The following is a 288,358-nucleotide window of genomic DNA, read 5'->3' as shown; positions in this document are numbered from 1 at the left end:
GCAAATTAGTCTGTCCCTGGCCCAGTGCATCATGGGAACAGGGCAGACCAAACTACCAAGCCAATTCTTTACTGGAAAGGAAACAAGCTTCCGGGGACCGGTTTCTGGCATTGCAGCCGTCTTCGGCCCGGCTTGCTTGAATCCTGATGGTGCAGTGAGCAAGGGACTCATGTCTGAGCATACCCTTCCACTCCTATAGTGGCGAAAACGATTCATAAAAGGGGGTGGTGATGGACAGAGCACTCCTACACAGTCAAAAGATCAGGGCTTTATCCAACACCGTTTTTTAGCTCACTGCACCATCCCAGTTCAGAACCTGGCTACATGCAAATTAGTCTGTCCCTGGCCCAGTGCATCATGGGAACAGGGCAGACCAAACTACCAAGCCAATTCTTTACTGGAAAGGAAACAAGCTTCCGGGGACCGGTTTCTGGCATTGCAGCCGTCTTCGGCCCGGCTTGCTTGAATCCTGATGGTGCAGTGAGCAAGGGACTCATGTCTGAGCATACCCTTCCACTCCTATAGTGGCCAAAACGATTCATAAAAGGGGGTGGTGATGGACAGAGCATCTGAATTAAGCAGAACACTCCTACCCAGTCAAAAGATCAGGGCTTTATCCAACACCGTTTTTTAGCTCACTGCACCATCCCAGTTCAGAACCTGGCTACATGCAAATTAGTCTGTCCCTGGCCCAGTGCATCATGGGAACAGGGCAGACCAAACTACCAAGCCAATTCTTTACTGGAAAGGAAACAAGCTTCCGGGGACCGGTTTCTGGCATTGCAGCCGTCTTCGGCCCGGCTTGCTTGAATCCTGATGGTGCAGTGAGCAAGGGACTCATGTCTGAGCATACCCTTCCACTCCTATAGTGGCCAAAACGATTCATAAAAGGGGGTGGTGATGGACAGAGCATCTGAATTAAGCAGAACACTCCTACCCAGTCAAAAGATCAGGGCTTTATCCAACACCGTTTTTTAGCTCACTGCACCATCCCAGTTCAGAACCTGGCTACATGCAAATTAGTCTGTCCCTGGCCCAGTGCATCATGGGAACAGGGCAGACCAAACTACCAAGCCAATTCTTTACTGGAAAGGAAACAAGCTTCCGGGGACCGGTTTCTGGCATTGCAGCCGTCTTCGGCCCGGCTTGCTTGAATCCTGATGGTGCAGTGAGCAAGGGACTCATGTCTGAGCATACCCTTCCACTCCTATAGTGGCCAAAACGATTCATAAAAGGGGGTGGTGATGGACAGAGCATCTGAATTAAGCAGAACACTCCTACCCAGTCAAAAGATCAGGGCTTTATCTAACACCGTTTTTTAGCTCACTGCCCCATCCCAGTTCAGAACCTGGCTACATGCAAATTAGTCTGTCCCTGGCCCAGTGCATCATGGGAACAGGGCAGACCAAACTACCAAGCCAATTCTTTACTGGAAAGGAAACAAGCTTCCGGGGACCGGTTTCTGGCATTGCAGCCGTCTTCGGCCCGGCTTGCTTGAATCCTGATGGTGCAGTGAGCAAGGGACTCATGTCTGAGCATACCCTTCCACTCCTATAGTGGCCAAAACGATTCATAAAAGGGGGTGGTGATGGACAGAGCATCTGAATTAAGCAGAACACTCCAACCCAGTCAAAAGATCAGGGCTTTATCCAACACCGTTTTTTAGCTCACTGCACCATCCCAGTTCAGAACCTGGCTACATGCAAATTAGTCTGTCCCTGGCCCAGTGCATCATGGGAACAGGGCAGACCAAACTACCAAGCCAATTCTTTACTGGAAAGGAAAGAAGCTTCCGGGGACCGGTTTCTGGCATTGCAGCCGTCTTCGGCCCGGCTTGCTTGAATCCTGATGGTGCAGTGAGCAAGGGACTCATGTCTGAGCATACCCTTCCACTCCTATAGTGGCCAAAACGATTCATAAAAGGGGGTGGTGATGGACAGAGCATCTGAATTAAGCAGAACACTCCTACCCAGTCAAAAGATCAGGGCTTTATCCAACACCGTTTTTTAGCTCACTGCACCATCCCAGTTCAGAACCTGGCTACATGCAAATTAGTCTGTCCCTGGCCCAGTGCATCATGGGAACAGGGCAGACCAAACTACCAAGCCAATTCTTTACTGGAAAGGAAACAAGCTTCCGGGGACCGGTTTCTGGCATTGCAGCCATCTTCGGCCCGGCTTGCTTGAATCCTGATGGTGCAGTGAGCAAGGGACTCATGTCTGAGCATACCCTTCCACTCCTATAGTGGCCAAAACGATTCATAAAAGGGGGTGGTGATGGACAGAGCATCTGAATTAAGCAGAACACTCCTACCCAGTCAAAAGATCAGGGCTTTATCCAACACCGTTTTTTAGCTCACTGCACCATCCCAGTTCAGAACCTGGCTACATGCAAATTAGTCTGTCCCTGGCCCAGTGCATCATGGGAACAGGGCAGACCAAACTACCAAGCCAATTCTTTACTGGAAAGGAAACAAGCTTCCGGGGACCGGTTTCTGGAAATTCAGCCGTCTTCGGCCCGGCTTGCTTGAATCCTGATGGTGCAGTGAGCAAGGGACTCATGTCTGAGCATACCCTTCCACTCCTATAGTGGCGAAAACGATTCATAAAAGGGGGTGGTGATGGACAGAGCACTCCTACACAGTTAAAAGATCAGGGCTTTATCCAACACCGTTTTTTAGCTCACTGCACCATCCCAGTTCAGAACCTGGCTACATGCAAATTAGTCTGTCCCTGGCCCAGTGCATCATGGGAACAGGGCAGACCAAACTACCAAGCCAATTCTTTACTGGAAAGGAAACAAGCTTCCGGGGACCGGTTTCTGGCATTGCAGCCGTCTTCGGCCCGGCTTGCTTGAATCCTGATGGTGCAGTGAGCAAGGGACTCATGTCTGAGCATACCCTTCCACTCCTATAGTGGCCAAAACGATTCATAAAAGGGGGTGGTGATGGACAGAGCATCTGAATTAAGCAGAACACTCCAACCCAGTCAAAAGATCAGGGCTTTATCCAACACCGTTTTTTAGCTCACTGCACCATCCCAGTTCAGAACCTGGCTACATGCAAATCAGTCTGTCCCTGGCCCAGTGCATCATGGGAACAGGGCAGACCAAACTACCAAGCCAATTCTTTACTGGAAAGGAAACAAGCTTCCGGGGACCGGTTTCTGGCATTGCAGCCGTCTTCGGCCCGGCTTGCTTGAATCCTGATGGTGCAGTGAGCAAGGGACTCATGTCTGAGCATACCCTTCCACTCCTATAGTGGCCAAAACGATTCATAAAAGGGGGTGGTGATGGACAGAGCATCTGAATTAAGCAGAACACTCCTACCCAGTCAAAAGATCAGGGCTTTATCCAACACCGTTTTTTAGCTCACTGCACCATCCCAGTTCAGAACCTGGCTACATGCAAATTAGTCTGTCCCTGGCCCAGTGCATCATGGGAACAGGGCAGACCAAACTACCAAGCCAATTCTTTACTGGAAAGGAAACAAGCTTCCGGGGACCGGTTTCTGGCATTGCAGCCGTCTTCGGCCCGGCTTGCTTGAATCCTGATGGTGCAGTGAGCAAGGGACTCATGTCTGAGCATACCCTTCCACTCCTATAGTGGCCAAAACGATTCATAAAAGGGGGTGGTGATGGACAGAGCATCTGAATTAAGCAGAACACTCCTACCCAGTCAAAAGATCAGGGCTTTATCCAACACCGTTTTTAGCTCACTGCACCATCCCAGTTCAGAACCTGGCTACATGCAAATTAGTCTGTCCCTGGCCCAGTGCATCATGGGAAGAGGGCAGACCAAACTACCAAGCCAATTCTTTACTGGAAAGGAAACAAGCTTCCGGGGACCGGTTTCTGGCATTGCAGCCATCTTCCGCCCGGCTTGCTTGAATCCTGATGGTGCAGTGAGCAAGGGACTCATGTCTGAGCATACCCTTCCACTCCTATAGTGGCCAAAACGATTCATAAAAGGGGGTGGTGATGGACAGAGCATCTGAATTAAGCAGAACACTCCTACCCAGTCAAAAGATCAGGGCTTTATCCAACACCGTTTTTTAGCTCACTGCACCATCCCAGTTCAGAACCTGGCTACATGCAAATTAGTCTGTCCCTGGCCCAGTGCATCATGGGAACAGGGCAGACCAAACTACCAAGCCAATTCTTTACTGGAAAGGAAACAAGCTTCCGGGGACCGGTTTCTGGCATTGCAGCCGTCTTCGGCCCGGCTTGCTTGAATCCTGATGGTGCAGTGAGCAAGGGACTCATGTCTGAGCATACCCTTCCACTCCTATAGTGGCCAAAACGATTCATAAAAGGGGGTGGTGATGGACAGAGCATCTGAATTAAGCAGAACACTCCTACCCAGTCAAAAGATCAGGGCTTTATCCAACACCGTTTTTTAGCTCACTGCACCATCCCAGTTCAGAACCTGGCTACATGCAAATTAGTCTGTCCCTGGCCCAGTGCATCATGGGAACAGGGCAGACCAAACTACCAAGCCAATTCTTTACTGGAAAGGAAACAAGCTTCCGGGGACCGGTTTCTGGCATTGCAGCCGTCTTCGGCCCGGCTTGCTTGAATCCTGATGGTGCAGTGAGCAAGGGACTCATGTCTGAGCATACCCTTCCACTCCTATAGTGGCGAAAACGATTCATAAAAGGGGGTGGTGATGGACAGAGCACTCCTACACAGTCAAAAGATCAGGGCTTTATCCAACACCGTTTTTTAGCTCACTGCACCATCCCAGTTCAGAACCTGGCTACATGCAAATTAGTCTGTCCCTGGCCCAGTGCATCATGGGAACAGGGCAGACCAAACTACCAAGCCAATTCTTTACTGGAAAGGAAACAAGCTTCCGGGGACCGGTTTCTGGCATTGCAGCCGTCTTCGGCCCGGCTTGCTTGAATCCTGATGGTGCAGTGAGCAAGGGACTCATGTCTGAGCATACCCTTCCACTCCTATAGTGGCCAAAACGATTCATAAAAGGGGGTGGTGATGGACAGAGCATCTGAATTAAGCAGAACACTCCTACCCAGTCAAAAGATCAGGGCTTTATCTAACACCGTTTTTTAGCTCACTGCCCCATCCCAGTTCAGAACCTGGCTACATGCAAATTAGTCTGTCCCTGGCCCAGTGCATCATGGGAACAGGGCAGACCAAACTACCAAGCCAATTCTTTACTGGAAAGGAAACAAGCTTCCGGGGACCGGTTTCTGGCATTGCAGCCGTCTTCGGCCCGGCTTGCTTGAATCCTGATGGTGCAGTGAGCAAGGGACTCATGTCTGAGCATACCCTTCCACTCCTATAGTGGCCAAAACGATTCATAAAAGGGGGTGGTGATGGACAGAGCATCTGAATTAAGCAGAACACTCCAACCCAGTCAAAAGATCAGGGCTTTATCCAACACCGTTTTTTAGCTCACTGCACCATCCCAGTTCAGAACCTGGCTACATGCAAATTAGTCTGTCCCTGGCCCAGTGCATCATGGGAACAGGGCAGACCAAACTACCAAGCCAATTCTTTACTGGAAAGGAAAGAAGCTTCCGGGGACCGGTTTCTGGCATTGCAGCCGTCTTCGGCCCGGCTTGCTTGAATCCTGATGGTGCAGTGAGCAAGGGACTCATGTCTGAGCATACCCTTCCACTCCTATAGTGGCCAAAACGATTCATAAAAGGGGGTGGTGATGGACAGAGCATCTGAATTAAGCAGAACACTCCTACCCAGTCAAAAGATCAGGGCTTTATCCAACACCGTTTTTTAGCTCACTGCACCATCCCAGTTCAGAACCTGGCTACATGCAAATTAGTCTGTCCCTGGCCCAGTGCATCATGGGAACAGGGCAGACCAAACTACCAAGCCAATTCTTTACTGGAAAGGAAACAAGCTTCCGGGGACCGGTTTCTGGCATTGCAGCCGTCTTCGGCCCGGCTTGCTTGAATCCTGATGGTGCAGTGAGCAAGGGACTCATGTCTGAGCATACCCTTCCACTCCTATAGTGGCCAAAACGATTCATAAAAGGGGGTGGTGATGGACAGAGCATCTGAATTAAGCAGAACACTCCTACCCAGTCAAAAGATCAGGGCTTTATCCAACACCGTTTTTTAGCTCACTGCACCATCCCAGTTCAGAACCTGGCTACATGCAAATTAGTCTGTCCCTGGCCCAGTGCATCATGGGAATAGGGCAGACCAAACTACCAAGCCAATTCTTTACTGGAAAGGAAACAAGCTTCCGGGGACCGGTTTCTGGCATTGCAGCCGTCTTCGGCCCGGCTTGCTTGAATCCTGATGGTGCAGTGAGCAAGGGACTCATGTCTGAGCATACCCTTCCACTCCTATAGTGGCCAAAACGATTCATAAAAGGGGGTGGTGATGGACAGAGCATCTGAATTAAGCAGAACACTCCTACCCAGTCAAAAGATCAGGGCTTTATCCAACACCGTTTTTTAGCTCACTGCACCATCCCAGTTCAGAACCTGGCTACATGCAAATTAGTCTGTCCCTGGCCCAGTGCATCATGGGAACAGGGCAGACCACACTACCAAGCCAATTCTTTACTGGAAAGGAAACAAGCTTCTGGGGACCGGTTTCTGGCATTGCAGCCGTCTTCGGCCCGGCTTGCTTGAATCCTGATGGTGCAGTGAGCAAGGGACTCATGTCTGAGCATACCCTTCCACTCCTATAGTGGCCAAAACGATTCATAAAAGGGGGTGGTGATGGACAGAGCATCTGAATTAAGCAGAACACTCCTACCCAGTCAAAAGATCAGGGCTTTATCCAACACCGTGTTTTAGCTCACTGCACCATCCCAGTTCAGAACCTGGCTACATGCAAATTAGTCTGTCCCTGGCCCAGTGCATCATGGGAACAGGGCAGACCAAACTACCAAGCCAATTCTTTACTGGAAAGGAAACAAGCTTCCGGGGATCGGTTTCTGGCATTGCAGCCGTCTTCGGCCCGGCTTGCTTGAATCCTGATGGTGCAGTGAGCAAGGGACTCATGTCTGAGCATACCCTTCCACTCCTATAGTGGCCAAAACGATTCATAAAAGGGGGTGGTGATGGACAGAGCATCTGAATTAAGCAGAACACTCCTACCCAGTCAAAAGATCAGGGCTTTATCCAACACCGTTTTTTAGCTCACTGCACCATCCCAGTTCAGAACCTGGCTACATGCAAATTAGTCTGTCCCTGGCCCAGTGCATCATGGGAACAGGGCAGACCAAACTACCAAGCCAATTCTTTACTGGAAAGGAAACAAGCTTCCGGGGACCGGTTTCTGGCATTGCAGCCGTCTTCGGCCCGGCTTGCTTGAATCCTGATGGTGCAGTGAGCAAGGGACTCATGTCTGAGCATACCCTACCACTCCTATAGTGGCCAAAACGATTCATAAAAGGGGGTGGTGATGGACAGAGCATCTGAATTAAGCAGAACACTCCTACCCAGTCAAAAGATCAGGGCTTTATCTAACACCGTTTTTTAGCTCACTGCACCATCCCAGTTCAGAACCTGGCTACATGCAAATTAGTCTGTCCCTGGCCCAGTGCATCATGGGAACAGGGCAGACCAAATTACCAAGCCAATTCTTTACTGGAAAGGAAACAAGCTTCCGGGGACCGGTTTCTGGCATTGCAGCCGTCTTCGGCCCGGCTTGCTTGAATCCTGATGGTGCAGTGAGCAAGGGACTCATGTCTGAGCATACCCTTCCACTCCTATAGTGGCCAAAACGATTCATAAAAGGGGGTGGTGATGGACAGAGCATCTGAATTAAGCAGAACACTCCTACCCAGTCAAATGATCAGGGCTTTATCCAACACCGTTTTTTAGCTCACTGCACCATCCCAGTTCAGAACCTGGTTACATGCAAATTAGTCTGTCCCTGGCCCAGTGCATCATGGGAACAGGGCAGACCAAACTACCAAGCCAATTCTTTACTGGAAAGGAAACAAGCTTCCGGGGACCGGTTTCTGGCATTGCAGCCGTCTTCGGCCCGGCTTGCTTGAATCCTGATGGTGCAGTGAGCAAGGGACTCATGTCTGAGCATACCCTTCCACTCCTATAGTGGCCAAAACGATTCATAAAAGGGGGTGGTGATGGACAGAGCATCTGAATTAAGCAGAACACTCCTACCCAGTCAAAAGATCAGGGCTTTATCCAACACCGTTTTTTAGCTCACTGCACCATCCCAGTTCAGAACCTGGCTACATGCAAATTAGTCTGTCCCTGGCCCAGTGCATCATGGGAACAGGGCAGACCAAACTACCAAGCCAATTCTTTACTGGAAAGGAAACAAGCTTCCGGGGACCGGTTTCTGGCATTGCAGCCGTCTTCGGCCCGGCTTGCTTGAATCCTGATGGTGCAGTGAGCAAGGGACTCATGTCTGAGCATACCCTTCCACTCCTATAGTGGCCAAAACGATTCATAAAAGGGGGTGGTGATGGACAGAGCATCTGAATTAAGCAGAACACTCCTACCCAGTCAAAAGATCAGGGCTTTATCCAACACCGTTTTTTAGCTCACTGCACCATCCCAGTTCAGAACCTGGCTACATGCAAATTAGTCTGTCCCTGGCCCAGTGCATCATGGGAACAGGGCAGACCAAACTACCAAGCCAATTCTTTACTGGAAAGGAAACAAGCTTCCGGGGACCGGTTTCTGGCATTGCAGCCGTCTTCGGCCCGGCTTGCTTGAATCCTGATGGTGCAGTGAGCAAGGGACTCATGTCTGAGCATACCCTTCCACTCCTATAGTGGCCAAAACGATTCATAAAAGGGGGTGGTAATGGACAGAGCATCTGAATTAAGCAGAACACTCCTACCCAGTCAAAAGATCAGGGCTTTATCCAACACCGTTTTTTAGCTCACTGCACCATCCCAGTTTAGAACCTGGCTACATGCAAATTAGTCTGTCCCTGGCCCAGTGCATCATGGGAACAGGGCAGACCAAACAACCAAGCCAATTCTTTACTGGAAAGGAAACAAGCTTCCGGGGACCGGTTTCTGGCATTGCAGCCGTCTTCGGCCCGGCTTGCTTGAATCCTGATGGTGCAGTGAGCAAGGGACTCATGTCTGAGCATACCCTACCACTCCTATAGTGGCCAAAACGATTCATAAAATGGGGTGGTGATGGACAGAGCATCTGAATTAAGCAGAACACTCCTACCCAGTCAAAAGATCAGGGCTTTATCTAACACCGTTTTTTAGCTCACTAAACCATCCCAGTTCAGAACCTGGCTACATGCAAATTAGTCTGTCCCTGGCCCAGTGCATCATGGGAACAGGGCAGACCAAACTACCAAGCCAATTCTTTACTGGAAAGGAAACAAGCTTCCGGGGACCGGTTTCTGGCATTGCAGCCGTCTTCGGCCCGGCTTGCTTGAATCCTGATGGTGCAGTGAGCAAGGGACTCATGTCTGAGCATACCCTTCCACTCCTATAGTGGCCAAAACGATTCATAAAAGGGGGTGGTGATGGACAGAGCATCTGAATTAAGCAGAACACTCCTACCCAGTCAAAAGATCAGGGCTTTATCCAACACCGTTTTTTAGCTCACTGCACCATCCCAGTTCAGAACCTGGCTACATGCAAATTAGTCTGTCCCTGGCCCAGTGCATCATGGGAACAGGGCAGACCAAACTACCAAGCCAATTCTTTACTGGAAAGGAAACAAGCTTCCGGGGACCGGTTTCTGGCATTGCAGCCGTCTTCGGCCCGGCTTGCTTGAATCCTGATGGTGCAGTGAGCAAGGGACTCATGTCTGAGCATACCCTTCCACTCCTATAGTGGCCAAAACGATTCATAAAAGGGGGTGGTGATGGACAGAGCATCTGAATTAAGCAGAACACTCCTACAAAGTCAAAAGATCAGGGCGTTATCCTACACCGTTTTTAGCTCACTGCACCATCCCAGTTCAGAACCTGGCTACATGCAAATTAGTCTGTCCCTGGCCCAGTGCATCATGGGAAGAGGGCAGACCAAACTACCAAGCCAATTCTTTACTGGAAAGGAAACAAGCTTCCGGGGACCGGTTTCTGGCATTGCAGCCATCTTCCGCCCGGCTTGCTTGAATCCTGATGGTGCAGTGAGCAAGGGACTCATGTCTGAGCATACCCTTCCACTCCTATAGTGGCCAAAACGATTCATAAAAGGGGGTGGTGATGGACAGAGCATCTGAATTAAGCAGAACACTCCTACCCAGTCAAAAGATCAGGGCTTTATCCAACACCGTTTTTTAGCTCACTGCACCATCCCAGTTCAGAACCTGGCTACATGCAAATTAGTCTGTCCCTGGCCCAGTGCATCATGGGAACAGGGCAGACCAAACTACCAAGCCAATTCTTTACTGGAAAGGAAACAAGCTTCCGGGGACCGGTTTCTGGCATTGCAGCCGTCTTCGGCCCGGCTTGCTTGAATCCTGATGGTGCAGTGAGCAAGGGACTCATGTCTGAGCATACCCTTCCACTCCTATAGTGGCCAAAACGATTCATAAAAGGGGGTGGTGATGGACAGAGCATCTGAATTAAGCAGAACACTCCTACCCAGTCAAAAGATCAGGGCTTTATCCAACACCGTTTTTTAGCTCACTGCACCATCCCAGTTCAGAACCTGGCTACATGCAAATTAGTCTGTCCCTGGCCCAGTGCATCATGGGAACAGGGCAGACCAAACTACCAAGCCAATTCTTTACTGGAAAGGAAACAAGCTTCCGGGGACCGGTTTCTGGCATTGCAGCCGTCTTCGGCCCGGCTTGCTTGAATCCTGATGGTGCAGTGAGCAAGGGACTCATGTCTGAGCATACCCTTCCACTCCTATAGTGGCGAAAACGATTCATAAAAGGGGGTGGTGATGGACAGAGCACTCCTACACAGTCAAAAGATCAGGGCTTTATCCAACACCGTTTTTTAGCTCACTGCACCATCCCAGTTCAGAACCTGGCTACATGCAAATTAGTCTGTCCCTGGCCCAGTGCATCATGGGAACAGGGCAGACCAAACTACCAAGCCAATTCTTTACTGGAAAGGAAACAAGCTTCCGGGGACCGGTTTCTGGCATTGCAGCCGTCTTCGGCCCGGCTTGCTTGAATCCTGATGGTGCAGTGAGCAAGGGACTCATGTCTGAGCATACCCTTCCACTCCTATAGTGGCCAAAACGATTCATAAAAGGGGGTGGTGATGGACAGAGCATCTGAATTAAGCAGAACACTCCTACCCAGTCAAAAGATCAGGGCTTTATCCAACACCGTTTTTTAGCTCACTGCACCATCCCAGTTCAGAACCTGGCTACATGCAAATTAGTCTGTCCCTGGCCCAGTGCATCATGGGAACAGGGCAGACCAAACTACCAAGCCAATTCTTTACTGGAAAGGAAACAAGCTTCCGGGGACCGGTTTCTGGCATTGCAGCCGTCTTCGGCCCGGCTTGCTTGAATCCTGATGGTGCAGTGAGCAAGGGACTCATGTCTGAGCATACCCTTCCACTCCTATAGTGGCCAAAACGATTCATAAAAGGGGGTGGTGATGGACAGAGCATCTGAATTAAGCAGAACACTCCTACCCAGTCAAAAGATCAGGGCTTTATCTAACACCGTTTTTTAGCTCACTGCCCCATCCCAGTTCAGAACCTGGCTACATGCAAATTAGTCTGTCCCTGGCCCAGTGCATCATGGGAACAGGGCAGACCAAACTACCAAGCCAATTCTTTACTGGAAAGGAAACAAGCTTCCGGGGACCGGTTTCTGGCATTGCAGCCGTCTTCGGCCCGGCTTGCTTGAATCCTGATGGTGCAGTGAGCAAGGGACTCATGTCTGAGCATACCCTTCCACTCCTATAGTGGTCAAAACGATTCATAAAAGGGGGTGGTGATGGACAGAGCATCTGAATTAAGCAGAACACTCCAACCCAGTCAAAAGATCAGGGCTTTATCCAACACCGTTTTTTAGCTCACTGCACCATCCCAGTTCAGAACCTGGCTACATGCAAATTAGTCTGTCCCTGGCCCAGTGCATCATGGGAACAGGGCAGACCAAACTACCAAGCCAATTCTTTACTGGAAAGGAAAGAAGCTTCCGGGGACCGGTTTCTGGCATTGCAGCCGTCTTCGGCCCGGCTTGCTTGAATCCTGATGGTGCAGTGAGCAAGGGACTCATGTCTGAGCATACCCTTCCACTCCTATAGTGGCCAAAACGATTCATAAAAGGGGGTGGTGATGGACAGAGCATCTGAATTAAGCAGAACACTCCTACCCAGTCAAAAGATCAGGGCTTTATCCAACACCGTTTTTTAGCTCACTGCACCATCCCAGTTCAGAACCTGGCTACATGCAAATTAGTCTGTCCCTGGCCCAGTGCATCATGGGAACAGGGCAGACCAAACTACCAAGCCAATTCTTTACTGGAAAGGAAACAAGCTTCCGGGGACCGGTTTCTGGCATTGCAGCCGTCTTCGGCCCGGCTTGCTTGAATCCTGATGGTGCAGTGAGCAAGGGACTCATGTCTGAGCATACCCTTCCACTCCTATAGTGGCCAAAACGATTCATAAAAGGGGGTGGTGATGGACAGAGCATCTGAATTAAGCAGAACACTCCTACCCAGTCAAAAGATCAGGGCTTTATCCAACACCGTTTTTTAGCTCACTGCACCATCCCAGTTCAGAACCTGGCTACATGCAAATTAGTCTGTCCCTGGCCCAGTGCATCATGGGAATAGGGCAGACCAAACTACCAAGCCAATTCTTTACTGGAAAGGAAACAAGCTTCCGGGGACCGGTTTCTGGCATTGCAGCCGTCTTCGGCCCGGCTTGCTTGAATCCTGATGGTGCAGTGAGCAAGGGACTCATGTCTGAGCATACCCTTCCACTCCTATAGTGGCCAAAACGATTCATAAAAGGGGGTGGTGATGGACAGAGCATCTGAATTAAGCAGAACACTCCTACCCAGTCAAAAGATCAGGGCTTTATCCAACACCGTTTTTTAGCTCACTGCACCATCCCAGTTCAGAACCTGGCTACATGCAAATTAGTCTGTCCCTGGCCCAGTGCATCATGGGAACAGGGCAGACCAAACTACCAAGCCAATTCTTTACTGGAAAGGAAACAAGCTTCTGGGGACCGGTTTCTGGCATTGCAGCCGTCTTCGGCCCGGCTTGCTTGAATCCTGATGGTGCAGTGAGCAAGGGACTCATGTCTGAGCATACCCTTCCACTCCTATAGTGGCCAAAACGATTCATAAAAGGGGGTGGTGATGGACAGAGCATCTGAATTAAGCAGAACGCTCCTACCCAGTCAAAAGATCAGGGCTTTATCCAACACCGTGTTTTAGCTCACTGCACCATCCCAGTTCAGAACCTGGCTACATGCAAATTAGTCTGTCCCTGGCCCAGTGCATCATGGGAACAGGGCAGACCAAACTACCAAGCCAATTCTTTACTGGAAAGGAAACAAGCTTCCGGGGACCGGTTTCTGGCATTGCAGCCGTCTTCGGCCCGGCTTGCTTGAATCCTGATGGTGCAGTGAGCAAGGGACTCATGTCTTAGCATACCCTTCCACTCCTATAGTGGCCAAAACGATTCATAAAAGGGGGTGGTGATGGACAGAGCATCTGAATTAAGCAGAACACTCCTACCCAGTCAAAAGATCAGGGCTTTATCCAACACCGTTTTTTAGCTCACTGCACCATCCCAGTTCAGAACCTGGCTACATGCAAATTAGTCTGTCCCTGGCCCAGTGCATCATGGGAACAGGGCAGACCAAACTACCAAGCCAATTCTTTACTGGAAAGGAAACAAGCTTCCGGGGACCGGTTTCTGGCATTGCAGCCGTCTTCGGCCCGGCTTGCTTGAATCCTGATGGTGCAGTGAGCAAGGGACTCATGTCTGAGCATACCCTACCACTCCTATAGTGGCCAAAACGATTCATAAAAGGGGGTGGTGATGGACAGAGCATCTGAATTAAGCAAAACACTCCTACCCAGTCAAAAGATCAGGGCTTTATCTAACACCGTTTTTTAGCTCACTGCACCATCCCAGTTCAGAACCTGGCTACATGCAAATTAGTCTGTCCCTGGCCCAGTGCATCATGGGAACAGGGCAGACCAAACTACCAAGCCAATTCTTTACTGGAAAGGAAACAAGCTTCCGGGGACCGGTTTCTGGCATTGCAGCCGTCTTCGGCCCGGCTTGCTTGAATCCTGATGGTGCAGTGAGCAAGGGACTCATGTCTGAGCATACCCTTCCACTCCTATAGTGGCCAAAACGATTCATAAAAGGGGGTGGTGATGGACAGAGCATCTGAATTAAGCAGAACACTCCTACCCAGTCAAAAGATCAGGGCTTTATCCAACACCGTTTTTTAGCTCACTGCACCATCCCAGTTCAGAACCTGGCTACATGCAAATTAGTCTGTCCCTGGCCCAGTGCATCATGGGAACAGGGCAGACCAAACTACCAAGCCAATTCTTTACTGGAAAGGAAACAAGCTTCCGGGGACCGGTTTCTGGCATTGCAGCCGTCTTCGGCCCGGCTTGCTTGAATCCTGATGGTGCAGTGAGCAAGGGACTCATGTCTGAGCATACCCTTCCACTCCTATAGTGGCCAAAACGATTCATAAAAGGGGGTGGTGATGGACAGAGCATCTGAATTAAGCAGAACACTCCTACCCAGTCAAAAGATCAGGGCTTTATCCAACACCGTTTTTTAGCTCACTGCACCATCCCAGTTCAGAACCTGGCTACATGCAAATTAGTCTGTCCCTGGCCCAGTGCATCATGGGAACAGGGCAGACCAAACTACCAAGCCAATTCTTTACTGGAAAGGAAACAAGCTTCCGGGGACCGGTTTCTGGCATTGCAGCCGTCTTCGGCCCGGCTTGCTTGAATCCTGATGGTGCAGTGAGCAAGGGACTCATGTCTGAGCATACCCTTCCACTCCTATAGTGGCCAAAACGATTCATAAAAGGGGGTGGTGATGGACAGAGCATCTGAATTAAGCAGAACACTCCTACCCAGTCAAAAGATCAGGGCTTTATCCAACACCGTTTTTTAGCTCACTGCACCATCCCAGTTCAGAACCTGGCTACATGCAAATTAGTCTGTCCCTGGCCCAGTGCATCATGGGAATAGGGCAGACCAAACTACCAAGCCAATTCTTTACTGGAAAGGAAACAAGCTTCCGGGGACCGGTTTCTGGCATTGCAGCCGTCTTCGGCCCGACTTGCTTGAATCCTGATGGTGCAGTGAGCAAGGGACTCATGTCTGAGCATACCCTTCCACTCCTATAGTGGCCAAAACGATTCATAAAAGGGGGTGGTGATGGACAGAGCATCTGAATTAAGCAGAACACTCCTACCCAGTCAAAAGATCAGGGCTTTATCCAACACCGTGTTTTAGCTCACTGCACCATCCCAGTTCAGAACCTGGCTACATGCAAATTAGTCTGTCCCTGGCCCAGTGCATCATGGGAACAGGGCAGACCAAACTACCAAGCCAATTCTTTACTGGAAAGGAAACAAGCTTCCGGGGATCGGTTTCTGGCATTGCAGCCGTCTTCGGCCCGGCTTGCTTGAATCCTGATGGTGCAGTGAGCAAGGGACTCATGTCTGAGCATACCCTTCCACTCCTATAGTGGCCAAAACGATTCATAAAAGGGGGTGGTGATGGACAGAGCATCTGAATTAAGCAGAACACTCCTACCCAGTCAAAAGATCAGGGCTTTATCCAACACCGTTTTTTAGCTCACTGCACCATCCCAGTTCAGAACTTGGCTACATGCAAATTAGTCTGTCCCTGGCCCAGTGCATCATGGGAACAGGGCAGACCAAACTACCAAGCCAATTCTTTACTGGAAAGCAAACAAGCTTCCGGGGACCGGTTTCTGGCATTGCAGCCGTCTTCGGCCCGGCTTGCTTGAATCCTGATGGTGCAGTGAGCAAGGGACTCATGTCTGAGCATACCCTACCACTCCTATAGTGGCCAAAACGATTCATAAAAGGGGGTGGTGATGGACAGAGCATCTGAATTAAGCAGAACACTCCTACCCAGTCAAAAGATCAGGGCTTTATCCAACACCGTTTTTTAGCTCACTGCACCATCCCAGTTCAGAACCTGGCTACATGCAAATTAGTCTGTCCCTGGCCCAGTGCATCATGGGAATAGGGCTGACCAAACTACCAAGCCAATTCTTTACTGGAAAGGAAACAAGCTTCCGGGGACCGGTTTCTGGCATTGCAGCCGTCTTCGGCCCGACTTGCTTGAATCCTGATGGTGCAGTGAGCAAGGGACTCATGTCTGAGCATACCCTTCCACTCCTATAGTGGCCAAAACGATTCATAAAAGGGGGTGGTGATGGACAGAGCATCTGAATTAAGCAGAACACTCCTACCCAGTCAAAAGATCAGGGCTTTATCCAACACCGTGTTTTAGCTCACTGCACCATCCCAGTTCAGAACCTGGCTACATGCAAATTAGTCTGTCCCTGGCCCAGTGCATCATGGGAACAGGGCAGACCAAACTACCAAGCCAATTCTTTACTGGAAAGGAAACAAGCTTCCGGGGATCGGTTTCTGGCATTGCAGCCGTCTTCGGCCCGGCTTGCTTGAATCCTGATGGTGCAGTGAGCAAGGGACTCATGTCTGAGCATACCCTTCCACTCCTATAGTGGCCAAAACGATTCATAAAAGGGGGTGGTGATGGACAGAGCATCTGAATTAAGCAGAACACTCCTACCCAGTCAAAAGATCAGGGCTTTATCCAACACCGTTTTTTAGCTCACTGCACCATCCCAGTTCAGAACTTGGCTACATGCAAATTAGTCTGTCCCTGGCCCAGTGCATCATGGGAACAGGGCAGACCAAACTACCAAGCCAATTCTTTACTGGAAAGCAAACAAGCTTCCGGGGACCGGTTTCTGGCATTGCAGCCGTCTTCGGCCCGGCTTGCTTGAATCCTGATGGTGCAGTGAGCAAGGGACTCATGTCTGAGCATACCCTACCACTCCTATAGTGGCCAAAACGATTCATAAAAGGGGGTGGTGATGGACAGAGCATCTGAATTAAGCAGAACACTCCTACCCAGTCAAAAGATCAGGGCTTTATCTAACACCGTTTTTTAGCTCACTGCACCATCCCAGTTCAGAACCTGGCTACATGCAAATTAGTCTGTCCCTGGCCCAGTGCATCATGGGAACAGGGCAGACCAAACTACCAAGCCAATTCTTTACTGGAAAGGAAACAAGCTTCCGGGGACCGGTTTCTGGCATTGCAGCCGTCTTCGGCCCGGCTTGCTTGAATCCTGATGGTGCAGTGAGCAAGGGACTCATGTCTGAGCATACCCTTCCACTCCTATAGTGGCCAAAACGATTCATAAAAGGGGGTGGTGATGGACAGAGCATCTGAATTAAGCAGAACACTCCTACCCAGTCAAAAGATCAGGGCTTTATCCAACACCGTTTTTTAGCTCACTGCACCATCCCAGTTCAGAACCTGGTTACATGCAAATTAGTCTGTCCCTGGCCCAGTGCATCATGGGAACAGGGCAGACCAAACTACCAAGCCAATTCTTTACTGGAAAGGAAACAAGCTTCCGGGGACCGGTTTCTGGCATTGCAGCCGTCTTCGGCCCGGCTTGCTTGAATCCTGATGGTGCAGTGAGCAAGGGACTCATGTCTGAGCATACCCTTCCACTCCTATAGTGGCCAAAACGATTCATAAAAGGGGGTGGTGATGGACAGAGCATCTGAATTAAGCAGAACACTCCTACCCAGTCAAAAGATCAGGGCTTTATCCAACACCGTTTTTTAGCTCACTGCACCATCCCAGTTCAGAACCTGGCTACATGCAAATTAGTCTGTCCCTGGCCCAGTGCATCATGGGAACAGGGCAGACCAAACTACCAAGCCAATTCTTTACTGGAAAGGAAACAAGCTTCCGGGGACCGGTTTCTGGCATTGCAGCCGTCTTCGGCCCGGCTTGCTTGAATCCTGATGGTGCAGTGAGCAAGGGACTCATGTCTGAGCATACCCTTCCACTCCTATAGTGGCCAAAACGATTCATAAAAGGGGGTGGTGATGGACAGAGCATCTGAATTAAGCAGAACACTCCTAACCAGTCAAAAGATCAGGGCTTTATCCAACACCGTTTTTTAGCTCACTGCACCATCCCAGTTCAGAACCTGGCTACATGCAAATTAGTCTGTCCCTGGCCCAGTGCATCATGGGAACAGGGCAGACCAAACTACCAAGCCAATTCTTTACTGGAAAGGAAACAAGCTTCCGGGGACCGGTTTCTGGCATTGCAGCCGTCTTCGGCCCGGCTTGCTTGAATCCTGATGGTGCAGTGAGCAAGGGACTCATGTCTGAGCATACCCTTCCACTCCTATAGTGGCCAAAACGATTCATAAAAGGGGGTGGTAATGGACAGAGCATCTGAATTAAGCAGAACACTCCTACCCAGTCAAAAGATCAGGGCTTTATCCAACACCGTTTTTTAGCTCACTGCACCATCCCAGTTTAGAACCTGGCTACATGCAAATTAGTCTGTCCCTGGCCCAGTGCATCATGGGAACAGGGCAGACCAAACAACCAAGCCAATTCTTTACTGGAAAGGAAACAAGCTTCCGGGGACCGGTTTCTGGCATTGCAGCCGTCTTCGGCCCGGCTTGCTTGAATCCTGATGGTGCAGTGAGCAAGGGACTCATGTCTGAGCATACCCTACCACTCCTATAGTGGCCAAAACGATTCATAAAAGGGGGTGGTGATGGACAGAGCATCTGAATTAAGCAGAACACTCCTACCCAGTCAAAAGATCAGGGCTTTATCTAACACCGTTTTTTAGCTCACTGCACCATCCCAGTTCAGAACCTGGCTACATGCAAATTAGTCTGTCCCTGGCCCAGTGCATCATGGGAACAGGGCAGACCAAACTACCAAGCCAATTCTTTACTGGAAAGGAAACAAGCTTCCGGGGACCGGTTTCTGGCATTGCAGCCGTCTTCGGCCCGGCTTGCTTGAATCCTGATGGTGCAGTGAGCAAGGGACTCATGTCTGAGCATACCCTTCCACTCCTATAGTGGCCAAAACGATTCATAAAAGGGGGTGGTGATGGACAGAGCATCTGAATTAAGCAGAACACTCCTACAAAGTCAAAAGATCAGGGCGTTATCCTACACCGTTTTTAGCTCACTGCACCATCCCAGTTCAGAACCTGGCTACATGCAAATTAGTCTGTCCCTGGCCCAGTGCATCATGGGAAGAGGGCAGACCAAACTACCAAGCCAATTCTTTACTGGAAAGGAAACAAGCTTCCGGGGACCGGTTTCTGGCATTGCAGCCATCTTCCGCCCGGCTTGCTTGAATCCTGATGGTGCAGTGAGCAAGGGACTCATGTCTGAGCATACCCTTCCACTCCTATAGTGGCCAAAACGATTCATAAAAGGGGGTGGTGATGGACAGAGCATCTGAATTAAGCAGAACACTCCTACCCAGTCAAAAGATCAGGGCTTTATCCAACACCGTTTTTTAGCTCACTGCACCATCCCAGTTCAGAACCTGGCTACATGCAAATTAGTCTGTCCCTGGCCCAGTGCATCATGGGAACAGGGCAGACCAAACTACCAAGCCAATTCTTTACTGGAAAGGAAACAAGCTTCCGGGGACCGGTTTCTGGCATTGCAGCCGTCTTCGGCCCGGCTTGCTTGAATCCTGATGGTGCAGTGAGCAAGGGACTCATGTCTGAGCATACCCTTCCACTCCTATAGTGGCCAAAACGATTCATAAAAGGGGGTGGTGATGGACAGAGCATCTGAATTAAGCAGAACACTCCTACCCAGTCAAAAGATCAGGGCTTTATCCAACACCGTTTTTTAGCTCACTGCACCATCCCAGTTCAGAACCTGGCTACATGCAAATTAGTCTGTCCCTGGCCCAGTGCATCATGGGAACAGGGCAGACCAAACTACCAAGCCAATTCTTTACTGGAAAGGAAACAAGCTTCCGGGGACCGGTTTCTGGCATTGCAGCCGTCTTCGGCCCGGCTTGCTTGAATCCTGATGGTGCAGTGAGCAAGGGACTCATGTCTGAGCATACCCTTCCACTCCTATAGTGGCAAAAACGATTCATAAAAGGGGGTGGTGATGGACAGAGCACTCCTACACAGTCAAAAGATCAGGGCTTTATCCAACACCGTTTTTTAGCTCACTGCACCATCCCAGTTCAGAACCTGGCTACATGCAAATTAGTCTGTCCCTGGCCCAGTGCATCATGGGAACAGGGCAGACCAAACTACCAAGCCAATTCTTTACTGGAAAGGAAACAAGCTTCCGGGGACCGGTTTCTGGCATTGCAGCCGTCTTCGGCCCGGCTTGCTTGAATCCTGATGGTGCAGTGAGCAAGGGACTCATGTCTGAGCATACCCTTCCACTCCTATAGTGGCCAAAACGATTCATAAAAGGGGGTGGTGATGGACAGAGCATCTGAATTAAGCAGAACACTCCTACCCAGTCAAAAGATCAGGGCTTTATCCAACACCGTTTTTTAGCTCACTGCACCATCCCAGTTCAGAACCTGGCTACATGCAAATTAGTCTGTCCCTGGCCCAGTGCATCATGGGAACAGGGCAGACCAAACTACCAAGCCAATTCTTTACTGGAAAGGAAACAAGCTTCCGGGGACCGGTTTCTGGCATTGCAGCCGTCTTCGGCCCGGCTTGCTTGAATCCTGATGGTGCAGTGAGCAAGGGACTCATGTCTGAGCATACCCTTCCACTCCTATAGTGGCCAAAACGATTCATAAAAGGGGGTGGTGATGGACAGAGCATCTGAATTAAGCAGAACACTCCTACCCAGTCAAAAGATCAGGGCTTTATCTAACACCGTTTTTTAGCTCACTGCCCCATCCCAGTTCAGAACCTGGCTACATGCAAATTAGTCTGTCCCTGGCCCAGTGCATCATGGGAACAGGGCAGACCAAACTACCAAGCCAATTCTTTACTGGAAAGGAAACAAGCTTCCGGGGACCGGTTTCTGGCATTGCAGCCGTCTTCGGCCCGGCTTGCTTGAATCCTGATGGTGCAGTGAGCAAGGGACTCATGTCTGAGCATACCCTTCCACTCCTATAGTGGCCAAAACGATTCATAAAAGGGGGTGGTGATGGACAGAGCATCTAAATTAAGCAGAACACTCCAACCCAGTCAAAAGATCAGGGCTTTATCCAACACCGTTTTTTAGCTCACTGCACCATCCCAGTTCAGAACCTGGCTACATGCAAATTAGTCTGTCCCTGGCCCAGTGCATCATGGGAACAGGGCAGACCAAACTACCAAGCCAATTCTTTACTGGAAAGGAAAGAAGCTTCCGGGGACCGGTTTCTGGCATTGCAGCCGTCTTCGGCCCGGCTTGCTTGAATCCTGATGGTGCAGTGAGCAAGGGACTCATGTCTGAGCATACCCTTCCACTCCTATAGTGGCCAAAACGATTCATAAAAGGGGGTGGTGATGGACAGAGCATCTGAATTAAGCAGAACACTCCTACCCAGTCAAAAGATCAGGGCTTTATCCAACACCGTTTTTTAGCTCACTGCACCATCCCAGTTCAGAACCTGGCTACATGCAAATTAGTCTGTCCCTGGCCCAGTGCATCATGGGAACAGGGCAGACCAAACTACCAAGCCAATTCTTTACTGGAAAGGAAACAAGCTTCCGGGGACCGGTTTCTGGCATTGCAGCCGTCTTCGGCCCGGCTTGCTTGAATCCTGATGGTGCAGTGAGCAAGGGACTCATGTCTGAGCATACCCTTCCACTCCTATAGTGGCCAAAACGATTCATAAAAGGGGGTGGTGATGGACAGAGCATCTGAATTAAGCAGAACACTCCTACCCAGTCAAAAGATCAGGGCTTTATCCAACACCGTTTTTTAGCTCACTGCACCATCCCAGTTCAGAACCTGGCTACATGCAAATTAGTCTGTCCCTGGCCCAGTGCATCATGGGAATAGGGCAGACCAAACTACCAAGCCAATTCTTTACTGGAAAGGAAACAAGCTTCCGGGGACCGGTTTCTGGCATTGCAGCCGTCTTCGGCCCGGCTTGCTTGAATCCTGATGGTGCAGTGAGCAAGGGACTCATGTCTGAGCATACCCTTCCACTCCTATAGTGGCCAAAACGATTCATAAAAGGGGGTGGTGATGGACAGAGCATCTGAATTAAGCAGAACACTCCTACCAAGTCAAAAGATCAGGGCTTTATCCAACACCGTTTTTTAGCTCACTGCACCATCCCAGTTCAGAACCTGGCTACATGCAAATTAGTCTGTCCCTGGCCCAGTGCATCATGGGAACAGGGCAGACCAAACTACCAAGCCAATTCTTTACTGGAAAGGAAACAAGCTTCTGGGGACCGGTTTCTGGCATTGCAGCCGTCTTCGGCCCGGCTTGCTTGAATCCTGATGGTGCAGTGAGCAAGGGACTCATGTCTGAGCATACCCTTCCACTCCTATAGTGGCCAAAACGATTCATAAAAGGGGGTGGTGATGGACAGAGCATCTGAATTAAGCAGAACACTCCTACCCAGTCAAAAGATCAGGGCTTTATCCAACACCGTGTTTTAGCTCACTGCACCATCCCAGTTCAGAACCTGGCTACATGCAAATTAGTCTGTCCCTGGCCCAGTGCATCATGGGAACAGGGCAGACCAAACTACCAAGCCAATTCTTTACTGGAAAGGAAACAAGCTTCCGGGGACCGGTTTCTGGCATTGCAGCCGTCTTCGGCCCGGCTTGCTTGAATCCTGATGGTGCAGTGAGCAAGGGACTCATGTCTGAGCATACCCTTCCACTCCTATAGTGGCCAAAACGATTCATAAAAGGGGGTGGTGATGGACAGAGCATCTGAATTAAGCAGAACACTCCTACAAAGTCAAAAGATCAGGGCGTTATCCTACACCGTTTTTAGCTCACTGCACCATCCCAGTTCAGAACCTGGCTACATGCAAATTAGTCTGTCCCTGGCCCAGTGCATCATGGGAAGAGGGCAGACCAAACTACCAAGCCAATTCTTTACTGGAAAGGAAACAAGCTTCCGGGGACCGGTTTCTGGCATTGCAGCCATCTTCCGCCCGGCTTGCTTGAATCCTGATGGTGCAGTGAGCAAGGGACTCATGTCTGAGCATACCCTTCCACTCCTATAGTGGCCAAAACGATTCATAAAAGGGGGTGGTGATGGACAGAGCATCTGAATTAAGCAGAACACTCCTACCCAGTCAAAAGATCAGGGCTTTATCCAACACCGTTTTTTAGCTCACTGCACCATCCCAGTTCAGAACCTGGCTACATGCAAATTAGTCTGTCCCTGGCCCAGTGCATCATGGGAACAGGGCAGACCAAACTACCAAGCCAATTCTTTACTGGAAAGGAAACAAGCTTCCGGGGACCGGTTTCTGGCATTGCAGCCGTCTTCGGCCCGGCTTGCTTGAATCCTGATGGTGCAGTGAGCAAGGGACTCATGTCTGAGCATACCCTTCCACTCCTATAGTGGCCAAAACGATTCATAAAAGGGGGTGGTGATGGACAGAGCATCTGAATTAAGCAGAACACTCCTACCCAGTCAAAAGATCAGGGCTTTATCCAACACCGTTTTTTAGCTCACTGCACCATCCCAGTTCAGAACCTGGCTACATGCAAATTAGTCTGTCCCTGGCCCAGTGCATCATGGGAACAGGGCAGACCAAACTACCAAGCCAATTCTTTACTGGAAAGGAAACAAGCTTCCGGGGACCGGTTTCTGGCATTGCAGCCGTCTTCGGCCCGGCTTGCTTGAATCCTGATGGTGCAGTGAGCAAGGGACTCATGTCTGAGCATACCCTTCCACTCCTATAGTGGCGAAAACGATTCATAAAAGGGGGTGGTGATGGACAGAGCACTCCTACACAGTCAAAAGATCAGGGCTTTATCCAACACCGTTTTTTAGCTCACTGCACCATCCCAGTTCAGAACCTGGCTACATGCAAATTAGTCTGTCCCTGGCCCAGTGCATCATGGGAACAGGGCAGACCAAACTACCAAGCCAATTCTTTACTGGAAAGGAAACAAGCTTCCGGGGACCGGTTTCTGGCATTGCAGCCGTCTTCGGCCCGGCTTGCTTGAATCCTGATGGTGCAGTGAGCATGGGACTCATGTCTGAGCATACCCTTCCACTCCTATAGTGGCCAAAACGATTCATAAAAGGGGGTGGTGATGGACAGAGCATCTGAATTAAGCAGAACACTCCTACCCAGTCAAAAGATCAGGGCTTTATCCAACACCGTTTTTTAGCTCACTGCACCATCCCAGTTCAGAACCTGGCTACATGCAAATTAGTCTGTCCCTGGCCCAGTGCATCATGGGAACAGGGCAGACCAAACTACCAAGCCAATTCTTTACTGGAAAGGAAACAAGCTTCCGGGGACCGGTTTCTGGCATTGCAGCCGTCTTCGGCCCGGCTTGCTTGAATCCTGATGGTGCAGTGAGCAAGGGACTCATGTCTGAGCATACCCTTCCACTCCTATAGTGGCCAAAACGATTCATAAAAGGGGGTGGTGATGGACAGAGCATCTGAATTAAGCAGAACACTCCTACCCAGTCAAAAGATCAGGGCTTTATCTAACACCGTTTTTTAGCTCACTGCCCCATCCCAGTTCAGAACCTGGCTACATGCAAATTAGTCTGTCCCTGGCCCAGTGCATCATGGGAACAGGGCAGACCAAACTACCAAGCCAATTCTTTACTGGAAAGGAAACAAGCTTCCGGGGACCGGTTTCTGGCATTGCAGCCGTCTTCGGCCCGGCTTGCTTGAATCCTGATGGTGCAGTGAGCAAGGGACTCATGTCTGAGCATACCCTTCCACTCCTATAGTGGCCAAAACGATTCATAAAAGGGGGTGGTGATGGACAGAGCATCTGAATTAAGCAGAACACTCCAACCCAGTCAAAAGATCAGGGCTTTATCCAACACCGTTTTTTAGCTCACTGCACCATCCCAGTTCAGAACCTGGCTACATGCAAATTAGTCTGTCCCTGGCCCAGTGCATCATGGGAACAGGGCAGACCAAACTACCAAGCCAATTCTTTACTGGAAAGGAAAGAAGCTTCCGGGGACCGGTTTCTGGCATTGCAGCCGTCTTCGGCCCGGCTTGCTTGAATCCTGATGGTGCAGTGAGCAAGGGACTCATGTCTGAGCATACCCTTCCACTCCTATAGTGGCCAAAACGATTCATAAAAGGGGGTGGTGATGGACAGAGCATCTGAATTAAGCAGAACACTCCTACCCAGTCAAAAGATCAGGGCTTTATCCAACACCGTTTTTTAGCTCACTGCACCATCCCAGTTCAGAACCTGGCTACATGCAAATTAGTCTGTCCCTGGCCCAGTGCATCATGGGAACAGGGCAGACCAAACTACCAAGCCAATTCTTTACTGGAAAGGAAACAAGCTTCCGGGGACCGGTTTCTGGCATTGCAGCCGTCTTTGGCCCGGCTTGCTTGAATCCTGATGGTGCAGTGAGCAAGGGACTCATGTCTGAGCATACCCTTCCACTCCTATAGTGGCCAAAACGATTCATAAAAGGGGGTGGTGATGGACAGAGCATCTGAATTAAGCAGAACACTCCTACCCAGTCAAAAGATCAGGGCTTTATCCAACACCGTTTTTTAGCTCACTGCACCATCCCAGTTCAGAACCTGGCTACATGCAAATTAGTCTGTCCCTGGCCCAGTGCATCATGGGAATAGGGCAGACCAAACTACCAAGCCAATTCTTTACTGGAAAGGAAACAAGCTTCCGGGGACCGGTTTCTGGCATTGCAGCCGTCTTCGGCCCGGCTTGCTTGAATCCTGATGGTGCAGTGAGCAAGGGACTCATGTCTGAGCATACCCTTCCACTCCTATAGTGGCCAAAACGATTCATAAAAGGGGGTGGTGATGGACAGAGCATCTGAATTAAGCAGAACACTCCTACCCAGTCAAAAGATCAGGGCTTTATCCAACACCGTTTTTTAGCTCACTGCACCATCCCAGTTCAGAACCTGGCTACATGCAAATTAGTCTGTCCCTGGCCCAGTGCATCATGGGAACAGGGCAGACCAAACTACCAAGCCAATTCTTTACTGGAAAGGAAACAAGCTTCCGGGGACCGGTTTCTGGCATTGCAGCCGTCTTTGGCCCGGCTTGCTTGAATCCTGATGGTGCAGTGAGCAAGGGACTCATGTCTGAGCATACCCTTCCACTCCTATAGTGGCCAAAACGATTCATAAAAGGGGGTGGTGATGGACAGAGCATCTGAATTAAGCAGAACACTCCTACCCAGTCAAAAGATCAGGGCTTTATCCAACACCGTTTTTTAGCTCACTGCACCATCCCAGTTCAGAACCTGGCTACATGCAAATTAGTCTGTCCCTGGCCCAGTGCATCATGGGAATAGGGCAGACCAAACTACCAAGCCAATTCTTTACTGGAAAGGAAACAAGCTTCCGGGGACCGGTTTCTGGCATTGCAGCCGTCTTCGGCCCGGCTTGCTTGAATCCTGATGGTGCAGTGAGCAAGGGACTCATGTCTGAGCATACCCTTCCACTCCTATAGTGGCCAAAACGATTCATAAAAGGGGGTGGTGATGGACAGAGCATCTGAATTAAGCAGAACACTCCTACCCAGTCAAAAGATCAGGGCTTTATCCAACACCGTTTTTTAGCTCACTGCACCATCCCAGTTCAGAACCTGGCTACATGCAAATTAGTCTGTCCCTGGCCCAGTGCATCATGGGAACAGGGCAGACCAAACTACCAAGCCAATTCTTTACTGGAAAGGAAACAAGCTTCTGGGGACCGGTTTCTGGCATTGCAGCCGTCTTCGGCCCGGCTTGCTTGAATCCTGATGGTGCAGTGAGCAAGGGACTCATGTCTGAGCATACCCTTCCACTCCTATAGTGGCCAAAACGATTCATAAAAGGGGGTGGTGATGGACAGAGCATCTGAATTAAGCAGAACACTCCTACCCAGTCAAAAGATCAGGGCTTTATCCAACACCGTGTTTTAGCTCACTGCACCATCCCAGTTCAGAACCTGGCTACATGCAAATTAGTCTGTCCCTGGCCCAGTGCATCATGGGAACAGGGCAGACCAAACTACCAAGCCAATTCTTTACTGGAAAGGAAACAAGCTTCCGGGGACCGGTTTCTGGCATTGCAGCCGTCTTCGGCCCGGCTTGCTTGAATCCTGATGGTGCAGTGAGCAAGGGACTCATGTCTGAGCATACCCTTCCACTCCTATAGTGGCCAAAACGATTCATAAAAGGGGGTGGTGATGGACAGAGCATCTGAATTAAGCAGAACACTCCTACCCAGTCAAAAGATCAGGGCTTTATCCAACACCGTTTTTTAGCTCACTGCACCATCCCAGTTCAGAACCTGGCTACATGCAAATTAGTCTGTCCCTGGCCCAGTGCATCATGGGAACAGGGCAGACCAAACTACCAAGCCAATTCTTTACTGGAAAGGAAACAAGCTTCCGGGGACCGGTTTCTGGCATTGCAGCCGTCTTCGGCCCGGCTTGCTTGAATCCTGATGGTGCAGTGAGCAAGGGACTCATGTCTGAGCATACCCTACCACTCCTATAGTGGCCAAAACGATTCATAAAAGGGGGTGGTGATGGACAGAGCATCTGAATTAAGCAGAACACTCCTACCCAGTCAAAAGATCAGGGCTTTATCTAACACCGTTTTTTAGCTCACTGCACCATCCCAGTTCAGAACCTGGCTACATGCAAATTAGTCTGTCCCTGGCCCAGTGCATCATGGGAACAGGGCAGACCAAACTACCAAGCCAATTCTTTACTGGAAAGGAAACAAGCTTCCGGGGACCGGTTTCTGGCATTGCAGCCGTCTTCGGCCCGGCTTGCTTGAATCCTGATGGTGCAGTGAGCAAGGGACTCATGTCTGAGCATACCCTTCCACTCCTATAGTGGCCAAAACGATTCATAAAAGGGGGTGGTGATGGACAGAGCATCTGAATTAAGCAGAACACTCCTACCCAGTCAAAAGATCAGGGCTTTATCCAACACCGTTTTTTAGCTCACTGCACCATCCCAGTTCAGAACCTGGCTACATGCAAATTAGTCTGTCCCTGGCCCAGTGCATCATGGGAACAGGGCAGACCAAACTACCAAGCCAATTCTTTACTGGAAAGGAAACAAGCTTCCGGGGACCGGTTTCTGGCATTGCAGCCGTCTTCGGCCCGGCTTGCTTGAATCCTGATGGTGCAGTGAGCAAGGGACTCATGTCTGAGCATACCCTTCCACTCCTATAGTGGCCAAAACGATTCATAAAAGGGGGTGGTGATGGACAGAGCATCTGAATTAAGCAGAACACTCCTACCCAGTCAAAAGATCAGGGCTTTATCCAACACCGTTTTTTAGCTCACTGCACCATCCCAGTTCAGAACCTGGCTACATGCAAATTAGTCTGTCCCTGGCCCAGTGCATCATGGGAACAGGGCAGACCAAACTACCAAGCCAATTCTTTACTGGAAAGGAAACAAGCTTCCGGGGACCGGTTTCTGGCATTGCAGCCGTCTTCGGCCCGGCTTGCTTGAATCCTGATGGTGCAGTGAGCAAGGGACTCATGTCTGAGCATACCCTTCCACTCCTATAGTGGCCAAAACGATTCATAAAAGGGGGTGGTGATGGACAGAGCATCTGAATTAAGCAGAACACTCCTACCCAGTCAAAAGATCAGGGCTTTATCCAACACCGTTTTTTAGCTCACTGCACCATCCCAGTTCAGAACCTGGCTACATGCAAATTAGTCTGTCCCTGGCCCAGTGCATCATGGGAACAGGGCAGACCAAACTACCAAGCCAATTCTTTACTGGAAAGGAAACAAGCTTCCGGGGACCGGTTTCTGGCATTGCAGCCGTCTTCGGCCCGGCTTGCTTGAATCCTGATGGTGCAGTGAGCAAGGGACTCATGTCTGAGCATACCCTTCCACTCCTATAGTGGCCAAAACGATTCATAAAAGGGGGTGGTGATGGACAGAGCATCTGAATTAAGCAGAACACTCCTACCCAGTCAAAAGATCAGGGCTTTATCCAACACCGTTTTTTAGCTCACTGCACCATCCCAGTTCAGAACCTGGCTACATGCAAATTAGTCTGTCCCTGGCCCAGTGCATCATGGGAACAGGGCAGACCAAACTACCAAGCCAATTCTTTACTGGAAAGGAAACAAGCTTCTGGGGACCGGTTTCTGGCATTGCAGCCGTCTTCGGCCCGGCTTGCTTGAATCCTGATGGTGCAGTGAGCAAGGGACTCATGTCTGAGCATACCCTTCCACTCCTATAGTGGCCAAAACGATTCATAAAAGGGGGTGGTGATGGACAGAGCATCTGAATTAAGCAGAACACTCCTACCCAGTCAAAAGATCAGGGCTTTATCCAACACCGTGTTTTAGCTCACTGCACCATCCCAGTTCAGAACCTGACTACATGCAAATTAGTCTGTCCCTGGCCCAGTGCATCATGGGAACAGGGCAGACCAAACTACCAAGCCAATTCTTTACTGGAAAGGAAAGAAGCTTCCGGGGACCGGTTTCTGGCATTGCAGCCGTCTTCGCCCGACTTGCTTGAATCCTGATGGTGCAGTGAGCAAGGGACTCATGTCTGAGCATACCCTTCCACTCCGATAGTGGCCAAAACGATTCATAAAAGGGGGTGGTGATGGACAGAGCATCTGAATTAAGCAGAACACTCCTACCCAGTCAAAAGATCAGGGCTTTATCCAACACCGTTTTTTAGCTCACTGCACCATCCCAGTTCAGAACCTGGCTACATGCAAATTAGTCTGTCCCTGGCCCAGTGCATAATGGGAACAGGGCAGACCAAACTACCAAGCCAATTCTTTACTGGAAAGGAAACAAGCTTCTGGGGACCGGTTTCTGGCATTGCAGCCGTCTTCGGCCCGGCTTGCTTGAATCCTGATGGTGCAGTGAGCAAGGGACTCATGTCTGAGCATACCCTTCCACTCCTATAGTGGCCAAAACGATTCATAAAAGGGGGTGGTGATAGACAGAGCATCTGAATTAAGCAGAACACTCCTACCCAGTCAAAAGATCAGGGCTTTATCCAACACCGTTTTTTAGCTCACTGCACCATCCCAGTTCAGAACCTGGCTACATGCAAATTAGTCTGTCCCTGGCCCAGTGCATCATGGGAACAGGGCAGACCAAACTACCAAGCCAATTCTTTACTGGAAAGGAAACAAGCTTCCGGGGACCGGATTCTGGCATTGCAGCCGTCTTCGGCCCGGCTTGCTTGAATCCTGATGGTGCAGTGAGCAAGGGACTCATGTCTGAGCATACCCTTCCACTCCTATAGTGGCCAAAACGATTCATAAAAGGGGGTGGTGATGGACAGAGCATCTAAATTAAGCAGAACACTCCTACCCAGTCAAAAGATCAGGGCTTTATCTAACACCGTTTTTTAGCTCACTGCACCATCCCAGTTCAGAACCTGGCTACATGCAAATTAGTCTGTCCCTGGCCCAGTGCATCATGGGAACAGGGCAGACCAAACTACCAAGCCAATTCTTTACTGGAAAGGAAACAAGCTTCCGGGGACCGGTTTCTGGCATTGCAGCCGTCTTTGGCCCGGCTTGCTTGAATCCTGATGGTGCAGTGAGCAAGGGACTCATGTCTGAGCATACCCTTCCACTCCTATAGTGGCCAAAACGATTCATAAAAGGGGGTGGTGATGGACAGAGCATCTGAATTAAGCAGAACACTCCTACCCAGTCAAAAGATCAGGGCTTTATCCAACACCGTTTTTTAGCTCACTGCACCATCCCAGTTCAGAACCTGGCTACATGCAAATTAGCCTGTCCCTGGCCCAGTGCATCATGGGAACAGGGCAGACCAAACTACCAAGCCAATTCTTTACTGGAAAGGAAACAAGCTTCCGGGGACCGGTTTCTGGCATTGCAGCCGTCTTCGGCCCGGCTTGCTTGAATCCTGATGGTGCAGTGAGCAAGGGACTCATGTCTGAGCATACCCTTCCACTCCTATAGTGGCCAAAACGATTCATAAAAGGGGGTGGTGATGGACAGAGCATCTGAATTAAGCAGAACACTCCTACCCAGTCAAAAGATCAGGGCTTTATCCAACACCGTTTTTTAGCTCACTGCACCATCCCAGTTCAGAACCTGGCTACATGCAAATTAGTCTGTCCCTGGCCCAGTGCATCATGGGAACAGGGCAGACCAAACTACCAAGCCAATTCTTTACTGGAAAGGAAACAAGCTTCCGGGGACCGGTTTCTGGCATTGCAGCCGTCTTCGGCCCGGCTTGCTTGAATCCTGATGGTGCAGTGAGCAAGGGACTCATGTCTGAGCATACCCTTCCACTCCTATAGTGGCGAAAACGATTCATAAAAGGGGGTGGTGATGGACAGAGCACTCCTACACAGTCAAAAGATCAGGGCTTTATCCAACACCGTTTTTTAGCTCACTGCACCATCCCAGTTCAGAACCTGGCTACATGCAAATTAGTCTGTCCCTGGCCCAGTGCATCATGGGAACAGGGCAGACCAAACTACCAAGCCAATTCTTTACTGGAAAGGAAACAAGCTTCCGGGGACCGGTTTCTGGCATTGCAGCCGTCTTCGGCCCGGCTTGCTTGAATCCTGATGGTGCAGTGAGCAAGGGACTCATGTCTGAGCATACCCTTCCACTCCTATAGTGGCCAAAACGATTCATAAAAGGGGGTGGTGATGGACAGAGCATCTGAATTAAGCAGAACACTCCTACCCAGTCAAAAGATCAGGGCTTTATCCAACACCGTTTTTTAGCTCACTGCACCATCCCAGTTCAGAACCTGGCTACATGCAAATTAGTCTGTCCCTGGCCCAGTGCATCATGGGAACAGGGCAGACCAAACTACCAAGCCAATTCTTTACTGGAAAGGAAACAAGCTTCCGGGGACCGGTTTCTGGCATTGCAGCCGTCGTCGGCCCGGCTTGCTTGAATCCTGATGGTGCAGTGAGCAAGGGACTCATGTCTGAGCATACCCTTCCACTCCTATAGTGGCCAAAACGATTCATAAAAGGGGGTGGTGATAGACAGAGCATCTGAATTAAGCAGAACACTCCTACCCAGTCAAAAGATCAGGAATTTATCCAACACCGTTTTTTAGCTCACTGCACCATCCCAGTTCAGAACCTGGCTACATGCAAATTAGTCTGTCCCTGGCCCAGTGCATCATGGGAACAGGGCAGACCAAACTACCAAGCCAATTCTTTACTGGAAAGGAAACAAGCTTCCGGGGACCGGATTCTGGCATTGCAGCCGTCTTCAGCCCGGCTTGCTTGAATCCTGATGGTGCAGTGAGCAAGGGACTCATGTCTGAGCATACCCTTCCACTCCTATAGTGGCCAAAACGATTCATAAAAGGGGGGGGTGATGGACAGAGCATCTAAATTAAGCAGAACACTCCTACCCAGTCAAAAGATCAGGGCTTTATCTAACACCGTTTTTTAGCTCACTGCACCATCCCAGTTCAGAACCTGGCTACATGCAAATTAGTCTGTCCCTGGCCCAGTGCATCATGGGAAGAGGGCAGACCAAACTACCAAGCCAATTCTTTACTGGAAAGGAAACAAGCTTCCGGGGACCGGTTTCTGGCATTGCAGCCATCTTCCGCCCGGCTTGCTTGAATCCTGATGGTGCAGTGAGCAAGGGACTCATGTCTGAGCATACCCTTCCACTCCTATAGTGGCCAAAACGATTCATAAAAGGGGGTGGTGATGGACAGAGCATCTGAATTAAGCAGAACACTCCTACCCAGTCAAAAGATCAGGGCTTTATCCAACACCGTTTTTTAGCTCACTGCACCATCCCAGTTCAGAACCTGGCTACATGCAAATTAGTCTGTCCCTGGCCCAGTGCATCATGGGAACAGGGCAGACCAAACTACCAAGCCAATTCTTTACTGGAAAGGAAACAAGCTTCCGGGGACCGGTTTCTGGCATTGCAGCCGTCTTCGGCCCGGCTTGCTTGAATCCTGATGGTGCAGTGAGCAAGGGACTCATGTCTGAGCATACCCTTCCACTCCTATAGTGGCCAAAACGATTCATAAAAGGGGGTGGTGATGGACAGAGCATCTGAATTAAGCAGAACACTCCTACCCAGTCAAAAGATCAGGGCTTTATCCAACACCGTTTTTAGCTCACTGCACCATCCCAGTTCAGAACCTGGCTACATGCAAATTAGTCTGTCCCTGGCCCAGTGCATCATGGGAAGAGGGCAGACCAAACTACCAAGCCAATTCTTTACTGGAAAGGAAACAAGCTTCCGGGGACCGGTTTCTGGCATTGCAGCCATCTTCCGCCCGGCTTGCTTGAATCCTGATGGTGCAGTGAGCAAGGGACTCATGTCTGAGCATACCCTTCCACTCCTATAGTGGCCAAAACGATTCATAAAAGGGGGTGGTGATGGACAGAGCATCTGAATTAAGCAGAACACTCCTACCCAGTCAAAAGATCAGGGCTTTATCCAACACCGTTTTTTAGCTCACTGCACCATCCCAGTTCAGAACCTGGCTACATGCAAATTAGTCTGTCCCTGGCCCAGTGCATCATGGGAACAGGGCAGACCAAACTACCAAGCCAATTCTTTACTGGAAAGGAAACAAGCTTCCGGGGACCGGTTTCTGGCATTGCAGCCGTCTTCGGCCCGGCTTGCTTGAATCCTGATGGTGCAGTGAGCAAGGGACTCATGTCTGAGCATACCCTTCCACTCCTATAGTGGCCAAAACGATTCATAAAAGGGGGTGGTGATGGACAGAGCATCTGAATTAAGCAGAACACTCCTACCCAGTCAAAAGATCAGGGCTTTATCCAACACCGTTTTTTAGCTCACTGCACCATCCCAGTTCAGAACCTGGCTACATGCAAATTAGTCTGTCCCTGGCCCAGTGCATCATGGGAACAGGGCAGACCAAACTACCAAGCCAATTCTTTACTGGAAAGGAAACAAGCTTCCGGCGACCGGTTTCTGGCATTGCAGCCGTCTTCGGCCCGGCTTGCTTGAATCCTGATGGTGCAGTGAGCAAGGGACTCATGTCTGAGCATGCCCTTCCACTCCTATAGTGGCGAAAACAATTCATAAAAGGGGGTGGTGATGGACAGAGCACTCCTACACAGTCAAAAGATCAGGGCTTTATCCAACACCGTTTTTTAGCTCACTGCACCATCCCAGTTCAGAACCTGGCTACATGCAAATTAGTCTGTCCCTGGCCCAGTGCATCATGGGAACAGGGCAGACCAAACTACCAAGCCAATTCTTTACTGGAAAGGAAACAAGCTTCCGGGGACCGGTTTCTGGCATTGCAGCCGTCTTCGGCCCGGCTTGCTTGAATCCTGATGGTGCAGTGAGCAAGGGACTCATGTCTGAGCATACCCTTCCACTCCTATAGTGGCCAAAACGATTCATAAAAGGGGGTGGTGATGGACAGAGCATCTGAATTAAGCAGAACACTCCTACCCAGTCAAAAGATCAGGGCTTTATCTAACACCGTTTTTTAGCTCACTGCCCCATCCCAGTTCAGAACCTGGCTACATGCAAATTAGTCTGTCCCTGGCCCAGTGCATCATGGGAACAGGGCAGACCAAACTACCAAGCCAATTCTTTACTGGAAAGGAAACAAGCTTCCGGGGACCGGTTTCTGGCATTGCAGCCGTCTTCGGCCCGGCTTGCTTGAATCCTGATGGTGCAGTGAGCAAGGGACTCATGTCTGAGCATACCCTTCCACTCCTATAGTGGCCAAAACGATTCATAAAAGGGGGTGGTGATGGACAGAGCATCTGAATTAAGCAGAACACTCCAACCCAGTCAAAAGATCAGGGCTTTATCCAACACCGTTTTTTAGCTCACTGCACCATCCCAGTTCAGAACCTGGCTACATGCAAATTAGTCTGTCCCTGGCCCAGTGCATCATGGGAACAGGGCAGACCAAACTACCAAGCCAATTCTTTACTGGAAAGGAAAGAAGCTTCCGGGGACCGGTTTCTGGCATTGCAGCCGTCTTCGGCCCGGCTTGCTTGAATCCTGATGGTGCAGTGAGCAAGGGACTCATGTCTGAGCATACCCTTCCACTCCTATAGTGGCCAAAACGATTCATAAAAGGGGGTGGTGATGGACAGAGCATCTGAATTAAGCAGAACACTCCTACCCAGTCAAAAGATCAGGGCTTTATCCAACACCGTTTTTTAGCTCACTGCACCATCCCAGTTCAGAACCTGGCTACATGCAAATTAGTCTGTCCCTGGCCCAGTGCATCATGGGAACAGGGCAGACCACACTACCAAGCCAATTCTTTACTGGAAAGGAAACAAGCTTCTGGGGACCGGTTTCTGGCATTGCAGCCGTCTTCGGCCCGGCTTGCTTGAATCCTGATGGTGCAGTGAGCAAGGGACTCATGTCTGAGCATACCCTTCCACTCCTATAGTGGCCAAAACGATTCATAAAAGGGGGTGGTGATGGACAGAGCATCTGAATTAAGCAGAACACTCCTACCCAGTCAAAAGATCAGGGCTTTATCCAACACCGTGTTTTAGCTCACTGCACCATCCCAGTTCAGAACCTGGCTACATGCAAATTAGTCTGTCCCTGGCCCAGTGCATCATGGGAACAGGGCAGACCAAACTACCAAGCCAATTCTTTACTGGAAAGGAAACAAGCTTCCGGGGATCGGTTTCTGGCATTGCAGCCGTCTTCGGCCCGGCTTGCTTGAATCCTGATGGTGCAGTGAGCAAGGGACTCATGTCTGAGCATACCCTTCCACTCCTATAGTGGCCAAAACGATTCATAAAAGGGGGTGGTGATGGACAGAGCATCTGAATTAAGCAGAACACTCCTACCCAGTCAAAAGATCAGGGCTTTATCCAACACCGTTTTTTAGCTCACTGCACCATCCCAGTTCAGAACCTGGCTACATGCAAATTAGTCTGTCCCTGGCCCAGTGCATCATGGGAACAGGGCAGACCAAACTACCAAGCCAATTCTTTACTGGAAAGGAAACAAGCTTCCGGGGACCGGTTTCTGGCATTGCAGCCGTCTTCGGCCCGGCTTGCTTGAATCCTGATGGTGCAGTGAGCAAGGGACTCATGTCTGAGCATACCCTACCACTCCTATAGTGGCCAAAACGATTCATAAAAGGGGGTGGTGATGGACAGAGCATCTGAATTAAGCAGAACACTCCTACCCAGTCAAAAGATCAGGGCTTTATCTAACACCGTTTTTTAGCTCACTGCACCATCCCAGTTCAGAACCTGGCTACATGCAAATTAGTCTGTCCCTGGCCCAGTGCATCATGGGAACAGGGCAGACCAAACTACCAAGCCAATTCTTTACTGGAAAGGAAACAAGCTTCCGGGGACCGGTTTCTGGCATTGCAGCCGTCTTCGGCCCGGCTTGCTTGAATCCTGATGGTGCAGTGAGCAAGGGACTCATGTCTGAGCATACCCTTCCACTCCTATAGTGGCCAAAACGATTCATAAAAGGGGGTGGTGATGGACAGAGCATCTGAATTAAGCAGAACACTCCTACCCAGTCAAAAGATCAGGGCTTTATCCAACACCGTTTTTAGCTCACTGCACCATCCCAGTTCAGAACCTGGCTACATGCAAATTAGTCTGTCCCTGGCCCAGTGCATCATGGGAAGAGGGCAGACCAAACTACCAAGCCAATTCTTTACTGGAAAGGAAACAAGCTTCCGGGGACCGGTTTCTGGCATTGCAGCCATCTTCCGCCCGGCTTGCTTGAATCCTGATGGTGCAGTGAGCAAGGGACTCATGTCTGAGCATACCCTTCCACTCCTATAGTGGCCAAAACGATTCATAAAAGGGGGTGGTGATGGACAGAGCATCTGAATTAAGCAGAACACTCCTACCCAGTCAAAAGATCAGGGCTTTATCCAACACCGTTTTTTAGCTCACTGCACCATCCCAGTTCAGAACCTGGCTACATGCAAATTAGTCTGTCCCTGGCCCAGTGCATCATGGGAACAGGGCAGACCAAACTACCAAGCCAATTCTTTACTGGAAAGGAAACAAGCTTCCGGGGACCGGTTTCTGGCATTGCAGCCGTCTTCGGCCCGGCTTGCTTGAATCCTGATGGTGCAGTGAGCAAGGGACTCATGTCTGAGCATACCCTTCCACTCCTATAGTGGCCAAAACGATTCATAAAAGGGGGTGGTGATGGACAGAGCATCTGAATTAAGCAGAACACTCCTACCCAGTCAAAAGATCAGGGCTTTATCCAACACCGTTTTTAGCTCACTGCACCATCCCAGTTCAGAACCTGGCTACATGCAAATTAGTCTGTCCCTGGCCCAGTGCATCATGGGAAGAGGGCAGACCAAACTACCAAGCCAATTCTTTACTGGAAAGGAAACAAGCTTCCGGGGACCGGTTTCTGGCATTGCAGCCATCTTCCGCCCGGCTTGCTTGAATCCTGATGGTGCAGTGAGCAAGGGACTCATGTCTGAGCATACCCTTCCACTCCTATAGTGGCCAAAACGATTCATAAAAGGGGGTGGTGATGGACAGAGCATCTGAATTAAGCAGAACACTCCTACCCAGTCAAAAGATCAGGGCTTTATCCAACACCGTTTTTTAGCTCACTGCACCATCCCAGTTCAGAACCTGGCTACATGCAAATTAGTCTGTCCCTGGCCCAGTGCATCATGGGAACAGGGCAGACCAAACTACCAAGCCAATTCTTTACTGGAAAGGAAACAAGCTTCCGGGGACCGGTTTCTGGCATTGCAGCCGTCTTCGGCCCGGCTTGCTTGAATCCTGATGGTGCAGTGAGCAAGGGACTCATGTCTGAGCATACCCTTCCACTCCTATAGTGGCCAAAACGATTCATAAAAGGGGGTGGTGATGGACAGAGCATCTGAATTAAGCAGAACACTCCTACCCAGTCAAAAGATCAGGGCTTTATCCAACACCGTTTTTTAGCTCACTGCACCATCCCAGTTCAGAACCTGGCTACATGCAAATTAGTCTGTCCCTGGCCCAGTGCATCATGGGAACAGGGCAGACCAAACTACCAAGCCAATTCTTTACTGGAAAGGAAACAAGCTTCCGGCGACCGGTTTCTGGCATTGCAGCCGTCTTCGGCCCGGCTTGCTTGAATCCTGATGGTGCAGTGAGCAAGGGACTCATGTCTGAGCATACCCTTCCACTCCTATAGTGGCGAAAACGATTCATAAAAGGGGGTGGTGATGGACAGAGCACTCCTACACAGTCAAAAGATCAGGGCTTTATCCAACACCGTTTTTTAGCTCACTGCACCATCCCAGTTCAGAACCTGGCTACATGCAAATTAGTCTGTCCCTGGCCCAGTGCATCATGGGAACAGGGCAGACCAAACTACCAAGCCAATTCTTTACTGGAAAGGAAACAAGCTTCCGGGGACCGGTTTCTGGCATTGCAGCCGTCTTCGGCCCGGCTTGCTTGAATCCTGATGGTGCAGTGAGCAAGGGACTCATGTCTGAGCATACCCTTCCACTCCTATAGTGGCCAAAACGATTCATAAAAGGGGGTGGTGATGGACAGAGCATCTGAATTAAGCAGAACACTCCTACCCAGTCAAAAGATCAGGGCTTTATCTAACACCGTTTTTTAGCTCACTGCCCCATCCCAGTTCAGAACCTGGCTACATGCAAATTAGTCTGTCCCTGGCCCAGTGCATCATGGGAACAGGGCAGACCAAACTACCAAGCCAATTCTTTACTGGAAAGGAAACAAGCTTCCGGGGACCGGTTTCTGGCATTGCAGCCGTCTTCGGCCCGGCTTGCTTGAATCCTGATGGTGCAGTGAGCAAGGGACTCATGTCTGAGCATACCCTTCCACTCCTATAGTGGCCAAAACGATTCATAAAAGGGGGTGGTGATGGACAGAGCATCTGAATTAAGCAGAACACTCCAACCCAGTCAAAAGATCAGGGCTTTATCCAACACCGTTTTTTAGCTCACTGCACCATCCCAGTTCAGAACCTGGCTACATGCAAATTAGTCTGTCCCTGGCCCAGTGCATCATGGGAACAGGGCAGACCAAACTACCAAGCCAATTCTTTACTGGAAAGGAAAGAAGCTTCCGGGGACCGGTTTCTGGCATTGCAGCCGTCTTCGGCCCGGCTTGCTTGAATCCTGATGGTGCAGTGAGCAAGGGACTCATGTCTGAGCATACCCTTCCACTCCTATAGTGGCCAAAACGATTCATAAAAGGGGGTGGTGATGGACAGAGCATCTGAATTAAGCAGAACACTCCTACCCAGTCAAAAGATCAGGGCTTTATCCAACACCGTTTTTTAGCTCACTGCACCATCCCAGTTCAGAACCTGGCTACATGCAAATTAGTCTGTCCCTGGCCCAGTGCATCATGGGAACAGGGCAGACCAAACTACCAAGCCAATTCTTTACTGGAAAGGAAACAAGCTTCCGGGGACCGGTTTCTGGCATTGCAGCCGTCTTCGGCCCGGCTTGCTTGAATCCTGATGGTGCAGTGAGCAAGGGACTCATGTCTGAGCATACCCTTCCACTCCTATAGTGGCCAAAACGATTCATAAAAGGGGGTGGTGATGGACAGAGCATCTGAATTAAGCAGAACACTCCTACCCAGTCAAAAGATCAGGGCTTTATCCAACACCGTTTTTTAGCTCACTGCACCATCCCAGTTCAGAACCTGGCTACATGCAAATTAGTCTGTCCCTGGCCCAGTGCATCATGGGAATAGGGCAGACCAAACTACCAAGCCAATTCTTTACTGGAAAGGAAACAAGCTTCCGGGGACCGGTTTCTGGCATTGCAGCCGTCTTCGGCCCGGCTTGCTTGAATCCTGATGGTGCAGTGAGCAAGGGACTCATGTCTGAGCATACCCTTCCACTCCTATAGTGGCCAAAACGATTCATAAAAGGGGGTGGTGATGGACAGAGCATCTGAATTAAGCAGAACACTCCTACCCAGTCAAAAGATCAGGGCTTTATCCAACACCGTTTTTTAGCTCACTGCACCATCCCAGTTCAGAACCTGGCTACATGCAAATTAGTCTGTCCCTGGCCCAGTGCATCATGGGAACAGGGCAGACCACACTACCAAGCCAATTCTTTACTGGAAAGGAAACAAGCTTCTGGGGACCGGTTTCTGGCATTGCAGCCGTCTTCGGCCCGGCTTGCTTGAATCCTGATGGTGCAGTGAGCAAGGGACTCATGTCTGAGCATACCCTTCCACTCCTATAGTGGCCAAAACGATTCATAAAAGGGGGTGGTGATGGACAGAGCATCTGAATTAAGCAGAACACTCCTACCCAGTCAAAAGATCAGGGCTTTATCCAACACCGTGTTTTAGCTCACTGCACCATCCCAGTTCAGAACCTGGCTACATGCAAATTAGTCTGTCCCTGGCCCAGTGCATCATGGGAACAGGGCAGACCAAACTACCAAGCCAATTCTTTACTGGAAAGGAAACAAGCTTCCGGGGATCGGTTTCTGGCATTGCAGCCGTCTTCGGCCCGGCTTGCTTGAATCCTGATGGTGCAGTGAGCAAGGGACTCATGTCTGAGCATACCCTTCCACTCCTATAGTGGCCAAAACGATTCATAAAAGGGGGTGGTGATGGACAGAGCATCTGAATTAAGCAGAACACTCCTACCCAGTCAAAAGATCAGGGCTTTATCCAACACCGTTTTTTAGCTCACTGCACCATCCCAGTTCAGAACCTGGCTACATGCAAATTAGTCTGTCCCTGGCCCAGTGCATCATGGGAACAGGGCAGACCAAACTACCAAGCCAATTCTTTACTGGAAAGGAAACAAGCTTCCGGGGACCGGTTTCTGGCATTGCAGCCGTCTTCGGCCCGGCTTGCTTGAATCCTGATGGTGCAGTGAGCAAGGGACTCATGTCTGAGCATACCCTACCACTCCTATAGTGGCCAAAACGATTCATAAAAGGGGGTGGTGATGGACAGAGCATCTGAATTAAGCAGAACACTCCTACCCAGTCAAAAGATCAGGGCTTTATCTAACACCGTTTTTTAGCTCACTGCACCATCCCAGTTCAGAACCTGGCTACATGCAAATTAGTCTGTCCCTGGCCCAGTGCATCATGGGAACAGGGCAGACCAAACTACCAAGCCAATTCTTTACTGGAAAGGAAAAAAGCTTCCGGGGACCGGTTTCTGGCATTGCAGCCGTCTTCGGCCCGGCTTGCTTGAATCCTGATGGTGCAGTGAGCAAGGGACTCATGTCTGAGCATACCCTTCCACTCCTATAGTGGCCAAAACGATTCATAAAAGGGGGTGGTGATGGACAGAGCATCTGAATTAAGCAGAACACTCCTACCCAGTCAAAAGATCAGGGCTTTATCCAACACCGTTTTTTAGCTCACTGCACCATCCCAGTTCAGAACCTGGTTACATGCAAATTAGTCTGTCCCTGGCCCAGTGCATCATGGGAACAGGGCAGACCAAACTACCAAGCCAATTCTTTACTGGAAAGGAAACAAGCTTCCGGGGACCGGTTTCTGGCATTGCAGCCGTCTTCGGCCCGGCTTGCTTGAATCCTGATGGTGCAGTGAGCAAGGGACTCATGTCTGAGCATACCCTTCCACTCCTATAGTGGCCAAAACGATTCATAAAAGGGGGTGGTGATGGACAGAGCATCTGAATTAAGCAGAACACTCCTACCCAGTCAAAAGATCAGGGCTTTATCCAACACCGTTTTTTAGCTCACTGCACCATCCCAGTTCAGAACCTGGCTACATGCAAATTAGTCTGTCCCTGGCCCAGTGCATCATGGGAACAGGGCAGACCAAACTACCAAGCCAATTCTTTACTGGAAAGGAAACAAGCTTCCGGGGACCGGTTTCTGGCATTGCAGCCGTCTTCGGCCCGGCTTGCTTGAATCCTGATGGTGCAGTGAGCAAGGGACTCATGTCTGAGCATACCCTTCCACTCCTATAGTGGCCAAAACGATTCATAAAAGGGGGTGGTGATGGACAGAGCATCTGAATTAAGCAGAACACTCCTACCCAGTCAAAAGATCAGGGCTTTATCCAACACCGTTTTTTAGCTCACTGCACCATCCCAGTTCAGAACCTGGCTACATGCAAATTAGTCTGTCCCTGGCCCAGTGCATCATGGGAACAGGGCAGACCAAACTACCAAGCCAATTCTTTACTGGAAAGGAAACAAGCTTCCGGGGACCGGTTTCTGGCATTGCAGCCGTCTTCGGCCCGGCTTGCTTGAATCCTGATGGTGCAGTGAGCAAGGGACTCATGTCTGAGCATACCCTTCCACTCCTATAGTGGCCAAAACGATTCATAAAAGGGGGTGGTAATGGACAGAGCATCTGAATTAAGCAGAACACTCCTACCCAGTCAAAAGATCAGGGCTTTATCCAACACCGTTTTTTAGCTCACTGCACCATCCCAGTTTAGAACCTGGCTACATGCAAATTAGTCTGTCCCTGGCCCAGTGCATCATGGGAACAGGGCAGACCAAACAACCAAGCCAATTCTTTACTGGAAAGGAAACAAGCTTCCGGGGACCGGTTTCTGGCATTGCAGCCGTCTTCGGCCCGGCTTGCTTGAATCCTGATGGTGCAGTGAGCAAGGGACTCATGTCTGAGCATACCCTACCACTCCTATAGTGGCCAAAACGATTCATAAAATGGGGTGGTGATGGACAGAGCATCTGAATTAAGCAGAACACTCCTACCCAGTCAAAAGATCAGGGCTTTATCTAACACCGTTTTTTAGCTCACTGCACCATCCCAGTTCAGAACCTGGCTACATGCAAATTAGTCTGTCCCTGGCCCAGTGCATCATGGGAACAGGGCAGACCAAACTACCAAGCCAATTCTTTACTGGAAAGGAAACAAGCTTCCGGGGACCGGTTTCTGGCATTGCAGCCGTCTTCGGCCCGGCTTGCTTGAATCCTGATGGTGCAGTGAGCAAGGGACTCATGTCTGAGCATACCCTTCCACTCCTATAGTGGCCAAAATGATTCATAAAAGGGGGTGGTGATGGACAGAGCATCTGAATTAAGCAGAACACTCCTACAAAGTCAAAAGATCAGGGCGTTATCCTACACCGTTTTTAGCTCACTGCACCATCCCAGTTCAGAACCTGGCTACATGCAAATTAGTCTGTCCCTGGCCCAGTGCATCATGGGAAGAGGGCAGACCAAACTACCAAGCCAATTCTTTACTGGAAAGGAAACAAGCTTCCGGGGACCGGTTTCTGGCATTGCAGCCATCTTCCGCCCGGCTTGCTTGAATCCTGATGGTGCAGTGAGCAAGGGACTCATGTCTGAGCATACCCTTCCACTCCTATAGTGGCCAAAACGATTCATAAAAGGGGGTGGTGATGGACAGAGCATCTGAATTAAGCAGAACACTCCTACCCAGTCAAAAGATCAGGGCTTTATCCAACACCGTTTTTTAGCTCACTGCACCATCCCAGTTCAGAACCTGGCTACATGCAAATTAGTCTGTCCCTGGCCCAGTGCATCATGGGAACAGGGCAGACCAAACTACCAAGCCAATTCTTTACTGGAAAGGAAACAAGCTTCCGGGGACCGGTTTCTGGCATTGCAGCCGTCTTCGGCCCGGCTTGCTTGAATCCTGATGGTGCAGTGAGCAAGGGACTCATGTCTGAGCATACCCTTCCACTCCTATAGTGGCCAAAACGATTCATAAAAGGGGGTGGTGATGGACAGAGCATCTGAATTAAGCAGAACACTCCTACCCAGTCAAAAGATCAGGGCTTTATCCAACACCGTTTTTTAGCTCACTGCACCATCCCAGTTCAGAACCTGGCTACATGCAAATTAGTCTGTCCCTGGCCCAGTGCATCATGGGAACAGGGCAGACCAAACTACCAAGCCAATTCTTTACTGGAAAGGAAACAAGCTTCCGGGGACCGGTTTCTGGCATTGCAGCCGTCTTCGGCCCGGCTTGCTTGAATCCTGATGGTGCAGTGAGCAAGGGACTCATGTCTGAGCATACCCTTCCACTCCTATAGTGGCGAAAACGATTCATAAAAGGGGGTGGTGATGGACAGAGCACTCCTACACAGTCAAAAGATCAGGGCTTTATCCAACACCGTTTTTTAGCTCACTGCACCATCCCAGTTCAGAACCTGGCTACATGCAAATTAGTCTGTCCCTGGCCCAGTGCATCATGGGAACAGGGCAGACCAAACTACCAAGCCAATTCTTTACTGGAAAGGAAACAAGCTTCCGGGGACCGGTTTCTGGCATTGCAGCCGTCTTCGGCCCGGCTTGCTTGAATCCTGATGGTGCAGTGAGCAAGGGACTCATGTCTGAGCATACCCTTCCACTCCTATAGTGGCCAAAACGATTCATAAAAGGGGGTGGTGATGGACAGAGCATCTGAATTAAGCAGAACACTCCTACCCAGTCAAAAGATCAGGGCTTTATCCAACACCGTTTTTTAGCTCACTGCACCATCCCAGTTCAGAACCTGGCTACATGCAAATTAGTCTGTCCCTGGCCCAGTGCATCATGGGAACAGGGCAGACCAAACTACCAAGCCAATTCTTTACTGGAAAGGAAACAAGCTTCCGGGGACCGGTTTCTGGCATTGCAGCCGTCTTCGGCCCGGCTTGCTTGAATCCTGATGGTGCAGTGAGCAAGGGACTCATGTCTGAGCATACCCTTCCACTCCTATAGTGGCCAAAACGATTCATAAAAGGGGGTGGTGATGGACAGAGCATCTGAATTAAGCAGAACACTCCTACCCAGTCAAAAGATCAGGGCTTTATCTAACACCGTTTTTTAGCTCACTGCCCCATCCCAGTTCAGAACCTGGCTACATGCAAATTAGTCTGTCCCTGGCCCAGTGCATCATGGGAACAGGGCAGACCAAACTACCAAGCCAATTCTTTACTGGAAAGGAAATAAGCTTCCGGGGACCGGTTTCTGGCATTGCAGCCGTCTTCGCCCGACTTGCTTGAATCCTGATGGTGCAGTGAGCAAGGGACTCATGTCTGAGCATACCCTTCCACTCCTATAGTGGCCAAAACGATTCATAAAAGGGGGTGGTGATGGACAGAGCATCTGAATTAAGCAGAACACTCCTACCCAGTCAAAAGATCAGGGCTTTATCCAACACCGTTTTTTAGCTCACTGCACCATCCCAGTTCAGAACCTGGCTACATGCAAATTAGTCTGTCCCTGGCCCAGTGCATAATGGGAACAGGGCAGACCAAACTACCAAGCCAATTCTTTACTGGAAAGGAAACAAGCTTCTGGGGACCGGTTTCTGGCATTGCAGCCGTCTTCGGCCCGGCTTGCTTGAATCCTGATGGTGCAGTGAGCAAGGGACTCATGTCTGAGCATACCCTTCCACTCCTATAGTGGCCAAAACGATTCATAAAAGGGGGTGGTGATAGACAGAGCATCTGAATTAAGCAGAACACTCCTACCCAGTCAAAAGATCAGGGCTTTATCCAACACCGTTTTTTAGCTCACTGCACCATCCCAGTTCAGAACCTGGCTACATGCAAATTAGTCTGTCCCTGGCCCAGTGCATCATGGGAACAGGGCAGACCAAACTACCAAGCCAATTCTTTACTGGAAAGGAAACAAGCTTCCGGGGACCGGATTCTGGCATTGCAGCCGTCTTCGGCCCGGCTTGCTTGAATCCTGATGGTGCAGTGAGCAAGGGACTCATGTCTGAGCATACCCTTCCACTCCTATAGTGGCCAAAACGATTCATAAAAGGGGGTGGTGATGGACAGAGCATCTGAATTAAGCAGAACACTCCTACCCAGTCAAAAGATCAGGGCTTTATCCAACACCGTTTTTTAGCTCACTGCACCATCCCAGTTCAGAACCTGGCTACATGCAAATTAGTCTGTCCCTGGCCCAGTGCATCATGGGAACAGGGCAGACCAAACTACCAAGCCAATTCTTTACTGGAAAGGAAACAAGCTTCCGGGGACCGGTTTCTGGCATTGCAGCCGTCTTCGGCCCGGCTTGCTTGAATCCTGATGGTGCAGTGAGCAAGGGACTCATGTCTGAGCATACCCTTCCACTCCTATAGTGGCCAAAACGATTCATAAAAGGGGGTGGTGATGGACAGAGCATCTGAATTAAGCAGAACACTCCTACCCAGTCAAAAGATCAGGGCTTTATCCAACACCGTTTTTTAGCTCACTGCACCATCCCAGTTCAGAACCTGGCTACATGCAAATTAGTCTGTCCCTGGCCCAGTGCATCATGGGAACAGGGCAGACCAAACTACCAAGCCAATTCTTTACTGGAAAGGAAACAAGCTTCCGGCGACCTGTTTCTGGCATTGCAGCCGTCTTCGGCCCGGCTTGCTTGAATCCTGATGGTGCAGTGAGCAAGGGACTCATGTCTGAGCATACCCTTCCACTCCTATAGTGGCGAAAACGATTCATAAAAGGGGGTGGTGATGGACAGAGCACTCCTACACAGTCAAAAGATCAGGGCTTTATCCAACACCGTTTTTTAGCTCACTGCACCATCCCAGTTCAGAACCTGGCTACATGCAAATTAGTCTGTCCCTGGCCCAGTGCATCATGGGAACAGGGCAGACCAAACTACCAAGCCAATTCTTTACTGGAAAGGAAACAAGCTTCCGGGGACCGGTTTCTGGCATTGCAGCCGTCTTCGGCCCGGCTTGCTTGAATCCTGATGGTGCAGTGAGCAAGGGACTCATGTCTGAGCATACCCTTCCACTCCTATAGTGGCCAAAACGATTCATAAAAGGGGGTGGTGATGGACAGAGCATCTGAATTAAGCAGAACACTCCTACCCAGTCAAAAGATCAGGGCTTTATCTAACACCGTTTTTTAGCTCACTGCCCCATCCCAGTTCAGAACCTGGCTACATGCAAATTAGTCTGTCCCTGGCCCAGTGCATCATGGGAACAGGGCAGACCAAACTACCAAGCCAATTCTTTACTGGAAAGGAAACAAGCTTCCGGGGACCGGTTTCTGGCATTGCAGCCGTCTTCGGCCCGGCTTGCTTGAATCCTGATGGTGCAGTGAGCAAGGGACTCATGTCTGAGCATACCCTTCCACTCCTATAGTGGCCAAAACGATTCATAAAAGGGGGTGGTGATGGACAGAGCATCTGAATTAAGCAGAACACTCCAACCCAGTCAAAAGATCAGGGCTTTATCCAACACCGTTTTTTAGCTCACTGCACCATCCCAGTTCAGAACCTGGCTACATGCAAATTAGTCTGTCCCTGGCCCAGTGCATCATGGGAACAGGGCAGACCAAACTACCAAGCCAATTCTTTACTGGAAAGGAAAGAAGCTTCCGGGGACCGGTTTCTGGCATTGCAGCCGTCTTCGGCCCGGCTTGCTTGAATCCTGATGGTGCAGTGAGCAAGGGACTCATGTCTGAGCATACCCTTCCACTCCTATAGTGGCCAAAACGATTCATAAAAGGGGGTGGTGATGGACAGAGCATCTGAATTAAGCAGAACACTCCTACCCAGTCAAAAGATCAGGGCTTTATCCAACACCGTTTTTTAGCTCACTGCACCATCCCAGTTCAGAACCTGGCTACATGCAAATTAGTCTGTCCCTGGCCCAGTGCATCATGGGAACAGGGCAGACCAAACTACCAAGCCAATTCTTTACTGGAAAGGAAACAAGCTTCCGGGGACCGGTTTCTGGCATTGCAGCCGTCTTCGGCCCGGCTTGCTTGAATCCTGATGGTGCAGTGAGCAAGGGACTCATGTCTGAGCATACCCTTCCACTCCTATAGTGGCCAAAACGATTCATAAAAGGGGGTGGTGATGGACAGAGCATCTGAATTAAGCAGAACACTCCTACCCAGTCAAAAGTTCAGGGCTTTATCCAACACCGTTTTTTAGCTCACTGCACCATCCCAGTTCAGAACCTGGCTACATGCTAATTAGTCTGTCCCTGGCCCAGTGCATCATGGGAATAGGGCAGACCAAACTACCAAGCCAATTCTTTACTGGAAAGGAAACAAGCTTCCGGGGACCGGTTTCTGGCATTGCAGCCGTCTTCGGCCCGGCTTGCTTGAATCCTGATGGTGCAGTGAGCAAGGGACTCATGTCTGAGCATACCCTTCCACTCCTATAGTGGCCAAAACGATTCATAAAAGGGGGTGGTGATGGACAGAGCATCTGAATTAAGCAGAACACTCCTACCCAGTCAAAAGATCAGGGCTTTATCCAACACCGTTTTTTAGCTCACTGCACCATCCCAGTTCAGAACCTGGCTACATGCAAATTAGTCTGTCCCTGGCCCAGTGCATCATGGGAACAGGGCAGACCACACTACCAAGCCAATTCTTTACTGGAAAGGAAACAAGCTTCTGGGGACCGGTTTCTGGCATTGCAGCCGTCTTCGGCCCGGCTTGCTTGAATCCTGATGGTGCAGTGAGCAAGGGACTCATGTCTGAGCATACCCTTCCACTCCTATAGTGGCCAAAACGATTCATAAAAGGGGGTGGTGATGGACAGAGCATCTGAATTAAGCAGAACACTCCTACCCAGTCAAAAGATCAGGGCTTTATCCAACACCGTGTTTTAGCTCACTGCACCATCCCAGTTCAGAACCTGGCTACATGCAAATTAGTCTGTCCCTGGCCCAGTGCATCATGGGAACAGGGCAGACCAAACTACCAAGCCAATTCTTTACTGGAAAGGAAACAAGCTTCCGGGGATCGGTTTCTGGCATTGCAGCCGTCTTCGGCCCGGCTTGCTTGAATCCTGATGGTGCAGTGAGCAAGGGACTCATGTCTGAGCATACCCTTCCACTCCTATAGTGGCCAAAACGATTCATAAAAGGGGGTGGTGATGGACAGAGCATCTGAATTAAGCAGAACACTCCTACCCAGTCAAAAGATCAGGGCTTTATCCAACACCGTTTTTTAGCTCACTGCACCATCCCAGTTCAGAACCTGGCTACATGCAAATTAGTCTGTCCCTGGCCCAGTGCATCATGGGAACAGGGCAGACCAAACTACCAAGCCAATTCTTTACTGGAAAGGAAACAAGCTTCCGGGGACCGGTTTCTGGCATTGCAGCCGTCTTCGGCCCGGCTTGCTTGAATCCTGATGGTGCAGTGAGCAAGGGACTCATGTCTGAGCATACCCTACCACTCCTATAGTGGCCAAAACGATTCATAAAAGGGGGTGGTGATGGACAGAGCATCTGAATTAAGCAGAACACTCCTACCCAGTCAAAAGATCAGGGCTTTATCTAACACCGTTTTTTAGCTCACTGCACCATCCCAGTTCAGAACCTGGCTACATGCAAATTAGTCTGTCCCTGGCCCAGTGCATCATGGGAACAGGGCAGACCAAACTACCAAGCCAATTCTTTACTGGAAAGGAAACAAGCTTCCGGGGACCGGTTTCTGGCATTGCAGCCGTCTTCGGCCCGGCTTGCTTGAATCCTGATGGTGCAGTGAGCAAGGGACTCATGTCTGAGCATACCCTTCCACTCCTATAGTGGCCAAAACGATTCATAAAAGGGGGTGGTGATGGACAGAGCATCTGAATTAAGCAGAACACTCCTACCCAGTCAAAAGATCAGGGCTTTATCCAACACCGTTTTTTAGCTCACTGCACCATCCCAGTTCAGAACCTGGTTACATGCAAATTAGTCTGTCCCTGGCCCAGTGCATCATGGGAACAGGGCAGACCAAACTACCAAGCCAATTCTTTACTGGAAAGGAAACAAGCTTCCGGGGACCGGTTTCTGGCATTGCAGCCGTCTTCGGCCCGGCTTGCTTGAATCCTGATGGTGCAGTGAGCAAGGGACTCATGTCTGAGCATACCCTTCCACTCCTATAGTGGCCAAAACGATTCATAAAAGGGGGTGGTGATGGACAGAGCATCTGAATTAAGCAGAACACTCCTACCCAGTCAAAAGATCAGGGCTTTATCCAACACCGTTTTTTAGCTCACTGCACCATCCCAGTTCAGAACCTGGCTACATGCAAATTAGTCTGTCCCTGGCCCAGTGCATCATGGGAACAGGGCAGACCAAACTACCAAGCCAATTCTTTACTGGAAAGGAAACAAGCTTCCGGGGACCGGTTTCTGGCATTGCAGCCGTCTTCGGCCCGGCTTGCTTGAATCCTGATGGTGCAGTGAGCAAGGGACTCATGTCTGAGCATACCCTTCCACTCCTATAGTGGCCAAAACGATTCATAAAAGGGGGTGGTGATGGACAGAGCATCTGAATTTAGCAGAACACTCCTACCCAGTCAAAAGATCAGGGCTTTATCCAACACCGTTTTTTAGCTCACTGCACCATCCCAGTTCAGAACCTGGCTACATGCAAATTAGTCTGTCCCTGGCCCAGTGCATCATGGGAACAGGGCAGACCAAACTACCAAGCCAATTCTTTACTGGAAAGGAAACAAGCTTCCGGGGACCGGTTTCTGGCATTGCAGCCGTCTTCGGCCCGGCTTGCTTGAATCCTGATGGTGCAGTGAGCAAGGGACTCATGTCTGAGCATACCCTTCCACTCCTATAGTGGCCAAAACGATTCATAAAAGGGGGTGGTAATGGACAGAGCATCTGAATTAAGCAGAACACTCCTACCCAGTCAAAAGATCAGGGCTTTATCCAACACCGTTTTTTAGCTCACTGCACCATCCCAGTTTAGAACCTGGCTACATGCAAATTAGTCTGTCCCTGGCCCAGTGCATCATGGGAACAGGGCAGACCAAACAACCAAGCCAATTCTTTACTGGAAAGGAAACAAGCTTCCGGGGACCGGTTTCTGGCATTGCAGCCGTCTTCGGCCCGGCTTGCTTGAATCCTGATGGTGCAGTGAGCAAGGGACTCATGTCTGAGCATACCCTACCACTCCTATAGTGGCCAAAACGATTCATAAAATGGGGTGGTGATGGACAGAGCATCTGAATTAAGCAGAACACTCCTACCCAGTCAAAAGATCAGGGCTTTATCTAACACCGTTTTTTAGCTCACTGCACCATCCCAGTTCAGAACCTGGCTACATGCAAATTAGTCTGTCCCTGGCCCAGTGCATCATGGGAACAGGGCAGACCAAACTACCAAGCCAATTCTTTACTGGAAAGGAAACAAGCTTCCGGGGACCGGTTTCTGGCATTGCAGCCGTCTTCGGCCCGGCTTGCTTGAATCCTGATGGTGCAGTGAGCAAGGGACTCATGTCTGAGCATACCCTTCCACTCCTATAGTGGCCAAAACGATTCATAAAAGGGGGTGGTGATGGACAGAGCATCTGAATTAAGCAGAACACTCCTACCCAGTCAAAAGATCAGGGCTTTATCCAACACCGTTTTTTAGCTCACTGCACCATCCCAGTTCAGAACCTGGCTACATGCAAATTAGTCTGTCCCTGGCCCAGTGCATCATGGGAACAGGGCAGACCAAACTACCAAGCCAATTCTTTACTGGAAAGGAAACAAGCTTCCGGGGACCGGTTTCTGGCATTGCAGCCGTCTTCGGCCCGGCTTGCTTGAATCCTGATGGTGCAGTGAGCAAGGGACTCATGTCTGAGCATACCCTTCCACTCCTATAGTGGCCAAAACGATTCATAAAAGGGGGTGGTGATGGACAGAGCATCTGAATTAAGCAGAACACTCCTACAAAGTCAAAAGATCAGGGCGTTACCCTACACCGTTTTTAGCTCACTGCACCATCCCAGTTCAGAACCTGGCTACATGCAAATTAGTCTGTCCCTGGCCCAGTGCATCATGGGAAGAGGGCAGACCAAACTACCAAGCCAATTCTTTACTGGAAAGGAAACAAGCTTCCGGGGACCGGTTTCTGGCATTGCAGCCATCTTCCGCCCGGCTTGCTTGAATCCTGATGGTGCAGTGAGCAAGGGACTCATGTCTGAGCATACCCTTCCACTCCTATAGTGGCCAAAACGATTCATAAAAGGGGGTGGTGATGGACAGAGCATCTGAATTAAGCAGAACACTCCTACCCAGTCAAAAGATCAGGGCTTTATCCAACACCGTTTTTTAGCTCACTGCACCATCCCAGTTCAGAACCTGGCTACATGCAAATTAGTCTGTCCCTGGCCCAGTGCATCATGGGAACAGGGCAGACCAAACTACCAAGCCAATTCTTTACTGGAAAGGAAACAAGCTTCCGGGGACCGGTTTCTGGCATTGCAGCCGTCTTCGGCCCGGCTTGCTTGAATCCTGATGGTGCAGTGAGCAAGGGACTCATGTCTGAGCATACCCTTCCACTCCTATAGTGGCCAAAACGATTCATAAAAGGGGGTGGTGATGGACAGAGCATCTGAATTAAGCAGAACACTCCTACCCAGTCAAAAGATCAGGGCTTTATCCAACACCGTTTTTTAGCTCACTGCACCATCCCAGTTCAGAAGCTGGCTACATGCAAATTAGTCTGTCCCTGGCCCAGTGCATCATGGGAACAGGGCAGACCAAACTACCAAGCCAATTCTTTACTGGAAAGGAAACAAGCTTCCGGGGACCGGTTTCTGGCATTGCAGCCGTCTTCGGCCCGGCTTGCTTGAATCCTGATGGTGCAGTGAGCAAGGGACTCATGTCTGAGCATACCCTTCCACTCCTATAGTGGCGAAAACGATTCATAAAAGGGGGTGGTGATGGACAGAGCACTCCTACACAGTCAAAAGATCAGGGCTTTATCCAACACCGTTTTTTAGCTCACTGCACCATCCCAGTTCAGAACCTGGCTACATGCAAATTAGTCTGTCCCTGGCCCAGTGCATCATGGGAACAGGGCAGACCAAACTACCAAGCCAATTCTTTACTGGAAAGGAAACAAGCTTCCGGGGACCGGTTTCTGGCATTGCAGCCGTCTTCGGCCCGGCTTGCTTGAATCCTGATGGTGCAGTGAGCAAGGGACTCATGTCTGAGCATACCCTTCCACTCCTATAGTGGCCAAAACGATTCATAAAAGGGGGTGGTGATGGACAGAGCATCTGAATTAAGCAGAACACTCCTACCCAGTCAAAAGATCAGGGCTTTATCCAACACCGTTTTTTAGCTCACTGCACCATCCCAGTTCAGAACCTGGCTACATGCAAATTAGTCTGTCCCTGGCCCAGTGCATCATGGGAACAGGGCAGAACAAACTACCAAGCCAATTCTTTACTGGAAAGGAAACAAGCTTCCGGGGACCGGTTTCTGGCATTGCAGCCGTCTTCGGCCCGGCTTGCTTGAATCCTGATGGTGCAGTGAGCAAGGGACTCATGTCTGAGCATACCCTTCCACTCCTATAGTGGCCAAAACGATTCATAAAAGGGGGTGGTGATGGACAGAGCATCTGAATTAAGCAGAACACTCCTACCCAGTCAAAAGATCAGGGCTTTATCTAACACCGTTTTTTAGCTCACTGCCCCATCCCAGTTCAGAACCTGGCTACATGCAAATTAGTCTGTCCCTGGCCCAGTGCATCATGGGAACAGGGCAGACCAAACTACCAAGCCAATTCTTTACTGGAAAGGAAACAAGCTTCCGGGGACCGGTTTCTGGCATTGCAGCCGTCTTCGGCCCGGCTTGCTTGAATCCTGATGGTGCAGTGAGCAAGGGACTCATGTCTGAGCATACCCTTCCACTCCTATAGTGGCCAAAACGATTCATAAAAGGGGGTGGTGATGGACAGAGCATCTGAATTAAGCAGAACACTCCAACCCAGTCAAAAGATCAGGGCTTTATCCAACACCATTTTTTAGCTCACTGCACCATCCCAGTTCAGAACCTGGCTACATGCAAATTAGTCTGTCCCTGGCCCAGTGCATCATGGGAACAGGGCAGACCAAACTACCAAGCCAATTCTTTACTGGAAAGGAAAGAAGCTTCCGGGGACCGGTTTCTGGCATTGCAGCCGTCTTCGGCCCGGCTTGCTTGAATCCTGATGGTGCAGTGAGCAAGGGACTCATGTCTGAGCATACCCTTCCACTCCTATAGTGGCCAAAACGATTCATAAAAGGGGGTGGTGATGGACAGAGCATCTGAATTAAGCAGAACACTCCTACCCAGTCAAAAGATCAGGGCTTTATCCAACACCGTTTTTTAGCTCACTGCACCATCCCAGTTCAGAACCTGGCTACATGCAAATTAGTCTGTCCCTGGCCCAGTGCATCATGGGAACAGGGCAGACCAAACTACCAAGCCAATTCTTTACTGGAAAGGAAACAAGCTTCCGGGGACCGGTTTCTGGCATTGCAGCCGTCTTCGGCCCGGCTTGCTTGAATCCTGATGGTGCAGTGAGCAAGGGACTCATGTCTGAGCATACCCTTCCACTCCTATAGTGGCCAAAACGATTCATAAAAGGGGGTGGTGATGGACAGAGCATCTGAATTAAGCAGAACACTCCTACCCAGTCAAAAGATCAGGGCTTTATCCAACACCGTTTTTTAGCTCACTGCACCATCCCAGTTCAGAACCTGGCTACATGCAAATTAGTCTGTCCCTGGCCCAGTGCATCATGGGAATAGGGCAGACCAAACTACCAAGCCAATTCTTTACTGGAAAGGAAACAAGCTTCCGGGGACCGGTTTCTGGCATTGCAGCCGTCTTCGGCCCGGCTTGCTTGAATCCTGATGGTGCAGTGAGCAAGGGACTCATGTCTGAGCATACCCTTCCACTCCTATAGTGGCCAAAACGATTCATAAAAGGGGGTGGTGATGGACAGAGCATCTGAATTAAGCAGAACACTCCAACCCAGTCAAAAGATCAGGGCTTTATCCAACACCGTTTTTTAGCTCACTGCACCATCCCAGTTCAGAACCTGGCTACATGCAAATCAGTCTGTCCCTGGCCCAGTGCATCATGGGAACAGGGCAGACCAAACTACCAAGCCAATTCTTTACTGGAAAGGAAACAAGCTTCCGGGGACCGGTTTCTGGCATTGCAGCCGTCTTCGGCCCGGCTTGCTTGAATCCTGATGGTGCAGTGAGCAAGGGACTCATGTCTGAGCATACCCTTCCACTCCTATAGTGGCCAAAACGATTCATAAAAGGGGGTGGTGATGGACAGAGCATCTGAATTAAGCAGAACACTCCTACCCAGTCAAAAGATCAGGGCTTTATCCAACACCGTTTTTTAGCTCACTGCACCATCCCAGTTCAGAACCTGGCTACATGCAAATTAGTCTGTCCCTGGCCCAGTGCATCATGGGAACAGGGCAGACCAAACTACCAAGCCAATTCTTTACTGGAAAGGAAACAAGCTTCCGGGGACCGGTTTCTGGCATTGCAGCCGTCTTCGGCCCGGCTTGCTTGAATCCTGATGGTGCAGTGAGCAAGGGACTCATGTCTGAGCATACCCTTCCACTCCTATAGTGGCCAAAACGATTCATAAAAGGGGGTGGTGATGGACAGAGCATCTGAATTAAGCAGAACACTCCTACCCAGTCAAAAGATCAGGGCTTTATCCAACACCGTTTTTAGCTCACTGCACCATCCCAGTTCAGAACCTGGCTACATGCAAATTAGTCTGTCCCTGGCCCAGTGCATCATGGGAAGAGGGCAGACCAAACTACCAAGCCAATTCTTTACTGGAAAGGAAACAAGCTTCCGGGGACCGGTTTCTGGCATTGCAGCCATCTTCCGCCCGGCTTGCTTGAATCCTGATGGTGCAGTGAGCAAGGGACTCATGTCTGAGCATACCCTTCCACTCCTATAGTGGCCAAAACGATTCATAAAAGGGGGTGGTGATGGACAGAGCATCTGAATTAAGCAGAACACTCCTACCCAGTCAAAAGATCAGGGCTTTATCCAACACCGTTTTTTAGCTCACTGCACCATCCCAGTTCAGAACCTGGCTACATGCAAATTAGTCTGTCCCTGGCCCAGTGCATCATGGGAACAGGGCAGACCAAACTACCAAGCCAATTCTTTACTGGAAAGGAAACAAGCTTCCGGGGACCGGTTTCTGGCATTGCAGCCGTCTTCGGCCCGGCTTGCTTGAATCCTGATGGTGCAGTGAGCAAGGGACTCATGTCTGAGCATACCCTTCCACTCCTATAGTGGCCAAAACGATTCATAAAAGGGGGTGGTGATGGACAGAGCATCTGAATTAAGCAGAACACTCCTACCCAGTCAAAAGATCAGGGCTTTATCCAACACCGTTTTTTAGCTCACTGCACCATCCCAGTTCAGAACCTGGCTACATGCAAATTAGTCTGTCCCTGGCCCAGTGCATCATGGGAACAGGGCAGACCAAACTACCAAGCCAATTCTTTACTGGAAAGGAAACAAGCTTCCGGGGACCGGTTTCTGGCATTGCAGCCGTCTTCGGCCCGGCTTGCTTGAATCCTGATGGTGCAGTGAGCAAGGGACTCATGTCTGAGCATACCCTTCCACTCCTATAGTGGCGAAAACGATTCATAAAAGGGGGTGGTGATGGACAGAGCACTCCTACACAGTCAAAAGATCAGGGCTTTATCCAACACCGTTTTTTAGCTCACTGCACCATCCCAGTTCAGAACCTGGCTACATGCAAATTAGTCTGTCCCTGGCCCAGTGCATCATGGGAACAGGGCAGACCAAACTACCAAGCCAATTCTTTACTGGAAAGGAAACAAGCTTCCGGGGACCGGTTTCTGGCATTGCAGCCGTCTTCGGCCCGGCTTGCTTGAATCCTGATGGTGCAGTGAGCAAGGGACTCATGTCTGAGCATACCCTTCCACTCCTATAGTGGCCAAAACGATTCATAAAAGGGGGTGGTGATGGACAGAGCATCTGAATTAAGCAGAACACTCCTACCCAGTCAAAAGATCAGGGCTTTATCCAACACCGTTTTTTAGCTCACTGCACCATCCCAGTTCAGAACCTGGCTACATGCAAATTAGTCTGTCCCTGGCCCAGTGCATCATGGGAACAGGGCAGACCAAACTACCAAGCCAATTCTTTACTGGAAAGGAAACAAGCTTCCGGGGACCGGTTTCTGGCATTGCAGCCGTCTTCGGCCCGGCTTGCTTGAATCCTGATGGTGCAGTGAGCAAGGGACTCATGTCTGAGCATACCCTTCCACTCCTATAGTGGCGAAAACGATTCATAAAAGGGGGTGGTGATGGACAGAGCACTCCTACACAGTCAAAAGATCAGGGCTTTATCCAACACCGTTTTTTAGCTCACTGCACCATCCCAGTTCAGAACCTGGCTACATGCAAATTAGTCTGTCCCTGGCCCAGTGCATAATGGGAACAGGGCAGACCAAACTACCAAGCCAATTCTTTACTGGAAAGGAAACAAGCTTCTGGGGACCGGTTTCTGGCATTGCAGCCGTCTTCGGCCCGGCTTGCTTGAATCCTGATGGTGCAGTGAGCAAGGGACTCATGTCTGAGCATACCCTTCCACTCCTATAGTGGCCAAAACGATTCATAAAAGGGGGTGGTGATAGACAGAGCATCTGAATTAAGCAGAACACTCCTACCCAGTCAAAAGATCAGGGCTTTATCCAACACCGTTTTTTAGCTCACTGCACCATCCCAGTTCAGAACCTGGCTACATGCAAATTAGTCTGTCCCTGGCCCAGTGCATCATGGGAACAGGGCAGACCAAACTACCAAGCCAATTCTTTACTGGAAAGGAAACAAGCTTCCGGGGACCGGTTTCTGGCATTGCAGCCGTCTTCGGCCCGGCTTGCTTGAATCCTGATGGTGCAGTGAGCAAGGGACTCATGTCTGAGCATACCCTTCCACTCCTATAGTGGCCAAAACGATTCATAAAAGGGGGTGGTGATGGACAGAGCATCTGAATTAAGCAGAACACTCCTACCCATTCAAAAGATCAGGGCTTTATCCAACACTGTTTTTTAGCTCACTGCACCATCCCAGTTCAGAACCTGGCTACATGCAAATTAGTCTGTCCCTGGCCCAGTGCATCATGGGAACAGGGCAGACCAAACTACCAAGCCAATTCTTTACTGGAAAGGAAACAAGCTTCCGGGGACCGGTTTCTGGCATTGCAGCCGTCTTCGGCCCGGCTTGCTTGAATCCTGATGGTGCAGTGAGCAAGGGACTCAGGTCTGAGCATACCCTTCCACTCCTATATTGGCCAAAACGATTCATAAAAGGGGGTGTTGATGGACAGAGCATCTGAATTAAGCAGAACACTCCTACCCAGTCAAAAGATCAGGGCTTTATCCAACACCGTTTTTTAGCTCACTGCACCATCCCAGTTCAGAACCTGGCTACATGCAAATTAGTCTGTCCCTGGCCCAGTGCATCATGGGTACAGGGCAGACCAAACTACCAAGCCAATTCTTTACTGGAAAGGAAACAAGCTTCCGGGGACCGGTTTCTGGCATTGCAGCCGTCTTCGGCCCGGCTTGCTTGAATCCTGATGGTGCAGTGAGCAAGGGACTCATCTCTGAGCATACCCTTCCACTCCTATAGTGGCCAAAACGATTCATAAAAGGGGGTGGTGATGGACAGAGCATCTGAATTAAGCAGAACACTCCTACCCAGTCAAAAGATCAGGGCTTTATCCAACACCGTTTTTTAGCTCACTGCACCATCCCAGTTCAGAACCTGGCTACATGCAAATTAGTCTGTCCCTGGCCCAGTGCATCATGGGAACAGGGCAGACCAAACTACCAAGCCAATTCTTTACTGGAAAGGAAACAAGCTTCCGGGGACCGGTTTCTGGCATTGCAGCCATCTTCGGCCCGGCTTGCTTGAATCCTGATGGTGCAGTGAGCAAGGGACTCATGTCTGAGCATACCCTTCCACTCCTATAGTGGCCAAAACGATTCATAAAAGGGGGTGGTGATGGACAGAGCATCTGAATTAAGCAGAACACTCCTACCCAGTCAAAAGATCAGGGCTTTATCCAACACCGTTTTTTAGCTCACTGCACCATCCCAGTTCAGAACCTGGCTACATGCAAATTAGTCTGTCCCTGGCCCAGTGCATCATGGGAACAGGGCAGACCAAACTACCAAGCCAATTCTTTACTGGAAAGGAAACAAGCTTCCGGGGACCGGTTTCTGGCATTGCAGCCGTCTTCGGCCCGGCTTGCTTGAATCCTGATGGTGCAGTGAGCAAGGGACTCAGGTCTGAGCATACCCTTCCACTCCTATAGTGGCCAAAACGATTCATAAAAGGGGGTGGTGATGGACAGAGCATCTGAATTAAGCAGAACACTCCTACCCAGTCAAAAGATCAGGGCTTTATCCAACACCGTTTTTTAGCTCACTGCACCATCCCAGTTCAGAACCTGGCTACATGCAAATTAGTCTGTCCCTGGCCCAGTGCATCATGGGTACAGGGCAGACCAAACTACCAAGCCAATTCTTTACTGGAAAGGAAACAAGCTTCCGGGGACCGGTTTCTGGCATTGCAGCCGTCTTCGGCCCGGCTTGCTTGAATCCTGATGGTGCAGTGAGCAAGGGACTCATCTCTGAGCATACCCTTCCACTCCTATAGTGGCCAAAACGATTCATAAAAGGGGGTGGTGATGGACAGAGCATCTGAATTAAGCAGAACACTCCTACCCAGTCAAAAGATCAGGGCTTTATCCAACACCGTTTTTTAGCTCACTGCACCATCCCAGTTCAGAACCTGGCTACATGCAAATTAGTCTGTCCCTGGCCCAGTGCATCATGGGAACAGGGCAGACCAAACTACCAAGCCAATTCTTTACTGGAAAGGAAACAAGCTTCCGGGGACCGGTTTCTGGCAACTCTGGGTAGTTGTGACTTCAAGCAGCAAGGCTTGAGAAAGGAACTTAGTGTAAGGCATTACGAAAAAGAAAGTCACAGCAACTTATAAACATGAATTTTTTGAGTCCTGGATCCTCAAAATCCAGATTCCGGAAATACAGATGTATAAAGCATTAAATAACTTTTAATTCAATCGCAAACAAGCATGGGTCAATAAAAAGTATGTAAACTTTTGAAACGTTTGAAAGAGTGTGTTTGGCAACTCTGGCCCAGGTTAGGTGACCTGATCCGACAGGGCAGAGGTCCAGATGGCCAGTAAGGTTACTTTGGACAGGTACCAGGCCACCAGAGCCTTTAGGAAATGACTGCCATAGACGACAATGGAGTGGACCTGATGCTGGGGATGCAGGAAAAAAGATGCTCCTGGTGCTGTGCGGTCGACAGGGGTGAGTTGCTGTTGTGTCCTTAATCTACACATGAGGTGAGATTACTTTTATCATAGAACTTGGAGGTCACACAACAACTTCTTTGTAACAATAAAAGGCCAACTGCAGCTGGATTGCTGATCCTGCAACACTGCAGTCACAGCGAATATATTTGGTGGGGGCTTGTGTCCCTCTTAGGTAATGATTTCAGACTCTGAAGGGCACACCCGGGTCCACTTGATTCAGGTACAATTTTGGCCGTCGAGGATTGGTCACTTTGGAAACCCAGTGGCAGGTAGCTGCAAAACGTCTGCTGTGCTAGCAACTTGTTTGTTTGGGCTTCTTCAGCTCTTGTAGGCCTGTAGCTGGTTCAAGGAAATCAGTCAACGGATCCTTGGAGTCACTTCTTTGATCTGGGAATCAACTTTTCTCCAAGCGAGGAGCCACAGGCACAGTCCAAACTTTACTAACCCAAAGTGCAGCAGGTGCAGTCCCTTTGTTGGTGCAGCCTCTCTTTGTGCAGTGTCAAGGGAAGCAAGGCAAATGTTTGTTTGTCCTTTCTGCAAATCCAACATGATCTGAGGTTCAGGGTGCCAGGGGTGCCCATTGTATCCCGGGTAAGTGCACAAAGGGACCACACAGATACTAGCCAATGTGCTAGTAGGTCCCCTCCTCTTTGGCGACAAAATATCTGTGATGTGTGGCATTTGGAAATCCCAAAATCCAAAATTGTTGCAACTCTCAAGATGTCGGGCCTTTCCCTTATTGTGTGGAGCTTGGTAGTCCACCCCAGAGGAGTGGCTTCCTAAGCATTGTACGCTCAAAGGATAACCAGTTTGGGATGGACTTTCCCTTTCTCTCCCTATCTTCAGCAGTTCAGTCTGGACTGTTCCCATGAGGCACAGGGTCAAGACTGGTTTGTATATGGTGGGTCCAAACTGGGGTGGAATGGAGAGCAAAAGAACGATAGATTATACCCAGATCTCTTGACTGGGAGGGACTGTATGATTTATTCAGCATTCCGTCCCTCATTTGTTCGCGTAGCACCTAACACCAAGAGTGGCCTTCCTGGGAGGGGAGGTCACACCTCATTCTGCTGCAACTGCCTTTGTTCCTTGGCCCGGGAATCATTCACATTCTTCCCCAGGTGGGCAGAAAGCTGTCTGAGTGCCAGGACCTGTGTGAGGCCACTGGACCACCTGGGGCATAGAGTTGGAGCTTCCTAAAAGTTGAGTAACTTTAATAGTCATATTCATTTTAACTTGGGCAACAAGTCAGATTTAATGCCGCAGTTAAATCGATATCTTACAGTACCCAGAAGGTAGTCCCATTCAGAAGTTAGCCAGGCTGGGAAGGCAGCTGGTAACTCTATGTTAGATAATAGGGATACTAACTTTTTCCCAGCAAAATTACAACTTTAAGGGGTTTGATGCCTAGAAATATAATAAACCTATATGTCTTGCTTAACAATATACAGCTCCCAGCCATAGGGATCTATAGGCCTTCCTGAGGAAAGACTTACAAATATTGTTAAGTGAGTGTTCATTTTGCCATTAGTTTAAATGGCAAAGTCGAGCTAGCATTGCATATATTGCCCTTCCTGTCTGCAGTGGGAGGCTAGGAGTCAATTTGCCCTTTGTTACACTCAGAGTGGCACAAATAGTGCTGCAGCCCTGGGTGTACACTTTGTCTTACATTCCATGTGTACCATACACTAGGGGCTTATAAGTAAGTCAGCACTTGCCAATTGGGTAAATCCAATTCAACATTTTGTAATGGTCAGAACATTGAAACTGAGGTCTGGTTAGCAGGCCTCAGTGCACTCTCAGATTAAAAAAACTAGCAGTTTGTAGTCCGAATGAGGGCAGAAAGTGGGGTGGAAACCTGCAAAAAGCCTGTTCCCTAACAGTCTTTAGTGCTACTTGTGTAAATGTGAAAAACAAGTGTCTCACTCTTTTGTGGATGTGTTTTAGTATCTGCATTTCCCTCCATTTTTTTAAATATATATTTTATTGAAACACCTCAGTCATGATACAATAGGGACAATTGTGAAACAATTGGTGTTTTGTTTTTGCGTTTCCATATTATACATTATACATATTTGACCATAGAATAATTGCTGTAAACAACAATAATATGATCTTCAACCGCCTTACAGCCTTGAAGATGTTTACACGTAGATGGCCAGAACATGACATCAAGATCGATTACAACAATCAGCTTTCCGTACAAACTAACTCTAACTTACTAAATAACTGGTCCCAACCCCCCTCCCCCTTCCTGGTCTGATGTTCCTGGTTCATATATTCATCCACTATTCTATTACCTTGGTGTAATGCGTCTCTCCTGTATAAGCTCCATGGTGTGTGGTCTGGAGTAGGCGGGGGACAAACAGTAGGTCCATAAGGTCTATTGGTGAATTATTGTGTGAGGTATTACTGTACAGGGATTAGGTCTAGTTGCTTAAATTCCTTTAGCATAGCATCCCATTCCATGGAGGTAGGCTGTGTCTGCAACCCCTTTGCCTCCTCTCGGCGTAGCGCCACACTCTCAGCACCCCCCCAATGTATCATATCGTCCTGCCAGCTAGACAATGTCGGGCATCTGGGGGATTTCCATCTCATAGTAAGGGCCCTAATAGCTAATATAAGAGCCAGGTCTGTGAAACGTCGTTGGACCTTCTGCGTTTTTTATATCTCCTGAGTCCCACTAGACACTCCAAAGCTTTGTCTTGGACCATCATGTGTAACTACACCTAGATGATGCCAGACCCCAATCCAATAATCCAGTACACACGGGCAAGTACATAGCATGTGGATAAAGTCTGCTTCGTCATCTTTACAGCGAGGGAAGCAGTTCTGTGCTTCTGGGACCATCCGATGTATTCTTTGCGGGGTATGATAGGATCTATGTAATACCATTGTTTGGATAAATTGCAGTTTAACATTAAGGGACACTTTCTTAGGATATTCCAGGATGTTTTCCCATGCTTTATCAGTAATTTCTATGCCTGCCTCTTCTGCCCATTTTGCCCTGAGAGTTGTATCTGCATTTCCCTCCATAAACCTCTCCTTGATTTTACCTAAACTCTAACCATCAAGGGGCCGATTCCGATGTCGGACGGACCGACTAGCTGTCGTTGGTTACGGCCCTCGTAGTACGATCCGACCAAACCCTGTTCGCTTGCATTCGTATGCTTCACAATGGAAGCATGCATTCCGAGCGGAATGCATGCCTGCATTGTGTAAAGCAGGGGTGCAGTTCATCCTTGCACCCTGTGGCGGGCACCCCAAGATGCCTGCCACCGGGTGCAGGGATCAACATTTGGCGGCCTCGCACCCATGGGGGCCCTGCTGGGGGCCCCCAGAGAGAGTTTCCAACTGCCTTTTCGTGCCACAAACACCGGCACGAAAAGGCAGTGAAAAACTGCCAAAGTACTCCCTCAGTCGTAAAAAGGTGACCGGGGGAGTACTGTGAACCAGAAGCTAGGTTCCGGGCGGCGAGTCGTTGTGCTGCAAAACGAGCATAACGTGAAAAAATTGCCACACTGATAGTCCATGTGGCACACTTGCTACACGATCTATATTGTCTCCAGGCTAATTCCAGGAGATCTGGCTGCGGGTAAAACCGTGTGTTATATAAGGAAAGAATTATATCCTTGTTTTTACACTGGTGTCCCCACGGAGTGGACACGCCTTAGCGTGCGTGGACCCCCGGAGGACTCTCTCCTTTATTTTTCATTGGTCCTGAAGAAAGTTGAGCATAACACGCATTAGACAGCAGAAACATGTTGACCACCTACACCAGGACACTGGGGTTCTAACTTCTAATACAAACCACCAATTGTCCTCACTGTTTTTAATGTGATTAGCTGGTCCATTAATAAAGTTGTTTGGGTCCAGCTGTGATCTTTTTACTATCACCTACATCACTGATCACTCACATCACTAAACTCTTTCTTAACAAAAAAAAAACGCTCCGATGCAATTGCAGGCGTCGAAGCACACAGGGGGGACATTCGGTCCCTCCCGTGGGAACCCCATGATGAAGCATGTCACCACTAGGGTGAGTGAGGGTTCTTTTAAGAAAATAGTTTTTTCTCCCTTTTTTTCAGTCTGCTTATGTTAGTATAGTTTTCTTTATACTGTGTTTTCTTTTAGGTAGGGACACTGTCACTTGCGAATTCACAGTATCAGGCACTCTTTTGTTGTTGTAATTTGATGAATTAGGGGTTGGAGAGTGGCCTCATATACCCTTTCTCTCCCGTTGATTATATATGCGTCCATTCATGCCAAAGAGAGAAAACATGGTATCTGGTATGATCTAGTAGAATATCTATGGAGGCTGTCTCTTTATTAATGAAGGTAGCAGGCATGCTTTTCATAAAAAAATGTATGACTACATTTTTCTAAAGGAGTGTGAGGCTTTGGAGAGAGCTGGACCTGGGGCATTATTTCACCTACGGACCTCCTTGTGACAGCCCAAGGCTGATGATGTAATGGGTTTTAATATGGAGCCATGTCTGCTCTTAAGCAGCAATGTAAATTATTTAATCACAAACCATTGCCGTGCTAACAAGGAATGCGGTTGTTTTTTGGGGATACTTTTACTCAGGTCCTCTTGCAGTGACATTACTTTCCCTGGAATATGGTGTGTAAACAGAATATCAAGTTTAAAATATAAAGTTGCACAAATATCGAATCGGAAATATCGTGGTTCAGAAATATCAGCAGCAAGAATATTGTGGTCAAGAATAACGACTTAAGGTTAGTAATATCGATTTTAAAAATATTGAAGTGTTTAATATCGTTTGCAAAAATATAGGGCCATATGTATGAACACGTTTTCCCATAGACACAGAATGGGTAAAACCCTTTGATACATATGGCCCATAGTTGTTAAAAATATCGATTTTTCAATTAGTGTTATATTATGTTTTTTAGTATATGTTTTAATTGTATGAGATGTAATTTTGTTTTAAAAGAATTGTTTGTATTTTTAATATATGTGTTACATTTTTGGTAGTTATTTATTTTTTGTATTTGAAGTTTTGCGTTTTTAGTTCCGTAGCAGGTTGTGGGTTTATAGGGGAATAGGGTGGGAAGTAATTTACCTATATTAAATTGATTGATTATTTTTTATTTATTAACTAGCTTGCCCGTCGCGCGTTGCTGCAATCTTCGAAGAAAGGAAAATCAAGGAAGCTCGTTATGATAACATTCAATTTAAACGTTGTGTCATTTTTATTGAAACTTATTCATTTTAATATGGCAAACATTTAAAAGTGTCGTTTTAATTCTATTTATTTATTAGAGTGCTTGTGGATACACGATTTTTTGTTTTTCCGTCTGGTGCGTACATCAGTATTCGAAAGATTATGAGGGCCCTGGGGGGCCGATATTTAAAAGAAATTTATGTCAGAAACCTTCGCAGGAGTGTACTCAACAACTTCCCAAAGTTTCCTGGTGATCGGATGAATGATGTTTTAATTCTATTTATTTATTCGAGTGCTTGTGGATACACAATTTTTTTGTTTTTCCGACTTGTGCGTACATCAGTATTTGAAAGATTATGAGGGCCCTGGGGGGGCCGATATTTAAACAGTTTTTTATGCCAGAAACCTTCCCGGGAGTGTACTCAACAACTTCCCAAAGTTTCATGACGATCGGATGAATGGTGTTTTAATTCTATTTATTTATTCGAGTGCTTGTGGATACACGATTTGTTGTATTTCCGTCTGGTGCGTACATCAGTATTCGAAAGATTATGAGCGCCCTGGGGGGCCGATATTTAAAAAAACCTTCGCTGGAGTGTACTCAACAACTTCCCAAAGTTTCATGACGATCGGATGAATGGTGTAGTAATGCATAAAGGACAAACAGACTGACAGACAGACATACATTCGTTTTTATATATATAGATATTTGTTCAGTTGAGATGTTACAGTGTTAAATGTGTAAAGTAATGTATTATTAATTAAATATTAATGTGTTGTTAATTAATAATAATTATTTAATTTGTAGTTAATGATAGTAATTGTGTGATTAATGTTAGGTGTGTGTTGGTGTTTATAGATACAAAGGGTGGGAAGTAATTTATTTTTAATCATGAATTAAAAATTGGTTGTTAATCAATTTTAATGAATTCATTGGTAATTAATTATGGTAGTTGTGTAATTAATTTTAGGCTTGGGTTTTGGGGTTTATATGGGCAAAGGGTGTTAAGTAGTTAATTTTTTCTTATTAATAAATATTTGTTAATTGAGAATAATTAAATTAATAAAGATTAATTTTAGGAGTGTGTTGTGTTTATATGGGTAATGGATGGGAAGTAATTTGTATTTAATTAATTAATATATAAATGTTAATTCATGTTCATTATTTGATATTTATTTTGGTACTTGTTTATTTTTTGTGTATTGTTTTTACTTTCAAAGGGGTAAGGGTGGGTATTAAATACATTTTAATTACTTTATAATAGTTGTTAATATTAATCGTGTTTCATTTAAAAATAAGATTTAATTGTGCTTTATTATTTTATAGTTTAATTTAGGTGCGTGTTGTGGGCATGATAGTCTTAAAGTGTGTGTAGTTAACTAATGTTTATTCGTTTTTCAAATATTTTTTTATTGATTATTCATTATGTTAATAATGGTAGTACTTTTAATTTAAAATTTTGAAGTGTGTGGTTATTGGTGTAGTTGTATAGGGTAGGAAATAAAATAAAATAAATGTATTTATGTTTTAGGTAATGTTTTTATTTGTAAATATTTTCTAATTATGTATTCGTAATGTATTTAATATTTTATTTTATATAATATTTGTAGGTATTTGTTATATGCAATTATTATAATATGTTTTCTTTTTATATATGTAATATATTTTTTCTATTTTCGAAATATTATTTATTTATTTTTATAGTTTTATATATATATATATATATATATGCATATATATATATATATATATATATATATATTCACTGAAAAAACCATAGGTTTCAGGCATTATATAGTTAGGAATTAGCATTTAAAAAATCTTTGAAATTCACTGAAAAAACCATAGGTTTCAGGAGTTATATAGTTAGGAATTAGCTTTTAAAAAACCTTTGAAATTCACTCAAAAAACTATAAGTTTTAGTGGTGTTATAGTTAGCTGGACATTTTACTCATACAAAACCATTGAAATTGCTCCTGTATAGTTAGTTGTACTAACTATATTTCGCGCACCCGCAATCCACTGCTGATGATGTCACATATTAGATCATTCATGACATGGTCAGTGACATCACTGATGACATCTCAAATGACATCACTGATGACATCACTGATGACACCATCCAGTGAATGTGGTTTGCTTCGTTATTTAAATATGCATTATATATATAGCAATTTGCATTGAAGAATAAGTGGATATATATAAATAAATATTTGGATGGAGGATTTAGTAGCAGTGTAATTGACTGTTTACTTGACCAATTTATAATGTCTCACTAAATATAGTGGATAGTGACTAAACTGTGTGAATATCTGTGTCACTTTGTCAGTTGTTGTGTAAACTGATTCTACAGTTGGTTACTAGCTATGTGAAAGTCTATATTAGTTATTGATTAGTTAACTGAGTATTTGTATGGGAGTGTGAAAGTGTGTGTGGTTCGGTGGGGGGGGTGTGACTGTCCAAAGATGTGTTAATAGTTGATTCAGTAGATATATGAAGTTAAAACTACATGTTCTAACAGTTGTTTGGGTGAGTGAATATCTTTATGGGTGTGGTGATGAGCAAATATATTTCTCAATGGTACAGGTCCAACAAACTAGAAAAATAAAAGGCAGTGCATGTGTCAGTTGTTGTATATAAATAAGTATACATAAGACACAATGATTGTGTGAGTGACTGTATGGATAACTGTATACTTGTAATAATGATTTTATAATTCACTAAGTATGACTTACTATCTAAATGAATAGAAGAAGTGGTGTTTGTATAAGTGTTTTGCTAAGTAAATATGTAAGTATGATCCATTGTTTGCATAAGTGAGTAGGATGACTTCATATGTGAATAGGATGCGAGCTGTTGTTTAATGTCGATATAGATGTATAAGTATTTTTGATAGTGTTCTATTGTTCATTGACAGCATGTATGAGTGAATCCATAGGTAAGTGATTAGATGTGTGTATACATCTATGAATCACTGAGTGGATTTTTAGATACTTGTATTGCTGTGACAATGGATTTAAATATGATACTCTGTATTTTACAAAGAGTGATGAAAAATTGTAATAGTGTATGAAAAGGTGTATGTGATTGTCACGTGGATGATGTCATCAGTGATGTCATCAGTGATGTCATTTGAGATGTCATCAGTGATGTCACTGACCATGTCATGAATGATCTAATATGTGACATCATCAGCAGTGGATTGCGGGTGCGCGAAATATAGTTAGTACAACTAACTATATAGGAGCAATTTCAATGGTTTTGTATGAGTAAAATGTCCAGCTAACTATAACACCACTAAAACTTATAGTTTTTTGAGTGAATTTCAAAGGTTTTTTAAAAGCTAATTCCTAACTATATAACTCCTGAAACCTTTGGTTTTTTCAGTGAATTTCAAAGGTTTTTTAAATGCTAATTCCTAACTATATAAGACCTGAAACCTATGTTTTTTTCAGTGAATTTGCAAGGTTTTTTAAATGCTAATTCCTAACTATATAAGGCCTGAAACCTATGGTTTTTTCAGTGAATTTCAAAGGTTTTTTAAATGCTAATTCCTAACTATATAAGGCCTGAAACCTATGTTTTTTCAGTGAATTCGCAAGGTTTTTTAAATGCTAATTCCTAACTATATAAGGCCTGAAACCTATGTTTTTTTCATTGAATTCGCAAGGTTTTTTAAATGCTAATTCTATTAGCGGATAACGTTTTTATATATTAAAACGTTTTTTAAATCTCAAATGCCTGCTTTGCTAACAGAGTTTTTAAGCACAGGCTCTTTTGTCTCTGGTGGCCATCTTGGGAGACTGCATATCAGAATTTTTTTAATGAAATATAAGAGGATTTAAGAAGTCACTCAAAATGTGCCCTCATTTTTCTTTCTTCAGCACTAATCATAATTTCTATGGCAAAATGAACCCCCTCATTTTGTTCCTTTGCAAATTAAATGTTTTAAGTGTTAACACTTTATTCCAATCAGGATGACTTCGGGTGTGCCATACTTTTGTCATAAGTAAGACTGTTAGCGCTCTAGTTGTTCTTTAGAACACTCTGGGACATTCTGTCATTGGGCTATAGTTGGGCTACATCTGGCTGATATTTGGGCTACATTTGTTTTTTTTTGTCTTTGGTGGCCATCTTTGGGCTACATTGGGCTACATTGGGCTACATTTGGGCTCTAACATATATATAGCCCAATGTAGCCCAATATATATTTTTTCAAAGTTAATTTTCGTAAAAACCACTGGAGCACATATCTTGAGACATAGCAAAGGCACATCGGGCTACCAGTCCCTACAATTTTGCCAAGTTTGGTGGAAAACCATTCAGCCGTTCGGGCTAAAAGTGAGTCCAACCACCCTATGGAAATTAACATGGGGAAAACACGTTTTGGGACCCCCCTTTTATCTCGGCCCCCGCTTGACGAATCCCCCCCAAACTTTCAGGGAACAACCGGAGCGCCGCGAGGCAAGGTTAAGGTTAAAGTTATTCCCAATAGAATGTTGCAATTTCCCTATGGAAAACAATCCTAACTATATATACCTACTGGCTATTGCCAGTAGGTAATATATATTTTAACATTGGAGTGTGAATAGTAATTTTTGCCTCTCTGCTATCCAACACTTTACCTACTGTTGCACTCACTGGAGTGGGAATAGTAAATTTTAACCCTCCACTATCCAACACTTTCCCTACTATTGCACTCACTGGAGTGGGAATAGTAAATGTTACCCCTCCGCTATCCAACACTTTCTCTATTTGTGCACTCACTGGAGTTGGAATAGTAATTTTGACCACCTCGGCCAACCAACACTGTCTCTACTGTTGCACTCACTGGAGTACGAATACCATTTGTTACCCCTCAGCTATCCAACATTTTCCCTACTGTTGCACTTATTGGAGTGGGAATAGTAAATGTTACCCCTCAATTATCCAAAGCATTCGCTACTGTTGCACTGACTGTATTCTTAAAATGTAAGTTTAAATATGTTCTAATAGTTTACTGTTTACATTTATTATAGATTTTTGTTTTTATATTTTAAATCTTTTATATATATAAGTTAATTTTTTATATCATTTTAAACTTTTAATATACATTAAAAATAATAGTTTATTAATTGTTTTTAAGTAAATATATATGTATAAATAATTATGTTTGTCTGTTTATATTGTTTAATTAAGTTTATTTGTCACTAAAATGTATATTACATTTATTTTATTTTGTTAAAATTAAATTTAATATCTAATATATTTAACATATTTTATGTTATATTTACATAAAAGTCAATATTTTATACATCTATATTTTTAGTCAATATTTTTGTACTTACCTATTCAAGTATAGCAGTCAATCTTTTTGTTGTCTATATTTTTTATTCTATATTTTTTTTACATCGATATTTATTACATCGATGTTGTGTCAGTAAATCCTGGAGTACACACTTACAAACTGGTTCTTATGGCACCTGCTCAATATGGAAGATGCATCCAGATGGCTGTGCATTAAGGTGTTGCCCGGGTCTTGCAAAGTGCTCTGATTAACCTGGCACAAGCATTGTGCTATGCTGCATGGACAGGAACTGCAGTATTACTTTGGAAACCCTGGCAGCGCCTATGCATTGGAATCACAGGAGCATATTTACAAGAACAAACACATCGGCATTGATGCGTCAGATTTCTTGCGCCTTCCGCAATTGCCCTAACGACGCCATGGATGCGCTGTATTTATAATACAGTGCTCCATGGCACAAGGATTCACATATGTGTCAGAAATTCTGACGCATCTTTTGGAACTAAAGAGATGCATTGCTGGAGCTGGCCATAAGACTGATGCAACTCCAGCAATGCTTCAGAAAATAGAAGTGAGGCGAGTCTCATGGTAAAAGACCTTTGTTCAATCCTTACGCCTGGATTGAGAATGTGTGGGGGTTTTGACACAGTGAAGTCATAGAGTGACGCATTAAAAAGTTATAAATTTCAATGCCTCTGTCAACCCTGCATACATTATACCTGGCAAAGGTGTAATGTGACACAGGCCTTTACAAACTGACGCATTGGGCCCAATGCATTCATTTGTAAATATAGAACAGTGTGGAGCGCTGCTTGCACCATCGCTTTGTCAACAAACTGACTCTGTGGTTGCGGAAGCACCTTGTAAAATGCGCCACAGTCCCCAGCAATCCTTGGCAAAGACCTGCCATCCCAGTCATGGCTAGAGTGAGTCTGATAAATCAAAGGGTCTATCCTTGGGAGTGAACATGGGACTTAGGTTCTGTAATGCTCACTAGTGCTTAATTTGCTATAGTGATTGCAGGTGTTGGGCATCACAACTCACTTTTGGGGACCAATGCTTTTTTATAATCATCAGACTTCCACCCAGAACAAGAGAGATAAAGACAGAAAATGGAGAAAGAAGGTAGATAGGACAACAGTGACAAAGAGAGAAGGCATGGATGAAACGAAACTCCAAGAGTGAGATAAAGAGAAAAGAAATTAAGGTAATCGATATGAAAGCCAAGAAATAGAATCAAGACTAGGTAGCTGTAGTATTCCACAAACCTGAAATTCAGAAATGCCGGCGCCAGGCTCCCCATATAAAAATGTGGGCACTGGTCCCCTTTTTACATTTTTGAAGCTAAAAAGGCACTGGAACTCTCACTTACTCACTAATCTACTTGATCCTGTAAGTCACTCACCAGCCTATTATACATGTTGTTTAACTGGGCACGATTGAGGGACTCTCTAAGGGTGGAGTAGGCTTTAGCCTAAGGGGCGGATGTACTAATATGTGATCAACGCAGCACAGTGCAGCAAGACTATCTATTAAGATCTATTAAGGGACAGGTTCCTGCACAAACACAATTCTCTGGGGCTTTTTCCTCTTTCTATGTGTGTTGCAGGATGCAACATACATAGTAAGAGGAAAGAATGAGGAGAAGTGAACATATTCCTCCTCATTATGCCTCGCCTGGGAAGGCGTACCATTTTGATGCATTTCCAGGTTTACTAGTGTTAGTAAATCTGGGAATACACCAAAAACCATGGGTGAATGCATGGGAACACCCATGCTCCACCCATGGAATGCCTTGCCAGGGAAACATCCTTTACAACGCAACTTTTACCACGCAGGGCTTTTACGACGCAACTTTTACAACGCAAACCATTACAACGCATTGCACGGGGGGCGCTCTAGGATAGGGAATAGGTTTAATGTACTATCCAACACCTTCCCTACTATCCACGGGGACTGGAGTTGGAATAGTAAATTAAACTATTCACTATCCAGCGCCCCAAAGCACTATGCGTTGTAATGGTATGCGTTGTAAAACTTGCGATGTAAAAGCATGCGTGGTAAAAGCATGCGTTGTAATGTCGTACATCCGACACGGCAGCAACTTGCCCTGCTTTGCAATACTCTGGAATTTATAGGCCACTCAGAACCATGCAATGTGGTTCTGCTAGGCATACTAAATCTCACTTACGGGCTTGCGTTGCCTTTGCGTCACCTTGCACAACGCAAATGCAACACAAGCCCTTGATAAATCTGGCCCCCAGTTTATATGTATGAGGCAAATTTACAGTACACAGCTACAGAAGGTGACGTGTGCTGTGTGATACTTTGTTTTTTTAATCTGAGCATAAAAGTTGATCTTGAATTTGCATAAGAAATGCTTCTGACTGGTCTTTCGCCCATCTTGGTTCTGTATACCTTTTTGTGGGCCAAATGTTTTTGAAAAAAAGTCAATTCAATGTTCTGGGGATGTCGCAAGGGTTTCTTTTTTTCCCTTGCTTTAGTATTCTTGGCTAAAAGTCATTTTTCTTAATTAGAGAATTCCCATTATAGGTCTAATTAAACAGATGAGAAGCAGTTCTGACAGGAGTAAAAGCGGTGAGGCCCTTGGCTGTTCCACATTTAAAGAGACATCTGCTGCTTTGTGCCTCCCTGCCAGGCGGCCTGTGTGATCTCTCATTGAAGCACACCTGAAGGGTCATAACGGAGCGTCTTTTAATGTACAGCCCCCTGCAAGCACCACATAGAAAAAAAAACACTGTTTAGTAAACGAAGCTGCATGTATCAGCCAAGTCGTCCTTCCTCTCGAACATCAAATCTCCTACCCGGCATGGAAAACCGAGTCTTCTGGGAGCTGCTCCATCTGCTTCTGCAAAACACCGAGCCAAATACAGAGCACCGTCAGACAAGGGGACAAGGAGAAGGTTTTACCATGAGAAGCATGCTCGACCCAGGGTGCGCGAAATACTTGCCGAAGTCAAAGGTTCACCACAAACCAGGGGGCTTATTTACAAACCCCTAGCACCGCTAGTACGTCACTTTTTCCCATGTTAAAAGTGGCGCACCAGCGGCGCAAGGGGCTTGTAAATAAGCCCCCAGGTGCTTCTCTAGCATGCCTTGATTTAGAGAGAGATGGAAAGGGTCCCTACAATGATGGTTTCATGCACTGCATGCTGTGGGGCAAATTTATCAAAGGGTTGCGTCGCTATTGCACCACGCAACAGGGAACAAGAGGGATGCAACTCTTAAGTTAGATTTGTCAAGCATTGCAAGGCCACCGTGCGTGGCTCTTTGTGGCTTGATAAGTCTAGAGTAATGCAAAGTAGTGCAAATCCCTGCTTTGTGTTACTCTGCCCCCGTGGGGCATTCCGTGGGTGGAGCGTGGATGTTACCATGCACCACCATGTACTTTTGGCGCATTCCCAGATTTACCATTACTTGGGAATGCGTCAAAATGCTATGCATCCCTAGGGGAAAAGTAATAATAATCCACATTTGTAAAGCGCACAATCACCCGTTAGGGTCTCTAAGCGTGGGGGCCGTCAGGAAGATTAAGCAAGTTATTGCCCAGAGTCACATGGTGCTGGACTAATCTGTCGCAGGTGCCAGGGATTGAACCGTGATCCCCAGATTCCGGAGTCAGTCGCCCTAGCCGCGTCGCCAGTAAGAAGGAGGAATATCTGTATAGATGGCATACAAAGTGCACACCCTCCCCCCAACACATTTAGGCCCCTCTCAAAATTAAACACCTGAGCCTTGTTTGGTTTTCCGCAGTGTGTATATTTTTATTAAAATAAGTTCACAGGCCAATTACTTCATTGGCCTCCGTTTCTTTATTTAAAACTCTCAAAATTATTTTCACATCACAGTATTAAAATACTCACACGTATATACATATTTACTCTTTACAGCCCGTTCTCCAATGGGCTTTTGGTTGACCTTCGGGTTGTGCCAGCAGGCCACAACCAAGTTAGCCTGCTCTCCTTAAGTTAACCACCTTCCGGTCAACAGAGCCGCAGGTAAATAATCTGCCACCACTTGTGGCAACCAGCGGCTTCCAGGGTAAGGCTAGAGAAACCAGGGCCACCAGCAGGTCAGCCCCAACTCTCCCGCCAGCCCATGATGATTTTAAGACCTGTTCTGGGGTAAAAAACTGGCACTGACCAAAGAAGTCCCTGTGATACTCTTGTCCAGGACCCCGCTACTGCCCCTGCCTGAAGCCTTACTTCTGGGATGGGTGGGTGGGTGACTTCCTTCTGCAACGTCCGACTCCTGGACGGTCAGCAGACAAAGAGGGGTCATAAAGTTGGTCGCTGGCTTTTCAAGCCTCGCGCCCTCCTAACTGCATCCGGGGCACCTGTGACGTATTTCCTGCTTGTCCCTTCGCTATCACTTCCGGGTCGAGTGACCCGGAAGTGATTCCCTGCCTAGGCGGCCCTTTGGCTGCCACTAACGGCGCCACGCCCCTTAAGGCACTGACCAAAGAAGTCCCTGTGATACTCTTGTCCAGGACCCCGCCACAGGGCGAGGCGCTTACTGGCGGACTCGACCTCCCCACCTGCACTCCAGAGCTTCGGAAATGGCCCCTAAAACTGTTTGTATAAAAATTTCAGTGCCCGCCTCTGATAGGTGTACTCCGTCTGCCGCATACAGCTCCGGCCTGGACGTTTGTATCAGCTTGTGACGAATGGTGCGAATGCTAGACTGCTGAAGTATTTCGGCCACTGACTGGTTCAATCTTTTGACTGACTTATTCACTGCCTTCGTGGGCACGCCCCGCGACCATGTCTGCATCGGAATGACTTCGGACCATAGTAACATGGCCTTTGGTAAAATATTTCTGACTGCTGCTAGCGTAGTAAACAAAGACTCTTTCACCCCCCTCCTTCCAGCCGGGATCATGTTGTTGCCTCCACAGTGCAACACCAATACATCGGGAGGGGGCATGCCTCTGTCCAAAGCCGCCCTCAAATCATTCGGGACGTCAGCTAAGTGTTGACCACCTACTCCTACCCAATGGTGGTCCCATCCTTGTGCCTCGTGCGCCTTTCTCTCGAGCGCTTTCTTGAAGATCAACCCCGCCCTGCGAATAAAGGAGTGGCCGCACCAACATATTTGGGTCCTTTGGGAAGTAGTACCTAGGGTAAATATTGAAAGAAATTATCAGAACCGCCTTTGACAATCGGGAGGGGGGGGGGGGTGTTATGAAGGGTGACTTTCATACTAATTGCGGGCGCACATAACGTTCATAGCATGCTAACTTCCAACGTCCTAATCTCATAATCGTCTGTTCTGGCAGCCCCAAGCCTGCGGCTGTAGTTGCTGCCCCGATACGGAAGGAATGGGATGTGAAGTCTGCCGGGTCAACGCCTATCCTTGACAAGGTCAGTTTAACTACCCTTGTGAACTGAAATCTGGTGAGGGGTAGACCGTTCCTATGGAGCAACACTCTATCATCACCCCCTTGAGGCCTGGTTTGCATGAACTCCCTAGTCAGCCTAACTGGGCAGTAAGACTCCCCCGCCACTCTGCCTAATTGTAGCCAAGTCCCCTTGCCTAAGGGATCTGTTTATGACCTCCGGACCCTGACTCTCAGGACGTCTTCTGACTCAATTAGGTCTTCACACCTTATGCCCCCTTCCCTATCCGCCTTAGAGGCCGGGAGCAACTCAGAGATCCTGAGTGCTCCACAAAAGGCTAACACGTACGCTACCCTAAATAGCTGAGTTTCGTAAGGGGAAAAGCAAATCAAAGGCAGGGTCTCCAGGATCTTCACCAACCTACTCACGTCTATGGGTCTTCTCGAATCCTTCACCCCTGGTGTTAACCGTTCCCAACCCTTCATGGCTCTCCTCACTCTCTGATCCTTCGTTGGGTCTGCCACCCCCTTTAAACCCGCATAGAATGCCAATGCTGACAGCTGTCTCTTCATCAATGCCACTGACTTCCCATTTCCTCTCTGGTGTACTATAGAGCCTAATACGCTCAGGGGTACAAATGCATCCAGTAAACTCGCCCCTCTTGAGTATACCTGATAACATTCCCACGACCTCTGATACATACTCTTAGTCTTGGGGGCCAGGGATGCTGTTATCAACTCCGAGGCTGTGGGGCACCAAACTTCCATAGCCCCGCTGGGAAGGCTGTCATTCTCCTCTCTGCTTGTGGCCAATGTGTGCGGAATTCTGTCAACTTAAAACGAGACAAGGCGTCAGCTGCTTGGTTCTCAATCCCAGGCACATGTCTTGCAGTGAAATGTACATTGCGACTCAGACATTGTAACACTAGTTCTTTCAATAGGCGTAGCACCCATGTGCAAGTTGCTCTCTGGTTATTGATCGCCATCACCACTGACATGCTGTCTGACCAGAATACAATGTGTCTGTTTGCGATCGTATCTCCCCACAAGTGTAACGCCACAACTATGGGAAACAGTTCCAGGAAAGTAACATTGCGTGTCAGACCCTGCTGTGCCCAGTCTTCTGGCCAATACTGCATGCACCACCTGGGGCCCAAGATTGCCCCAAAGCCAACACTCCCTGCCGCATCTGTGAACAATTCAAGCTCCGCATTTGAGGTGCTCGATGTCCGCCATAACACCGAGCCATTAAAGTTCTCTAGGAAACCCTTCCAAATATTCAAGTCCTTCCTCACATCAGCTGACAGTCTAACTCTATGGTGTTTTGCGCGAAGACCCGACATTGCCCTTGCTATGCTCCTGGAGAAGGCCCTGCCCATTGGTATGACCCTCAAGGCGAAGTTCAGTTGTCCTACCAAGACTTGTAGCTGGTGTAATGTAACTTTCTTTGACTTTAAGCAGTCATCAATAGCAGCCTTGAAGGCAGCCACTTTTGACGTGGGTAACCTGCAAACACCTTCTCTGGTATCGATTTCAATGCCTAGGAATGTCAGGCATGTAGTCGGCCCTTCTGTTTTTTCTGCTGCTAGTGGTACCCCCAGAGCTTCAGCCAAGTGCTGGAAGCCCAGCAGGGCCTTCCTGCATGACTGTGAACCCTTAGGACCGCGAAATAGAAAGTCGTCTAAGTAGTGTACAACTGCGTGGGCTTTGTCTGAGGTAAGGAATTGTTCCACCGCCCATTTTAAAAACCTGGCAAACGTCTCAAATACTGCACAAGCGATAGAGCAGCCCATGGGCATGCACAGATCAATGAAATAATTCTCTTTGAAGGTGAAGCCCAAGAACTTGGTATCCTCCGGGTGAACCGGGAGGAGCCTAAATGCGGCCTCAATATCCGATTTGGCCATTAAGGCCCCTTCACCCAAGGCCTGCAGTTTTTCAATTGCGGTGTCAAACGTTGTATAGCGCACTGTGCAGAGATCTGGATCCAGCTTGTCATTGACGGATAACCCTGGGGGGCTTGATAGATTATGTATCAGGCGGAATTTCCCCTTCTCTTTTTTAGGAACTAACCCCAGGGGTGAGCAGACCAGATCAGGGTTTGGAGGATATTTGAATGGACCTGCTACCCGCCCCAAGGCAACTTCTTTCATTATCTTATTTTGTGCTGCTTCCATGTTCTGGAGCACTGAACTCTGGTTGCGTGGCGGGACACTGGTGGGGGCAGCTGAAGACGGGATACGGAAACACGTCGTAAAACCATTATGTAAAAACTGAGCCTCCTCTAGTTTGTCATATTTGCTAAGGAGGTGTGTCAAAACATGTCTTTTAATGGGAGTTGGCAGACCTGTTGGATGACTTAGGTGGCCTCCCTTTTGGAGTGGTATGGGCCGGCTGCTCTCTTGGGTTTCCTGATTTCTTGAAGCATCTGATTTCTGGGTGAGACGGGCCCTCACAGTAGGAACAGCAATGTTTAAACTTGCACGAGGTCCCCCTGGTGCACTCATTTTTGTTATACAGCCAGCAGGCGTGTTTTTTATCTCCAACCCCCCTGTCGCTCCGAAAGGACTGATTCTGAGCAGGAGAACTGGTCTTGGGCACCAATGGGGAAGAATAAAAAACTGTGTGCCATAGATTGATCTCACGTTGATCCCATGCTATCCCTGGGTGTACTGCTTTCATTTGTCTAAACTTGTTATCGTATTTTAACCATCCCACGCCTGGGAACTCGGAGGCCGCCCCATGTATCAGGGATATGTAACTGATCATCTGAGGGCCCAACCCGGGGTACTTCTCTAATATAATTGCGGCATAAATGGCAAATCCCGTGATCCAATTCTTTATAGACCAGTCAACCATACCTTTTTCTGCTTGTACTCGCCCTCCTTACTTCCTCTGGCTTTACCTGGAACAACCCCTGCATTAATAAGATTGAACACATCAACATATTCGCCCTTTAGTATCTTTTCCTTGATGTCTGCGGGTACATGCCAAGTGATCCCCGTGGATGGCGATAAGGTAAAGGATGCGGAACCGTACATTAACGGGCTGTACGCTAAAGCCGGCTGACCCGCCATCTGCACCCCAGCACCCCCTTGCATATGAGTACTAGATGGCCCTGCCAAATTTACGGCGGTGTTAACTGTTGGAGCCTGGGGTGAACTCCCCACATTCGGGAAAGCGCCCATCAGTATAGGACCCCCACTTCCCGGGTATGCTGTGGTGGGTACCATCGTGCTAACAGGGCCATTACTGATTGCCTGACCATGTGAATTAGTTAACAGCATCCCTGGTAATTGCGCCACTCCTCCAGATTGCACCCAAACTTGTGCCACTCCGCTACCCGGTTGCGCAACCACTGGCGGTAAGGGAGCCTGAGAGCCGGGCGCCTCCGCATTAGCATTAGAAATAGCATGATTTCCCTCAAGCGCGCCATTGTCTTTATTCGTGCTCGGGCTCAAGTCTATTGTCTCTAGCACCTCCGTCTCACCTGAGGATGCTGGTTGGGGCTCTGCTGCCCTGGGCCGCTTCTCTTTCAGCGCCTCCTTAAATCTTTCCAGTGTACGCCGCGTTCGCTTGCCTCTCCCTCTTTCCTCTTGTGCGTTCGCGTCCGCTCTTGCACCTTCTCTCATTGTCTTTAATGCCCAATCCATGCCTTTTTCTTTCGTAAACTCCAGCAGCTCTGTAAGCGCGAGGTAGTCATCTCTTTTGGCTGGGGCCCCTTTGCCCTTCGATGGCCGTTTTGGCGGCATTCTGCACTTAAAAGAGAAAATATGTTATTACCACTTAAAATGACATACGTGCATCCGGATTAGCCACCAAATTGAAATCTGTACCCATCTCTCCTTTCAAAACCCTTTAGCCCCCCTAGCCTCGACCATCGCGCTGTTGCTGGCAGTTTGTCTAGAATGACGAGTATTTATGGCCTCCAAAACGATACGATATAATTTTACGCAAGCCTCGATATAAATTGAGGACAAAAAAAAGGGGGATTCTGTAATTTTGCAGAACTAATTAAAACATTTAGACTGATACTGGCGGGACATTAAATACACCTCCTACTGGTCCAGCCAGGTCTTCAGAGGGCACGGCATATGAGCTGCTCGCCATTTTATATTTTCCACAGTGTTCAATTTCCACCGGATAATGTGCATAATTTCTCAGAAAGACCTTGAGGCATAACAGAATCGGCAATGAAACAGATGTCAGTATTTATAATCGCCCTCTCGACAAGGACTATGCGCACAATGTGTATATATGTGTAGTACATCTGTTAGAAACACTTAACGATTTAAGCTTGACTGCGCAGCTGGCCGCGGGGGGCGCTGTTTCCGACTCGACCAAGGTTGAGCACTATGCTTTTAAGCAGGGCGCGACCAATGGTGAGCGCTATGCTTTTTAAGAAGGGCGCGAGGGCTTCGGCAATGGTGAGCGCTATACTTTTATAAAATAGGGCGCGTCTCTTCCGATCGCACGGCAGCTCACAATCCTTCCACTCATTCCGCCCTAATTACACAGCGTGCCCCGGCCCCCTCCATCATCGGATCGGCTCCCCGGCCTCACGGGCTCTCTACAGATATGCTCACTCGCGACATGTGCATTCCCAGCATACCGTACGAGTCACAGTAAGGCTCGCTCACACGACAGGCATTCCCTGCCCCCCAGACTCCTGTGATCAACTACTCGCGCTCCATGCAAGCGCTCACGTCGAAATAACTCCGCACTACAAACACACCCACAGTCACACTGCGAGGCCCACTCACCTGCTCCAAACAGTCGACTGACCCTCCCGAACCCACAGTCAACGAGACGGTCCTGCTGTGACTTCCTTCTGCGACGTCCGACTCCTGGGCGGTCAGCAGACAAAGAGGGGTCATAAAGTTGGTCGCTGGCTTTTCAAGCCTCGCGCCCTCCTAACTGCATCCGGGGCACCTGTGACGTATTTCCTGCTTGTCCCTTCGCTATCACTTCCGGGTCGAGTGACCCGGAAGTGATTCCCTGCCTAGGCGGCCCTTTGGCTGCCACTAACGGCGCCACACCCCTTAAGGGGGGTGGCGCCTTGCATTTCTCTGGAAAGAAGAGAATGCTGCAAGGGGATTGTTTTGTGCAGGAAGGTGTTCCTTCCAGTGCAAAAAAAATGCTGTTTAAAATGTAGGTACCCTTGCACCATGGTGCAAATATGCCTGCATTGGCACTAGGAAGTACATTGTGCACCAGAGCTGGGAAATGAAAGGAATGGGCCATATAATGGTACGTACTGCATGTTCCTGTCATGCAGCGCAGCGAGGGGGCTTGCGGCGCTGCATAATTATTTGATAAATATTCCTGCATTATCAATGCTAACTGTAATGTGTGTAAACATGCAGTAAATAAAGGAATTACTTGTTTGCAGCAAGTGCTTAGGGCTAAGTTTAACATTTTATCAAGAAACGCAGCAAGGACAACTTGATGTGCTGTGTGAAAAGGAGAGTGCAGGAATGCACCAACATATGACACATTTCTGTTCTCTGCCTGTGCTGGTGCACAATCTGCATCGAAAGAGTATTATGCCTCTAAGGATTCATTATGCTTGTAAGGTATCCCTCCTGCACAAAAACAATCTTGCCCATGATGCAGGAGCTCTTCCACCTAGTGCAAGGGTGTCTTCGTCTGTGCTAGGAAGCATATGCAGAGAGAAAAAATGCTCTTCCTTTGTAAATATGGAGCATTTCTTCTATCTACTATTCATGCAACGGATGATAGCAAGTTCCCTTGCTGCGCTAACATGCACAAAATAATGGTATATGTGCCCCGGTATCCTTTCTACCATCCTCCATGCGAGCATTTAAGAAGCGTTTGATGGCAGCTAATTGCCCCTATAGAACACAGGCATATTTATTTTAACCCTGACTGAATAGCTACCTATGGTATGTACCAAAATATCCCAGCCACAACACTGTCGGACTGAAATAGGGTGCCCTAAATATTGTTTACAATGAGATAATAATAAAATAGCTACAGACAATATTTTTGAAAACAATGCTTAGTGCACATTTCTGCCAGACATGTTTTACTAATGATATTCTGACATACAACCATGCTGCTGACTGTCCCAGATAAATTCTGCACCTTGTTATGACTTTGACACGTCACTTCTCCCGCATGTGAGCGTATTTGATGAGTGCGTTGTATATACGTGGATGGATGGAAAATCCCTACCTAGAAGCCATCATGTGCATTGGTAGACCGAGATGGGTGAGTTAATATAGAAGGTAATGGTAGGTGGGATTATCCCTCATTCATACCCCTCCACGCACATCTCTGTGCCCTGCCACTCACTTCTCCTTCGCTGGGAAGGTGTGAGGAACTCCCACTGCTGGTCATTTTGAGAATGAGACGCTGGTGGGCAACACATGTTGCTCAGTGGGAGGCTGGCACTGGTGAGCAGTATCAGGAGCTGCCATTGGGTGAGAGTGTGAGAGGCTGCCATTGGCTGAGAGTGTGAGAGGCTGACCCTGGCGGGTAAGTAGATGGCAATGATTGGAAGCGTGAAGAGCAGTTACTCCTCGACAGAATGTGATGAGCTTAACTGGGTCATTGAAATCAGTGACAACAGGCAGTGTGGCCGGTGGCACAATGAACAGTGTGAGAAGACTAGCGCTTGAGGGTCGTGGAATCATCTGGTTGCCATTATGAGAGGTGCCACTGGTGGTTGGTGTGAGTAGCTTGCAAGAGGCTGAGCTTGAGAAGCTGGCACTGAGCAACTGTTTGCAAAGCTTGCACTGCTGATTATGAAGAGTTTGCAACGGTGGAAGACATGAGGGGTTGACACTGATAGGCATTTTGAGATGCTGTGCTGCTGGCAGAGGGAGAATCTCCACTGGTAGGAGGGGTGGGAAGCTTGCAATGGTGGGTGGTGTGAGGATCCCACCATCCATGTCATGTAGGAAGGGCCCACTGATGTGCAATGTACGGAGCTTGCACTTGTGGGAACTGTGATACGCTATCAAAATGTTTGAGATACACTGGTGGGCAGGTTTAGGGGTTGGCACTGGTAAGTAGTGCACTAGTGGTCAATTTGAAACTGTCACGGATGGGCATTGTAAAAGCAAAGTCTGGCAGTGTTAGAAGCTGTCACTGGGGGTGTAATGTTTGCATTATGCTGTGGGCACTAGGACGCCCTCGGCTGAGGAGGCGGGATGAGGGAGGGACAAGGGAAGAGAAGGAGCATGCCCGGAAAGGGGCAGTTAGATTCGGGGATTAAGACAAGGCAGACGTGAATAAATAATAGAGAGTAACCCATTCACCTGAGTCTGTGTCCTCTGTGGCTAGGACATTACAGCTGGCGACGAGGGTGGCCACGACTCATGCGGTGTGGATATCGCCCCCTGTGAGCGCTGGAAGCACTGTACGAGTGCGTGGAGCGCCCAACACAGATCTGCGTGGCGCGGTTCGGGAGCCTACCCTGACCGCGTGCCCTGTGGTGCATCGCGATCCGGGTGCCTACCCCGGTCGCATCTGGTCTGCCGTGGAGTGAAGGGTATTGTGAGCCCCCCGACGTTGGAGCGGCGAAAGATGAGTGTGGGGCACGTGTAAACCTCCCCGACGTCGAAGCACTGCGGAGGTCCCGTGTTGCTGCACACGCAAGAGCGATCTGGGAGCCCACCCCAGTCGCGCGCTACTGAGCCCAATACATGTGGGTGAGTGTCCTCTTCTTGTTCCTCGGTTGCTGGGGAGTCCGGTTGCTGGAGAAGCTGCTGCCGGTGTGCATAAGGCCAAATCTCGTGGGGTGCGAGAGTTCGTTGCGGCCATCTTTGAGTCAGGCGCCTGCCCCAATCCCCTGCGAGGAAGTTCCAGCGGCCATTTTGAAGTCAGGCGGAGTGCCTACCAAAGCATCAAACCTTGGTAAATGCAACGGCAAAGTCTGTGTTGCATCAAGCATTGGCAAATTCAATTGAAACTTCAGAAAATAATCAAGCATTGGCAAATTCAAGTGAGAAATCAGAAAAACCATCAAGCATTGGCAAATGCAACTGGAAAATCGGAAAATCATCAAGCATTGGCGAATTCAATTGGAAAACCTGAAATCCATTAAGCACTGATAAATTCAACCACAAAGCTGGAAAATCATCAAGCACTGGTAAAAGCAAACCGAGAAGCTTTCAAATGCAGCTGGGGTGTGTTCTCGTGTATGTTGGGTGAATCAAGCCCTCATAAGTTCAAGTCAAATACGTCCAGTGGAGGTTTGGAGTGTGTTTTGTCCGACGCAACAGAGGGAACTGTCGTCTCAGTCGGTGGACAGGCGTGATAGACGACCGCCTCATCACCGTGTCTACCACACCACCTTCTCAAGAGGGCCCGGCGCAATCCTATGCTGGGCAGATGGGGTGCTTGGAGTGTCGTTTTTGCGTCCACCTGAACCCTTAGTCCTTGAAATAGGAGGAGGTATGGGTCTTCGTTGGAAGGAGTGGCTTGCAGATTTCGAAGACTTCATGAAGGGTTCGCACATGACCGAAGCCGGTCAACAGCTGATAGCACTACAGAATCTAATAGGAAAAGATGTCGGCCAAATCATAAAGGAATTACCTGTAGCAGATGCAACATCTTACACTGATGTGTGTGAAGCACTGAACCGGAAATTTTTGCACGAAAGGAACATTGACTATGAGAGATACACGTTTAACCTAGCTGCTCAAGAAAAAGAAGAGCCCATGTGCGCCTACATCACATGTCTCAGAAGATTGGCACGGTATTGCGAGTTTGATTCTTTTTCAACTGAGGATGCTCTTCGTCTGAGAGACATCGAAGGTTGTCAGTCTAAATCACTGCCGCGGAAGCTGCTGAAGAAAAGCTACTCGCTGGACGAAATTGAGGAGATGACACGGGTGCATGATCAGGCTGAAAACCATGCCAAGAAGATGGAAGCCGGGAGAAGTGAAAAGCGTGAACAAGCTTTTAGGCTTCAATCTCGCAACACCCGCAGATATTCTCCGGCGAAACCGAGATCATCCCGGTCCAAAATTCTACAGCAACCTGGGAACCGAAGACGTCGCAGCTCCAGTCGAAACAACAGACGGCATGAGCGCCATCTCAAATGTTACCGCTGTGGCTATGACTTTCCCCACAGAGAAGGATGCCCAGCCATGGGTCAAAAATGCAGGAAGTGTGGAGGAGAGAACCACTTCGAGAACGTATGTGGAACTTACAGGAAGGACAAACAGAGAGATCAGGAAAGGTCCTCTCGACCATCGAGCACGCGTCACCATGTCAAAGCAGTACGTGATCACAGAGACTCGTCAACGGGATCATCCTGCTCCAGCTACCAGTCTCGCCGGAGTTACCGATCCCGATGCACCCCTTCGTAAGAATCAAGGTCACTGTCTCCCATCTCACAGGACAGTGATGAATATATATGTATGGTCGCTTACCCCGACCGATTGAAGAAATATCCTCGGCTCAGCATTCAAATTGGCACGCATTGGACCAAATTTGTGATGGAAAGTGGAGCCTCCCTCAACTACATACCAGTGGCGGAATATCAGAGGATGAAGTCACCACCGCAACTAAGCCCCGCTCATGTGAGAGTTTACACCTGGATGTCCAAAAAGCCACTCCCCTGCTTGGAAAAGTTTTCAACGCATCTCACGTATCAAGGTCACACCATTCCTGCCTACATCCATGTCATTAAAGGGCCAGAGGCTGACTGTCTTCTGAGTCTTCCGACTGCTGAACGACTGAGACTGGTGGACATTTTGTACAAGGTAGACGATGAACTTGATGTGGTTCAGAAATTTCCAAAGCTATTTGCTGGCCTGGGAAAGATGGCTCACTGTCATATTCGATTACACATTAACGAACAAATAACTCCAGTAGCCCAACATCATAGGCGGATCCCTTTTCATCTCCAAAAAGCAGTCAAACATGAACTACAGGATCTGCTCCAAGCCAACATCATTGAAAGGACGGATGGACCTACACCCTGGGTCTCTCCTGTAGTAGTCGTGCCGCAGAATGGTGAACCTGACAAAGTCCGTCTGTGTGTTGATATGAGGGTGCCCAACACCGCCATTGAAAGGGAAAGACACCCCGGGCCACATATCAGTGACATGATTGCATCACTTAACTGAGCAAAGATATTCTCCAAACTGGATCTTAATAAAGGTTACCACCAACTCGAGTTGCACGAGCAGTCACGTTACATTACAACTTTTTCAACGCATATTGGTCTCTTCAGGTACAAGAGACTCAGTTTTGGCGTGTCTTCTGCCGCTGACATTTTTCAGGAAGCTATTCGAAAAACGATTCATCACATCCCTAATGCCCTAAATTACAGTAATGATATCCTGGTTTACGGATCCACGACACAAGAACACGACACCGCCCTGGAACGAGTCTGTCATGCATTAATGGAAGCCAACCTCACGTTAAATAAAGCAAAGTGTGAGTTCCATAAGTCCACGTTGAAATTCTTTGGCCATATTTTCTCAAAGCCGGGAATGAGACCAGATCCAGACAAAGTGGCTGCCTTGAATGATACTCCCAGCACTCGTGATGCTGGAAATGTTTGCTCCTTTCTAGGGATGGCCAGCTACTGTGCCCGGTATATCCAGGACAATGCAACCATCAGTTATCCCCTGAGACAACTCACCAAACAAGGTCACCCGTTCAAATGGTCTGCAGGCTGTGAACAAGCATTCAACGAAATTAAAGCGGCTGTGGAGTCAGCTGACAACATCGCTTACTTTGATCCGAAGAAGAAGACAGAGATCACTGTTGACGCCAGTCCCGTGGGGCTGAGAGCTATTCTAGCTCAGTATGACTTCGAAAGTGACCAACGATACATGATTGCCTATGCTAGTAGAAGCCTGACTGAGACAGAGAAAGCATATTCACAGCCCGAGAAAGAAAGCTTGGCTGTTGTGTGGGCCTTTGAGCATTTCCACATTTTTATATATGGAAAACACTTCACATTAATTACTGATCATCAGGCCCTCATTACTATCTTTGGCAACCCTAGAGCTAAGATGCCACCGAGAATAGAACGCTGGGGTCTTCGCCTTCAAGAATACACTTATACAATTGTGCACAAGCCTGGAAAAGCGGAAAACCTTGCTGATTACATGTCAAGGCACTCCAAAGACCGTCCGTGGCCTAAGAATATGCATGCGGTCAATATACAACTGACCCGGTATCTGGAAGATAACTCTCTCCTGGATCCATCTCAAACCGGCTTCAGAGCTAACAATAGCACCGAGGCAACGTTGCTGGCAGAGTCGGACAGTATCAGATGCTCCACTGATCAAGGGGGATCGGTGGCACTGATACTGCTTGACCTGTCAGCGGCGTTTGATATGGTTTCCCACGACTGCCTGCTAAACACACTCCTGAGTAAAGGAGTGCAATCAACAGCACTGAACTGGATTCGATCCTTCCTGAGCAATCATACCCAGGCAGTGCATATGGGTCAGTTCCACTCAAAACCCAACACCATCGGCTGTGGGGTCCCCCAGGGGGCCTCTTTGAGCCCCACTCTCTTCAATGTCTATATTTCATCACTGGCCGACATTGGAAGGAAGTGGGGCATTGGCATATGCTCTTATGCTGATGATACACAGCTGATGGTGGCAATGGATGAAGGGCCTGAGACAACAAAGAAAAAGCTTCACGACTGTCTCTCCGAGATGGCCCAATGGATGCACAAGCACTGCCTAAAATTAAACGCCGGCAAATCGGAGATTCTCTTGTTCGGGGGAGCCAAACTCATATGGGACGCCACATGGTGGCCACCCACACTAGGACTGGCCCCCACTCCAAAACAACACGCGAGAAACTTGGGGATCATCATGGACGACGCCCTGTCCATGAAGGACCACGTCCGATCACTCTGGGGCAAGAGTTTTGCCATACTCAAACTTCTCTCAAAGATATTCCCCTGGATACCCCTGGATTGCAGACGCTCAGTCACCCAAGCCCTACTGGTTAGCCGCCTGGACTATGGCAACGCATTATTCGAAGGGATGAACAAACAACTCTTCTCCCGCCTTCAGGTCTTGCAAAACCAGGCGGCCAAACTGGTCGTGATAAAGGCAAGCGAGACTCGGCATCGGAATGCCTAAAGAAACTTCATTGGCTACCGATGCGCCAGAGAGCTGCCTTTAAACTACTAAGTCACACGCACAGAACTCTTCACAAAACTGGCCCCACAATTCTCCAAGGGAGGATCGACTTCTATGTTCCCAACAGGAATCTACGATCAAGTCAATCAGCTCTGGCCAAACCTAAGCGTATTTACAAAGTCAGAACAGGTGGCCGCGCCTTTTCCTACCTGGCAGCCAGAAGATGGAATGACCTACCTTCCGACCTTAGACACACCACAAACTATCTTCAGTTTCGACAAAAACTGAAAACCCACCTTTTCCCTAAAACATAACCCTTCCCTAAAACATAACCCCCCAGCAATGCCTCAGTAGTCTCTCTTGGTTCATAGCGCCGTGATATCCCTTGGGATGAGTGTCGCGCTTTATAAATACCGAAAATAAAATAAAATGCTTTGTGGTAGATCAGGCCCGGCCACCAGCCGTCCCGCTGGAAGCCATCCTGGATGCCACTCTTGAAGTTTTCACCTTACAAGACGTAAAGCGTCGCATACACAACAATGACTGGAGACACCTAGATACCAACCCTCCCAACAGTTCAATTGACAGACAGGAACTTGCCGCTTTCAAGCACGTGAAGAAGGAACTGTCGGTAGCCACCAATGGCCTGCTCTTACGAGACAATCGAATAGTTATCCCAAGACACTTACGGCAAGGCATTATTAATCTGGCACATGAAGGTCACAGAGGCATCGTGGCCACCAAGAGAGCACTGTGGGAACGGGTCTGGTTCCCAGTGCTAGACCAAATGGTAGAGCTCACATTGAAGGACTGTCCCCAATGTCAACTGGTCAGTCGACCTGATCCTCCCTCACCGCTGCAAATGTCCTGATTGCCGGAGGGTGTGTGGCAGCATGTTGCTGTAGACTTTTTTGGGCCATTTAAATCTGGACAATATATCCTGGCCATCATGGATGAGTATTCACGTTTTCCTATTACCCAACTTGTTGCGTCTACAAAAGCGTCCAGCACCATACCTGTCTTGGATGAAGTGTTCGCCGCCTGGGGCATTCCCAAAATAATAAAAACAGACAATGGGCCTCCATTCAACAGTCAATATTTCACGGACTTTGCCAAACATCTCAATTTCAAACATCGCAAAATTACACCTTTGTGGCCTCAGGCCAATGGGATGGTAGAAAGATTTATGTCTACATTAAAAAAAGCCATTCAACAGGCCGAACTGTCACGGAAAAGCACTCAAATGGTTTTAAATGAAGTTTTGCGAGCTTACAGAAACATGCCCCATTCCACTACCTGTAAGTGCCCCGCGACCTTAATGCTGGGCCGGCGGGTGCGCACCAGAATACCTATGATTGACTGGCATGATGGAGCAGTGTCACAAGACTCTGATCTAGAGGACCTAGCTGTCACCGACCAACTCAAGAAGAAAAAAATGAAGACTTATGCGGATCGCCGTCTGCGAGCGACACCCTCCCTGATTCAAGAAGGTGACTGGGTACTAGTAAAACAAAAACAGCAAAAGAAAACAGACTGTCGTTATCATGAAACTCCACTAGTAGTCACCAAACAAAAAGGGACGATGATCACGGCTGAATCTGATGAGAAAAGAATCACCCGGAATGTGGTGCATTTTCAGAAATGCAGCCCTCAAGTCAAAGAACTGCTTACTAGTCCTGTTAATAGAGAAACGAGACCCAGTGAGACTGAAACCAGTGACCAGATGTCGAGAGGGATCTCTGATGGAAGAGAATCGGACGGTCCGGATGTCCATACCCGTCCCCGCCGAATCATTAAGAGACCGAGTCGTCTGATTGAAGAACTGTAACTATGTGACATTTTTTTTTGCTAAATGTTGATAGAAGTCCGGACTAGTTCATTTTGTTAAGAAAGGGGGAGATGTAATGTTTGCATTATTCTGTGGGCACTAGGATGCCCTCGGCTGAGGAGGCAGGAGGAGGGAGGGACAAGGGAAGAGGAGGAGCATGCCCGGAAAGGGGCAGTTAGAGTCTGGGATTAAGAGAAGGCAGACATGAATAAATAATAGAGAGTAACCCATTCACCTGAGTCTGTGTCCTCTGTGGCTAGGACACTACAGGGGGCAGTGTGAAAAGGCACCACTAGCGGGCAGTGTGATATACTGGAGCGCTATTGGTGAAATTGACACTGGCACATCACAAAAGCACTGAAATATTCATTAGTGCCCAGTCAGAACCTGTGAACATTTGGTCCATGTCATTTATGAAGAACATATGCTTTAAAATTCACCATGTAATATTGTTTTTTCCAAAACATTTATTGGGATAAAAACACCACAAATTCTCCTAAGTATAAATTCAGACTTACTCGCTTCTCTCTCTTGCATGCTCCTAGGTAGGTTTTTACATCATACCACTTCAGAACGTCTGCACTTGTCGCTGCTTGCAGGCAGGGATTGTTGTAGCAGCGGAAACAGTCAGTGGTATTCGCTGTGCAGTGGTTCATTCCAGTACGCAAAATGTTGCGCATGGGCAGGTATTATTATTATTTTTTTTGTGTGCAAAGTAAGCACCTTGGAAGCTTATAATAATACCATCCCCACTGGCGTATCATATAGCTGTGTGTTGTAAATCAGAGTCAAAGTCAGATTGTACTCTTTTGCCATGGAATGGCTAGGCAAACACCCAGGATGTTTGGGTGCTGCAAAAGAGAGCTCAACCCCTGCCACATGGTTAGCCAGCAATTTGGAGAAGATCTTCCCATGAGCATTAAACACTGAGGTGGTTTGATGAGACATACAGAGATTCCTAGTTTTATTTTGTGTTTGTTAGTAAACATGAATCCAAGCAGGTCTGATTCTGTGTTCTATCGCCTATTTAATTCCAGAACAGGGCAGAGAGAAAATACAGGAAACACATGTGTTAAATGTTTCTCCTTGCAACCAATCAGGGACTATGGCTTTGCTGTGAGGAATGCTTGCAATATTGCCTCATGCTTCCGCCTCGCTAGCCTTTACAGCCAAAGGAACATCCAGCACATTGATGGTCACTTTATAATCTTGGCAGGAAGAGCACCATGCTCAAGAGGACAACCACGACCATGACCTAAAGGGTGCAAGCAAAGGCCTGCAGGATCAGTCAGGAATCAGTCACTGAGAGCTGGTGGGGGATGGCCCAAGTAACTGAACTCAACATTGGCCAAGTGGACGTGGAAGCATACAAGGTTTGAATAGCATAGACGTACCCACAAAAAAACACATGGTCACTGGGAAAATGAGACCAGGCTGCAGGAGAGGAAGAACCTCAACTCATTAAAAGTCAGTGATTTTGGAGCTCTTACCAGGGTCTGCAACTTCATACAACTACAAAGGGGAGCAGCTGTTCTTGCAGCGGAGACACTGAGCAGAGCTGCAGAAGTGAATTCTGTTATACCAAAACACATCCCCGGTGGACCTTACCCTTGGTAGAAGAGTTTCAGCATAAGACAGACATCTCTAACCAGCAGCAGGTTTTCATGACAGGAACTAAATCTAGATGGGACTTTGAGATCATCCATGAGATGGGTTTCGGTGCAATCTAACCTGTGGCAGACTACCTCCTGCTCAGGTCACAGCAAGAGCAGACTCTTTGAGACCTAGAACACATTCCGAGCTCTAAATGTGGGCGACAGATAAGAGTCTTATCCCTGGTCCAATCTTTTCTCTCTGCCTTTGTAGAGAGCTCAGCGGTACAAAAGGGGTGGTGATGGACGGAGCATCCGAACCAATCAAACACTCACACCCAGTCAACAGATCTGGGTTTAATCCATCACCGTTCTTTAGTCCACTCTGCCACCCCAGTTCAGACATGGCCATATGCAAATCAGTCTGACCCTGTGCCTCATGGGAACAGTCCAGCCCGACCTGGCAAGCCATGCCTTCCCTGAACCGGAAACAAGCGTCCTAGGACCGGTTTCTGGCATTACAGCCGTCTTCAGCCAGGCTTGCTTGAATCCAGTGGCAAAGTGAGCAAGGGACTCACGTCTGAGCATACCCTGGCAACTTATGGCAAACAAAGCGGTACAAAAGGGGGTGGTGATGGACGGAGCATCGAAACCAATCAAACACTCACACCCAGTCAACAGATCTGGGTTTAATCCATCACCGTTCTTTAGCCCACTCTGCCACCCCAGTTCAGATATGGCCGGGAAACATCCTTTACAACGCAACCTTTACCACGCAGTGCTTTTACATCGCAACTTTTACAACGCAAACCATTACAACGCATTGCGCTGGGGGGCGCTCTAGGATAGGGAATAGATTTAATTTACTATCCAACACCTTCCCTACTATCCACGGGGACTGGAGTTGGAATAGTAAATTAAACTATTCACTATCCAGCACCCCAAAGCGCTATGCATTGTAATGGTATGCGTTGTAAAAACTGCGATGTAAAAGCATGCGTGGTAAAAGCATGCGTTGTAATGTCATACATCCGATATGGCCATATGGAAATGAGTCTGACCCTGTGCCTCATGGGAACAGTCCAGCCTGAACTGCCAAGCCATGCCTTCCCTGGACCGGAAACAAGCTTCCTAGGACCGGTTTCTGGCATTACAGCCGTCTTCAGCCTGGCTTGCTTGAATCCAGTGGCAAAGTGAGCAAGGGACTCACGTCTGAGCATACCCTACCAACTTATGGCGAACAAAGCGGTACAAAAGGGGGTGGTGATGGACGGAGCATCCGAACCAATCGAATACTCACACCCAGTCAACAGATCTGGATTTAATCCATCACCGTTCTTTAGCCCACTCAGCCACCATAGTTCAGAAATGGCCATATGCAAATCAGTCTGACCCTGTGCCTCATGGGAACAGTCCAGCCCGAACTGCCAAGCCATGGCTTCCCTGGACCGGAAACAAGCTTCCTAGGACCGGTTTCTGGCATTACAGCCGTCTTCAGCCAGGCTTGCTTGAATCCAGTGGCAAAGTGAGCAAGGGACTCACCTCTGAGCATACCCTGCCAGATCTGTTGACTGGGTGTGAGTGTTTGATTGGTTCAGATGCTCTGTCCATCACCACCCCCTTTTGTACCGCTTTGTAGAGAGCTCAGCTGATGTAATAGGTGAACTGATATTCTAAAATAAAGTACCATTTTATTCAGTTGATGCCAGGCCTGCCACCTGCTGATTATACAGCTACATTTGGAACTTTGGATGCTGACAACCAAATACTAGTGCTCACTTTATTATGGCTGTTCCAATGCCATAGTCACAATGCATCTCTTGATACATTCAGTGACAAAGAATCCACCGTGGTGATTGGAGACTTCCTATAATCCTTACGAGAGATATGATTTCACAGATGTTTCTGGAGCTGTTCACATGTTTTAGGCAGTGCTTAATTTAAGCATGTGGTTTCAGTGCTCCGCACTGGCACTTAATTGTCAGGACCGCCACTTGTGACATTCTGCCACATGGTGGCACTCTCTGCCTAATTAGGGATGAGCACAACAACATCAGTTTATTAATTGAATATACATTAACAGTGACTTATACCTGCCACCGAGTTATTCTTATTGCTTTAGCGGCCTGGAATAGTATGACTTGTCACACTTGTTAGAGTGTGATGGTTAGTAGTTGTGTTGCTATTGTCATTGGCAGCTCTGGCAGGGGAAATGGATGGTGCAAGCTGCAGTGGCCTCCTGGCGAGGGACCAGGCACTTATTCTTTTACAAATTAAACACTGCTTCCAGGTTACTTGTGGCGAACACAGCACAAATACGATATATACTATTACGCCCTGATGAAGTCCACAGGTGGTGGACGAAAGGCGTTGGCTATTTAAATGCGTTGGCTATTTTTATGATAAGCCTATGAAGATTAAAGAATACTTTGGATACATTCTGACAAAATGGATTAAGTCATTTTTGGACACTTTTCCTTGTGGTACACTTCACATTCGTGTTGGAAATTACTTTGGTCCCTGGGATCACTCTATGGAAACAGCAGGAGTAGTGAATGTGCATGCTCAGTTTCAAAAAGTCTTTTGAACCTTGGACTTATTTTGGGTAACGGGGAGGGAGGTGCGGTTGCCATATAGGCTTGCTGTTTCATTGTTGTTGTTTACAGCACAACTCATTTTCACCTATTGCAGATTGTAAGAATCTTGGTTTTTTCTCTGTTTGAGACAAAAACAAAGGTCTCCTTTCTGCTCTATTGAAATGTTGTTGAATTCGAATCAGATGTACAACAACCTTAGCTACACTTCCAGGTGCAAGCTTCACACTGCTCATCTGTGCCACCGACTCACACACATGGTGGCTTGCCGGGATATGAACGATTGATCCCCCATTACCCAATCCACATGTGCATATCCAGGCACTCCTCTCTTGTGCCTCTCCAATCAGCCTGCTGCCCTCTTCCATGTCACAACACCTTTACCCAGTCCTCCACCAACCCAATCACCCCCATCTCTTCCTTCTCTATCCTCACTGTGAGCACTTTTTGATACTAAATGATATGTAACATGCCGTAATTATTTCATGAAATGACAGCGATACTTTGATTCACAAACGTTTCTTATGACTGTCATATCTAGGGACTCCAAGAGGTCTCCAATAATTGATATGTGGAATTAAATGAATGCTTTGAATTCTGAAAAACAGTCCAAAGATTATGGTTTTTCTTTTCCCTTTGTTTTACGTGGTGTAAAATAAACCTGATTTATTGTTTAAACCATGAGAAATCTAGCGCCTTTGGTGAATCTATAAACACGTTCTATGTTAAATTATCAGGCACTACCCTGACCCTTTCTAAACGTATTTCTGTGATGACCCAGGTCAGGTAGTTTTTCTGGGTGAACCCTGTTGAAACTCAACGCCCTCTTCATCCTAGGCTCCCTAGATACCTCTGTCTGTTTCTCATATTGGGGAAGGTGCTGTCGGTGTGTGCAGGGGGTGACATGCAGCGTTACAGCAGTCTGGGTACTCTTGGGGATGGTAACAGCTTGCTCTGTGGTCTGCTTTAGGTGATGGGTTTCTGGGCTGTTAGCACACCTACTGTCTAATAGTTACTACAGTTACATGTGGAAAAAACATTGGATGTTAAACCATTTTTGAGACTGATTAATTACTTGAAGCAAACACAATCGCTCGAAGCAGCATATGCATTTCAATTAGTATTTCCCGCTCTCATGCGCTCTCTCTCTCTCTCTTTCTCTCTCTCTTTCTCGTTCTCTCTCTATCTCTCTCTTGCCCCTCTCTCTCTACCTCTCTCTGTCTTTCACCACACACACCATTTTTTTCACCTTTTTCTCACCGTTTGCAGTTTCACTCGGCCTGTTTCTCTGGCTCTTCCTCCTTGTCCGACTCCACCATTCTAGAACATTTTAAACGCTTTTAGCATTTGTTAAGTGCTGCACGCTGACATATTTTCAGTCCAGAGAGCACTTGTCCACCGGGCAAACATGGTATAAGCATACGCTTGTATTTGGTCCACTGCTCCTAAAGATGTAGTCATTCACCCATCTTGACATCACCAAGGCCTGGAAGGATGGGGCATGGCCAACAGTCTAAGATGGTGGACATGCTTTGAGCCCCCTCTGTGCCCTTCCCCCATTTATCCTTCAACATCGGTGCTACTGCCTTACCCGACATCCCACCCACGCTACAAACATCGTACTACCGCTGCAGCATCGCATGGTGTAATGGCCCGTGCCCTTGTCCTGCCGGGATTGCTGCATCCGTGGGTGCAGGCTTGCCTGGCGTGGGCACCAGAGCCTTCCTTCAGCTTACCTCCCCGCCTGAAGTGGCAGTCCTGCTGTGGACGGAGGGGAGTGGCCCGACTGGCCGTGGACCCGGAGCCTTCGGGTCCCACTGACTGACCGCGCCTCAGGACTGCCTGGATTGCTGGGGCTCCCAGACCTGAGGACGCAGCCGGGTGCTGGGCCAGTCCCTTCTGAGGCCAGCTGCGTGTGGGCACAGGTGTGCCCCTTACCGACATGTCCTGGGCGCTCTCGCCTGGTGTGGTGCCCCTGCTTCCCTGCACCCATATGCTGGTCCTGGGCTGCTGGCCCCCCGTCGGCGAGACAATCTGCTGGTGAGCAGTGTCTGGCCCCCTGTTGTCTTCTGGGCCAGGTGCCCTTCCTCGTCTCCGGAAGTGAGTCCGGGGTTAGGCGACTACATCTGCGGGCCTGCGGGACTGGGGTTGGGGCTCCGGGGTTGATCGAGCCTAGGCCCCCCCTATGCAGTGACACCAGGTCCCAGCAGTGGGCCCTTGGACAGCACGATGCGCGGCACGATCCTACTGCTGGCTGCCAGCGCACTACCGGTAGTTGGGACAGCACGAGGGTTAAGTCGGGCCCGTGCTGTCTCTCTCCTCCTGGGCGAAGGTGGCATGTTGCTTTTCTGCCCCGTGAGCCCACTTGCTTAAGTGAGGTGTGGGGTGGCCCCTGACTTCATTCTTTGGCCTAGCCAGGGGTCTATGGTCGGTCGGACCTAGACCCCCAACACATGGCATGAAGATCCCTACAGGTTAAGGGCGCACACAGCCATACCGCTATGCACTGCTTCAGCACTAAACTGCAGGAGCGCTCCTGGGTTGCCACAGACTTGTACTGGTGCTGGGCAGACATTGCCCCACTCCACTGCGAGAGTATCAGGCGTGTTACCGGATCTTGTGTGGACTTGGCCCCCCGTGTTTACTTCCTGGCTGTTCTTGATCAGACATCCCTCCTACGGATCACATTACCTCTTCATTACTACCCTGGTACTGCCTGTACTTCAGGCCTGTGGGAGGTGGGGGTTCACCCACTTCTCAGTGCGAGAGGTCGTCCCAGGGGTTGGATCAGACCTAGCTCACTCCCCTCCTCTCTTCAGCTAACTGGACACCACTTCATATTGAACTAATAAGGGTTTGGGATCCTGTTCCTTTCTCCAGACCTAGCCAGTATTGACTGTACTATTAGTCCCCTTTCTCACCTGGACCTTTTGCTGCTCTGCATGTCTTTCAGTATTCGCCAGCTCTACCATCAGATATATGGCTAATCTAACATTGTAGGGTCACTTTCAAACCTCTTACATACCCTCCTAATTTAGTGGCGGATTCATACCTTGTGACCTATTACATCGTCTAGGTGCAGGCACCAGAAACTTTTCCATGCCCACTGCCCATCAGTTAGTCATGGGCCACTTTTGCTCCACTACCCTACATGCAATGGCGCACCAAGAGGCCAGTGATGAGGCGTCTTCAAAGGGGTATGGCCATCTGGAGTCTCAACACTCGGCTCTCTCCTTCAAACTCGACTCGGTACTTGCAGCCGTGGAAAAAATTGGAACAGCTTTGGATCAGACACGCACCTCGCTGGAGGCAAAAATAGATAAAGTGGTGTCAGACTTTACGCTCCTGAAGGCCGATTACCAAAAAACTTACTGATAGGGTCCATGAGACTGAACTTGCACTCACCGACTTGCAGCCCAAGTCTCGCAACCACACTGCCACCCTACAAGATCTTTTGGACCGGGTGTGCACTCTTGAAGGCAGACTGGACGATGCTGAGGGTCACCTGCGCTGTAACAACATGCAAGTGGTCGGCCTCCCGGAGGGCTCAGAGGGCCAGGATCCAGTCAACTATACTGAACGCTGGTTGAAGAAGCTGCTTCCACAGGGGGTTCTGTTTCCCCAATTTGTGGTGGAGCGTGCACACAGGATACCCGCTTGGAGGCCCCCTCCAGTAACCAACCTGCATCCATTTCTATTCCAAATATTGAACTTCAGTGATAAAGACACAATTTTGAGAAAGGTCAAAAAATGCTGGGACTCACCGTCCAGAACACATCAGTTATATTCTTTCCAGACTATATTGTCCAAATGCTAAAACAACGTGGCTTCTTCGGAGCGGTGAATTGCCAAATCCACGACCTCAGCATGCAATACTCCTTACTATTTCCAGCAAGCCTGTGAGTGTTTATGGATGGATCCGCTCGCTTCTTTGATTTACCCTCAGATTCTTGGGACTGGTCGGAACAGACAGGCTTGGCCACAATTTCTAGATCTACTGATGACCCCCCGGTGCCCCAACGTGTCAGACGTGGCCGGTGCAGGGGCAGAGGTGGTGGGCCGCACCGTTGTACCCCATCAAGGAACGCTCCGGACCCAGAGCAGATCCACTCCAAACATCAGGTGGCGATGATTTGCGGCCCAAAATCTGCCACTGCATCATTATTGTCGCCACCCAAGACGTCCAGTGAAGATGATTCTTTACCTATGTGGTCTGGGGACTCATGCTTGCCCTGTCCCCCTATCATCACTCCCCAGACCTAGGACATCATAATCTGAACATTGTGAATATATTACATATTATTGGTCCGACCTATTTGTACCCTAACATGCTCTGCATTTTCAGCTCAAGCTCATCCGCCTTTTCCACTCATTTGAGCACCAGAGGAGCAGGGGGGGCTCTATTCTCTAAACAGGGCCAGGCTTGACTTTGCCCTGTGACCCGGTTATGCAGGGATCGGGCCACATTGTCTTATTTCCGCACGCTATTTTTCCCTTTCTTTTATACTCAAATACCAGGGAAAAGACACCAAGTAATGGCTTCATGCACTTCCCCTCCTCCCCCAATCACTAGCTCGTTTGCGCATTAGTTGCCATGGTTAGGCACCCCTGTTTGGACCAGCTACCATTGCAAGCTGACTCTCATGGGGTTACACAACACACAAACAAGTTATTTAATTCCCCCGTATACCATTTGTTGCCCATGCTGGGGTGCCGCCCAGCTGCCTGCTCTCCTTTTGCTTGTCCGCACTGCTGACTGAGCTCAGACGCTACTATTGTCCCCAATGGCTCACGTTAATGTTGTTACTTAAAACTTGAGGGGAATACATTCCCCCTCGTATAGATACTCCATCTACTCTTAGTTACACTGGCATTGCCTTGCTCCAGGAGGAAACTCACCTGCCTAATCTGGAGGCGGACTGGCTATGACACTGCTGGCGAGGTCAGGTGTACATCATTAACATTTCTCCCCAGGGAGGAGCACGTTAATATGGATGAAGGCAGGAGTCCCTTGTGAGGTGGAGAAGGTGTAGGCCGATGCAGAGGGTAGATATGTGTTTCTCAAGGGGAGATTTAATGGTCAGCCCCTCCTTTTTGGCTCTAGTTTATGCCCCCAACGTAGACCAGAACTATTTCCTTCGTAGACTTTTTGGGGTGTTGACCTGTTGGCGCGGCTTGCCCTGGCTTATAGGGGGCGACTTTAATTCCATCCTCGACGTCTCACTGGATTGCTCTGTCCCTCCCTTCACACATACTACCACGACATCCAACGCACAGGCTGTATGCACCTGACTCAATCATTGGTCCCTAATAGATGTATGGTGCTCTCGTAACCCCGATGCCCGCATATACTCCTTTTATTCACCTGTCCATTATCTCCATGTGCGACTGGATCGTATATTAGCTTCTTCTTCCCTCCTCTGCCTGATTCAGGATACTGAATATCTAGGTCGCACACACTAAGATCATAATCCTCAGCTTCTGAGGCTTATTTGGGACGCAGGACTTCCTCCAATCCCTACTTGGTGTCTTCAGCCAGCTGCACTGGAAGGCCAAGCTTTTCACGGGTCTCTGGGTGTGGCAATCTCCAAGTCATATTCTACGGCTACTTCACCCCCAATGTCGGCTCCACAGGTTCACCATCACTGGATTGGGAGGCCTTCAATGTCACGATTACAGGGCTATCCATGGAACATCCATAAACAACTGGATGCCTTCCTTAGTGCCATCGAATGCAAACTTCTCCGGTACGAAACTGCCTCGGTCACACAGCCTGAGGCTAATACCCATTTAGATGAACTGCATGGTGAGCATGCAGGGCTTTTAGACAGGCTTCGTTGCCACAATTACTTGGCTCACTTGGCACACATGCATGCTACGTCCTACAGGGCAGGTAAATTACTTGCTTACCTATTGTGCCAGGAACACTCGCACCATCCAATCCATGCTATAATTGATGACTTGAGCCACATGCATTACACGCAGCTCAACATACACATGGCCATGACCAAATACTATTCAACACAAATCCAATAGTCTTGGGGATCTTCAACAGGTCAGGACATTCCTAGGTTCGATAGACCTGCCCTCAATATCCCTTGACCAATGCATGGTGTTAGACTCCCCCATCACTATTGATAAGGTGTGTGAAGCCTTAACTGCACTGTCATCTGGCAAGGCACCGGGCCCTGATTGGCTGCCAATGGACTTCTATAAGACATATGTGGATGCACTGGTCCCACACTTACACACCCTTTACACCTCTACACTAGAAAATTCCCTACTGCTAACCTGACTACGCATGGCTAGTTTAGTTTCCTTACTGAAGGACAGCACTAGGCTCCAACAGACCGTTGGCCATTACAAACACCAACTATACAATCTTAGCTAATCCACTTGCGCTCCTCATCCCTGCCTTGGTCGATCCGGCCCAGAACAGGTGTGTCCCTGCTCGTAGCACTTCCCTCAACCTTCGTCGATTCTTCTGGGTTGCGAGGTATGCGCCACTTTTCTGGCCACACTCTGGGTTCCTGGTTTTGGACCTCGAGAAGGCCTTCGACTCCCTTGAGTGGGATTATCTTTTTTCAGTATTATCTAACTTCGGGTTTCGAGCCTCTTTTATTGATATGGTCAGATTGCTTTATACTCATCCAACTAGTCATGTGAAAACAGGTCCTTATATATCTGATTTCATTATTGTAGGTCCCAGAACTAGACAGGGTGTCCCTTATCCCCTCTTCTTTTCTCCTTGGCAAAGAAGCCACTGGCAGAATGCGTTTGCATCTGAGTCGATATTGGCATACCACTAGGTGATGGGACACACATAATCTCACTGCATGCGGATGATATCCTGTTGTACATGAGAGAAGTTCACTCCATTCCCTCCTTGTTGGCTCATAAACTGTTGTTGTTTACCATTGTGTCAGGGTTATGTGTCAATGCCTCAAAGCCCTCCTTATACCCATTTTTTGGCATCCCCTCAGGACCCTAAATATACCCTTAAATGGAATCAGGTAATGGGGTGCGCTGACTCCTTTCGATATCTTGGCATTCACATTTATCGGCGAGACCCCTTCCTCTTCAACAGCAACATAGGTAGAGCAATGACTGCAATTCGTGCCCAACTCTCCTTTTGGGGCACCCTTCTACTATCTGTTATTTCTAGGATTGCCCTTAATATAATGATGATCCTTCCCCGGCTCCTTTACTATTTTCCGAACCTGCCCCTCTATATACCCCCCTTCTTTAAGGAAATAGAGATTTCATTTGGAGTACCTCCTGCCACCGTGTCTCCAATAAAAACTTTATCTTTCTACAAATATGGAGGCCTTGCTGCCCCCAACCTAGAGCATTACTATCTAGCTGCACAGCTACAATGGATCACCTGATGGCTGGCCTCCCGCCAGCTCAATAACACAGCCACTCTACATCCTTCTCTATCGCATCACTCCCTACTCCATTTGTTTCACTCTTGCTCGTGTCCCAAGATCATGGATTCCCAATTTCTCGCAGTAGCACACAAATGCTTCTTCAGAGCTTCTTTATCACCTGCTCTACAATACCATATGCACCGTTATTCCTCTCCAGGGGACACCCAGGGTGGTGGAGGTCAGCGTGGCCGCCCAGCTCCACAACTGTGAGACGGCTGACATTCATAACATTGGGGAACTTTTCCGGGATGGGACACTCATCCCATACACCACACTTGTCGCTGAGGAGGGGCTCCACCCGGGCCACTTTTTATTACAGTGATCCCTAATAGCAGCCCTCACAGCACATTGGAGTGACTTGAACATAGAGCCCCCCACACATTTTACGGTTCAGTATTTACACATGATGGGTACCAGGGGTCACTTGAATCAGTGGTTTGCCGCCTCCCTTAGGCAACATGCTACAATAACGCTAGTGCCCTTGAAGCTTCAGTGGAAAGGGGACTTGGAAGATACTTTCACAAACACTGAGTGGGCGGCAATCCTAGAGAGGCCCACACGAATACCCCGCAATCAACACTTCAACCAGATCCAATTGTTTTTACTGCACAGAGCGTACCTCACCCAAGCTAAAATTAATGAGTACTTCCATCGCACAAACACTGCCTGTCCCAGGTGCCAAATGGTTAACGCCAAACTCTTGCATAAGTTGTAGTGCTGCCCTGCTCTTGATGAGTACTTGAAAACAGTGGCCAACATTCTTGCTCGCTGCACTGAGCGTGATATCCCGTTCAATGGGAGACCCACGTTTTGCAGCTCTACTAGAGACGTAAAAGGTATAAGGTTACATCTTCCTTCCTGGATTTGGTTTGGCAAACGCTAAGTATCTGATCACTAGATGGAAATCTCCTACGCCCCTCACTTTATGGCGTGGCGTCACTCTTTACTAACATGGGCTAAGGCGGAGAGCATTGCCCTGCACAGAGAACACTTGCTAGGCCTCCGCAAACTCCCTCTAGCCGCCATTTTTGCGATTCCTTATTTTGATATGTGGCACCTACATACCAAAAGGCCGTTTGCGATTCGCAAACGCCTTCCTACATATGCCCCATGATATATAATGAATCTAATATAGAAAAACACAGAAAAACGAATGTGCAGAGGCTTAGCTTCATATGAAACAAAATGAATTTATTTGCATTATTAGAATTTTATCATTAGACGTTTCTGAAAAGGTTGCTCCAAGTGGAACATGCAAAGAAATAGTGCTCGAAAGATAAATGAGTGGGGAAGTATTCCCAATGTGAAAAAATGAAAAGCATTTGGAAAGTTCAATGTGGGATTGATGAAGGGTATCAATCGTAGTGTACTGACCCAACAGTATTTTACATGGTCTATTTACGTATTTTTACAATCACAGATTGTAATAATCTGTGGCACGTAATGGGTAAGGGCTGGGTGGGTCCAGCTCCATGAGAATATGTTTGTCGACGTTTCGACTCGACTTGTGGTTTATGGGACAGGTTAGCCTTTGCCTGCGAGTCTTCCTCAGAACGGGATAGATGGGGTGGGAGGCAACCAACACATGTTTTTAACACCTTATCTAGCAGGGAGAGAGTAACTATCAGTACACCCCTCAAGCTGGCACATCCTAAAAAACATTAATTACAGGTTCATAATGACGCTTACCCTCACACGAACCATTGCGGGAGGGAATGGCTCTGTCAATGGCACAATTATCAATCAATCAATCAATCATGGCATTTGTATCGCGCGCTACTCACCCGGAAGGGTCTCAAGGCTTATAATTCCTTCAGATGCCCCAAGGTCAGTCCGGTAAACAATTCAATTGTACAGGTGCTTTGTAAAACAAAAACTTTCTGTGAGTGAGTCTGACCACGTGTCAATAACCACTTTATGTCCAGTTAAGTTAGCATTGAAGTCAAATTCTAGGATAGGTAGGAACCTAGGTCTGGTCTATATGTTAAAAGGGCTGTGTCCGGTAATACGTTTCTAGAGCCCCAGAACCTCTATGTATGGTTCAATGCTAGTTGTCGGCATAATGCCCGAATTCAAAAGAATGACATTGGCGGGGTTAACATGTACGGTGCTTTGCAATCATCATAACTCCCGAAGGGGTGATCTGTTTCAACCTTAATCATGATCAATACCAACCAATTCAAACAGTGGCACTAGCGGGGTAAAAATATACCGATCTCCGTAATTGCCGATATGCTGATCTGTTTAAACCTGATGCCCGAACAATGGCAATCTTTACCGGACAACCCCCATAGCCCTATTCTGTAAAAATGGGAGCTGAAAGGAATGTCCCGGGGGCCTGCTCACCAGAAAAAACAGCCGATGAGTCCACTCAGTGGCAGAGGCCGCGTACTACTGGCGCGTCTCTAGTTACAGGCGCCGGTGTTCCATGTTCCAACGTCCCCCGTGGCTGAGCGTCCCCCCCCCTGTTTGTGCGCATGCGTACAGACATTGCGCATGCGCATTGACGTTTTCATGACGTTTCACTACATATGTTATAATTCATTGTACCCCCTTATCGGCGCACATTCGTCGCAGGCCAATCACATTTCAGAATCATGGTCCATCCAATCATATCGCAGACTTACGTTTACTTGCACTTCCATTTAACCAATGATCTCATTCTGTTGTGTATATAAGACGTTGTTCGTGAAATTCTGTTTAAGCTGTTCGGCGGTGAGTCTTTGCTCTTGTCTTTTGCTGGTTTATACTTGTTCTTGGTATTGATTGGTTCTTGGCTTCACTCAGAACCTTGGCTGACTGAACTGGCACATTATTTTGTAGATAAAATAACATCTATTCAAGCCTCTCTTGCTATCTACTCTAAACAGCCTCAGGATGCTGCTCTTGGTGCCCTCTCCTCTTCACAACCCACCCTCTGGGAATTCCCGCAGCTGAGCCTTGCTGCTTCATTAGACCATCTGACAGGCTTGAAGTCGGGCTCTCCTCTAGATCCCTGCCCGGTCTCTTGCCTCAACAAAATAGCCCTTGTGCTAAATGGCCCCATCAATTCCATTCTTAATTCCTCACTGTCTTCTGGCGTTGTCCCCCAGGCGTGGAAGAGTGCTCTCATCCTTCCACTCATAAAAAAACCAGCTTTGGATCCCATTATACATGCCAACTACAGGCCTATTTCTCTCCTCCCCGCTCTAGCGAAGGTGGCGGAAAGACATGTGCACAGATCTATCTCTGATTTCGTCGAGAATAACAATCTGTTGCACACTACCCAATCTGGGTTTCGTGCGAATTACAGCACAGAGACCGCGCTACTTGAAGTCACCACCGCCATTAGAGAGGTCTTGGATACTGGAGGAAAGGCCATGTTGGTCATGTTGGACCTGTCGGCGGCGTTCGACTCCGTTCCCCATGATACCCTCCTAACTCGACTCTGGGATTGTGGTCTCCGGGGGACGGTGTGGAACTGGCTTAAATCATTTCTAGCTAGCCGTCGACAAACGATCTGGGCGCCACCTCACTCCGCAGCTATGGCAAGTCTGGAAGTGGGGGTCCCTCAGGGGTCTATTCTTAGCCCCCTGCTCTTTAACATCTTTCTGGCCCCCCTTGCAGAGGTTGCGGAGTCGTTCGGCGCTCAGATCGTGTCGTACGCTGACTACACCCAGCTCTTGCTCACATACGACAAGAATGAGGTGTTCGATGGGATCCGTATCAGAGGCTGCCTAGAAGCAGTCTTTGATTGGTTCAAAAGACACGGCTTAAAATGCAACTCCGATAAATCGGAGCTGCTCTTTTTTGGATGTGTCTCGGAACCAAACTGGAAAAGTTGGTGGCCACAAGACCTGTTTCCACCTGCAAATGCAAGTACCAAGGCTAAAAACCTAGGTATCATTGTTGACAATGAGTTAACCTTTGGGCCTCAAATATCCTGTCTCTCCGGGAAATGTTTCGGGATCCTGCGGATGCTCAGGAAATTCCTCCCCCTGATTTCTATGAACCATCGAAGGATCATTGTCCAAGCACTTGTCGGGTCGCGATTAGACTATGTAAATGTCCTCTATTTAGGACTCCCTAAATATCTCGTGAGGAGACTTCAAGTAGTCCAAAATTCAGCTGCCAGGGCTATTTATGGACTTCCTAGACGAGCTAGTGCGTCTGACTTGTTGAAGGAATTGCACTGGCTTCCTATAGCCAAGAGGGCTCTCTTCAAAAGCCTGACACTGACCTACAAGGCCCTTCACGACTCAGGCCCTAGGTACATTAGGAAGCGTCTTGCTCTTTACAAGCCGAGCAGAGCCTTGCGATCTGCCTCCTTGTCAAAAATGGTCGTTCCGTCCATCAAGCGAACCAGACAAGGGGGACGCTCCTTTCATTACCTGGCCCCGCGCGCTTGGAATGAGCTTCCCATTTCTCTCAGACAGGCCCCTAGTCTGATGTCTTTCAGAAAGGCATTAAAAACCTGGCTTTTTACCAGTTAACTTCGCTGTTCCTTTTATTCTGCAGTTATGTTCCTCTACCTAAAGGACTTCTTCGCCAAAGCGCCGGGACACTCCTGCTGGAGTAGCCGTTGCGCTATAGAAGAACCCTAATAACATAACATAACATAACATTGTGATTGTAAGTGGTTGTTCTGTATTAAATGTTCCTTTTAGTAATCGCTCCTACTTTTTAAATGTTCCTTTTAGTAGTGCGCAACAAACCGAAATGTAGAATTATTGATCGACGTCTGTGTTTTCTTGTCGGCGGCTAAAACCCGTGTTCCTTTTACTAATGCGCCACATACCGAAATGTTAAACCGAAATGTAGAATTATTGCACGACGTCTGTGTTTTCTTGTCAGCGGCTAAAACCCATGTTCCTTTTACTAATGCGCCACATACCGAAATGTTAAACCGAAATGTAGAATTATTGCACGACGTCTGTGTTTTCTTGTCGGCGGCTAAAACCCATGTTCCTTTTACTAATGCGCCACATACCGAAATGTAGAATTATTTTTTGACGTCTTTTTTTCAGTCTGTGTCGTAAGCCAACATGTGCGTGTTTGAATGTGCAGCCAGCATAATAGTAGATTTCTGCATGAAAGTCCGCCATGTTCCCCTTCGTTACTTGTAATAGATTCTGCTTTAAAACTCCAAACTTTTCCTTGTTTAATTTCTAATCCTCACAAATTGAAAGTAAATGTTGTGCATGTGCTTGCATTTCGTATCTGCATTTGTAATTCTATTGACCCCACCCATATTTTTTTTTTTTAAACTGTGACGCATCGAGTTACTGTTCGGAATGGCGCCTGCCCATTCCTTTTCGAACGACAATTTAAGGGCTCCCCTGTGTTGCAGCGCCAAGCGCTGGCGAGCCTTTTTGTCGCTGCGAATGCCTAACCAGGGATAGAGACCGGTGCACGATTTTACCCCGGGTTTTCAGTCGGCGTAGAAAACCCAGATGTGCGTGGCTGAATGCGCAGCCATCATAAATCTATAATTCTACATGAAAGTCCGCCATGTGCGCGTTCCTTACTTTTAATCGATTCTGCGTTTAAACCCAATTCTTTTCTTTGTTGAATTATATATCTCCATTTTTAATTCTATTGACCTCACCCATGTGTTTCACGTGCACGCTCACGGCGTCACGCTAGTGTCCTCCAGAGTCTCTTCCAAGGCGCGCTCTAGGCCTAATTGTGGTGGGCGTGTGCGTGCTCCATCGTTTATGTGGCCCCATCACGGTACTTACGGGCTTGTGGGCCGCAGACGGCATGTGGTAAGTGAGGGCCGGGGGGGGGGATTTGTTTGCTAATTAATCTTGTGCATGTCCTTGAATTTTATATCATCATTTATAATTCTATTGACCCCACCCATGTGTATTTTATCAAAACGGTGACGCATCGAGTTACTGTTCGAAATGGCGCCTGCCCATTCCTTTTCGAACGACAATTTAAGGGCTCCCCTGTGTTGCAGCGCCAAGCGCTGGCGAGCCTTTTTGTCGCTGCGAATGCCTAACCAGGGATAGAGACCGGTGCACGATTTTACCCCGGGTTTTCAGTCGGCATAGAAAACCCAGATGTGCGTGGCTGAATGCGCAGCCATCATAAATCTATAATTCTACATGAAAGTCCGCCATGTGCGCGGTCCTTACTTTTAATCGATTCTGCGTTTAAACCCAATTCTTTTCTTTGTTGAATTATATATCTCCATTTTTAATTCTATTGACCCCACCCATGTGTTTCACGTGCACGCTCACGGCGTCACGCTAGTGTCCTCCAGAGTCTCTTCCAAGGCGCGCTCTAGGCCTAATTGTGGTGGGCGTGTGCGTGCTCCATCGTTTATGTGGCCCCATCACGGTACTTACGGGCTTGTGGGCCGCAGACGGCATGTGGTAAGTGAGGGCCGGGGGGGGGGGATTTGTTTGCTAATTAATCTTGTGCATGTCCTTGAATTTTATATCATCATTTATAATTCTATTGACCCCACCCATGTGTATTTTATCAAAACGGTGACGCATCGAGTTACTGTTCGAAATGGCGCCTGCCCATTCCTTTTCGAACGACAATTTAAGGGCTCCCCTGTGTTGCAGCGCCAAGCGCTGGCGAGCCTTTTTGTCGCTGCGAATGCCTAACCAGGGATAGAGACCGGTGCACGATTTTACCCCGGGCTTTCAGTCGGCGTAGAAAACCCAGATGTGCGTGGCTGAATGCGCAGCCATCATAAATCTATATTTCTACATGAAAGTCCGCCATGTGCGCGGTCCTTACTTTTAATCGATTCTCCGTTTAAACCCAATTCTTTTCTTTGTTGAATTATATATCTCCATTTTTATTTCTATTGACCCCACCCATGTGTTTCTTTTTTCAAAACTGTGACGCATCGAGTTACTGTTCGGAATGGCGCCCACCCATTCCTTCTCGAACGACATTTTATGTCTTCTCCTGTGTTGCAGCGTCAAGCGCTGGCAAGCCTTATTGTCGCTGTGAATGCCTAATCAGTGATAGAGACCGGTGCACGATTAGATGCAGGGAACACAAGGGCATAGCTCATTTATTTATGCGGCCTAATGCAGCACATGTTACACCAGCTAAACACATTAATACAGCAACCGAAAGGGGACCACTCCCCTCTCCTCACCCCTCTCCTCTCTCCACTCTTCCCTCTCCACTCACCACTCTGCCCTCTCACCACTCTGCCCTCTCACCACTATCTTCTCTCATCCTACCTCACCAGTATGCACTCTCACCACTCTCCCCTCTCACCATCACTCTCCCCTCCCTTCTCTTTTTCACTTTTTTTTTTGCTTTCTCACTCCTCACTCTCCCATCAATTTCCCCTCCCCCTCTATCCCCACTCTCCTCCCTCTCACCACTCTCCACCCTCTCACCACTCTCCCCTCTCACAACTCTCCTGTCTTCTCTCTCCCCCCTTTCCTCACTCTCCCCTCCCCCATCTCCCACCACACTCTTCCTTCTCTCTCCTCTACCCTCTCTCCTCTCCACACTCTCCTCCCTTTCTCCCCTCTTTCCTCACTCTCCCTTCTCTCCCCTCCTCATGGTCCACACGATTGTCAATGAGCACTAAAACAGCATCATTTATACCATTTCGGCATTAGTCAACACCACTAGGTTTTTCCTGTTGTTCTCATCTTCATCTCCCTCTTGTTTACTCCTTTCCCAGGTCTATCTCCATTGCCCTGCCTTCCACCTCTCATGGCTCTCTCCCAAACTCATTTTCTCCCTTTCTATACTCAACTCTCTCCCTTTCTATACTCTCAGACTCCCTCTCCTGCTTCTCTGTCTTGCTTCGTTCTTGTGCTCCCTGTCCGTACTTCTCGCCCCTGATTCTCTCTGTTTCCCTCTCCATGCTTCTGTCCCCTGCTGCACTCTCAGGCTCCCTGTCCGTTCATCTCACCCTTGCTTTACTCTTGGGCTCCCTCTCCGTGCTTCTCTTCCTTGCTGCACTCTCATCTCCCTCTCTGTGCTTCTCTCCTCTGCTGCACTGTCGTGCTCTCTAGATATGTGGCCTAACGCCCAGAGCTGGCATCTAAGTCACGTAAATAAAAAATAAGTTGCATTCCAAATGCTACAAGTGTCAAATTCTCAAAAGTTATAACTATTGGCTTTGAAAATGACAAAGCTATCCATTTAGCTATTTTAAAAAGCAAGACATAAATAAAATATTTGTCATTTACAAGACCAATAGCTCCAACTTTTCTAATGCGAGACCTATTGCATTACCACTGCTTGTTTGAAATTGCAGTCATCAAAAAATCTCAAATAATATTGTGCTTTGCGTCTCCTTGCATTGCATTTGTTCAACTTTAATTCTATTTACCCCACCAATGTGTGAATTATTTCAAAACTGTGACGCATCTAGGTATTTTTCAAAATGGCGTCCGCCCATTCCTTTTCGACTGACTTTTTCTGTTAACCAGCTCATGTGTCTAGTCTGTGATTAATGATGTTTATGGAAGTGTTTTATCAAGTATTAGTTGTTGATCATCACACCTTCATTGTGCAACGTCTGTAATATAATGTGAGTCAACATTAATAATTGTTATTTTTTTCTGTTTCCTAGGTCACACTCACAGCCCTGCTGACAGTATAACAGTCACAGCCCTGCTTACAGTCTGCTGTCCAAACCTTGTTTGGCGTCTGTTCCACTTCAGTGTGTATTCCATCTCTTCCTTGTTTTCAATAAGTATTCTCTTAGCACGGCAAACGGCTCTTGTGTTCCTTGTAGTTGGTGAGTGCTTTTTACATTGTCATCTCACCCTGATATTTAAGCCCATCATTTTTCTTTTCTGAGTATTCTTCGAAGTTTCATCGATTGACATAAGTGGTTGAATGAGCTGTCAATGTAAATTATGTCCTGACGTCAGCAAAATGTTTGAAAATGAATTTGTTTTTGAAATACTCTATTTAAACCTCATTTCGTGAGCTCTAATTTGATTGTCTCTGAATGTCATTATTGCTATCATCACCCTTGGTAATGTACTCCGTATTGAAGCAGTATGCTGTCTTATGATTAGAAGTCATTTCCATAGCCATAGTGAAAATAACGTTTTCTCAGCACACTGTAATGATACTGAAACCTTCTTTTTGTAGCATTCCTTCTATGTTGCCTCTATTTTTTAGCTTTGAGATAAAATGATGTAGTCTTATTAGCCGTTTAATGTCGTAGAAAGTGTTTGACATTCATAGTTCTTTTTAAAATTTCGAAGATATCATCTCTTTCTGTATATCACATTTTCTTGTACTGTAAAGTCAGACATCTTTTCTGATGCCATTTTCCCTTTATCATCTCCTTAATGGCTTTGTATTTTTTTTTGAGTTCACAGTGTATGGCATCTATTGATGTTATCATTTGTACATGCTCGAGGTTTTCATGGTGTCATTTTATTTTTCTGTCGTCCCCATGCTGTTTATGCATATTGAAAATATTTTTTTTTGTCTTTTTAGTGCTAATTAAAATGGATCCCTTAAAGTTCAATCAGCTTCTGGCATATTTGAGCCGTAATGTGTATCCAGTTGATTTCACCAAGGTTGATAAGCATGCATTGCGTCGAATGTCCAAAAACTTCGTATGTGAAGGTATCTTATTTTGTAATGTTAATTCTCAATGGTCGAAAGTGTGTATAATATGTGCTGTATTGCTTGTTGACTTTGCATTTCTATCATGCTTGTTTGGTAAATCTTTGTTTTTGTTTCTTATTCCTTATCGTTGATAGATGGACATTTGTTCCATAAATTGAACGATGTGAAGAGAAAAGTTGTTGTTGGTGCTGAAGCTGCCCGAAATATATTTCATGAATTTCATTCTTCGACATTTGGTGGTCATTCTGGTATTAATAAGACACAGCGAAGCATCAGTGCCCGTTTTTTTTGGCCCGATATGTCAACTCATATCAAAGAATGGGTGAGTGTTATTGTTTCCTGTTATTTCAATTTCTTATGTTGAATGTAAATCTTTAGTTTTTCCTTTTTTTTTGTACTATGATCTGCTGTAATGTGAGCGTTTCTTTATAATCAGACATCATGTTTAAATGAGCATCGCAATTATGTATTTGCAGATTAAACTTTGTGATGCATGTCAAAAGGAACAGCCATCTCTCATGAAGTGCCCCGAGTTAAAACCGATAAAAGTATGTTAAGAAATGTCATACTTTATATTTGAAGGTCTATCCGCAGAATCATGTTTTGCTATTTCATATCCCATACTTTTGCAATTGTTTTATTTGTAGGTGACTCGTGTTTGGGAGCTTCTAGGAGTGGATTTGATGGGCCCCTTACCAACAACTCCTGCTGGATACAGATATATTTTAACTGCAACCGATTATTTGTCGAAATGGGTTGAGGCATTCCCTTTAAAAACAAAGACTGCATCTGAGGTTGCTTTGAAACTTCTGGAAATCTTTCTGCGCCATGGTAGTCCTGAAAGGATCCTCTCAGATCAAGGGCGGGAGTTTGTCAACGAGGTAAGCAAAGTATCTTTTTCTGACATTGTTGTCCTGTTTTAATGTATTCTCATAGTTTTTCTTATTTGTGAATTATGTAGTGAGTCGTTTTGTAATCCTTCTGATTGTTAACTTGTATTGCACAATTGTTTTAGAAAGTTCTGAACTTTTCTTTTCAGGTTAACGCTAACATCTGTAAGCTGTTGAACATTGAACGGTCTGTAAGTGCACCCTATCATCCCCAGACAAATGGTTTAGATGAGCGTACAAATGCTAACATAAAAAGGTAATCGTTGCTTTATTTATTTAAATTTTTATATAGCGAGCAAAAGATCTTAACAGGTATCCGATCGCTTTACAGAGACAGGGATAGGGGCAACAGGGAGGTTACTACACTTCATAATGGATAGGGTGTGGTAATGAGAGGCTTAATAGGTTAGCAGTCGTGTATCCAAAAAATACCTCAATCAGGTAAGCCGTAAAATAAGATTGCGAAAATTCTTATGGAGCTGCAATCGATTTTATGTGTACTTTGGCTCTATGGATGATTTATGCCATGTGCTCACAATCGCACAAACAAGGTGTTTATTTTTGTGACTTGTGCATACTTTGCTGTATCGTTTCTATATTGTGTCTATTTTGAACGTCATTAACGTTTTTTTGTATGTTAAGTCTTTCACAAACACACCAATTGTAACAGCTCGAGATGTATATACATCTTGGTGTGCCCCTGCAGATTGCTCTATATCGGGATGACAATGCGCCCGGTGAAACAACGGATAATGGAGCACAACAGTAATATTCGATGCTCCAAAACACACACCGGGCTGTATGAACATTGCAAGGAACACAAACATACCACTGAGGACATAAAGTGGACAGTTCTAGAATGCCAACCTGGTATGAATCAGCAATCCCTCTTCAGACTGGAGCAGAGATGGGTACACCGTCTACACACAGATAAAAACGGGCTCAACGATGCGGTGCCCTGGACAATGCTCACTAGATAGCTGACCAATGGACTGTTTTGTCCTTACTATGCCGAACCCAGCCCATAACCATGAAGCTGCCTATTTCCACCTCCCTCTCAAGATGGCACTCACGTTTCCCTCCCTCCTCGTTAGCACGCGAAGCCGTCTTCGTTGTTAACCACCGGCAACACACGGAGCGAGTGAATCTTCTGTGTCCATTATTTTCCACTCGTTGCCTGGTAACACGCCGGGGCCACGCCCACTAAACTGGCCACACACACGGGTCATAAGTAGTGCGCCCGGGACGCCAAACTTTACCGGCTGATCTGCGGCACCGTCCGCAGTGGGAAGGGTAGGTGACTAGACGCCCTACGCCAGGAACTCCGAGGTAAGGCACATATGCTCCATTCTGCGCCCCCGCGTGCGCCTCTTTCTGAGCGCCACGGCGGGACCAAGCTTTAAGCAGTTGAATGGGGAGACGCATTGACCGCCAATCGATAACATGGCGGGGATACTTCCTCCTAACAGGTGGTCTCCACCAAGTCCTGGCCCCACCCGGTCAGCTCGAGGAAGCCTCCGTAGTGTAACAAACGGGTAAGGTTGTTCTAAATTTTACCATCACTGTATTATTGCGGCTGGTGTTACGGTTTAATCCAAGGGTTAGTTACCCATACACTGACTCCATCTAGTGTTCTTTTCTGAAACTTCACAAAGACATGTTTGAAGTCTGTTTTTCTCCCCACAAATGTTGTCTCAATTTCCACTAGCTATCGCGCATGCTGATAGCACAGTAATAGCCCTTGATTTTCACAGGTTTTTTACTGCATGACAAACTTCCAACCAACTTTGTTGGATACCACTAAGCATGCGATCTTCCTTGAGCAAACCAAAGGCATGCTCACCCACTGTATATTATGACAGTCACAAAACGCGAATGTTTCCACGTTTGTCCATGATGTCTCTCTGGTCTCTCCTTAACAGTACACTTCTCTCTTCTCTCTCCCATTTAGTCCTGGGAAGGGTCCTGAGGAAAGGACTGCCATACGACACCTACCAGGTCGTATACTGGGCCCCCTGATCACGGGGGAGCCCTTGCAAATCATATGAGCACCCCTTGGTCCTGACGAATTGCTCTATAAGCAAGAAACATGTTGACCATCCACTCACCAAGGGTTGAATGAGGCTTACTACCTTGATAGTTCTGCCTCTATACCCCTTGTATTTTTAATAGAGCAGTGAGCCATATCATTAAAATCCCAATTTTTGGACTCCACTGACTCCTTTTATTTCACCCACGCTCACTTTTGCACACTCACATATTACCTCCTTGCATGGTCCCCTTACATCCACACACCCTTTGGCGAAGGAATAGAAGATCCCCGCCAAAGAGCAACAAGTATTGTTGCCCGACAGGCATTGCACTGCCAGCCTGGCGCAGGGGCAGGGTACCGATGATGACGCTGAACGATCACCGGGTGGGATTACAAGTGTAGTCCAACCGGCGACTTGTGTGAGGTACCCCAAAAATTCCAAGAGAGGGTTCACTACACTCACCTTTTTACTGTTTGACCCGACAAGAGAGAGACCAATGACAGTCCTTTAGCTGACTGCAACCGGGGAACTCTGTATTTCTTTTTGTTGATAGTCTTTCTAGGACACATACATTGGACCCCTTTAAATAATTGTCCTAACCCTGTGTTCCTCCCTGTTGATACAATTCCTTGCGTGCCTTTGGCACGGGAACCCCTTTTATAGGTTACCAATTGGCGAAGATTTCACTCGCCACGTTGGACCATTCTGAGACAACATTTTAAGTGGGAGAATCACATTAATCTTAACGATCACCTCACTCTGGCCGGCAGACATCCTTGGCACCGCATCCGGAACCTTTACGACCATGGAGGACGTCCCAGGGCTGAGTTTCAATGAGGACATCATAGCCGATGCCCTAAGATCGACACCATCCCTCCTTACAAATCCCCCTACCACATCATCCGGCGCATCTTCCGATGATTGGACCATACTATCGGAAATGAAAAAGGAACTCATCAGGATCACCATTCACGGAATCATGATGACTGAATACTTGAGGAGTAATATAGCCCCACAAGGTTTGGTAGTGAACATAATTCCGAGACTATTTCTGGACGACAAAAGGTTCAAATTAGAGTGGTGTCAAGTTTCGTGGAAATGCACCAAGGATCTCCTCTTTCTCATCAGTCAAACGGCGAAGCGTCTATCAGATGCTTTAATAGAGAAGATCTCCGCTATGGAAGCTACCATGAAAACCGCCATATCCAAGAACAATAAGACAGCGTTTACGACCAAACTCTCGGAAATAAATCAAGAAATGGCGGATCACCATGAGTTTCTACTGAAACAAAAAACAACCAAACTCGAGAAAGATATTGCCAAATTTGTAAAAGAAAAAGTCTACCCCTACTTGAAGGATGATTACAACGGGAAAAAGAAAACCTACTCCTCTGATGAAAACTCAGGGAGCGATACCAGACGTGGATCGGATAGTAGTGATTCCAGTGGGGGAGTCCCACCAAGAAATCCCCGACCACCTCGGACATGGCAACAAGGCTATTACCAAGGCCCAGCCTTCCATGGGCCACCACAGATGGCACCCCCCTGGCAGTACCCCTTCTACCCACAGGGCCCCCCGCAATTCTACCCCCCCAATCTGCCACCTTTTCACGGCAGAGGCTGGGGCAGAGGAAGAGGGCGAAAGCGAGGAGGGCAAAAGGGTGTACAGTGGCAGGACCAGATACCAGCACCAGCAGCAATGGAGACCAGGAGCATGTCATCCAGGGGGAGACGAGCTTAGTTGTCAATCTATCAAAGAGAACCCTGACACCAACCGAAACACGAGTACTAGAGAAAGGTCTTGGCTTTGTTCCCACACCGACCCCAGACCCATTCCAAGAGATGATCGAACTGAAACAATTTTTTAGGAAAATCCGTCTTCGGGCATTCTTTGAAAACCAACCTGAGCTCCCGGATCTTGATACAGGTCTAAGAAAACCCTCCACCTTTACTCCCACTGACGGGATGGTACCACCCGAAGTCCTGACTTTTGAGCGGGCGGTCCTGAGGAGCATGCGTGAGATACCTGCGAAGAAAACCTTCCACAATCTGTCCAATATAGAACGACTAGCAGTCAAAACACTAGGCCAAGACGAGTCGATCGTCATTAAACAAGCAGACAAGGGGGGCGCCACGGTCATTCAGAACTACGAAGACTATGATCGTGAGTGCAGAAGACAATTGACAAATACCAACCATTACAGACCTCTCCTTGAGGACCCAACTAAAAGATTGACAACTACCATCATGGGCCTTGTGATTGAGGGGGAGACTAACGAGTGGATTAGTAGAAAGGAAGCAGATTTCTTGATCACTCCGGATCCTGTTATCCCCTACTTTTATACTCTCCCGAAAATACACAAGGGCACGTCTCCTGTCCCTGGGAGACCCATTGTCTCTGGAATTGGATCTCTACTAGAACCACTGTCACAATTTTGTGATGCGTTCTTCCAACCTTACGTCAAACAGATACCATCCTACCTGCAAGACACCAGGGATGTACTCCGTCTAATTGCAGACATAGATGGCAGAGAGGACACTGACTTGCTTCTTACCCTCGATGTGGAGGCACTTTATACTAATATCCCGCAACAAGCAACCCTGGAAGCAGTGGATTCGCTGATGCGAGAAGAGGAATGGTTATCCCCAACACCAATAACATTCATTATGGAACTGGCCCACATCGCCCTGACCGAGAACTTCTTCAGGTATGAATCCCAGTTATACCATCAAGTGCGGGGGACTTCGATGGGTTCTACCTTCGCGCTGAGCTTGGCCTGCATTTATATGGCTTCGTTCGAGAAGAGGTACATCTACCCTCCGGAGCAAAACCCCTACCGAGAGAACTTAACTCTCTGGCGTCGCTTTATCGACGACATCTTGATTCTTTGGAAAGGGGACCGTCCCAGCTGTGAAGCCTTTTGTGACTGGATTAACTTACAAGACCCCTTCCTTAAATTTACTGGAACCATCTCGGAGACGTCCATACCATTCCTCGATCTTACCATCAATCTGGGACCCGAAGCAATAACCACCACGCTATACAAGAAAGATACTGACAGAAATAGCTTGCTTCTCTACCAAAGCCACCATACTAAAGCCCTGCGAGATAATTTACCCTTTGGGCAATTCCTTAGAATTCGGAGGAATTGTAGCTCTGTCCAAGACTTCAGACAAGAGGCCCGGACCCTACAGCATAAACTCCAGGACAGAGGGTATCCCACCCGGTTGTTAAAGAATTCGTACAAACGAGCATTGAACAACAATAGAGATGCCCTTCTAGAGGTCCACCCTAAAGAACCAGATGACATCATCACCTGTGTCACCTCCTACACCAGGCATTCATCATTTATCAAGAAAGCCGTGATGACACATTGGGGTATCTTGAACTCCACTGGGATGGAATTGGCACGACCACGGTTCGCTTTCAAAAGGACTGCCAACCTCAAGGACACATTGATCCACACTCGCCCTAAGAAATTACAAACTCGACCAGTCAGGACCCTTTGGGATCTTCCCCCTGTCACTGGACACTACAAATGTGGTTCCTGTGTGGTATGCCCCCAAACCATCCAAGGCAGAACAATCGAACTCCCAGGAGATTTCACCTGGACCTTTCACAAACACACCAATTGTAACAGCTCGAGATGTATATACATCTTGGTGTGCCCCTGCAGATTGCTCTATATCGGGATGACAATGCGCCCGGTGAAACAACGGATAATGGAGCACAACAGTAATATTCGATGCTCCAAAACACACACCGGGCTGTATGAACATTGCAAGGAACACAAACATACCACTGAGGACATAAAGTGGACAGTTCTAGAATGCCAACCTGGTATGAATCAGCAATCCCTCTTCAGACTGGAGCAGAGATGGGTACACCGTCTACACACAGATAAAAACGGGCTCAACGATGCGGTGCCCTGGACAATGCTCACTAGATAGCTGACCAATGGACTGTTTTGTCCTTACTATGCCGAACCCAGCCCATAACCATGAAGCTGCCTATTTCCACCTCCCTCTCAAGATGGCACTCACGTTTCCCTCCCTCCTCGTTAGCACGCGAAGCCGTCTTCGTTGTTAACCACCGGCAACACACGGAGCGAGTGAATCTTCTGTGTCCATTATTTTCCACTCGTTGCCTGGTAACACGCCGGGGCCACGCCCACTAAACTGGCCACACACACGGGTCATAAGTAGTGCGCCCGGGACGCCAAACTTTACCGGCTGATCTGCGGCACCGTCCGCAGTGGGAAGGGTAGGTGACTAGACGCCCTACGCCAGGAACTCCGAGGTAAGGCACATATGCTCCATTCTGCGCCCCCGCGTGCGCCTCTTTCTGAGCGCCACGGCGGGACCAAGCTTTAAGCAGTTGAATGGGGAGACGCATTGACCGCCAATCGATAACATGGCGGGGATACTTCCTCCTAACAGGTGGTCTCCACCAAGTCCTGGCCCCACCCGGTCAGCTCGAGGAAGCCTCCGTAGTGTAACAAACGGGTAAGGTTGTTCTAAATTTTACCATCACTGTATTATTGCGGCTGGTGTTACGGTTTAATCCAAGGGTTAGTTACCCATACACTGACTCCATCTAGTGTTCTTTTCTGAAACTTCACAAAGACATGTTTGAAGTCTGTTTTTCTCCCCACAAATGTTGTCTCAATTTCCACTAGCTATCGCGCATGCTGATAGCACAGTAATAGCCCTTGATTTTCACAGGTTTTTTACTGCATGACAAACTTCCAACCAACTTTGTTGGATACCACTAAGCATGCGATCTTCCTTGAGCAAACCAAAGGCATGCTCACCCACTGTATATTATGACAGTCACAAAACGCGAATGTTTCCACGTTTGTCCATGATGTCTCTCTGGTCTCTCCTTAACAGTACACTTCTCTCTTCTCTCTCCCATTTAGTCCTGGGAAGGGTCCTGAGGAAAGGACTGCCATACGACACCTACCAGGTCGTATACTGGGCCCCCTGATCACGGGGGAGCCCTTGCAAATCATATGAGCACCCCTTGGTCCTGACGAATTGCTCTATAAGCAAGAAACATGTTGACCATCCACTCACCAAGGGTTGAATGAGGCTTACTACCTTGATAGTTCTGCCTCTATACCCCTTGTATTTTTAATAGAGCAGTGAGCCATATCATTAAAATCCCAATTTTTGGACTCCACTGACTCCTTTTATTTCACCCACGCTCACTTTTGCACACTCACATATTACCTCCTTGCATGGTCCCCTTACATCCACACACCCTTTGGCGAAGGAATAGAAGATCCCCGCCAAAGAGCAACAAGTATTGTTGCCCGACAGGCATTGCACTGCCAGCCTGGCGCAGGGGCAGGGTACCGATGATGACGCTGAACGATCACCGGGTGGGATTACAAGTGTAGTCCAACCGGCGACTTGTGTGAGGTACCCCAAAAATTCCAAGAGAGGGTTCACTACACTCACCTTTTTACTGTTTGACCCGACAAGAGAGAGACCAATGACAGTCCTTTAGCTGACTGCAACCGGGGAACTCTGTATTTCTTTTTGTTGAAAGTCTGTAATCATCACATATGTTTGTTGAAAACAATGTCCAATAATGATTTGTTAGTTTTAAAAAACACATAAGCAACATCGTGTTTCTTTGTACAGCACATTGACCAAGTACGTGAATGAGCACCAGACTGATTGGGATCGTTATTTGGACCATGTTTTGTTTTCCTTACGATCGAAGCCGCATTCCACCACGAAATTTTCCCCCTTTCTACTGTACTTGGGTCGTGAACCAAAATTCCCTTGTGAGCTTGATGATGAGCAGGTATGAGATTTCCAAGACTTGAATTAATATTGGTATTTGTTAATTGGTATGTGTGCAAAATTTGCTATGTAGGACTTTAGTTTTCTTTCCACACTAATTAAGTATTACTTATTTGTTAATCGATTGTATTTATAAAGTCTACTTTTATTTCTATGCAATTAAATATCATTTATTGATTTTTATGTTTCCTTTATTAGCATGAGTATGTACTACCATCAGAAAGCGAATATCCCTCCATTGTTGCAGAAATGAAAATTAAAGCAGCAGACTTGCATGAGCAGGCAAAGCAGAATATAGAGGTTGGCCAGGAAAGGCAGAAACTCAATTTTAAAAATAGACTTTGCAAGAAATATCAGCCATACATCTTTCAAAAAGGACAGTTAGTGTTATTGCAAAATACTAGGCGTTCCACCAGAAAAGGCGGCGTTTTGGAGCACAGATTTTCAGGACCCTACACTGTTTCTGAAGTAAAAGGAAAGCGTGTAAAGCTAATGAATGCTAAAAACACAGTATTAAGTAGAACTTTTAATTTGGACATGTTGAGGCCTTACAATGTAAGCAATCCAGGTAATTTCTTGCTGTAGTACATTGCTTTCATTCTTCACCTACTAATCATGGTGCAGCTTTTTTATGTTTCTCTTAAAGTGATATGAACAGACTTGTTCTGGACACGATACTGTAAAGACCAGACGAATTCAGTATCCTGAACAATTTTTATGTTTTTATTTGTTATAGGTACACGATATAGTACTGTGTTTATTGAATGAACTTGTTAATAATGTTGTTTTATAAAAAATGTTTCTGCAGGCACAATGAACAGTGATAGTTGGTCTTCTGTGCTTCCATCATGTCCTGCACCTCTCCGACTGTCACCATCAAGTTCCCAAGAATTGCAAAATGTCTCTCCTCCAAGCAACCTTTCATCATCGCCTGCAGGGCTTGCCCCGGCTCTACTAGGGCTCGCCCCGACTCCATCACGGCTCGCCCCGTCTCCATCACGGCTCGCCCTGTCTCCATCACGGCTCGCCCGGTCTCCAGCACGGTTCGCAATGTCTCCAGCAGTGCTTGCACCATCTCCATCAAGCTTCTCAGCAACTCCACCACACATTTCTGCGTCTACAGCACAGCTTACAATGTCTCCATCATGGCCTCCATCCCCTCTATCCTTTGAGTGTGTTTTGAAGAAGCAAGTTCTCGATGTGTGGAATAAACCTATCACTGGAAGGTTGGAAGCAATAGTTTCAAGTTATAAACTATATGATTCTTCGTTTGCCACCTTGAAACCAAATGAATGGATATGTGACGAGGTATGCTTACTTTAAAAAAAAATTTTGTGTACGTACTGTACTTTTGTATGCTTGTCATTTTAGTGCAAGTCGTAATGGACAGTTTTTCTTCTTATACTTTTGAAGGTGATAGATGCTTATCTGTCAAGACTATGTATGCCAAGAGCAAAGGTACTTATCTTTGAAACAAAAAGTCATCAGATAACTTATTATTTTTACTCATTTTTAAAGTACATTTTCAGACAGTATTCTCACCTCATTATATTTCTTTAATATTTAGTGCTTATTGATGTCTGCCACAGTGGCTTCCTCTGTATTCAGTGGCAATTATCCATCATCTTCTTGCCGGGTAAATACTGTTATGTTTTTCCTGTATCTGATTTGTTTTATCTGATAATTGTGTTATTCATTTTTGTGAGAATTTTGAATATATTTATTTTGTTCTTTATTTCATAGCTTCCTCTTTTTGAAAAGGAGACTGTCCTGTGTCCCACCAATACGGGAATGCATTGGATACTAATTGTGAGTGTGAAATGTAATGATTTTATCTGCATGTGTTTTTCATGTAATAGATGTTATGCCTGATGTTTGTTAATTTATTAATCCCTCTGCTAGCATTTCCCTTCCACAAGTTTTGAAATCTGAAATGTATGTAAAAAGACTTGAATTTCAAAACTTTTTTGCCATTCTATTTTTCTTTGCAGATAGTGAAACCTTTGTCCAAAATGTTATTACTGTACGACTCTATCGTTGCTGATGTTGCAAGGTACCATCAGTGTTTATTAAATTGGAGGTAAGAGTATACTTAACTTGTTTTTGAAATGTGTGTAAATCTTGAAGTCTTGTTACACTGGGGAGTTATGTTTTTAAGATAGTAATTGTTCATTCTAGTTACATCTTGTATTTTTTTGTTGGTAGAAGAAATATGAAAAATAACTCTTCATATGTTTGTAAAGTGCTTTCCTACAGGCAATCGGTTGTAAAGATCATGACCAATGGGAGTTAGTGGTAGAAAGTAACGCCAAGCAACAGGACAGCTACAATTGTGGTGTTTTTTGCATGCTGGTAATTTTGCAATACTGTTTTCATCTATTTATGTTATCTTCTGTGGTTTTATGTTAAGCTATGCTTATTATGTTCCAACTTCGGAACTTACTTTGGTGATAATGCAAGTGTATGTTGCTATGTTTTTGACTAAGTTTTTTAAGATTATTCTCACGATATGAATGTCGCTATTTTGTGAGCTTTGATTGATTTTTCCCCAATTTAAAACAGTAAATTGTTTTTAAAGATTTACTAGGTAACATTTCCTTACTTCTCCAAATTTCATTTTTGGTGATGTTTGTTTAGTTTGCAGAATCGTACCTAAGTGGTTATCCTGTTCCGCATCAAGAGATAATAAATGCTGTTTTTCTGGAGGATTACAGACTCTTTATTGCAATGAAGCTCATGGAGTTCTCAGGTTAGAGGGAATTATTCAACAATATTCTTTTTTGAAATAAAACCGCTGTATTTTTGGATTGTGAACTGTACATTTTCTATGTATTAGGTGTTTTTGGCTGTTTGCAATGAATCGAAGACTTATTATTGTTTTCAATGTCTCCCAACTGTAGATTGTTTATCACTTCTTTCAATATGTTCATTTAACAGTACCCCCGTTTCATGATGCATTGTTTCTCTTTATTTAATTTTAGATTCTGTCTTAGATCTCTGTGGTGGATGTAATTGTACCTCCTCTGGTTTGTCCACCGTCCTATGCAATGAGTGCCGCCGATGGATTCATTTTAAATGCATACAAGTTGACATGTGTTCGTTGCCTTTTGATCGAGGTTTCATTTGTATCAAATGTGTTTGAAAAAGCATGGTAACTATGTTACTTATCTTGTTTTTGCAAATCAGCTGTACATCACCATGGTCTGAAGTGTCATGTCCTGTGCTCTTCTCTGTATTAAGCAAGTTAACTTCTTTACTGTTTGGCATTAGCGATATTTTCCTTCTAAATCCATGATTGAAAAATGGTGAGTGAATGTTGAAATATAAAATTGGTTGTACCTCATCCTTTAAGTACATTGAAATGCACATTTCCTAACTTGAAACCAACCGCCATTATCCACAGTTGTTACTATGTGCTTTTAGGTATTTAAAGCAACCTATTTCCATCACTCATACGGTGCTTGCCTTATGTTCGATCCTATCTCTTGATAGCACTGTGGCTATCTGATTTCCCAAAAATCACCATGGCTTATTAGCAGCATGTACCCACAAATAATAATGATGATTTGAATTTTTAGTTGTCTGTATGGTCGGAACACTGGAACAATTCAAAAAGGTATTCATTGTGTGTTTTTCATGTGTTATGCAGTTCCTTACTGTTTACTGATTTTCAACTTACCTAACCCTGAAAATCTACCCTGAGAAGTCACTCTATTTGGTTGTCGCCCAAAATTTTCTATAACTATTTGGGTGATACCGAAAGCTCTATGCCTGTGCTCCTTCCATACAATGTCTATGCTTTGCAATTTCAGTTTTTACTTATCATTTAGCTTCTGCAAAATTTGTACTATGAACCACCTCTCAAAGACTACAATCTTTGTATCCCACTGAAATACAAAGATATTTTTTTACCTTACATTGTAATACATATTCTGCTAGTCCTTCAATTTGACCGCATCACTTTCATCGTGATCAGTCCCTCTATTTACAGTTGACAAACCAGTCATGTTAAGCTGTGTGCAAAGAGTTCTTGTCAACATTAGACATTTTTTTATGTCAATGACAGCACGCCAAGCAAATATCTCAAAAATTTATTTAAACCTCTTAAGCAATAAGAATCTTGAATAGGCATCCTGGATGAAAATGTTGACGTTCAAATTGCTCATTTTTTCCAGCTTTTATTTTGTGTTAATTCACAACATAAATATGATAAAAGATCATATATCGTTTAATTAAAAAAAAATTACACAAAGTCTTGGACAAAAACTAAACAAACTTGAAGTTATAGTTCGGTTATATTAAAAAATGTGTATCGTATGTAAATGCTACGCATACCATATTAAAACCGGCAAAATGACCTCTTTTCTAAATTTAGATATATAAAATGTCAGCCAACGTCCACTTGGTAGACAAATGCCACATTAAATGTTAATCTTGTTATGAAATGTAGTTGATATGCAATACTATAATTTTAAAAAAATGGGGATAATGATACAGTTTGTTACTCCAAATAATGTGTGTAACAGCACAGATATTACACATACACTGTTTTTTTGGAACCTTTCAAGTTATGGTTTCCAATCAAACAGCACATTTGTGTATATACTTCTTATATCTTACATTGCTTTTATGGCAATTTTAATATACTATTGATGAATGTTATAATGCAGACATCATACCCGTAATCATGGGGAACTCTATAAATAAGTGTAGACACTGTTTGGCAACCAATGGATGCATTATGTAATGATAGTGTTGTCCTTGTATGGTAAATCTGAGATATTTCATGTGTGCAGTGGGTATAGGCATGTGGAAGTAAGTGTCTGAGATCCTTGTCACAGCAGGGGCACTATGCGTTTTTCAGTGACCTTTTTAGGGCTCTGAGGTCTTATAGTGGTGTTATTGACTTTTCATTTTTGGGGATTAGGAAGTATAGTGAGTATTCCCCTCTATCCTGATGTACTAATGATACTAGGGTCTCTTCTTGACCCCGGCGAGAGTCTCTATTTAATGTGTTTAATCCAATTCCACATGTTCCATTCAACTCATTCCAAGAAGATTAAATTTGTTCCATTCAACAATCCAAATAATTGTAAGTGGGATCTCCCACTATATTAACGAGGGGTTCTACCTCTGGAATAATCTATTTCAAAAGCCGGCTGTCTCTTCCTGACCCCGGCGAGAGTCTCTATTTAATGTGCTTAATCCAATTCCACATGTTCCATTCAACTCATTCCATGAAGATTAAACTTGTTCCATTCAACAATCCAAATATTTGTAAGTGGGATCTCCCACTATATTAACGAGGGGTTCTACCTCTGGAATAAACTATTTCAAAAGCCGGCTGTCTCTTCCTGACCCCGGCGAGAGTCTCTATTTAATGTGCTTAATCCAATTCCACATGTTCCATTCAACTCATTCCATGAAGATTAAACTTGTTCCATTCAACAATACAAATAATTGTAAGTGGGATCTCCCACTATATTAACGAGGGGTTCTACCTCTGGAATAAACTATTTCAAAAGCCGGCTGTCTCTTCCTGACCCCGGCGAGAGTCTCTATTTAATGTGCTTAATCCAATTCCACATGTTCCATTCAACTCATTCCATGAAGATTAAACTTGTTCCATTCAACAATCCAAATAATTGTAAGTGGGATCTCCCACTATATTAACGAGGGGTTCTACCTCTGGAATAAACTATTTCAAAAGCCGGCTGTCTCTTCTTGACCCCGGCGAGAGTCTCTATTTAATGTGCTTAATCCAATTCCACATGTTTCATTCAACTCATTCCATGAAGATTAAACTTGTTCCATTCAACAATCCAAATAATTGTAAGTGGGATCTCCCACTATATTAACGAGGGGTTCTACCTCTGGAATAAACTATTTCAAAAGCCGGCTGTCTCTTCCTGACCCCGGCGAGAGTCTCTATTTAATGTGCTTAATCCAATTCCACATGTTCCATTCAACTCATTCCATGAAGATTAAACTTGTTCCATTCAACAATCCAAATAATTGTAAGTGGGATCTCCCACTATATTAACGAGGGGTTCTACCTCTGGAATAAACTATTTCAAAAGCCGGCTGTCTCTTCCTGACCCCGGCGAGAGTCTCTATTTAATGTGCTTAATCCAATTCCACATGTTCCATTCAACTCATTCCATGAAGATTAAACTTGTTCCATTCAACAATCCAAATAATTGTAAGTGGGATCTCCCACTATATTAACGAGGGGTTCTACCTCTGGAATAAACTATTTCAAAAGCCGGCTGTCTCTTCCTGACCCCGGCGAGAGTCTCTATTTAATGTGCTTAATCCAATTCCACATGTTCCATTCAACTCATTCCATGAAGATTAAACTTGTTCCATTCAACAATCCAAATAATTGTAAGTGGGATCTCCCACTATATTAACGAGGGGTTCTACCTCTGGAATAAACTATTTCAAAAGCCGGCTGTCTCTTCCTGACCCCGGCGAGAGTCTCTATTTAATGTGCTTAATCCAATTCCACATGTTCCATTCAATTCAATCCATGTCTACTAAACTGTCTGAATGTCATGTGCTTAATCCAATTGCACATTTTTCAGTCACTTAAATCCATGTGCATTTCCTCAGGTTAATTCTGTTCAATCTATATTTACTTTGTTAAACATTGAAGATAATTGTGAGTGGGGTCTACCAGTATACTAACGAGTTCTACTCCTCATATGTTCCTATATCTTTTTTGATAATGGGGTCATTCTGTCTTTAACTCATGTGTGCAATCCATTGGCATTTTTTTGAGTCTCTGAAATCGAGGTGTGTTTCCTCAGGTCAATTCTGTTCAATCTATAAGTACTTTCATTGAAGGTAATTGTGAGTGGGGTCTACCAGTATACTAACGAGTTCTGTGTAATCCACAGCTGAGGCATCCATAAACTTCATGATCATGTTGGACAACTTGAGGCCCGTGTTTTATTCTTCTTCAGAGTAGGTGTGTAAAAACGACCAGCATGTGTTACTTTCAGGTTGGGTGTCGGGCCTTTCGATAAGGCTCGTGTATCGACTCACATCATTAAGGAGGTCACTCCTTATGTTGTTGGTCTTTATCTTAAAGAAAGCAGAAAAGTGTTCACAGTGTGGGATGTCGTTTCTTGTGTCTTTTGATAGTAAGAGTTGCTTCTTTGTTTGACTCTCGACTACTTCGAACTGCTTTTTTTGCTTGGTCCCGCTGTAGGCTGAACTCACATATTGCGCCTTTTTTTTTTTTTAAAGTATGCATTTCGTTTGGTCTTGAGTATCTTGCGATGCTGTGATGAGGGGTCAGATGTCCATGTGCCTTATGTCATTCGCATAGCACGCCTGTCTTCATTGAGGCTGCCATCCTACCAAGGGTTCTAGATCTTGGTGGACACGCGCTTTACTTACAGTGGGGCGGCTTCATTGATTATTGAATTAATAGAGTCGAGGTAGTGATCAGTCAGTGATTAAACATCTGAGGTCCCAGGAGAGGGAAGGAGGCGATTGGTGAGGTTGGGAGGCAGTGAGTTGTGTTTCAGGTTCTTCATGTCCCTTTTTTCTAGATGTTAACTTGTGTGGGTTGTGCCGCGATTGTTTTAACCTTTCTCAATTATGTAGAAGGTGATAATGTGGCGGTCTGACCAATCACAAGGTTTGATTTCCCCTATTTGGGTTCAGTCTTTGTGATGATGAGACCAAGTATGGAGCCTTTGCCGTGTGTTGTGATGTTGCATATTTTGGTGTGGTCACATGATTCCCATTTATTTATTTATTTATTCAGAGTTTTATATAGTGCGAACAAGATTTTATACTGCACACATGTGTCTGTGTAATGGACTTCATAGTTTAACATTAGTCTAAATGTTCATTTTTTCAAACATTCACAATTATTGTGTGTACTAACGAGTTCTACTCATTGTATGTTGCTATATCATTTTACACATCACGAGGCCAGCCGTTTATACATTTCCGGAGAACCGGATAGAAAAAAACACTGGTAGTCTTCCAGCACTTTATTCTCATTCTGAGCTGTGTTTGTCTTTTCTTCAAATTCAAGACCTTTTTCTAAAGACTGTTTTTTCATTTTATTTCAATTCAAAGTACAGCCCCTTTATGAGCTCTATACTGTCCATTTAGTGGTTCAGACTTCAAATGAGAAAGTACAGGCCCCTTCTGGGCCTGTAATTTTATTGTTTTCACATGCCAAGCACAGCTGAGGCAGTCACAAAAATCATGATCATTTTGGACAACTTGAGGCCAGCATTTAAATAGTTTCTTGAAAACATTAGCAGTCGTCTAGCTCCTTCAGAGATGTATTTGTCAATTCATTTAATTCAAACTCTGGAACTTTTTCGGAGAGGTGTTTTTTTGGTCGATTTCACAGTACAATCCCTTTCTGATCTGTTTACGTTCCGTTTAATTGACCATTGTTTACATTGCAAAGTACAGGCCCCTACCGGACTGGAACTTAGATGTTCTGAGTCTGGGCCTGTACTTGTATAGTCTGATTTATTAAGTACGGGCCCCTTCTGGGCCTGTACTTGTATAGTCTGATTTCCAAAGTACATGCACCTTATTGATGTTCTTCGGCTGTTCCATTGTGTTTAAATCAGGCAATGTGTTACATGATTTCCATAGATCGATCCATGCTGATTTCCAAAGTACGGGCCCCTTGAGGGCCTGTACTTGTATTGTCTGATTTCCTAAGTACGGGCCACTTCTGGGCCTGTACTTGTATTGTCTAACAGCTGAGACGGTCAGCAATTTCAAGGTCACATTAATCGATCCTTGCAGAATTGAAAAGTACGGGCCCCTTCTGGGCCTGTACTTGTATTGTTCATAAGACGCATCAATATAATTGTGTGTCAACGGGATCGCGACAGGTCCAGAAATGCCTCAAAGATGCAAATCCATGACAAAACGAGTACAGACAAACGATCCCATGACAGGGACCCAACACTACAATCAGTTTTGTGCAAGTATTTAGTCTTAGTTGGAGTTTGCTATTCAGCTCCAAACAACATATAACTTTGTATTGGGTTGGAAATCAAATCTGACCCATTATATCCATTTTTCCCAAAAGGTGTCAGTACTCTATGTGGTGATGCTAAATTGCTATGCCGCCACGAGTCACTGTTCTTTTATGGCTTGTACGGTCACAAGACATTTAAATATTGGTGTGTGTGAACGTAATGACGGTCAACTTTCAACATGTACTGTCTCCTTGATGTATAATATTTTGTAATTTGCGTCGATGTCTTCCAATTTCAAAAACTCAACATCAATCTTTTCAATGTCAAAATACTTCTCCGACATCAACCGCGGTTAGATGATAAGGGCTTTTTGGAGTGGGGGGGGGGCCTTTTAGGCCACTAGATGCTTGAACTTGGCGATTGTTTTATTGGCCAACTTCTTAAAACTCTGCTTTTTTTTGTTCACCTTAAATAATGTAGAGACCTGCTTACTCCCGTTTTGCTCAGAGTTTCTTGTAGTGTTGTCTAATGTCTAATATGTTTTCTCCTAAGATGTGCTGTTATTAATGGTATTGAGTTTGTAAACACTCGTAATGTAGTTTTGAAGCACAAATGGATTGACTTTAAACTGATAGTATCCAGCATGTACAACAAGTGTTATATATTTTTAAAGGAAAAGGATGTATATGTTTTTCAAAATAAGAGTACTTATTGTCGAGTGATCATATGAACATGCTCTGACTGTATGTAAGAAGTGAGTGGCCTGAGTTCCAAAATTCATGTCAGTGCCTCAAATTTTTGTCATAATTAGTCGGTAACTTCAGTTCACCAACCCAAAAAGTCCTGCAATATTATCTTTTTGGTTGAGAGCATGAATTTCGAGTTGAATCAGATTTAAAGGTACTGTGTACATAATCCCCTACATGGGTGGTATGTGAATTATTTACAATGGCCGTGATGGTTAATTAGGTTTAGCCCACTTCTCTGTTGGTATTGATGTTCTTCAACATACAGTTGGCTTGATGCCAGCAGATATCATCATGTTCTGCTTCCATGTATTCACACTGGACACAATCGCAACAATCGGGGGTCTCTTCTTGACCTCAGCGTGAGTCTGTGCGTTCAATCGACTCTACGTCTTGACCCCCATCCACACAGGCTAACTGGTTTGTTCGGATATGGCTCTGACCTTGGCAAAGACTTTGAGAATGCACCTGCCTATTTGCATTTTCAATTACCTTGTTAAAAATTAAGTCATTTTTTCATGCAACCTTTCTGATGGAAATGGGTTAGTCAGTAATGTAATTTAATGATCTTTGGCTGACCTTCTTGGTCGCTTCCTATCAATCACCGTTGAGAATTTTAGAGGCAAACATGCCGATTTTCATCTACACCTTCTTCTGTTCATTTCTGCATCATATGCTACACTTGTATCAGATTGTGAGTTAACTTTTGAAGAACGTTCAACATCATGGTTACTTGGGACTATCTATACACTCACAGTGATCAAAATCATTGGACACTTTACGCACACTCCTCACAAGTACTGACCTGTCCATAACATAATAATGTTCTTTGAATTGAGGTTCATTAAGAAATCTGTAGGCGGATGGGTTGGTGATCCTTGTCAGGCGACCCGTCCAATGTTCCCCTTCTGCTTGAAGTATCCAATATGCAACACTACACTATATTTATGACATGCATTTTTACAAAATATGTTTTACTTGCACATTCAGTCATTATGGTTGTATACAACAGTGACTTGCTGTAAATAAACAAGGACACTTATCGTACCACTGTACCGGAATAATTTAAAATATTTTCAGTGTAAAGTCTGTCTGTCAACATTTACTATAATGAACCATGTGAGATGTCAATCGATACATATAGGTTAAAGTTGGTAAGATTCCCATAGGTGTGTAAAACACTTTTTTCAATATTCCAACAGAATGGAAAACGGTTAAAAAAATAAACCAAATAAAAAACGCACAATGGTGGGAGGCACTAAAGGAAGAATGCCGATGTCAATGTCACGGAAAGTACAGCAAAAGCTGTGACGTTGACGCCAACATCTGGTACAAGTTAACAATAAGATTTTGGCAACGATTTCACAGTCCAGTAATGGACCCCAAAATAATGCAGACAACAGGGAATATATTATTTTTCATGTTAGTGCTGTGGTTGACACGTTGTTGACAATGGAGTCCAGACGTTTACCAAACCTGTTAGGTATAGTGCTTACTGGTAATAAAGAGAATCTGGACCATCAGAGCCACTTGGGTGGCGATTTATTCAGTATTTGATTGGCTGGTAAGGCTTGAAATTGTGGTGTGCGGACTTAAATTTTTGGTGTACGTGTGGCCATACTGCGGTCAGACAATTTCTTATATAACAGGTAAGATCTCAAGCCCTTTTTTCCACCGGAATTGTATTGTACGACAAATATCTATCTAAATAATGATATTCAGCTATGTTTTACATTTTCATTCGCAATGAAGTGGTGGATTTATGGTAAGCAACACATTTTATAATTGGGTACTTTGATTCAATGAACGCGAGTATTTGTCAAAGAAAGAATAGTTTCAAATTTCAAGAAAGGTGCATGTATATTATAGAAGGTGGATCATAAAAACATTAATTATTTTTTGATTTAAATTAATAGGTACGCTTGACTAGATTAACTTTAATGCTTGAGTCATAAGGAATAAACATGTTGAACTAGCAAATTGAGAGAGATAGCTAACAGTAAGAAACTGCATAACACATTTGCAACGGCCATGGTTACCGCTGTAGACTCCAGTACCTCTAGACGCCATTTGGAAGTGAAAGTGCATTTTATTTTTGTATTAACCCATGCTTCTTCGCACCAGTTTTCGATGGTGTTTGTACATGGCTCTTCTTACACTTTCGGCATCAGTGTATTTTGGGATAGATGGATACTTACCGAGAACACTTGAAATCAGTGCAAATTTATCCTATTTTAATCTCTAAGATTTAAAAAGTTGCCCAGTTTTTAATAGTATAGAAAATATCTATATAAGTCGACTGAATGTGATTACGACATCTTTTTAGTGAGTTATGCAAAAAGAAGAATAACAAATTGGCCGGCAATATAGAGGACAACACTTGCATACATTGTTTAACATTAAAGTAAAAGTGTTTTTTTACAAGCATAAACGATTATTTAGGTATACAGGTAGATGTAAGTGATGAGAATATACGTATCTTAAATGTTTACAAACGTTTTTTTAAAGTATACTTGAATGTCTTAGTGATTTATCAGTGTCATATATAATGTCGTCACTCAATACTATATCAGGGCTGCACTCCGGAAGCTGGGGATCACAGATTGATCAGCTGCCTTTTTTTTACAGACTGCCCCCAGCGGCCCTTACGTGTGATTTAGGCCTTAGCAAATGAGAATTATTTTTATTGTTACACTTACCAAGTGTCCAAGTTTCATTCACTAACATATACATATACATCGAAGAATATTAAAGTGTTCATAATTCAATTGCCACCATCTCTAAATTGATGCAAACAAAAGAAAGTATACCCTTGAAAAAAATATCAGGACACAGCGACCATGTTAATGTACAGCCGAACATGCAAAAGAGATACTTACTGTGTAAGTGATTTTTTAACATATGTAACATATAGCAGTATTAAGGAAAGATGACGGTAAATAACCATTTTGAAACATTGAAACTATTTTTACCTGTTCTGTAGTGTTTTTTCAGTGTTTGGAGACATCATGTTCACAAATTGAAATTAAACTGAGAGCATTATAGAATTGTCTAAAATAGTAATACTTATTTGTGGGCCCACAAATTTTGTTGTGAAGTACAGAATCGGATTTTTAGATTTTACTGTTGGAATTGCAAATTTTGAAAGGATTGTGACTTGATACATTCTCAACAATTCTTTACTGTAATGTTTGTGTTTGTGATGTATGATGTAAAATTATTATTTATTATGCTAATAAATTAATGTAATTGGTACATGTGGAAATTATTTAAAGAAATGAAATAAAGAATCATTAAAAATAAATATTGTGACTTCATTGTCAAGTCTTTTTGGTACGCAATATGCATGGAGATGGTGCATTCAATTGTTGTGAAACGCACAAACACAAGTAGACTGCAAATAAAGAACATTGCAGAAAGGTGAAAAGAAACTACTTTAATAATTTTGTGATTAATATGGCCTGCAGAGGTAGCAAATAAAGCTGCTTCACATCCTTCTTGGTTTTTATCGAGAATAGTGATTGAGGTCTGGAAAATACAATTTGCACGAAAAATGAAAGAAAAAAACCAGAAGAATGGCCATTGGAGGCATTATAATAATGGGTACGCACAAGTTGGTGTCTAATAATGAATATGAAGTGGTGGATCCAACATGCACTGAGAGGACAACGACAAAAGAATTATACAAATTTGGACTGTGAGGAGAAAACACTGGACGAGTAAGAGGTTAAGTCTACAAATTCAATGGAGTACTTTCTTAGCAGTCAGTAAAGTTCTGTACTAAGGGTATCTCTGTTGTAGTCACAGCATGAAAAATAACTGCAATTAAAACAACTTGACAGAGTAATTTCGATAACGCAAGGGGTCCATACAAATAGGCAAGGATATTCATTAGATTACAAGTATAACAGACATAAGCCTACTACAGAACTGTCATTACAAATAACAAATAAATGCATAAGCCTTTTAAAAAGAGGTGGCAAGAACAACCTGTAAGATTCTTGGGTGGTGAAGACTCAGTCAATTAATCTGTATCCTACCTACTATGTGGAAAATGTAACACAAAAGCAACCAAAGACTCACTGTATGTTACACCAACATTTTGTAGGTTGTTGGAAATGAATATAAATGAGTAAAGCACATTAGCCCATATGTCCTGGTGTGTTCGGAACTCTGAGTAGAGCATGGAAGAGCCTATGTCCTACATGAAACACAAAACGGAGCCAAAGTGCATAAATAGGTAAGACGATCTACAGAATGTGAAAAATCGGCTGAAGAGGTATACCAGAGTACAACTGACACAATGTGGAACAGATTGCAATGGCAGGTGCAAAAGATCTATGACAATGCGGTGTTCCCAAATATACAACGGTATAATGGCATAAAAGCCAAGCACACTGGGGGGTAACAATGTAGTACTACAAATAAATGTAAGTGCACAAACTATAAGTCACAATGTTTTAAGAGCAGCAGAAGATGGGCAGCAACACTATCAACGGACAATCCAAAATATGAGCAGCCTGTATGAGCTCCAATTTAATTTTAAGAGTTACAGAGAACTGCAGAGAGCAAAAACACTATCTGCGCACCATAAACCACAATGAAAGCAGAGTCAACGAACATTAACAAAATAGAATAGGCCTGGGCTGTATGATCTCCCTTTACAGCAGAAATAATACCTGTCGCCCATCAACTCAAGCAAATCCGTAGTCCACGCCCACCAGAAACATGGTGAGTAGAAATAGTAGCTGCTCGCAATGAACACCAGCCAAACACTAGTGAACACACACAAAAAGAGGCACAGGACTGTATAAGATCCATTTTCATTAGGTGGGGGGAACAAAAAGCTTGGTGAGAAGAAGTGCTCAAAAGTCAATGCACACTGGCAAACTAGAACAGGCCTGTATAAGCTCCCTTTTGAGTTAGCGGGTACAGGAAAAAACAGTGAGCAAAAATACCACGCCAGCCAAACCCTAGACAACACACACTGGCAAAGTAGATTTGGCCTGTATAAGCTCCCTTTGGAGTTATGGGGTACAGAACACCACGGGGAGCAGAAATCCTACCTGCTCCCCATCAACGCCAGCCAAACCCTAGACAACACACACTGGCAAAGTAGATTAGGCCTGTATAAGCTCCCTTTGGAGTTATGGGGTACAGAACACCACGTGGAGCAGAAATCCTACCTGCTCCCCATCAACGCCAGCCAAACCCTAGACAACACACACTGGCAAAGTAGATTAGGCCTGTATAAGCTCCCTTTGGAGTTATGGGGTACAGAACACCACGGGGAGCTGAAATCCTACCTGCTCCCCATCAACGCCAGCCAAACCCTAGACAACACACACTGGCAAAGTAGATTAGGCCTGTATAAGCTCCCTTTGGAGTTATGGGGTACAGAACACCACGGGGAGCAGAAATCCTACCTGCTCCCCATCAACGCCAGCCAAACCCTAGACGACACACACTGGCAAAGTAGATTAGGCCTGTATAAGCTGCCTTTGGAGTTATGGGGTACAGAACACCACGGGGAGCAGAAATCCTACCTGCTCCCCATCAACGCCAGCCAAACCCTAGACAACACACACTGGCAAAGTAGATTAGGCCTGTATAAGCTCCCTTTGGAGTTATGGGGTACAGAACACCACGGGGAGCTGAAATCCTACCTGCTCCCCATCAACGCCAGCCAAACCCTAGACAACACACACTGGCAAAGTAGATTAGGCCTGTATAAGCTCCCTTTGGAGTTATGGGGTACAGAAAACCACGGGCGGCAGAAATCCTACCTGCTCCCCATCAACGCCAGCCGAGCCCTAGCCAACGCACAAGAGACAACTTGAACAGGCCTGTATAAGCTCCATTTGGAGTTATAGGGTACAGAAAACCACGGGGAGCAGAAATCCTACCTGCTCCCCATCAACGCCAGCCGAGCCCTAGCCAACGCACAACAGACAACTTGAACAGGCCTGTATAAGCTCCATTTGGAGTTATGGGGTACAGAAAACCACGGGGAGCTGAAATCCTATCTGCTCCCCATCAACGCCAGCCAAACCCTAGACAACACACACTGGCAAAGTAGATTAGGCCTGTATAAGCTCCCTTTGGAGTTATGGGGTACAGAACACCACGGGGAGCAGAAATCCTACCTGCTCCCCATCAACGCCAGCCAAACCCTAGACAACACACACTGGCAAAGTAGATTAGGCCTGTATAAGCTGTCTTTGGAGTTATGGGGTACAGAACACCACGGGGAGCAGAAATCCTACCTGCTCCCCATCAACGCCAGCCAAACCCTAGCCAACGCACAACAGACAACTTGAACAGGCCTGTATAAGCTCCCTTTGGAGTTATGGGGTACAGAACACCACGGGGAGCAGAAATCCTACCTGCTCCCCATCAACGCCAGCCAAACCCTAGACAACACACACTGGCAAAGTAGATTAGGCCTGTATAAGCTCCCTTTGGAGTTATGGGGTACAGAAAACCACGGGGAGCAGAAATCCTACCTGCTCCCCATCAACGCCAGCCGAGCCCTAGCCAACGCACAACAGACAACTTGAACAGGCCTGTATAAGCTCCCTTTGGAGTTATGGGGTACAGAAAACCACGGGGAGCAGAAATCCTACCTGCTCCCCATCAACGCCAGCCAAACCCTAGACAACACACACTGGCAAAGTAGATTAGGCCTGTATAAGCTCCCTTTGGAGTTATGGGGTACAGAAAACCACGGGGAGCAGAAATCCTACCTGCTCCCCATCAACGCCAGCCGAGCCCTAGCCAACGCACAACAGACAACTTGAACAGGCCTGTATAAGCTCCCTTTGGAGTTATGGGGTACAGAACACCACGGGGAGCAGAAATCCTACCTGCTCCCCATCAACGCCAGCCAAACCCTAGACAACACACACTGGCAAAGTAGATTAGGCCTGTATAAGCTGCCTTTGGAGTTATGGGGTACAGAAAACCACGGGGAGCAGAAATCCTACCTGCTCCCCATCAACGCCAGCCGAGCCCTAGCCAACGCACAACAGACAACTTGAACAGGCCTGTATAAGCTCCCTTTGGAGTTATGGGGTACAGAAAACCACGGGGAGCAGAAATCCTACCTGCTCCCCATCAACGCCAGCCGAGCCCTAGCCAACGCACAACAGACAACTTGAACAGGCATGTATAAGCTCCCTTTTGAGTTAGCGGGTACAGGAAAAAACAGTATAAAAACTAAGTCTAATAAGACCACCAGCGTTGCGTATTTTGATCTTAATTTGATTTTGATTTTGACTTAAGACTGACTCCTCCTCCAAAGACACCTCCAAATCTAATTCACACCCTCGCTATCATCTGAAGGAAGTCCTCCCATTATTGAAAAGTCTATTGTCCAGGACTATGGAAGTTCCTTCCGAGTGTGTTCTGGTAGTTTGAATGTTTACCATTTTGTAACTTGCACATGTCACTTTTCTCTTGTAACACACTGTTTGCTACCTCTCACATTTTGTTTGCTTTAGATACTTGCACAAGTGCCACCTTTGCCTACGTAACGTTTGTTGTTGTGCTGGAGTGTCTGCGATTTATTGCAGTATTATACCTCTACTTGTACATTGTATGCTTTTGTAACCTGCACACATATCACTTTTTTCTCCTGAAATGTACCGATTGGTACCTCATGTATTTTGGTTGCTCACTATTGTCAGTTTTGATCATGTAATTTAAGGTTTGTTTTTATAATTTGTTCATTTGAAATTGTTTCATCTTGTATCATTACTGGTCCTCTTGTGAAGCACTCTGACACCTTCGGGTAAAGTCCGCGCTATATAAAATCGCATAAATAAATAAATACATAAATAAAAAAAATGAAAAAGTACAAGTTGCAACTATGCCGAAACACGGAATTGAACCAAGGTCCTCTAGCTCTGCAGTCGAACGCTCTACCAACTGAGCTATTAAAGCTTGCTTGAATCAAAGTGATGCGCGCCTGCCCTTTTGTCTCACTGCGCCATGAAGCCTCGTGCACCGAGCCATCCACAGACTGCAGCGGGAAAAGGCGCAACACCACCAGTACGCCGCTTCTTTTTATTTTATTATTTTTATTTATTTCCCCGGAGCACTCCACCGTGCAAGAAGGCCATCGGGGGAAGGCAAACCTGGCCAAAGGGACCGCACTGGTATAAAAATCGAAGCTTCAAATAACCGGGAAAAACTACCATGCCATCGGGGGAGTTAAACCTGGTGAAAGGGGCCGCACTGTCAATGTAGGCAAAGCCCTGCGGAGTACACCGCGCGGGGGCCGCTCCGCCCTAAATAACCAAAAAAAACAAATGGCGCCCGCGACCGCTGTCTCAAGAAATTACGGCAATTCTTCTAGTACACTGAAGCACGAGAACCGCTCCTCCCCCATGACGTAGGGGGTACAAAGCACCATGGGGGAGCGACGGCGAATAGCTCGGTGCTGAGATTTTCTGCACCCCGTGACGTAGGGGGGACATAGCCACATGGGGGTACAATGCTTCTCAGAACACCGGAAAACATCTCCCGCGTAACACGTGGAGAGTAAAGAGGGAGGACAGACTTTCGTGTTGGCGCTACAGCCGTATCACGCTTATTGCGGTGATTGAAGAGGGGTGAAGGCTTCGCGATCATTATCGAGTCTTTACAACGAAATGGGATTACAGTCTATGCAATAATTAACTTTATAAAAGTGATACAATATTTACAGTTCTCCATATAATTAAGTAACAAAGCTCACATGCAGTCTCTGTGAAAGAGCAGTTTGCAAGAGCAGCATGTGCAACACTACAAGGCATGCATGGTCAAGCCAAGAAAGGCAGGGCTGAGAGTGCTCAGTACACTACTGCATGCACCAAACTCTGTGCATGTGATGTCATTCTAATCGCACAAACTGTTGCAAGGCAAAACACTGACACATGAATGCCTTGGCCTGGTCTCTATTGAAAAATCAGACATGCAGCGTCAGGTCCAGTACATTGTATTTACAGAAGTTTGTGACCTACCCGCGCCTCACCAACTGGCAAGAGACCCTGTGCCCAGTAACAAGTGCCAGTGGTGTCCAAAAGCAATCACTGCCACAAATTAAGGGGCTGATTACGATGGAGGATTTTCCGCATCCTCCGGGCCGGCGGAAGCCACCGCCGGCCCGGAGGATGCGGAAAATCCTCTGCGGACCCACCAAAGACCCACTGCCACATTAGGATGGCTGGTGGGTCCTGGTTTCAGTCCGCCGCTTTTCCGCCGCGGTTGGCTTACAACCGCGGCGGAAAAGGCCTAATATGGTGGCAGTGTCTCTCAGACACCGCCAGACATATGAGGATGGCTGAGAAAACATGCTTTTCCGCGGCGGCTTCTCCGCCGAGGAAAAGCATGCAGATCTTCACCTCGGGGGCCCGTAGCGGGCCCCCTGGGTGAAGGGGGGATGGGGGTGCACATGGGGGGTACCTATGGTAACCCCCTGCATTTGTATGCAGAAATCGGCAGGCACAGGGGGTGACTGCCGCTTTCTGCATACAAATGCAATGTATGCATTTGTAACATTGCGGTGGGTGCAGCTTAAAGCCGCACCTGCCGCAATGTTACAAATAGAGGATGTGACCGCCAGGGTGGCGGTCACATCCTAATTGGACAGGAGGGAACTCCGCATGCCCATGCGGAGGTTCCCTCATCCTCGGTGATCGTGGACGGACTCAAGTCCGTCCGCGATCATAATGGGCCCCTATGTACTGGTTCTATAGAGTCGAATGGAAAGTTTATGTGTTGTTGTTTTTTAACATATTTGGATTAGAGTTGCAATTTATAGGATGGATCAACAGCCGGCGCAGTGCCAGATCACCAAATAGGCAAAGGAGGCACCAGCCTTTTAGGGGTGCTGCGACAATGGATACGCTGTGTACCACCTAGCGCTAGCAAAAGCTTCAGCTTTGAATTTAACAACCCTGGTTTTTTTTTATTCCAGTTTAAGCATTTAAAAATATTTTTTAAAGGTTTAATTCATCTAGAGAAATGATTGCTTTCTCTATACCGATTGCCATATTCTTGAATTAATTGAGTCAAGACTTTTGTGTAATTCTGTAAAAAGGAGAGCTAATACTTATGAGCAGATGAGGGATCATTATAAATTGAGCAGAAAGTGTTATTTTGAAAACAAACTAAAAATACAAAACAATATTTCACATAAATGGGCTACATGGTATTAAGGTGCCTGTCACTTAAAGACAGAGCGCATTCTGGCACTGGAGCTCACAATGAATGGCAGGTGTACATTTATTCTATCTAAATCCCCACGGATATAGGTCCGACCGTGTTGGAACTTATTTCCTGATCTGCCATAAAGTTCTGCCATGAAGTAACGAAAGAAAAACGTCCTCCCAAAATTTCACATTTGATTAGTTTCCTTGTCCTTCAGTGTTTTACCATACCATTTACCTGCTTTTTCCTCTCATTCGAGTGAGATTGTTATTATTTTTGTAATCATTATTATTAAACGTGCTTTGGATAATACTATTATTTGTTTACTGGTATTATTATAGGTTGGCTCTTTTTCTACACATAACACCCAAAACATTTTCTCTGTGAATTCACTTGCTGAGCAGGGCAAGATGCCAAAGGTGATCCAAGCTTTCCTTTATTAAAATCTGTTTGCATTTATGGTTCCTTCCTTAGGCAGCGTAGAAACTCAGTTGCAGCTCACATCAAGAATGTGAGCTCTCCTCCAGCTTGCAGCTTTATTACCTACACCGTTCTACTGAGAACAATCTGCACAGTAAACAAAGTTGAAAAGTAGCTACAGGCAAAGGGAATCATAAAAACATTATCAACAACACATGCATTCATCTTCTTGGTTCAGGGGGCATTTAAATTGGCACTGATGATAAAATTATGCTTCCCTGAGCAATGTTTCTTGCAAATTTGCTATTTTTAATTTCTAAAAGTGTTTTACTTGAATAATTGCCTGGTATCTCTGCTGAATATCGCAACCGCCACAGGAAGCTAAAGGATGTGAACTTAACTCACATTCTGACATCAGGTTATCAACCCCTTGTTAAACTCCTGTATTAACAAGCCTTATTTATCTTAACAGGGCCTAGGACCCAGTGTCTGTCCCTAAGTAATCTCCTCTACCTAATTGTTTTGAGCTAACTGTATACTAAAAAAACTATTCGGATAATCTCTCTAATCTCTCGAGAATCATGTTTTAGTGGGACTCAATGGACCCACGGTACGAAAAAAAACTGATTATCTTTTTTCACTATTCAATATTCTTAATTGTCTTTGTTTGAGAATATGTTTCTATGAGTTGGGAAGGAAGAAAGCAGGAACATAGGGGCCCTTTATGATGTCGGGCGGATCGCCCCCGACAGGCTGGCGGTGGCCACCGCCAGCCTGGCGGGGGCAATCCGCCCGACATCCACTCTTGATTCCCCCCTGCCATATTAGTATGGCGGGAGGGACCTCGGCGGACGGAAAGACCGTCCGCCGCTTTTCCGCCCGGTCGCCTTGCGGTCGGGGCGGAAAAGGAATAATATGGTGGCGGTGTCTATCAGACACCGCCAGCCATATTATGATAGGCATTTTTCAATGCCTTTCTGTGGCGGCACATGCAATTCCTATGTGTAGAAGCAGGTCGTTACATGCTTTACGAGTGATGAAGGAGAAGGTTCGACCGCCAGATATGGTTTCGCATGGGTGGGATTTGTGCAAGTATGAGTCTGGACAAGCGGTGGTACCTGGAAGGTTTGTGAAAGCAGATGCAATTGTTGTGGTATGCTGGGCCAGTTTTATGTAGAGCCTTGAAAGTGTGTTCTAGAAGTCTGAATTGTGTTAGTTTGTGAATAGGGAGTCAATAAAGCTCCTTTATGTATGGTGTAATGTTAGTGCAGCATAGGCAGTTGAGAGTGATTCCTGAAGGCCAGTTCTGATTGGTCTGCGGCCTTTTGGTTTGTTTTTGTTGATCCTTCATTAGAGAGTGCTGCGTTAGACCAGCTTGCTTGAGACCAGGGAGCATGTGACAGTTTTCAGGGAGCCATTCGAAAATATTCATCAGCATCTTCATGATATGGAAGCATGACAGCATTGACTTGGGCTGTCATGTTGAGTTTGCGGCCAAAGATGATTCTGAGGTCCTTGGTGTGGTTGGTGGGGATGGGTGTTAGTCCTAGCTCTGTTGGCAACCACGTGCACTCCCACGTTGATGTGCTTTCCCCAAAGATCACAATTTAGGTCTTGTCTGTGTTCAGCTTTAGATAGTTGGTCTTCATCCAATGGGTGATTTCCCATCATCATAATGCACAGGGTCCGCTGTTTTCAGATTCCACCATCCAGGGACAATGCAGAAGCCATATAACAGCCTTGTTAATATTCATCTTGTTATTATTCGTTTTGGAAATGCATTTCAGAAACTCAGTGTGATTGCTTATGGTGTTCATTTTGTTCCCTCTGGTGTTGGTGGTGTTGTTGCCTCTGACCAGTAGGGCAGATGCATGAATCATGCACATAAGAGCTCTGGTAGTCTGTTTAGGAAGTTCCTTCAAGACTGAATTGCCTCAGTCAAGATACAGAAGTAATAAAGTTTGCACTGCAGACTTTAGGTCCAGCGATAGAATATAGGAGTTAATTTTCCTGAGCAGATATATTCGAATGGGGCATATTTGAAGATGTGCTCAGTCAAGTTGAGGTGTTGGTATACCCAGGAGGCAGGGAAAAATAGAATAACAAGCTATTTTCCAGCTAAGATGAGGAATTGACTGAGAGAATGGTAAGGTTAGCTAAAGAATGTGTTCATGAAACTAGTTTACTGATAAAGGAAGAATTTTAAGCTAATTATACTTGTCAGATTGGAGCCTCCTAGATTAGACTGACTGTGCTGAGGAAATTGTTTCTGTTTTTCCTTATAAAATCAAGAGGGTGGGACATTTCATTTACACTGTTGCTCCAAATGAATCGTTTTTCCCAAGTCTCTATATTTTATGATCTTTTTGCCCAAGTCATAAGAACTTCCCTTACTGACCTGAGGAAGAACATCTATTTTTAAAGGATATTCATGATGATGGGATGGTAAATATCAGGAGAGGCCATATTGCTTCTGCAGTGTGTGTGTGTTTTTGTGATGGAACTACAGAGAGTCTTTAGTGTTACAGCATCAGGTTCCAAGAGTAGATGGTAGACAGGGCTACACCTCGTCTGAAGTCCATCTACAACTTCACCCCATCTGTTGCTGGTTTACTCTGATAAACCTTGAAGAGTAGCTAACTAGGGAAAGTAGCTGAATTTACTTCTGAATTGACAATTGTTTTTCCCTCGTAATGTGCCAGAGTAAATACTCCCAACCCCTCCTAATCACTGATGAAAATTAAAACTGATGACTTCTCCCTGTCACTACATATGATCAAACATAGGTGTACATTTATTATCGAGGCATTGCAAAATGAGAATACAAATAATCTACTGAATGAAAATGCCATAACTTATTTCTTTAATGGAATTACGGATCCAACTGCAGCATCCTTTCAATATACAATAATGACATTTTTGGTCACAAATTAATCTAAATGTATTTATTATAATTAAACAATCTCAAACCTCCTGCCTTCTCCATTGAACAATTTATTGCAACATACATGTACACAGAATAGGAAATTATACATTAAATAATATAAAGGTACAAAACACTCTCCAAAAGGTTCATAATTGTATTCTGCAAAATATACAATGATAAATTGTGACCCTGATTCACAAGAGTAATTTACACTTTTGTGTAAATTTATGATTGCGTCATCTCTTTAGCAACTATAACCAATGCAGGTGGAAAGATGCAATTTCTAAACTAAAGATTACTGGTGGGTGTAAGAGGCGTGCCCCACAAATTCACTGTGGTACAAAAGGGGGTGGTGATGGACTTACTTACTTACTTACTTACTTACTTACACTCACACCCAGTCAACAGATCTGGGTTTAATCCATCACCGTTCTTTAGCCCACTCTGCCACCCCAGTTCAGACATGGCCATATGCAAATCAGTCTGACCCTGCGCCTCATGGGAACAGTCCAGCCCGAACTACCAAGGCATGCCTTCCCTGGACCGGATTCAAGCTTCCTAGGACCGATTTCTGGCATTACAGCCGTCTTCAGCCAGGCTTGCTTGAATCCAGTGGCAAAGTGAGCAAGGGACTCACGTCTGAGCATACCCTGCCAACTTATGGCGAACAAAGCGGTACAAGAGGGGGTGGTGATGGACGGAGCATCCGAACCAATCAAACACTCACACCCAGTCAACAGATCTAGGTTTAATCCATCACCGTTCTTTAGCCCACTCTGCCACCCCAGTTCAGACATGGCCATATGCAAACCAGGAGCTTGAATCCGGTCCAGGGAAGGCATGGCTTGGCAGTTTGGGCTGGACTGTTCCCATGAGGCACAGGGTAAGACTGATTTGCATATGGCCATGTCTGAACTGGGGTGGCAGAGTGGGCTAAAGAACGGTGATGGATTAAACCCAGATCTGTTGACTGGGTGTGTGTGTTTAATTACAAAATCACGTTCAAGTTGGCAACTTTCTTATTCTAACCTCACTCTAAAATAAAGACACAAGGAGCAAACTATGACTCAAGTCTGTCTGTGGAAAGTTGTGTTAGTGCAACTGTAGTATTAACAGATTTTAGATTGCTTTGTAGAAACAGCCTACATGTGGCAGAAAGGCACAGGCCCACTATTCTTAGAGTCCTTTTGGGCTCTGCTTTGGACTACTATTCTGCTGCAATGTGCCCATAAAAAGCACACGAAGAGACTTAGGTTGCTGTTAAACTTGGCCAGACATCAACACTCTGATTGCAGACTGGACTTCCTATTGATTATAGACAGACTGGAGGTCATGGCTTTGATCCTTTACCTACAATACAGTTCATAGGAGTTTCCCTGAATCACTATCATCCAGTTGGAAGGTGTAAACACCAAATACCACACTTTGGTCCTTTGATAAAAATCTTCTTACGGTTTCATTTATCCATTAAACCAGCTCTGGGAAAGTTGCTTGTGTGCAACTCGTCTTTGAAACGTGCTACCTGAAAAATTCCACTCCATTAGTGAGTGAATACCTTTCAGGCGAGTAGTTGCAATGCGTTTGTTCCAGGTTATCCCTTTTTGATCTGTTGTATACAGCAATCAAGTGCTTGTAGGACTTTGTGCTTTACAGCTATAATGAGGAATTGAATAAGAATCTCATCACTACTAATGGTAAGCTGTGTGTGCAAGATTTGCATCGGCTGTCAGCATACCACAAAGGTGAGAAGCAGGGCAAGAGAAGTTTCACAGAAGTCCTATCGGTCCACCTCCCGGTTTCTCAGCCTCATTTAGAGCTGCCAAACCACTGTATTTGCTGACATGTCAATCCTCCACCTACCATCTCCCACTTGAGAATCATCTATTAAATTACATTCATGCTGCCAATGGTTTAATTACTTGTCATTGCATTACTGTGTTGAAAACGATGCATACAGACATATGTTTTGGGACAGGTGTGCTCCCTATGAGACGAGGAGGATAATAGAGGGTCACGGTGACCTCAGACACATCCATTCCTCAGATTTTGGTGTTTCTTCTGTGGGGCTTATTGCTCTTCAGGAAGGGGCTGGGGACAGCAACTTCAGAACCAGGCAAAGAACGGGTCAGATAAATATACACTGAATTTACTAATAATGATTGCTGCAACATGTTTATCAACTGCCTTCTTATACTTTAAGTTTACATGACATGTTTATATGTGTAATTTATATATGGTGTTACAAGAATTGCATGCATAAAGTGTAACAATAATTCATAGCATTAAATGTACTTCTCTAGTAGGTACATACAGGGTTCTTTCTGAGTTTGCAAGTATTTATTGCATCTACTGTGGGGTGATGTGCACAAGAGTGTTCTCAATTTTGTTGTTGAATGGTAATTACAGGTACTGGAGTGTTAATAAATGTCACATTATAATGGGGACTCAAGAAGCACTAGGATTGCTTTTTTGCAGCAAGGCAAGTACCTAATACCTCTTTCAAAGTTAAAGTGTCTAGAAAAACTGTTAAAAGCTACATTCCTTTAGAGTATAATTTAAAACTATTTGTTTCTATTGCAAAACATCTCCTCGTGCCATATTCCAAAACACCGCATGACAAATTCATTTTGACCTAAAACTTTCAATTATTCCCTTGCATATTTATTTTGAACGCCCCTATCCTTCCCTTCTACTGTCTGCATGCGTCTCGTGTATATAGACCACTTTAAATCACATGCTGGTCTATTTTGATCTCTCTTTCTTTCTCTGAAACTATATCACTGCTAGGTAACAGTAGCTATTAATCCAGCAACCACTTGCTTCTCATTTAGTTCGCTCTAATGATCACACCTAAGACATTAATGTACCACAAATCGCTGATCACTCATTTTGGGCTCAAGGGTAGCATGTTAGTCATCGAAAATCTCTTCAACGCCTTATCAGTGTAATATGTGGCATATAAATACAATTTCAATACAATTCAATGCAGTACGAGTTTAACACAGGAGAACACACCATTTGCTGTTTCTTCATCTTTAACTTGTGCTATTGAGCGCCACCAGCTTAAAATACTAAAATAGATACCGAGCATAAAACATGGTTCATCAATTCCATGATTTATGTTCCGCGTTGATTTCAGCATGCTTGCTGACCTGATGAATGCTACACAGGTGCCCTTTTGGAAGGCATATGGTGCTTACTCAAGTGCTTTTAACAAGTGAATGTAATGTGCTTTGATTTGCCCAGTAATTCTTTTATTTTTTTCAGGTCATTTCTTTACAGTTAAAGATACATTTTACGATGTAAATGTCAATATTACGGGATGTTACTACTTGGTTCAGTGGTCTCATGTGTTCTATTTTCGTGTTTTTAACTATTTTCCAATTATTTTAAAAGACAAAGAACACAGCTTACAAAAATGTTGCTTTGGGATACTCTAGCAATCTTGGATATGATAAACCACCCCTGGCTTACTCCTGGGATTCTCTAGTATGCCAGGAGTACCACAAAAGTAATTTACAACTACTCATACGGAAATATCTTTGCGAATCAGGTCCATACTATACCCATTTTTGTTCATAAAGTCACTTTAATTATCACATTAAAGAGATACAAAGCAGATACAAATGTTGCACATGCTGATAGGTTTGCTATAATTTAATGCCCTAGCAAAATGTGATATTATAAAGAACATTGGTGATAATTTAGTAGATAGTGAAGTAATCAATAAAGCACAATATCTTAAAAAAGAGTTTTTCTAAAATTATTATTTATGCTTATCAAGTGATTGATTTGATCTTTGTGCAGTTCAGTGACAGAATATCGAAACCATAGATATCATGATAACAAAATATTGTGTCAAAAAATCGATCACAAAAATATTGTTTTGATACATATAATAGTAAGTATAAAAATATTGAAACTAAATATCATATTGCACTAATATCGAATAAATATATGCCAGAATATCCCTTTTTTACTTTGTATGTAATTAATTTAAATAAATAAAACTTAATATTTTAGCATATAACATAAAAATGTATATTAAATATATTTAAATATATATATATACACTAATTTAAACAAACACAAATAAAACTATACATGAAAATGTGTATGTTTAGATACACACACATAACATAAAACTATTTTAAAAAGTATTCCTCTTAACTTCTATTTTAATGTTCAAATTTATTTTAAATTTACCAATATAACAAGTATATATATATGTGTGAATATATGTAAATATCTCGCGCTGCAGGCAACACAAGGAAAAGTCGCACTCAGGATCTTTTGTTACAGGAAAAGTATTTATTGACTTATTGATATACACATGCACATAAAAAATAAATAGTACAAAAAATAAACTGCAAAAAAAGTGAAAATATTTCCGATTTAATTATGCATAAAAAGTGAAAATATATATAAATATTTGTTTTACTAACTATATCTTAAAAAGTACATGAATATATATATAGAAAATATAAACTTAAGTATACAAACACATAATAATAATATATATTTAACCACTATTAATAAAAGTATTAAACTCTATAGATAATGATTATACTATTCCCACTCCAATCTATAAAACAGTAGGGAAAATGGTGGACTCTGGAGGGGTAAAATGTACTATTACCACTCCGGTCTGGGCAACAGTAGGGAAAGTACTAGACTCAGGAGAGGTAAACTGTACTGTTCCCACTCTAGTTAGTGGAACAGTAGGGAAAGCGTTGGACTATGGAGGGGTAAAATGCACTATTACCACTCCAGTCGGTGCAACAGAAGGGAAAGCATTGGCCTATGGAGGGGTAAGCTTTACTATTCGCACACCAGTCGGTGCAACAGTAGGGAAAGCGTTGGACTATGGAGGGCTAAAATTGACTATTTCCACTCCAGTCAGTGCAACAGTAGGGAAAGCGTGGGACTCAGGAGGGGTAACATTTACTATTCCCATTCCAGTCAGTGCAATATTAGAGAGAGAGTAGTTCACTTCAAACAAATAACATATTTTAACAACTTTATTCAATAAGACAAAATATAGTTAATTATTATGTAAAATTATATGTCAAAATTCAAACAAAAAAATAAACAAATTACGTAATTATTAACATTTTTAATAATCAGTATCAATGAAAACTAATAATATTTATTTCATTACAATGCCACACTATATTCTCACAACCATAACAGTCAACAATTAAAATGTAATTGAAGGTAAAAACTATTATACAATTAACATATTACGTAATATATAGCGCATTGTTTAATAAATGAATAAACTATTTAAATGCATTATTACTTAAATAACTTACAACCCAACCCCTCTACAAACTAAATAACTCACACTTAAAATATAACTTATCAAATATTATTTCACAATTCAAATAATTATCTATTAAAGAATTAATCACAAATAAAAAATTAATTATCAATAAATTATTTCCTGATTAAATTCCCACCCTGTACCCCTAGAAACCCAACACAGACCAAAAATATATATTAAAAATGATAATATTTAAAAAATTTACATAATTCATTATCAATTAAACAATTTATACTAAATACCTAATAATTAATTATGACAATTAATTAACTTCCCACCCTTTACCCCTACAAACCCAACAAACCACACCTGAAATATCTTACAATATATTTATTACATAATTTACATAATTATCAAATAAAATGAATTATTAATGAATTAGGATTAATTACCTCCCCACAGTTTACCCCCACAAACCCCACAACCTGCACCTAAAATATAAATAAAAAATTAATTAAGTTTACTATTTACATAATTATCAATGAAATAATTAAAATGAAGAAAAAGTATTATTAATGAATTATAAATAATCTACTTCCCACCCTGTTCCCCTATAAACCCAACAACCTGACCCTAAAATATAACTTTATACAAAAAGAAGTTACACAATTATTTATCAATTACATAATTAATATTAATTAAAAATCATTAATAACTTAATTATAAATAATTTACGTCCCACCCTGTACCCCTACAAACCCCACAGCCTGCACCTAAAATATAAAAATTGATTAATTACACAATTTACATAATTATTAATTAAATGGTTATTATTAATTTAAAATTAATTATTAATCAATAATTATAATTAGCTTACTTCCCATCCTGTGCCCATGCAAACCCTACAAGCCATTACAACACTAACGATTACAATTGACAATTGCATTTATTATGAAAACAGCTAAAAATGTACAAACTATATTTGAAAACAATACCAATATTATACAAACAATTTATAACATATACTATTACAACATATACTAAACTACATAAACATAATTAAAAAACAATATTCTTTACAATGATTTTTTTGTAAATGATATTAACAACATTTGGCATCAATATTACTTACCTTATAAAATACAAAGGTTGTGCATCACGATATTAAAAACTCTATATTTCTGTACCTCAATACTTTGAACACAATATATAGTCCGAGGGCCTCACAAACAAATCAGGAAAAAAGTTGTCAGTCCAAACATCTCCATTAGTATGTCATCCACATATGCTTAACTTATGCAATGCCTGAGTATCATTGTAAGATTTTTCCAGCCTCAACCAGTCCATCATTCCTTGAAAACCTTACATTTTAGAATGAGCGAACCATTATTACTCTGATATGAAAGTTTACTTATTAAATAAACACTAATGAGTGTGATAATAAATATTGCACAAAACAAATCTTCCATATTGGGTTCTAATTGTTGAGTCAGTGTTCTCTAAATTGTATCCTAGAACAGCTTCATTTTTTTCCATAAGGTACCTGCTCACTCTGGGTGCCCTGGAAAAGGCTGAGATGTTTACCACATCTGTCAAATTGCAATGCCATGGGGTGCTTTCTGGGTCAGGTATGATGAATACATCCTATCATGAGTTTGTCGGTGGAAAAAAGGCACAACATGTGGATTCACTATCTAATTCATCTCCCTGCTTGTAATCATGATATCTGTATTTAGCTCTTAATTTTGTAGCCTGTGCAAATCCATGGGCCCAGATTTCAAAAGTAGTCAAGCAAAACACTGCATCAACCAAAGCTGCTGTTCTGAACTACCTGTAAGGGAGAGAGCCTGACAGAGCTTTATCTACTAAGATATGTCACTGTCCTGCTCGCTCCCTAGTGTTCGCACACAATCAGAGTGCCTGTCATCATACACACACCTTTGCAACATAGTTTCAATTTGTCTGCATCATGTCTAGCATAGGTTTTGTACTTTTAGGCACCCCTTCTAGTTCAAAATAACATGCCTAGACACACTTTAATAATTTTCCACTTTGTATATGTGCTATAGTATACATGAGTCTGTGCTTTTTAGTACTTAATTTCACATTTTAATTCCTGTACTAGTTTATAGAGTAATTTGAACAGCAGTAGGTTCCGATGAGCTCAGCAGTGATATCATCAGTTATGTCGTTAATGATGTCATTTCAGATATCATCACTAAAGTCATCAATGATGTCACTGAACATGTGATGAGTGCTGTGACATGTGAAGTCAAAAGTTGGGCAAGGCATGGGAGTAAGTTATAGTTAGCTCAGTAAACTATAACTGGAGAATTTTAGTTCTTTTGTGCATTTAAAACATGACACTATCACTAATATTTTAACCTAACTAAATATATAGATACATTCAGGGTAGTTGTGTAATATGATGCACTATTTCTGTCAGGCTGGAGTCGAACACCAAGTGGTTTGTAAATGTCACAGAGCCCGTGATGGCAATATAGGACAATATTACACATTACTAATAAAATATTTATTCATATTACATATTTAGTTTACCTTAAAAAAAAAGTTTTCTTCAAATTGTTGTTGATAATACAATGAACAATGATGAGGCTCAGAGGATTTATGTGATTCTGTGGCTGCAGTATTTACCACATACGTATGGTTTTACTGCATCGGCCACATAATTAGCAAAACGTGCAGATTTAAGAAGAAATGCTGTTTTTAACAAAAATAGATTACTAAAATTCTACCCAGAGAATGTGCCGCATATTTTGTAACTTGTGCTGCATATTTACCAAAATCCTTCCATATAACTTGGTCCTCCAGGAACATTTTGTGGTGACCCATCAAGCAGGGGCCGAGGAAAGTGGGACGCAAAACATATTTTCCCAATTGCTTTTTCGATAGGAACTTTAGACACAGCTGCAGCTACAGCTCACACTGCTGAACAGATTACATAATATTTGGCAGAAAGCTAGATTTTGGTCCAGAAAGAGTGCTTTTTGAGAATTGATTTAAATATATTCAGTAGTTTTTGAGCGATTCATGCTAAAAAAATTGCATACTATCAGTGGAGAGGCTAGTCCCTCCATTCACCGTACTGCGCAAACCTGTCATCTAAGAGAAAAGTTTCAGCAGAGAGGCCAGTCTCTTCCGACACCCTACTACGCACTCCTCTCATCCCATAGAGAGGGGTGTCAGTGTAGATTCTAGTCCCTCCACCCACCCTACTACACATACCTGTCATCTGAAACAGAGATCTCAGCGGAGAGGCCAGTTCCTCCTCACACCCTACTACGCACATTCGTTATCCAAGACAGAGGTCTTTAACCAAGAGAGAGGTCTCACCAGATAGGACAGCTGAGAGGACAGTCCTACACCACATCCTAGTACATACATACATTATCCAACACAAGGATCTCAATGGAGAGGCTAGTCCCTGCACACACCCTACTACACATATCTGACATCTTAGACAGAGGTCTCAGCTGAGACGTCAGTCCCTCCACACCCTAGTACATACATCCAATATCCAAGAGTGAGGTCTTAGCAAAGAGGCCAGTCACTCTCTACTCCCTACTACACACACCCATCATCCAAGAGAGGTGTCTCAGTGGAAAGGTCAGTCCCTCATCACACCCTACTATGCACACATGTCATGCTAGTGAAAGCATTCAGCGAAATGGCAAGTCCCTCTCCAAACCATTCTAGACATTTCGCTCATTCAGAATGGAGATCAGTCCTTCCTCAGACCCTACTACGTATACCTGTCATCTAAGAGACGAGTCTCAGTGAAAAGGGCAGTCTCTCCCACACCCTACTGTCATTTGAGAGAGAGGATTAGTGGGGAGTCTACTCCCTCCAAACACCTTACTAAGCATACCGGTCATCAGAGACAGAGATTTCAACAGAGAGGCCATCCTCTTCCCACATCAGACTATTCACACCTATTATTCCAGAGAGAGGGGTGTCAGTGAAGGGGGTAGTCCCTCAACATACCCTACTACACACACTTGTCATCCAAGAAAGATGTCTCAAAGGAGAGGAAATTTCCTCCTCACACCCTTCTATGCACATCCGTTATCCAAGAGAGAGGTCTCAGCGAAGAGGCCAGTGGAGAGGTCAGTCCCTCCCCACACCCAACAACACACACCTATCACCCAAGACAGGAGTCTCAGTGGATAGGCTAGTCCCTCCATGCACCCTACTATGGATAACTGTCACCAGAGACAGAGGTATTAGTGGAGAGGACAGTCCCTCAACACACTCTACTATGCACATCCATTATCCAAAAGAGAGAGGCCATTTCCTCCTCAGACCCTTTACACACCATACTATGCATACCCATCATCTGAGACAGAGGTCTCAGCAGGGAGGGCAGTCCCCCCCACACCCTAGTATGCACATCCGTTATCCAAGAGAGAGGTCTCTAGTAAAGAGGGTTGTCTCTTTCCACTCCCTGCTGAACACACCCATCATCCAATAGAGAGGTCAGTTCCTCCCTGCGCCCTGCTATGCACACACTCCATTTATAGAGAGGACTCATTGGAGGCGCAAGTCTCTCTCCAAACCATATTAGACATTTCTGTCATCCAAGAGAGGTCTCAGCGTAGAGATCAGTCCTTCCCCAGACCCTCCTGCACACACCTTTCATCTAAAAGAGGAGTCTCAGTGGAGAGGGTAGTCTCTCCCCACACCCTACTATATATACCCATCATCTGAGACAGAGATCTCAGCGGTGAGGCCAGTCTCTCCCCACAATCTATTCTGTACATCTATTATCTGTCACCCTAGGGAGAGCTATGAGCAGAGAGGTAAGCCCCTTCTCACACCCTAATTTGCACACTCATCTAAGAGACATATACCAGGAAAGGGGCCAGTTTCTTCTCACATTGTACTAAGCACACACATTATTCAAGCCAGATGTGTCAAGTTAAAGGCCAGTTCCTACCCACATCGTACTATGCATGCCTGTCACCATGGAGAGAATTATGAACAGAGAGTTCAATGTTTCCCCATAACCTACTACAGACAACTGTGATCCTATGGAGATGTGTTGGTGGGCAGGCCACTCCTTTCCCACACACTAGTGCACATCTCTGTTGCTCTAGGGAGAGATCTCAATGCAAAGACCACTTCTTCCCCCACATCCTACTGAACATCCTTGTCATCCTGGAGATAGATCCTAGTGGAGAAGACAATGTTTCCCTACACACTACAGAGTATGTATGTTATGCTGGAGAGAGGAGCCAGCGGACAGGGAAATCCCATCCCACATCCTAATATATATGGTTATTGCCCTAGGGAGAGGTGTCAGTGAAGAAGCTAGTACCTTCCCATACTTGTTACGCAATAGAGAGGTCTCAGTTGTAAGGTCAGTTTTTCCCCACATCTAACTATACATACTTCTCACCCTGGAGAAAGGTGTCAGCGGAAAGGTAGTCTCTCTTTCCACCCTACTAAACACAGTGGTCAACTTGAGGCAAGGTCTCAGTGGAGAGGCCGGTCCCACCCCAGAGCCTACTATGTGTCAGTGAAAAACCCAATCTCTCTTCACACCCTAATATGCACTCCTGTCATACTGTGGAAAGTTCCCAGAGGGGAGGCCAGTTTCTACCCATACCCTACTAGTGGAGACTGTAAGGAATAAGTACTGTTATGAAGGAGAGTGTAAATTGTTACAATTTTTTTTTTACAATCCCACAAGACTCTTGTAGAATCATAAAAAAGTAGGAAGGGGCAAAGAAAATCTCTTTGTGTTTATTGTGTGTAGTGTTCAGTTACACATAAAACTGGATGCATTTCCTTGACGTTATTAAGGAATATCCTGTTTCCTTCTGCAGTGTCAGCCTGTGAATTTTTATTCGGTTTAAAACAGGAAAGCCCATAAAAGATATTAAAACACAGAACTTTAGCAATAAAATTACCGTGACAATGAATAATTAAAAATAAAAATAATAGCAAAATGAATATCAAAACATGATAAAACCATCACAATGCAGCTAAAAATAACAAAAGTTCACAGACAACAATTAAGATCAATGAATTCTTAAGATCATTGACTACCTCACTTTGTCTGCACTAATTAAAAAGCAAGCACTGTGATAACAAGTTCTATTGTCAGGCAACATTTGTAAGTGTGGCAAAGCAGGACTAGCTTGCCTAAAATTGGTTCTTTCAGTATTGACTTTAGGAATCTTTTGCGGTTATGCAAGTAAAAGGGGCATACAAAAACAAAGCGCATAGTATCTTGTGCCGATTAACCGTTACGATGGCAGGGAATGTCCTTATCGCCATCCGCCCACCCCTTGGTTATACAGAGCAAATGGTGTATCAGGTTGAACCTAAACCAGGTTAGAATTAAGTAGAAAGATTTAGTCAGCCCAATGTTTAGATAGGGTTCCAATGAAAGGGAAGTTTGAAACAAGACATAAGATCTAAAAGTTGGCATAGACAGAGTGTTAGATTCTCTTTCTTCTGATTTATTGAACATGAAGGCTTCCTTGACCCAAGCTATATCAAAATGTTTTATAATGTTAAATTGATAAAATGGCCAGGTTGCCCTAATCTGAGAAAATAATCCTTGACATATTTAATCCATGGGATTTTATTGGCATTGTCATGGTGCAAGCAATATGAGGAGTGCTCTTTGGAGCTCAAGATCTTTCTTAGACCCTACATTCAACCCCATAATCAGAGGACAGAGCTGGATTAAATGAGTAACATAGCCAATGGCTAGTACTTTATGAACATTGAAAGTGGGTGCACTACAAGGCAACGCAAGCATATGCTTGAGGAATCTATTCCCAGTGGGTTGTAGTTGGAACAAATTGGAATACACCCAGATCTCCGCGCCATAGAAAGCATAGAAAGAAATTTAACTTGGTAGCAGGAACACAGCTACGCCCTCATCTAGAAGCAAAATCAAAAATTAAAGCAGGCTTGTAACAAAAGCCTGTAATCTGGCGCTAATCAAAGGGGACCAACAAATGGAGGAATCAAAGAGAATTCCAAGATAAGGAAAAGTCTTGACCTTGCTGAGCATGTTACCTCTGATGTGATATGCTCTACTCGTAGTATTTTTAGGCCCAAAACTAATAAGATTGAACTTGGTATAATTTGCTAAAAGATCAAGACTATCCATGAAGTGGACAAAGCTGTTCAAAACGTGCTGCAGTCCTAAAGCAGTCTTAGCAATCAGGACATCATCGTCGGTATAAAGTAAAACTGGTATTGACCGGCCTCCCACCTTAAGAAGGTCGCAACCTACAGTACAAAGAACTTTATTCAAATTATTGCTATGCAAAACAAAACAATGGAGCTAATATACAGCCTTGCCAGATGCCCCAATTCAAGACAAATTTTTAAGTACACTAACCTGAAGGCCCATAACAAACAATAGCAGAACGATCAGAGTGAAGGTCGCTAAGAAATCCAATAGTGGCTCTGTAGAATCCGACGCCCAGCATAATATTCCAGAGTTTGGACCTATTGACCTGATCAATAGTTGAGGTTCGATCCATGAGCCCTAGATGAAGCCGTGATGTACTTGGTTATAAGTAATTGAAATGTAAGCCTTGGCGCACCGTACCCTTTCCAGCCTTAAAATCTTTGACAGAATGTGTTGCTCTTTAGCCCACTCAGTTAACCTGCTTATTAGAATTTCTCTCCATCACCTTGACTGTGAAATCACTCAAAGAAATGTGTCTATAACACAATGAGGGTCATTTTTGTTACCCTTTCTTGAAGATAGAATTTGACCATGAGGACGGTAGTTGTCACCTGATGACTGTATTGTTATGAACATTTAAAAGGGGTGCCCAAAGGTTTGCATTTAACATTGAGTGGTACAGTGTCAGGGTCTGTATTCTTTGAGTGTTCAATAATGGCATCCCTAATTTCTTTAGTAAACACTAATCTGGGGCCCAAAAAAGGGACATAGATTTATCCAGTTGCACATATGTGTCGCCGTCAGGCACAAGGACATCATAAGTGTCAATATAGTGGTTAAGCCATGACTCTGGAGAACTAATCTGACACTCTTTGGAGGAATAAGCTAAAGGAGGACAATTCATTTTCCCCCAGAATTTCTAACAGTCTTTGGAATTTTATGAGTTCACCATATTTTCCTAGACTTTTTGGCCTGAATGCCAACTTCCTTCTCTCAATGGCAAAATTATAATCATGATGGCAAGATTTGAATATACGTTTACCTCTGGGCTTCTCTTTGAAGACTTTCAAGAGCTTTTTTTGAGTTATCGAACAAGAATGGTCAAACCATCTATGAGTTGGAGGAATGGTCCGATTGGTCATAAGGATAGATCTCACTTTAGTGCCAATAGCAGTAAAAGAAGTTAAAATGTTATTGTCTGAAACAGCTTCATCCAAACAAGTAGATAAATCTCTGAAGCACTCTCTAAACAAATCACAGTAGTTGACTGGTAATAACTTTGTAGCTGCTAATTCTGCATCCCTGATCTTTAACAGAAACATGCCCGCACAAAGCATAATGAAGGACACAGAATTATTTGCCCAAGAGAAAGGAGCATGTAGGGGATTATGGTTGCTTTGAGAGTCCCAAAATACCAAAAGGTTTAATAAAGAAGGAGCCAATCCAGAGGAAACATAGATGAAATCAATTACAGAAAATCAAGCTCTCACGAAGAAGCTAGGTACACTCAGAGAAAGACTCATTGATGAGCTAGCATCTTCAACCAAGACCAGGTAGACGTCACTCAAAATACAATTTAAGAGTTCACCCTGGGCAGAGTGTCCGAATTGGTGAGGAGCTGGGGGAAGGGGAGACCACTTGCAAGCATCCTGAATGGGACAGGGGTCACACAGGTGGGTGTTGAAATCACCCATAAGCACAATGGAAACAATGCCCTTAGTAGAAAAGGAATCCAACAAATCTCTCAGCTTCAATGCATTGGCATTCTGAGATAGGGCGGGTTCGCATTATAAAAATTAACAAACACGACATTTCCTTAATTCTGAAATGAGAGGCAAAGAGCAAGTAAATTCGGGGAATTAGTATCCACTTGCTTAGCATCGCAAATCAGACTTAGAGAAATAAAATCAGAGAGATCCCTCATAGCTCTACCATGCTAGAAAAAATCTTCTAACCCTCCAGTAACAAACAGTTCGATGTCTCCCATGTTTTTTGTAAACAAATCACATTGTGCTTCCTCAGCAAAGAGAGCCACCCAGTATCATTAGCATTTCAGGCTACTCCAGCCACATTCCAACTTAGAATAACTAGGTTAACCCTAGGCAATACTTTCCAGGATCCCCTCACAGCGATGACACTATCAAAAAAGGGGGGCCACGGGGCAGTCATTCATTGCCATTAGGAGAACTCATAGGGCCAAGACTATTATGGATAGAAACACCTTTGGTAAAGTCTCTAACAGCAGCTCCAGTCTGAATAAGTAAGGACATGTGAAGGAGCACAATAGATGCAGAGGGTTTAATTGTATGTCATTAAAAATAACCCAAAGGAAGTGGCTTCACAGTCGCATAGGGCAAACAAGGATTTGAGAGACCATCAATAACTGCCCATCGATACTAGGAATGTTAAAGTCCACAACAATACAGTCAGTCCCCATCTGCAGTGAAGTGCCCTCCATCTCGCCTACAGACACCTGGCATATTAAAAGGGATATTGTTATGATAAAAAGAGCCCATATCATGGTCAGGAAGAAATGCAGAAATTGTTTTATTAACATGGTTCCGAGAATTCTTGAACTTAGGACAAAACTCTTTTGATGATTGCCATTGTTACCTTTGACATATATTAGAATATACAAAGGCTTAGTGAGGAAAGAGAGATATCAATTGTAAAAATGTCTCTTTCATTTGGATTTCAAGAGCAACCCGTGTGATTGAGCCTAGATCATTGCCACCACAGTGCACTATCATCACATCTGGGTTCTCACAATCCAAAATGCTCTCAACCCTTGGTAACAATTGATGGCACTTCATACCTCTATGGCCAATCCAAGTAATGTCCAAGTGTGGAAATCCAAGATTTTTGTCAATACAACAATTAATGGCATATTCTCTAGCCCAATAAATGAAGCTGTGTCTCTAAATCCAGAGGCGAACCATGGTGCAGTATGGAGATGTAAGCTACAAATAGAGTGCTCAGCAGAAGGAGTAGTCTTCAGCAGTAATATAGAGTTACATGACAGGAGAAAAAATGGGAGGGAGGAAAAAGTACAGATGTAAGTGGGATATTTTTGACAGTTAGAAAAGAAGGTTAGGTTGTGGCAAACTTTTGGTTGTATGGAGCACAGTTGCTGGTTAAACAGCATGAGCATTTTTATTAGATGATTTTTAAATTTGGTACAATCCCGCAAGAGTCATTTACAAGCGTCTGCAGGTGAAGCTTCACGTGGGACCTCGTACAAATCTACAAGACTCTTGCAAGAGTCAGGTGGATACTTACCAAGTGACCCTGCCATGATCTTTTTTGATCCTGCAATAGTCTCACAATCACTTTAAAGCAAAATAAATTGTCAATGTTAATAATTAAGCTAAGACAAAAGCTTACAAAGATCTTTAAAGGCCATTGTGGTACTTACAGTACATGTAAAATGGAACAGATACTTTTGTTGTCTGAAGAATTCAAAAGTGAGGTTATATTAGGGTCAAACAATAGTTGGCATCCCCCTACACATTAAAAAAAAGCTACAATGTGATTGGCCGCAAGGGTTGAAGGTTCAGATACTTATATGTGTTGCATAACCTCAGACTCCTGAGATTGGCCTTGGTGGTTTCGAGGTGAAGTAAGTATAATCTCTCTTTGACTTTTGCTGAGTAGAGGTCATTTGATTTTTGAGGAAAGGAGATAGTGGTATTCAGCTACCTTCATCAAACAGCTTCATTTGCAGGTATTTAAAAATAGTGTAATTAAAGTATGAAGTCTGTGTCTAAATAGTTAAATAGTATAATATAATTAGAAACCAGTTACAATATCTTCATTCATTATGGGGGTTCTGTTAATGTGGGTGTTGAAAATGTGATTGTCTAAGTCTCTACTATTGAAAGATTTTGAACAAATGATAAAAAAATATATATTTTTTAATTTTATAGTAATGTTGTTCTGGTAGTTTTTGCATTTGTGTGTTTGTTTTCCATATTTATTTTACTTTGTTAGTTGCTGTTGAAATTTTATAATTTTTATAAAATGAAGTGCCATATATACTTTGAGTGCTTGCTCTTGAACCTTAGCTGATTCTATCTTTGATATGTTGTTGAGTTTATATGTGGCTATTGAGATTTAGAAATTTTTGTATTGATTTCTAGATATTTCTCAGGAGCGGTTGATGTAAATTCCAACTAGTGTACTTACTATAAGTAATTTTGGAGACTGGGTGTCCTATATACAGTCAGAAAGTGTGTTAACTAATATAAAAGCTGTTTGAATGGTGAGAGACTTTCTCAATCAAGGTTATAGTACATCGGTATCAGTGAGTATAGAAATGTCAGTTCAGAGGACATGTTGTCATAACAAGGAAGTATTCACCCTGTATAGAGTACTAAGATTAGGAACTAGTGAATGAAAATGTACTGAAGAGGTTTTGTACTCTGTAATGGAGAACACAGGTCATAGTGGTTTTGGTACACCATCTATATAGATGATTTACTTTATAGTGATGTGTTACTGTAGAGGCTATTTTTTGAAAAATCCATAATTAACTCAGGTTACTGAAAGATAGGTGTCTGTAGAGAGCTCAATTTCCCACTAAAGGTTTTTAGGCCCATACATGGCTGTTTCACAGAATTTCTGTTCTGCTGTAACAGAATGGAATCATAGATGCAGCTCAGCCAGAGAAAAGATGCTTCCATAGCAATGAGTTCCTTACTAAACTGTTGAACATTTAGTTTTCACCTTGTACAGAGGTGTTTTATAGACACTACATGTCATTAAACTGAAGCATTCATGCTGTATACAATTGTATGACGTAGATCCAAGATTGTATCAAACACCACCTTATTTAATCTGCTCCCTGTTAAAAAGTGTTTTGTTCAGAGCTGTCACCAGAGAGGATTATATTTCTAAATGTATCAAACATATGGTTCACTCAGATAAAAGGTGTTTGCCAAGAGATAGATTTATACATTTTTACAACGGAAGGCCTAGAGCCAGATTTACCACTTACTCAGAGGTGGAGAGAGCTATATTTACAGAAATTCGGCACTCTCCTCCCCTTTCCCTAGCGCCAGCACTGAAATCAGCTGATGTTCGCCACAGCACACGTTGCGCCTATGAGTCTAGCACAGGTTTTGTATTGGAAGGGTACCTTTCAAGTACAAAATACTATGTATAAACTGACTTTAACACCTTTTCCTCTTTGTAAGTGTGCTGTAAAGTACAACACATCAAGTACACAGTCGGAAAAGGAAGGAGAAATGCTTTCACCTACTTAAGAAAGGCACAGTTCTCTGATGATAAACTCTGTCTACTTTATTTAGTAAATAGGGTTTAGTGTCAGAAATCTTGGGTGGTTGCATGGGTGTGCACCTCCCACACCACAAAGAAAACACCTCAAACGATTACAGTCACTGTCTCAAATCACAATGGCAATAATCACAAATCGAAATACATCACCTGATGCATACACTGCCCACTTCTGGCCGGGGGAAGTCTTCACACAGCCAGCGATCAGAGCTCAGCAATCAGGGTTCAATCCGAGATAGTCACATCTGCCCTCACTCGGAATCCAAACTCCCAAAGCTTCTACTTCCAACTTCCACCAGACCAGTGGAAGCCCCCCTTTTTAATACAAATCCAAACATAATGAAGCTTCTAGCAAGCCACGCCCCTCGTTCTCATGAGATTCCTGTACCACTTCGTACCACGGTCACACCGCGGGTTGATCAGGCCTTTGTTATGACTCCGGCATAGAGCGAGCACATTCATCTGACAAGAACTGGTTTCTACTAGCACACAGAGTGTAAAGCAAAACATTCAGTTCTGCAGCCTTGTGCCGGACAGAAAGGCCCAAAGCAAGATGGAATTGAAAAGCAAGATGGTATGGCAGCATGTCAAAGGCAATAGTCAGCACTGTCATAAAGCAAGATAAAGTCAAAAAACAGAATGGTCAAAGCCAATAGTAAGAACTCATAATTCTCACCAATGCACAATGCAATCACAACTGCACGCCTTCAAATGCTCATCCCACACGCTCTGCTCTTGGCAAGACTGTTCCACTCAGTAACATCTCCCACTGAAAGACAGCAAGATTACAGAACAGAAGAGAAACAGGCAAATGCAGGACCATCCTACATCAAGGAACACACTAAAATCAATTAAAATGGTGGTGTCAAGGGTCATCATAGGGTGCCAAAATCACAAGAGTGGCTCATTTATTACATTCCACCCCATGACCCTTGACCATCACCATTCACATATATCAAAAACTGAATCACATAACTAAAGACATAAAAACTGCATTTCTCAACTAAATAACACAACTATGATTGAAAAACTCAATAAAACCACAAAAGCATATGTCAAAGCAAGGTTCAACTGAAAGACACAATTGTCATCTCTCAATTGAGAGCAAACCATCTAAAACTACATGTCATAATCACATTTTATTTTACAGGGAGGAATGTTATTTTAGGAAATGAATGCAGCAATGTTTTTACCTCTGCACAAGCGGTTTGTGTAGAATGGTTTTAAAATGTCAATTTAGAAATGTGACAGTGTATTTTGTGTACCAGTTCAAGAGAAATGTGTTCTTTATAGTTTTTGTATTGAATAGGGAAAGTAATTTTTTTTTTAAGTTACAGATACTTTTGTGTTATTGCGCATTGACAGATACTGGACAAGGAGTATAACAATGAAATACAATGTGATTTCTCAGGTCCTCATGAAGAGTCCAGGGGTAGAGATTGAGGATATAGAATTCCACAGAGTGTGCTGCAAAATGCAGTTACATTGCGTGACGAACCTTTAATTTCTATTCAGAGGACAAGGCTAAAGTCTTGGAGACATGATTCAGATTTGGTGTGCATACCTAAATACGAGCACCTAGGAGATAAAGATCATACAAGCAGGTGGGCAGAAAATGAAGGGATTTCCCCTAGATTTAATCAGGATTGTGATTCTTATGTGCCAGAATGCACAAGCCAGAAAACACCTCAAACGATCACAGCCACTGGCTCACATCACAATGGCAATAATCGCAAATCGCAATACATCACCTGATGCATACACTGCTGGCCGGGGGAAGTCTTCACACAGCCGGGGATCAGAGCTCAGCAATCAGGGTTCAATCCGAGATAGACACGTCTGACTAACTCGAAATCCAAACTCCCAAAGCTTCCACTTCCAACTTCCACCAGACCAGTTCCCTCTTTTTAATACAAATCCAAACATAACGAAACTTCTAGCAAGCCACGCCCCCTCGTTCTCATGAGATTCCTGTACCACTTCATACCAAGGTCACACACCGGGTTGATCAGGCCTTTGTTATGACTCCGGCAAAAACAACAGGTGATGGAGAGAATGCAGAACATTGTCATACATTCACCGGCATAGAGCGAGCACATTCATCTGACAAGAACCGGTTTCTACTAGCACACAGAGTGTAAAGCAAAACATTCAGCTCTGCAGCCTTGTGCCGGACAGAAAGGCCCAAAGCAAGATGGAATTGAAAAGCAAGATGGCATGGGAGCATGTCAAAGGCAATAGTCAGCACTGTCGTAAAGCAAGGTAAAGTAAAAAAACAGAATGGTCAAAGCCAATAGTAAGAACTCATAATTCTCACCAATGCACAATGCAATCACAACTGCACGCCTTCAAATGCACATCCCACACGCTCTGCTCTTGGCAAGACTGTTCCACTCAGTAACATCTCCGACTGAAAGACAGCAAGATTACAGAACAGAAGAGAAACAGGCAAATGCATGACCATCCTACATCAAGGAACACACTAAAATCAATTAAAATGGTGGTGTCAAGGGTCATCATAGGGTGCCAAAATCACAAGAGTGGCTCATTTATTACATTCCACCCCATGACCCTTGACCATCACCAATCACATATATCAAAAACTGAATCACATAACTAAAGACATAAAAACTGCATTTCTCAACTAAATAACACAACTATGATTGAAAAACTCAATAAAACCACAAAAGCATACGTCAAAGCAAGGTTTAACTGAAAGACACAATTGTCATCTCTCAATTGAGAGCCAACCATCTAAAACTACATGTCATAATCAAATTTTATTTTACAGGGAGGAATGTTATTTTAGGAAATGAATGCAGCAATGTTTTTACCTCTGCACAAGCAGTTTGTGTAGAATGGTTTTAAAATGTCAATTTAGAAATGTGAGTGTATTTTGTGTACCAGTTCAAGAGAAATGTGTTCTTTATAGTTTTTGTAATGAATAGGGAAAGTAGTTTTTTTTTTAAGTTACAGATACTTTTGTGTTATTGCGCATTGACAGATACTGGACAAGGAGTATAACAATGAAATACAATGTGATTTCTCAGGTCCTCATGAAGAGTCCAGGGGTAGAGATTGAGGATATAGGATTCCACAGAGTGTGCTGCAAAATTTAGTTACATTGCGTGACGAACCTTTAACTTCTATTCAGATGACAAGGCTAAAGTCTTGGAGACATGATTCAGATTTGGTGTGCATACCTAAATACGAACACCTAGGAGATAAAGATCATACAAGCAGGTGGGCAGAAAAGGAAGGGATTTCCCCTAGATTTAATCAGGATTGTGATTCTTATGTGCCAGAATGCACAAGCCAGAAAACACCTCAAACGATCACAGCCACTGGCTCACATCACATTGGCAATAATCACAAATTGCAATACATCACCTGATGCATACACTGCTGGCCGGGGGAAGTCTTCACACAGCCGGGGATCAGAGCTCAGCAATCAGGGTTCAATCCGAGATAGACACGTCTGCCCTCACTCGGAATCCAAACTCCCAAAGCTTCCACTTTCAACTTCCACCAGACCAGTTCCCTCTTTTTAATACAAATCCAAACATAACGAAGCTTCTAGCAAGCCATGCCCCCTCGTTCTCATGAGATTCCTGTACCACTTCATACCAAGGTCACACCGCGGGTTGATCAGGCCTTTGTTATGATTCCGGCAAAAACAACAAGTGATGGAGAGAATGCAGAACATTGTCATACATTCACCGGCATAGAGCGAGCACATTCATCTGACAAGAACCGGTTTCTACTAGCACACAGAGTGTAAAGCAAAACATTCAGCTCTGCAGCCTTGTGCCGGACAGAAAGGCCCAAAGCAAGATGGAATTGAAAAGCAAGATGACATGAGAGCATGTCAAAGGCAATAGTCAGTACTGTCATAAAGCAAGGTAAAGTCAGAAAACAGAATGGTCAAACCCAATAGTAAGAACTTATAATTCTCACCAATGCACAATACAATCACAACTGCACGCCTTCAACTGCACATCCCACACGCTCTGCTCTTGGCAAGACTGTTCCACTCAGTAACATCTCCCACTGAAAGACAGCAAGATTACAGAACAGAAGAGAAACAGGCAAATGCAGGACCATCCTACATTAAGGAACTCACTAAAAACAATTAAAATGGTGGTGGCAAGGGTCATCATAGGGTGCCAAAATCACAAGAGTGGCTCATTTATTACACTGTCCAAGAAAACAAAACAGAAGTCCTGTCCCCTCGGACTACAAACGGGGGATTGTGCTGCTAACTCTTGCAAGATGCTCACAGGAGTCACTCATTAATAAAAAACTTAAAATTAATGTAATATGCTTCTATAAATTATACCCTTGTCGTAGATTAACATTGAACATTTACTCAACAGAAGTATTGCAACTCTATACAATATAAAACATTTTTTATGACTTTACAATCTTGGAAGTGTCTAGCGAGCTGCTCGCAAGACTCTTACAAGAATAATTACACACTCTCTTTTTTTCAAATCACCTCTTTAATGTAAAAAATACTTGCACAGCCTTTAAACATATTTCTGTTAAATTTGTATCGACCTTGCTGAGAACATGTCTTCTTGTGACACTGACAAGGCGTGAGAGCATAGGCAACCTCTAACAAAACATTGCCTTATCTTACCCTATTACACTCAGATATCGCACTTCACAGTTTCATCAAACAGCGCACTATCTTCCCATATGGTACAATACAAAGCTATTCCCTTTGGAACTCATGTGTGCTCACAGGATACATCCTTTAGTGATGTCATTTGGTCATTTGAGATGTCATCAATGATTTTATAAATCATATCATAGAACATATCATGAGTGATGTAGTCTGTGAGGCCATAAGCAGTGCAAGGTGGGGGGGGGTGCAAGTCATATTTTGCTCTGCTAACCATAACTGGTGAATTTCTGTGTTTTTTTAGTTCAAAACTTAATGTTGTTACTGACATATTCATCTAACTACAACGTTACTTTAACCTTTGTTTTTTTCAGTGACTTTCTATTTTTTTTTAAACAAAAACACATTTTCTATTACATCTAACTATAACGTTACTTTAACCTTTGGGTTCTCGGTGAATATATATATATATTTTCCCCTGGGTTTGTGAATTTGCTGGGGGGGCATCCTGATTGCTGGTGGTGCAGGAGGCGATACCACAAACACCTCTTTTACTTCAAAGACAAGGCCCACACTCTATTCTTTGAGACATTTCATTTATTCATAGACAGATCTTGTTCACCGGAACATGTTTCGGCTGTTCACTCAACCTTTGTCAACCTGACAAACCAAATTTCTTCACAAGTTCAAATATTCTCCACTTTTTTGCTATCACATAAACAAGAAACTATCTCCTTTGAGCAATAAATCACGTGGTTAATCGTGCGTTCCCACTTTTTGCAAACGCATTTAAAAAGCTCAATAGTAGCACTTGCAACTTAAAGTGCAGTAGTGGAAATTAATGACTTCATTTCAAGTTTCCAGTGCCCTTCGCACTCGAGACTGTCACAAGCATTATCATCTGTTTCCTTGCTGACTTCGGGAGCGCTGCGCGTTCCTTGTAAAATCACTGATGACATAGTTTTTCCTTTCACTTTTGCCGCTTCCAAGAGCTGGCAGGCTTTCACACTGTTTGCAATCGTGCAAGTAAGTACTCGTTCACTGTCTTACAAATCAGTTGCTGCCAGCCACACGTGTGAATTTAATAAAGCAATGTAGAAAACATTTTCATGACCTTTTGCACTTTCACTGTCTCACAGCAGCGCTCACCTCTTATCCATTGCTTTAAATTGCTGGAACTTTCACTTTCTTATACCAAGTGCTAGCAATCAATATTATGGTTCCATGGCTCCTTTGACCCACTGCTTGACTTGTATAGATATTTAGATAGATTCCCACTGTGTGAGATGTGACAAACCTGATGCAGATTTCCTCCATCTTGCATGGAACAGATACTGCTGCGAGGTGTTTATTCAAATCTCCATAATGACTGAGGTGGAAATTCAACTATCACCTATGTTGGGTTTACTGGGATGCACTATGGGCATTCCACAGCTTTTGAAGCAATTCATGTTGATCGCTCAGTGGCTAGCTAAGTTGCATGTGTGTGAAGTAAAATGGCTCTCTGGTTTAGTATAATGTGATGATCAACTGGAGATCCACTATTCCACAGGTACCCCTTAGCCAATAGACACTGTATCTAATTTCATAAGGTGTGTGAAGTTAAGTGGTGTATATGGTGCGGATGGTAGTATTCTTTTTAAATGTTAAATGTTTACATTTTTTGTATGGTATTGTATTTGATTATATGTCATTTGTAGTTTCGCCATCAAAATAAATAAATAACCAACAAATAGTGCTCATGGTAATAAGTATTCATAATACATGGTGGCGAAGTACAGAACTATTAATTATGAAGCAATATTACGCCCTTCCTTGTTTCCTCTCCTCTTGACTCAAGAATGCTGTGTCATTGTGTTTGTTTTCATTACAGCATCATTGTAATGTAACCAGTGAAATAGTTATTGTCCAAATCTATCACTCTAATCTCATTTACTTGATTTAATGTGTGAATAGCATTTTGGTTTTTCTAAAATCTCAATAAAGAAACAATAATTAAAAAAAAAATACTTTACACATGGAAGCAACTTCTAATACTCATTTTAAGATACTGCCCATATTTAACCCCTTGAACACTGGTTTTGGATTTTACGCTTTGTGAAAACAAGTACAAACAGAAGAATCCTTGGAATATATATTTTTCCATACTGGCTAAGTGCAGCAGCTTCTTCTAGGGTCGGTGTTTATCTGGAACTACAACCATGAACATTGTTGAATCTTCCATACATTCAAAGAAGCCGCTGGCACTGTCTCAGAATATGTTCAACTGCTTTACAGTTACAACACAGAGTCAAATCTACATATTTTAAATCTAAGAGCCTTGGTCACCAACTAGAGGATTATGGAGAGAATTAGGTAGAGTTTACTGCAAAGGACATATGCAGGCTAGAGCAGACTATATCTTGCTAAGCCACCAGTCAATGAATTGAGATCCATACCATTGGTCCAATCAAGATCTTCTCCAACTGGCTCGAAGGGGATTCTCTATGCTGAACTGGCCTCTAATTTAGAAATCCCTTGACTAAAAAGTTGGAAATTTGCTCCGGAAGAGTTACTCCTACATTTGGAATAGTTGACCCTTTGCTTGTTCACAACTAGTTGCAACATTGCTGAAGTGAATCTATAAAGTTAATTGATTTACAGGAGTCACCAAATGGTAAATATTTGTGGCTGCTGATTTCCAATCAGGTGTAGAAACTGCAACACAAAATAATTCAGAAATGTGCATTTGCACTTTTAACTTATTTTCTCTACAGGTAAATATCTTTATCAGTGGCCCCTTCCACTTTACTACTTATTGCTCAATCCCTGATTTGTGGTACATTTATGTGTTTTACCATTATGGAGAATTAGCTACAAAATAGTATAGTGAACAGTGAATACTCATCAACCTATGAGTTTGGGTGTGTGCATTGCTTTTTTTGTGGCCACCCAGCTGCAGATGCCGAGTTCCACCCATTAGACTAAATGAGTTAAAGCAACAGTTGCACTATACGGGAATGTCAACATACTTAAGTACAGTCTACAAGAGCAAGATTACACTATTTCTAATTCTGTTAATCAGGGATAGGTGTGCAATGTTCTCTTGTAAATTTCAGTTTTTCTCCACCTAAAGGTAACAGTGTGCAAAAACATTTGTGAACTAGCCCGAGGGAACAGACCATGTGGAAAAAATGATTCACAAGAAAAATTTTAATGGCATAAAACTCTTTGGGAGATGTATTGCCACTTGATCATTACCTGAAGGATGGAGAAGCTCTATGTTGACCCCCAAAGGCCCGTGTTAGTGGAAACTTTCACATTCTTTGTAGCACTTCCAGTACAGTGCGGAATGCTGAATTCTTGAAGAATTACAATGTAATGGATGCAAGGCACCAGCAGTACACAACAATTGAAATGTTACCCATTATTACTTGCATGGCTGCCAATTTCATGGTCTCTTAGAAAGCAAAACTGCCCTTGCTGTGTTTCTTGACAATTCTAGTTTCTGTAACCTACGTGTGTAGTCCTTAGACCGTGAGTAAATGTCTACTCCAATTTAACTGAGAGAGGACAATGTGCTAAAGGTTTTAAAAAGGCAAGTGCAGTACATGTAGGTCACATGGGAGACTTTGATCCGGAGACCTGACTTTGAGAATTTCTAAACTCCTTGGAAAAATTGACCTACTGGGAACATTTCTTCTCCTTTCTTTCCTTCCTGAATTTAACCCCCACAGTAAACACCATGGGAATGTAAAGGCATATAGAATCCCCAGATGCCACGAAAAGCCCCTTCTGTTTTAAATTTTTATGTTGTTTACTATTTTTTAAGTCCATTTCAATGTTTTATAGTTATCAAGAAGTCATATGTGTTGAGTTGTTGAAGTGGGGGAGAAAGGACATTTGGGGATTTATCTGGGTGTCCAGTCCTTACTAAGAGTGGGTGGTGGTGCAGAGGTGCGGGTGGGAGCAGAGGGCAGAATACAATAAATAAAATACCTTGGTGATGCCGGGGCTGCCACCTCTGCTCCGTCTCCTTTTCACCTCAACAGGAAGCTCCAAGCCTCCCAGAATCCCCTGCCCAATCACAACGCTGCCTTAAGCAGCATTGTGATTGATGTAAGCGCCGTGGATCAGCGCTCAGACAAGGGCTTGGAGGCTTTGTATGTTCCCCATCAGGCTGTGCAATGCAGCCTGGTGGGAAAGATGCAAAGTGCACATGATGGTTTGACCGGCCCTCTTTGGCGGGTCAACTCGTCATGCACACTTTAGAGTGTGCTTTACACTCCTCCCCTGCCCCCTGTACTGGCCACCCCAGCCCACCCGCCCCACCCTGCACCTGAGCTGGACGGAAAACTAAAACGAAAATAACATTAGTTATTATTGTTTTAGTTTTCCTTTTTTATCATCACAAGCTTTATCTCGACATAAAAAGTCATAAAAGCAACATAGAACAATAAAATAAGTATAGAAAAGTTTTCCTTTTTACACTGCTAGCAGAGCAGTGGGGCGACGCTCCTCTGTCTTAGCGGAGGAGCCTACCCTGGTCTTTACCATCTTGTTTCATGTTTGCAATATGATTTGGAACTATTAGCCATCCCTTCTTCCTAGGAACATTAGAACAGGTTGCTTGTTTTGAAACTAAATTTCCCAACATGCCCGTTGAGTTACGCAAATCCAGCCAAACTATTTAACACTCTGCAAAGTGCATTGTCGGAATTGCTGTTCCGAGTCATAAATTAAAAATACAGTTTTTTTAATCGAATCATTTTCATTAGGATTTATCAAGAAATAATACCTATCCCATTGTCAAAAATAACAAGCAAAAATGGTAACCTATGTTATGATTATATTAAGAATTAAGAGACATTTTCACATACAAAGTAATATATTAAAATACTTTTTTTTAAAATCCAAATTAAAAGTGAATTCATAATATGTATAATTTGAAAATAGAAAGAAACATAAGAAGAAAGAGAAGAAGGAATATTGGGACAGTCTAACACAATAAATTAGGAAATTATACAAACAAGCATTACAACAGAATATGGCATTTTAATATATATCTCACACGTTATATATAGTAGGAATACCTGTGATAAATATTTTAATTGTAAAATTAAGCAGTATTAAAGACAAAATACTACATTTTAATTTATATCTCTAAATATCACCTAGTGACATATTTTTAATGGTGGACAGTCATCAAATGTAAACATTTTTACTGTGGCTAGGACTGAGCTACCTCTTGATACGGAGGTACGAGAGCACATTGAAGTATCAATTCACAATTCATGGGTTATTAGCCAAGCATGTCAGAATCTTTGGTGAGACAGGGGCAAAACATTTGACTGGCCTCCCTGTCATGAGAGATTGTTTAGCTTTAGACCGAGCTAGAAGTATTCCATGGTTGAGTCATGTGAAAAGGCTGACAGAGAAATTGGGACAACCTGAATTATTTAACTCCCCAGATAAATTAGTAAAGGGAGACATGCAGTCGGTTACAAAATCTTATTTATATATGGCACTCATGGAAAGAGAGGAAAGGGAGTTAGTAAAACCAACGGTACGTGCCCATCAATTGTTAAAAACGTCTGGTGCAATTGAACCTTGCTTAAATGTGGTAACCAATTCTAACCATTGCTTCGTCCTAGTAAGATTTAGGCTGAACCAGTTACATTTTTTGCTTGCCGAACCACCGGGATGGAGAAGGGTGGAGGACTTGGGAGTCTGTACATGTGATAATTTGTCCACCCAGGACACATTGCACTTTGTTTTATTCTGCGAGCACTTTTTGCATAGTCTGAAATGTTTTATTCTCCCAATTTAAAAGGGCAAAGGATTTTTACAGGCGAAACCAGTGCTCATATATATTTATATTTATTATATTTACAGATGCTGTCCAATGTCTGGGAATTTTTTTACATAGCGAATTTGCTCACAGCAGCAGTTAGAATAAAGAGGAAAACAGTGAGAGTAATTTCCATGATCAAGCTCATAACGATTAATTTTTAACAATCTGGTTTTAAAGTTGTATTTTGAACTGTTCGTCTACCTTGTGCACGTAACCAGTACAATATTACTGTTGCTAACTAATGTCATATTATTTTTAACCTTTTTATTGTGTAGAATGCTTTTATGGTTTCAAATAACCAAATGAAATGCTTTTGACTGACTGACTGGCCTCACTTGGGTTTCTGAACCAAGAAACAACTTGTAAATCAAAAGACATATACTATGAGAAAAGTGAAAATATGATGGGCCTGATTCACAAAGGTAAACGTACACTTTTGTGTATATTTACGACGTTTCGGTATTCTTAAAGGTAAAGTTAGACCAAAAGTCTAACTTTGCTACTTTTCGGCATTCACAAAGATAAACTTAGACTTTCTTTTTTTACAAAGGTAGGTTACCACTAGTAAAGTTAGACTTCTGGTCTAAATTTACCTTTGTGAATATCGAAAAGTAGTAGAGTTAGGCTTTTGATCTAAGTTTACCATTGTAAATACCCAAACGTAGTAAACTTACACAAAAGTGTATGTTTACCCTTGTGAATCGGGCCTGAATCGGCCTGATATTTGCAGCCACATAGGGGTAATGTCGTGGTAGCTACATTAAGAAGAATCAAGTCACACATTTTGGTTTATTTAATAATATGTTGTATCAGGCGAGCAGGTTCCCAAAAAGAATAAGCCGGCTGCCTGCCTTTTTCATTGTTTTAGTGTTAACCTGCACAACTACAGTGGTCCTTCTAGTATTGAACATGCAGGTGTCCCCTACTGAGGTTTGTATATGTGTGAAGCACACATTCAATACATGGAGGTCTTGACATTGTTCCCAACTCAAAGGTACTCACTTGAGCTACTTAAAGAGGGTCAAAGCCTGAGTGGTGCTGCCTTGAATTAAGTCTGCGAACATGGAGTGGAACACAGAAACCTGCAGCAAATACATTAGTCCACTGAGTCATCAGACCTATCAGACCCATATGGTTAAAATCCATTTGATGTTTATCTCTCAAAATATCTGTTTTCTCCTAGGACCGGCATAGAAAACAAATATTGATTGGCAATTTCAACCTCTATTTTGGCAATGAGGCATTTCTCACAGAAGATAATGTAGGGGAGATGGTGGATGAGTTGATATCCATCTGTCCTATCCTCCCATGATAAATGGCCCATGTTAGATTGATGCTGGAACATTATGGGCCATATTCACAAAGTTAATTTGCACATTTAGATTTACTCATGTGTAGAATGAACTCTTACACTTTGCAGTAAGTTTACCACTTTTGGCTTTTCTCCATCTCAGAGAGAGAAGCTACTACCAAGTGTAGTCCTTATCCCCGGGAAACCAAAAGATGAAGCCAAATATTACCAATAACATTTAGGCAGATATTTCTGCTACTTCGGTGGAAATCTCCCTATGATAAGGCACAGGAAAAATAATTTCAAACTGCATATTAAGGTAACATAATTGCAAAATAATTGCTATATTTCTTTAAACATGGTACAAATAAAAAAAGTTTGAATATCATTATCTTAAAAGGGCCTTAAACATTTATTAATTAAAACATATTTCAATAATGTATAAGTATTTATTTAAAGATATAATTTAATCACCTACAATAAAATGTTTATTTTTATTTGACGTGTATTAAAAATGACTAAAAGAAAGTTATGTATGGAATTAGTTTTAAATAATGTCATTTGTTTACAAAAAATCTAGATTTACTTTAACATTTCGAAAAGTTAATACAAATGATATAATAAAATGACATTTATTTTTTAATTGTATACAAATATATATATATATATTTATATATATATATATATATATATATATATATATATATATATATATATATATATATAATTTAATTATATGTATACTTATTTTTCAAAAGCTTAAATTCGTTAATTTATTGTCATTATTTCCTATGGAATTTTATTTTAAGTCCCTTCCTCCACTGTTCCCTATGAAAGCATCTTGCAGTTCCAGTGGTTGGACATATGTGGTACTGGACTTACTCAATGTTTTAGCTGGGGTGCATTTATCACTCTTTTGGGAATATTTTCTGATATAATAATTTTAGAAGTGCAGTTTGTGTATCTTAACAGGCTTACTCTTTTGTGGGTGGATGTCTATTCCTCTTGAGCTCTCTCTAAACCCCTCCTTAATCCTCCCTAAACCCCTTCCATTTAATAGAAATCATACCCCATTTTCCAGCCAATCTCCCATTCTTCCAACATTTACTACTAAGATAATGGCTTACATGTGCTGAGATTTTGGCAACTGATGTGGGAATCTCCATGTAGAAAAGATAGGTAAGATTGGGGTCTCTACTTGTAGGTATGTGATTATCATTTTGTAGTATGTTAGTAATACTAAAGTACCCAAAATGCAGTTTTTAAGTAGGCCTCAATGTCCTTATTAGAACTCTCCAAGAGTTCTAGAATTCGTTTTGAAATGTCAGTTACCAAAATAAGAACTAGCCACAACTAGATTGTTTGTTTGTTAGCCGAGTTGTTTTCCCACCCTGAGGCGGAAAGCCGGGGCTCTCAGCGCTCTCTTGCGTTTCTTTGAATTAGAGTGTTATTGATTACTAATTACTCTACAACACTGGAGGATCTGAAAATTTACAATTTTAATACCTGTATATATTTTACTGGCAGTTTTTAGCGAGATCCTTACCTGAGGCGAGATTACGTCGCTACAGGCAGAGTCACGATCGGTCATTCAGCTCCGCTCGTGATTGGCGCTGGGCACTCACCCCCACCCACCGGATCAGCCATCTTGGGAAGGGAAGGGAGACGGTGTAGTCGATCGTCCCTCCCGCCCTCCCAGACTACTTAAGGCCACACTACTCGGACTCTGGCATTGTTTGTTTGTTAGCCGAGTTGTTTTCCCACCCTGAGGCGGAAAGCCGGGGCTCTCAGCGCTCTCTTGCGTTTCTTTGAATTAGAGTGTTATTGATTACTAATTACTCTACAACACTGGAGGATCTGAAAATTTACAATTTTAATACCTGTATATATTTTACTGGCAGTTTTTAGCGAGATCCTTACCTGAGGCGAGATTACGTCGCTACAGGCAGAGTCACGATCGGTCATTCAGCTCCGCTCGTGATTGGCGCTGGGCACTCACCCCCACCCACCGGATCAGCCATCTTGGGAAGGGAAGGGAGACGGTGTAGTCGATCGTCCCTCCCGCCCTCCCAGACTACTTAAGGCCACACTACTCGGACTCTGGCATTGTTTCTTTGTTAGCCGAGTTGTTTTCCCACCCTGATGCGGAAAGCCGGGGCTCTCAGCGCTCTCTTGCGTTTCTTTGAATTAGAGTGTTATTGATTACTAATTACTCTACAACACTGGAGGATCTGAAAATTTACAATTTTAATACCTGTATATATTTTACTGGCAGTTTTTAGCGAGATCCTTACCTGAGGCGAGATTACGTCGCTACAGGCAGAGTCACGATCGGTCATTCAGCTCCGCTCGTGATTGGCGCTGGGCACTCACCCCCACCCACCGGATCAGCCATCTTGGGAAGGGAAGGGAGACGGTGTAGTCGATCGTCCCTCCCGCCCTCCCAGACTACTTAAGGCCACACTACTCGGACTCTGGCATTGTTTGTTTGTTAGCCGAGTTGTTTTCCCACCCTGAGGCGGAAAGCCGGGGCTCTCAGCGCTCTCTTGCGTTTCTTTGAATTAGAGTGTTATTGATTACTAATTACTCTACAACACTGGAGGATCTGAAAATTTACAATTTTAATACCTGTATATATTTTACTGGCAGTTTTTAGCGAGATCCTTACCTGAGGCGAGATTACGTCGCTACAGGCAGAGTCACGATCGGTCATTCAGCTCCGCTCGTGATTGGCGCTGGGCACTCACCCCCACCCACCGGATCAGCCATCTTGGGAAGGGAAGGGAGACGGTGTAGTCGATCGTCCCTCCCGCCCTCCCAGACTACTTAAGGCCACACTACTCGGACTCTGGCATTGTTTGTTTGTTAGCCGAGTTGTTTTCCCACCCTGAGGCGGAAAGCCGGGGCTCTCAGCGCTCTCTTGCGTTTCTTTGAATTAGAGTGTTATTGATTACTAATTACTCTACAACACTGGAGGATCTGAAAATTTTCAATTTTAATACCTGTATATATTTTACTGGCAGTTTTTAGCGAGATCCTTACCTGAGGCGAGATTACGTCGCTACAGGCAGAGTCACGATCGGTCATTCAGCTCCGCTCGTGATTGGCGCTGGGCACTCACCCCCACCCACCGGATCAGCCATCTTGGGAAGGGAAGGGAGACGGTGTAGTCGATCGTCCCTCCCACCCTCCTCACTTAACCAATGGATAAAAACATCCGCACTACCCGTCCACGCAGCGGGCGGGCGCAGCGGGCGCGCCGTCGGCGCGCCGAAGGCGCGCCAAAGGCAAGCCCGTCTGCGCCCGTCCGCGACCGGACGGGACCAGGGGCCACCCCCCCTGCACAAACCAGTGAGGCTACCACCCTGCCTATACGGTATGACTCTTACTCCTTAAAAAAATTAATGTCACCTCCCCTAGCCCCCTGTTGGCATTCAATCCACCCGACTTCTGCCACAGGTATCTGTTCCCATTGTAACTATACACTCACCAGCCTTCGTGTTATCCCTCATAGCATAAGATATTACAAAATGTATCTCGTAAACTGTCGCTCCTTAGTTAAACACGCTGTGCAAATGGCGCTACTTTTAGAAGAAACCAGCCCTGATGCTATATTTCTAACAGAGACTTGGCTTAGGGACACGCCAGATCCCGACATTACTGCCCTTATGCAACTGGGATATGCCCTCCACAGAATGGACAGACCACAGGGGAGAGGAGGGGGGCTGGCCATTCTCGTCAAAAACCACTACCAATGCAGGATCAGCCCGTCCTCGATATCTAACTGTGAGAGCATGCACTTCTCCCTAGACTTTAATCCTACTACAACCTTTTCAGGAATTCTGATTTACCGCCCTCCACATCAAATAGGAGATTTTCTGGACTCGCTCCACTCAAAGATCGCTGAATCAGTGATCACCTGTCCCCATTTTTCACTATTGGGAGATGTTAATATCCATCTGGATGACCCCAGTAATACGATTGCCAGGTCTATAGTAGATGATTTGGCAGCACTTCAAATCACACAGAAGGGCTTCCAACCCACTCACGAAAAAGGTCATCTCTTAGACTGGGTATTTAGTAATGATCATAGGCTAGAGGTAGGGACACCCCTGCCCCTGGCCTGGACAGACCACCACCTGGTCCCGATACAATGGTCAGCAGTTACCCCAGCACCAGTTGCTACCCGCACTACTCAGCAAGGCAGAGAATGGTCAAAAATTTCGGTAGACCAGTGGATCGAATCCTTATCTCCGGCCCCTTCCCAATTGGGAACAGATCCCACACTACTTTATGACACTTACACCAATTGGTTGTGTACAGCTCTCGACTCTGTGGCACCTTTGAAAACTCTCAAAGAAAAAACCAAATCAAGGAATTCCCCATGGTACACTCCTCAACTCAAAGAGCTGAAAAGAGGCTGTAGGAAACTGGAACGCACTTGGAGAGTTTCCCGCAATAATCTGGACAAACTTACCTACCAAGAGGCAATGAAAAAATACAAGGCAGAAATTAGTAATTCAAAAGCCTTGTACTTTGAAAGTATAATTACTAGTGCCTCAAACTCATCCAGGGAAATCTTCAAAATTGCTAAATTCCTCATTGGCACCCCCACTACTCCTCTTGATCCCAGCAAAATCCAACTACGCTGTGATAATCAGGCAGAATATTTTTACAAAAAAATACAGAATATCATCGCCACATTTAAACCATCCAAAAGCTCCCCTTTACCACAGTTGGCGCCTTGTACGCTGGATGAGTTTCCTCTACTCAATGAGGAGTCACTAGATACTCTGATGCAGAAGGTTAAATCTGGCTCACCTATCGACCCGGCCCCCCCTTTCCATTTACTTAAAATCAAGGACATCATTAGGCCTACGATCCTTAAAATCTTAAACTCTTCTATCACCACAGGCACAGTCCCAACAGCATGGAAACGTGCCCAAGTTAGAGCACTCTTAAAAAAACCAACCTTGGACCCCGATAACATGGCCAACTATCGTCCAATCTCACTCCTTCCCTGGATTAGCAAATTGCTGGAAAAACATATTAATGCCTCCGTCACTCAATACCTGGAACATAACCTCCTGCTCCACGACTCCCAAGCAGGTTTCCGTCCAAAACTAGGTACAGAAACGGCCCTTCTGACTGTGACGGAGATGGCTAGGAAACAGATGGATCAAGGCGGCACTGTTGCAATCATGTTGCTTGATCTCAGTGCCGCCTTTGATACCGTCAATACTAGCATCCTCCTTGACCGCCTACGTCACATAGGAATTACAGGGAAGGCCTTAACATGGATCCAATCTTTTCTGGAGGACCGTTCCTTCGAGGTAGTCGAGAACGATGCCCACTCAAAAATCTGGCCCCTTGAGCAAGGTGTACCACAGGGCTCGTCTCTGAGCCCTATCTTATTTAATGTATACCTACAACCTCTGGCAGACATTGTGCGTTCGTTCGGCCTAGATATCGTGACCTATGCCGACGACACACAATTAGTGGTATCCATGAACCAGCCTAATACCTCTCCCCCCAATCTTATGAACTGCTTGGTAGCAATAAATCATTGGATGACCTTCTCACACCTAAAGCTCAATGGTGAGAAAACCGAGCTTATGATTCTGGGTAACTCACCAACTCCGAGCCTTATGCTCGATTGGCCCCCCAGTATGGGGACCCCACCCCAACCCAAGACCCAAATAAAGAGTCTGGGCATGTGGCTGGATTCCAAGTTGGACTTTAAGCAACAAGCTACTACCCTATCCGCCACCTGCTTCGGCCTGATGCGGATGCTCAGGAAGGTGCTGCCTCTTCTTCCCTTCCAGGCACGAAGAATCATGGTGCAAGCCATTATCCTGTCCCGTTTGGACTACGGAAACTCATTATACTTAGGAGCCCCTATCTCTACCACCAGAAAACTGCAGACTACACAGAATGCAGCGGCTCGCCTTCTCCTAAACCTGGGCCGACGAGATTCAGGCACAGCAGCATTAAAGAAACTGCACTGGCTGCCCATCAAGGCCAGAGTTGTGTTCAAATCCATGTGCATTATGCACAAAGCCATGTGGAAAACTGGCCCAGCCATGGTTTGCTCCCTTGCAAACCCTTATCTCCCTAAACGAAGCCTGAGATCCAGTTCAGCTTTCCTGGCTACCGTTAACAGAACTAAACGGGCAAGATGGGGTGGACGTTCCTTCTCCTGGAATGCCGCGAAAGCCTGGAACTCCCTGCCTGACACCCTCCGTGGCGAGCCTAATCTGTTGAAGTTCCGTAAGGAACTGAAAACGCTTCTTTTCACCTAATCTGGCTCTTTGACTTCTCATGACTCAAACAATGTAGCGCTACGAGGCCTCCGGGTAGCATGCGCTTAACAAAACCCCATTAATAATAATAATAATAATAATAACTCTTAAATGTAAAGAGACCCAGCTTTTCCTTTTATACTCAAAAGACTTGCTTATTTCACAAATCATTATGATGTTCAGTCACTTATATAAATGAGTAATCCATAATTTGCTGTGTTTTAAAACAACTCCCCTTAGCCTAGTTTTTAGAGGATTGAACCTATACGCCTGTGCAAAGATAAATCTATATATACTGTAATAAATGGTATACTCCCAAATTAAAACTGCCCCAAAACTATGCAAATTAAGAGTCAATGGCCCATTCATATTAACAAAGAGGAACTGGAAATGAAGACCTCTTCAATGCAAAAGTAAACTTTGCAACATGCAGAACATCACAGAGGCAGGTGACTCTCTTCAATGGCTCATTATAATTCTAAATAAGTTGCTCTCAATATTCAAGCATGATTTGGGGACTGTTATCCGCTCAGATAAGGGATTATTTTTCCAGCAAACAGAAAATCCAAAGTACACTTTGGAGCCGAGGCCCTCTGACCACTCTTCAAATTTCAGGTTCCCCACCACAGATTAGATCCCTGATTCTGAACTATAATCTAACTTACTCTGCAGGCGATCCCTGTACATTTTTAGTCAAGTGTGTGAACGCCTGAAAGATCTGTTACCAAAATTCACAGCCTTTATAAAGAACTACTTTAATGGCTACTTAAAATACTCTACACACTTTGGTTACCCCATTATTATTTAGAGTGCAGTGACTGTAAGACCAGCATCGTATTTCTAACATCCCTCTATTAAAAAAATAATTTTGGAGAAAGCAATCAGTTTTTATTTGAAGCCATTTCCTGAGATACCCTGTACATTGGGGCTATTAGTCATGGCCATACGGACACCACACTACTAGATGTCTAAACATCCATGCTGATTGTATTGGGGGTGGCTTATCAATGTATCAACCTCGTTTACAACCTGTGACTTCTCTCGTATTATCCAGGTCTAGGAAGGTTGTGGGCTCCCAACCTAGAATGCAGCTTGCTTAGATCCTTCCTGAGTACCAAACTGTCAAGGATGATTGTGAAGCACAGTTCATGACTACCTTTAGGACACTATAGGGTACCCTGTGCTTTATACTTGCATCTTTCCTTGTTTACTATCTATGGATACCTACTTCATCAGTTGTTCAATACCTTAGATGTAATTTACATAATTATGCAAATAAATCTCAGGTAATGTTTGAAGTTCACAGTTGTCAGCAAGACTTATTTATTATCCAACAAGGTTTTCAGGAAATGCAGGCTGTTGACGACTGGGTCAGCTTAGGCGGATGGGGAGGCGGAGTCCCCACATCTGTATCCCCCAAATAGGACAGGTCTTTCGATGCTTCAAGGGCCACAGCCCTGTGGTGAATGGGCTGCTGTCAGTGACTGAACTGGTGCTGGTGAAGGCTCCCTTAATAGTCAATAGATGGTTCACATATCTCTTAAAAGCAAGGTGGAAATGTGTGTTTTGTGGAGCTGGAACCTCACTGATTTACAGTGGCGTTACTGCCTCAGTAAACACTTAATGACCCATAAGTCTCAGTGAGAGGAAGTTAAAATTTATATGGAGTACTAAAAAAGCCATACAAACTAATATCCAAGATCTATATCACAATAGTCTGGTGAGGCATAATAGTGTCACACTAGTTGAGAAGATCAAAACTATGCTAGTAATTTTTTATCCGAACATCTATAGCATGTACATGAATTCCTTTCTGGCCTCTTCTCAGTACAATGTAAAATTGCTGACATCCAAGAGTTCTATTGAGCTAATACTGCTGGGCTAATATAGGCTATAATCTGGATTGGCACATTAAAGACAAATATTTAAAAACGTCAAGTTGACCAAAGTGTTGGATAAGTTTGTGTTCTGCCCAAAATACATACAGAGAACATCTAATGACTTACCTCAGAAGATGCATTGGTTTCCAGTCCAGGCTAACTTTGAAAACTGGCACCCAAGACAGACCACTTTTAGGAGGTTCCAAAACTATATATAAAACTCCTTAATCTGTATCATCCAGTCAGAGCTTTTGTTATTTTAATTTTATGTTAATTGTGAATGTCTAAAGCGCATATTCTTAGCACTAGGATTAGAGTAGGAGGGATCAAAACCGGAAACTGTCTGATTATGTGCTAGAGTAAAAACCCAAGTCTTAAGCAATTTTCTGAAACGCAGATCGTCTTCTTCAAGTCTCAGGGTAGTAGGCAGAGAGTTCCACAATTTTGGTCCGAGTTCAGAGAACCAATACCTTCCTGTGCGTTTGCATCTGAATCTTGGTACTACCAGTAGGTTCATATGCATGGATCTTAGAGTGCGCTGAGGGGAGTAGTTAAGGATTCTTGAAGATATGAATTTGGGGCCCATACCATGTCTGGCTTTGAATTGGATGCATCCAGTTTTAAACAGAGATCACTACTCCACCGGAAGCCAGTGGAGCTCTTTTAGCAGCGGTCTAATATGGCACAGTCTATCTTGTTAAATGATTCGAGCAGCTTGATTCTGAATCATCTGCAGACAAAGCTTCTGGTTTTGCAGGAGGCCAAGGTACATCGCGTTTCCATAATCAATTTTGGAAAGGATCAAGGCAATAATGATTTGGATACTGGCCTCTCTGCTGAAAAATCTTCTGATCTTTCATAGTTTCCGAAGTTAACAAAGCAAGCAGAGTTAACAGAGCCAATCTATGATCTCATTGAGAGCTCCACATCTATTTGTATGCCCAGGCTCTCAATCAGAGGCTTAGGGCGAGGGGCCATGCCTAACTCCAAAGGCCAGTGTGCGGTAGTCCAATGCAGAAGTTTGTTTTGGGAATAGTGGTTTCGGTTTTTTCGGAATTCAGTTTTAATTGATTGCTGTTCATCCAGTTCTTGGTGAACAGCATTGAGCTCCTAACAAAATCCTCTGATTTAGGTGACTCTTCAATGGTAAAAATTATCTGCATATCATAAGCATAGTTATACATTTTAATCCCCATCTGACGGAATCTGGATATGAGTGGGCTTATATACACATTGGAGAGAATCGGGGAAAGAGAGGAGCCTTGCGGGACTCCACAACTCATATTAACACTATTGGACTTGTAGGGTGAGAGCCATATCGATTGCTTGCGGCCCTCTAAAAAGGATCTGAACCAACTCAAGGCAGTACCTTTAAGACCAGCTGCAGCCATGCGATTCAACAGTATTTCATGGTTGACGGTATCGAAGGCTGCAGACAGGTCTAGGAGAATCAGAGCCTGAATGCAGACCACATCTGCCTGACCTTTTAGATCATCTATAATGGAAAGTATTACAGATTTGGTGGAATGTGATGGGCGAACACCTGCCTGGTGGGTATCCAAAAAGTTGGTTATCTCTAAGAAGGAACTAGGAGAGCAGGCTACATTTGTCTCCAATAATTTGGCTGCAAAGGGATGGAGAGATATAGGTCTGCAGTTATCCAGCTGAGAGGGTCAATGCATTGCTTTTTTTGCATCGGGATGACCACTGCTCCTTTGAAGCCTGAAGGCACTGTACCTTGGGCGAGAGAAAGATTCAAGAAGTCAAGGATAGTGTCTGGAAAAAACAGATTGATGGCTTTTAATATGTGGAGTGGGCATACCTCCTTGGGGGAACAAGATCAAGAGAGGTAGAGTTGGAATTGTTAAGAGAGTCTTCTAAGCTACGATGGCTAGAGTCGACAGAGTCTTGGATTTTGATGTTTTTTTCCACAAAGAAAAAGTTCATTACAAAGTTTCTGTGTGGCAACGACCAGGATTAGATAACTCTTTCACAATCTTGGAGATATCTTTAGACCTATTGTTTCAGATGAGTACTTTGTTAGTGAAAAATAATCTCTTAGCCTCAAGGATGGCTTTTTTATAAGTTGTTAGGCTCGCAATGTATTGCTCTTTATCCTGTACTAGGTAGGTTTTACACCATTTCCTTTCGGCTTGACGGACGTTGAGTTTCATATTTTTGAATCAGTAGTGAACCATTTAGAGGGGAGGTTTTTGTCTGGATGGGGCATGGATATGTACAGCCTTTAGTTGCCATTTGTTCATTCTCCTGGAGTTTTCCACAGTGAAAAATGCATTTGCACTCCCCATATATCCCGGATATTTGAAGTACCCACAGATAGAGAAACTAACTGACGCACCAAATATTACTTACACGAAGATGCACCTTCCATCGCCTCCCCAATTGTCCTCTGGGAGGCAAACAAAACAGTGCTTCGTGGGCAAGCAATCTCACTAATCACCCAACATAAGAGGGAGAAAGTCAGAACTTTAGAGACACCGGAATGGGAGGTGGAGGACCTGGAAAAAACCCAGTCAGGATAAATGTTCCCTCTAATTTTATTCCTCTGTCTGTGGAAAAGAAGGATGTTTGTGCACCACAGGTAAGGTTATGTGCGCCAACATACAAAAAATCCCTATGCAAGCAAATGCTGTCTATAAGCTAACAAGTGCTTAATGTGTGTTTTAATTTAATTCCAATCACCCTCTCAGTCTTCATAGGGAGACAAACATATTCAAATTCATTTGTAGGCTGGTCTGTCACCTCAAGGTATCTCTGGGCTTAAACAATTGAATATTTAATATCCACCAGTGTGGAATCCATTGAAGAAATGATGTAACTCCACTACTTGTTCAATTTCAGATGATCTCAATGTCTGGTCAACCCTCCTGGAACAAATAAGGGTAGTAAACAATTGTTAAGATCACCAAAAAGCAAAGAACTAACTGTTCCTTAGCAAACGATCCATCAGGTGCAGGTGACGGGATCTAACAGGAGGTGGAGGCAACACAATGTGCTCTTTCTCACTCACATTCACTTCCATGCATATATGCTCCTACAGACTGACTGCATCTCAATTGGAGCAAACCTTTAACCTCACTTATGACACCAAACATAATATATTTAGGTCAGTGCAAACAAACACTCTGCCAGTTATGCCGCACTACAACAACATTTCTTACTCAAACATCCAGAAAACTCTCTGGGGCCTCCTGATGGTTATCGTTTGCTGGACAAATGCTACTATACAATAATATATGATAAAAAAACGTAGGCATCAATTCAATCAATTAAAGGAGATCACTTGAAAATTAAGGTGCATTTCTGTGGAAGAAATTGGGGTTCGGGAATTAAGCATCCAAGAGGGCAACAAATAATTAAGGAGACACAGATTTAGGCTATAAATAGGGGTGCAAACCTTAACTGGAAGACAGTGCATGGCTCTACAGGCTGAGACATGGTCCAGCTTCATCAAGTCCTTCTCTGATATTCTGTCGCACATGAAGACATAGTTGTACAAAACAAATGGGAACGAACATGTACCACCCATGTAACACCCCATTAATGCAAAGTAATGCAAAGCAGCATTTAGCACTGCTTTGTGTTACTTTTCCATACAAACAAATGCAATTTTTTTTTGCTTTGGTTTGTAAATCTCCAAAAGGGCTTTTTGTCAGGTTAGCTTTGAAAAAGTAACGCTAACTTGACGCTGAACCTTTTTGAGAATCTGGGCCTTAGTATATTATTTATTGTTAAACAGACACACAGCAACTCTCATATCCGGTATAATGTCCAAACAAATGACCATTAAATTGATATTTCTATTGCTTTATAATACACCATCAATATTGCAAACAGGCATACAGCTGGCACACAGCTATTAATTACATTACCAATTGGCTTGCACAGCCTGCTTAGAGGTTTGAACATAATAATATATTGCTACAGAAGTAAAGGCTGATCTTGCAATTTGCAATAAAATGTGCATAGAACTACCTGCATTTACAAGATCAACTAGGGTTGGTTTGGCCGATAGGGCAGTCAGGAAGCGCCCAATGTGCTGGCCTGACAGGCCTGTGTTTAAGCCAATCTGTTGGCTGTTTTGGGGCCTGGTTTATGGTGTGGTGGGTCAGTTTTTAATATCACTTATATTAAAAACCATTGCCTGCAACAAGCTCATATCCATACAGTCTTCCATAACTTGCAAAACACTTATAGAGTGTGCCCTTACACGTTAAAAACAGCCTCAATTCGTAAACATATATTCTTTCCTAGTCCAATCCAGAGATGAACCACTCTTGGTAACGGAAAAAGAAATGGCTTCACTTTGAACCACAAACCAATGCTACTTGAAGGACAAATACAATTGTCATGCTTCTATAACTGCCTTAAAAATCTCAAAAAGTTCAAAGCTCCTTGCTCCCATGCTGTTCTCATGCTCTCTAATCTTTTGGTAATAAAATACCTTCGGCTGTCTTGCATGGAAATAAAATTATATTTATGAAACAAATTACTGTTTGCATTCCCAAAAGTTAACAATATACGGATAAAAAGAGAGTGAGTACGGTTTTAATGGCTACAAAGATGGCTTGCATTCAGAGGAGTGATTGCGATGGGAGGCAGAGAGTAACGTAAGACAAGAGAGCGTTGACAGTGCCTAATTCCAGTAGTCACCTGTTTTAAGTTAGAATCTCATCAGCTGCTAAGAAGGCAGCCTGCATAGCCTACTGGGTGCTGTTCACTGATCTCTAAGTCAAGGGCAGGGCCACTGGAATTATGTGATTGTGCGATGGCAGCTTTTTCCACATAATTAAGTATTTGCTGCATTTGTCACAATCCATCATTTACTGCATAATCTGCAAATGTTAACGTAAAAAAGCAGTTTCTAGCTCAAACAGTTCAAAAGATAAATACATGCAACAGCATGTGTTAATTGCAATGGAAGGCCCTTTGCAAAGGTTGAATGGCCACCATTCTGTTCCTTTTTTTCCCAATAAATGTTATTGATTTTGGGTAAAGCTACATAATCAGTATAATGAATGAGCTTCAGTTTAATACATAACATCGCATTCCACTGCTGAAGCTCTAAAAACATGAAAAATAAACAGGAATTTCAAATTCAACACAGATGAAATGCTTGTTATTTGTGTTGGGGTCGGCAAGCTAGAAATACTCGAGCAAGAAACCTGTTTTGCTGGCTCTAATTGAACAAACATAAGTAAGCAGGATCTCAGGATAATAGCAATAATAGTAACAACTGAGCTTTATTGGTTATATGAGGCAAACAGTTGTCCACATAACAACCCTAAAACCCGAACCTAAAAGACAAAAAAAAACAAAAAAACAGACTAACCCGCCCTCGCTCCCCTCACTCTTGTATATACTCCCAATGTCATAAGGGGAGACATTACCCTCCGTCATCTAGGGAACGTTCTGTTGCTTATTGCTAAATGTGAGTATTAAACCGCTACTAATGAGGTGCAACTTATGTCCAAACAGTGTTAACAGATGTAAAAGGGACAAAACAATGGGGTAATACTTTCACTAAATGTGCAGCAGTATGACGCACAATTTGCCTTTTCATGAAAACAAAATTTCTTCAACCCTGCTGCATAATTTGGCCCTCTCCTGCCTCATAATTCCAGTGGTCTCCACCTTCATAATGTGCTGGGTTGTCATACCATCCAAGAAGAGGCTATAGTGCTGTCCCTAGATGCCCGTATTGGCCTTTGACACAGTCGAGTGGCCCTTCCTCTTTACTGTTCTCCGGAAACTAGGATTCGGACCGAAATTTTGCTCCTGGGCCCGATTACCCCACACTGCTCCTGTAGCCCAGGTAGTGGCCAATGGGCATAGATCGAGGGATTATTCGCTACATCGCGGCACAAGACAGGGCTGCCCGTTGTCACCTCTCCTTTTTGCCTTAGTGCTGGAATCTCTCTCTGGCAGCCTCGGTACGTCAAGACCCGGTTATCCGGGGACTTAAATGGACTGAGGACCAAGAGGACCGCACTTTGTTATATGCGGGCGATATCCTTTTATACATGGCCTCCCCTCTACGCTCACTGTCCTGTCTGTTTGATATCTGTCGCTCCTATGGCCGATATTCAGGATATATACGATTAATTGGGCAAAGTCTATGCTCTATGTCCTGAAGCCCCCCCCCCCCACTCCTCCCGGTTGGTTGTGCAGTAACGTTGATGGAAGACACCTTTGAGTACTTGGGGATCGACAGTACCCAAGACCCGGAAGTGCTTATGACTCTAAATCTCCATGCCCCTCTGAAACGACTGCAAAAAGATACTTAGTACTGGCAATCGCTGCCTTTGTCGCTCCTAGGGAAAGCGGCCCTTTTTAAAATGATGGAGCTCCCCGGTTCCTTTATGCCTTCAAAACACACCCTTCCCAGTCTCCCAAACTTACTTCCGGGCCATTGAGGCGGAAGTCACAAAACTCCTATGGGACAATAAACCGGCTCGCATAGCTATGGTGAAATTATATTGCTCCTTTTATGATGGGGGCATCGCACTCCCTAGCATACAATATTACTATTGGGCCTCCCAACTAATAGTGGTGAACCAATGGATTCACGTCCCCCACACAGACCCAGCCTATGCCCTTGATGGGCTACAGCTAGGGGCAGCGGGGCTACATTGCTCACTTTAATACAAGACCCCTCCCTTGATGGTCCCGATGAATCATACACTCCAGATTTTGAAAACAGTGCACAAAAAGTGAGGGTGGCATGACACATTCACACCAGTAACAACGCTATGGGTTACCGACAGGTTGGGAAGGCTGGAAAAAAGTAAAGGTTTTCCAAACTGGGACCTTATTGGGATGTCAAAGGTGGATGAGCTCTGAGTTCAAGGAAAATGATTACTTTTAAGTAACTCCAGACGAGATACAAATTGGCGACAAAAGAATACTTTTGTTACCAACAGATTAAACATGCTTTCGAAGCAGCACTCCCCCCCAGACACCACCCTGCCTGAGGCGTCCCCAATGGAGGACAGATTACTGTTGACTATTTGGACAAAATAGCAATCTCTTTAACACATAAAATATTGTTAATAACATGTCAGACTCGATAGAGAAGCTTATATGGCAGGCAGACCTGGGCAATTTGGATGACACAGATTGGCAGGAGGCGCTTGCGTCCCCCAGAGAGGTAGCGATCACAACCAAACTACGTCTATTACAACTCAAAATTCTTCACAGAATTTATTATACTAGAACTACCCTCTGTAAGATTGGTAAAGTTGACAACCTGCTCTGTTTTTGACAATGTGGGAAGGTTGGCACATTTTTCCATACTATCTGGACGTGCCCCGCTATGGTATCGTACTGGGAATCAGTCATGTCCCAGATAATGAGGGTAAGTGGTAACCTAGTACCCACAGAGCCCAAATGCTGTCTACTTAATATCTGGGACGCAACAGATATAAATTCAACACTACAGACCTGTGCTAGTCTGGGTATCATGATAGCCAATAGGAATCTTGCCAGCCACTGGGGTGGGGCATCCACCCCCACCTTAGCAGAATGGTGTAGGGACAGGACACTGTTATGGTGGCGGAGAAGGCGGTGTTCGTGCAATATTGATGATAGTAATGCTGTATAAGTCAAAGCTCGATCTAAACAGTTTTTTAGATGTATATATAAGATTGCTAACGTTGTATAAACATAAGTGGACCTTATCATTCAAATGTAACAAGCATTACAAAATACTGATTGTGCCTTCTTACTTCTTGAAATAAAAAAATAAATAAAAAATGCATTTGCAAGGGGGTACACTTTTGAAGAATTATCCATGTTATTCTATGGTCTGACCTTTGCACATTGATCCAGGATAGGACAACCTCCATTAGTTTAGGAATAAAATATAAATGTTATAATTAAAATCCACCTCTGTCATACTGTGCAAAGCTTCCGTATGGCCTTTGGTCGGGTATCAGTTAGCCCTATACAAATAGACTGATGACTATGATGGATGAAGGTAACAATGAACAGGTGCTTCTTCACTTTGTTGCAAGTTCAACACCCATCTTCAAAGGCCAAAGCCAGGAGAGGGGTGTATGGGTCAAAGGATTAAAATTAAATTATTTGAGAAGCGTGTTGAAATTATTTGAGTAGCCTGTTGGGGCAGTAGCTGCCTGTCAGAGATATGCCTTACAGTAAAGAAAGGGGATGATAAGAAGCTTCATAAGGGTAATCTCTATCTGATTAGAACATACCTCAGGTTGTGACAAGTGGAATCATCCCTAAAACCACAAACAAGATGAGGTCATCTTACTCGCATCCTCCATTACAGATCTTGTGCCCATAGATACCTGTTTTTTTACTGAGCATCCCAACATAAGTATAATAATGTATTTGAATTCCTTGCCCACAGTCACATCTTTCAGATCCAGTAGGAAATTCTTGGTTGTAACACGTCCATCCTTCTGACATATCACACAAGAGATACAATTACAGTTTATTTTAATCACATTTCCTTGTTCAAAATCTCAGACTCCAGATAGTGATACAGAAAAAGAGGAGGGTTTAATTAAAAATAGCAAAAAGCCTAACACAGGTAATATAGGGCAATGAAGAAGACTGGTGAGGAGCACATTTGGAAGATGACAAGGGGGTTGAGTAAACCAACAACTAGAAAGGTCAAAGTGCTTTGTAGCATACAGTATTCTCATTTTCTATCTGTTGTCAATTTTCATGCACCCAAGCCTATTCAAGGTTAAAGGCTTTCGGTCCTATAGATTACATTGCCATCCTCCGTATAGCAAATAAACAACATGGCCTGCCCTCTTGACTATTCTGACATTTGACTGCCCAAAGTCTGACCCACCGATGGCATGGACACTGCTCTAGCAGCACATACACATTGAAGTGATTTTGTGGCTATTTAATCCTATGCGTCCACAACGTTTCTTTTTTATTTTGTTATATAAGGAAGTATGCATGTACACATTCTTTAACCCCCTCCAGACGGCGAGTTGCCCCGCCCCGCTTCCCTTGCCCGTTTGAACCAACTGCGCGTTTTTACCTTAAATCACCAATGACAACTTTCTTGGGTGCCTGAAAAGGTCTCAGTTTATTCATGAAAACATAATTTTATGCATTTCAATCGTTCATGGTCATATACACATTTATTGTCCATGTGATTTATTAACTTCTATTGCTCCTTATAGCTGCTGGGGAACGTGCTGCGGTCACGACCCGAGGATCTCCGAATACTGCCACTCGGTCTTATCAGATACCGATTGGAGCCTTTTTATTACAACCGTGGACCATTATCCACGTGTTCCTGGAATTTAGATCCCTTATGGACAAATGATAGATTGGCATACACATGTAGATTATCATTCCTTTTTTGGTCCCCAAGGATGCCATTGATTATCTTTTGATGTACCAACGATTATATTCTCCAGAGACAACAGAAAGCTTTATCTTGAATTCTATGGGACATCAATTTGTCCATCCTTAGCGGTGACTGTACGTCAGAGCTTCATATAGACTCTTCGTTTGAAATCTCTCCACTTTAGCAGAAGCCCTGAGAAGTCCCATGTTCGGGACGAAACGCGTCGGCTGTACGGTGCTTCATCTTTTGAAAATAAAGGAACTAAACCGAAGAACTCTGTTCTGCTTGATTCATTGAAAACATAAATGTTGAATGTTGTGGTGCACCTGTGCTGTTATGTTTAGTTAATCAAAGTTCCCTAGGGAATAAGCACTGTTACAGTGGGTGCTATCCAGTGTGCACACAGACCCCTACACAAACACTAGGGGTACTCATTACTATTTGGGGTCACCGTTTATTAGGTGCTAACCTTAAGAAGGTTTCACTGTTAGTTCTGTCTGCTCCTTATACTTTATCTTGCATTATGGACCCAGCCTCCTCAATAACCTGGGAGGGGAGGCCGCTTTTGTGGGCTTCCTGTTCACGGGTCTAGGCTTCAGCTTGCTACCGATTTGGCGGGTGCTAGTCTTTGGGGCCAGTGCATTGTTCAGTAAGGACTTCAACCCGGTTCCACCCATGACCACGCTTCCTCTGGCATTGGGGGTCATCCTTTTTTCTGCATCTGGGACAAGTTGTCTGAATTTCTCCCACTGAAAATGAGAAATGACATCTGCAACTGAGTTGTCTACTCCCGGAATATGTCTTGCCCTAAACGCGATGTTGCCCTTTAACTGGCGGCCCACCAGCCTCCGCAGCAGAGTTAGTACTGCTGGGCATCATACAGATCCTGTGTTAATCGCTTGTACTACTGCGTGGTTGTCAGACCATAGTGTAATTTGTCTATTCGCCAGCTGTGGGGCCCATATGTGGAAAGCTACCACTCTGGCGGAACAACTCTAGTAATGATATCTTTGCTGTTAGCGCGGTGTCGTGCCATGTTGTCGGCCGCTCCCCCGCTGACCATGAGGTTCCTAGGATTGCTCCAAAGCCGTACCCCCCTTCTGAATCAGTGTAAAGTTCCAGTTTGCTTGCCTGCTTCCAAGGCTCTCACCATATCAGGGTGCTGTTGAAGTCTGCCAAGAAACTCTCCCATTGCCCCGGGTCCTCTTTCACCCCTTGCATGATGCGGACCCTGTGGTGCTTTTGTGTCATGCCCCTAGTCAGCCATGGTAATTGCCTTGCGAATGTGCGCCCTGCAGGGATCACTCGTGTGGCAAAATTTCAACTTTCCTAGCAGCTTCTGTATTTACCCCAGTGTCGCTTTTCTTTGCTGCCTCAACCTCCTTATCATGTCAAGTAGCTCAGCTACCTTCTCCGGCGGTAGCTTGCATGTCCCGGCTATTGAGTCCAACTCTATCCCCAGGAAAGCCCCAGGAAAGCCAGTCTAGTGGTGGGGCCCTCTGTCTTGTCCTGCGCCAGTGGGATGCCCAACTCCTGGGTCATCTTTATGAAAGTGTTCAGGAGATTGGCGCAATCATCCGTGCCTGCTTTACCAATAAAAAGGAAGTCATCTAGGTAGCGGACACGCCCACCCTTTGGTGCGCGTGCTCCCAATTCCCATTCCAGAAAACAACTGAAAGCCTCTAAGTGTGCGCATGATATTGCGCACCCCATTTGTAAGCAATTTTCATAGTAGTAGTTACTATCTAATTTAAAACCTAACAGCTGGTAGCTGTCTGGGTGCCCTGGCAACAGTCTGAAGGTTGGTTCTATGTCTGATTTTGACATCAAGGCCCCTTTCCCTTCCTGCCTAATCAGGTCCACCGCATCGTCTACAGAAGCGTATGCCACCGTGCAAACTCTCTGATCCAGCCAGTCGTTAATTGACTCCCCTTCGCAGTGGGTAGGTGGTGAATCAGCCAGAATTTTCGTAGTTCCTTTTTGGGCATACGCCGAGTGGTGATACCACCATGTCCACGAATGGCAGACAAGGGAAGTGGCCGGTTACCCAGCCCAGCAGTAATTCCTTTTCCACCTTCTGTTTTGCTACTCTGGGGTTGTCCCTGACTGATTTTAGGTTTATGCTTTCCCGTACGCCCTTGGGCCCCTTGTATGGTATCGGAAAACCTTGTATGAAGCCTTCTGCTTGCATCTGTCTGTCTGCTGGTTAGTGATAGTTTTCCAAAAGATAGCAGTCTGAATGTCTTTATGGGGGTTCATAGCGTCTGTCCTCGCCCCCTTCACCACTGGCCCCGCCCGTTGGGGCCTGTACCTCATTTTTTGGGGGCTGACTTGTCTTTATCTGCCCTTGGCCCTGCGGCCCGCCGGCAGCGTATCGTAGGGTGGTTCCCCCGTATGGCTCATATGCGTGTTTGAACCTGCATGATGTTCCCCATTTACAATCATCTTTGTCAAATTTCCAGCATGGTTTGTTTGATTTGTTACTAGCCTGTTTTTTTCCTTTGAACTCTTTTCCCTGGCTCTCGAATTTGCCCTTACTCCCATAGGGATGGAAATTGCTCTCTTTTGCACCAACCCCTTCCCTGGCTAACACCATGTGTTTTGAGTAACCTTCCATGTTCTGGCAGTCCCAGCTTATTATCGGCCACACTCACATTTTGTCTCCAAAACCCTCATTGTATTGCAGCCATGCATCGCCCTGATACTGTTTCTGTGCCTTGTGCACCGTTTGCTCATACAGAATAAGGGACGCCGTGCTTTGGGGGAATTTTTCAATTAATACGCATGCTAGTGTTCTGAATGCCTTCAGCCAATTTTCTATTGATCTTTCCACCATGGGTTTCCGGGGGGATCTCCTGTCATCGTCTTTTTTATCTTGCACCGTGAGGTTTAAACCTACCTGCCATACTTCCAACAGTGAAAAGATATCTAATTCTCTCTTTTACTGTGAGTGGGATGAGGGTCGCTTGGGGAGGCGTGCAGGTACTCACTAGCTGGCTTACCGTTACTGTCCTGCACCTCTCCTGTTTTGGTTGCATTTGGACTCTCCCCCTGATGCCCCTGTACTCCCCTGTGGGGCTGCCTCAGCTCCTGACCTCTCGCCCTGATGCACCTGGCTTGCCACGCCTGGCTCCTTGCTTACCGCCCCCTCTGTGTGGCCTCTTGTCTGATGCTGGGCTGCTCCCTTGACCCCCTGCGCCCCATGCGGTGTTCCCAGGGAATGGGCCCCCCAGCCCTGCCTATTGCCACCAGGACAATCATGCTGTTGGCTGCATTGCCCCTTCGGTGCAGGCCTCACCCTGGAAATCTGGTCTCCCTTGGTTGCAACCTGTCTGCCACAGCGGGTGAATGGGCCATGTGCCTTGCATCGCCACATTACTCCCTCCTAATTGGATTCCCATGTTAACGTTTTGCCCTAGGCTGCTTTGCACTTTTTGCCCTCTCCCGTGCCCTCGCTCACTGGTCAGCCCTCCATGCTTACCATTTCCCCTGATGCTTGTGCCGTCTCCTTGTTCGTGTCTTTTCTTAGGGGCCGCCATGCTTGCCACAGACACCTCCTCATCGCTGCTATCTTCTTGCTCCAAGCTAGACAACCTCTCCCGCGTTGCTGCCTTCTTGCTTTTGGCTTGCGGGGTTCCCTTCCCTTTGTTGCCTGCCCCCTTTTTTGTTCTTCTCAGGGGCCGCCGTTCTGGCTGCAGGCCTCTTTTTTGTCGCTTTCGTAGGGGGCGGCGATGCTGGGGATGACCACCGTGGTCTTTTCTCCTTTCCCTGGGTCCCCTCCCGGATTTGTTGGTCCATCCAGCTCCGTCCCTTTAGCGCCACTAAGGCCCTGGCTTGCTCCAGCATGGCCTGCAGGTCATCGTTCAGTTCTGGTCCTGATTCCCCTCTGCACCTCTTCTGGCATTTCTTCAGTGGTGCTGGCTTCTCCTGGATCTACCTGAACCGGGCCGGGGGCTGGGTCTTCTTCCCGGCTGCTCTTTGCTTGCCGCCTATCCCTGTTTGCTCCTGTGTTGCTTTTACCAGTGGTAGGCTTTTGCCTGCTGTAGCCCACTTGGCCCAGGTGCAAATCCTGAGGAGTACGTTATGAAAATTGTGTAGCACTGGCTCAGTAGCCCTCTTCCTTTCTCTCCTGCCTGCTTGTCTGCCGCAAGTGCGATGGAATCTGCCCTGGGCCGCTCGTCCTTCTTTTTTCAGATCAGGGGGCCCGGATGCACTATAAACCCACTGTGCCAGCTCCCAATACAATCCGATTTACTGACTCACTCTCCCTCAGAGTTTCTTCTGTCCATGTCCCTTTAAGCAGACATGTGAGCTTCTCTTGCTTGCACCGCCGCCTCAGGCTGCTCCAAAGAGAGAGGCGTGACAGAACCCGCTCTGCTGCCTTTGTCCAGCAAATGCATGATGTAGGCTTCGCTCCCGCAGTCCTCCGCGACCCTGCTGGTCGAAATCCGCAGTGGGGTAGGCGACGCAAGCCCAAACCCAGTGACTCACTCTCTTTCCCAGCGGGGCCGGATGCTCTGTTCCCGCTCACGCCGGCCGGCAGTTGGGGCGAAGAAAGACTCGATCTGGCGTCCCGCCGCTTCTTGTTGACACAGCGGGGTGGAGGCTCTCCTCACGCAGCTCCCGCCGGTTACTGAGCCTTCAGCCCCCTTTTATCCCCCCTCACCCTCACTAGCTCGCCCTCTGATTGGGGGGGGGCTCGCCATGCCTGAGGGGGCCAATCCTGGCCCCCGCTGGCCTAGCCGGCGGGGGAGGGCCTTTCGCCTCTGGACAGCGTTTACCCGGGCCTCCATCGGGTCCTTCTTCGCCTACCCGGCCCGGGTTCTATTCATGAAATACATATTCAAAGAGCTGGTAAATTCAAAGGTGTTTTGCATCAGAAACTCATAGCTTGACAAAGGCTTTCTTATCAGTTATCTATTTAATACAATCTTCAGGGAAAGGACCCCATGCTCTTACAAAGATCTTTTTACCCTTCTCCTTGCTCACTTGATGAACTGCTCTTTCGAGCTGATAATGGTGCTATAGAAGGCCACACCGTTTATCTATAATGGTTGTACAGTATAGGAATTATGTACAAGCCGCTGGTGCCATACTTTTAATGTAAGAAAAAGTGATGCCCGGGCAGCGGAGGGGGCTGGTAAAGTCCCTGGCTATCTGCCCGACCTTTGAGTGGGCGGACCAAGAGTTTGGCACAAAGGGTACGTTTGTGATTGAGTACCCTGTCTACCGATCTCTCAATCAGGCTGTAGCTTGTTTTCCTTAAGGCAATATTCACGAATCAACATCTATATTGTAAGTAGCTATAGAAAGGAATAGTGCTCCATTGGTGGTCACTATCAATTCTTTGAAGATGGGTTTGAAGTAGAAAGTCTTAGAAAAGTTTGGGAAGGGAATTTCTATCATTTAAATGTGCAGAAAGCTTGCATAAAAAGTACGTGTTTCTCCAAATGGAGAGGGAAAATACACTTTGAAATGATGAACTCTCATGTAAAAAGGTTAAGAATCTGGAAATTGGTTGAAACCAATACACTGTAGATGCAAACAAGCCGCTTTAATTGCTTCCAGGAAAGGAAATTACATTTTCTAACATTTATTTAATCCTTTTTTTTTAAATGCCTATCATTAAAATGCATGAAGACATACCAATTCATGTTTTCAAAATGTTGGTATGAATCTAATTTGTTTTGCATCAATTGAATTAGAAATTTAATGAAGGGGGTCGATTCTTTCATGTCTGTAATTTGGTATTCAGAAAATCAGTTGGAGAGAGAAAAGGAGAATAATAGCAGTGTGCGGGGTTCAGGCAGGGAGAAAATTGAGGTAAACATAGCATGCAGACCTTAGATGGCTGGGTGCATGTCTGGGCTCGTGCCTGAACCTACAGTACTGTGAGCATCTGTAATGCAACTCGAGTGTATGGATCATTCTAAGAAGGACAGAGATCTTTCTCTTAAGGGCATTCTGAGGAAAATTGTAAAATCTAATTAGCACGTATACTACCTTCTCTTGGAAACGACGAGAAGGATTTCAAGGTTGTGCTGGCTTAAAGTGAACATGCGGCTCAAAGAATACTCACGTCACTTTCACAAAATCATTTTCTGACCGAGGTCGCTTACCATTCAACCGGTTCAAGGTGGCGTGTCATTACAGAGTCTTTTCATCACTTTCACCACAGCCAAAAGGTCGCTATGAATACCTTCTGCACTACCAGAATCACAGAAACACCAAATGAAAACAAACTGGGTCTGTATGTGAATTTTTAACAACGTTTCTTTCTTGCATTAAATATAAAATAACCTGAAGATGAGTAAATTTTATAAAACAACATTTCAAAATTATGAACAAACTAGTATTGCAAACAGAAAAATTAAAAGTGATGAATTCTTCGCAAACGAGTACCCAATAATTACTTAACCCAATCATTACTTATGAATACTTATAGTGAAACCCCTATTTATATGCAGGTTGCCTACCGTGACCACATGACCACGTGTCTACATTCCCTCAGGAACCAATGAAGTGAAGATTTATTGGCTTCAGGATGTTCAAATGAAGTGACTGCTCGGATTTTCAGTCTCTCGCTCAATTTCTCGTGGAGTGAAAAGCAGCTGCACAAATTGATCAAGAACTACAAAGAGTCTCCCATTTCTAACAGATGTGAATGTGAATGATAAACGCAAATACAGATAAAAGACAGTGGTTAATAAAAGGGGGTCTTGATCACCTTTTGCAAACCTGGGCTTCCAAATAACAGTAGAGAAAAAGGATTCTCTATATGGATCATTTTACCAACTAAACCAGGAACATCAATAACAGCCATCAGTGTTATTGGAAACATCTACAACTTGAAACAACTTAATTTGTGCATTTTGTGTTACAGGAATCACAGCTTTACATATATGCAAAGATGAATACGAGGATACAAGAACATCCAATATGTATTAACGACATATTTATGTCTGATTGATTGCTGTTCATTCCACTTTGCATTATGTCTAGTTTATTTACAGTCCCTGTAACACATTTTCACAATAGGGATGTCTCCTTACCGACATTCAAAGTCTGAAGTCCACCCTGAATTAGTTCCTTAACCTGTTCGGTGCTGATGACGGCTCCCCGCCGTCATGAGTTACGTTGGGCGTGTGCTGATGACGGCTGGGAGCCGTCATGACCACGCCCGCGATCGGAATGTGCCGCACAGGCGCAGAATTCCGGCCGCAGCCAGGGGGTTAATTCCAAAAAGGTTATTTACATACATTAATGTACTTTAGGTCTGCAACCTAGTATTCATCTTTATATATTTGTAAAGCTGTGAGACCTGTTACAAAATATGCACAAATTCAGTTGTTTTTGAATAACAGATTTCTCCAATAAGGAGCAAAGACATTATTGCAGATCCTGGTTTAGGTGTTGTTGAAATGACCCCTATAGAAGTTCCTTTTCTCTCTATACAGGCACATCAGGCACTAGTTGAGCTGATAGTTGGAGTTTCGAAAGTTGCAGAACAGCAATCCACCTCAAGCATGCAATGCTGGATAAATCAGGGAGAGCCCAGATAGTCATCAGTAGTCTTGCCAAACAGAATCTGTGCTGAACTCAAATCACCGACTGGAATGCCATATACTTTTTCTTTAAACGCCTTTAGGGGTGTCAGTCCCTCACAGGGTAGTGCCTCTCCTACTCCCTTTTTTCTTTTAAGCAATACCACTTTTAAATGTATATATTACCACAAAAGACAAAGTGTTCTCATCTCAGTTCGTTCACTATTTCCATGTACAAAGTGGAGAGGTAACTATTTAGATGTACATGGTTACAGAAAATCTAGTAAGAAGGCGAGCACCATCATGCAAGTCTTTTATGCCCTTGTAACAATAGATACATGGTATAGTAAGCAGACTACTCTCTCCCTCCTTTCTGTAACCTGTTCACTATGTCCATGTAACCAAGATCACATGGACATGCTATACAGACTACCATGACAAGGAGGGAAAAGGAATTAACTTCCTGCTCCCTACCAATCTTGTTAGTTTTTTTAATGTATAATGTGAGAAAATTGATTATTATTTGAGGTGGCTGGTAGTCCATCAGTTAACCAATTCAGTTATAAGATACAGATCTACAATGAGATTCACTTGGTATAGCATACAAATTACGCAATTAACCCTTTCGGTGCATCGGATGGCCGGGGGCCATCCGACGCACCAGTGCCCATGTGCGTAAGACGGCCCCCGGCCGTCCTCGCATATTCATTTTGTTTATTTCTTTTATTTTATTTCGGAGCTTATATAGCACTCAGCTACCCCCGACGAGGGTGTCCCGGCGCTTGGACTGCTAAGGATAGATAAATGTTAAAAAGTAAAGGGCTAAGTGCGGAGCCCTGCGGGACACCACAGTTCAGTGGTTTTTCACAGGAGACAAAGGGCTGCAAGGAGACTGATTGAGAGTGATCAGTTAGGAATGATCTGAGCCAGGAAAGGGGGAGACCCTGGATCCCAAGACTGAGTAGGCGCTCTATCAAGATGTCATGGGAGACTGTATCGAATGCCTCAGACAGGTCGAGTAGCACTAGCATGGCTGCCTCGCCAATGTCTATGGATTTGCTGATGTTTTCCGACACCTCCAGCAGGGCTGTCTCGGTGCTAAAACTGGGTCTGAAGCCAGACTGAGAGTCGTGAGGAGGTGGTTGGCTTCAACATAGGTTGCAAGTTGTTCCTGGATAATTCTTTCAAGAACCTTCGCCGGTTTAGGTAGAAGAAAAATGGGGCAGTAGTTTTTTAAAACGGAAGGGTCGGCATCAGGTTTTTAAAAAATTTGTATAAGCATGGCCTGTTTCCAGGCATAGGGGAAGATTCCAGTCTGTAACAAAGTGTTCCAGTTGGTGATCAGCGGAGAGATATTAAGGGGGGAAACTAAGCTGAAAAGGGAGGCCGGGCAGGGGTCAATGGGTGAGCCAGTTTTACACGAGAGCCATTTTTGAAGAGCAGATTCGTAGGAGATAGGAGAAAAGGTGGTGAGAGAAAGGGCAGTGGAGGGTTCAGTATGGTGCAAGGAGGGGTCTAAGGAAGAGTGAATCTCAATTATTTTATCATGGAAAAAATTAGAGAGGCCGTCGCAGAGTTCCTGAGGAGGGGAAGTCTTACTAGATAGGGCATCCGGTTTAGCAAAACCTTTTACAATTTTAAAGAGGGATTTAGATGAGTCACTGGCCGAGTTGATCTGCTTAGCATAATAGTCTTTTATTTCTGAGCACTTTAGTTTGTGAAAGTTCTTAATGGCAGCTCGATATATGGCTTTAGCCTCTAGACTATAAGTGAGTCTCCAGCTACGCTCCAATTTTTTGCAGCAGCTCTTTGCGGCATGTAGTGCGGGGGTAAACCAAGGGGCAGAGGGCTTAAGTCTGGTGGAGACAATTGGTTGGATAGGGGCAACTTTGTCAAGAGCAGAGGAGAGCAAGTCGTTAAAGCTGGTAACAACATGATCCAGATCTCCACTAGCTCGTGGAAGAAAGTTGTCCAGGGCAGGAGCCAGGGAAGAACAGGTGACCTTACACCATTTTCTGCCATACTCCCAGGTAAGGGGGGCTGGATAGCAGGTCGAATAAGATTGAAACTGAAGAAGATCAGAGAGTCGTCTGACCAAGGGAGTGGCAAGGGTGTAGTAGTGAGGAGGTTGGAATTGTTCGAGAATAGTAGGTCTAGAGTGTGACTAGCTCTAGAACAGTCAACGTCATCGATGTGAAGGTTGAAGTCGCCGAGAACAATGAAGTGTGCATGTTTTAATGATAGATCGGCCACAATGTCATAGAAATCTACGAGCGATTGTGGCAGGGAATTAGGTGGACAATACATGAGAATTCCAGCCAGCACCAGATTGGAGGTGGAGGATATCCAAAAGTACATTGCTTCCAAAGGACTAATATTGGTTATGGTTCTGGAGGATAATTCCCAGCCGTGTCTGAGTATCACAGCAATCCCACCACCTAGTTTGTTATTAGGTCTGTGAATACCTGTGAGGTGGTAGTCAGGTGGAAGAGCAAGCTTAAGATCAGGGTTAGAGGAATCCCTGATCCATGTTTCGGTCAGAAACATAATGTCCCAGGCATGGATTGTTAGGGAAAGCCATATGTCATCAGAGTGTTGAGGGAGCGATCTACAGTTAAGAAGACAGGCTTTTGCGGATAGGAGAGGCACTGTGGGGTTGATAAGGATATTGGGCAGTGAAGAGGTGGGGCTGTGCGGTCGGGAAAGGAGGGGATCACATTAAATACCCAAGAACAGTTGTCACAATGAAAGACAGGTGGATGGTCAGCGAGGTTGAGAAGGGAAGGAGCAGGGCCGTTGCACCATTTGTCTCTGACAGCCAATAATTGTGAGGTAGACCAGCAGATCGGGGCATCGTAGGGGCTGCCAGCAGCATGGCTGGCACTGGACGCGGCACAGGCATGGACGGGTGCAGACGGGCTTGCCTTTGGCGCGCCTTTGGCGTACCCGCTGCGCACGTCCACTGCATGTCGGTCTGGGCATGTCCAGATATAGGGAGGTAAGCAGGGATGCTAACCTCTCGGGTGGTGCGAGGCGGAAGTGCGAAGACCTGACTTCTCACTTCACTGGCACAGGTAAAGGTCTTTCTGCCACCCGGGGAGCAGAAGGGCAGTAGCCCCCAATCTCCCCCGGTGGGGCGGGGGCAGAAAGCCCACTAGAACCAAGTTCCTTGCAGGAGTTGTGACCTATTTAAGGACAGCCTCTTTCCTAACTTCTTCCTCCCTTTCCTTAGAGGGATTTGTTCAAGGTATAACCTCATGTTCTCGCTCCCCTCTTATGTTACCCTATTTGGTGCTTAAAGTTCTATCATATTGGCCTTGTCTATTTGATTATTAGGTCTATTTACTTGCACCTCCCGGGTAACCCATGCCTGCAGACTTCCTCCCAGCTGTCTCCCAGACACCTTGGGCTGTGCTGCGGTTTTATTGTTAGCAGGGTTCTTCTGGGGTATCTGGATATTATATGGAAGCGCAATTTTACCCTGCCTTTTTGGGGTTTTCTTCTGTAATATACTCATATGGGGGTTAGGTCCCTTTATTTCCTTTCCCCTCTCACCACCTTCCTTTTCCACTCCTAACTCTTCCTCAAGGATTTGACTCACCTTCCCTGCTGCTTTTTTCCCTACACCTCTTACTCTATTTATTTGCCCACGTCTAGTCTGTTCTACTCTTCTTATTATCCTCATAGGCCACTTTGAGATATATACCTGATGACTCTCTTTGGATGGTTTGTCAGTTTGAACCTGTCCCTCCCCCCAAGGATGAGGGTCGGGGTCAGGAATTTTACATGACTGATTTTTGCATATACTGACTTTCTTTAAGAGGTTTGTCAGTTTCCACCTGTACCTGAATTTGGGGCTCAGGATCAGGGATTTGTCTTACCATATGTGGCATATGGGATCTAATCCCCTGCAGCTCCCCCTCTATTTTAGCAAGATTCATTTTCTGATTTATCTCTGGCGTTAAGTTCAGTTCAGCACCTTCTCCTAAACTGATATTTCGAGCTCCAGGTGGACTTTTATTTTCACTTCTTCCCCGGCTTGTCCTACTGCTCGAAGAAATTTCTGTTACTTTCTCAATACTTTCCAGTGGAATCGGGCTGTCCAGTGATCCTCTTTCCAAGTCATAGGAAAAGGGATCGCGTGGTGATGACGACAACCGTGGCGACGCTAAACCCCTATCGTCCAATAATAACTGTAAAGACTGGTTGACCATATTAAGGGAATCGGACATATGTACCTCCAAGGGTAGGGAGGCACATGCATTCTCTTCCCTCTCTAGGCTCCCGTTAAGTGATGCTAACTGGCTCATCGCAATTTTTTGGTCTTTTAGTGGTGTAAAAACTTTTTTTAAATGTTTCCCCACAAATTCCTTTGACGCAGAGCTGCCTGGGTTGTTGGCCACCACTTTATTCCTTTTTGCTCCTTTCCTTTTTGCTTTCGCCGGTGTCATCTCTATACTCCCACTGCTCTCGTCCAAGGTGCCCGGGCTTACTGTATTCGCAATGTTTAATCTTGGCCTCAAGTTATGTTCTGCCGGCTTTTTTCCTTTTTTTGAAGCCATCATTGAAATTTCCCTGTGCAATTATAGTTCACCAGAGCTGATTTTCCTTTTTAGGCTATTTATCAGAGGGTAGTTTAATTGGTTCAACTACAAGCGTATGAGTCATGGTCAAGATCCCGGTAGCTTGATCTCTCCACGTGCACTGTGAATTTTCTGGGGTAAAATACGTTCGACCACCATATGTTTCACCATAAGTTCCAAGCCCAAGCCCAAGTGGTGCACACAAACTCGGATAGGGGTTCACTGCTCCTCCCTCCTCTCCGCTCCGCTCCCCCACTTACCTCTGTTGTGTCTGACTAAATCAGCCTTCGTGCCCACGCCGCGGTCTGCTGGTTAAGCTGGGAGCAGCCGGTACACCCCCGTGGCTGCCTGCCCCTGCTAGCCGGCACGGCACGGTTTGCCGCGTCTCCTCCTTCCCCTTCTTGTCGCTTTTCTGTCTTTGCTGCTTCTAAATCCTGTAGCCGCGTTGCTGCCTTTTCTGAGGCGAAAGGCTATCGCGGATGCAACACTCGGCTCTGCGCTGCTCGCACGTTCTTGCGTATGACGTCAATCGTATGGACGTAGTGGCGGTGCTGAGGCAAAAGCTGTGTTACGTCCGTGACAGGTGGGTGGGCAACAAAGCACTTCCAGAACACAACAGAGAGCAACTGGAAATGGCCCAAAACGCTATGTGGATACACCACATATTCTGATGCTTTTTTTGCTAAGTGCCTTGCTGTACATTTTGAACCCTTGCTCTGCCAGCACCTAGGGAAAGCTAGCATACCTATACATTTTTGAAAACTAGACACCCAGGGAAATCCAGGAGGGGTGACTTGTCCGGCTTTCACCAGGTTCTGTTACCCAGAATCCCTTGCAAACCTCAAAATTTGTAAAAATAAAAACTCTGCACATTTCTGTGGTGGAAAGTTCTGGAATCTGCGTGGATCTACAAATCTACTACCACACTGCATTCCCCCAGGTCTCCTGATAAACATGGTACCTCACTCAGGTAGGTGGGTCAAGTACCCGCGACAGGCAAGGGCCCAAAACGTATTGAGGAGATATCAAAATGAACGATCACAAAACAACCTGGGTTTGCAAGGGGGTCACCTGTGTTTTGGCCCCGGACTCGGCGGCCATCTTGGGAAACCTACCAAACCCACACATTTCTGAAAACTAGACACCCGGGGAAGTCCAGTGAGGTATGGCTTGCGTGGAACCCACAATGTTTTCCTTCCCAGATTCCCCTGCAAACCTCAAATTTAGCTGAAAAAAACACTTTTTACTCAAATTTCTGTGTGGGAAAGTTCCGGAATCTGTGTGTCTCAACAAATTTCCTACCACTCAGCTTTCCCCAAGGTCTCCTGATAAAAATGGCACCTCACTCGCGTGGGTGGGTCAAGTACCCGTGGCAGGTAAGGGCCGAAAACCTATTGAGGCGACATCAAAATTACCTATCACAAAACAGCCTGGTTTTGCAAGGGGGCTCCCATGAGTTTTTGGCTCCGGGCTTGGTGGCCATCTAGGGAAACCTACCAAACACACACATTTAAAAAAAACTAGAGACCTGGGGAAGTCAGGGAAGGTATGGCTTGCATGGATCCCACAATGTTTCTCTACCCAGAATCCCCTGCAAACCTCAAATTTTGATGGAAAAATCCCTTTTTTTCTCAAATTTCTGTGTGGGAAAGTTTTAGGATCACCGGACTGACACAAATGTCCTACTACCCAGCATTCCTCCATGTCTCCCGATAAAAATGGAACCTCACTTTTGTACGTGGGTCGAGTACCCGCGACAGGCAAAAGCCCAAAACGTATTGTGGAGACATCAAAATACCCATAACAAAAAAACCTGGTTTTGCAAGGGGGTCACATGCGTTTTAGGTCCCGGGCTTTGTGCCATCTAGGGAAACCTAATGAACCCACACATTTCTGAAAACTAGAGACCTGAAGGAGTTCAGGGAGATATGGCTTGTGTGCATCCCCTAACGTTTCCCTACCCAGAATCGGGAAACCTGGGGGATCACTGCGTGGTAGGAAATTTGTGGAACTACGCAGATTCTGGAACTTTCCAGCACAGAAATGTGAGGAAAATTTGTTTTTTGGACAAAGTTTGAGGTTTGAAAGGGATTCTAGGTAACAGAACCTGGTGAGAGCCAGACAGGTTACCCCATCCTGGATTCTCCTGGATGTCTAGTTTTGAGAAATGTATAGGTTGGTAAGTTTCCCTAGGTGCCGGCAAAGCTAGGGTTCAAAATCAACAGCTAGGTACTTTGCAAAAAAGGGGCCATTTTCACTGTGAAAATGTGGTGTTTCCATGTTGCGTTTTGGGCCGCTTCCTGTCGCGGGCACTAGGCCTACCCACACAAGTGAGGTACCATATTTCTAAAAAGACTTTGGAAAATGTATTTTATTTAGACAATTTTTGAGATTTGCAAGGGATTCTGGGTAACAGAACCTGTTGACAGCCAGGCAAATCACCCCATCCTAGATTCCTCTGTGTGTCTAGTTTTCAAAAATGTATAGGTTTGCTAGGTTTCCCTAGGTGCCGGCAGAGCTTGGGTTCAAAATCTACAGTTAGGCATTTTGCACAAAAAGGGTCAGTTTTCACTGTGAAGTGTGTCCATGTTGCGTTTTGGGCCGTTTCCTGTCGCGGGCACTAGGCCTACCCACACAAGTGAGGTACCATTTTTCTCAAAAGACTTTGGGAAATGTGGGAGTGATGGAATTCTGTGGATCCATGCAGATTCAAGAACTTTCCACCACAGAAAAGTGCCGAAAATGTGTTTTTTGGGACAAATTTTGAGGTTGGCAAGGGATTTTGGGTAACAGAACCTGGTGAAAGCCAGACAAGTCACCCCAGCCTGGATTACCCCAGGTTTCTAGTTTTCAAAAATGTATAGCTTTCCAGGGTTCCCAAGGTGCTAGCAGAGCTAGGGTTCAAAATTTACAGTTAGGGACTTTGCAAAAAAAGGGTCAGTTTTCACTGCGAAAATGTGGTGTGTCCACGTTGAGTTTTGGGCCATTTCCTGTTGCGGACACTAGGCCTACCTAAACAAGTGAGGTACCATTTTTCCAAAACTTTGGGGAATGCGGAGTGGGTGGAATTTTTTGGATCCACACAGGTTCCAGAACTTTCCACCACAGAAATGTGAGGAAAATTTGTTTTTTTAACAGATTTTGAGTTTTGCAAGGGATTTTGGGTAACAGAACCTGGTGAGAGCCAGACAAGTCACCCCATCCTGGATTCCCCTGGGTGTCTAGTTTTCAGAAATTTATAGGATTGCTAGGTTTCTGTAGTATTCTCCTCATCCATTTTCACTGCTTCTCCATCTATTCTGGATTGCTGGGTCGTGTCATTGTGTAACAGCATTCTATTTCAGTAGGAGTTTGAATTGCTGTCAGTTTGTGCCAGCCTTCACCGAGATGATGCTGCTGCTGCGCAGCACCTGCTGATGATAAGTAAACTTCATCTAATATAACTATTGTAGTTTCCAAATTACTACAATATTGTTGGCGACAATTGATGCAGGTGTCTGCCGAAGCCAATTCAAGCAAGAAGGATTATTTAGTCTTCTCTTTGGCTTAGTCCCTTGGTCGTTGTAAAAAAAAAATGGTGAACTTCGCGTATGCATAGACTTATGCAGTCTAAATAAAAGCATATGGGTTGATTCGCATCCCCTCCCAAAGATTTCAGACATTTTGTCTTTAATTAATGGTTCAAAATGGTTCACAAAGTTGGATTTGGCCTCAGCCTATCATCAGGTTGTGTTGGATCCATCTTCTAGACATTTAACTGCTTTTGTGTCATCAATAGGTTCTTTCCAATACTGTCGCATTCCATTTGGATTAGCTTCCGCGGCAGCGGTTTTTCAAAGAATCATGTCCAACCTACTCAAAAACATAGATGGTGTTGTTGTCTTTCAGGATGACGTTTTGGTTCATAGTGTTACATCAGAGGCGCATGATGAGGCCGTCTGTTGTGTTTTGGAGACTTTGTGTGAAGCAGGAGTTGTCTTGAAGAAAGAAAAGTGTGTTTTTAAGGTGCAGAAAATAGAGTATTTGGGGCATGCCGTGTCTGAGCATGGTGTGGAGCCTAGACCAGGTCTGGTCAAAGCCATTGTTGATTCACCAGTACCGAGTGACAAGGTGGGCTTGAAATCATTTATTGGTTTGTGTGAGTTTTACTCGCGATTTTTGCCTGATTATGCCTCAAAGGTTCAACCGTTTTCAAATATGCTTAAAAAGAATGTTCCTTTTCTTTGGGATGAAGAATGTAATGTTGTTTTTAACTGGATCAAAGAACGTTTGGTGAGTCCTGTTATCCTCAAGCCTTTTGATCCTAATGTGACATGTACCATCACTGTTGATGCTAGTGGTGTGGGTTTGGGTGCCATTCTCACTCAAAATGTTTAAGGGCATGAACATACTTTGGGGTATGCTTCGAGAGTGTTGCAGGGTTCGGAATTGAATTTTTCAGTAATTGAAAGAGAGTTGTTGGCATGTTGGTGGGCCATAAGAAAATGTTCTCCGTATGTTTGGGGTAAACACTTTAAATTATGCACTGATCACAATCCACTTGTATCTATTTTGTCCGGTGACAAAATGAAGGAGCATACACCCAGAATTGCATGGTTATCCACCAAACTATTGTAGTTTGATTTTGAAGTCTCGTTTATTCCGGGTTGTAAAAACACTAGAGCGGAATATTTTTCAAGACACCCGGTAGAATCTGGAGAACAATGTGTGGATGATTATGATGAGGATGATTGTTTTGTGGCTGCTGTTATCTTGGATGATATGTGTGCTATAAGTGAAGCCGAATGGAGAGAAAAATTGTCTGAAGACATTTTGCTTGGTGAGGTCATTAAATGTGTGAAAGGTGGCTGACCAAAGGAGAGGAATGCTCATTTTCCTCTTCAGACGTCTGTTAAAGTGGCAAATAAGTTCTCCATTGAAGATGGATTATTGATGTGTGGTGATAGGTTAGTTCCCCCGGAGTCTTTGAGGTCCAGGCTGATTCAGGGTGCACATGAAGGCCATCTGGGTAGAACTTTTACAACAAAAAGGTTGTGTGAACATCTGTAGTGGCCACAGATGGATAAAGATGTAGATATTTTTGTTATGTGCTCAAATTCTGAGAAAAGTATGAAAGTACGTACACCACCTCTTCAACCAATTAAGTTACCAGGTAAACCGTGGGAGAAAATTGGAATTGATTTATTGGGACCGTTTAATACCCTTCCCATGAATGCAAGGTTTGCTATTGTTGCTATCGATTATTATTCGAAGTGGCCAGAGGTTCGTTTTTATTAATGAACCTAATTCCAATAATGTGATTGATTTTCTGAAAGATGTATTTTTACGAGAAGGTTGTCCAACCACCATTGTTAGTGACAATGACATTCAATTTGTCAGGCAAGAGTTTGAAAATTCTGCTTCAAAGTGGTATCAAACATTTAAAGAGTGCGCTCTATCACCCACAAACCAATGGTTTGGTGGAGCGCATTAATAGAGTGATAAATAATTGTGTTCAGTGGGCTTTAGCTGGTAAATGCAATGACCAAAATGCTGTAAGGTCCATGTTGTGGTTCTATCGTACCACACACCATACTTCCACTAAGCTGTCTCCTTTTGAACTTCTTAGGGGAAGAAAACCTTGTTCGAAGGTCTGTCCTGGTTGGATCGCTAGTTGGGTTAAGATGAACACTGATAACAATGTAGATAGTATTGTTAGGTTAAATGTTTCTCAAGCCCAAAGTCAGCAGAAGGAATATTTTGATCTTAGGAAGAGATCTGTTTCACAGATCATTAAAATTTGTGATGTTGTTAGGGTTAAGATCCCTATTCATGCGAAGAAAGGCTTTTCTAAATTCTCGGAGCCTTTCAGGGTTGACAAGGTGTGTGGAAATGCGGTAAGGGTTAATAATAAAAATTGGTGGAATCCATCTAGAGTCGTTAAGGTAAATGATGGTTCGGGACGAGTCGCTTCCCCATTTCCCAATAAGTCTGATAGTTTGTTTGGACCTGTAACCAATGATTCTTTTGCTTTTCCTCCAAGTAATGAAGTTTCCGTTTCTCCTTCTGCCTTGTGTTTGCGGAAAGCGTTTGTCAGCGATCCATATCTATTAGGTATCGTTAGGTCTGTTTATTCCTGTTTTTCTCTCTGACCTCTCTGGACTGAGGTCATTTATTTAAAAATGTTTATCTTGTTTCATGCTAATGTTTATGCATTGTTTTTGTTTTCTCTTTTTGTTCTTTTTGTTTTTTATTGTTTTTCTTTTCCTTTGTTGTGTGTTAAGAGGAGGAGGATAATGTAGTATTCTCCTCATCCATTTTCTCTGCTCCTCCATCTATTCTGGAATGCTGGGTCGTGTCATTGTGTAACAGCATTCTATTTCAGCAGGAGTTTGAATTGCTGTGAGTTTGTGCCAGCCTTCACGGAGATGATGCTGCTGCTGCGCAGCACCTGCTGATGATAAATAAACTTCATCTGATATAACTATTGTAGTTTCCAAATTACTACAGTTTCCCAGGTGCCAGCAGAGCTAGGGTTCAAAATCTACAGCTTGGCACTTTGCAAAAAACAGGGTCAGTTTTTATTGTGAAAATGTGGTGTGTCCAAATTGCATTTTGGACCCTTTCCTGTCGCTGGCACCAGGCCTACCTACCCAAGTGATGTACCATTTTTCTCATCAGACTATGGGGAATGCGGGGTGGGTGGAATTTGGTGGTTCCACACAGATATTAGAACTTTCCACCACAGAAATTTGAGGAAAATGTAGTTATAGGACAAGGCTTGCAAGGGATTCTGGGTAACAGAAGCTGGTGAAAGCCAGACAAGTCACCCCATCCTGGATTTCCCTAGGTTTCAAGTTTTCAAAAAGGTATAGGTTTGCTAGGTTTCCCTTGGTGCCGGCAGAGCTAGGGTTCAAAATCAACAGCTAGGCACTTTGCAAAAAAGGGGCAGTTTTCACTCTGAAAATGTGGTGTGTCCATGTTGCGTTTTGGGCCATTTCCTCTCGCGGCCACTACACCTACCCACACAGGTGAGGAATCATTTTTATTAGGAGACTTCGGGAAACAAAATTGTAAAAGACACATTGTAAAAACGAAATCACTTTGAAAATGACCTATAATTTACAGGCTGGTATGGGTACCCACATTTTCGGAGATGTGCAAATAGCTACTGTTTCTAAACTCTATATTTTGTTCCCGTTTCAGAAATACATAGGTGACTTTCATACCGATTTTTCTCTGTTTATATTTTCTCAAATGAATTGCTATATACCCAGTACACAATAAATAACCATTGCAAGACGCTGCTCAGTTATTGGCTTTGGGTTCGTCGGGTTCTTGGTGAAGCTACAAGTCCTATATATCCTCAAAACCAGAAGCGTCCAGCGGATGTAACGGCGTATTGCTTTCAAACATCTGCCATACTTTGTAGAAGTTACAGGTGAAAACGTTGGCACAAATGGCTATTTTTTTACCTCACTTTAAATGTTTTCTATTTTCAACTGTTAGTTTCTATATGAAAACCGTGAAGGATCTACACAAATGACTCCTTGCCGAATTCAAATTAAATTGTGTCTACTTTTCAGAAATTATAGCTTTCCAGGATTTATCATTGCTTTCATACCCATTTTTACCATTAACTGGAAGGAGGTTGAAAGCACCCAAAATAGCAAAAATAGGCTATGGCCCAGAAAAATGACAAAACTTTGTAAAATATTTGGTTTTCCCACAAAATTCTGCTTGTCCCTGAAAGCTGGGAAGATAGTGATTTCAGCACTACAACCACTTTGTTGATACTATTTTCTGCGGAAAAAACAGACGCTTTCATCTGTAGCACTTTTTCCCATTAAAAAAAAAACAACAAAAACATTTAGCTGTATTTTGGCTAATTTCTGGGTCCCCTCCAGGGGAATCCACAAACCCTGGGTACTTTTAGAATCTCTTGGATGCTGGAAGAAAAGGACGCAATGTTGGCGAGTATACCTTATGTGGTCAAAAAGTTACAGGGACGTTAGCGCGATCTACCGCAAATAGCAAAACAAAAGGCTTAGCACACGGGGGGGGGGGGCCTAGCCGCGAAGGGGTTAATATAAATCTAAATTTTTTTTTAAAAGGCTGAAATTTTAAAACACATCATTTCATTTACTGGATTAAGTACAATGTTTCGAAAATAATGGTTTCGACAGGCACCAACCATTACTATGCAATGCGGGCGAACAAAAAGAAAATACTCCAAGGTTTGTAATGCTATCTTGCAGAGATTACACAATCTAAACTCCAAAGCCATGACCAATCCTTCTCCAGTAATATTTAATGGTACAATATTAATTCAAAACAATACAAAAAACGATGAATACCATGTTTTAAATTCCACTTTAAATATGGCTGAAAGTGAACCCCAGAGCATGTGGAAACTTTTACCTAAATCTTCCCTTTTTCATTATAAAATCATATCTTGTTGCCTTGAAGTAATCTTGATGCTATGTTCTAAAAAATTATCAAGTGCAAAGCAGGAAATTGCCATACGCTCAGCCCTGTTCACACTAAATTTTTGAAGTGCATTAATAAAATTCCTAAGCTGGGTGTTGATAGTCCTGTATTGGCCAAATGCGTCTAAACAGAGTAAACTTCAAAAGAAATTATTTTTGCTAAGCAAAAGCCTGTGGCCTCATCGAAAGATGGCAGGAAGTCCCTTACATAAATGCTCAGGCGCCCCATTTCTAAGTGCAAGGCTTCAACTGGTGCAAGGGTACTTACATTGCAAATTTTATGAAATAATATCCTCTCCATTTTGTGCAAAAAGTTCAAATATTTGAAATCCAAGATTTCAATGGTATTAAGTAAAGGTGAGAGGATTTTATCGGTATGCAGACAAAATATCGAACTTTTAATATCGACATACACTAATATCGAAGTTTTAATATCGACGGGACAAAATATAGAAGGTAAGTAATATCGATATATTTAATATCGATATTAGTAATATCGAAGTTTAAAATATCGATGTAAGTAATATCGATGTTAATAATTTCGATGTTACTAATATCGATTTTTAAAATATTTTTGTGTATATTATGTATTTATTATGTTTTTAATTTAATTTTATGTAATTTTAGTAAATTTTGTATTTTAGTACTGTAGCGGGTTGTGGGTTTATAGGGGAATAGGGTGGGAAGTAATTTAATTATGTTAAATTAATTATTAATTAGTAGGAATTAAAAATTAATCATTATTAATTGGTAATTATTTTTAATAATTGGTAATTAAATTTAATTAATTGATAATTATGTTCTGTAGCGGGTTGTGGGTTTATAGCGGAATAGGGTGAGAAGTAATTTAATTATGTTAAATCAATTAGGAATTAGTAGGAATTATAAATTAATTTTTGATAATTGGTAATTAATTTTAATTAATTGGTAATTAATTTTAATTAATTGATTAATTGATAATTATGTTCTGTTGTGGGTGTATAGGGAAATAGGGTGGGAAGTAATTTAATTATGTTAAATTAATTATTTAATAGTAGGAATTAAAATTTTATAATTATTAATTGGTAATTATTTTTAATTATTTGGTAATTAATTTTAATTAATTGATTAATCGATAATTTTGTTCTGTAGCGGGTTGTGAGTTTATAGGGGAATAGGGTGGGAAGTAATTTAATTATGTTAAATTAATTAGGAATTAGTAGGAATTATAAATTAATTTTTAATAATTGGTAATTAATTTTAAATATTTGGTAATTAATTTTAATTAATTGATTAATTGATAAATATGTTGTGGGTTCATATGGGAATAGGGTGGGAAGTAATTTAAATGTAATTAAGTAATGTTCTTAAATAATTGTTTTGTTAATTATCTAATTGTTAATTAATTATTAATTGTTAATTAAATATTATTAAATGGTATTTTTATAAATTCTTTAAATTACATATATTTTGCTCATCATGTTTTTAATAATTATGTATTGGTATTTGTAAATGGTTTATATCTATTTAATAGTTAATATTTTTATTATTTAAAATAAAACACTTATTTATAAGTATGTTATTTTTACTCCTACGCTATCCAACATTTTCCCTACTGTTGCAATCTCTGGAGTGGGAATAGTAATTTATATCTCTACGCTATCCAAAACTTTCCCTACTGTTGCACTCTCTGGAGTTGGAATAGTAATTGTTACCCCTACGCTATCCAACATTTTCCCTACTGTTGCACTCTCTGGAGTGGGAATAGTAAATTTTACCCCTACGCTATCCAACACTTTCCCTACTGTTGCGCTCTTTGGAGTTGGAATAGTAATTATTACCCCTACGCTATCCAACACTTTCCCTACTGTTGCACTCTCTGGAGTGGGAATAGTAATTTATATCCCTACGCTATCTAACACTTTCCCTACTGTTGCACTCTCTGGAGTGGGAATAGTGATTTATACCCCTACGCTATCCAACACTTTCCCTACTGTTGCACTCTCTGGAGTAGGAATAGTAATTTATACCCTTACGCTATCCAACACTTTCCCTACTGTTGCACTCTCTGGAGTTGGAATAGTAATTGTTACCCCTACTCTATCCAACACTTTCCCTACTGTTGCACTCTCTGGAGTGGGAATAGTAATTTTTACCCCTACGCTATCCAACATTTTCCCTACTATTGCACTCTCTGAAGTGGGAATAGTAATTTGTACCCCTACGCTATCCAACACTTTCCCTACTGTTGCACTCTCTGGAGTGGGAATAGTCATTTTTACGCCTACGCTATCCAACACTTTCCCTACTGTTGCGCTCTTTGGAGTTGGAATAGTAATTATTACCCCTACGCTATCCAACAATTTCCCTAATGTTGCACTCTCTAGAGTGGGAATAGTAATTGTTACCCCTACGCTATCCAACACTTTCCCCACTGTTGCATTCTCTGGAGTGGGAATAGTAATTTTTACCCCTACGCTATCCAACACTTTCCCTACTGTTGCACTCTCTGGAGTGGGAATAGTAATTGTTACCCCTACGCTATCCAACACTTTCCCTCTGTTGCACTCTCTGGAGTGGGAATAGTAATTTTTACCCCTACGCTATCCAACACTTTCCCTACTGTTGCACTCTCTGGAGTGGGAATAGTAATTTTTACCCCTACGCTATCCAACACTTTCCCTACTGTTGTGCTCTTTGGAGTTGGAATAGTATTTATTACCCCTACGCTATCCAACATTTTCCCTAATGTTGCACTCTCTAGAGTGGGAATAGTAATTGTTACCCCTACGCTATCCAACACTTTCCCTACGTTGCACTCTCTGGAGTGGGAATAGTCCTTTTTACCCGTATGCTATCCAAAATGTAATTAATTTTTCTTATTAGTTATACATTGTTATTATTTGTTATTTATATTATTATTTTATGTATATATATTGATTTTTAATTTATTATATTTACATTTATTTTTAATTTGTTAAAATAATTATTTTACAGTTAATATTAATTCAGTATATACTATGTATTATATTTTCATTATTATTTTTTTTATTACATTATTTATTAATTTTAAATATTATAATATATTTGTAACTATGTTTATTATATTTATAAGTATTATTTTGTTAATATTACATTTTTTTTTAATAAAAAAAAAGATATTTTCTAAAAAACGATATTTTTAACATCGATATATTTTTTGCGATATTTTTGTACTTACCTTGTTAGAGATAGGATCCCGATATTATTGTCCTCGATATTTTTGTTGCGATATTTTGGTACCTCGATATTTTTGTAGTCGATATTTTGTCATAGATTCGATTTTATCATTATACATAGACAGTAAGTGGGTAGAGTATCTACGGCCAGTAACCCTGTAAAGTGATAAGAGTGCGTTGATGTATGCCATTGCTTTACCTGATACATGCTTTAACAGAAAGATTTTATAAAAAGAACAAAGGAACCCACACTTCATTGCATTTCATACCATTTTGATTCTGGATGAAGAACGATAAACAAAGCTTAATATGTTTATCTTGGCGATTAGTTGCGCCGTTTTATTCATCAATTTTGTTAGCAGTAAATTTATTTATTTATTTATTTATTTATTTAATTTATATGGCGCGTTATAACCACAGGGGTCTCTAAGCGCTGTCTGACCAGATTTACGTGAAAGATGTTACATTCACTTGAAACCAGCTGTGCACCTAAGATCTGCTCCATGCTTGTTTAAACAGTACAGTTTATAGTTTTTTTCTGAAGGAAAGTAAATTACTTTCCTTCCTGAGCTCTGGGTCCAATTTGTTCCATAAAGCTGGGAGCGTGTTGGAAAAAGCACGGCCCCCCACCGTGGTCAATTTGAAACGGGACTGAGACAGAAGAGTGGCGTCCGACGAACGCAAAGTCCTACCCGGTGTGTAGGGGGATAGTCGGGATTTCAGGTATTTTGGTGCTTTGCCATACTGAGCCTTGTGAGCGATGCACAGTCCTTTAAAGACAATTCTCTGACGAATTGGCAGCCAGTGCAGCTCCTGCATCAGGGGAGAGGCATGGGCAGACCTGGGTTTTTTAAATATCAGCCTAGCTGCATCATTCATAACTCCCTGTAGTTTGTCCAGCAGCCGCTGTGGCAAACCTAAATAAAGGGAGTTCCCGTAGTCCAGCCTAGCTAAAATTGTGGCTGAGACCACGTGTCTCAAAGTAGGGAATGAGAGAAGGGCCGAGATCTTCCTTAGTTGTCTTAAGAGGCCTATACTGGTGCCTACTACGGTGGCAACTTGTTTTTCCATGGATAGTTTATTATCCACATATAGGCCTAAGCTTTTAACTGCAACTGCCGGCTTTGGTGGTGCACCCAGCTCCCTAGGCCAAAATTTCTCACTCCAAGGATTACCCGAGATGGAGATGGGTAGTACTTCCGTCTTATCCGGATTCACTTTCAAGGAGTTCTCGGACATCCAATTGACTGTAGTTTTCAATATGTCCTGTAACCTATTGGATGCTCCAGGACCATCATCCAGCCGGATGATTATCTGGGTGTCATCAGCATAGTTGTACACTAGGCAGTCCATCCTGTTCAGGAGAGCAATTAGAGGCTGCAGGTAGATGTTAAAGAGTAGGGGGGACGAGGCAGAGCCCTGTGGGACCCCGCTGGTGATCGAAACAGGGGTGGAAAGTAGATCCCCCAGCTGCACTCGTTGTGTCCTACCCTGCAGAAATGATGTGAGCCATGCATGTGCTGTACCCACGACGCCAAAGGATCTCAACCGCGACAGAAGCTGTTTATGACACACGGTGTCAAACGCCGCGGAGAGATCCAGTAGTACCAGGGCGCTCGGTGTTTTTTCATCAGCTCGCATCCTTAGCTCATCTAGAATGGATAGCATAACTAGTTCCGTGCTGTGATTAGCACGGAACCCTGCCTGATTGGTCTCCAGCAGGTTGTTACTCTCTAGATGGCCCGATAATAGAGCTAACACATGCTGCTCAATTACCTTAGCCAAAAAAGGCAGCTGGGAGATGGGCCGGAAATTTTTCAGACATTTTGTGTCTGCTCCAGGTTTCTTCAGTAAGGGGATCAGGCGAGCCTCTTTAAAAGCTAAAGGGATCTGTCCTGTACAAAGAGAGGTGTTCAATAGGTGCAAGACCTCTTCCTCTATTCCTGGCATTGCCATCTTGAATATGTCAGGAGGGAGAGGGTCCACCAAGGAGCCTGATTTAACTCGGCCTATGATTTTAAGTAGTTCCTGTTTGGAAATAGGGGATAATTCAGCTAGAGGTGGAATATTTAGCGGGGCAGTAAGGTCCGGTATGCGCGGACATTCGAGGGGTGCGGTATCCGCAATTTCGTCCAAGATATCAGATATCTTCTTTACGAAGAAGTCCTGGAACCTCTGACAGTCCCCCTGGGTGAACTCGGGACTTTGCTCCTTGTTTACTCTGAGCTCCGCCAGGACCCGAAAAATTTCTTTTTGCGGATATCTAGCAGTAGTTATTCTTTCCTCAAAGAAAGTAGCCTTCCTTGATTGTATGGCTAGTTTGTACTGGGCTAAGGATGAAACATATTCTTGTTTGGAAATGGCGTCATACTTTTTACGCCATGCCCGTTCTTTCTTCCTCACCCCACGTTTCATCTCCCTAAGGGAATCATTATACCAAGGCGCCCCGGCTCCTCTCGCCACCTTCTTCATCCTGCGAAGAGGTGCCACCACATCAATGGCACTCCCCAGTTTATGCTGGAGGTATCCGCATAGAGCATCAACGTTGGCATCCTGCTCTTTGGCTGAAGGGTGGTGTTGTAGGAGATGGACCAGTTTTTCCCCATCAAGGTTTCTCCATTTACGGGCCATTTTCCAGCCCTCCCCAGGTTTGGACAGGGGGCCCCTCAAAATGAGTCTACCCTTTATTAGAAAATGGTCGGACCAAGCACAGGGAAGAATTTCCGTGATACCCTGGGCTGGCATGGAGGTCCAGACAAAGTCGAGCACATGACCTTTCTCATGTGTCGGTCCCTTGACCTGTTGGGTAAGACCTAAGGAGGAGACCGCCTCCTCGATCTGTAGTGCTTGTCCTACTTTAGGGGATTTTTCCCAATGATAGTTGAAGTCCCCAATGATCACCATTTTATCGTATCTTGTACACAGGTCCTGGACCAATCTTACAAAAAGGGTGGGGAATTCAGACGACGCCCAGGGTGGCCGATAAACCACCAAGAACACCACACAGACAGCTCCCCTCCTAAGTTTAACCCCCATAACCTCAGCTCCTCCAAGGGTTTCAGAGAGGAACCTATTGGCACGGAGGCATGACTGATATAGAAGGGCTACTCCTCCTCCTCTCTTGGCTCCCTCCCTGTTAAAATGAATAGCCAGATAGTTGTCTGGAAGGGCCGCCACTAGATCAGGCGCTGAGCAATCCTCCAGCCATGTTTCAGTAAGCGCGAGGACATCTAGCTCCCCGTCTTCCAGAAGTGTGAAGACCTCTAACCTATGGCTCTGCAAGGAGCGAGTATTCAATAGACCGTAGCTCAGGGTATGTATGTTGGGAGTGCGCTGTCGCCCTTCAACCCGCCTAGGTGAAATTAGCAGGCCCTCGCAGCCCAGCCGATGTAAAGTAGCCGGCTCCAGAAGGGCCTTACCCAAGTTGAGCTGTAGTAAGTCACCGCGTGCATACACCACATTCTGGCCAGGGGTTCTGGCCCCAGGCCCCGGATGGTCACGGATGGGCAAAGATGGGCTTGCCTCTGGCGAACCTCCGGCGCACCTATGGCGCGCCCGCTGCGCGTAACCGCTGCGCGTTTGCTCCATGTGAGCTTTAAATAGGAGGCTGCTGATGGTCCTAGTCCAACCACTAGACCGTCAGCTCTCCAAGATGGCCCCCGGAAGTGAGGGTGGAAAGACTCCCTCTGTACCGCGTTAGACCCTCCCTCCACAACAAACAGCACAAGCTGCGGTGGAACGGGGAGGTAAGCGGTGATTACCACACAAAAGATAACTTTACTAATGTGCCCACAATTGTTTAAAAATTATACCGTGCAAATACAAGTCATTCACATCAGTAGAGCGGCGATTTTAAAAAATTGAGATTTGCAGCTAAAATACAAGTAAGCAGCAATAGCGTGCTAGCGTGGTCCAGCAGCGCGACTGCAAGCAGCGTTTCACTATCGGTAAATGCTAGGTTCTAGCGCGGCAGGAAATGCTCGCACTAAATAGGAGGCTGCTGATGGTCCTAGTCCAACCACTAGACCGTCAGCTCTCCAAGATGGCCCCCGGAAGTGAGGGTGGAAAGACTCCCTCTGTACCGCGTTAGACCCTCCCTCCACAACAAACAGCACAAGCTGCGGTGGAACGGGGAGGTAAGCGGTGATTACCACACAAAAGATAACTTTACTAATGTGCCCACAATTGTTTAAAAATTATACCGTGCAAATACAAGTCATTCACATCAGTAGAGCGGCGATTTTAAAAAATTGAGATTTGCAGCTAAAATACAAGTAAGCAGCAATAGCGTGCTAGCGTGGTCCAGCAGCGCGACTGCAAGCAGCGTTTCACTATCGGTAAATGCTAGGTTCTAGCGCGGCAGGAAATGCTCGCACTAAATAGGAGGCTGCTGATGGTCCTAGTCCAACCACTAGACCGTCAGCTCTCCAAGATGGCCCCCGGAAGTGAGGGTGGAAAGACTCCCTCTGTACCGCGTTAGACCCTCCCTCCACAACAAACAGCACAAGCTGCGGTGGAACGGGGAGGTAAGCGGTGATTACCACACAAAAGATAACTTTACTAATGTGCCCACAATTGTTTAAAAATTATACCGTGCAAATACAAGTCATTCACATCAGTAGAGCGGCGATTTTAAAAAATTGAGATTTGCAGCTAAAATACAAGTAAGCAGCAATAGCGTGCTAGCGTGGTCCAGCAGCGCGACTGCAAGCAGCGTTTCACTATCGGTAAATGCTAGGTAAATATCACTGTAGTCAAGAGAAGTATCAATATCTTGAACGTACTAACCATGGACGTACAACATGAAATACAAATAAAAAATAGCGTGATTGTACAATAATTTGGTGTGACATACGTAGAATTTAAGCAAACATATAACCAAAAAATGATATACAAAGAACATATAATTTCATTTCAAACGAAAAGGGAATTCAAATGAAAAGCAAATTTTTCGATATATTTTTTGCGTGACTTTATCATACAATATGTAGCAATATTTGAAAAAAATGAAGCCTTTCAATCAGTCTTCAAAAAAAGGGGAAGAACAAAACGACCTCTCGGTAGAAATGTTCGCAGGCTTAATGTTCCTGAAAGTTTTTAGCTATTTCTCAGAAAATTAGGACTTAATCCTGTCCGCCTACGCGTTTCGAGTTTGGGAGATTTCTTCTCAAACTCTCATCAGGGCCAAGTGTATTCCTTTCCCCGTTTGTGAAACCTATTGGTAAAAACACAAAAATTGTGGATACTCATTATAGGTTGCTCCCATCGACCTGCTCAAACCTTCTCCTATGTACAAAATTTAAAATTAACACGTACCTCTGGGGATTTGAGGTAATTCGGTTCATCCATAACACTCTGGTGCATCTGTGGGGTCTGCGCGTTATTCTAAAAAAGTAGGGATTTTTATGAAGCGCCAATTATATACATAAGTTGTGAAGCGCCAATTATAAACATTAGTTATAAATTGACGGTAGAAAGGGCATTGTGCTCGTACCTGAATTTGGGGTGCCAGCGGGACCAAATTCTGCTGCAATTTTCAATAATGTGGTTTTTCTTATTTCACATGGTGCACTGTAAACGGAACATGTACATTGCTTGCTTAATAGTGAGTTATTTATATATGCTCGAAAGTGCTATGATGCACAACCGGGTGATGACTTACTAAATGTCTTCAGGGCCGTCAGGTTTCAAAGATCCATTACTTCTTAGCCTGCCGGTTTTATGTCTTTATCCCTTCTGGCTTTTGTTCGAGTGCCGCTGTTCTGTTTAAGGAAAAGCGGACATTGGTAAGAAGCCAAGCTTTAGTTTTCATGTGAATGCGTGCGCGCTAGGACTTTTAGCAGTAAAAGCGGCCGCACAGCCTGGGCTGTTTCCATTAAACACCGCAGTGTTTTCTATTCTGAATCTCAGTTAGGAAAATAATGCAGCCGCCGTGAAGGACAGCTTTGCCGCCGGCCCGCGTGGTTTGCCATACCTGTCAGTTCTGCACCGATTTTCACTTCCTCATTCCAACACACACCGTGGATGGGGATCAGTTCACTCGGCATTACAGGGAGGGTGACTCCTTCTGGGTTGGCCAATCAGGGGTGGGATATTTTACTTTGCCCTAGCTTTGCATTATGGGACCTGGAGTCCATCAGATTAGAATACAGTTTAGAGGCTTGAACCCAATGTTGCACTTTGGGGTTCGTGGTCCAGTAGATTTGGGTACAGATTTACAACCTAGACAGCTCACTCATGGAATTGAGGCCGGTATTGATGGTATCAAACCGCAGTATTAAATAGGCCTCTTTACGCAACAGCGCCTTTTCTATATTAGGCGATCTGTGCTGTGAATCTATTCCAGCCAGAACAGTCCATGTGAAGTCAGTTTCTTTGTGGTTTGCAGTCGTGAAATGTTCCACCATTGGGGCATTTTGCACTTTTTTCTTCAGTCGCGAGCGATGTTGGGTTATCCGGACATTTACCTGCTGGCATGTCTTACCTATGTACAACTTTTTACAAGCGCACAGAATCCCGTAAATTACATTTTTACTTTTACAGTTTAAAGATATAACTATCAACACCAAAACTGCCCAGTTCGAGAAGGACTCTAAATCATTCAAAATTGAACAAGTGTATCCCTTTTTAAAGGAAGATTATTACACGACTATTGACTCAAAAAGAGCCCTAAACTCGTACCAGGGCAGGTCAAGAACGAGATTTACCACCTTCTCATCCGCTTCATCATCTGGATCATCTCCTGATTCCAACCAGGGTCAGCAAAACAAAAAGGGCCCAAATCAACCTTTTTTAGGAAAGGGCGGGCAACAAAACGTCAGCTTCAAACCACCATGGGAGATGCGGACAAGGAACAGGTACTACAACAACTAGATGTATCAACAATAGTGAACCTTTCCGACAAAATTCTCACTGAAAATGAAAGCATGATTCTCAATTTAGGTCTCAAATTCGTCCCAAACCGACGAACTGACTTCACAAAACTCAAGCTTGAGGCATTAGATTTTTGCAGGAAAATAAGATTAAAAACTTACTTTGCTGGTGCAGAAGTTGCCACGAGCTGTGAAACTACTGGCCTTAGAGTAAAATCCAAATTTTTGCCTACTACTAATATTCCCAAACAGGTGTATGCGTTTGAGCAAGCAGTCTTGTCAGAGCTTACTAAACTAGAAAAGACAAAATCATTCATCAACCATAACATCAGTAAGGGTCAGCTTAAAGCCATAAAAGATCTAAAATCAGACCCCTCTATTATTATCAAACAGGCCGATAAGGGTGGTGCGGTAGTGGTATGGCCACGCCCTTTGTATCTACTGGAAGGAAGGACACATGTAGACAATCTGGAATGGTACCGAGCGGTCAAAGAAGACCCGGTGGTGGAAATCCAAAATAAAATCTCTTGTATCACCAAAGAGGCCCTGGAGAATGGCTTCTTGGGCCCAAAGGAATTCGAATTCCTAAACAAAAAATCACCTAGAACACCTGTACTCTACTTCCTTCCGAAGATCCATAAGAACAGTGTGACACCCCCTGGGAGACCGATCGTCTCCGGCTGTGATTCAGCCCTCGAGCCTGCCTCTAAATATATAGATTTTTTCTTGAAACCATTTTTGTATGGGGTCAAGTCGTACCTAAGGGACACCATTGACTTCATCAACAAATTACAAGAAATGACGTTTGACTCTGAAACGCAGCTGATGGTGACGTTAGACGTTACCTCACTGTACACTCAAATTCCCCAAGACGAGGCTCTTGAGGTGATGGAAATTTATTTAGAACAACGTGAAAGACCACACAGGGTTCCAACTGCTTTCATTTTGGCCTTGGCCCAAATCACTCTAAAAAGCAACTATTTTAAATTTGAAAACAAATTTTTTGTTCAAATCAAGGGTACAGCCATGGGTTGTCCCTATGCTCCAGAGATGGCGGTGCTGTACATGTCACAGTACGAGGAAAAATTCATTCATAAGGATAATCCTTATGGGGCTAACATCAAACAATGGTTTCGGTATATTGATGACGTCTGGCTCCTGTGGCAGGGGAGCCAGACCGAGCTCATGGCCTTTCATGAATGGCTTAACCTGAGACACCCAGACATCAAATTTTCCATTGATTGTAGTAACCGGAAAATGACATTCCTCGATGTGGCTGTTGGTACCGAAGGGGGTAAGTTCACCACTACGTTGTTTAAAAAGCCAACAGACAAAAACACAATCTTACACTACAAGAGTGCCCATCCCCAGTGTTTGAAACAGAACCTCCCATATGGCCAACTACTTAGGATCAGGCGCAACTGCTCTGACCTTCATGAGTTCAATGCACATGCAGACACCTTTTGCGATGAATTAAGTAAGAGAGGCTACCCCAGAAAACTTCTGAAGCACTCTAAAAAACGAGCACGCTTTACCCCTCGAGAGGAACTCCTCAAAACAAAAACCAAAAAAGAGCTGGACAAACTGGTATGTGTTACCACATATGGAGCCCACACGAACAAATTTCGACAGATCATCTTGCGTAATTGGCATTTGTTGGAGGGATTAGATTTCCCTTTGCAAAGGCCTATTTTCGCAATGAAGAAAAACCTAAGTGTCGGCCAACAACTCATTAGGGCAGACAGTTTCATACCAAAACCCAAAAGTGATCTAATTTCCAAATGGAACCTCAAACCCGTTACAGGCCACCATAAATGTGGTACTTGTGTGGCCTGCACCAATGTTGTAGAAGGAGATGAATTTTGCCACAATGGCACTAAATGGAGACACAGTTTACATACAAACTGTAAAAGTAAAAATGTAATTTACGGGATTCTGTGCGCTTGTAAAAAGTTGTACATAGGTAAGACATGCCAGCAGGTAAATGTCCGGATAACCCAACATCGCTCGCGACTGAAGAAAAAAGTGCAAAATGCCCCAATGGTGGAACATTTCACGACTGCAAACCACAAAGAAACTGACTTCACATGGACTGTTCTGGCTGGAATAGATCCACAGCACAGATCGCCTAATATAGAAAAGGCGCTGTTGCGTAAAGAGGCCTATTTAATACTGCGGTTTGATACCATCAATACCGGCCTCAATTCCATGAGTGAGCTGTCTAGGTTGTAAATCTGTACCCAAATCTACTGGACCACGAACCCCAAAGTGCAACATTGGGTTCAAGCCTCTAAACTGTAGTCTAATCTGATGGACTCCAGGTCCCATAATGCAAAGCTAGGGCAAAGTAAAATATCCCACCCCTGATTGGCCAACCCAGAAGGAGTCACCCTCCCTGTAATGCCGAGTGAACTGATCCCCATCCACGGTGTGTGTTGGAATGAGGAAGTGAAAATCGGTGCAGAACTGACAGGTATGGCAAACCACGCGGGCCGGCGGCAAAGCTGTCCTTCACGGCGGCTGCATTATTTTCCTAACTGAGATTCAGAATAGAAAACACTGCGGTGTTTAATGGAAACAGCCCAGGCTGTGCGGCCGCTTTTACTGCTAAAAGTCCTAGCGCGCACGCATTCACATGAAAACTAAAGCTTGGCTTCTTACCAATGTCCGCTTTTCCTTAAACAGAACAGCGGCACTCGAACAAAAGCCAGAAGGGATAAAGACATAAAACCGGCAGGCTAAGAAGTAATGGATCTTTGAAACCTGACGGCCCTGAAGACATTTAGTAAGTCATCACCCGGTTGTGCATCATAGCACTTTCGAGCATATATAAATAACTCACTATTAAGCAAGCAATGTACATGTTCCGTTTACAGTGCACCATGTGAAATAAGAAAAACCACATTATTGAAAATTGCAGCAGAATTTGGTCCCGCTGGCACCCCAAATTCAGGTACGAGCAAAATGCCCTTTCTACCGTCAATTTATAACTAATGTTTATAATTGGCGCTTCACAACTTATGTATATAATTGGCGCTTCATAAAAATCCCTACTTTTTTAGAATAACGCGCAGACCCCACAGATGCACAAGAGTGTTATGGATGAACCGAATTACCTCAAATCCCCAGAGGTACGTGTTAATTTTAAATTTTGTACATAGGAGAAGGTTTGAGCAGGTCGATGGGAGCAACCTATAATGAGTATCCACAATTTTTGTGTTTTTACCAATAGGTTTCACAAACGGGGAAAGGAATACAATTGGCCCTGATGAGAGTTTGAGAAGAAATCTCCCAAACTCGAAACGCGTAGGCGGACAGGATTAAGTCCTAATTTTCTGAGAAATAGCAAAAAACTTTCAGGAACATTAAGCCTGCGAACATTTCTACCGAGAGGTCGTTTTGTTCTTCCCCTTTTTTTGAAGACTGATTGAAAGGCTTCATTTTTTTCAAATATTGCTACATATTGTATGATAAAGTCACGCAAAAAATATATCGAAAAATTTGCTTTTCATTTGAATTCCCTTTTCGTTTGAAATGAAATTATATGTTCTTTGTATATCATTTTTTGGTTATATGTTTGCTTAAATTCTACGTATGTCACACCAAATTATTGTACAATCACGCTATTTTTTATTTGTATTTCATGTTGTACGTCCATGGTTAGTACGTTCAAGATATTGATACTTCTCTTGACTACAGTGATATTTACTGCTAACAAAATTGATGAATAAAACGGCGCAACTAATCGCCAAGATAAACATATTAAGCTTTGTTTATCGTTCTTCATCCAGAATCAAAATGGTATGAAATGCAATGAAGTGTGGGTTCCTTTGTTCTTTTTATAAAGTATTTGGGCCCTTACCCCACTTCGTCCGAATGGGCCACACTCCCCTTTTTTGAAAAAAATTAACAGAAAGATTGGCAGAGAAAATGTTACCCAAAGAAGGTTATGTAGTAACACATTCCAACCCCTGGGTTCCTAATAGTCACTTAAAATTTCTCAGCTTTCTACCTACAGTAGCATTGAAGATCATCACTTTACTTGTTAAGCTTTAAATAATGGCTATCAGCAAACCTCTGCAGACAAATCAAGCATCTCTGTAGCCCCCAAGGGGTTAGGCCCAAAATCATATATCATCCGCTTAACTCCTTCGACGCTCATGAGGAGCTCAGCTCGTCATGGAGTTTCCATTGACTTCAATGGAAATTGCATTGAAGTCCAAGTTCATGCTTAGCATCGAAGTGGTTAAAGCAATGACGCTATATTGTGGTGACCTAATTTTGGGGCATCCACTTCCAATTCAGTCAATGACATTGGTAAATTGTAGATATATAGGGAAAATAATAAGGGGCTAACAGACAACCTTATTTAAGACCGTTATTCATCAATATTTTAGGTTTTAACCCACACTCATCCCCAAATAGGTACATGGCACTAAGTAAAGTAAAAAAGTGCAGTTATAAGATTAAGCAGATGATCTGGGATTTTTAGATTTCTGAGCTAAGTAAGAAGATCTACATGGTCAAAAGCCGGGAAAAACCCCAATATATGTGGTATAACTCAGCATATTACATGATACCACGTATTTCTCCAAGATCAGTTGGAGGGCTGTGATACTGTCTAAGGTTTAAAACCAGCCTGCTCCAATGGTGTGATATCATTATCATCCACCCAATTGTGTACTTGATCTAAAAGGCTTTAAGCAAACAGTTTCCCTGTAGAATCAAGAAGAGTTATTTGCTTATAATTATTAGGAAAGGGTCATTATACCCTTCTTATGTAGTTGTAAAAAATATGCTACCCCTCCATGAGGATGGAATTGATCTATATTGGTAACAAGAATTAAAGGGAGCTGCCAAATAGCCAGACCAGGGTACTGTTTCCAATTTTATATAGTATTCATGATATAATCCGAATATATTCATGGAATATTCCTTGTACACCCTTGGTCTGCCTCCTAGGGGGAGACCCTCACCCTAAAAGTAAGAAAACTACTGGTAGATTTACTGACTTAGGCTTGATTTTGGCAAAACAAGAATTGACTATGCACTGGAAATCAGCGCATGGTCCTCAAATTACTAGTAGGCGTAATGAAATTATTAAATGGGCAAGTTTGGAGAGTGCTGTGTTGTTTGGTGAGAGTAAAAGAGGACAAGGGAAAATTGAATGGGTTAAAGCATGGGAACAACTGGTAGATAGTTTGTTGGCCTCCGAAGCAAAGATTCATAGAATAGCTCCCTGAGTCCTTGTGGGTAAGGGAAGGGAAATCTAGTTTAATACTGCTAAATTGGGTGATAATGGGTACTACTGTGATATACTTGTGCATGTGGAATATTTTGACACTTTTTTCTGACTTCTTTTCTTGATTACGGGTAACTGTGGATGGATGGTATAGTTATATTGTACTAATTTTAGTAGACTTAAGATATGTATGAAATATACAGTTGTTAGAATATGGCTGAATGCTCATGGATGCATGTCATATGAGATATATTGATATTACTTTTAACTGTAAATTATAGTTATGTTAGTATTTCTCCTTTTTAACGTTTATTTTAATCTATGTATTATAGGTCTCTGTGTACCTTTTTAAAGCAAATTACTGTATATGAGGAAAACAGTGGTTGGACCCTTAATTCTATCAAGGATAGTTTATTGTAATGCCCTTTATCTTGGCGCTGGAGTCAACCAGCTCAAAAAGCTTCAGTCACTGCAAAATGCAGCAGTGCGAGTCTTGTATGGCTTACCCAAGCACCAATTCACCTCTGCCAGTATAAAAAACTTCACTGGCTTCCGGTGAGACATCAGGTGGAGTTCAAAGCTCTCTGCCTAGTGCATAAAGCCCTCTATGGAGGTGGGGCGGCAGACATACACCCACTACTCCCCCGCTACATATCCCATCCGACTGTTTAAGGTCTATGGACACTGGGCTGGTTCTTCCTCCTAGGATGAAAAGGGCGAGATGGGGAGGGAAACGTTTTTCATTCCTAGCAGCCAAATTATGGAACTCCCTCCCTGTCTCACTGCCACTTCAGCCCTCGCACACCCTTTTTCGGAAGGGCATAAAAACCTGGCTCTTCATGCAATGCTAATCATATGGTGACTCCCGGCTCACTCTACATAGCGCCAAGATGCCTCGGCATAAGTGTGCTCTATAAATACCTTCAGTCAGTAGTGCACATCATTTATGATCTGTATTATATGCCCGGCAATATTGCACTAAGGTCTATTTCATGAAACTAATAACAATTATTTAAACTAACTAATCAGGATTTAATCCGAACCCCTGACTCCAGAGGCCATTGCGTGATGTATTATTTCCTTAATTTGAGCCCTCAAGGGTCCCTCTAAATCTCCTTCTGCAAAGGAGGTGGTCACCATGGAGGATACATCCTGATCAGCTGGATGGTTAGCAGAGTCTGGGTTCGAAATATATGAAGACCATTCACTACTTGAAATGTAACTGATTTCGGGATTAATAGTACTCCCTGTTGCTGTGTTACTTATGTGCAAGAACCTGCTGGAATCTTTATTGATGGCAGCTTCCCATAGATCTCTCTTAGGCCTGTCAGTCTGCTGTTTTTTTATTGTGTCTTTCCATGTTGTGCGCCTACATTTTAGCAATTTATCAATTTCCTTCTTCCCCTTGAGAACAATAAAAAATGCTGCCTTGGTAATTTGTTAATTAATTTATTACGGCTAACTTCCTTATAAACAATGACCAAGTATTTATTATTTACCCACTTTGAGGAGGAGAGTTATTTTTCGCCAGGCACTGCACATCCTTCTCAAAAGTAGACACAGAAATTAAATCTCTATCAACGTTAAGCTGTAGAGTATTTTGTTAATATATCTTTTAACTTTTCTTTCTTTGAGGTATTCCAATGCACTTTCCCATTTGTGCATTAAGATGCATAATATCATTCTGAAAATTCCAAGGCAAAGACTCCTCTAGAGCTAACATAATATTAAGAGAGATTTGTTTAAGATAGCTCCAGGAAGAGTCTAATATTACATGTTCAATTAGAAAACTGAGCATGGGAAAAGAGGTAAGAATGTAATCAATTAACGAAGTCTTCTTCCTGTTCTTATAAGTGAAATGTGCAGAGATATCATTAGGCTATCTTCCATTTACAATTAGATATCATTATCCCTACATGCCCCTAAGAGAAATGTACCTCTGGTATCCACTCTACAAGATGTATGGAGGGAAGGACTTGGTTTATCTAAATCTTCCTCCCTAGCCGTATCAGAAAACAGGCTGATGTCATAATTGGAGATTTTTGCATTGCACCACAATTATCAGATTAACAATATTCTCTTTTTCTGTAATTTGGAAGGTAAAGTGAAAGAAAGAGCTAATGAGAGAATCATAAAATTGGGGTGGGAGGGAGTAACAGGCTGACAATTAAATACTGATCGAGCTCCGAACCCTCCATGCCCTGGCAACTAAATAGTAAACATTGTAAGAGGTTTAAAGCATGACTAAAGGTTTTATATGATTTTGTTCACCAGACCCACCTCTGTAGGAAGGTCTTTATAGATTACAGTTTAAATGTCTGGAATATGATCTGAGTTATCTGTTGCTTTCTCCAGAAAGTTTAAAATAGAGGATAACATTCGCACCAGACAACATAATGATTCATAATATTAGAAATAATCCCCAGGGAGATGAGTAGAAGCATTCAAATTAAGTTCCGGAGTGATATTTGTTGTAGTAAGGTGGCCACTTTGGAAACAGTTGCAAAAAAATCAATAAGAAGAGATAAAAAAAATTAGGTTCTGGAGATCTTGATAAATTAGCGGCTGAAGATGAAAATATACTAGGAGCGCTGCAAACTAAAGAAATTGGTATTTTATTAACTGGGGAAACCAAAGTAGTCGGAGTTATAAAATCAATGGGTATATGATTGACCAAAGGGAGAAAGACTGGGGGAATAATTTCTTTCAGAGTATAGTTCAGATCGAACCGAGCCGATTTAAAAGCCAAACCTGAAGACTTCTTTGCCGGATCATCCTCCTTTAATGCTGGCAGAGGAGAGGAGTTTTGATCCAAAAGCCCAGTGTTACCAGGAGCTGTATTCCTTCAGGCTCTACCCCGGTATTAGACCCAGCATGTTTAAGGAAATAGGCAGGAATAGAGGAGAACCCCTTCAATGCTCCAATGCGATTAGATTTATTTCCATGGGGTTATATTTAGTTTTGTGGCAAGTTCTGGAGATTAACTTTCCTGATCTCAGTTTTTTTGCTGCCTTTTCAAAATGTAAGAGCCCAGAAATATTTTCTGGTGCCACCTAAACTAATAAAGGGCCTTGAAAATGTTAAAGTTCCTGCCACTGGTGCTGCTCGGCCACATAAAATGCCTTTCCCTCATAGCGATGTTAAGGTTGCCCACTCCTACTTCCCACAGGTCCCTGAAGAGGCACCTTCCTACCCCTGATGTCTTTGGGGTGACAAACTGAGGATAAGCTCAAGACTGGGGAAGCCATGGGGCTGGTTTTTGCGCTACTACCTCATACCACTAACGGCTCTAGAAATGTGACCCAGCACGAGCACAACCTTAACAAACCAGCCAAACAACTAAGGGACAGGCAGATAGGCGGAAGACAAAATAGTTGGATGAGTGGTCCTGCCAGGTACGGGGAGTGGGCGGCAACTAATCAAGCTGGCTGACTCAACTTCCCTATACCACTGGATGCTAGCGTCAGGAGGGTGTGGGTGTTGCAATGACAGTGGGTGTGCAGGCTCCTGAGGTAGGCACAAGCCTCACTGGCCAACACCAGCCATCTTTGAGCAGCATGAAGCCTGCAGCCTAATGCTTTCCGCCACATGGCAGCTGTACCCAGACTTGATCGCCTCCTGATATCTCCTGTTTCTCTGACCCCATCATGGGACCACCTGGTGGCCCTGAGAGCATGTCTGCAAGTGCCCCTATGAAGCCTTGCTCCTTACTCCATTCACTCCGCTCACTACACGCTCCACCTCCCGAATAATAATTGCATTCTTCTTGTAGGGTCCAGTGAAGTTTTCAGTAACTTAAACCTGAGCTCAACCCACATTTGCGATGGTGCAAATAGACAGACTTTACTTAAGAAATGCGTAGGGCATTTAGAAGTACCAAAACAGTTAAAAATTCAAAAACAGAGCTCAATAAAAATTAATAAAATGACCCCAAAATGACAAAAATAAAATAAGTGGGACTGACGATATTCATTTTTTAATTTTTAAATAAAATAGCTGTAAAAAGCAAAAAGTACCAACCACAGACAACTGGTCGTGTGAGACAGTTACAAAGGTATGGTTTAAAGCAGATTATGATGAAACACGGGTTAGATACCAGACCTAGGTTGTACCCTGTCAAAACGCTATCTTCTGACTAGGAAGATTTCTGAGAAGGTAGACTAGGGAGCAGGGCAAGTCAGCAGCATAGATATGAAAGCAGAGTCATCGACGAAGGGTTGCCAAAGGGCAAAGTTTTAGTAAAGCCACCAACGAAGATGTGAAAAGAGCAGGAAAAGTCTGAATTTCGCCCCCTGGAAGCCATCGAAGTTGATCTGATGTTGCTCTACATTGCGTCCACTGAAGATTTTTATTTTGAACGTAGTCTCTTTCTGGAAGTCAGATTCCTTCAGACCGGGCAAGGCTACAGGCTATGATTGGAGAGGGTTTTACGTCATCGGATGCCAGTCGGCGTTAGGCACACTGAATTTGGTTTGCTGCTGCAGAGAACAATATTGTAAAAGTTTACAGGAGTATGACCCATATACCAAATTGGGACTGGGTAAGGAAGGTAGAGCAAAAGAACAATATCCCAACAGGTGGTAGTGGTAGTCAAATCAAATAGCATTTACAAAGCATTACAAGCACAGAAATAAGGAGAGTACACGTTTGATTGATTAAAGATTGTAAGTCATCTTAGATTTGTAGAACACAAGTTCATGGTCGGGAAAATACAGTTAAGGAAGCACTGCATAAAACCAATTGGTGACAACCATATTACACTTGGTGCTCAGAAACGTGTCAGTGAAGAACGTGGCGACGCAAGTGAAGGGGTGAAACAGCAAGGACGGCGCACAGTGAACAATAGTGCAAGATATATACAGGGGGTGGCTCAAGTATTGTGACAGGGTGATATCACAGAATACAGAATTTTCTTAATTTTGAGTTGAGCCACGTTGGAGGGTACGCCTATTGAAACGCTGTTTGGTCGACGGCGTTTCGATCCACATAACTCGGGATCGTCATCAGGACTAGGTTGTCTGAATGAAGGAGTGCTGCGGGGGAGAGAGGGGAATAAGTTAGCGGGGGGCGCAGGGATTTCGTGCCTGAGTAAGAGGGGTACAGACTAGGGGATCAAGGGATTGCCTTGGGAAAGACCAGTAGATAGGTCCAGCTAATTAGGTAGGAGCAGTAGTCATCCGGGGAAGGAGGTCGAGTCTGCGCGAGGGCACTGAAAGATACAGGAAAGAAAACGTGAAAAGAGGGACATGGATGAAGTGAATCAGAATAACCACAGTCAATGCGAATACTAACGATGATTTGGCGTGGTAGGGCCGTCTGTGATCAGCCGGGGGCCAGGCTGTTGGAAAGAAATGGGAGGGGCGATCAGAAACGAGCCACAAGGAATCGTAATGGAAGGGGATCGGTGGGAGCGATCATGGCAGAGACATACCTTAAAGGATCGGCGTGCCGGCAGGGGAAGAAATCCGAAGGTGTGGTGTCAGCGAGGGATCGCATAGAAATGATATCTACTTCCGTGTGTGGGAGGAGTCACGTGTGTGATGGTGGAAAAGGGGCATGGTTAGCGAGAGGTCAGAGGAAGGGGCGGGATTGGGGATCTGTCAGATGCGCGAAAGGAGGGAAAAGGTGACCATCGATTTGTTGGAATGAACAAAGTACCATGGTGCAACCGTAAATTGATATATGAGACAGATAAACAGAATCATCACTCGAAGTACGTTTAGCGGGTACAGTTACCAGTGTGAGAGCGATAACAATATTAGCAGTCGTTAAGAACAAAAGGTTACATTGCAACATTTAGAGCAGCGAAATACAGCAGTATACCAAGAACAATGTAGGCTAGTATTAAAACCACATTATATGCTAAAGGGAGCGTGGGGTGGGGGGAAAAAAAGGAGGGGGGAGGGAGAAGTAATTCAGAGATGCAAAGGAGTGAGTAAAAAGCCAAGGACATGGAATGAAAATGGTCAAGATGGTCCGGCAGTTTTGGTGGTCACTGTACTGTTCCATTCGTCAATGGTATTGAGGCCGTGATTGACAGAATCACAGAGTGTCATCTATTTACACTCTGCTTTATTTAAGAGGGATTTGATGTCTCCTCCATGGACAGGTAGTGTAGGTCTCTCAATGACCTGGCAAAGGATGTCTGTGTCCAGATGTTCCAGCTCCATGTAGTGAGCCACCAGTGGTGCCGTCAATGTTTTACAGTTGATTCTACTTTTATGCTGGATGATCCGTTGTTAAATCATCTGTGTTGTCTGTCCAATGTAAATGAGGTCGCATGGGCATTTGATTGCAAAGATGACGTTCTGTGAACAGCAGTTGGTATGGGCCCTTAGTTTGTGCGATCGGCCTTTGAACGTGAAGACTTTAGTGTTGACAGTTAGGCTGCAGACGCTGCAGTTCTGGCATCTGTAGTGTCCCACAACGGGATCAAGGCCCCAGGCAGCCGTTATAGTATGTTTTTCTTTTGGGTCTTGAGGCCACGTGATTGCATGTACTAAATGACTTGCCAAGTTATTGCCACGTTGGTACGAAAACAGTGGTGCTTCTTGGAATAGTTCATGAGAGCGAAGGAGGGACCAATTCTTTTTAATGATTTTGCTGATCATGTTGCTATTCGGATTGAATTTGGAGACAAATGGAATTCTGGTATTAGCTTTCTTGGGTTGTGGGGTGAGTAGAAGGTCCCGGTGACAATACCAGGCTCTTTTTCCGGCTTTGCTAACCAAGCGTCTGGGGTAGCCTCGGTGTATCAATTTGTTGGAAAGAGTCTCTGCAGAGAACAATATAGCAGAAAATGCCGCGAAGTCAGTCCCACCGGCGATGCACTGTTGGCACATCGGTTTGACAGGTTGGTCTGTTGTTTCTCCTGGCAAAAATCCTTGAAGGAAGTTCTAATATCCATGTTTTAGGGTAGGGAGAAATACACTCGGACACCAGCCAAGGGTCCTAGCACCTCAGGAGCAGCACTCCAGGATCAAGACTCACTTCAGCAGAAGTCACCAGCAAGGTGCAGAGCAAGTCCTGTTAGAGCTGGCTGGCTGGGATTTTCCAGAAAAGTGGGCCTCTTGCAGCTTAAGTGTATCTGTACCTTAACATAAGGTTAGCCAACCCTTGGAGCCCACTTCTCAGTCCTGGGTAGAAGTAGGAGCAGGGGAAGCCCTCCTTCTGTGTTCCAGAGGTCCAGTAGAGATCTGAAAGGGGTACCCAGAGATACCACTTTTATGCCTGACACTAGCTTGTGGGTAGGAGTGACTCTGGCCTCCCCCTAACCAGTAGAGAAAAAGGTCTAAGGGGTAATCCTACTCACTTTTTGCAGTAGTTCCTGTGCGCCCTACTGCAAACAATCCCAAAGTGTCCCTCTCTTCCTAAATAGAAGATGGCAGACCCTTTCTTTGCTTGTGCAAAGCTCTTGGACCCAACCTAGAGGTGTGGTCAGGGAGTGAGCAAACCTTCCCCTATGGTCACACAAAACTAGTTCTGGGCAGGTTCTCTCTCACTGTGATTGGTACCTGGCTGGCTTGAAGGACAACAGAGCGAGGTGGCTCAAGTGTGAGTTACATCTCCTTGTGACACAACAGGTCTCTCTGAAGATAATTAGATTCATGGGCAAATCCCAGATTGTCATCCTGTCAGGGGAAGGCCAACTTCTTCCCACACAAAAGGACTTTGTCTCAACTCTAGGAGCCGCTTCACATCTAATCAAGGAGTGTTAGACTTGTCAGCCTAAGGGTGATCTTCCCCCAAATATTTTGCCTTCTCCCCTCCTGTTTTGTTTTTGTTTGCCTGAGGACTCTGTGGACTTTATTGCTGCCAACCAGTGCTCAGATATTTGTGCTCACTCAATAAAACATGTAAAATTGGCTTACACCTGATTGGCATATTTAAATTACTTATAAGTTCCTAGTAAAGTGGTATACCATATACCCAGGGTGGGTAAATTAAATGCTACTAGTGGTCCTGCCACACTAGCCCCGTTAAACATGTCTCATGCCTGCCATTGCAGCCTATGAGCAGTTGCAAACTGCCAATTTGACTTGGCAAAATAAATCTTTTGTCAAGCCTAAAATTCTGTTTTTCATAAATATATGCTAGCCCTAGGGTTGGCCCCAAACAGTCACTAAGACGGAAATTTAGAATACTTATTTAAGGATTTGAAGTGTGCCTGTTGAATGACATGCTGTACCATATTGCTGGCATATCAGATTTATGAGATAGTAAGGAAGTTTGAAAATGTATCTATGAAGTCCTTTGTCTATCCTGATGACTTGGAGTTCAGGTGGCACCTGTTGGGCTAAGTTGTGGAGAGTGTGATGTTAAATAGCTCCATGGAGTAAAGTGTTGCTTGCCTAGGTTGCAGAGTTAGGAGAACATACAAATGATGACAACACTTCCTCCCTTGTAATGTGTATGGCTACACAATGGATTCGGTAACATGTGGGAACAGGGCAGTCTATGGTGTGAGAGGATGTAGGGGTGAGCCATGTTTCTGTGATGAAGACTGTGTCATGGTTGTAAAAGATGTTGAGGTCTGCTACGCCTTGAGCAAGAAGTACTGTAGAGTAAGCCTGACTGAACATGTGTTGGAGAGTGTGTTTTAATAGTTTGAAGCTATGTGGTGGTTTATGGAATGTGTTTGAGGGTGGGTCAGTGTGTGGTGATGGGATTGGTAATGAGAGAAGCTGCTAAATACACATGTATTGAGGTTGCAGTGACCCTGGGAATCTGACTCAAAACTATTCATGGCCCAAAAAGAAGAAGACTATATCTGTATCTGTCATTTGTTGGGAAGACACACTGAAGACGATGAACTCAATCCTCTCTGGGGCCCCCACAGACCCATGCCCCTACCACATTTTCAACAGAGCCGCAGACACCATCGCACCCATCCTCCACCACACCATCAAGCGCTCCCTGGCAACCGCATCATTCCCGACGAATGGAACCATGCATAGATCAACAACCTCCTGAATAAACCCTCGGCGGACCCCACCAACCTCAAAAACTACTGACCCATCTCCCTGCTCCCCTTCCCAGCAAAAGTCATCGAGAAAGCCATCAACAGCCAACTCACCACATACATCGAAGAGCACAACATCCTCAACTCCTCCCAATCCGGGTTCAGAAAAAAAACCACAGCACGGAAACCACCCTCTTCTCCGCAACACATGACATCCGCACCCTACTGGAAAAAGAAGAAACAGCAGCCCTCATCCTCCTCGACCTATCAGCGGCATTCGACACAGTCTCTCATCACACCCGAATACACAGACTCCAGGACGCAGGAATTCAAGACAAGGCCTCCAATTGGATCCGCTCCTTCCTCTTTGGCAGAAGGCAGGGGGTCAGACTCCCCCCTTTCCTCTAGGACCCTACACTAACCACCTGTGGAGTCCCCCAGGGGTCATCCCTCAGCCCTACACTCTTCAATGTCTACATGGCTCCGCTCTCCCCATCGTCAGAATCTACAGTCTCAACATTGTGTCATACGCAGACGACATCCAACTCATCCTCTCCCTATCCAACGAACCTAACAACGCCGGACACAATTTACGCATCCTGGGAATCATCCTGGACTTCAAACACAAAATGGACAGCCAGATCAACGCAGTCTCATCCTCCTGCTTCTACACCCTCCGCCTCCTATGCAAGACCTTCAAATGGATCCCCCTCGAACACAGAAAGACAGTCACTCATGCCTGGTCACTAGCAGACTCGACTACGGCAGCGCACTCTATGCTGGAATAAACAAAAACCTCACACGCAAGCTATAGAACATCCAGAACGCTGCTGCAAGACTGGTCCTCAACCTGCCAAGACACTGCTACATCTCCCAGCATCTGCACACACTCCACTGGCTCCCCATGGAAGCTAGAGTCATCTTCAAGATGCTCACCCACATTCACAGGTCCCTCTACAACACTGGACCAGCATACCTGAACAGCCTACTCAAATTCCACCCACCCCAAAGGACCCTACGATCAGCCCAGCTCTCCTACGCCAGAAAGACCAGATCAGGCGGCCGCTCCTTCTCCTTCCTCGCGGCCAGAGCCTGGAACGCCCTCCCTCGCCACCTCAGACAGACAAAATCTCTCCCCATCTTCACAAGAAACCTCAAAACGTGGCTCTTCGACTGATCCCCTCCTTGATGGACTGGAACCTGGAAACCCCCCTCCCCCAGCGCCTTGAGACCCTCACGCGGAGTAGTAGCGTTTAAAAAACGCGTGATTGATTAAGTGCCCTGAAAAATTGACTAAATGATGGGAGTAGGCAAAACGTTCAGATTGAGACTAGTGATGTAATTTCCTATCCAGCTGATTGCTGTGAAATACAGTTATGATTCAGAAAAGGGGGTGGTGATGGACAGAGTATCTGAATTAAGCAGAACACTCCTACCCAGTCAAAAGATCAGGGCTTGATCCATCACCGTTTTTAGCTCACTGCACCATCCCAGTTCAGAACCTGGCTACATGCAAATTAGTCTGTCCCTGGACCAGTGCATCATGGGAACAGGGCAGACCAAACTACCAAGCCAATTCTTTACTGGAAAGGAAACAAGCTTCCGGGGACCGGTTTCTGGCATTGCAGCCATCTTCGGCCCGGCTTGCTTGAATCCTGATGGTGCAGTGAGCAAGGGACTCATGTCTGAGCATACCCTTCCACTCCTATAGTGGCCAAAACGATTCAGAAAAGGAGGTGGTGATGGACAGAGTATCTGAATTAAGCAGAACACTCCTACCCAGTCAAAAGATCAGGGCTTGATCCATCACCGTTTTTTAGCTCACTGCACCATCCCAGTTCAGAACCTGGCTACATGCAAATTAGTCTGTCCCTGGCCCAGTGCATCATGGGAACAGGGCAGACCAAACTACCAAGCCAATTCTTTACTGGAAAGGAAACGAGCTTCCGGGGACCGGTTTCTGGCATTGCAGCCTTCTTCGGCCCAGCTTGCTTGAATCCTGATGGTGCAGTGAGCAAGGGACTTATATCTGAGCATACCCTTCCACTCCTATAGTGGCCAAAACGATTCAGAAAAGGGGGTGGTGATGGACAGAGTATCTGAATTAAGCAGAACACTCCTACCCAGTCAAAAGATCAGGGCTTGATCCATCACCGTTTTTTAGCTCACTGCACCATCCCAGTTCAGAATCTGGCTACATGCAAATTAGTCTGTCCCTGGCCCAGTGCATCATGGGAACAGGGCAGACCAAACTACCAAGCCAATTCTTTACTGGAAAGGAAACGAGCTTCCGGGGACCGGTTTCTGGCCTTGCAGCCGTCTTCGGCCCGGCTTGCTTGAATCCTGATGGTGCAGTGAGCAAGGGACTCATGTCTGAGCATACCCTTCCACTCCTATAGTGGCCAAAATGATTCAGAAAAGGGGGTGGTGATGGACAGAGTATCTGAATTAAGCAGAACACTCCTACCCAGTTAAAAGATCAGGGCTTGATCCATCACCGTTTTTTAGCTCACTGCACCATCCCAGTTCAGAACCTGGCTACATGCAAATTAGTCTGTCCCTGGCCCAGTGCATCATGGGAACAGGGCAGACCAAACTACCAAGCCAATTCTTTACTGGAAAGGAAACAAGCTTCCGGGGACCGGTTTCTGGCATTGCAGCCGTCTTCGGCCCGGCTTGCTTGAATCCTGATGGTGCAGTGAGCAAGGGACTCATGTCTGAGCATACCCTTCCACTCCTATAGTGGCCAAAACGATTCAGAAAAGGGGGTGGTGATGGACAGAGTATCTGAATTAAGCAGAACACTCCTACCCAGTCAAAAGATCAGGGCTTGATCCATCACCGTTTTATAGCTCACTGCACCATCCCAGGTCAGAACCTGGCTACATGCAAATTAGTCTGTCCCTGGCCCAGTGCATCATGGGAACAGGGCAGACCAAACTACCAAGCCAATTCTTTACTGGAAAGGAAACAAGCTTCCGGGGACTGGTTTCTGGCATTGCAGCCGTCTTCGGCCCGGCTTGCTTGAATCCTGATGGTGCAGTGAGCAAGGGACTCATGTCTGAGCATACCCTTCCACTCCTATAGTGGTCAAAACGATTCAGAAAAGGGGTGGTGATGGACAGAGTATCTGCATTAAGCAGAACACTCCTACCCAGTCAAAAGATCAGGGCTTGATCCATCACCGTTTTTTAGCTCACTGCACCATCCCAGTTTAGAACCTGGCTACATGCAAATTAGTCTGTCCCTGGCCCAGTGCATCATGGGAACAGGGCAGACCAAACTACCAAGCCAATTCTTTACTGGAAAGGAAACAAGCTTCCGGGGACCGGTTTCTGGCATTGCAGCCGTCTTCGGCCCGGCTTGCTTGAATCCTGATGGTGCAGTGAGCAAGGGACTCATGTCTGAGCATACCCTTCCACTCCTATAGTGGCCAAAACGATTGCAGAAAAGGGGGTGATGATGGACAGAGTATCTGAATTAAGCAGAACACTCCTACCCAGTCAAAAGATCAGGGCTTGATCCATCACCGTTCTTTAGCTCACTGCACCATCCCAGTTCAGAACCTGGCTACATGCAAATTAGTCTGTGCCTGGCCCAGTGCATCATGGGAACAGGGCAGACCAAACTACCAAGCCAATTCTTTACTGGAAAGGAAACAAGCTTCCGGGGACCGGTTTCTGGCATTGCAGCCGTCTTCGGCCCGGCTTGCTTGAATCCTGATGGTGCAGTGAGCAAGGGACTCATGTCTGAGCATACCCTTCCACTCCTATAGTGGCCAAAACGATTCAGAAAAGGGGGTGGTGATGGACAGAGTATCTGATTTAAGCAGAACACTCCTACCCAGTCAAAAGATCAGGGCTTGATCCATCACCGTTTTTTAGCTCACTGCACCATCCCAGTTCAGAACCTGGCTACATGCAAATTAGTCTGTCCCTGGCCAGTGCATCATGGGAACAGGGCAGACCAAACTACCAAGCCAATTCTTTACTGGAAAGGAAACAAGCTTCCAGGGACCAGTTTCTGGCATTGCAGCCGTCTTCGGCCCGGCTTGCTTGAATCCTGATGGTGCAGTGAGCCAGGGACTCATGTCTGAGCATACCCTTCCATTCCTATAGTGGCCAAAACGATTCAGAAAAGGGGGTGGTGATGGACAAAGTATCTGACTTAAGCAGAACACTCCTACCCAGTCAAAAGATCAGGGCTTGATCCATCACCGTTTTTTAGCTCACTGCACCATCCCAGTTCAGAACCTGGCTACATGCAAATTAGTCTGTCCCTGGCCCAGTGCATCATGGGAAAAGGGCAGACCAAACTACCAAGCCAATTATTTACTGGAAAGGAAACAAGCTTCCGGGGACCGGTTTCTGGCATTGCAGCCGTCTTCGGCCCGGCTTGCTTGAATCCTGATGGTGCAGTGAGCAAGGGACTCATGTCTGAGCATACCCTTCCACTCCTATAGTGGCCAAAACGATTCAGAAAAGGGGGTGGTGATGGACAGAGTATCTGAATTAAGCAGAACACTCCTACCCAGTCAAAAGATCAGGGCTTAATCCATCACCGTTTTTTAGCTCACTGCACCATCCCAGTTCGGAACCTGGCTACATGCAAATTAGTCTGTCACTGGCCCAGTGCATCATGGGAACAGGGCAGACCAAACTACCAAGCCAATTCTTTACTGGAAAGGAAACAAGCTTCCGGGGACCGGTTTCTGGCATTGCAGCCGTCTTCGGCCCGGCTTGCTTGAATCCTGATGGTGCAGTGAGCAAGGGACTCACGTCTGAGCATACCCTTCCACTCCTATAGTGGCCAAAACGATTCAGACAAGGGGGTGGTGATGGACAGAGTATCTGAATTAAGCAGAACACTCCTACCGAGTCAAAAGATCAGGGCTTGATCCATCACCGTTTTTTAGCTCACTGCACCATCCCAGTTCAGAACCTGGCTACATGCAAATTAGTCTGTCCCTGGCCCAGTGCATCATGGGAACAGGGCAGACCAAACTACCAAGCCAATTCTTTACTGGAAAGGAAACAAGCTTCCGGGGACCGGTTTCTGGCATTGCAGCCGTCTTCGGCCCGGCTTGCTTGAATCCTGATGGTGCAGTGAGCAAGGGACTCATGTCTGAGCATACCCTTCCACTCCTATAGTGGCCAAAACGATTCAGAAAAGGGGGTGGTGATGGACAGAGTATCTGAATTAAGCAGAACACTCCTACCCAGTCAAAAAAAACGGTGATGGATCAAGCCCTGATCTTTTGACTGGGTAGGAGTGTTCTGCTTAATGCAGATACTCTGTCCATCACCACCCCCCTTTATGAATCGTTTTGGCAACCACAAGCGTGGAAGGGTATGCTCAGATGTGAGTCCCTTGCTCACTGCACCATCAGGATTCAAGCAAGCCGGGCCGAAGATGGCTGTAATGCCAGAAACCGGTCCCCGGAAGCTTGTTTCCTTTCCAGTAAAGAATTGGCTTGGTAGTTTGGTCTGCCCTGTTCCCATGATGCACTGGGCCAGGGACAGACTAATTTGCATGTAGCCAGGTTCTGAACTGGGATGGTGCAGTGAGCTAAAAAACGGTGATGGATCAAGCCCTGATCTTTTGACTGGGTAGGAGTGTTCTGCTTAATTCAGATACTCTGTCCATCACCACCCCCCTTTATGAATCGTTTTGGCCACCACAAGCGTGGAAGGGTATGCTCAGATGTGAGTCCCTTGCTCACTGCACCATCAGGATTCAAGCAAGCCGGGCCGAAGACGGCTGTAATGCCAGAAACCGGTCCCCGGAAGCTTGTTTCCTTTCCAGTAAAGAATTGGCTTGGTAGTTTGGTCTGCCCTGTTCCCATGATGCACTGGGCCAGGGACAGACTCATTTGCATGTAGCCAGGTTCTGAACTGGGATGGTGCAGTGAGCTAAAAAACGGTGATGGATCAAGCCTTGATCTTTTGACTGGGTAGGAGTGTTCTGCTTAATTCAGATACTCTGTCCATCACCACCCCCCTTTATGAATCGTTTTGGCCACCACAAGCGTGGAAGGGTATGCTCAGATGAGAGTCCCTTGCTCACTGCACCATCAGGATTCAAGCAAGCCGGGCCGAAGACGGCTGTAATGCCAGAAACCGGTCCCCGGAAGCTTGTTTCCTTTCCAGTAAAGAATTGGCTTGGTAGTTTGGTCTGCCCTGTTCCCATGATGCACTGGGCCAGGGACAGACTAATTTGCATGTAGCCAGGTTCTGAACTGGGATGGTGCAGTGAGCTAAAAAACGGTGATGGATCAAGCCCTGATCTTTTGACTGGGTAGGAGTGTTCTGCTTAATTCAGATACTCTGTCCATCACCACCCCCCTTTATGAATCATTTTGGCCACCACAAGCGTGGAAGGGTATGCTCAGATGTGAGTCCCTTGCTCACTGCATCATCAGGATTCAAGCAAGCCGGGCCGAAGACGGCTGTAATGCCAGAAACCGGTCCCCGGAAGCTTGTTTCCTTTCCAGTAAAGAATTGGCTTGGTAGTTTGGTCTGCCCTGTTCCCATGATGCACTGGACCAGGGACAGACTAATTTGCATGTAGCCAGGTTCTGAACTGGGATGGTGCAGTGAGCTAAAAAACGGTGATGGATCAAGCCCTGATCTTTTGACTGGGTAGGAGTGTTCTGCTTAATTCAGATACTCTGTCCATCACCACCCCCCTTTATGAATCATTTTGGCCACCACAAGCGTGGAAGGGTATGCTCAGATGTGAGTCCCTTGCTCACTGCACCATCAGGATTCAAGCAAGCCGGGCCGAAGACGGCTGTAATGCCAGAAACCGGTCCCCGGAAGCTTGCTTCCTTTCCAGTAAAGAATTGGCTTGGTGATTTGGTCTGCCCTGTTCCCATGATGCACTGGGCCAGGGACAGACTAATTTGCATGTAGCCAGGTTCTGAACTGGGATGGTGCAGTGAGCTTAAAAACGGTGATGGATCAAGCCCTGATCTTTTGACTGGGTAGGAGTGTTCTGCTTATTTCAGATACTCTGTCCATCACCACCCCCCTTTATGAATCGTTTTGGCCACCACAAGCGTGGAAGGGTATGCTCAGATGTGAGTCCCTTGCTCACTGCACCATCAGGAATCAAGCAAGCCGGGCCGAAGACGGCTGTAATGCCAGAAACCGGTCCCGGAAGCTTGTTTCCTTTCCAGTAAAGAATTGGCTTGGTAGTTTGGTCTGCCCTGTTCCCATGATGCACTGGGCCAGGGACAGACTAATTTGCATGTAGCCAGGTTCTGAACTGGGATGGTGCAGTGAGCTAAAAAACGGTGATGGATCAAGCCCTGATCTTTTGACTGGGTAGGAGTGTTCTGCTTAATTCAGATACTCTGTCCATCACCACCCCCCTTTTTGAATCGTTTTGGCCACCACAAGCGTGGAAGGGTATGCTCAGATGTGAGTCCCTTGCTCACTGCACCATCAGGATTCAAGCAAGCCGGGCCGAAGACGGCTGTAATGCCAGAATCCGGTCCCCGGAAGCTTGTTTCCTTTCCAGTAAAGAATTGGCTTGGTAGTTTGGTCTGCCCTGTTCCCATGATGCACTGGGCCAGGGACAGACTAATTTGCATGTAGCCAGGTTCTGAACTGGGATGGTGCAGTGAGCTAAAAAACGGTGATGGATCAAGCCCTGATCTTTTGACTGGGTAGGAGTGTTCTGCTTAATTCAGATACTCTGTCCATCACCACCCCCCTTTATGAATCGTTTTGGCCACCACAAGCGTGGAAGGGTATGCTCAGATGTGAGTCCCTTGCTCACTGCACCATCAGGATTCAAGCAAGCCGGGCCGAAGACGGCTGTAATGCCAGAATCCGGTCCCCGGAAGCTTGTTTCCTTTCCAGTAAAGAATTGGCTTGGTAGTTTGGTCTGCCCTGTTCCCATGATGCACTGGGTCAGGGACAGACTAATTTGCATGTAGCCAGGTTCTGAACTGGGATGGTGCAGTGAGCTAAAAAACGGTGATGGATCAAGCCCTGATCTTTTGACTGGGTAGGAGTGTTCTGCTTAATTCAGATACTCTGTCCATCACCACCCCCCTTTATGAATCGTTTTGGCCACCACAAGCGTGGAAGGGTATGCTCAGATGTGAGTCCCTTGCTCACTGCACCATCAGGATTCAAGCAAGCCGGGCCGAAGACGGCTGTAATGCCAGAATCCGGTCCCCGGAAGCTTGTTTCCTTTCCAGTAAAGAATTGGCTTGGTAGTTTGGTCTGCCCTGTTCCCATGATGCACTGGGCCAGGGACAGACTAATTTGCATGTAGCCAGGTTCGGAACTGGGATGGTGCAGTGAGCTAAAATACGGTGATGGATCAAGCCCTGATCTTTTGACTGGGTAGGAGTGTTCTGCTTAATTCAGATACTCTGTCCATCACCACCCCCCTTTATGAAGTGAAATACAGTTATGTCACTTGCTTTGTAGATAGATTCTATGTACTGTAGTGATGTTGCCTTCCATTTAAATGGCTACTGAAGAATGAGATCTGCTTGTCTGGTTTCTTCTTTTAAAGATCGACCAGTGTTATTGCTTCCCTTAAAGAGGAATGTTGGGAACTGCAGAGATGTCATTTCCTATGTAGATAGATGTTTTCACAGAGCTGACGTTTTATTTCATGAGAATGGCAGGCATGAAATACCAGTAGAACTTCAGGATGGCGGCCCATCACAATGGGTCAGATGAACAGCAGGTGGTGCATCATGTAAGATCGCTGTTTTGGTTTGAAAAGCAGGTTGTTGTGTGATGTATTCCTATAGGTTCTGAATCGATCCCCCTATTCCTGACCCTATTCTGGTTAAACAAACCAACAAGTTAACTAGCAGTCAGCCCATGAGGCAGAAAACCCCCATGATGCAGATACCGTTATCTGACGCAGTCACACTACGGCACAGGAACGTGTTATCTGATTAGGTCATAACGCTTGCGATCTAATTAGACAAGCGATATTCCTCCAGCCCCTGATAAGGCATACGGAGTTCTCATAACAAATCAAACCTATGACAACCTGGGCAAAACCCCTGCGGCCATTGTTTTGATTTCACCGAGAACTTCAGCAAAAGAATGTGCTAACGAGCAAGTCGTATGACATCCTTATTGACGTATCTATGTCCATCCTTACGTCAATCTCGGCACCTTAAAGGTATAAATATTACCGATATTGCCCTATGCAAACACACGCGGTGGTGACGAGACGGAGCAGCCATACTTGCCGAAGTCCAGAGCAGAGCAGACCCCGCTGGCACAGCCCCGCCTTCCTGACGCGCTGAGAACGAGACGCGCTGCTTTCTCCTGCCGAGAGATCCAGCACCGGCGCTTCCGGGTAGCCCTCGCAGGCAGCCTGGAATATCGAGACCAGAGAGAGAGATACCATCCCTCATTCATCCTTAATTCCAGGTACAGAACTGAATAACCCCTTGCAGAGAATTCTTTAGTCAGTCACTTGGCAAAACAAACTTAACTTAAACTGTAACTTTCTATTCCCGCCCACGTATTAGGCTTAGGTCAGGTACACGGGGTAGGCGTATTTAGAAACACCAGTTGAGTACGTTTAGTCAAATGTATATGTGTATATAATATATTTTATTCATTTTAAAACATCTTATGGCTTAGAAACCATATCAATGTTTTTACAGTATTATTTTATACTTCTGCTTTTAATGTATGCACTTTACTTAACTATAAGTATTGCAATAATATCGATCCATTTCTCTTGTATGAGAAAAGAGACTGATCAATAAATAACACCTTTTTATTGAACACGCCCGTCTCTTCCTTTTCTCTACATTCTGATGAGACTAAGAATGCACGTACTGACTGAGTAAAATAAATTGCCTTTTGTTCACACGACTCTCGAGATACACTCTTGAATAGGGGAGAGCAAAGTTGTCATGTTCTATGGTTGTCAGAAACTAAATCCCTTCTTGTCTAATCAGGGAAGTTAATTCCTTCCTGAACATTCGAGAAAGTTTCTAGTGAACTCTGAGCTAGCTGGCAAACCCAAAACTTTAAGTCTAATATCGTCAGTAGTAGACCTAGTTAACGTCTGGTCTAGGCCTTTACTATTGAAGGTATTATTCCAATGCGCAGAGCCTATTGGGATAATAGGAACTACACTACATGGCGCCCAACGCGTTTGGAAAGGGCGATAAAACTAACGTAAGACATTTAAAGTAACTCAGTCGTGCTTTCTCACTCAGACCCCTTTCTCCCATAATACTCCAAAGACGTCTGGAGTGGGTAAAAGGTCATATCCGCCAGACCTCGCAGGAGGGAACTCCTATGTATGGTTCTTGGTATAGTCAACGTTGAAGGATACACTGTTCCAAAATATTGTGCATCTAATCTTTGTTTCCATAAGAAACCTGATCTGCAAACAAACAAAATAACCATCCTGTCGGTAAAATGGTAGACAGTGATGAAGAAAGAGAGGCAGTTAGATTAGCAACTGAACTCGCAGCAGCTGATGCTACCATACAGGAAGCAGACCCGGATATAATACTCATCCCGGTCATTAAAAGGAAATCTATAACCATAAAACTTATAGAAAATGGACTGACACCTAGAGGTGGTACAGTCATATTCGTAATTGAGGCACACGAATATCGGCAGACAGAGGTATACTATTCATGGATAAATTTTCCAGCAGCAAATCCTGTAACAAAGTACTTCCACTATTACAAAATAGAGGAACCTCCTGAAAATTACACTCCTTTCGAGGAGGTGGAAGTACCACTCAAATTTCAAGAGCATTTGCTCTTATTTGATGGCGCCCTAAAACATAATAATCACATCACCAGGCTCGGTCCTTTAGGTAGACCAGGAGCAACGTGGCCGGTCCTAGCCGGATACACACCACATCCAGACATCGACGGGATGTCTGCAGCTAACCTATTAACACAGCTAAAACAATTAATAAAAATACATAGACAATTAGTCCAGTATGTGATGCGGACTTCAACAATTCAGCCAGCGATTAAACTCCCACAGCTGACCCCTCACCAGGGGAACACAAATAAAATTACACCACAGAACATCCAGTCCTGCCTAGGTAAAGTACCGGCTAAACGGGAACAAATACCATTCTGGCTAGCGCAGAAAATCACCCAAATAGAGGCGGTGTTTCCAGACACCACCCCGCTAGAAAAGCACAGGATTCTGACTATCTGTCTTCCAATGGGAATCGCACCACACATTGAGGACTGTGACACTTGGGGTACAGTCTTTGCTTCCATCTACACAAAAACGCACGGTGTTCCATCCATTTCGGTAATACCAGATGTGCTAAAACAAATTCAAGACGAATACGGTCCAGAACCCGCTTTAACTCTTGGTATGAAATTACTAAAAGACTTCAAGCAGGTCTCGGCTATATTATTAGCCAACATAAAGGGAGAAGCAGCAAATGTGGCGATCCGCCAGAGGTTAAAGGAAACAGATATAGCAGACCAACCAGCTGAAATTGCCAGAATCATAGAAAAATCCTATGAGGAACTAGGTAGAGATAGTTTAGGTGGAATACCAGTAAAACCACAACTAATTGAAAGTCCTGAAAAAATATTTTTTAATAATAATTCAACATCACAGAAAAAGAGCTGGGATGGAAACAAACAATCCAATCCCAAAGAAAAGAAATTCCAGTCCAGAGGAAGGTCTCCTAGGCGAAGAGAGAAATCTCCGAACCAAAGACACAGGTCACCCCAGAGTGACCCCTCTGGGAAAAGATATAACCTTAGAAATAGGGATAATATAAAAAAGCCTGATAGATATCAAGACATTGATACACGTCCCTCTCAATCTTTTCAGACTTCCTCGCAGAAATCGGAAAGAAGAGGACGATCAGAACAAAGAGAAGAGCACGCCAAGTCCAAAGACAAGGAACCTGCTCAGCTAAAAAAGAAATTACAATTTCCAAAGAAGAAGGTAGCCAGCATTAAAATAGTTAACAATGCCGAGAATTCTGAGGACACAACTGAAAAACGGGGAATGGGCTCAGACAATGCTAGACAGCGCAGCAGAAGTGAGCATAGCTCGCAAAGTCCTTATGAATCATCTGGAGACAGTGGACACGAATGAATATCTTCAAGTGGAAACTGCAGACACCAGAGTTAGCAAACCTCACAAAATATACGAAATAACATTACGTATAGAGGGAGATAAGACTAGGAAAATAAGGAGACTATTTTGGGATAATCTCTCCAAGGGCTATGATATCCTTCTAGCTGAAAAAGACTGGCCACCAGAGTTTGTCAGGGATTGCCCTCATGGCGAAGAAGTAATTATGCCTGCCTTCTCAAATCATATCCCAATTCATAAAAAATACACACTTGCTAGAAAGTGGGCAGTGGCTCTAGCTCCTGCTTTATATAAAAATCACGTGGGATGGGATGAGGACTCTCCTCCTCACAAAATCCAGTTAAAATCACAACCTACTGCACAAAGGCAGTACCCAATTAAGCAAGAAGCTAAAAAACAGGTAAAAGAAATACTAGATCAGCTAGAATACCAGGGGGTGATTGAAACTTGCACCTCACAAATGAACAACCCTTTGTTTCCGGTCTCCAAACCAGACAATTCATATTGTCTAGTTTTGGATTACCGACACCTTAACACATGTTGCAAAACTTTTGCAGTGCAAAATTCGCATAGTGCTGCACTAATGAATAACATAGTGCGCAAAAAATACAAAACAACATTAGACATCTCTAATGGATTCTTTTGTCAAAACATAGGACCAGAGAGCAGATATTTGTCTGCGTTCTCAATAAATGGCACTCAAAAACAATTCTGTCGGTTAGCCCAGGGGTACAAGAACAGCCCGGGAGTATTCTCAGCGAGAGTAACAGAATTACTACAAATATATGATGATGAAGCATTATCTTATGTCGACGACATTTACTTAACAGATGATGACTTGGAGACTCACTTGAAGAGAGTGAACACCATAATACTTGGGTTCGCAGCAGAGGGTTACAAATTCAACTTTAAAAAATCCAGAATTGCCCATCTGACAGTCCTGTTCTTAGGATATGAATTATCAAGTGAAGGCAAAAGCCTGCCCGACAATTTCCTAGAGAAATGTGCGTAATCCAAGCACCTAGAACACTAAAAAAACTACAGTCGATTCTAGGCTTCCTAAATTTCGGAAGAACATACATTGCAAATTACGCAGAAAGGGTCAAACCCCTTTATGATCTGATAAAACCAGATTTTAAAAGATCCAATTGGACTCAAACACACACAGAAATTTTGAGATCCTTACAAACAGACATGCTAATTAAAACAAAATTAGAAACACTTGATAACACACGCAATCTTGTGATTCGAGTCATCCCAGGGAGATGCGGATTCACATACCTGACCTCTAATGAGGGAGAAAAGCTACCAATTGCATTCAAATCACACTTGTACACTAAGGCTGAAATGAAATTTAGCCCTACGGAAAAACAACACAGACAGCTATAGCAAAAGAACGAGCCCTGGCACAAGGTAAACGAATAATAATCGTGACACCGATACCAGCCCTAGAGGCGGTAACAAAGGCAAGCATTCCAAATGCTAAAGCGCTCCATCCTAGATGGATACAATGGGCTAATTCTCTTGCTGCAACGGACGTGGCATACGAATTTGATCCTAACTTAAAAACACAAGAATTTCTCCAATATGAATTTGAATGTCCTCCGCCGACCGAAATTCTGCCTCTAGATCATTACGGCTGTATAATATATACAGACGGATCAGCACAACCCGCAGTCGGGGGTAAACAAGCTTATAGTGCTGCGTGCGCGATTGTTAAAGGTCGCTGGCACGAAGGGAAATTTAAACCAACCCTCACTAAAACGCAATCTCTAGGAGATTGCACAGCTCAGCGAGCTGAACTACTGGCATTCAAGATGGCGCTTGAAAATACCGATCGAGAATTCCCCACGCTCATAGTGTGCGATTCGTATTATTGCGTTCAGTCTTATAATGAATACTTGCAGATCTGGCTTCAAAATGGTTTTAAGGATGCAAAAGGAGGCACAATCAAGCATAAAATGCTCTGGGAACAAGTAGTTCTTTTACAAAAAGAACTACCAAAGACTCACGTGATACACACACTGAGTCATCAACGTGATGGCGTTCACGTTGCAGGGAATTCATTGGCTGATGAGGCCGCGAAGGCAGCTGTGCAAACGGCTTCCGTAGCTGCCATCACCCGGTCAAAAACAAAAATAGACAGCGAAATATTACAGGCTGTCAGCGCTTCAGAAAAGGATTCGATAGAAACACTCCCGAAAGGCTTTCCAGTAAAATACTCATACATAACTGATGCAAACAATGTTCCTTTTGCTCGAATCCCTGGAGTGGGGGATAGGGCAATTCCAAACATGGAACATAGGTTAGGACTAATAATAGCGGCACACGAAGGGCTTGCTTCTATCCATGCTGGCGTCTCAGCCACAGTATCATTATTAAAACAGAGATACTGGTGGCCACAAATGAGAAGACAAACAAGGAACTATGTTCTAGAATGTGAAATTTGTCAAAAAATGAAAGTATCAACGGTGAGACGTCCAGCTCAGACGCCCCTTCTAATCTCGGATAAACCATTAGCCTGTGTTTATCTAGATCACTGCGGTCCCTTACAAAGGGACGGTAACTATAAATACATCTTGGTCGCAGTGGATTCATGCACGAGATTCATATGGATGTGGCCCCAGCGAACGGCTGACGCCAGAACTGTTATAAAAGATTTGCGAGTCTTTATCGGCACATACGCAATTGGCATGCTGCATTCGGACCACGGTCCTGCTTTTAGCTCTAGAGCTTATAAGGAGGCCATGGTCAGCATGGGCGTAGCATTGCGGTACTCTTGTCCATTTCACCCTGAGGGGAACGGAATTGTTGAAAGAAAAAACCGTGACATAAAGCAGTCTATAACGGCAAAGGTATTAGGTTCGGGAGCTGGGTGGGTCAAACATCTAATAAGTGTCCAACGTAGTCTAAATAACTTGCCAAGAAATTCTCTGAAGGGATTCAGTGCGTACGAATTATTATTTGGAACTAGGATGTTGATCTCTGACATTGATAGTCAGACTTCAGTGGTGAAAGAAAAAAGCTTTGATATCAAAGACCGTTTGGCTATTTTGCAGGACTTAAACAAAACAAGAAAAGACCTGAGCAACATAAAGTTGAAACAACAGCCAACAACCACTGAAGAACCACCACCTGTCCCAGCAAGACCTGTCTGGATTCCAAAAGTCGGGGATCTAGTCAGGGAAAAGATCGCGGTAAAGAAGGAATTTGGGCCTTCTTACAGGAAAGCAGTTCCTGTCTTGTCTATCAACGGGACAAGATCTGTTGTACTACCGCCACTTGCTGGTAAAAAGGAGAACCGAGTTGTATCCATCGACCTGGTAAAACCACAATCATGTGGCCGATAACAAACAGTAGGCCAAGTGGACTCCCAATAAGTAGCCGAACACCAAGGTTTGCTACCAGTACAGAGGTCTTAACGAAGAGGCTCATCACATTCGAAACGCCTACAGAAGAACAACAAGGACTATGCAACAATGCAATAGAACTCAGACCTCTGAAAACCCAAATAAAAACTTTTGGCAGAGACACACCAATCTACAATGAAGTACCAAGCGAAAATGCAGGAAACAGTAATCCTGAAGCAATTGGAACAATTGACAGAACTGCATCCGGCTACTTCATAAACTTCGATGATTCCTCTGAAGGCTTCAGTGAATCAAAGACACAGACATCATCAAAAACCTTTAAAGATAAAGCTAAAGAACTTTTGAAACAACTGAAAGAAACATATCTGATTTCTCCATGGATCGAATTTTGGGTGGGTTTTGGTGCATTTATCCTCATACTTTGGCTCATCATGGTACTTACTTTGGGACGCTTCATTGAGGGAAAATATGCTAAAATGGACACAGCAAGTCAGAAAATCAACTTGATCCTCAAACCACAGACATCGTCACACGTCGAGAAAAGAGAACTTTCTTCAGTCAACTTCACAGCCAATCCGATACCGGGTGGGGTAGCCTGGGACAACACTGACTATGAAATTTATGGTCCGGTCGAAATCCTGAAATATCCACAACAAATTAAGATCTCATTGAGTGACTTTGCAAAACCAAGCTCATTTGCTGATGATTGGGACTTCGAAAGCATTAATAATATGATGTCTGACTTAGTAATGTCTGCTAAATTTACCAAACATGATTATTTGCAGGGTTCTACAAATTATGATAGTATGTACTGTTATAACCACTATGGTAACCATTTTCTACATAGATCTGCACAACCTAGAAATGTTTTAAATTATAATCAATGGGAACATTGTGCAACCCCTCCAAAAGGAAGCTCAAGAACCTTCTATGACAAATATTCATACTTTTCAGGTTTTAACATAAGTAATGCTGAAGCATTTTATTTCAAATTGTCAAACAAGACAGGAACTAAGACCATGATAACAAACACAACATTGATATATTTGGACTCATTTTTTGAACAAATGAATACTTTTGGTTTTGATTATTGGGACAAAAATGTGGAATTGAAAAGTGTTTGGGGTACAAAAGAATGGCAAGTACAGGGTATAGAATCTTTGTTTAGAGCCTGCATGATCCCAGAACAAATGATATTTTTAAACGACACTGTTCAACAAACTACCTGTCTTGGCCTAGCCAAAATCAAAGACTTAAATAAACCGTCTATTCCAAAACCAACAATGTACAGCAATAGCACTATAGATGAAGAGATAGACGTAAATTATGTATTAAACCAAAACAGAACACATCCAGATTGGAAACAGTGGTTGATCTGGCCCACAGATACTAATAACTGTCAAGACAGATTCCTGAACAGAACACAGGGTTTCAAAATGACCAGGCCAGACCCTAGATATCCCCAAAGACATCACCCAGGGATAATAACCACCTACAGTGTGGGCAAATTATGCCTTCAGTGGCTACAAACTTCCACACTGACAGAGATTAAGCAACACCTAACTTTACTTACTGATGGTGCTGACTTGCGTGATTTCATTTTGGGACCACGCAAACAGCGTCAGAAACGTTTCATAGCAGCCTCTGTATATGCAGCATACAATGAGGCCTGGAAGGTTACTCAAATTGAAACAGCAGAGAGAATACGGGAAATTGACCGTATTAATTTGGAAAAATCACTTTCTGTAGTGGACAATGGGTTAATGACTCTGTCCTCCAGAATTTTTTCTTTGGACAGCATTGTGTCTTCAGCAATCGACATATTATCGCAAGACTTACTGTTATTACAACACGGTCAGTCTCAATTGCGTTCTATTGTACAGCTTGGCTGGACGTTACAAAATCTGCGTTCAGGATATGTGCCTTGGCGTTTAATCAACACAACGTCACTATTCCAAATCTTTAACCTTACTGATAGACAAATCAGTATGGCACAAAAGGGTGCTGATTATACAATCTTGAGCATTGAAAAACTCGAAAGATTACCAGTGACAATGTCAGAACGACCTGTCAGTGAATGGATAATACATGGGATAATAAATATTCCAATCTCAACCTTCAGGTTTCAATACTGCCAAAAATATATACAGGCTGGCATGTACGAGAAATTGGGAAAGGGGTACATTAAAACAACATGGAACCTGCCCTATTCACATGCATGTGTCAGTAATAAAGGACAGAAAGTGTTTCTTAGTGGCAATAATTGTGCGATGTCACTAAGCGGCACGCTTCTGTGTAACGGAATTAGTTTGCATGGAGCCTGTGAAGGGAATTCATACAACCTTTCATGTCACCAGCAAGGCGCACCTGCAACAGAGATAGAACCATTCTTTCAAAGACTCTATAATGGGAGTTACATTCTAATTGTAGATCGCAGATGTTGTAGTCTTATGCCAGGGACTCCTTATCTCGTAACTACGACTGCGAAGGTCAAGTGCTATGGATGCTTATTGTTCCCCAGCTCCTTTCCAGACAGGGAGGCAAGGGCATGGCCCAACTTGAAAATTACTTCTATTCGAATAGATACTTTAAGCAGAATGAAAACAGTGCTTCTTCAGACGCCTACAAGGCTCACGTCATCAAAAGAAACGTATGATCTACAAGTCGCAAGGACGACTGCAGAGATACATTCATTGTTATCGACTAATTCCCCCTTACATTTCGCAGAAATCCTGAATGAAATCTTAAATATTTCTGATACCAATGGGGTCTCAAAGGTATTTAAGACAGTATTTTCGATGGCATTAACACCATTCAAAGCCATACTGGGTATTTTTCCAGATTTCGTCCATTCGATTTTTGGCGGACTTCCCCTGATCTTGGGACTAATTGCAGGAATACTATTCTTGGTCCTTATTTTTCGTTATGGCAACCCATGTCACAGACCAAACTCTTGCGACAAGGGAAGAAACAATCCTAGCCATTGGATACCGGGACCGGATATCAAAAATCCTGGGACTCTCCCGGCTTAGAGACCTGAACATGACTTGGTTTCTATCATTTCGACCAATGTGGCAAAGATGTGTTTTACCTGTATTAAGGTGTCTGCTATGCGGAGAAGAATGCGTGTTAGACACCTGTCTAACGCTACAATCGGATGCGCCAATGGATGCAGAAACATTGTTGAGCCCGATCAAGGTTCACGCTTTGTGCTGCCCTCAACGGCTACCAATCCTGATGACGGCATTCGTGGAAGCTTCACCACTACGATTAAGGGGTAGTGAAGTTCAAGATGAAAGCAGCATCGAACAGGTACGACCTTCTGTCAGCAATGCGAATCAGAATGTCAATGGAGAAAATCATGCGCACGAATGCATGGTTACACCTTTTTCCGAGTTAGTGGAACTTTCCCAGGAAGCTGTTGACAGCTTTTTCGAAAGCCTAAATGATATGATGTTCTCACCAGAGCAGAAATAGAGACTTTTGAGCAAGCTCGCACACGGCGTTCCCTGAATTCGGCCTTCAACTTTAAAAATAATGTCACATGAACAATTTTACCTCCAGTTCACGGACAGCAATTTTTCAGCAGCCCCAAAATATTTTTGCATATTTTTCGGGACACTATCTTCTGCTTAAAGTAAGAACTATTCTTAGAGAACTAAGGTTTCTAAATTTTAGATAGCTTATAGACATTAGCTGCCCGCCGGTATGTTCATAAATATTTTATTGTGTGATGGAATGGTCTCGAATTTTTTTCTGTATTAAGAGCCATTTCATGTGTAAATTCTCATATACCAAATAGCAATAATGTATACAAATGCGTGATTACTTTGGCATTATTCTACAGCTTGAGTGCATACAATACATATGATTGCAATTCTTCCGTATATTTGAAAAATTTCAAAATGCATTTATGTATTTTGGGGTGGTAAGGTATACACTATACTCTATAGTATGTTTTTACTATGCATAGATTAGTAAATATGTCCATAGTTAGCGTGGAGTGGGTGTGATGTATTCCTATAGGTTCTGAATCGATCCCCCTATTCCTGACCCTATTCTGGTTAAACAAACCAACAAGTTAACTAGCAGTCAGCCCATGAGGCAGAAAACCCCCATGATGCAGATACCGTTATCTGACGCAGTCACACTACGGCACAGGAACGTGTTATCTGATTAGGTCATAACGCTTGCGATCTAATTAGACAAGCGATATTCCTCCAGCCCCTGATAAGGCATACGGAGTTCTCATAACAAATCAAGCCTATGACAACCTGGGCAAAACCCTGCGGCCATTGTTTTGATTTCACCGAGAACTTCAGCAAAAGAATGTGCTAACGAGCAAGTCGTATGACATCCTTATTGACGCATCTATGTCCATCCTTACGTCAATCTCTGCACCTTAAAGGTATAAATATTACCGATATTGCCCTATGCAAACACACGCGGTGGTGACGAGACGGAGCAGCCATACTTGCCGAAGCCCAGAGCAGAGCAGACCCCGCTGGCACAGCCCCGCCTTCCTGACGCGCTGAGAACGAGACGCGCTACTTTCTCCTGCCGAGAGATCCAGCACCGGCGCTTCCGGGTAGCCCTCGCAGGCAGCCTGGAATATCGAGACCAGAGAGAGAGATACCATCCCTCATTCATCCTTAATTCCAGGTACAGAACTGAATAACCCCTTGCAGAGAATTCTTTAGTCAGTCACTTGGCAAAACAAACTTAACTTAAACTGTAACTTTCTATTCCCGCCCACGTATTAGGCTTAGGTCAGGTACACGGGGTAGGCGTATTTAGAAACACCAGTTGAGTACGTTTAGTCAAATGTATATGTGTATATAATATATTTTATTCATTTTAAAACATCTTATGGCTTAGAAACCATATCAATGTTTTTACAGTATTATTTTATACTTCTGCTTTTAATGTATGCACTTTACTTAACTATAAGTATTGCAATAATATCGATCCATTTCTCTTGTATGAGAAAAGAGACTGATCAATAAATAACACCTTTTTATTGAACACGCCCGTCTCTTCCTTTTCTCTACATTCTGATGAGACTAAGAATGCACGTACTGACTGAGTAAAATAAATTGCCTTTTGTTCACACGACTCTCGAGATACACTCTTGATTAGGGGAGAGCAAAGTTGTCATGTTCTATGGTTGTCAGAAACTAAATCCCTTCTTGTCTAATCAGGGAAGTTAATTCCTTCCTGAACATTCGAGAAAGTTTCTAGTGAACTCTGAGCTAGCTGGCAAACCCAAAACTTTAAGTCTAATATCGTCAGTAGTAGACCTAGTTAACGTCTGGCCTAGGCCTTTACTATTGAAGGTATTATTCCAATGCGCAGAGCCTATTGGGATAATAGGAACTACACTACAGTTGCTGGTGTTTAAAGTTGGCGTCAACTTGTTTGTCTCTGTTGGCACAAAGTGCAGGTGCCACTGGAGTTTTGCGGTTGCAGCTGTTGAGGGCTGTCTTTTCTTGCCACAAAGATGTTACTTTGCAGTTGCTAGGAACCTAAAAATTCTGTATCTTCACCTTGAGTTCAGGAGGAGTACACTCTGATGTCGGTCAAGGATCCAGGACCTTGGGGGACACCTTTGGGGGTTAGGACTCAGAAGAGCCCAGTAGCAGGGCTCAAGCTGGTCAAGCCAGGTCCAGCTGGGGCTAGTCAGCTGGGCAGTTGCAGGTTGACCTCTGGATGCATGTAGTGTCCCTGTAAGTCAACCAGGAAGTCAGCTAACTGGCCCTTGGAGTCACTTCTGGGGAGCCTTAATTCAAGACAAGCCAGTCCAATCATACTTCCTCAGACAGAAGGGCAGTCTGACTTCTGAATTTTCTATAGGCCCAGGAGTGTTCTTATGAGAGGTTCTGAAGTTGCCATTGTTATACCTGGTGCCACCCTATGCTTGGAGGATTTCCTTGTCCTACCCCCAAAACAGGTTTTGGTCAGTTCTTCCCCTTTTCCTGTTCCTGGGTAGGGTGACAAAGGCAAGACCAGACCTTGTGTCAGGTTTCTTTTTGTGTACTGCAGGCAGTGTCATCTGAAGTGCAATCATGGCAGGGTACAGATCCACCTCAGTGGTCCTGCCAGGAAGACCCACTCCCCACACATCCAGGCCTCTTTTATGCCTGTGACTGGAAAGACTACACAACCCACAACAGGAGAGCCATTCACTGTCATGTGACCATGGACACTAGCAGAAAGCCACATTTGGTTTAAGCTAAAAAGGCCAATTTTCTTAAAGTGGGATTTTCAAAATAGTAACCTGAAATCTGACTTTACCATTAAAAAGCATTTTAAATTACAATTCACTCAGTTCCACCCGCCATATTATGATGAGACCCCTCTGGAGGCGGGTCAGAAACATGCCTTTTACTATTGTGGCTTGTGCTGAGGTCCGGAAAAGGGCCGTAGCACAAGCTGCAGTAGTAAAAGGCATATTTGCAAACATCCATGCAGTGCGTGCCAGGCACCATGTGGTGCCAGGCACACGGTGCATGGATGTTTGGGGGGGCACTATATGTTCCTCTCTGGCCACTTAACAGAAGCCCACAGGGGCCCTGCTCAGGCCAACAAAGTCCCTTTCTGACAGCCTTTCCATGGCAGTGGGACCGCCATCAAGAGGCGGTGGGAAAGGACTTTGTTATCAGTATGGCGGTGCCTGCACAGGCACCGCCTTCATTGCAGTGATTACTGTCCGACCACCGCCCGATGGGCTCCTTGAGCCTGTCGGAGGCAGCCGTCTTTCCCTCCGCCCTCTGCGCTCTGACCTCTGGTATTGTAATCCGATGGCTGGACTATTGCCCTAGATATCTGGCAAACGATTCAGAAAAGGGGGTGGTGATGAACAGAGTGTCTGAATTAAGCAGACCACTCTTACCCAGTCCAAAGATCAGGGCTTGATCCATCACCGTTATTTATCTCACTGCCCCATCCCAGCTCAGAACCTGGCTATATGCAAATTAGTCTGTCCCTGGCCCAGTGCATCATGGGAACAGGGCAGACCAAACTACCAAGCCAATTCTAAACCAGAAAGGAGACAAGCTACCGGGGACCGGTTTCTGGCATTTCAGCCTCTTCGGCCCGGCTTGCTTGAATCCTGATGGAGCAGTGAGAAAGGGACTCATGTCTGAGTATACCCTGCCACACCTGTAGTGGCCAAAAACGATTCAGAAAAGGGGGTGGTGATGAACAGAGTGTCTGAATTAAGCAGACCACTCTTACCCAGTCCAAAGATCAGGGCTTGATCCATCACCGTTATTTATCTCACTGCCCCATCCCAGCTCAGAACCTGGCTATATGCAAATTAGTCTGTCCCTGGCCCAGTGCATCATGGGAACAGGGCAGACCAAACTACCAAGCCAATTCTAAACCAGAGAGAAGACAAGCTACCGGGGACCGGTTTCTGGCATTTCAGCCTCTTCGGCCCGGCTTGCTTGAATCCTGATGGAGCAGTGAGAAAGGGACTCATGTCTGAGTATACCCTGCCACACCTGTAGTGGCCAAAAACGATTCAGAAAAGGGGGTGGTGATGAACAGAGTGTCTGAATTAAGCAGACCACTCTTACCCAGTCCAAAGATCAGGGCTTGATCCATCACCTTTATTTATCTCACTGCCCCATCCCAGCTCAGAACCTGGCTATATGCAAATTAGTCTGTCCCTGGCCCAGTGCATCATGGGAACAGGGCAGACCAAACTACCAAGCCAATTCTAAACCAGAAAGGAGACAAGCTACCGGGGACCGGTTTCTGGCATTTCAGCCTCTTCGGCCCGGCTTGCTTGAATCCTGATGGAGCAGTGAGAAAGGGACTCATGTCTGAGTATACCCTGCCACACCTGTAGTGGCCAAAAACGATTCAGAAAAGGGGGTGGTGATGAACAGAGTGTCTGAATTAAGCAGACCACTCTTACCCAGTCCAAAGATCAGGGCTTGATCCATCACCGTTATTTATCTCACTGCCCCATCCCAGCTCAGAACCTGGCTATATGCAAATTAGTCTGTCCCTGGCCCAGTGCATCATGGGAACAGGGCAGACCAAACTACCAAGCCAATTCTAAACCAGAAAGGAGACAAGCTACCGGGGACCGGTTTCTGGCATTTCAGCCTCTTCGTCCCGGCTTGCTTGAATCCTGATGGAGCAGTGAGAAAGGGACTCATGTCTGAGTATACCCTGCCACACCTGTAGTGGCCAAAAACGATTCAGAAAAGGGGGTGGTGATGAACAGAGTGTCTGAATTAAGCAGACCACTCTTACCCAGTCCAAAGATCAGGGCTTGATCCATCACCGTTATTTATCTCACTGCCCCATCCCAGCTCAGAACCTGGCTATATGCAAATTAGTCTGTCCCTGGCCCAGTGCATCATGGGAACAGGGCAGACCAAACTACCAAGCCAATTCTAAACCAGAAAGGAGAAAAGCTACCGGGGACCGGTTTCTGGCATTTCAGCCTCTTCGGCCCGGCTTGCTTGAATCCTGATGGAGCAGTGAGAAAGGGACTCATGTCTGAGTATACCCTGCCACACCTGTAGTGGCCAAAAACGATTCAGAAAAGGGGGTGGTGATGAACAGAGTGTCTGAATTAAGCAGACCACTCTTACCCAGTCCAAAGATCAGGGCTTGATCCATCACCGTTATTTATCTCACTGCCCCATCCCAGCTCAGAACCTGGCTATATGCAAATTAGTCTGTCCCTGGCCCAGTGCATCATGGGAACAGGGCAGACCAAACTACCAAGCCAATTCTAAACCAGAAAGGAGACAAGCTACCGGGGACCGGTTTCTGGCATTTCAGCCTCTTCGGCCCGGCTTGCTTGAATCCTGATGGAGCAGTGAGAAAGGGACTCATGTCTGAGTATACCCTGCCACACCTGTAGTGGCCAAAAACGATTCAGAAAAGGGGGTGGTGATGAACAGAGTGTCTGAATTAAGCAGACCACTCTTACCCAGTCCAAAGATCAGGGCTTGATCCATCACCGTTATTTATCTCACTGCCCCATCCCAGCTCAGAACCTGGCTATATGCAAATTAGTCTGTCCCTGGCCCAGTGCATCATGGGAACAGGGCAGACCAAACTACCAAGCCAATTCTAAACCAGAAAGGAGACAAGCTACCGGGGACCGGTTTCTGGCATTTCAGCCTCTTCGGCCCGGCTTGCTTGAATCCTGATGGAGCAGTGAGAAAGGGACTCATGTCTGAGTATACCCTGCCACACCTGTAGTGGCCAAAAACGATTCAGAAAAGGGGGTGGTGATGAACAGAGTGTCTGAATTAAGCAGACCACTCTTACCCAGTCCAAAGATCAGGGCTTGATCCATCACCGTTATTTATCTCACTGCCCCATCCCAGCTCAGAACCTGGCTATATGCAAATTAGTCTGTCCCTGGCCCAGTGCATCATGGGAACAGGGCAGACCAAACTACCAAGCCAATTCTAAACCAGAAAGGAGACAAGCTACCGGGGACCGGTTTCTGGCATTTCAGCCTCTTCGGCCCGGCTTGCTTGAATCCTGATGGAGCAGTGAGAAAGGGACTCATGCCTGAGTATACCCTGCCACACCTGTAGTGGCCAAAAACGATTCAGAAAAGGGGGTGGTGATGAACAGAGTGTCTGAATTAAGCAGACCACTCTTACCCAGTCCAAAGATCAGGGCTTGATCCATCACCGTTATTTATCTCACTGCCCCATCCCAGCTCAGAACCTGGCTATATGCAAATTAGTCTGTCCCTGGCCCAGTGCATCATGGGAACAGGGCAGACCAAACTACCAAGCCAATTCTAAACCAGAAAGGAGACAAGCTACCGGGGACCGGTTTCTGGCATTTCAGCCTCTTCGGCCCGGCTTGCTTGAATCCTGATGGAGCAGTGAGAAAGGGACTCATGTCTGAGTATACCCTGCCACACCTGTAGTGGCCAAAAACGATTCAGAAAAGGGGGTGGTGATGAACAGAGTGTCTGAATTAAGCAGACCACTCTTACCCAGTCCAAAGATCAGGGCTTGATCCATCACTGTTATTTATCTCACTGCCCCATCCCAGCTCAGAACCTGGCTATATGCAAATTAGTCTGTCCCTGGCCCAGTGCATCATGGGAACAGGGCAGACCAAACTACCAAGCCAATTCTAAACCAGAAAGGAGACAAGCTACCGGGGACCGGTTTCTGGCATTTCAGCCTCTTCGGCCCGGCTTGCTTGAATCCTGATGGAGCAGTGAGAAAGGGACTCATGTCTGAGTATACCCTGCCACACCTGTAGTGGCCAAAAACGATTCAGAAAAGGGGGTGGTGATGAACAGAGTGTCTGAATTAAGCAGACCACTCTTACCCAGTCCAAAGATCAGGGCTTGATCCATCACCGTTATTTATCTCACTGCCCCATCCCAGCTCAGAACCTGGCTATATGCAAATTAGTCTGTCCCTGGCCCAGTGCATCATGGGAACAGGGCAGACCAAACTACCAAGCCAATTCTAAACCAGAAAGGAGACAAGCTACCGGGGACCGGTTTCTGGCATTTCAGCCTCTTCGGCCCGGCTTGCTTGAATCCTGATGGAGCAGTGAGAAAGGGACTCATGTCTGAGTATACCCTGCCACACCTGTAGTGGCCAAAAACGATTCAGAAAAGGGGGTGGTGATGAACAGAGTGTCTGAATTAAGCAGACCACTCTTACCCAGTCCAAAGATCAGGGCTTGATCCATCACCGTTATTTATCTGGCAGACTGGCAGACTGCCACCGGTGGCTTGTCAGTGGCAGGCCACCAAAACTCATAAGGAGTGCCTTAATGTAAAAAAGTAACCCAGTGTTAGTCTGTGGGGGACATAGCCTTAAAACAGTCAAAAATTATTTAGGGAGTTTTTTTACCGCAAGGACATGAAAACATAGACCCACATGCCCTACTCTTTAAATATCATGTACCCTTCATCCCTAGGGGTAGTTAGGGCCTACTTTAGGAGTGAATTATAAGTATTAAAAATAAATCTTTTACAGGAGAAAATGGTTGTTTAAACTGTTCTACAGGTTGTTGTGGCAGGCCTGAGGCATGTTCTACGCTGCATACTTGAGAGGGTGGCACACAATGCTGCAGTCCAGTACTGGAATTAGATTTACAGGCTCTGGGTACATGTAGTACCATTTACTTGGGACATATAAGAAAATTAAATGTGCCAATTGGGTGTAGGCAAATGTCACCATGTTTAAGGGAGAGAGCACAACAACGTCATCAGGGAAAAAAGTGCACAGAGTCCCAAAAGCCAATAAAAACAAGTTCAGCAAAAACAGGGAAATATCTGGTGTGACCCTGATGAAAGGGTCAGCTTTAACAAGTGCAGACACTGCTCTGGGGGGTCCCTGAGGGTGTGCCAAGGCATTTTTACATAAGGACGAGCCATGCCTATTTTACACCATGGGAAATTCTGGGTGTCCCTTCATGGCTGGGTGTGCATTCAGATTCACCGGAAGGTGATACGTTGGATTTTCACTATACTTTCAATAAAGGTGTACGTGGAAATCTGTTCTACCTTGGGACACAGAGTGTCTGGAGTTTCCTGTGTGGCTTGCCATTCATGAATGGCATGCTACAAGGGAACTGCACATAGCCCCCAAAGCACTGCAACTAAGGAATAGAGAGTTGCTTCTAGCCATTCTGAGATGGACAGGCCTCTACCACAGTGGCTCCTGTTAAGCAATCTGTGCAGTGTGACTATTGTAGCCACCTGCTTGGTACTACACAGGTAAAGGTACCAATACTAAATCCACCTAACATTTGGTAGCCTTCCTCCGGCCTCTGCCTGCCTCCAGTGAAATCTAATTTGGGTAGCAAGAGAAAGGTGGTGGGAATTTGGAAGAAGCTGGTATGAGTCTCCTCTTACCAAATCCTAAATCTGGCCATTCAGGGCAAATTTAAGGATCCTTAATTCTACCACTCCCTAGGGATTCTGACTGGCAGAAACACTTCACAGAGTTATGCTTGTTGCACAATTAAATTGCACAACAGGCCTTTCTGCTGAGGCAAAAAGGAACAGACTTGGGGATGGCAGAAGTCACAGTGTTTCACTTTGGGATTCCCAGGAGTTCCATAAAAACTCTGGGAGATTACTCAGAGTTTCACAAGAGGCAGAATTTAAGCATGTTGCACTACTCATGCCGATTTTTAGCACCAGAATCTTGTTTCACACTGTAAAATTAGCTCACATGGTACCACACAGCGTGCCAGAGGGTACTGCTCCTTTCCGCTGCTCGAGTAGATTTTCTATTTGAGCAACAGCTTTCTTCATGCGAACGGTAGTGACCTGCCACGACTGCCCACGTTTGAGAAATCGCACACGGACTCATCCTAGTTCTCAATTTTCTCGCTAACTTTACGTTGCCAAGCCACGCACCAGAAAAACTCTGCCATGCTGTAGTTGACAGAGTTTTTCAGGAACTCTGCTATCACTAATGAGCCTACCTGCCCACTTCTAAATGAGGGTGTCTACAAGGGATTTTGTTTGTTTACTAAGTACTTATAATTTGATACGTATCAATAAAAGGTTCATTAAGCAATTAAACCCACATGTATCCACATGATAACTTCGACATTGTTTAAAGACATTCAATGTAAAGCAAAGAGAGAAGAATAAGCACACAGAAAGCTAATTTATATCTGAAAAATCTTATATTTTTGAACAAATCACAAGATCTGAATCATGGGGTTATAAAAGAAGCAATCTTAAACTAAAAGTCGTGAATAGCTGTACACATGAGTTGACTATTCAATTCACAACATATCATCAACTCCATTAGTGGGTGAAGAAAACCAAATACAAAAATATATAAAGGTTTCTTTCAATGTAGAAATGCTGTGGAGATGATGTTTTAGTCGACGTTTCAGTCTTGTTTGTTGGCATCTATAAGACCATCATCAGGACTAGTGTTTCTCACAAAGAAAGCCCCTTGAAAGGAATAGATGTAATAGACGCTGATCACCGATATGGATGTGTTTCAACGTTGGGAAATCTGTATTCGCTTTTTTTAAAGAGATTGAAGCTATTCTCGTTTCTATCGGTCCGCTGGAGTTTTTTAGTTGAGCAGCCAGAATCGTGGTGTGTATCGCACGAAAAAAAGGGGGGAACTCCTCACTGGTATACTTCGCCCTCTCGAGTTGAAAAAACAACTGATGATGAAGATATAGGAGAAGTCAATGATCAAGGATGCTCTGGGTGCTCTGCAGTGACCATGTGTGCTTTTGCATTTATTCCTCAGTCAATGGGTCAGGTGGCGCAACTTTGCCAACAGGGGTCAGGGTGCCTCAAAGTCCTCTTTGAGACCGTAGAAGGCCAGATATGGCAGGGCAACCAGTCACTGTGTACAGTGGTCCCTGCAAAATCCTTTGGCGGGGCTGGTGTCCCACTTGGATGACTGAGATGACACTCGCGGGTCCGACAGACTCGGGTGCAACTTTTAGCGATCGAGAATCATCTCTTGGAGTGCCCAACCGCAGCTAGTAGCAAATCGTCTGGGCTGGCTAGCAACTTGGTGGCTAGTGGAGCTGTGCTGACCCTGGTACATGTTCCAGGGGGGCAGTCCCCAGTTACTTTGAGTCACTCCTTTGGTCTGGGGCTAGGGCATGGGCATGACTTTTCCTTGAGTCAGATGCCACAGACACAGTCCTGTCTTTGCTAGCCCAAGGTAAAGCAGGTGCATTCTAATAGTGCAGCCTCTGTTGTGCAGTCCAATGGGCAGCATGGCTGTCTTTCTTTGGTCCTTGTTTCAGTTCCAATGTGATCTGTGGTGAAGGGTGCCAGGTTTTCCATATTTATTCCCAGAAAGTGCTCTGGGGGAATGATGTGGTCACTAGCCAGTGGGCTACCAGGCCACCTACCTCTTTGTGACGACTTTCTGGCTATGTATGGCATCAAGCAATCACAGAATGCACTATTCTGTCCTCTCTCAAGATGTTGGGACCCTTCCTTGGATGTCAGGAGCTTGGCAGCCCACCCTAGTGGTGTGGCTACCTGAGGGCTCCAAGCCCATGGGAATACTGGTTTGGTCACTGGGTTCCCCTCTCTGTCCCTGTCTCCAGCCTGTCTACCTGAACAAAGAGCAGTCCCTCAGGAGTGTGAATGACATCTGCGAACCAAAGACGACTGTGCCATTGAAGCTCGCCTTTTGGGCAAACACTCTGAGAGGATATCTGAGCAGAGGAAGTAATACATCACCCTGTAGTAGGCTGCTTTTGTTCCTAAGCCTGGGAGTCATTCCCACGACTCCCCAGGCATGCAGAATGCTGTTGGATTGTCAGTGCCCTGTGAGGCTACTGCAAAAGTGGGTCACAGAGTGACAACTTTCTAAAAGTTGCATTTCTTTATTTACAGTATTACATTCGACCGGGCATCATGCTGGGTTTGATGCCACGATTAATATGATACCTTACCATATCCATCTAGGTAGTCCCATTTATAAATTCAGAGTTGCTGCACTATGTTGCGTCAACTTGAGAGAGTAGAACTGCACCATATCTACAAACAAGTGGTGTAGTTTTGTCCTCTGCCTGTGCTGGTGCACTTACTGCAGCTAAGCACCAATGCAGGCACCCTGGTGCCATAGTGCAAGGGTGCCTTGTGGTCAGCATAGTTTTTGTACAGGAAGGAGTCCATTTCTACACAAAAGCTATGCTGAAAGGCATTTTTTTTTCTTTGGATTTGTCCTGCAGAATGCGGCCCACATGCAAAGAGGAAAAAACGAGAAGAAACACAAATATTCCTCCTTGTTATGGAACTCTCAGGGACTTGGAGTATTTTGGTGCAAACTCATGTCTAAGTATTTGTAGACATGGATTTCAGTTAAAATCCATGAGTGGATGAACAGGAATGCCTAAAAACCACCCGTGGAATGCCTCCTTGATGTAGAGTGACATAAGGCAGCACATTTCAAGGTGTTGCATTACTTTTGGCTACAAATCAACACAAATTACTATTTGAGTTGGTTTATAAACGACATTCAGAATTTCGTGCCAGGTCTGTGCTAAAAAAGGAATGCAGACCCACCCAATACAAAATCTTAGTAAATCTGAACCAAAATATGCAATTGCATACAATTTTCAGAGAGCCCAGCTCAAAGTACCGTTGATAATTATGCATGTTGCACAAGGAAAACAAAAATGTTGCCCACCCCCAATTAATGGAATCAGCAAGCAACGCGTATCGGTGTTGCATTGCAGAAAATCTTTTAAATCTTTCCTAATCGGTATTCGGAACACTGCTCTGCTCTTTTTCTGCCAAAAGGCATTCCCCATAATTCATTTAATCTAAAAGAGCAACAAATACAGATCATTGTGTAGCTTAAGGGTTAGAGGTATCTGTCAAAATCTCTCAGCCAAGTCGGTAGTGATAAGTGTACATGCCTAGACACCATAAAAATGTTCTGTAAACTAAAGTAAAAAAAATGATGATGTTTTTAAGATTTCACTAAAATCCCTAACTATGCAGTCATGCAAAATATAATGTTAGTTGAGGTAGATTGGTACGATGTGTTCAAGAAATAATTATTTATAATTTTGAGAGTAGAGCTGTAAGCAGAAAGCCATTCTCAGACTTGAGAAAAATCATTCACCTTTGTAAAATCACACATTTTCATGGAGTTAAATTGCAGACATTTGGGATGAAACCTTGAACATTTCTGAATGCCAAATGCCTTGCATATCTTTGCATAGAAAAATAGTGAATTTCTTTGATCAGGACGATATTTATGTAGATGTTGCCATCTCTTAACTTTTGATCAATGCATACACAGTTAGAAACTGCACGCAATTAGCCCAGCATATTCCTGGGGAATAGATTATCAAGCTCAAAATATCCACGCTTTTAATGTCTCACTTATTTTAGAAGAGAATATTCTCTCTTAATCAGGTATGCATTTGGATTTACAATATGTTCTACATGAGTGGTCCCATGATTAGTGTGCTTTTAGTGTCCTCCACGACCAACTATATTAGGTCCAAATGCCTACCAAATATGAGTTCTCTAGTCCAGACCTGATCTGACATAAATCCACAAATTGCAAATGATTGTAAGTATTGATTAGGAGCTACAGATGCATGTGATGTGGTTGGTATCAAACGTAGAAAATAATTCTATTCCTATTAAGAATATTACATGGAGAATAGTGCAGGTCTATAGACATCAAGCGCTAATCGGTTTGTGCATCTAAATTGGAGCTTGGTATGTGGCTGTAGCCTAGGATCAGCCGCGGACACTGCAGTTAAGAGCACTGGGGCCAGGTGAAGTTTTTTTCCGAGAGACGACTAGGAGGGAAATTAATTATTTATTTATTTGACCCCGTGGTCGTCTCTCGAAATCCCCCTTATCTGGCCTCACCGCCATCCGCTCCTACCTGCAGTGGCCGCGGCTGCCTAGGATCTCTACCTCTTATGAGGGTACCATAATATGTCTACCCTCGCCTTAACCCTAGGATCCCTAACCCTACCTAAACCTTCAAATCATTAACCCTGCCTATATGGTAGAACCTCTACCACTACCTTTACCCAATAACACTTTGCTTTTCATATACCCTAGAATTCCTGCATCAAGGTATACTGTAGCACCACCTCTAAACCTTGCTACAGCCTAAACCTCAATCTCTAACCTATAACATGGCACCTCTACTGATGTCTATACATTTATCTTTCCACCCGCCTCATACCCTGCTGCCACCAGCCATGACTAAACCCAGGACTGTTCCCCCACATGCACTCTTGTACTTCTACCTATATCCCAGCACCTCAATCCTGCCTATAGCGTCATACCTCGACTACTAGCTTTACACTATTACTTTTTTTTGGTTGCAGATTCAAATGTCGCAAACTCAACCCGAAGGTATTGAAGCGCTTTACATGAGCACCAGTTACGTTACACAAGGACACATTCATTTTTTGGTAGGCACGAGGAGATTAAGTGATTTCTCAGAATCACAGGGTGCTGAGCTGATGCAGAGCATCGAACCTGATTCCCCAACTTCTAAGTCGACAGCTCAGGCCGTACGGCCACATCCTCTTCCACTCTAACTCATGCCATAGAATTTCTTAACTTTCTTATCTTCTTTACCAATCATGATGTTGTCCAATCACTTGAAATTCATTAATTTAAAGGGCATTCCTAATTGTTTTAATTCACCAAAATAGAGTTTCATCAAAATGGACTTTCGTCAACCTTGAATTTTCACTAAAACGAGATGGAGCCCAAAAAGTATAACAGTATAATAACAGCAGATCCTATAATATAAAATGAATAATATTAGGTGTTGATTTCTTGTTTTTAAAGCAACGTTTTTGTTTCAAATTACCATCCCTTGACAGCCCATCTTTATTGTGTTTGTGATAAAAGTGCTATACTCTAGTCTAAACCTTTACACCGCTGAGGTAGGCCATGGCTGTTTTACCAATCCCAATAGCCATGGGTGCTTTGGAGGCCCAGGTTACACTTCAGAATATGCAACCATCGTCCTTAGAGTACAAACAGTCGGGTTAATACTGCGGGAGCACTCTAACCATTTCACAAATTAGGAAAAAATGTGCTATACACAGTGATGTCATTAATAAGGTCATTCCAAGATGTCATCAGTGATGTTATCAATGATATCATAGAACATGTCATGGTTCATATAATATGTGAGGTCATTAGAGGTGCATATCACATCACTTTAACCTTTGTTTTTTTCAGGTAAATTCTAGTTTTTTTAAACATGAAGTAATATTTTATTCCCAATGTTAACTATCCCAACCCCCAGCCCCGCACCACTTTCAGCTGTGCATGATATGGGGTTGGACCTAAGGGCAACCCCCCTCTGCTGGCCAACCCCCACAATTGGCAACATTGCATGGACACCCACTCAACTTTTTTTTGTTGTTCTGGGGTAATTCTGCTGTACTCCTACAAGGTTTATCAGGGCGGGCACACTGAGTACAGCAAGAGAGCCATTAGTCTGCAGCAACACCCAAAAACTTACATTTTTGCACTTCATCCTTGAATGGGGACTCTCTCCCCACAAGGGCCAGGATACACCTACCCTACCCCTTTGTACCTTTTTAAAAAAAAAATCAGGGCATAGGGACAAGTCCTAGAGACCTAAAATGGCAACATTTCTATTCATATTACAGTCAGCCAATGACAGCGCTCGATCTTCGTGGGACCAGGTAATCAGAGTGCTTCATTTCTTGTTTTTTCCTCAGTACTCCCTTGGTAGTACATTGCCACTAAATATCTAACCAATTTGAGGTATGTGTGTGTGTGTGTATATCTTTTCTTTTGAAGAGAGATTATCGAATATATATATATATATATATATATATATATCTATATATATATATATATACATATATATATATATATATATATATATATATATATATATTTATATATATATATATATAGATATATATATATATTACCTACTGGCAGTCGCCAGTAGGTAGTTATAGTTAGGACTTAGTTTCCATAGGAAATCTACAACATTCTATTTGGAATAACTTTGGCGCTGGTGGACGAATCTTCGTGAATTTCTCCAAGAAAATGGCCTGCACGGTTCCGCTCCTTCCCTGGAAGTTTGGGGGTGATTCGTCAAGTGGGGGCCGAGAAAAAAGGGGGGTCCCAAAACGTGTTTTCCCCATGCAATTTTTCATAGGGACCTTTAGCCAGGGCTACAGCCCGAACGGCTGAACGGAATTACATGAAATTTGGCAGAGAGGTAGATTTTTGTTCGCAGATTGTGCTTTTTGTTAAATGGTGTAAATCCGTTCAGTAGTTTCTGAGAAAATTGCAAGTAAATTCATAGCGATATCTAGAGACGGAGTTCAGCACGCGTACGGAAATCTGTTCAATTACGAGCGCAAGCTGCATGCTGATTGGCTGTGAACTGTCTGTCAACACTCGAAACCAGGAAGTGTTAGCGGCCATCTTGTGCCTCGCTAGAACCGAGTCACAAGAAAACAGTAAAACAAAGTTGAGAAATAAGGGAAGGGGGCAGGGTAGAGACATTCTGACCCTCTAGGCTTGCTTAGGAGGTCGTACATAAATGTTTAGGCTCTATTTTTTTATTTTTTTAGAAAAATCGCGGCGTACGCATATGGAAATACGTACAATTACGAGCAGGAGCTGCATGCTGATTGGCTGTTAATACTCCAAACCAGGAAGTGTTGGCAGCCATGTTGTTTGTCGGGAGAGCAGAGTCACAAGAAAACAGTAAAACAAAGTTGAGAAATAAGGAAACGGGGCAGGGTAGAAACATTCTGAGTCTATAGTCTTGGTCAGGGGGTGGTACATGGATCTTTAGGCTCAATTTTTATTTTTATTTTAATAAAAAATGGCGTGGTACTCGTGCAGTACTTGTACGCGGTGGAAAAGGTGAAAAACAATTAGAAGTCCGTTTTATTCATTTGGTCCCGGGGGGGCAATTTACGGGGGCAATTTTTCTGCATAATGGGAGCTTGTAAGGTACCCCGAGCACTGGGGAACGAAACTCCTCTGGTTTTATTTTGAAGTATGGGAGGAGGTTACGGTCCTACTCCCCACAGTCTCGGTGAGCGACACCCCTCGAGTCTTTTAAAAAAAAAATGTTTTGAGGTCTCTCTCTCTCTCCCCGTACACGTCGCGGGGAACGCCACATTTCTGGGTCAGTGATATGTAAAATTACCTTCCAGCTCCGGGTACCTGCATTGTCTGGAGTTTTTTAATAATGTTGGGAGGGTGGGCTTGATAATACGTCCTTGTTAATTGCCATAGAAGCCTATGTTCTGGTGCTAACACGGGCTTCTATGGGAAATAACAAGGCCGTATTATCATGGTCATTATCGTCGTTTTATCAGCAGTTTCTTGCCAATAAAATGGCGATAATTGTAACACCGGTCCTTGATAATATGCACCTAAGTTTACTGGTCAAAAAAGAGCAATGAGCCAATTATCAACAAAAGGCAAAAAATTATCATTGCTTTTATCGGCAGGAAACTGCCGATAAAGCGGCGATAATGGGCTTGATAATATGCCCTTGTGAATAACCATAGGAGCCCAGGTTAACACCAGAACCTGGGCTGCTATGGGAAGTTACAAGGGCCTATTACCAAGCACATTATCGCCGCTTTATCGGCAGTTTCCTGTAGATAAAAGGGGCAATAATTTATCGCCTAATATGCTCCTTCATTTCTATGATATTATGTAAAGCTTTCCTTTTTTTTTGGTGTAGCAGTTGTACTCTCTTCGCATGCTCAGCGTCGTATCGAAGCCCACGTTTTCTTTTTCTTCAAGTTCAACAAGGAAACCTTTCTTTATATGTTAGTAAATCTGTCGCTTTCTTTTCCCGGTTCGTGTGTCATCCGCTGCTGTACTTTTGTACAATATTAAGTCCTATTTTTTATATATTTAATTAAAAGGTAGTGGCGAGGCGCCAAACGTTGATTACGTACTCCGTCCACCGCCATTTTAGTACTTTCTCAACTTTGTTTTTATTATATCTGTTAGTTAGAACTCAGTAGTTTTCAATCCTAGTCTTGACTATCTTACTATAGGATTTCAACATTATTTTTATTGTGAGCCGTCATACCCCTCCACCACAAAATAAAAGTATGTCGTTTTTTTAATTAACTTTTATTAAACAATAAATATAAACAAAACTCAATTATAACTATATTACAACTGGAAAAATAACTTAAACAATGTTATAAACAAATTGTGAAATGGATTCAATCCGATTGGTAATCTGCAAAAGATGTGAGTAAATGAGCTGAAGCATTACGGGGCATATTATCAAGAACGGCGATAAAATTATCGCCGTTTCAGCGGCAGGAAACTGCAGCTAAAGCGGCGATAATGGGCTTGATAATATACTGTTGTGAATTCCCATAGCAATCCAGGTTCTGGTGTTATGGGAATTCACAAGGGCATATTATCAAGCCCATTATCACCGCTTTAGCGGCAGTTTCTTGTAGCTGAAATGGCGATAATTTTATTGCCGTTCTTGATACTATGCCCCTACAAGTTTTGGTAACTCTACGGTTTTACGTGTGCAGTGTGACTCGTACATTCCAGTTCTGTTATAGTGCTGCGTTCAAGTGGTGTCTATATGGAAGTGCCTACTGCGTTACTAACGCCCGTTATGCAGAATTACTTCTAATGCATTCTTATGAAGGCTTTGTAGATGTAGGCCTCTGTGCTTACCATTGTATAAACTTTGCGGGTAAACAGTTCAGGCATTTGGTGTCACAACTTATTCTGCACAATTCTTCTACACGTCTACACGTCCAAGACAGCAGTGTCTAAGTTTAAGAGAGAAAGAGAAATGATGTCACAGAGAGTGAGAGAGAGAAAGAGAGAGAAAACAACATAAAACTGTGTTGCAGAGTCGGGAGTTGAGATTTTTTTCTTGGGTCACTTTACTCATGTTAAAAGTGACTCAAAAGTGGCGTAATAAGGTTGTGGATCTGTTTGTCAGACTGTTGTAACGTATGTGTTGTCACTGCTCAGAGGTAATTATAGATTTTACAGAGAAGCTGCTGTATACTACGCACTCTGGGCCATAATATCAAGCCTGTGCGACAAAATTATCGCCAGTTTATCGGCAGGAAAGTGTCGCCAAAGAGGCGATAATGGGTTTGATAATATGCTCTATGGAATTCCAATCGAAGCTCATGTTAGATGTCCTTCACATCTAACATGAGCTTCGATTGGAATTCCATAGAGCATATTATGAAACCCATTATTGCCACTTTCCTGCCGATAAAGTGGTGATAATTATGTTGCCAAGGTTTGATAATATGGCCCTCTCTCCTTTCATAAATAAAAGTTACACTACAGTTTTACGAGTGCAGTGTACCTGGTACATTTTACTTGTTATAGTGCCACGTTCAAGTGGTGTCTATATGGAAGTGCCTACTGCGTTACTGACGCCCGTTATGGCGACTTATTTCTAATGCATTGCTATGTAGGCTTTGTAGATCTAGGCTGCTGTGCTTACCTTGTATAAAGAGTGCGGCCACCGGAGTTCACCACTCGACTTGGACACTGCTTCTATACGTCAAAGTATATACAATAAGTTGCAGAGAATTCCATTGCTGTTGCTCGATAGGCCGTGGTTGCTTCTGAACGATGTTTGGTGAAGGAAACAAAAGGACATTTTGATTAGTCATTGAAACTGAGTAGCGTAACTACTATCAAAAGTGAATTTTAATGTGGGTTCTTAATATTCCGTAGTTAAGACTGTTGCAGCTCCAGCAAACAAAGGAAGATCAATAAGTTAATAAAGGCCTGGGACGGCCTTGTGACGCAGAAAAATAAATACTATCATGGACGCACAATTAATAATAATAGAGGTCTAAGCACGTGGCGTAGTACAGAAATACGACACAGAAATTTATGCACGCACAATTTTTAAGATTAGAGGTGTATAGGACCTTGTGACTTATAAAGAACTATTTCAATTATGTAAGTACTATTTAAAACCATTGAGGGGTAGGAAAGCCATATAAATGATAAAAAAATTGTATTATGCAAATACAATTTACAGTGGAGGCTGATGTTGTGACGTCTTCTCTTACCTTTGTTTCTGTCGTCTTTTGTCGTGTCTTGAAAGGCTGTGGTTTCGCTGAGTCTGGGGTGTTTTCGACAGTCTGTCTGTCATCGCAGCAGAGGCAGGCAAAAGAGAGCATGCTCACGTCAGTGCCTGCATTATATGGGAACCGCGGGGGCTGACCAAACCAAGCCCAGGGCCGTCATTGGTAGCGAGGCGCCAAACGTTGATTACGTACTCCGTCCACCGCCATTTTAGTACTTACTCAATGTTGTTTTTATTATATCTGTTAGTTAGAACTCAGTAGTTTTCAATCCTAGTCTTGACTATCTTACTATAGGATTTCAACATTATTTTTATTGTGAGCCGTCATACCCCTCCACCACAAAATAAAAGTATGTAGTTTTTTTTAATTAACTTTTATTAAACAATAAATATAAACAAAACTCAATTAGAACTATATTGGAACTGGAAAAATAACTTAAACAATGTTATTGAATTTGTAATTTGAAAAAACCATAGGTTTCACACGTTATAGTTAGCTGAACATTTCTCTCATACAAAACCTTTGAAATTCCTCCGTTATAGTTAGCTCAGCTAACTATAACTTGCGCGCCCGCAATGTACTTCTGATGACGTCACATATTACATCACTCATGACATGGTCAGTGACATCACTCAGGACATCACTGATGATATCTCAAATGACATCCCTGATGACATCACATGATAGCTGAGCTAACTATAACGGAGGAATTTCAAAGGTTTTGTATGAGAGAAATCTTCACTGATTATGTCATCAGGGTTGACATCAGATTCCGATGTCTCCGATTCAACAACTATCGGAGTGCCCACCTTTTTCTTCAGTTGCCTCCTAGTGTTATCATACTTTTTAGCGAAGGTCAGCACTCTTCCCATGTTGTGGTTGTTACAAACACTGACAAGTGGATTTATAATGCTATTTGCATAGAAATGAGAACTGGCTTATAGATCAGATGGTTATTTTCCACATTAGCCATGTTCTTCGCTAAATGCTATATAACACTGTGTGTGATGTCTAGTTGCAACCGCACGCCCATCCCGGGCATTATTAATCATATTGTGTATGAGACTGAGCACTCCCGATTCACGGGGTTCATGGGAATGTTTTTTATGGCATCGGTGATTGATTTATTTGTATATCTTTATACTGTAATGCATTAACTTCGTTGAAATAATTCGACTGCCTACTGATGCAATGTATTATACACCCTTCCATAATGGCGGCCATGTAAACATGGCTCAGTCCTACCTTGATCTCATTGATTGTTTTCATTGTGTCACATGTTGCCCTTTTAAACCGACGTATGCCTCGGCTCTCTGCACTACTTGACAAAGCCCCAAGGCGAAACGCGTCGTTGCTGTTGGTTCCTGCAATAAATCTTTATGGAACCTCCCCTGTGTGTGCTACTTTCCTTGAGGCATTATTTTCCTGGATTTTTGGAGCGTATTTAAAGTACGGGCACACCCCCGTTTGGTGTGCACCCACTCGTGAGTGCAACTAGTAGGTGTTCTGAAGCTTTTATATATATATATATATATATAATACATGGAATTCTGTAATTCCTGTATAAATACGCATCTCTAATTTCTTTATAATCGCCAACTGGTGAAGCACTCAGTCTCTGATTATAAAGAAAAGAAGTCGGAAAAGGAATATTATAAGTTATTGCATTCAAATTCTGACATCACAAAACCACCTGCCAGCAGCCAAGGTGAAAGGCAGGTCAGGTCACAGAGCAGAAGTGAAGCAGTTGCTTTTCATTCTTCTGTTATATTTTAATGCTTACAATATGTTTTTCGCTCTCCCTAGAGAAAAGCTAGATTCTTTCTGCAAATTTCTATGTATTCCATGCTACTTAAGCTTTTTTTTTTCAACTGACTTCTATTGAACTGTTTCTAATAGCTGCTTGCAGCAAATATCTAACAGGTTTTTGATGTGTTAAATTGTGCTCTACAGTTTTTATTTTAATCTTCATGTTTGTAAACATGCTCACTCTTTCAGATGAATGGGCTATGCACCAAGGTTATAAGTGCTTTGTGGGAAAAGTGATGGTATGACCATGTACTATATTGGATAAAGTACCCCATGGCATGCATAATAAGAATATTGCAAGTGACCCTGGAGTTCCATAACCTTTTAAAGGAACGCAGCTGTCTGCCCTACCCCTCTATTTGGTTATGGAACTCCTCAGTGACTTGAAATATCCTTATAATATAAGGCAAGGGGGACTGTATCATATATACATATCACCTAGGTATAGTTAGGACCACAGTTTCCATAGGAATAGCATATTTTGTGTTGCCAATAACTTTGCTGCCGCTTGATGAATCATCACAAACTTCTCAGAAAATGTCCCCTTTTTGGTTCGGCTGCTGTGTTGAAAGTTTTGGGGTGATCCGTCAAGAGAGGGCCAAGACAAAAGGGGGTCCCAAAATACATTTTCCCCATGTTATGTCTATGAGCTTTTTTAATTTTTTGAACATGAATACAGCCTGAACCACTGAATGGAATTACACCAAAGCTAGATGTTGCTCTAGAAAGCGGGCCTTTGCGATTTGGTGTAAATCAGTTCAGTAGTTTCAGAGATATTTAAGTAACAAAAATATAGATATCTGCAGTGGACACGCGGATCCTACTATAATTTGATTGTCTGCCAACAGTTCAACCAGGAAGTGCTGGCAGCCATCTTGGGAATCGGCTTGAAGTAAAAAAATCCAAAAAAGGGACCGGGTAGGAATAGATATGGTGTGGGGGTCCTACAGGGGCCACACCAGGGGTTAAAAGTGTTTTTTGTAATAACATTTTGCTGCAAATCTGTGGCAAAATAACAAAAATGAAGCCCCCAGATGGGTCCAATCCCAGGGCAGTCTTTATTAATTATGGGGGGTAGCCATGCGGCACCCCTGCAGCCTTGGGACCACCAACTCCCCAGGGCAAACAATATAATGATGCATGGGGCCCACACAGCCCCCCGCAGCCCTGGGCACTGCCACATCCCAGAGGCTTTGTGTAATATAAGTGTAGGGGAGGCCCCTATGGCCTCCCCTGCAGCCTCAGGAAATGCAACCACCCTGGGGCATTGTTTATCAATTAATGCAGAAGCTGCCCTAGGCAACCCCGTGCCCTGGGGTCCCCTCACCTCCCCAGGGCAAATGTAGGGGTCCCATGAGGCCCCGCGCATCCCATGGGACTAACACCTCCTGGGCCTATTTGTTTAATTAGTGCGGGGGAGGCCCGTAGGGCCTCCCCCGCAGCCCGGGGACCACCACCTCCCTAGGGTGTTTTGTGTAATGAAAGTGGAGGGGCATGTGGACCCTCCTGCAGCGCTGGGGCTTACCCTTCTCCGGGGCTTTAAACATAAATAATGCAGGGGGCGCATGGACCACCCGCAGCCCCAGGGACTGCCACCTTCCCGGAGTTTTAACTTTTAACTTTCATTAATGTGGTGGGGGTGTGGACATCCCTAGCCCCAAGAACTGCCACTTCCCTGGCACAATTAACATAGTAATGCGGGGGGCCCGTGCGGCCCCCCTGGAGACCCGGCGACTGCCACCTCCCCGGGGCAATGAATGATAAAAATGTAGGGGGGCAGCTGGCCCCCCTGCAAAAATGTAGGGGGGCAGCTGGCCCCCCTGCAGCCCCAGGGACCGCCACTTCCTCAGGGCTCAAATAATATGTTTGTTGAGGACTTCCGGCCCCAGGGACCACTACCTCCCCAGAACTAAAGTGAAGATTGGAGTGGGGCTGGAGCAAAGGATGACCCTGGGGACCGCCACATACCAAGGCTAGCTTCTGCTATGTCTGGGGGGGGTCCACCCCCAGGACATAGCTGTTTGCTATGGCTTAACAGCAGCTTTACTGCTGCCGGCAAGCCATAGCAACTGTGCCTGCTTTCAACAAGTGAGGCCATATAAAATGCTCTCCCTTGCTGAAAGTAAGCACAAGTGATTTGACACAGAGGGAGCTGCATGTTAGCTGGCATGTTAACATTGCTGTGGAATGTCATCACTTTCCATTCAACTGTTTTGCCACTACCTGAAATCCAAAGGTCTATGTAAAATGCATTGGATTTCAAGCGTGTTTTGGGACACCCTTTTTTGTTTGCATCCCCTTAACCAAACTTTCAACCTCCAACAATGTAATGGGTGTAACAAGTCTGCAAAGTTTTGCGACAATTTATCAAATGGTTGCAAAGTTATTTAGGGACAAAAATACAAGAAATCCCTATCTCTTGTAACCCTAACTAGAACTACATAGTGGCCACCGCCACTCTATCATATATATATATAGTTATCTATATCTATACTAATATAATAAAGAGAGAGCCCAAACCTTTGGGTAATCTCATGAACCACAGCACCATTCACAACACCCAATACAGCGTTGGAAAGGGCAGCGTTGGAAGGACATAGGCCATGCAGACGCCCACCATATACATTTAAAAGGTAAAAGAACATGGCAGCAAAGTAGTCCCTTGTGGGCGTATCTGCGTTGTGCTGTGGGCGTGTGCTGGGGGCGTGACAAACGCTGGGGGCGTGTGGTACATTCCGCCATTCATGCCATGTCTCATATCGTGTGCTGTGGGCGTGTGCTGGGGGCGAGGGCGTGTGTGGGGCACGGGATTACGGAAATAAAAAAGCGAGCGTTGTGCCCAATATTTCATTGTTTTTTCTTCCCAGGTTCTGTACATTCCAGCTCCGGGTGTCCACCCTGCTCCCGTTAAATACCCCTGCACCCCATAATCATAACCCACCCTTACTCCTTAAAATACCCCAACACCCTTAAACACTAACCCATCTTAACCCTATAAATATAGCCTGTACCCCAAAACCCAAACCTATCCCTAAACCCTAAAAATACCCCTGTACCCCAAACCCCAAAACTAGCAGTGAACCCTATAAATACCCCTGTGCCTCAAAACCCAAACCTACCCCTAAACCCTAAAAATACCCCTGTACCCCAAAACCCAAACATAGGCCTGAACCCTAAAAATACCCCTGTACCCCAAAACCCAAACCTACCCCTGAACCCTAAAATACCCCTGTACCCCAAAACCCAAACCTATCCCTGTACCCTAAAATTACCTCTGTACCCAAAAACCCAAACCTAGCCCTGAACCCTTAAAATACCCCTGTACCCCAAAACCCAGACCTACCCCTGAACCCTAAAAATACCCCTATACCCCAAAACCCAAACCTAGCCCTGAACCCTAAAAATACCCGTTCCCCAAAACCCATACCTATCCCTAAACCCTAAAACTACCCCTGTACCCCATAACCCAAAACTATATATGAACCCTTAAAATACCCAAACACCCCAAAACATATACCTCAGTACCCCAAAACATATACCCCTATATCCATACTTACCTTATCCAAACCTTAAAAAAAATACATGCTTTTACCATTCATGTATTTACAACGAATTTCGTTGTAAATGTATGCGTGGTAAAAGCATATCAAATATAATGCCATGCGTTATAATGGCATTGCGGAGTCATGGTACTTTCGTAATGAAAGTATGCGGAGTGATTGTATGCGGAAAGAAAGTTGTGGAATAATGGGTGTTTACCCTCCCCCGGTAAGTACATTGGTGGTACGGCGGCCCACATCTCCAGCAACATACTCATATTTTTTCACCACCGATTTGAAAAATGCACAGGTCTCTCTCATTGATGGCCAGTACCGACATACAATTTTAGACACACCTCCTGCCACAAGTTCTAGAATTGCGAACTTTAGAGCTGGGGAGCTACGGTCGAATCTCGGCATCAGCTCAACATCCTGTGATTCCAGGCAAATCGCTTTGTCTTCCCGTGCCTACCACAAATGAATGTGTTCTTCTGTAATGTAAATTGTGCTCATGCCATGTTGTCGAGTTTGCGCTATATAATGTTGCAAGGACAAATAAAGTAGGGAAACTCGAGTTTACACACTACTGAACGCTCACTCTCAAGTGCATCAGCCGTGCACTGTGAATCGGAGCGTTTCACAGGCCTGTCACAGATAAGAAATGCTATCAAAACGAAATCCTACAAAACAATATACTACTGGCCGGCAGCAATTCATACCCGGACAACGTCGGGACGGGCTGCTAGTATATATATATAGACATACACCAAAGTTGTAGTAAGGACTACGATTCCATAGGAAACAGATTTTTTGGTTTGTTAATAACTTTGGCGCCATTTGGTGAATCTTCACAAAACATTAAAAAAAAGGGCTCTATTTTCTTAGCTCTTTCCTGGAAAGCTCCAGGGTGATCACTTCAGAAGGGGCCAAGAAAAGGGGGTCCCGCAACACAGTTTTCCCATAAAGTTTTCATAGGGATTTTTGGATAGGAAACAGGTAAAACACGCTGAACAGAATTACACCAAATTTGGGTGAAACCTAGATCTTGGTCCAGAAAGTATGATTTTGTGATTGGGTGTGAATCTGTACAGTAGTCTTTCAAAAATGAATACTTTGTATATCTGTATGGTTGGGTTAGAAAAAGGCTCTCAAAGGTCTTGTGGTCACACAAAATAAAAAAATAGACCTATCTGCTTGGCCTAGGGAGCTTTTTCCACCCAGGGTGTCTCTCATGCAGGAGCTCTTGCTGTGATTGTCTGGCCACAACATGACGAGAAATGCTGTTGCTGCCATTTCAAGACATGAAGACTCTGTCCCCATGTCCTGACAATTTTAAAAAAATGAAGTAAGGTAGGAATACCGCGACCCCTGGGCCAAAATGTTAAGAATTTTTGTGGGGGGTTTCACAATCCTGCGGCTATTCTGGAGAGCCCAGTAAGCCCTCTGTAGTATCTCACTACTAAAGTATAACAGACACAGGATGTATTTTATATGGAGCCTTTATTCATACATCCTGCTTCGACCCTGTCCCTACTCTAACTGCCCTCAACTCGTCACCCTCGCTCCTCCTGTTCCTGTTCCTCCCCTTAGCTCCACCCTAACCACTAGACTGCATCACAACACTACATCTCCCCCCTTGTTAACGAAATGAAATTAGAGTCCAACATATTTAGAGTTCCTGGATCAGCCACACGAGTCCGTGGGCTGTTCGGTTGAGCTATGGAGACGTATCTCAGCTTGCGTTGTGTGGCTTTCTGTCGCCTTGACGAGAGCATCCTTCATTACAAGAGTGCATCTTTGTATTTGCACGAATTCTCATGTGAGGTGCGTATGCTCAGATTCATGGTGGTTTTCACTCAACTTCTGGGTGATCCATTCACTTTCAGCGTCTGAGGTGTCTGTGAAAGACTCCGCTTGATATCGGCAGTCTGTCCTCCTTTGTGACTCTTGTTAAAGTGACGCTCGACCTCTTTTCTGAGGGGATGTTGTTCTGGTTCTCTTCCGAGCGCCCGCATGTATTTTTACTTCCTTTTGTCTTGTCTGGTCGAAAGCAACGCTGTCTTCCTGTTCAGAGTCCTGGATACCAGACGGTAGAGTAATATCAGAGGAGATCCTCTTGGTATGGCTTGGTGACTGATTTGCTGTCTCTGGTTGTCTCATCCACTCCCGCTCACGTTTGTGACTGGTGAACCCTGGGACCGGCTGGGTATGTGTATGTTTCTTTCTCATCCGATGATGACCTGTCTCTATTGACGCGTCTGGCTTCCCTTGCAGATCGACTGGCTGGTCCGTTTCCATCTGATTAATAATGGCCGCTATATCTGTTTTCCTTTTGTAGAACCTTTGAGTCAGCCTCGCTGCCCCCATCCGGGGTGACGGTGTAGTAGTTATGTCTTGATACACCTGTGACTGACATGACAGGTCGTCTGGTGGAGTGATTGAGTGTTCATGGACATTGGTGTGAGACGTGTTGCTCTTGACGGGAGGAATGTCCCTTGGTTCTCTGATGTGCTCGGGTGATTGACGCCATGGCCATTGTTGGGACCACGACTCTGTCGACTCGAAAGATCGGACCGACATGCTTTCTGAATCAGAGGAGTTCTCTTTCAATTTCCTTTGAGAATGTCTTAACGGGTGGGCTTCTGAAATGGGTAGTCCGTGTCGAGCTGCTTTCCACGTCAGAGTTGTCTTTGAGGCGTTTTTCCGGGTATCTTTCTTGAGGTGTCTTCGTTGTCAATTCACTGGAGAGGTTGTTCGATAACCACGTACTTATGTCTTGGGTTTGATCCCAAGGTATTTCATTTCTGCCTCTCTCACCTGATGGTAATGACCTCCTCTCCGTTTCTTCATTATTTTGCATGTCATGAATGCGTTTGCCTTCCCCCTTTCGTTGTCTGGGTGAATCAGTCCATCTTATGCAGTTCACTTCCTCTTCACACTTGTTTGATGTACTGACATCTGTGTTACCGGTGTGGTGTGTTCTCCTGTTTGATGTCTCCTCGGACTCGTCTCTCGAATTTGGCAAACAGTGAGGTGCTTGTGTGTGGTCGTGTACCGATTTCCAGGGTTGACTTGACTGGTCCAGTCTTCTATATTTTGCCTTTCTTGCGCGTTTGTTAGACAGACTGTCATCTGGTCCATTGATGCGATCTGTCCCACTTGACACTTCATCTGCTTCAGAACCGTTTGCACCATCTGCTGACTGACTCCTTGAGGTTGAATAACTCTTTGAGGTTGTATCAGTGCCGCTATCACAATCCTGACTCATCCTGGTCTTTTGTGTTGTTGACTCGAAGTATTTCATGACACTTTGTCTCTTGTTTTGTCTTGGCTCTGATCTGCCTTCACCCTCCCTTTTTCTGGTTATGTTTGGTTCCTGGGCCTTGCCCCCAGACATGAGGGATGTCTCTTTCCAGACATCTTTGTGTCTTGCATTCGAGTGCACGTCTTTTGATATGTCTCTTGCTTTGATCCGCACTCCAACCTCGGCCCCTCTGATGATTCTCTTAAGGGACCACTGCCCCTGAAGAATCTTGCGCTTCGTGTCAGCATTTGAACAGCCTTCGATGATCCGGAGCCGAACTGCTTCTTCATTTGTAAATGTATTGAAGTAGCAGCATGGTACCAAACTTTGCAACCGGGTGATAAAATTTGGCAATAGTTCTCCTGGTTCCTGCCGTGCTGTGGTGAATGCGATGCGAGCATGATCTACGTCTGCCTGTGCATGAAAATGGGTACGTAGCTTCTCTTGGAGTCTTACATAGGTCTCTGTGTCCTTTTCAGGAAATGTTCTAATCGAACGTCGGCCCTCATGACCTACTAGCTGGAGTAGTAGCATCAGACATTTTCTATCTCTTCGCTCCCCAATAGCTTCAAGAAAATCGGTCAGTGATTCCAGCCACCGGTTCCATTCGAGACCCAAACTCCGAGTGTCAGTCTGTGTCACTGGGGGCGGCACCTCAATGCAGGGATTAGACTGTTGAGTTGCTTTTCCCACTGCCATGAGGAAGGAAGATTCTGATCGTTATCTTGGTATGCTTCAGTGATCCAAGCTTGGATTTCTTAAGTTCAGGATGGCCACCACTCAGCTACACCATGCGTGACTCGTGGCTTAGCAACTTCCCACTCTCTTCAGTGTTGTGTGCTGGCTGAAAGTGGTTTCGGGCTCTTCCGCGATGATGTGCAAATTATCCACTGCCTTAGTTGATGATAGACGGCTTTCTTGACATTTGTTTAGTCGCGTTTCTTGATCATTTATTTTCTCAGTTTGCGCTGTCTTGTGCTTGTTGTGTTTCCTTCTCGCTTGCGTGTCGTCATTTGCTGTTGTCTTTGTTTCAGTCTTGTATTTGCTTGTGCTTGTTTTCTTGCACCACTCGCATTTGCTTGATCGTGGTAACTCCTCTATTTGCTTGTGTTTGTTTACTTGTTTCACCTCTGACATCCGCTTGCGCTTGCTTTCTTGTTTCCCTTTTGCATTCGCTCGTGTTTGCTTATCCTGTTCTCTTGCATTTGCTTTAGTTTGTTTCGCCTCTTGCATTTGCTCATGCTTGTTGGTGTCCACTTGTTGCTTTCATCTGTCTCTTGCATTTACTTGTGCTTGTTTATATTTGCTGCTGCCCTTGCTCGTACTTACTTACCACTTCAGCTTTACGTTTGCTCGTGGTTGTTTGGTATTTCACTCAGCTTGCACTTGCCTTCTTGTTTCCCTTTTGCATTCGCTCATGTTTGCTTATCCTGTTCTCTTGCATTTGCTTGTGTTTGTTTCGCCTCTTGCATTTGCTCGTGCTTGTTGGTGTCCACTTGTTGCTTTCATCTGTCTCTTGCATTTACTTGTGCTTGTTTATATTTGCTGCTGCCTTTGCTCGTGCTTATTTATCACTTCAGCTTTAGGTTTGCTCGTAGTTGTTTGGTATTTCACTATTGCATTAGCATATGCTTTTCTTTTGTATTTGTCTTGGCTTAGGCTTGTTTTCTTGCTCTGCTTCTTGCCTTGGCATGTGCTTGTTGCTCAATGCTCTGCCGCCTGACTCTAAAATGGCAGCTCTATGCTTTTGATGGGGCTGTGTCTCACTGCCTGACCTTAAGATGGCCGCCGATATGGGAATCTCGTTTCCCACGAGATTCAGGCTTTTCCACACTTCAGGCTTACACTGCCACAACCGGCACTCACCGACAGCCGGTTTCTCCAACGATGGCACCTTCCCAGGTCACCAGGCCACCAACTCGCCAGACCAGCAGGTAGGATCGGAGTGGGATCCCGACCTTTACGTCACCGCTGCACTCCACTCTTTCTCCCGCATCCGGGGTGAGCACCCAGTCGAGCGCTCACGCGCGCTTCCTAGACGGGCATCTCTGGCGCTTTACCAGCGCTCTTCCATTTGGGCTCCACGCGACCAGCAGGTCACGGAGCAGCGGGGACACGTCGCGTCCCCCGTCCTGGACCTCACACTTCAGGGGTGAGCTTCCGATTCTCTTGGAGCGTGCGAATCGCGCTCGCCGCTCACTGCCGGCGCTCGCTCACAGCAGGCCACGCTCCACGCAGCCTCCACAGCCACGGAGCTTCGGGACAGGCAGGCGGTATTTTGGGCGGCTCAACCTTCGCCACGGCACTCTTCTTAATCGCGGTGGGTGCACGGGCATGCTCCTGCTCTGCACCACCGGGGAACAGGGTCATACAGTGTCACGGGATCAATTCCAAGTGCACAGAGCACCGGATCCCACCCTCGTCACCAGCTGTAGTATCTCACTACTAAAGTATAACAGACACAGGATGTATTTTATATGGAGCCTTTATTCATACATCCTGCTTCGACCCTGTCCCTACTCTAACTGCCCTCAACTCGTCCCCCTCGCTCCTCCTGTTCCTGTTCCTCCCCTTAGCTCCACCCTAACCACTAGACTGCATCACGACACTACACCCTCTAGACTCCTGCACGAGTCCCCCAGTATCACCGGCGCCTTGCTGGCTCCACAAGATTAAAATAATATAAAAAAGAGGCTAGGCTGTGGTGTCTGCCATGGTTTTCTCCAAACAGGCTCTTGGCCATGAACCTTTGGCTGTGCACAGTGAGGCATTGATTGTCTGCAGCCAACACCATGCCACCTACGTGAGGGGTTGGCTGCCCATGGGAGGTTGACGCAGGTCCTGGCCGCTGGTCATCCCTGCAATCAACCCCACATTCTGTACTCTCTAATGGTGGATGCCCAAAAATTCTAAAACTGCTCACTGGAATAGAACACCTTGTTAATATAGGCGACATGCGATGTCAGTGTATAGCATAATATATGTACACAAACAATATCAATACTGGTAAATACGATGTCGATGTACGCTATTACAAATGTATGCATACGATGTTGATGTACGCTATTACAAATGTATGCATAATAATGAGAATGTCAGTAAATGCAATATCAACGACCACCATGTTATATGTACACGTAATAACAAACTTGTATCATTGGTGTCGCATCCACAAGAGATGACCTTCCCATTCACCCAAATTCAGAGATACATGGTCAGACAGGCCCTGTGACCCAAACCAAAGCCTACCGATTGACAGTTCACAGGTGAGGTTACACTTAGCTCAAAGACAATTGCACGAACAGGTAAAACCCAGATCGATCCCACTGATAGGCAGCTACACCACAAAAGGTCTGAGGAGATTGTCCCTAGTAAAACCCATTTGGCTAAAGGGGTGCACATTCCCAAAATACAGATGCCACAGGTAGTTGAGAACACTCAGCCAATAAGAACACAGCATGCACATGAAAAGCTGTGATTACGAGTTCCCCAAGCTGGACATCTGGACACATACACACTACCCCACTTAGGTTTCCACAAAGTTGAGAGACCCCTGTGCCCCCTTATCAGATGCTTGAATTTATGGTTCATGACTAGGTCTGAATTTACCTGCTCTACAAGAATGTGTAATTGGTTTTATATTTCAAGAACTGTATTTAATGCCGGACAAAACCTCTGTACATTGTGACAGTCTTCAGACACACATATTTATCAAAAAGGGGGAAGAGGCTATTGATAGGGCTTTTCTAATAGGTCCAGCGTACTTGCCCAAATAACAGTGGAACAAAGGAGTGGTACGCAGTTCCTAGGTGAAGTAGTAGTCACCTGAGTCCACCTACAAAGGAGTGTCTGATGGAGAAAGTAAAACAGGGGTCGTGTCAATAAAAGGAGGAGGGGAATTCCTCCTTGTGGAACTAGGGCTCTCACACACCCAGCAAGCTAGGTGTCATTTATTTTATTTATTTATTTATGAAACTTTTATAGCGCAAAACTACCCGGAGGTGTCTCGGCGCTGTAAGACAGAGGAACGTAAGATTGTAGAGCGTACTCATTGATTGAACAGCCAGGTTTTTACCGACTTCCTAAATGTCATGAGGGATGGGCTGGCCTTAATATGGAGAGGAAGGGTATTCCACAGTCTGGTGGTAGCGACTATGATTGCTCTGTCTCCCCATGATGATTTCTTTGTGCGTGGGATGGTCAGGCAGCGTGCTGAGGATGAACAAAGAGTTCTAGCGGGAGTGTATAGACAAAGAGCCTTTTTCAGAAACTCTGGTCCAAAGTTGTTAATAGCTTTGTATGTTATACATAGAGCCTTAAATTTTGTTCGGCTTCTAATTGGTAGCCAATGTAGTTGGCGGATAACTGGCGATATGGATTTAAATTTTGACGTACCAGAGAGCAGTCTTGCTGCTGCGTTTTGCACTAATTGTTATTTGTTTAAGACTCTCTCCTGAGCATTCAGAAAGAGGCCATTACAATAGTCGATCTTTGCCAAGACCAGCGTGCACATGAGAGTTTTTCCCGCACTAGGGGGAAGGAAGGGAAGCAGCTTCTTTACCATTCTAAGAATGATAAAGGATGTGGATACAACTGCATTTGCATGATGAATGAATGAAAGCTTGTCGTCGAACAACACCCCGAGGTTTCTAACTTTTTTTACCGGTTGCAGCAGTGATGCCAAATCGGTTGGCCACCACATGGGGGACCAGGTAGGTGATAAACTACCAAACGTCATTACCTCCGTTTTGTCGGAGTTTAGCTTTAGACAATTTCGTGCCATCCAGGAACTGATGGTTAACATTCCCTCCTGAAAGCTGGCTGCCACTTGCATTCCATCGTTGTGTACTGCCAGCACCAGTTGGATGTCGTCGGCATATGACGTAATTCTCATCCCTAGTTTTTTAATGGTCCTGGCCAAGTCCGATACATAAATATTGAATAAGGTTGGACTAATGGAGGATCCTTGTGGTACTCCGCATGGAAGGGAAAACATTGGTGAATAGAAGTCTCCCAATTTCACCGATTGAGTGCGGTTGGCGAGGAAAGAGGTGAGTAGCATTTTAGCTTTATGTCCTATGCCCATGGCTGAGACAGGGTTGATAAGAATGGAATGATCGACCGTGTCAAAAGCCGCGGACAAATCCAATAGGACAAGAATCGAAGCTCCACCTTGATCTAGGATCATCCTAATTTCATCCGCCACCTTGATCAGGGCTGTCTCCATCCCATTGCCCTTCCTGAACCCAAATTGAGTCGAGTCCAAGAGATTATTATGATCAATATATTGAGATAATTGAATATTCATTATCTTTTCAACAATCTTTGAGGGGAAAGGGAGGCATGCTATAGGCCTATAATGCTTCATCATTTGAGCCTGCTCCCTGTTGAGCCGGCGTTGCAAAGCCCAACGGACACCCTTAAAGGGGCTCTTTTTCGGATATCTTTTATTCCTTGCCGTAAGGGTGCAGTCGGGGTGAGGGGGCCTAGTCTAATGTAGATGTAAGTGTGGTGAGTTAAAATAGGTTAAGGACTCCTCTGTGATACTGTATTCATTTGGGTACCATACCTAGGATAAAAATGAGAAGGAGGGTAGTATATTCTCTGTGTTAGGTGCAGGAACATCTAATCTACTCCTTAGTGGTCGACATGTTTCTCGCCATAATGTTGTCTGGGAGAGATCTAAGGCGATTCTTCAGGACCGTGCTAAAAGGGTAAATAATAGCTATCTACAAAATGGCGTGGAAAGTATAAGATTTATACTTGCCACCTTCAAAATGCACCTAGGGAAATCCTCCTGGGGAATGAGACCACCTAAAAGTAAAAAAGCAGAGCAGACATGATAAGCGTGTGGTCACGCTGTGCACACCGTGAGATTTAAACACACTGAAAGGAGAAATGCATGTACTGTCATAAATGTGCTTTGCTCATACTTAGTTAAAACAAATAGACTCCGAAAAACTGGAAGGATGCAAACACAGGTAACACATTTAGGACTGCTGGTGGCCCACACCCATAGGCTTCTGTGAAAGACTCACCTAAAGTGGGGAAGGGACAGGCCTCATCTGGTGCAGCGGTATTGAGACACGCAACAGTAGTGTCTCTAGGGTAAGTTAAGAATGCAGATAATAAAAAACCCAAAGGGGGGGGGTTGCATATCTGAGGGTAGGACGGGTCCAGGTAAAACCGTGCCCATCAAACACCTGAGAGTTCACTCGGTCAAGTAAGGTGACTCACTTGCTCGAGAAACTAAGTTATGGCGCTCGTGGAGACAAACATTGCAAAAGTCCAGAGTGCGCAACACAATCAAAGTAACCAACCTCAACCAACACTGGGCCCCGTTGCTGTGGCCATCCACAAAGTCACGGGGTAAGCGTGAAGTGTCCGTATGCGTGAAGGGGGGAATCAATGGAGTATCGATCATCCATGGTGTCCAACGAAACACAACCGTACTAACCCCCGAATTGTGCAGGCAAGAAACGCGCCGAAAAAGGGGGGGCGCCCGGGCCGGCAGAGGTTAGGTGAAGCGTTAATTTGAGTGCCCAGATAACTATCATGCAATGTTAGCTCACAGGTAGCTTTCACTAGCATAGGTTTTGGGGTAGGGGAACTTCACGGGGGCCGTAGTGCACCTCGGTAAATCAGAGGAGGTCACCTGTTCAGGCCAAACCAGAACCCCCAC

The sequence above is a fragment of the Lissotriton helveticus genome, chromosome 5_1 (assembly GCF_964261635.1).
Source record: "Lissotriton helveticus chromosome 5_1, aLisHel1.1, whole genome shotgun sequence".
Lineage (NCBI taxonomy): Eukaryota > Metazoa > Chordata > Amphibia > Caudata > Salamandridae > Lissotriton > Lissotriton helveticus.
The sequence above is the reverse complement of the archived record's forward strand: the minus strand, read 5'-3'. Positions refer to the sequence as shown.